Source organism: Xyrauchen texanus, chromosome 45 (assembly GCF_025860055.1).
Source record: "Xyrauchen texanus isolate HMW12.3.18 chromosome 45, RBS_HiC_50CHRs, whole genome shotgun sequence".
Taxonomy (NCBI): Eukaryota; Metazoa; Chordata; class Actinopteri; order Cypriniformes; family Catostomidae; genus Xyrauchen; species Xyrauchen texanus.
In genome coordinates, this window is record NC_068320.1 from 18,624,606 (window position 1) to 18,912,963 (window position 288,358).

General features: G+C 40.1%; 4 protein-coding genes, 1 long non-coding RNA gene and 2 pseudogenes across 10 annotated transcripts in view; all 7 read right to left on the reverse strand.

Annotated features, from left to right (window-relative positions):
• Positions 1 to 7,336: 7,336 nt before the first annotated feature.
• Positions 7,337 to 115,102, reverse strand: LOC127637388 (scavenger receptor cysteine-rich type 1 protein M130-like). The gene is made up of 19 exons (XM_052118420.1): positions 115,052 to 115,102; positions 20,264 to 20,420; positions 17,677 to 17,991; positions 17,056 to 17,358; positions 16,652 to 16,966; positions 16,141 to 16,452; positions 15,681 to 15,995; positions 15,000 to 15,323; positions 14,587 to 14,904; positions 14,189 to 14,485; positions 13,947 to 14,018; positions 10,500 to 10,814; positions 10,081 to 10,305; positions 9,849 to 9,947; positions 9,606 to 9,665; positions 9,068 to 9,133; positions 8,799 to 8,861; positions 8,491 to 8,553; positions 7,337 to 8,342 (listed from the first exon to the last, which is right to left on the reverse strand). The coding sequence occupies exons 2-19, from the start codon at positions 20,379 to 20,381 to the stop codon at positions 8,293 to 8,295; spliced, it is 3,630 nt and encodes a 1,209-aa protein (XP_051974380.1). The 5' UTR covers positions 20,382 to 20,420; positions 115,052 to 115,102; the 3' UTR covers positions 7,337 to 8,292.
• LOC127637391 (uncharacterized) lies at positions 32,726 to 41,322 on the reverse strand. 6 transcript variants are annotated; one of them, XR_007969717.1, is made up of 3 exons: positions 41,162 to 41,322; positions 34,965 to 35,028; positions 32,726 to 33,485 (listed from the first exon to the last, which is right to left on the reverse strand). XR_007969717.1 is itself a non-coding variant. In XM_052118424.1 (3 exons), exon 1 carries the CDS (start codon positions 38,888 to 38,890, stop codon positions 36,293 to 36,295), a length of 2,598 nt encoding a protein of 865 aa, XP_051974384.1. In that variant the 5' UTR covers positions 38,891 to 39,111; the 3' UTR covers positions 32,726 to 33,485; positions 34,965 to 35,028; positions 35,907 to 36,292. The 6 variants fall into 6 exon arrangements, 1 of the variants encoding a protein (XP_051974384.1); XR_007969719.1 differs by having other exon boundaries at positions 41,153 to 41,322; XR_007969720.1 differs by lacking the exon at positions 41,162 to 41,322 and adding an exon at positions 40,798 to 41,093.
• Positions 72,885 to 73,619, reverse strand: LOC127637406 (uncharacterized). Its single transcript, XR_007969730.1, has 3 exons — positions 73,550 to 73,619; positions 73,105 to 73,170; positions 72,885 to 72,898 (listed from the first exon to the last, which is right to left on the reverse strand). It is a non-coding gene; the product is annotated as an uncharacterized LOC127637406 (long non-coding RNA).
• Positions 90,323 to 107,591, reverse strand: LOC127637396 (scavenger receptor cysteine-rich type 1 protein M130-like). The gene is made up of 12 exons (XM_052118430.1): positions 107,479 to 107,591; positions 107,077 to 107,394; positions 106,680 to 106,976; positions 106,407 to 106,478; positions 97,558 to 97,872; positions 97,133 to 97,357; positions 96,899 to 96,997; positions 96,608 to 96,667; positions 93,005 to 93,073; positions 92,812 to 92,871; positions 92,528 to 92,574; positions 90,323 to 92,382 (listed from the first exon to the last, which is right to left on the reverse strand). Exons 1-11 carry the CDS (start codon positions 107,579 to 107,581, stop codon positions 92,540 to 92,542), a joined length of 1,653 nt encoding a protein of 550 aa, XP_051974390.1. The 5' UTR covers positions 107,582 to 107,591; the 3' UTR covers positions 90,323 to 92,382; positions 92,528 to 92,539.
• Positions 115,103 to 146,717: 31,615 nt separating the features above from the next.
• LOC127637496 (scavenger receptor cysteine-rich type 1 protein M130-like) lies at positions 146,718 to 167,439 on the reverse strand (annotated as a pseudogene).
• Positions 167,440 to 210,404: 42,965 nt separating this feature from the next.
• LOC127637497 (deleted in malignant brain tumors 1 protein-like) lies at positions 210,405 to 218,833 on the reverse strand (annotated as a pseudogene).
• A 64,279-nt stretch (positions 218,834 to 283,112) lies between these two features.
• LOC127637387 (deleted in malignant brain tumors 1 protein-like) overlaps positions 283,113 to 288,358 on the reverse strand; it is a 13,039-nt gene continuing 7,793 nt past the window's right edge. Inside the window, exons 14-21 of the mRNA XM_052118419.1 lie at positions 288,174 to 288,245; positions 285,665 to 285,979; positions 285,185 to 285,409; positions 284,950 to 285,048; positions 284,665 to 284,724; positions 283,869 to 283,931; positions 283,561 to 283,623; positions 283,113 to 283,390 (exon numbers count right to left, since the gene is read on the reverse strand). Coding sequence (XP_051974379.1) covers positions 283,341 to 283,390; positions 283,561 to 283,623; positions 283,869 to 283,931; positions 284,665 to 284,724; positions 284,950 to 285,048; positions 285,185 to 285,409; positions 285,665 to 285,979; positions 288,174 to 288,245 — 947 coding nt within the window. The 3' untranslated portion in view covers positions 283,113 to 283,340. The remainder of the gene's footprint in view (positions 283,391 to 283,560; positions 283,624 to 283,868; positions 283,932 to 284,664; positions 284,725 to 284,949; positions 285,049 to 285,184; positions 285,410 to 285,664; positions 285,980 to 288,173; positions 288,246 to 288,358) is intronic.

Here is a 288,358-nt window from a genome sequence, read left to right on the forward strand (position 1 = left end):
CCAAATCTAAAGTCTCCCCATACCCATATACAGTGCTATAAATGCAAAATCCCAGTGTAATTTTACAGAAAACCCTTTGTCATTACATAAAACACTGTTGAAAGTGGTAAATATGCGCTCTGGTGTCTGGTGAGACGCGCCTGTGTGTTTTATGCACGTAACCTACCTAGTGATCACTTCACAGTCAGGATGCAATATCACAGCCCCTGATTGGTCTATTTGATCTTGAGAGACATTGCCGGAAAGCGGAGGGTCTAAGCTTTACGGCAATATATGCTTTATCCGGATCGGATGTTTACATATTTTCTTGGATTGTTGAATATCATATAACATTACTTTGTGGTGTTTCTGCACTCGAGGGATTACTTGGGCACACAACCACAGAAAACACTGAAAAACGGCTCATTTTGCAGAGAATAACCTAAGGTAAAGGATTATGTAGCATTTGTGGCTAACTGTGCTGTCTAGTGCGAGTAGCACGGCAAATATTCAATAATTTCACTTGTATGTTTACAAATGTTGATTGTATACTTCATGATTCATTCGAAGTGTATTAGATATGTGATTATACCTCAATAAAAAGACTTATTGGAACTTCTTACTGGCAATGAGACCTTTCATTTGATACATGGTTTGTACATGTGCGTCATATTTGAGCGATATGAGAAATATGCGTATTCAAAAACGCACATAATTATGACACGACTTTTGATGGGTGGAACTATGTAATTTATTGTAAATAAGTTACTTAGTGTAAAACAAATGCCAAAGTGATGCATATCTCAAGAAAGTAGACATTCTAAGCTTTCAAATGGTACCAGATATGAGCTCATAACTCCTCCGCATACATTTAAAATTGGAAGTACATTATTACTGACGCAATTCTAAATCCCGGATCCAGGATCGTGGATTTTAAGATGTTGGCAGTTCTGAAGGCGAAAGGGGGTCAAACACAGTATTAGTATGGTGTTCCTAATAATCCTTTAGGTGAGTGTATATTATGGTCAGTTATTATAAGTATAATAAAAATAATAATAATAAAACAAGTCTAAATAACTGGTCAGTTATTTAGACTTGTTTTATTTATTATTATTATTATTATTATTATTATTATGTTAAATTCAGCAGAGGAGACAGGAGAGAAAAGTCAGGCATAGTTGAGGAGGAGAAAGAGTTAGAAGGAGAAAAGAGGGAAATAATAGGTGAATGGCCCTCCCATTACAGTCAAGATGTGACACTCACTGTATCAGAAGGTTCAAGCTTTGCAGCCAATGACCCTGCAATATATAAATGGAGAAGCCACTACTCTGATGAGGAGAGGCAGAGCATCCTTCAAACCAAATAGAGCAGGAACCAGTATATATATATCCCCAAAGGCAATTTGGGAAAAGGTTGTTGAGGTATAGTGTGGAGTGGGAAAATATATACCCCTGGCTACGGTACTCTCCATCTGAGGATGCAGCATATTGTTGTGTGTGTATACTGTTCAACAGTCAGAAAGGGTCAAACACCACATTTCAGAGGGATGGATTTAGGGACTGGAAAAACGCTAAAGGTATTCTTTATTATTTTATGTATGTATGCATTGCAGTGTTGTATCAACTAACAGTAGAGTCAACTGAAATGATAATGGAAATATTTTTCTATCAATTACAGTTAGTGGTGAGAACCCAAGTCCATTTCAGAGGATGCATACAAAATGGATCTCCACCGTTTCAGAGGTTGCACAAGAAGCCACAACTACATAGGTTATAGTTCAACAGTTCAAACCCAGATACAGGAAAACACACACACACACACACACACACACACACACACACACACACACACACACACACACACACACACACACACACACACACACACACACGGTGCACAGTTTGCACATGCTGTTATTGAAAATAAATATGTTGTCAGCCAAATTTATTCCTGAAGTGTTTTTTTTTTTTTTTTTTTTTTTTGGAGGGGGGGTATTTTTGAACTCGGTATTTAAAAAATCCTGGATACGGCCTTGCCCATGGCGCGCCATGAGTACGGGTGACCACACTCAGAGGGGACGAACGAAATTATACAAACTAAATATATGAGCATATCCTAAAATAAATTTAAGACAATGTTTCCAGGACAAATGGATCCGTTTCAACCGTAGACAGAATATCGATAAATTCAGTCTATAAACATTTATAGGCCAACTTGTTTTTATTAATGAACACGAAATCTGTTCATGAACAAACTGAACTTACTTGCGCACACACAAAAAAATAATTATCATTGTTCTTATATTATAATAATAATTATAGCTATAAGATAATAATGACTTCTTAAATATTCTGAAATGGAAATACAAAGAGAATAAATCTGGACGTAAAGAATTACATTTATTCAATGAAAAATTCTATTTTTTTAAAGACTGAAAATACATTAATGGTATTTTATTATCAATTGATATCAAATTATAATTGAAATAATCAAATAATTGATCAATGTATATATATATATATATATATATATATGAATGCTGCACACATACGTTCAAAATTATTGTAGGACAACAATTGAGCCCCTGCGCCATCTACTGGGAGAAAAGAGAATCACAGCCTAGAACGGCACAAATAAACATGGCGTGGATTCATGCAAGGCGGCCGTCAATTCGCCGAATTAGAAGCAAAATACCTTTAAACTAGCTTTTCCTGGTGCAATTTTTTAAATTTAAGCGTACTGGACGATAAAACTCAAATATCTTAGAAAAGTCAAGAAAGTAGAGCCCTGGAATTTGATCGAGTGCAAAGATGTATTTTTTCTTAAAGCACAACGGTCTGATGACCGCATGCTCAGCCCTTCTAGTGTTAAGTAAATACACAACTAACAACAATTTCAAGTGTGTACAGATTCTGCTCTCACAGACAGAGTTCAGAATGTGTATGTCAGGAAACAACCAAGTTTGTAAGTTTTTAGTAAAATATTCTATATTTTCTAAATTTGGCCACAAGATAGAAATGTTTAGCCTAAAAACAGAGTTGAACAAGTTGAAGTCGCTAAGTATCTTTATTTAAGTAATTTTTGTGTCCTCTCTTTCCATTTTTGCAGAGGCCTGGTGGTGTAATGCATACATTTAGAACTGCAATGATGGAAATAATGCTGTGTTGTATGTGCCCTGCACCATCAAAATCACAACGATTGTCAAAATCAACATTCAGAAATGTCTGTGATTCCATGTACAAGTGGCTTCTAGAAGATATCTCAAGATTTTTCAGCATCTTCACTGCATAGATCCTCATTCTATAATCATGAAACTATTAAAACATTCATTTATAAGTAGTATGTTTATTGGTTTAAAGCAAAGAGGAAAGAGAAATTAACATTTTAAAAAAGTCTATGAAAGCAAGACATTTTTCTGTCTGTCAAAAGAAAATCAGCTAAATACAATTGATAATTTTGAACACATTAAATGTAATATAAAACATTGCTGGATTGCAATTGAAACTTGCACTGTAAAAAAATCCTGTAAAAATACGGGAAATTTTGAACAGTAATTTACCGTTATTCATAAATACAGTTGAATACTGTAAATGACGCTGAATTTTACAAGCAAAATAATAACGGCAAGCTACTGTTCAGTCTTACGGGATAATACAGTATTTTTTCAGTCTAGTCACGTGCTTGAGCCCGCTCACAGTCACAACTCGCAGGAAAATCACAACTCATCGATTTCCATCACCATGCGCGCAGTAAAAAATAATTAACATTAGGCTACATTAAAGGTTTAACTACATTACTTCAATATTTTATTACGTGAGAAGAACGAGTAAGAAGACGATTCAATTCAGAAAGACGATTTGAACTCCGACTGTGACCCTGCCAGCACAGATCGTGGACGGAGCTTTCACCTGCATTCATCTACTCTTCGTCAATTTATCAAGGTAAGTCACAAACTGATAAAAGTGTTATCCTGTGATATTTACTTGATTACCAAATCTACGTCAGGGATTGTGCTTTATTTTACCATTTGTTGTAGGGTTTATTGAAATGTGCACTAAATCAATGAGGCTAACAGTTGCCTTAGTTTTACGCAACACTTTTACTATTCCTAGAGAGAGCTTAAAGATTGTCTGAGTTAAAATATAAGATTATTTTTCACTGGAGGTCTGTGGATTGTAGTGTAAAAATGATAACTTGCAACATTTGTGCTAAAACATGCAGCAATTTTTTGCCGAATGCATCATTTAAGTGTGGTTTCCCTGAATGCACACGAACATTTTCTAAGTTTTCAGCCTTCAAGTGTCACACTTATGGCCATAAATATGGAAAGAATAGGACTAAACCAGATAGTCTAGGTGATTTAACATGCCATATTGACTTGTGCAGCTGTAAGTGTGAGGATATCCGTGGTCTTCTTTTACATCTGAAAAGTCATTTTACCGAAGGCAAGACAGTTACATGCCCTTTCAAACAATGTAACAAAAAATTTACTGTGAAGTATAGAACCTACTGTGTAATTGCTCTCTTTCTGTATTAATCTCATTAAATGGTTAGTTCACCCAAAAAAATTAATTATCCCATATAACTCACCCCTCAAGCCATCCTAGATCTATATTACTTTCTTCTCTCAGCCAAACACAATCAGAATAAAAAAAAAAAGATCTATATTTTTTTAACACAGATTGTGTTTGGCTGAAAGAAGAAAGTCCTATAGATCTAGGATGGCTTGAGGGTGAGTTATATGGATAATTTAAATTTGTGGGTGAACTAACCCTTTAACTTATGTTTTGTTATGCTCTTAAGTGTAACTTATTGTTGTTTTAGCCTTCAAAGGTCATTGGGAAAGTATTGATTTGCAGCAGTATAACTTATGATACTCAGTGTACATAGAGAAAAAAATATACTGCTCAATTTAATTGTGTGTGTTTTAGCCAGTAATAGGGCACTCATACCCATATTTGATACTGATTCGGGACATTAACTATATTTGTTGTCTGAATCAGTTGCTGGGGATGAAGTCACTGTAGGAGGTTGGATGATCAGTGTGGAAAACAATGTAATCTGTGAAGGCATCCAACAGACCTTCATCACTGGCCTGGCTGCAGTTTTTGCCACCTACTATGTCTTTAATTTGCAGTACCAAGAAGAAGCTGCAAGGACATTGGAGTTTGTTCAAAGGTAAATCCTCTGCTAGACATTTAGTCCCTCTTATCAGCTCTGTTCAGGAATGTTAAATTGGTGACTTTCTCTTGTTCCTATATTGACTTTATGATTACAGTAGTTTCTTTTGATAGTGACTTGAAGTTTATGTTTGCACGTGCATTCAAACGTAGCACTGGGTTCAGGCCAAATGTATTGTCATGCTGCATGTTTTGGATAGAGAGAGTAATTCTCTCTCATTTCTATGCCGACAAATGGTGGACAAAACAGCACAAGCGCATAAACACAGCACGCAACTGAATTACATCAATTTGAGCACCCTGACACAGCTTGCACGTAAAATGTAAACATGCCACACTCAAATCCCACACTCGAGGACAAACCTTCCTGTTAACAAATGCTATTGGCTGTTGGCCTCTTATTTTGATTCGCAGCGATTGGCTGTTGTTGGCCCTCAAAACAGAAAGTGGGATCCTGGATGACAGACTGTAAGAAGGTAAATTTTCTTTCCAACTTCATACGTCTGTTTATCTATGGTGTTTATATGTAAAGGGTACAAAAATTATACTATTAAATTTATGTATAATTTGGGTAGAATTATCACAAAATTGATCTGATGTATTTTTTACAATTTCTTTTCCATCGATACAATGATGTCTTTTGACCTGATTCTTCTAAAATGGCTGACCCAAGTTTGCATGTGTTGATTTAAATATTTAGGACATTTTTACATAATTGACTTGTGTAACATAGATAAAGTAACACGACACCTCTTGATGTTAACTAAAAATAGCTAGTCAAAAGACATCATTGTATCGACGGAATTATATATATATTTTTAATACATCAGGCATATGTAAATGAACAATTTTGTGTTAATTCTACCCAAATGATACATAAATTTAACAGTATAATTGTTATACCCGTTACATATAAACACCATAGATAAACACATGAAATTGGAAAGAAAACTTACCTTCTGACCGCATTCACGGCATACAAGCAGCCAATCAAAATAAGAGGAGCTGCGATTTGGCCAGCAGCCAATAGCATTTGTTAACAGGAAGGTTTGGGCCCCGGCCCTGAGTGTCAAACCTGACTTGTGTGCAAAGATTTCAGCTGCATGTAAAATAAGAACTCGTGTGTGTGTGTGTGTGGAACCTGTCAGGACTCGCGGCTTTGTTATTTGTTAATATGTGCGCACAATCATATTTTTTGTCCTTTGAGTGTTCTGCATGTTTACATTTTACATGCCAGCTTTGTCACAGTGCTCACACTGTTGTAATTCACTTGCGTGCTGTGTTTATGCACTTGCACTGTTGGTCCACCATTTGATGCCATACATTACCTATCGTTGCACCAGCCGTTTGTAGAAATCCATGACCAGTCTGAACAATCCAGTCGACTAACATAATTAGTTGCTTTAAGGGACTTGCGTGTTTAGGAGAAATAAAGAAATAATTTTATTTTACATTTAAAATACAGTTCTGAACTCATTTAGGGGTAGCATTGTAACATTTATTTTTATCTTAATATTTTCAGACCAAAGTCCTAAAAATCCATCTGCTTAAAGGGATTTCACCCAAAAATGACAATTGGGTAATTTACTCACCCTCATGTTGTTCCAAACCTGTATGAGGTTCTTTCTTCTGTTAAAGAATGTTGGTAACCAGACAGTTGACCCATTGACTTCCATAGTATTTTTTGATTCTACTATGGTCAACTGCCAACTGTCTGGTTACCAACATTCTTTAACATATCATCTTTGTGTTCAACAGAAGAAAGAAACTCTTTCTCTTTCTTTTTGATGACAACATTTTCATTTTGGGGTAAACTATCCCTTTAACACCACTGACAAAGATATATAGCCTAATGCTGTCTTCATTACTCTAAAATACTTAGGTCTCCAAATGCCTCAGATCAAACTTAAACTAAACATGATGCAAATACTGCCATAATGGCAACAACCTAGAATATTTATATTCTGAATGCATTGGGTTTTGTATGTCTAAAGTGCAATTAATCTTTACTTGCCTCACCTAATATATTATATTTCTCTGTAATTACATTGTAGACGCTTTGTTGGCGTGAACCCCGAGAGAGGAACAAAAGCTTGCCAGGCAAAGGTGGAGTCCAAGAAGACGGGGAAGCTTATCCAGAGAAAGGCAACCACTGTGAATTTGCATGTGGCCACCCTCTTAAAAAACCTCATAGACTTCGAGTGGGGCTTTATTTAATCAGGTGAAGTCAGAACATTGTGCTGTCCAACTATGTTTACATGAAGTTCTATAACTAGATGTTTGTGACGGCATTGAGTTAAGTAACCAGATGCTTGTGACAGTACAGTATTGAGTTCTGCAACCAGATGTTTGTGACAGTACAGTATTGAGTTCTGCAACCAAATGTTTGTGACAGTACAGTATTGAGTTCTGTAACAAGATGTTTATAGTGACAGCATTGAGTTCTGCAACCAAATGTTTGTGACATCACAGCATTCTGTTCTGGTCGCAGATGTTTATGTGAAATCAAAGTATTGAATTACCCAGTTTCTCTGGTGAAGCAGAAATAATGTAATTCATTGAAGATTTGATGTTATTAGCTTTAATAAAAGCATGTTTTAAGGTCATCTTTTGTTTGAGCCATTTGTTTGCTAGCAATTTTCAGCGTGTTTTTTATTTTAGAATGCACATTTTAAATTGTCAGATTTTAGTAGTTGTAAATGTAAAGATCACATTTTAGAGTACTAAAATGTTTCATAGTTTGTGAAGATTACAGCAGGAACAGTAATATAACAATATAATGGCAGCCGAAAACCTGACAGTATTATACTGTGCAGCCTATATTTTCTACAGCACAGTACTGTAGTATTTTTTACAGTAATAAACTGTTGTTTCAGATTACAGCAATCTACAGGTAAATCTAGTTGCCAGTAGTTTACTGTAAATTAACGGGGAAAGTTTTACAGTAATAAACTGTTGTTTCAGATTACAGCAGGTCCACTGTAAAATTACAGCATTCTACAGGTAAATCTAGCTGCCTGTAATTTACTGTAAATTAACGGGGAAATTTTTTACAGTGTGTATATAATATCACTTAAACTCATTCCATTTCCAAAAGCTGTAAAAAGATTTGAGGTTGTGTGTGATTCCTGAGTTAAACAGTCCCTCCATGTTTGGCTGGCACATTCCCCACATCATCATAGTCTATTATTAGAGAACAAGAACAAATTCCTGTCAATACATCATTAAAAGCAACATAATAAACAGACCAATATTTGCATTCAATTTAAATGAGCTTTTCTGATTACATAAAATTGTTCAGTGTGACATAAAACGGTTTACAATCACCTACCAAACAGGTTTCTCACATCTTCACTGACATTCCTCACATCATCATACTCCTCCTGAACTCCCTCTGAAACAAAATGTGTCTTTTATTATGAAAATGAACAAAATCTCACATTGCACTTTGTAATACACTAATAAGGACATCATCACAAATAAAATACTTTACATGCAGATATTTTCTATAATGTACTATATACTACCATACTTTATTTAGCTGCTATAATTTTGACAATAGATCACTGCACCAGACTTCAGTCTTGACAGGTATAATTTAAAGTTTAATATAGTCTGAAAACAAATCTAAACACGCACCTGTTTTATTATTGGAGAACTGTCGCATGATCACAACATCATCATAGTTTTCTGGTATGTCATCTACAAAAAAATATAGAAATAGATTAATTAATGCACAATATATATATTTATATGTATATTTATAGGTATCTAGTGTGTCTTGTTGCTCTTCTAAATGAGTTCAAAGGAAAGAGGAAATATACAGACACTTTTAAACCTTTTCAAAGTTCATGTTGTTTAATTAACAATAAGTGAAATCCCTGTGATCAGTTTACAAAGGCACTGACCTTTTGGGACTTTAGTGGTGATGACATCATCATAATGTTCAGATGAGTCTCCTACTGCAGATTTAGCTACAATCAAACAAACAAACTCACTCTCAGGTCAAACTTCATTTTAAATATATGATATACTGTATATTATATATCATACAAATATTTTTCATACTTTATTTGTAACAATGAACTAAGAATTAGTGTGCTCAAATTATATGGTTTCACTGAAAAAATATCAGCAATGATAAATAAATATTTAAAAGGAAATATTCCCATTAAAATTATGTGACAATAAATTAAGTATATCCTGCTGCAATGACTGAAGAATGTGTCCGATAAAACAGAAGCAAATGTGGATTATCTAAAGTATGTTAGGAAATTGCTTGATCTTTTTATTATTATTATTATTATTATTATTATTATTATGTGTTAAATGGTATACAGTACAGTATATAAAGGACATATTCCTATGTTAACTTGCAAGTAAATGTTTTAATTCATTGCACAAGTTTGTATGAAGCAAAATGTAACATCACTTCAGTCTTCTAACCTGAAAGAATCTCATCAGCATCCTCATACCCAGAATGCAGTTCTTCAGAAGGGACTCTTCCTGTTATTGGAAAGCAGAACCATCAGAAACATTCACAATTACAAATCAGCACACAACACTGTTTAGTCACAAACTCATACATTATTCATCCTTTTTATATTATTCAAACACGTGGATCTGCAAATCTGTTATAAATTCTGTTCATCTCTACAAATCAGGCACTATACATTCAGATTGACTGACCTCTCTGAGTGATGCTTTTATCTTTATTTGTGACCAGTCTGGGATTAATCTCCTCATAAACTGCTTCAGTCTGAGTCTTGTGTCTTCTCTTGGAAAGAACTGTGAGTGATGACAGACAAACCTGCAGTAAGCTCACAACACATGACTGATGACACGAAGAATAAGACACAAAGATACAATCTAGTTTTCATTGTGTTTGAAATGAACTACTGTAGTATGAGATATGTTGTACCTCTCCTCATCACTCTGTTCTGCTGAATCAGTATAATGAGTGGCAGTAAGAGCAGTAAGAGCACAGCTCCCAGTACAATCAAAACCACTGGAGGGATGGAGAGAGAATATACTGGTGGAGTTTGTGGACGAGTGATCAGTGAGGACAGAGATTGTGTCACATCTGTCTGTGAAACTGGAGGAAAAGTTGATGTTGTTGGGGCAGGAGTCGGGGACACAGACAAATCTGTCAATTATAAAAAAACAAAATTAGCTGCTGAAATCACAATCAAATCATGCTAATTAAGGGCTTGAATAAATACAATACATTTAAATAACACTGAAATTATATATATGGGATAAATGTTTCTCTGATAGTCAGTTTTCAACTGTTCTGAGAAAGCCATGTCTGATTCAGATCACTAAATATTTTGGTCTCACCTGCACAGGTGAGTCCAGCATCCTCTTTGTGTGAGCAGTCAGTGTGGTTATTCAGGTAGAGAGGACAGTCCCATAGGTGAATCTCATTCCCTCTGCACTCGACTCTGTTCAGCCACACAACACCTTCACCAGCACCAAAGGCTGCATTCCCATCAGCACTCAGTGCTGCTCCACAACCCAGCTGCCTGCAGACCACCTGAGCATCCCTGATGTCCCACTGATCATCACAGACTGAACCCCACACAGCGTTATGATACACCTCCAGTCTCCCCGAGCACCGGCCGTTCCCTCCACTCAGTCTCAGAGGAACATACTCTAAAATTTTGGAAAAATCAAAACCATAAACTCTTATTTGTTTGTTTGATTGTGTTTGTCGCTTCCAGATTCTTTTGTTACTGAAAACTGAATGAAGTTCTGTTCATATAAACTGTATCACAATTTGGAAAGAATGTGGCATTGTAATATGGAACTGCAATATGGTCAACAAACCCGGAACTACTTCAAAGCTGTGCATTTACACAAAACAAATCAACATTTTGTAAATTCTGTCAACCAATCAGAATCTATTGTGGCATAAGTTAATACATTACATATATATATATATATACACTCACCTAAAGGATTATTAGGAACACCATACTAATACTGTGTTTGACCCCCTTTCGCCTTCAGAACTGCCTTAATTCTACGTGGCATTGATTCAACAAGGTGCTGAACGCATTCTTTAGAAATGTTGGCCCATATTGATAGGATAGCATCTTGCAGTTGATGGAGATTTGTGGGATGCACATCCAGGGCACGAAGCTCCCGTTCCACCACATCCCAAAGATGCTCTATTGGGTTGAGATCTGTGACTGTGGGGGCCATTTTAGTACAGTGAACTCATTGTCATGTTCAAGAAACCAATTTGAAATGATTCGAGCTTTGTGACATGGTGCATTATCCTGCTGGAAGTAGCCATCAGAGGATGGGTACCGGTGGGGTCTTCTGCTGTTGTAGCCCATCCGCCTCAAGGTTGTGCGTGTTGTGGCTTCACAAATGCTTTGCTGCATACCTCGGTTGTAGCAGTGGTTATTTCAGTCAAAGTTGCTCTTCTATCAGCTTGAATCAGTCGGCCCATTCTCCTCTGACCTCTAGCATCAACAAGGCATTTTAGCCCACAGGACTGCGCATACTGGATGTTTTTCCTTTTCACACCATTCTTTGTAAACCCTAGAAATGGTTGTGCGTGAAAATCCCAGTAACTGAGCAGATTGTGAAATACTCAGATACTCCGTCTGGCACCAACAACCATGCCACGCTCAAAATTGCTTAAATCACCTTTCTTTCCCATTCTGACATTCAGTTTGGAGTTCAGGAGATTGTCTTGACCAGGACCACACCCCTAAATGCATTGAAGCAACTGCCATGTGATTGGTTGATTAGATAATTGCATTAATGAGAAATTGAACAGGTGTTCCTAATAATCCTTTAGGTGAGTGTATATATATATATATTGAATGGTAGTATGTATATACTACATGTATATATACACTCACCTAAAGGATTATTAGGAACACCTGTTCAATTTCTCATTAATGCAATTATCTAATCAACCAATCACATGGCAGTTGCTTCAATGCATTTAGGGGTGTGGTCCTGGTCAAGACAATCTCCTGAACTCCAAACTGAATGTCAGTTTGGTCCTGGTCAAGACAATCTCCTGAACTCCAAACTGAATGTCAGAATGGGAAAGAAAGGTGATTTAAGCAATTTTGAGCGTGGCATGGTTGTTGGTGCCAGACGGGCCGGTCTGAGTATTTCACAATCTGCTCAGTTACTGGGATTTTCACGCACAACCATTTCTAGGGTTTATAAAGAATGGTGTGAAAAGGAAAACATCCAGTATGCGCAGTCCTGTGAGCTGAAAATGCCTTGTTGATGCTAGAGGTCAGAGGAGAATGTACCGACTGATTCAAGCTGATAGAAGAGCAACTTTGACTGAAATAACCACTGCTACAACCGAGGTATGCAGCAAAGCATTTGTGAAGCCACAACACGCACAACCTTGAGGCGGATGGGATACAACAGCAGAAGACCCCACCGGGTACCACTCATCTCCACTACAAATAGGAAAAAGAGGCTACAATTTGCAAGAGCTCACCAAAATTGGACAGTTGAAGACTGGAAAAATGTTGCCTGGTCTGATGAGTCTCGATTTCTGTTGAGACATTCAGATAGTAGAGTCAGAATTTGGCGTAAACAGAATGAGAACATGGATCCATCATGCCTTGTTACCACTGTGCAGGCTGGTGGTGGTGGTGTAATGGTGTGGGGGATGTTTTCTTGGCACACTTTAGGCCCCTTAGTGCCAATTGGGCATCGTTTAAATGCCACGGCCTACCTGAGCATTGTTTCTGACCATGTCCATCCCTTTATGGCCACCATGTACCCATCCTCTGATGGCTACTTCCAGCAGGAGAATGCACCATGTCACAAAGCTCGAATCATTTCAAATTGGTTTCTTGAACATGACAATGACTTCACTGTACTAAAATGGCCCCCACAGTCACCAGATCTCAACCCAATAGAGCATCTTTGGGATGTGGTGGAACGGGAGCTTCGTGCCCTGGATGTGCATCCCACAAATCTCCATCAACTGCAAGATGCTATCCTATCAATATGGGCCAACATTTCTAAAGAATGCTTTCAGCACCTTGTTGAATCAATGCCACGTAGAATTAAGGCAGTTCTGAAGGCGAAAGGGGGTCAAACACAGTATTAGTTTGGTGTTCCTAATAATCCTTTAGGTGAGTGTATATATATATATACTACCATTCAAAAGTTTGGAAACACTTGACTGAAATGATTCTCACGATCTTAAATGCTTAAATTATTGAAATGAGTTTTGTAGACAAAAATATAATTGTGCCACCATATGAATTTATTTAATTATAAAACTACAATTTTATTAAAAAAAAAAAAGTTTTTGAAATGTATAACTTGGACCAAATAATAAAGAAAAGCAGCCAAAAAGTGTCCTACATAGATGGGAACTCCAATACTGTTTAAAAGGCATCCCAGGTTGATTCCTCATGAAGTTGGTTGAGAAAATGTCAAGAGTACATGTCTGCAAATTCTAGGCAAAAGGTGACTTCTTTAAAAATGCTAAAATATAACACAGTTTTATTTATTTTGGATTTTGTTTAGTCACAACACAATTCCATAAATTTTCTGTATTATTACATTTAATCTCATTATTTCATATTTTTATTAATTTTATTAATTTCTGTAAAATAAATTGTGTTATTCTGTCTACAAATCATATGAATTATTTAAGTAATTTTCCATCTGCTGGATCTCACTACACCAATATATATATATATATATATATATATATATATATATATATATATATATATATATATATGAAAAGTTGTATTTCTCATTAAACTGAAATAAACCTACTTGTACAGTGTCTCTGGTTTGGAGCTGCAGAACATGAAAGATGACTTTGAGGCGATTCATCATTTTCCTTTTCTGTGATCATAATAAGATTAAATTAAGAAATTAAATGAAAAAAAAATGTAAACACTGAGGCTAAATTTTCAATTGTTGAGTGCTTTTAGTTAAATTAAAATTTCCCCGTTTAGCCCAAAAACTTGCAGTTATTTTTCAACTGAAAAAGTTTAAATAAAACAAAAATTTACCTGAGCAGGTTATATGAGCCACCTCATCATGACGACAGTTATTCTGTCCCCAGGTTGAAGATGGACACTGCCACAGAGTTGAGTCATGTGGACGACATTTAAATTGATCCAGCCAATTTGACTTTAGTCCTTGTGAGTTACTGGGGTCACTGGTAGATCTTCCACAGTTCAGCTCTTGACAGATCAGACTTGTTGTGTCTCTGTCCATCTGGTTCCAGCATACATTACCCCATGATCCATTGTAGAAAACCTCCACATTCCCTTCACAACCATCAGTTAGTCTGATTTCTTTGAACTCTAGATAGAAAAGAATCAATCAAATAAAAAAAATCCAGCAATTGAAAAACATTATGGCTATTAGGAATACTTGGGTACCTGGATTCAATTCGACAGTTTACCTGAGCACACGACTCCTACATCCTCCTTGTGTTGACAGTCATGTTTTCCCCAGACCTGAGAAGAGCAGTTCAACAGGGACGTCTCATTCCCCTCACAGTTCACCTCATCCAGCCATATGGGTCCAGAACCAGGACCAAACCAGGCTGGTACCTGCTGGTTACTGAGGGCCACTCCACACTGCAGCTGTCTGCACACCACATGGGCATCTTTAATATCCCAGGAGTCATCACACACTGTCCCCCATGAGCCGTTGTGAAAAACTTCCAGCCTCCCTGCACAGTCTCCTCCAGAACCCACCAGCCTGATGGACCCACGACCTGAGATCACATAAATATATAGAGAGAGAAATGCATGTTAATTCATATTAATCTATTATCAGTGAATGAAAATGCCCAAATATTGTTGTTCTCACTAAGGCAGGTGATTGACAGCTGTTGTGTGGAGCTGCAGTTGAGAGTTTGTGGAGAGCTGCAGTTCCCCAGATGAGTTTCACTCCCAGAGCACTGGAAGCCCATCACACACTCATGACTGTGTTCAGGACTGGATGAAGAGGAGCTGTAGAAGTTCAGTACAGAGTCACAACCCAGCTGTCTGCAGACTACAGAGGATTCAGTGAGACTCCAGGAGTCCAGCAGAACTCTCCTCCAGACCTGATGGATGTAAACTTCCACCTCCCCCTCACACTCTCTCTCTCCAGACAACTGCACTCGCCCATCATGAAGAGCCAGAGACGAACCTGGAAAAGGAGGTTTGAAAATGTACTAAAATACATGCAGAATTCATAATAAATCATTCAAAAATGCATGTACATATACATGCAAGGACATGCAGGATTATTTAAATTATTGAGTAGGCCACATGGATACATGTATTTAGAGGGGGTGATGCAGATGATTGTTTATTTTCTTTTTATTATTACAGATACCTAGCACATGCCCACCTCTTGATGAGCAATCATTAAAAGTTCAATATCACCACCAGGTCTGCGGGTGCTCTAACAGAAACGCTGTTGTGATTACTGTATAATTAGTCTGCTTTTATATCAGAAATGCAGCAATCATTGCATTTTTACTAATTCTTGTAGTACACTTACTAGAACAGATGACTCCAACATCTCGTTTATGAGAACGTTCAGCTCGACTCCATGAAGAGATGGGACATTGTGAGAGTCGTGTTTCATTCCCCTGACAATCAAACACATCAGCCCAGATTTCACCACTTCCCTCTCCAAACCAGTCTGCTCCCACAACAGACACAGCAATCCCACAATTCAGCTGCCTACAGAGGACACTGGCAGCTCTCATATCCATACATCCATCACATACGGTGCCCCACTCATTGAAATACTGACGCTCTACTCTTCCAGAACAGACGTCAGGGCCATTTACCAGTTTGAGCGCTATGTAACCTAACCACAGATCAGAGAGATTACAGTAGTTACAAGAATAAAGCAGTATAAAACTGTATGTACACATAATGCAATATATAACTAATTTATCATGGAAGATTATAATGTATCAAAAATTAAATAAATAGGGACATTGATACTTAACCAGAACATATTAGTCCCACGTTGCTAACACTGGTGCAATTATATCTGTGTGAAGATACTGAACAGGATGAAATCTGAGATTCGTTGCCTCTACACTGAATCTCTTCTGTCCACATCTGACCCTCTCCTTTGCCAAAAGCAGCTGCTCCCAGCACCTGTACAGGAGCCCCACAATCCAGCTCTCTACACACAACCTCTGCATCCTGCTGGTCAAAGGCAGCATCACACACTGAAACCCACGTGTTCTCATGAAGTATCTCTACTCTCCCAGAACACAGATGAGGTCCAGCAGCAAGTCTGGAACGTTTGTGACCTGTTTATATTAAATAACAAAATGTACACAGGAGACAAAAACGCATAGTGTTTTATTTTTTGTTTGTTTTTTTAAAGGTTCTAAATGTGTGACAATATGGATTTATCTTATATAGAGTATACTGTATAATCTGCAATAATTACAACAAGTCTTGATTTCATAGTGAATCTGGCAAAATAATATTATTAGCATTATTCACCTGAACAGATGACCCCAGCATCATAGTTGTGAGTACAAATAGGTAAATTCCATCCAGATGATCCACAGTTCTTTAGTGACGACTCTGATCCAGTACATAATACAAGACTCATCCAGATTGGTCCTGATCCTGGTCCAAATTGAGCATCACCCAAAGCGTCTACAGGTTCCCCACAGTCCAGTTCTCTACACACCACTGCAGCATCAGTCATATCCCAACCTGCATCACACACTGTTCCCCACTGACCTCTGTGAAGAATCTCCACTCTACCAGCACAGGGACTGTTACCATTAACCAGTCTCACATTTTTTGGGTCTAAATAAGAAAGAAATACAATGATAGAAAAAAGGAGGGATTTCAGACATATTTACAGGACATTACTCACATACTAATTTAATTCTTACCAGCACACAGAAGCCCCTCATAATTTTCATGGGAGCAGTTGTTTTTGATTGAAGATGATCTTGGACAGAATGAAATCTGAGATTCATTTCCTCTACACTGAATCTCTTCTGTCCACATCTGACCCTCTCCTTTGCCAAAAGCAGCTGCTCCCAGCACCTGTACAGGAGCCCCACAGTCCAGCTCTCTACACACAACCTCTGCATCCTGCTGGTCAAAGGCAGCATCACACACTGAAACCCACGTCTTCTCATGAAGAATCTCTACTTGTCCAGAGCAATGAGAATTTCCAATAAGCCTGATGCCTGAGTAGTAAGAGAAAACAAGTTTAATATATACTGCACTGTTTTCATAGAAGGCAAAACAAATGTATTTACAATATAAACTTTGTCATATGCAATGATAAATAATTTCATAAACAATGATAATTCAAAGTTGTCTACATAAGCATCATAAAGAAGAGAGAAACAAAAACATACTTAATAAAAACTGTTTACAATCATTTAAAAACACTCACTAGAGGCCTTTTAGTTCCTGTCATAAACATTGGGTATTGACAGCATTACATTCAATAATCAAAAGATTCATGGGGGGTTAATATAAGGCAGGTACAGGCAGCTCACCTGAGCAGATGACACCAGCATCTTTATTATGATCACAGTCAAAAGCACCCCAATCTACTGATCCACAGTTCTTTAGTGTGGACTCTGATCCAGTACATAATGTTCGATTCATCCAGATTGGTCCTGATCCTGGTCCAAAATGAGCAACACTCAGAGAATCTACAGGTTCTCCACAGTCCAGTTCTCTACACACCACTGCAGCATCAACCATATCCCAGGAAAAACCACACACTGTTCCCCACTGACCTCTATGATGAACCTCCACTCTACCAGCACATGGACTGTTACCATTCACCAGTCTCACATTCACACTGTCTGTATATATTGAAAAGTAAGAATGAGAGATGGACAGAGGTAGAGAGTGAGAAACAAAGAATCACACAAAGAGACAAATCTAGTATGAAACTCAATTAATGTTCAGTCTGGACTCAGGGGACTCGACATTTTATTTACAACCTATTGCAAATAATGGTCGATGCTATTAATGCTCCGTTGCAAATTGTGGCAGATATTATTTGCACCCCAATTTAAATATTAACAAGCAGTATAGGGACATCACTGCAGCATGTTTATTGTGTGTGTGTGTGTGTGTGTGTGTGTGTGTGAGCATGTATTTATCACTTTGTGGGGACCAAATGCCCCCATAAGGACAGAAAACCCAAATTTTTGACGTTGTGGGGATATTTTGTTGGTCCCCATGAGGAAAACAGCTTATAAATCATTATAAATTATGTTTTTTGAAAATGTAAAAATGCAGAACGTTTTCTGTGAGGGTTAGGTTTAGGGTTAGGGGATAGAATACAAAGATTGTACAGTATAAAAAACATTATGTCTATGTAAAGTCCCCAAAAAACATGGAAACCCAATGTGTGTGTGTGTGTGTGTGTGTGTGTGTGTGTGTGTGTGTGTGTGTGTGTGTGTGTGTGTGTGTGTGTCAATTTATTGTATTTGGAGACCCACAGAAATCGCACCCCACCGCTAAATCAAACCTACAAAAAGTAACCATGATTTTTATTAGAGTAACTATAGTTTACACTTACATTATATTACATTTATTCATTTGACAGGTGATTTTATCCAAATCGATTTACAAAAGAGGAATAATACATCATGAGCGATTCATATTAAGGAAAGAGCAGTATGAGAAATCCTGAATAAAAAGTTTCAATTGAATCAGAATAACAGTATCCAAGTCAAATTAGAATGCAACAAGAAAATCAGAAAAAATATATAAAAAATTGTTATGAGCGCATGGTTAAATGCTCATGGAAAAGGTTTAATCAAGGTGTTTGTAGTAAAACCACAATAACCATAAAATTAACCATAGTTATTACAGTCATGGTTTCTACAATATTATGATAGTAAAACCATGATTAATTTCTTTTAGGGTTTAACCCAACCTCTAATCAAAAGATTAATACAAATCTAGACATGATCGATGCCAGCCGCAGTAGACAGACATCACCTCTTGTACAAAATTCCCCACCGCACGCATGCGCGAGTCGAACTTGTTCAGACTTGTCTGATGTATGCGCAAAAAGTTTCATTCGGCAGCATCCAGCGCACGGAGTTTCCTGGCATTGTTTCATTTCTAAAAGTCTTTCTTCTTACGTAAGTAAAGATATTTAATGTCATTGTAGATGGTTTTTTGAGAGTGTCAGAGCGTGATTCAGTTTATTTTACCTCAGAAATATTATTGTGTCAATATACATACAATCAGGCGCAGTGCTGGCGCGTATTTAACGAGTCATCATCTTATATTTGTTAACAATGTTTATTCATATGAAAAAAGGGAGTTGCTTGCATGTTGATTCAAATATTTGTCTTATCGGCATATTAATAATGGTACAAAGAGTGCACGGGAGTGCTAGAGCAGCGCACACACTTTGTAATCTGACACCTCTTGTTAGCTGCAGCGGTCTGCATTTAGAATATATATATTTCTATAAGGTTTGCTTTAACTTAATACTACTTTAACCTCTCCATGTATATGTATACAGGTACTATCTGTGTATATTCTGTCATGTCATATTGTCATTTATGTTTATCATCCTTATTTTGTTCTCTTACAGAAACCACTTTTATATATATCCACGCAAACCTGTCTACGACTTGCACTTTTGTGGCTTAATAAATATTGAGAATGGACAAGTTCACTCTGGAGTAGCTGCAGTTCTTTCTAACCGAAGAATTAGGCCAGTTGAGTTCCAACCATCCCACTGCGTGCAGAATATCTCACACCCCTCCTACCTCAAAGAAGGGAAAGTACGCAACAGAATCTGCCCCTTACACAGATCAAACCCTTCTCTGAACCTGCCAACGGTCGACACTGCGAGGAAATCAGCCTCAATGTTAATTTTTATTTATTAGAGGTAGAATTAAAGGAAATATTAAGAGAGGAAAAAGGATATGCATAAGAGTGGGACAAAAAGCAGATTCGAACCCGGGTCGAATCACGCTGAATTTTTATTAATTTAAGTTTATTTGAAAATGTTCATGATCCTGCACACATCAGTCCTAATACAAGTTGATTCAATGGGTTAAAATGTGACTAATAAAATAAATATCTGTGTGTTGTAACTCCTACCTGCACACACCAGTCCAACGTTGTTTTCATGTGAACAGTTGTTTTCATTTGATGTTGATTTTGGACAGAGATGAACCTGAGATTCATTTCCTCTACACTGAATCTCTTCTGTCCACATCTGACCCTCTCCTTTGCCAAAAGCAGCTGCTCCCAGCACCTGTACAGGAGCCCCACAGTCCAGCTCTCTACAAACAACCTCTGCATCCTGCTGGTCAAAGGCAGCATCACACACTGAAACCCACGTGTTTCCATAACGTATCTCTAATCTCCCAGAGCAGCGAGAACCTCCGACCAGCCTGACGCCTGTAAAAAGAATATAGAGCATGGAACATTTTAAAAACAGAGTTCAAATACAGTTTATGTGATAAGATGAAATTTTGAGCTTACCTGCGCAAAAGACTCCAGCATCTTTACTGTGATCACAGTCATAAGGCGATTCTACTAATCCACAGTTTTTCAGTGTGGACTCTGATCCTGTACACATTGAATTATTCATCCAGATTGGTCCTGATCCTGGTCCAAAATGAGCATCACCCAAAGCATCTACAGGTTCTCCACAGTCCAGTTCTCTACACACCACTGCAGCATCAGCCATATCCCAACCTTGATCACACACTGTTCTCCACTGACCTCTATGAAGGACCTCCACTCTACCAGCACAGGGACTGTTACCACCAACCAATCTCACATTCATTATGTCTGTCAATGTCAGAGAAAGAAAAAGAGAGGGAAAGAGTGAATGAAGACTGAAAGTTTATTCTAAAATTAAATACAAATTTGCTCTGTTGATATTTTATTGAACTCACCGGAACACAGCAATCCAATGATGTTGTCATGAGAACAGTTGCTTTTGATTGATGGTGACTTTGAACAGAGATGAAATCTGAGATTCATTTCCTCTACACTGAATCTCATCTGTCCACATCTGACCCTCTCCTTTGCCAAAAGCAGCTGCTCCCAGCACCTGTACAGAAGCCCCACAGTCCAGCTCTCTACAAACAACCTCTGCATCCTGCTGGTCAAAGGCAGCATCACACACTGAGACCCACGTCTTCTCATGAAGAATCTCTAATTTACCAGAGCAGCGAGAACCTCCAACAAGTCTGACTCCTGAAAAAACAAAACAAAATTTATTTTTAACAATAACAAAATTATTATAAACTTCATATTTCAAGGATTCTCAAGATCATGATTATTAAGTAAACATTTTAAATAAAAATATATAAAATAAAAAAATTAAATATAAGAATAAAAAATGTCCAACTTGTTGTAATGGATGAGGAGAAATACATTTTCAGTTAATAAGATAGAGAAGATTTGTTGAAGTTTACCTGAGCAGATGATTCCAGCATCTCTACTATGATCACAGTTGTGTTTACCCCATCCTGCCGATCCACAGTTCTTCAGTGTCGACTCTGATCCAGTACACATGACAAGACTCATCCAGATTGGTCCTGATCCTGGTCCAAATTGAGCATCACGCAGAGCATCAACAGGTTTTCCACAGTCCAGTTCTCTACACACCACTGCAGCATCAGCCATATCCCAAAAGTCATCACACACTGTTCCCCACTGACCTCTATGAAGAACCTCCACTCTACCAGCACAAGGACTGTTACCATCAACCAACCTCACATTTATACTTTCTAAATATTGAAAAAAACAATGAGAGAGAGAGGAATGAAGGGAAAGACAGATTTTCACATTTATTAGCAGATATAGAGTTTATGACTGTTCAATGTATTTTCTTAATTCACATGTGATTGTTGTGTGGTTGTGGAATATTTAAATATATTTACAATGGTTATTATTATTATTATTATTATTATTATTATTCAGCGATCACATGTAATTAAATTAAATAATTAAAACTTATCACACTTTCATTTGTTCACACGTTATTATCATGTGTTCACATTTCACACAATGCGCTTGTTAATAAATATCTCTGCAACATAAGATGAATAAAGATGATTTTTAAGTGAAGTCGGAAAATGCAAGACCATAATTTCTTGATAAAGTATTGAAATACTTACCAGCTCTGATGAGATATACCACTGAGGACAGTAAAATGAGTGTCAGACATCTCTCCATATTCTTCTGCTCTACTAATACTTTGTTTATTCAGTACCAGCTTCTCCTCACTACTGATGAAACAGAAGTACTGGGGTCTTCTGAGCCCTTAATAAGAGAAAAAGATATCAAACACCCTCCAATCACACTCACTATCACCTTATTAGACAGAACAGAGGAAACTATCAAAGAACTTCAGTGACGAATCAGAAGAGGTATTTCTGATTTTCTCCATATACATCAAAAACGTCAGTGCTGATCAGGGATTCTTCGCCCCACCCATGAAGATGCCTCACAAAGGGGAGTCTCTCTCACACACACACACACACACACACACACACACACACACACACTATATTTAGAGAAGTAGTGACTGTAGTATTGACTTACAGGATACAGGAAACACTCCAGTTTATACACATCAAAGCCAAACACCTGCAGATACGAGATAGAAGCTCTGATAACTAACTGCTAAATAACATATTGGCATGTTATTAAAACAGTAAACTCGACCATTTAAATCATTCATGATTTAAAAAATGTATAATCCAGTTTTATTAGTAAACAGACGCTTACCAAGACCACAGTATATGACCTAAACTTTTTTAAACAAGTGAGTGGCAAAATAGACTAAATACAACATAAATAATAATTACTTTTTCGAAAACACATTATATATATATATATATATTGCAAACTCATTTCTATTCCATTTTTTTTTTTTACAATATACTTTTAACGTGAAAGTATTTCATTATTTCTCTCAGAAGATGAGGCAGAAAGACCATAAATCTTTCAGTGAAGATGATGAGGTTGTTCTTCACCTTCTGACCAGCAGATGGCGCCAATGTGTAATTAACATATTTCATTTATTAATAAGATCATTAAAGTGTATTGATTCAGATTGTTTGCATGTGTTTTTCTTCCAAAGCATCTGAGATCTCCTATTAGTTTTGCAACATCAGCTGTGTTACTTTCTTCCAGAGAGTGGCATCAACAGACCAAGATTTATAAACCGTTAGATCTGTAACTTCGAATGTGTCTAAGAATAGTTATTCTATTTATAAGTAATAATAATAATTTTAACAATAATAATAATAATAAAAACTGATGAACATCACTTGAATAGATTTTCACGTTTTGTTCTACAACATAAGTTACACACAGTTAATAGCAAGGTATTTTTGGCCCCCTGACTGAATATTTTGACCCCTTTCCTATAAAAAACATACAGTTTAGAAATTCTTGAACACTTTGGTTCAGTTAGCTAAAAATAAAGCCAAGTTGTATAACAGAAGACTGTGTCAGTGCCAGATTTGTATTCTGTTTGTATATGCATATATACATTAACAGACCACTGCAAAAAGATCAGTTTATCTGGATTTAATATTTATAGGTATATGTTTGCGTTTGAGAGAAAAAATTTACATTTTTGTTTTATTCTATAAACTACTGAAAACAATTCTCCCAAATTCCAAATAAAAATATTGTTATTAAGAGCAGAGGTTTTCAATTGGAGAGGTGCGCCTCCCCTGGAGGGCGCCAGAGAGCCCCAGGGGAGACGCAGTGTGGGGGAAAACAACAATGGTTCATGTCTGTACACATCTGTCCTGCTAGCTTGCATGTTAATGTGTGTGTTATGCATATGCGTGTAGCAAAATTAATCTCTTTGTAGTGACTGAGTTTCCCCACCTCTCTCGAAAGGCTATGAACGTCCTCATCCCCTTCCCCAGAGATGGGACCAAGTCACACATGTGCAAGTCTCAAGTAAGTCTCAAGTCTTAACCTTCAAGTCTCAAGTAAGTCCCAAGTATTTTTTTCTTGGGCAAGTCAAATCCAAGTCAAGTCACAGGCTATGTCAAGTCAAGTCCAAGTCAAGTCACCTTATTATTGTAATTTTACCTGCAGAATCTGATCATAATAAAGTGAAAAGACAAGATATAAGTAACTGTCAGTAAATTACAATACTCATGTTCAGTAAAATACATCATGGAATCAAACAAAATTGTAACTTCATAAAATTATTTATTTTTCACTTCTGCCAACAGTGTTTGAAATGTTTTAAATTTTCAACATTGAGTCCATAAAACATATAACAGCTTAACATCCAACAGACTCCTCTCTGAACACCTCCCTCTCTCTCTCTCTCTCAAACACAGTTACATACATTAAACTTTGTTACATTTCTCCTCTCTCTCTCACACACACACTCTCTCTCACACTCTCTCTCTCTCTCACACACACACTTTCTCTCTCTCACACACACACTCTCTCTCCCACACCCTCTCTCACACACTCTCTCTCACACACTCTCTCTCTCTCTCTCTCACACACACTCTCTCTCCCACACCCACACTCACTCACTCACTCTCGCGCTCGCGCTCACACACACACACACACACACACACACACTCACTCTCTCACACACTCTCTCTCCCACACCCACACTCACTCACTCACTCACACACACACACACTCACTCTCGCGCTCTCACACTCCCACACACACACACACACTCAGAGTATATCCATAAGCCTATTTTTGCAATGTCTGTGAGTGGGAAACGTTGAGGTACCAGCGCGCGTGAACGTCATGGCAACGTACAAAACAAAGTACCTCGCGCGGAAAACACTTAAATGCGCGTAACTAACGTAAATCAAGCAGGCTAGTATGCAGCATAAGCCACGAAGTGTTGGCGAAATAAAAAATTAATGGACAGATTTTTTTTTTCCAGAAAACTTCTTGCACAAAATAAATTCAAGCACTTTCAAGGACCTGTATATGTATGTTTATTTTCAAGAACTTTCCAGGGCCTTGAATTTTATTTTTCAGATTCACAAACTTTCAAGGATTTCAAGGACCCGTGGGAACCCTGCTATTATTACATTAGCTAACTACCAACTAACCAGATAAAATTAACAAATTGACAAGCACTTACTGGTAAGAATGGCTCTTCAAATGGCGGACGAAATTGGAGGTTGTCGTCTGGCTGTCCGCGATCTTAACGTTGCATGTCTTGCAAAGCGCTGTTCGTCTTTTACCATCTTGATAATCATTTTTGAAGCCGAAAACGATGACCCTCGGTAACGTTACCCCTCCGGCTGACATGTTGATGGGTTATCTGATCTAAGTGGGCGTGGTGTGCGTAAGGTACGAGAGGGCATGGCTGATGATAGCCTATAGTGTCGTGATCCAGTCATGACAAAACTATTCTCAGCCTGCGCTCCAGCTGGATCAACTTTATTTTTTAAAATAATTTATATATTTTATATTCAAACTGAAAACATGATGTGATTAACACTCAAGTCATTCAAGTCTTCGTCTCTCAAGTCAAGTCAAGTCCCGAGTCTTTAACTTCCAAGTCCGAGTCAAGTCTCAAGTATTTTATTTTTTGTCAAGTCAAGTCACAAGTCATAAAAATAGCGACTCGAGTCGACTCGAGTCCAAGTCACCAAGTCACAAGTCCCCATGTCTGCCTTCCCCTCCACTTACTTATGTGAGTGCTTTTTTTCCGCTTTGACCCTGCTTAAAAGCAAATACCGATCAAGGCTGCAGGTGGAGGACGATTTACGTTTCTTCCTTTCTACCGTGCAGTCCCGCATCAAATAGTCGGACTCGTTGTTCCCACTGATGTAGGGGTGATGAAAATGGCAAAATCTTTTTTTTTTTTTTTTTTGCTTAACGCAAGCCTATATGGAAGTGATTTTTACGCTTTTTTTATACTGTGACAAAACTGCGCTGCCCATCTTGCTGATGTTGTTTGATGTCTGATGTTGATGTTTCAAAGTTGAATTGGCTTAAATCAGTGTTTCCCAACCACTGTGCCACATGCCGTGAAAGATTGTCAGGTGTGCCGTGTAAAATTATCAAATTCCACAAAATAAATAAATGTATGAAAATAATAATAATAATATCAGGGATCTAAACGCCTCACCTTTCGGAGAAATTTTGAAACCACAATCGGTCACTTTTGTGATTGTGAAGAGCAATGATTAATGTGCAAAACTGTCCATCAATGTACACTTCAATGTATGCAAATTATTGCATTTGAATTAGTTAACGCCTAATTTGCATATCAATGTGGCGATTGTGATGACGTTATTAGACACAAATTTTACTGTATTCACCTGTAGTTTCTCCATTAAGTACATTATCCTGAATGGCCATAATATTTTGCCTTAACTTATTCCATTAGCTGCTCATGAGTCATGCATGTTAGCAAGACACAAGTTAACTAAATTTGTCTTTTGGCTAATTACCTGTAAAGTTGAGGCACTGTAGCTTAATCTTTTGTTCATCACCACTCACCTCCACACAAGACAAGAAAACACAACTGGGATAGGAGCTGGGAGGGACTGTCTGTGTGTCTGATGTGCTGATGTGTGCTGAGAGAGAGAGAGAGAGAGAGAGAGAGAGAGAGAGAGAGAGAGAGAGAGAGAGAGAGAGGGAGGGCGGGCATCGGAACTTGACAAAGTCTCATCTCCCGACCTGATATTTGGATTTTTTATTCAATAAATATATTTATATATATATATATATATATATATTTATTTAAAAACATTTTTTAAAAAAGCACCCCAGAAAAAAGGGCACTTTCTCTCGAGGAAGAAAAAGGGCAGGTGCCCAAACCCCATTTGATGTCTATGTGTGCACGTGCCTGCTAATGTATGCATGTGCTGTTGAACAAACATTCAGTAAAGTATTTGAACTGATTCCTGCCTGCTTTCTGTGTTCTGACCAACAACCCAGGGTGAGAACTATAGCCTCCTAAGCGCCTGGGGTCCTTTCTCTCACACAGTTACTGAAAAACAATAATTATTATTACCTGAACACACGACTCCTACATCCTCCATGTGTTGACAGTCATGTTTTCCCCAGACCTGAGAAGAGCAGTTCCACAGGGACATCTCATTCCCCTCACAGTTCACCTCATCCAGCCATATGTGTCCAGAACCAGGACCAAACCAGGCTGGAACCTGCTGGTTACTGAGGGCCACTCTACACTGCAGCTGTCTGCACACCACATGGGCATCTTTAATATCCCAGGAGTCATCACACACTGTCCCCCATGAGCCGTTGTGAAAAACCTCCAGCCTCCCTGCACAGTCTCCTCCAGAACCCACCAGCCTGATGGACCCATGACCTGAGATCAGATATACAGAGAGACAGAACATACACATTGCACATACACATTAATGACTACTGATGAAAATGTCCAGATATTGCTGTTCTCACTAAGGCAGGTGATTGACAGCTGTTGTGTGGAGCTGCAGTTGAGAGTTTGTGGAGAGCTGCAGTTCCCCAGATGAGCTTCACTCCCAGAGCACTGGAAGCCCATCACACACTCATGACTATGTTCAGGACTGGATGAAGAGGAGCTGTAGAAGTTCAGCACAGAGTCACAGCCCAGCTGTCTGCAGACCACAGAGGATTCAGTGAGACTCCAGGAGTCCAACAGAACTCTCTTCCAGACCTGATGGATGTAAACTTCCACCTCCCCCTCACACTCTCTCTCTCCAGACAACCTCACTCCCCCATCATGAAGAGCCAGAGATGAATCTGAGGGATTGATGTGACATTTAAATATTAATAGTACTATTCTCCCATAAAACTATAATTTTATCATAGTAATGTACTACTCTACAAAAAACTGTACTTTAAGATCACAGTGTCTACATATTTGAGTTTTTTCATATTAAATGTAAATATGAAGAGCATATATTTGTCATTCAGTATTTATCTCAATGAAAGTGTACTATGAATTAAATAAAAAAATAGTCACCCAAAACTGTGAAAATGATGTAATCTTTTTCTCACCTAAATGTTGTTCCAAACCCATGAAGGTAAATGGTGATTTAAGCAAAATTCTGCCAAACATCTCCATTTGCATTCTACATAAGTAAGAATGTCATACAGGTGTGGAACAACGCAAGGGTGAAAAAATAATGAAATAATTTTAATTTCTTGGCAAATTGCCCCTTTAATATCATGATTTATAGAGTGTAGTGTGCTTACTAGAGCAGATGACTCCAACATCTCGTCTATGAGAACGTTCAGCTCGACTCCATGAAGAGATGGGACATTGTGAGAGTTGTGTTTCATTCCCATGACAATCAAACACATCAGCCCAGATTTCACCACTTCCCTCTCCAAACCAGTCCGCTTCCACAACAGACACAGCAATCCCACAATTCAGCTGTCTACAGAGGACACTGGCAGATTTCATATCCATCCAGGAGTGTAAAGTAACGAATTCTAAAAACTCACGTTACTGTAATTAAGTAGTTTTCCTCGAGAATTTTACTTTTTTTAAGTAGTTTCATTTTTTTTTTATACTTTTACTTTAGTACATTTTAAGTGCTGTTACTGTACTTTTAATGTGCTAGTTTCCCACCGTCTGTGTTAGATACTTCCCTGTCCTGATTGTTTTTTTATCCATCAACATGATTTGCTAGGGAGAGTTTTGTGACTCCTGTCAAATCAAATCATGTAATAAACTTGAACAGCAGTTGCAGATCTGCCGCCAACTGTTGTGGATGTGGAGGATGCCTTAAACACATTTCAACACATTTTCAAACATAATCCTGCCTCTAATTTGAAGAAACATATCAAGGTAAATGTAATATTTCTGCTTACTAGATTCTGTGTGTCTATCACTGAGATTATTGGGTTGATGTGAGAGATTAAGGCAATATTATCAATATGGCTGGGCGATAAAACAATCTTGTTGTTTTCCTGAAAAAGACAGATGTCCTTGATAACAACCTCCACTTGGCAAAATCAGGACGTGCAGGTAATCACAGCTAGCAGTGCTGATTTAGGGCAATATAGCATGATTGTGAGTGTGATATTGCTTATATACAACGGTTCAATGAACAAGTAAATGTAAAAACAAAAAAAGTAAGAGTAAGGTCATAAAAACATTTGTGCATGGAACTAGTTTATTACGCGGCGGATCAGAATCTGCTCTTGCTGGTTCAAACCAAATGATGCGTCCAAACATTCGTTAGTTATTATAAAATGTCACTCCAGAAATAGTATCACCGCTTGTGCTGTTTCTACCAAGTTATTGGATAAACAAGGATGGATGGATGTGTGTGAGAGAGAGAGAAAGAGAGAGAGAGAGACACCTCTCTGTTGCCACACCCAACCAGAGATGCTGTCAGCTTTCTGATGATCAGCTTTATCAATGGAAAAATAGCAGTCCAAGCAGGGGTAATTCTACATATTTTGCAGTAGCCTGTGCGCAAAAGTCATTCACTTGACAAACTGCAATGTCCTCCATTTTAAACAGCGTGTCCACTCCAATGTGAAAGTCCGATAAGAGGAAAGCGCCTTCAGTTTGTGTAATTAATCAGTCTGTTGTGTCTCTCAGCTGTGATGAGCCGTAATGCTGAAGTTGTTAGTTTAAAGCCATTTAAAGCTATTTCCTATTACATATACAAGCGATCATATAGTGCTGTATTGTAAACACTGGCTGAAGCGGATTCACTTCACATCACCTAATTGGCTTATATTATCTTTTGCCACCAACTGCTGGCTAACGTAAGTTATGTAAAAAAAAAATACATGTAATAAAATGACAAACCACAGCTCTTAACAGATCTGCGCTGCTCTAAAACTTTAGTTTAGAATGGCATGAATACAAGCGGAGTGATATAACAACCACTAACTTTTTGAACTGTTGCCTTCTGGCGACGCTTCAGATCTCTGAGCACCAAAATCGTCAGGCACAGGAACAGTTATTTCCCTTATGCTATCCATCTCATGAACAGTTCAAATTGCCCCATTGAGCAATAATTGTGTGCCATACAATTTTAGTCTTTTTTTATATTTATCCAACACATCTACCTCTTCTGCCATTTCATTCAAAAATAAAATGCACTGTACATAACAGATTTGTATTAGTATTGCACTATATATGTGTATGTGCATATCTATATATGTGTGTGTCTGTGTGCGTATAATAATTTTATTATTATCTATGTCTTGCTGCTGTTTTTTTTATTGTTTTTTGTATTGCTGTGCACTAGAAGCTCCTGTCACAGAGACAAATTCCTTGTATGTGTAAACTACTTGGCAATAAAGCTGATTCTTTTTCTGATACACACACACACACACACACAGTGAGGCATTCATGTGCTGATAGTGCTAGACCATCAGTGCTTATGGAATATCTCTCAAACTACAAACCGGTGACAGAGTGTTGGGTGCCCAAGTCTCATCGAAGACTATCCCATAGCGTTGCACTGCTGCCACACGATTGGCTGATTAGATAAATCATATGAATAATGTAGGTGTACAGGTGTACCTAATAAAGTGGTCGGTGATTGTGTGTGTGTGAGTGTACATATATACACTCACCTAAAGGATTATTAGGAACACCATACTAATACTGTGTTTGACCCCCTTTCGCCTTCAGAACTGCCTTAATTCTACATTGATTCAACAAGGTGCTGAAAGCATTCTTTAGAAATGTTGGCCCATATTGATAGGATAGCATCTTGCAGTTGATGGAGATTTGTGGGATGCACATCCAGGGCATGAAGCTCCCGTTCCACCACATCCCAAAGATGCTCAATTGGGTTGAGATCTGGTGACTGTGGGGGCCATTTTAGTACAGTGAAGTCATTGTCATGTTCAAGAAACCAGTTTGAAATGATTCGAGCTTTGTGACATGGTGCATTATTCTGCTGGAATTAGCCATCAGAGGATGGGTACATGGTGGCCATAAAGGGATGGACATGGTCAGAAACAATGCTCAGGTAGGCCGTGGCATTTAAACGATGCCCAACTGGCACTAAGGGGCCTAAAGTGTGCCAAGAAAACATCCCCCACACCATTACACCACCAGCAGCAGCCTGCACAGTGGTAACAAGGCATGATGGATCCATGTTCTCATTCTGTTTACGCCAAATTCTGACTCTACCATCTGAATGTCTCAACAGAAATCAAGACTCATCAGACCAGGCAACATTTTTCCAGTCTTCAACTGTCCAATTTTGGTGAGTTCTTGCAAATTGTAGCCTCTTTTTCCTATTTGTAGTGGAGATGAGTGGTACCCGGTGGGGTCTTCTGCTGTTGAAGCCCATCCGCCTCAAGGTTGTGCGTGTTGTGGCTTCACAAATGCTTTGCTGCATACCTCGGTTGTAACGAGTGGTTATTTCAGGCAAAGTTGCTCTTCTATCAGCTTGAATCAGTCGGCCCATTCTCCTCTGACCTCTAGCATCAACAAGGCATTTTGCCCACAGGACTGCCGCATACTGGATGTTTTTCCCTTTTCACACCATTCTTTGTAAACCCTTGAAATGGTTGTGCGTGAAAATCCCAGTAACTGAGCAGATTGTGAAATACTCAGACCGGCCCGTCTGGCACCAACAACCATGCCACACTCAAAATTGCTTAAATCACCTTTCTTTCCCATTCTGACATTCAGTTTGGAGTTCAGGAGATTGTCTTGACCAGGACCACACCCCTAAATGCATTGAAGCAACTGCCATGTGATTGGTTGATTAGATAATTGCATTAATGCGAAATTGAACAGGTGTTCCTAATAATCCTTTAGGTGAGTGTATATGTGTGTGTATAGAAATACAAATATTTTTGTCATCTGATTTCACAGCACTTTGATTTTTATTTTAATCTTTGTTTTAAAAGACTTTTGATTGATTTCAATTCACAATTATTATTATTGAGATAATCAAATGGTCAAAATCAGTGCTAGGTAGTACTGGATTACATGTAATCTGTATTATGTAAATTTGAAAATACTCATAATTGGAATACAATTACTTTTTATGTTACATGATTACATATTAACAAGGCAACGGCAGTAAATTGGTAATAATTCATTGATAATTTTCATATTCATTGCTGTTGATTTTATGGACATTGATTTTTTTCACTTTATGATTGTTTTATGTTGATTTTATGGTAATTAATGTTCGTAATGCAGGTATCCTTTAATCCACTTAAAATTAACTTGATGCCTCATTGTTTTGAATTATATATTCTGGCCATGCACTGTCGTTGATGTTAGATTTAATGTTTAATTCTTTCATGTAATGTTTTATGCACTTTTTAAAAATGTCATAAGGAGCTCTTTTTGTTAATAATAAAGAATGGAATACATTTTCTTTATAAAATGATTATCCTACTTAAATTAATGTGACATAAAATAGAACTAGGTTGAAAGTAATCCATAAATAATCCAAAAATAATAGGACTAGATTACACCAAAATGTAATCTATTAGATTATGTTACTTATTGAATTTATTGTCATGTAATTTGTAATCAGTACCTGATTACAATACACAAGTAATCTGCCTAGTATTGGTCATAATTAGCTACAAAGAACAGGCATTAGGAAATATCACAAATTTTCTCTTTATTATGGTTAAATGTTTCTGGGCAAGAGAAGACATGAACCCCCCACCACCATTTTTTTTTTTTTTAAATAAACAGACTTGATCGGAACTTTAGCAATAAATTATTGCAAATATATTTTGAAGGATTTTGGGGAAAAATACATGACTGGCAGTAGACAATGGCTTCCACATTGTCTTGTTTCTCTTGACATATACACTGAATGTTCTCCTCATTGGTGCTCCTGGTCATCAATGATGCGGTAATCTCACAAAACACTTCAACTGTAAGTGCATCAGTAAAGCCACCAGGATAATCGCATCCAACATTCACTCGTGAGTTCTCTGGGGTTTTCTTAATGTACTGGTCACTGTGGTAGCCTACTTATAGTAGCTGCTACAGCTCTGTTCTCAAGGTTTGTTGAATGAAAGATGTGAATTTAACTCCAGCCTCGAAACAATTCTCAGTATTGTGGGCCCATTTAAGCTCTTGGTTTGAGCTGAATTCCTCAAGCCAAGACAAAAATGTACTGTAGGAGTTCTAACACCACAAAACCGCACATATCAAATATGATCAAATATCTGCAGGGGTTGTGGAAGAAGATCATGACCCAGTAGTTTGCAGGCCCCGTTTCTGCATGACATTCCAGAGTTTGTGGAGGTTGGACTGAGTGATGAGGTCATCTGGTTTGAGCTGCAGTGCACGGAGGTAGTTGCTCTCTGCCTCCTTCAGTTTCCCATTAAGGTGGAAGATAGCCCCAAGATTCATCAGAGCAGCTGGATGCTGAGTGAAAGTGAGAGTAAATTAATATACAAGAGGAAAACATTTAGGTCTCAACACACAAATTCCAACAACATTTATGTATTTGATTATTCATTATTCAATATTATAACTGAAATCTGTGAGAGGCAGTAATGATGCCGTCTCTGACGTTGGCTGAACGGTAGCTGTTTTTCACACTGTAGTAGTTGGTGGCCATGTCAGTGGCAGATGGCACTAAATCAGGCACTAGGGGCAGCCCTGAAGCAGTTAAATGATATCAACCACTTGACTTACAGAAAGATGCCATCAGCCATTTGGGTATATAACTCTGCACTACTGAGAACTTTACATATTTGGAGAAGCAGATAAGCTGAGCAGACTCAGACTCACAGACTTCACTAAACTAGAAAAACTAACAAGAATCCATATTTTAGATTCTTCAATGTTTATTTTTACACTGTAATTTCTGTTGTTTAGCATTATAGCATTACAGCAGTCTACAGTAATATTCTTGTGTTGCACTGACACCTAACAACTTAGATGCAGCATCACGCAAAAGAAAATACTGTAGTTATTTTAACTTTATATTCAGCTGGACATGCTGATATGACTAGTATCTTCATCTCATTAGTGTACATCCTTTGAATAATATGTCACCTGCTTCATCATTTTTAGTCACTTTGACCCAGAAACACATTTTGAGTTTTAGTTCAAATAAAAAGGAAAGTCTCAGCCAACAGTTAAATTTTTATATTTTGACAACGGTTTGAAATCACAACATAATAATGATATCATAAGATAGGTACAAATTTTTTTTCTTTTTACTTGAGTGCATAGAACTCAAAATGTGTTTCTGGGTCATAGTGACTTAAAATGATAAAGCAAAATACCTTTCTAGTATTCCTATTTCTTTTCATTTCAAGACACTTGCATAACGGCTCAACTACGTTTTGTATTAAATATACTAATATAATATATAGAGACAGAGCGCAACGCGTCATAATCTGAAGACCACGTCCACCGGGGGGGGGGGGACAATCCAACCGTCTCCAGCTGTCGACCTGTTTTTTGGGGTCGACATCTTATAAAAATGTATTTCTGGGTTATTTAGCTTGTTTGCTGTACACCTCGTCACACAGCAGCTTTTAGACATTGTTTTGTTTTTTGTTATAAGTCAATGGGGTACAATGAATAAGTCATTGCAAAGTCAATGGAGACGGTTGGATTGCCCCCTGGTGTGGGCGTGGCCTAAATACGCTCTGTCACTATAGAAATTGTATCAAATACTAAATGGTTTGTACCGTGATTTTATTCATAATATCTGTGGCATAAAGTATTTATTCCACCTGCCTTGGTTGACTTCCTCCACAGTATATGAACATTTAATTTTCATTCAGTTAAAGGAATATATAATGATCTCTGCAAAGTGTACTTCACAATTCAATAATTTTGCAGGGTCACTTTACAACATCTAACAAGAGAGTTAAAGATGGTACTTACATCAGGTCTTAGCTCTGCTGCCTTCCCATAATACCTCTCAGCTGCCTCATTCAGACTGGCCTGCCTGTGGACACACACACACATTGTTATACTGTACGAACTATAGATTCTGTCCCCTAAACCTAACACAACCCCAAACCCTCACAGAAAATGTTCTGCATTTTTACATTTTCAATAAAACATAATTTTGAAATATCTAGAAATGTCCTCATAAACCACATTTATAGCATATTAGATGTGAGCGCAACAAGCTGACTCACTAGCTTAGGACTTCAAAGTTCTTTTGTACTCAACACAAAACGTCAGTAAATAAAAGTCTTGAATCCAAAGTTCTTCGTTTGACTGTTTAATTATGAATTTCAAAACATAAAATATAAAAACTTAGGATCTTTACTTTTCTTACTAATTAACTGTAGTTCCGTGTAGGTCAAAAGACTGTGTTGCTCCAAAGTCCAGTGGCTTCTGACTGTTTCGCAGGATTCTATTTCTTTCATACTAAATCTAACAACCAATCAAATTACATTATACTAGATCACTGGTAAACTGTTTACATTAAAATTTCTACGTTCCATATGCAACACAGGTTTTCTCAGGTTTTACAAAATAAACTCAAAATATTATTACTTCCATAGAAATGGCTTCAACATAACCCGGTCCCTAATTGACTAGGCTTTAACATATCAATTATCAACTTAAACTTAAACTGAAGCCATTTACACTCCTACATCTAACACTTTCTCAATTCCTTTTAGCAAGAATCTTCTTCTCTTAACAGGGAAGTATTTAAAGTAAACATTAACTAGAAAGCATTAACAACTAAATACTTTCACAGACTATTCAAACTGGTAATTTCTATTTTATTCAATATTCAATCTACTCTGGTAAGTATTTCTAGTTTCCAGGTTCTTTTTGCACATTAACATTTGCTGTTCAACTATAAACCTGCACTTCTCCGGATCATTCTCATTCTGCGGTATGTTCTGCTCAAACTCTTTTCTTTTCTCGCTCAGGTGTTGCAACGTCCTTCTTAAGTGCAAAATCCAGGCTGCTGCCTTTTTCAGCTTATGCCAACTGGAGTAATACTCAACAAGCTGGTTCAATGGATCTGTGCACTCGTTTGAGTTTGTGCATGACACTGCAGTGGATGTCTTCACCTCAACATCATCTTCAGTCAGGTAAGTACACTGTTCAGCTTGTTCCGGCCATTCAACTTCTTTTCACAGGAAACTAGGCCCCTGAAACCAGCTTTTACTTTCCATGAAGCTCTGAATCTTCAAACCTCTTGAAGCCTGATCTGCTGGGTTTTGTGAGGTATTGACATACTTCCACTAAGAAGATGTAGTCGCTTCTCTAATGAAAGAGACACGGTTTGCCACAAAGGTCTTGAAACGTAGCGCATCGTTTTCAATGTACTTTAGTACTGTTGTACTATCCGTCCAGAAAACTGACTCCAACAGGAGAACTTCAAGTTCTTCTTTCAACATCCGATCGATCTTGACTGCAACCGTCGCTGCTGTCAACTCCATTCTCGGGATCGTGATCTGTTTAATTGGAGCGACTCTGGACTTTCCCATCAAGAATGCTACATGTTTCTCACCCCGGTAATTTGTCAGCAAGAGATACGACACAACGCCATATCCATCTTGACTAGCGTCTGAGAAATTGTGGATTTGAGCAGCATTTGTGGGACCAAATGCAAGGGGTTTGAAACATCTGTTCAGACTGAGTTCTGAAAGCTTGTCTAAGTCTGTCAGCCACTTCATCCATGTCCGGCATGACTTTTCGTGGATCTCTTCGCCCCAACATTTCTTCTCTTGGCAGAGATCTCTTAAAATGAACTTGACAGGTAGTAGGAGTGGTGCCAAAAAACCCATTGGGTCATACACTGAACTGACTACAGATAATATGCCTCGTCTTGTGCATGGCTTGTCCGGCAGATTTATTTTGAACTTGAAGCTGTCAGAACTTGTGCACCACTGTATGCCTAATGCCCGTTCCACTGGTAACTCATCATGCTCCAAATCAAGATCTTTGACTTCAGCCACTCGTTCGTGACCAGGAATGGAACCCAGCAGGGTTCTGCTGTTGCTGACCCATTTGGTCAAATGGAAACCACCACTGGCACACAACGTCATCAGCTCCCTCACAAGAGCAACGGCTTTGTCTTCTGTGGCTACCGACTTCAAACAGTCGTCCACATAGAAGTTCTTGAGGACTGTCTGTGTGGCTTCTGGGGTACTCTTTGATGCTGCATCCTCTGCTGTTCTTCTCAATGCATATGACGCACAACTAGGGGATGATGTAGCACCGAACAGATGCACACACATTCTGTACTCTACTGCTTCCACATTCAGATTACCGCCTGGCCACCAGAGAAAGCGTAGCATATCTGTGTCCGTGTCTGTAATCCACACCTGGTAAAACATGGACTCGATATCTGCCATCATGGCGACAGGCTCCTGTCTGAATCTCAGCAACACTCCGATGAGGGTGTTAGTTAAGTCAGGCCCTTGCAACAACTGGTCATTTAGGGACACACCTTGGTAAGTTGCCCCACAGTCAAAAACGACTCTGAGTTTCCTCTTTTTTGGATGGTACACCCCATGGTGTGGAATGAACCATAATCTTCCATCACTGCGAGTCAACTGTTCTTCTGGAACCCTTACTGCGTAGCCTTTTTCCAGTATGTTGTCCATAAAAGCCTTGTACTCATGAACGAAGTCTGTATTCCTACTGAACTTCCTCTTCAAAGAGTTAAGCCTCTGTTCTGCAATACCACGATTGCATGGCATCTTCACCTTGTCATCCTTCAAAGGCAACTTGATGCGGAAGTGACCATCCACGAGCTGGGCTGATGCTGTCACCGTATGCATGAACTGCTTGTCATGTTGAGACTGTTCTCGTCTGTTGTCACATCTTCTTTCTGGAAAATCTGCATTGTAGTGCTTCATCAGCATGTCATCAAGGCTTATCACAGAAATACGGTTGACAAGGAAACTTTGTCTTTTGCCATCATCTGATTCTTTCTCTTGGCATCTGCTAATTGGCCCATTGACGACCCAACCAAGAGCTGTCTTCACAGCGTATGGTCCGTCAGTCTGGCTATTAATGATCTCCCACGGCTCCATGGCTTTATACGCGTTGACACCGATGAGCAGACCAACATCTGCTTCAAGTTTTGGGAGATGGACTCGACTCAGGTAAGACCACCTCTCCAAATCTTTCTTCTGTGGGATGTTGGCCTTTTCTGCAGGTATATCTGGCTGAGTATACACATTGGGCAGCTGAATGTAATCATGCTCTTCTATGCCACACACCTCCAGATCGTTAAGTTCATAGCTAATCACTTTCTGTTCTTGCGCTATAGTGCGAAGCAGGAATTCTGTCTTTCTGCCTCGCATATTCAACTTCTTCGCCAAGTCTTCAGTGCAGAAAGTCGCTGTACTTCCTTGATCCAGGAAAGCATAGGTATTAATTATGTTTGTGTCTTTCTTGTGTTTTATCTGCACAGGTACGATGGGAAGAATACACTCACTGTTCCCGGCCCCAGTATGGTCACCTCTTCTGCACCCTGCAGATACGAGGGCACTTGTGACTTCACTTGTGCTTTGTGAGCTGTCATTCGCACTGTTGTTCTTTGATGAAGCATCTTCCTTAACAACGTGCAAGATAGCTGGGTGCTTGAATGAACAATCTGGACAAGAGGCCCTTTTTTTACAGTCCTTGGACATACGACCTGCCGTCAGACACCCAAAACAAAGGCCGTTCGTTTTCAAGAACTGAATTCTTTCTTTCAGAGGCTGTTCTCGAATCTTGTTGCATGCATTCAGTGCATGGTTCTTCTGACAGTAAAGACAAGGATCTTTGAAAGACACTTGCTGACTTGACTGCAAAAGGTTTCTTCTCAGGTTGGCTTTTATTGACATTATTTTCAATAGCAGACATATTCACAGCAAAGCTGCTTCTTTTAGACTCACTTTTTCTAATGCTTGTTTGCTTTTTTGAGTTGTTCTGATTACTTGAAGTGGAGTCCAAGATATCTCCAAACAGCGGGTCATTGGCAACCTTTGCTTGTTTGTACACAAATTCCACTAAATCAGGAAACTTGGCTCTTTTTCTTGTTTTTTCTTGAATGTCATAAGCATAACTTCTCCATCTTTCTTTCAGTTTGAATGGAAGTTTGGATAAAATGGACTTCATGTTGGTAGGATTGTTCATTTCATCCATGTAGTCGACATCATTTACTGTGTTACAACATCCAACTAAAAACAAAGCAAAAGCATTCAATCCTTTTCTGTCTTCTGGCCTTATCTGAGGCCATTCCATAGCCTTCTTGATACAAGCTGTAGCGATGGTCATTTCATCTCCATAGTGACAATCAAGTAGTTTTCTGTCTTCTTTGTAAGCTCTGTCGGGTCTCATGTGCTCACAGCTCCTTATGAGATCAAGTGGCTCCCCGCTCGTGAACTGTTCGAGGTAGTACAGCCGGTCTTGATGACTGTCTGTTTTACTGTCGATAGCATGCTCGAATGCCCTTGAGCTGAGAGATCTGTAGGCTAAGTCAGAGGATCTCCTGTAAACGTGGATATGTCTCTTTGAGGCAGTTGAGACAAACTCTGTTGTTTAATGAGCATCTCGGTGACTTCGTTTTGACGCTGTAGCACTTTGTGCAGGCTATCTGTAGAAGAATCAGTGTGATCATGATTAAGATGCGGCGTGCTGCTTACAGCATCAAACCTTGACGATGACTTTCTTCTAACTGAAACACCAACTTGAGTGGCTGGCTTTGGGTTGAATGTAAGGGATGGCTTACCAGCTCCATGACGCACATAATCAACTACATTGTGTTTTTCTTGTCTACGCATCAGGGGTTCAAATTTGGGTCTTGAAGGCGGCTCTAATAAATCATAGTTAGATTCATGAGCATCTTCAAATTCTTCATACACCTTTAATTTGGCATCTGAAGCAGCAAGCTCAGTTTCAAGCTCCAATTGCTCTTTTCTAATTCTCAAGTGAATTTCTTCTTTTCTATTGCTTCTCTCTTTTTCATTGCTGCAGCTCTTGCCAACAATGCTTCACGTTCAGCTTTAATTCTCAGCATTGCAGAATTAGTACTGGAAGTATGGCTTACCATGGAGTTAGCTTTGGATACACTGTCATGTGGCCTAATATCATCTTCCTCATCTTTTAAAACATCTGCAATCCATTTGTTTGTGTCTTCTATAAACTGCTTAAATTCCGAATATTTGTTCTCATAAGCATCTTGAACCGCTTTCTTGTCATCTTCATCTATTAACTCACACAACTCTTCATTAATCCGTTCATAATGTCTTAAGCATCTTTAAAACCGAAACAATGCTTCATATTTAATGAAATTAACATTGTTTTCATTTTCCTTCAATTTGGCTAAATCATTCTTCTGTTTGGTTATTTGCGCCAACTTTCCCTTGCGTTCTCCTCTCAGCCTTTGTAGTTTCTCCTCTACAGCCTTTTCTGTGGGCTTTGGCGCCCTCTTTTGGTCAACACACGCAAGTGCGCTTTCATCTGCCATGTCGTGTCGCTTTAAAATCTTCACACAAAACTGTCATAATTCCTGGTATTGTCCACAGCTTCTACTCTTCTTAAGTATTCACAAACACTCATAAATAAAAGAGTCACGGTAGTGTAGGATTTCTTTAAGTAAAGCTCTATGACTTTCCGAACGAAATATCCAGTGAACACGTACTGTGACTTTTAGACGATGGTTAACGTTAACATCGTCAGGAGGCTAATAGAGTCAAGAAGAAAATATCAGACTTGTTTCAGGGAAAACTTCATTCGGCCGACGACTCACTCCTTTTCAGCCGTATTGGTCTATTGTCTTTGTTAGCAGCCGCTAGCAGATTTCCAAAGCTCGGCCCACTCGATTCGCTCGCCGTCCTTAGCTCGCCGTAATCACGAGTGGCTGGCTTCTTCTTTAACGTTCTTCGTCTAGCAATCTTCTGAATTTACTCGATATTTTGACAATGTCGAACAGTCTTTTGACTTAGATGTGAGCGCAACAAGCTGACTCACTAGCTTAGGACTTCAAAGTTCTTTTGTACTCAACACAAAACGTCAGTAAATAAAAGTCTTGAATCCAAAGTTCTTCGTTTGACTGTTTAATTATGAATTTCAAAACATAAAATATAAAAACTTAGGATCTTTACTTTTCTTACTAATTAACTGTAGTTCCGTGTAGGTCAAAAGACTGTGTTGCTCCAAAGTCCAGTGGCTTCTGACTGTTTCGCAGGATTCTATTTCTTTCATACTAAATCTAACAACCAATCAAATTACATTATACTAGATCACTGGTAAACTGTTTACATTAAAATTTCTACGTTCCATATGCAACACAGGTTTTCTCAGGTTTTACAAAATAAACTCAAAATATTATTACTTCCATAGAAATGGCTTCAACAATACCCTTGTAATTACTAGTTTGTAACCTAAAAAAAAAACACTTAAACCTGCCCCCACCCCACACACACAAACCTGCCCCCACCCCACACACACACACACACACACAGTACTATAATCTATAATATATGTTATTTTAAATATATGTGAACTATTGATGATAAAATGCTACAGAAACCCTACAAACCAACAGACCTCATGCATTCAGTGATCAGAGGAAATAAAGTATGAAAACATGCTTTCTTAATCCAGCTTTTCTTGAATGCGGAAGTGTTCCATGATGTAGCGGAGCACTGGACGCACCACAGGATCAGCCCCAAATAAAGAGAAACACCAGCAATGCCTTTTTACTTTTGTGTGTTTACTGCAAGCATAAAATGGGACAGTGTTACAAACATCTGTTCTGGATTGACAATCTCTCTTCAGAGTGCTTCCCGCAAACTCCATATTACAAGATGTATTTTCTTTACAGTATCTTAAATTGTTCCATTTAATAAAATGCATAACACCAAAGGCATATTTTTTATGTAGAACTAATAAGATTTATGAATTCTGAAAGTTAATAAAACAATAATGACAAAATGAATGCAACAACTCATACCTGCAAGCATAAAATGGGACAGTGTTACAAACATCTGTTCTGGATTGACAATCTGCAAATACATCATTCAGTTAGTACATTGTCCCATATTTCTAATATGCAGGCAACTTACAATATCAAAGAAACAATTCACAGTTTCAGCTTCTTCTTAACACACATAACATGCTTTAAGTCATGAACTACATTACCCAAAATGCACCGCTGATTACTGGCGCGCATTTCACTCGGTGCAGACAGATTAACCACTCTTCTCATCAAAATGAAATTAAGTGAAACCCAAATCAACATTAACAGGCATCCTCATACCCATGAAAACCAACACAGGGCATTAACTGACACTTAAAATGTAAACAGTTCATAGAAATATGACACAATTGCACGTTTAAAGCAATACAGTTTATGTACTATATTAAACATGAAGAACCACATTAACACACAACAGGGCCACCAACAGTATTACCACCATATTTTGTTCTGATTTCATAATAACTTCTATTTAATATGCTCTAAAACCTTGTTTGAATTGTCCATTAACGGAGAAACATACCTCTCTTCAGAGTGCTTCCCGCAAACTGAAGATTGCAACACGTGAGGAATATACCATTGATTGAAGAAAGAGGGTTCATACCAAATCAGTAACACAAAAGAACACAACACATCTTTCTTAATCAAACTCATGCAGTACAGGGAAGTAGTGCTATTATAATGTTCGATAAGCACAAAGACTAATTGCTGGGCGCTGATGTTAAATTAAATACTGGTGTTGATTTAATATTCCAACCTCCCCCACCTTAATGAAATGTGGATCATCCCTTGCTAAATCTCTCTCTGCATCCGATTGAGAAGCAACCCATCTATTTAACAAAGTTTGATGAATTATAAATTTTTCACACCATTACATTCACCCTTCCCAATTTCATCAAACTTTATGGGACAAGGAAAAAATTATGAAAGAGGACACATTTTTCCTTACATGACCTTAAAACCGTGACGTGAAGTCGTCTGTGAAGACTGCAGATTAGTCTGCCAGGTAGATAAATGCCCATATACATATATCCACAGATCAGTTAAATGTTTTTCCCCCTTTTCCTACAAACTGTATTTACCTTCTTTTAATTACATTCTCATGTCCCTTTTTGTAAGATCATATCACATTTTAGCTTTCAACAAAGGTAGAGAACATCTGCATCAAAGCAGTAAGAGTCTCTTTTTTTCCAGGTTCAGCCATCAACATACTCATGGACTCAATCAATCTCCTTACTGGCTTTACCATTCTACCAGACCGTGTGTGCAAGGTACCACCCTTCAATCTTACACTGTTATCTTCCTCCCTAGTGTCAATCTCTTCAACACTTTCAGGACTATCCACACTAGAGCAATGCTTTGAACAGTCATGCAGGCCACTAATACTGCTTAGAATGTAGTCTGATGCAGTTGTGTCACTCAAAGTATCTTCTGACTGATTGTGTTCCATCCACTGTTCACCTGGGTCTCCAGGGTCAGTTTTATTCTCAGAATCTCCATAAAAAAAAACAGTAAGCGGATCTTGACTACGCACAGGATCCTGTGTGAGTCCACTTTGTGAATCCACTTCCGAGACTTTATAGGATTGGATCTCTGGGCCCTCGGTCTGAAGCACCCAAGCAGCTGTCCTCTGGTCATCATAGTCTTCATCAGCATACACAGGTGCCCCTTTTTTCTCTGTCCATTCTACATCTAATCCATCATTTGACAAGGTTGAAAGCACAGTCGATTCTGCATCATTCTGGCTGATCGGAAGGAAATTTACAGGCAGTATGAAGTTCCTATGAACTACTTTGTTCTTTTTTGTGACAGGATCCTCAACTCTGTAAACATGCACATTAGGATCTTTCCATGTGATTACATAGACAGTTGAATCCCACAGGTCTGCCAATTTCCCTCTTGCCCGTTCCCTACGATTGGCCAACAGAACCTTGTCTCCAATTTCCAGAGCAACACCCTTGACTCGTTTGTTGTACTGTTCAGCTTGCTTCTTCTGTGCCTGTGTTGTGCTACTTTGAGCAATCCTGATGGCTTCCTTTAGGTCTTTCTTGAATGAATTGACGTACTCATTATAATCCACCACTTCATTATCTCTCAGCACACTCCCAAACATGATATCCACTGGCAGTCTTGGGACTCTGCCGAACATGAGGTAGAAGGGGGCGAAGCCAGTAGTCTCATGTATTGTGCAGTTGTACGCAAAAGTTAATGTTTGAATCATCTGGGGCCAGTGTACTTTTGCTCTAGCAGGGAGAGCGTGAATCATGTTGCCAAGTGTTCTGTTGAACCTTTCTGTTTGGCCATTCCCCATAGGATGGTATGGGGTGGTGTGAGATTTCCTTACTCCTGATACTTCCAGCAGCTCGGCTATAAGTCTGCTCTCAAAATTCGCTCCTTGGTCGGAGTGGATTCTACGAGGAAAACCATACACACAGAAGAATTGGTTCCAGAGTCTTTGGGCCACCACTTTTGCCGTCTGATTAGGACAAGGGAACGCATGTGCCAATTTGGTAAAATGGTCTGTGAGAACAAGTACATCCACATTGTCGTCATTTCTCCCCTCAGCAGACCAAAAATCAATGCACACCAGTTCCAGTGGTTCACAAGTTTTGACTGATTCCAAAGGTGCTCTGGCATCTGGCTCGGGCGTCTTGCTGAGAACACATCGCTTGCAGTGTGTCACATACTTTCTCACCTCATCGTCCATGCCACTCCAGAAAAAACGTTGACGAACTAGATGGAGGGTTCTAGTCTGGCCCTGATGGCCTACATCATCATGAGTTCCCCTTAAGACTGTTGACTTCAGAGAGCTAGGCACTACAAGCTGATACCTTCTCTTTCCAACTTTATCTTTAGATCTCCTATAAAGGACTCCATCTCTTATCTCCAACTTTTCAAAATGCTTCAACATACGGAGCACCTGAGCTGTCTCGTGAACCTTCTCTCTCCGTGATGGCCGTCTTTTTCTCTCGAGGAAGTAGATCACCCGTAACACCACATCATCATCTCTTTGCTTCTTTCTTATTTCTGCAACAGTAAACGCTGGGAGAGTGGACAGACCGCATGACATATGGCTTGAGAATTGGGACCATTGGGCTGTGCGCACTGGTAAGGTGGAATCCCAGTCTAGGCTGGACTCTATAATAGCTTTCACCTCCTCCCTTCCCACTTCTTGTTTGTCTCTACATTCATTCTCGCCATTATGTTTCTCTTGAGAATTGACAGATAGCTTGAACGCATTCTGAACAGATTCAAGACTCATGTGATTTGCCTTGTTGCCTGGTTCGGTCATTCTAACCCCTTTTGCAAATGGCTCACGACTAAGGAGATCTGCTGGGATGTTCTGTGATCCTGGAATGTACTTAAGATCAAAGTCGAAAGGTGCTAACTTTGAGACCCACCGTTGCTCGCAAGCGTCTAGCTTGGGCTTGGTCATTATGTATGTTAATGGATTATTATCGGTTAGTACTGTGAAGTGAGCACCCTTTAACCAATGAGTAAACTTATCACACACTGCCCATTTAAGTGCAAAGAATTCTAACCGATGTGCTGGGTACCTGGCTTGAGAGCGGGACAAAGATTTGCTTGCGAATGCAACTGGTCTTGGTTTGATCTCACCATCAACTATTTGACTCAGAACCGCTCCCAAGCCGTCCATGGATGCATCAGTAAATAAGAGAAACGGCTTGTCAAAGTCAGGATGAGCCAAAACTATGGTGGTGCTAATAGCCTTCTTAAGCTTTTCCAATGACATTTCACAATCTGATGTCCAATCTTCTGGCTTGAGGCATCTGAATGGCTTGGCACTGACCTTTGCACCTCTGCGCTTAACCCTCTGTCCTGCTGTTAACTGGAATAATGGTTTTGCTAGACGTGAAAAATTCTCAATAAAGTGTGAATAATAATTGGCCATGCCTAAAAAAGATTTGACTTTGGTGTAGGAAGGCGTTTTCCCATCTTCTCCCATTAGATCCTTTGCTGTGATCTCATTAATCGCAGAAACCTTTGCAGGATCCGCAGCAATGCCTTCTGCTGTGACTATATGGCCTAAGAATTTGACAGATTTCCTTAGGAAGTAGCACTTCTTTGGGGCTAGCTTTAGATTATGTTCTTTCAAGCGTGAAAATACCAGCTCGAGACGATCCAGGGCTTCTTGTTCACTCTTGCCAAAAACCAAGAGGTCATCTAAATAACACAGGAGTGACATGTAATTTTGATCACCAAATATTGAGGTCATCATCCTAGCAAATGTAGCTGGACTATTACACAATCCTTGGGCCATTCGATTGTACTCATACAGCCCTACAGGTGTAGTACACGCTGTATATTTGCGATCGTCTTTGTGTATGGGTATATTATAGAACCCAGATGTAAGGTCCATGGTACTGAAGTAGCAATTGCCACCTAAGGCAGCAAGGGCATCAGCCTGATGAGGTAAAGGATAAGCATCTTTTTCAGTTCTCTGGTTCAACCATCTGAAATCCGTACAAATTCTCAGTTCACCTGAAGGTTTCCAGACTAAGACAAGTGGAGATGCCCACTCGCTGCTGGACTTACTAATGATCCCTTTCTCCTCCATTTCATCAAGCGTCTGCTTTAGTTTCTGAAATTGTGATGGTGGGACTCTCCTGTAGGGTAACCTGAAGGGTTTCTCGTCTTTCAGTCTAATCCGATGTACTACGTCCCTCACTTCACCACAGTCAAGTCTATCCCGGGAGAAAATCGATTCGTATTTACCAACAAGGTCGGATAGTTTTTTCTTCCATTCCTCAGACACATCACATGACTGGATATCTATTTGATGTAGGCCCAAATCATGAAGCTTTCCTGAGTATCCAGACCCAACCATTGGCTCCTCTGCCGTATTGACGACACATGTGCATTGAATCACCTCTGAATCATTTCCATTACTACCAGTTAGTTCTAGGTCTTCTAATGCTAGGCAAGGGTAAACCTGTGCAACTTTAGCATTTCGCCTAAGGGTAAGAGGGCGATCTAGTAAATTGACTACCTTCATTGGAATCCATTTGTCTCCCCATAAGGGACACACTGTACGTGCAACTAGTACATTTCTTGGTGCAGACTTGGACGTCGTGGGCTCTACAACGACAGTGCTGCCAATGGATAAGGGTACTTGCTCTTTCAATTTCCCCCATACCAGGTGCTCATGTCGTGGGGCCAAAGTAATACACTGTTTTAGAATTACTGTACCCACGCTTTTGGGTATTTCCTTGCCTTGCCACCGATCTACATTGGCTAATAAGTTCATCAAGAGTCCTTCTGTATCATCTGTGGCAGGTTGAGAAAGGTTGTCCCAATACCACTGTGTTTTTTTCAGATGTCGCATCACATGCTTTATGGCATTTGACCCTACAATCATGTCGTCTACTTGGCCAGGTACTACAAGCACAGGCACTGCCATTTTGCATTTGAAGAGTTCAACATTTAATTCATATTCGCATTTGGGTGGTGTCTGCTTTCCCCCACACCCGACAAGTATTATCTTAGTTATCTTACTTGATTCTCTTTGTAGGACCCCTTCATCGATTAACTTATGTTCGGCTACTTCACTTAACGTGCAGGCCATAGACCCACTATCTATTAGAGCCTTAAGTTCAACTGAACCCTGCACTAATATCGGCGCATAGAAGAGACTGTCATTGCTGACGACTCTCTGATACACAACATTACTACTGCTAGTGGTTCTCTCTGATTGGGATAGATGATCAAAGATTGTGGCATCTGGGGGAGTTACTGCATCGCCCACACTGACCCCCTCCTTGTATGGGCATTTTAGTTTAAATTGTGACTCTGTCCAGAAGGGGTGGGTTTTCTTGCTGTGCCCGATTTCTTCTCTGGACACTCAAACCCCCTGTGACCAGGTTTGTGACAACTAAAACACAGGCCGTCTCTAAAACAGTGCGATTGTGTAGTATGACTTTGCTCGCTACACACTTTGCATGGAAAATCATTAGGGACGGCAGATGTTGATGGTCGACTGTTCCCTTTCCCTCGGCTCTTCTCTTGAGTGGACAGCAGTTTCTCTAGAAGGAACACCACTCTATCCATCGTAGCATGTTCACTGTTAGAGGCTTGGGGAACTGGAAAAGCAGACTGTTGAGGCATGCACCATGCACCAGAATGTTCTCTCTCTTCAACTTTTGCAACACGTTGAGCTCTGCTAGGTTTTGTTGAAAGTGTGTCCCTGTGATAACTATCAACCATTTCTTGGACTTCTCCAACAGTCCATTTCTCAACTGGTTTACTCCGGAAAGCAGTGTAGAGGGCTGGTTCGGGGCAGTGCTTTACAAACATCATAGCTGCCTCATGGCCTGGATCTTCAACCCTCTTCCCTTGTCTCTGCAAACACTCATTGGCAAGATCAATGGTTTTATTGAGTCTTATCCAGTAGTCCAGGCTGCTTTCCAGTTGTCTTGGCAAAGTTGAGTAAAAATCAGCTAGAGGGGTTGTTGTAGAAATGGACTCTCCAAAGTGCTGTCTGAGAATATCATAGATAATATCAGGGTCTCTACTTATGTTCACTAAGGGGCTATTACGAATCCCAATTCGAACTATGTCCTTAGCACGTCCGAGTAGTCTGTCCATTATTTCTGCACCGCGTTCAGACACGCTACACCCTTTCTTGGTCAAGTACAACTGCATAATTTCTTGCCATTCAGTCACTGTACATCTATCTGAGCCATCACCACGGAAAAAAGGTGGTTCCTTTATTTCTGGCTTTAGAATCAGATTTACTTTTGACCAGTCGTGATGTTGCCCTGTAGTTCTTGGCTGTGGGGGGGTCATTTCAACATTAGATTCTTGAGTCCTTGGGCTTGCAAAACTTGAGGCTACTTGTGCTCCTATTTCACTACCTAGTTGTTTGACTAGATCTACTAGGGTTTGTTTTAAATCCTCAGGCTGACTTTGACTGAGGCTGGGGGCAGCTTCGTCTTGTTGACCTACACCATCACCTGGTCTGTGTATTGCCAATGGGGACATTGTAGAGACCCTAGCCCTGTGTTCAATCATACTAATCAACTGCTTTCCCCTTCCTATCCCTGCAACATTCCCAGCTGGTGTTTGGGGGGTGTTCATTATACCTGTAACAACACTGCTACTATCCACATTTTCATCACTGTTAATATCACACTCAGCAGCTACACGCTCCTGGAATGTCTGATCACTTTCTTGAAAGTCACAATTCACTGACATTTTTGTTACACTTTCTGTCTATAGCGTATTTTCCTCTGACCTTTGTACTTTTGCGTTGTGTTTGCACAGCTTTTAATGTTCTCTGCTGAATTGATTCACAACTTCATCACCTTCCTATTCTTTAGGATAACCAAATGTGGCCTCTGAGTCCTAGTTGTGACTGGGTCCCCGGTGATCTGCAACCGCTGATCTTTGATCCGGGTCACGGCACCAATATGTAGCGGAGCACTGGACGCACCACAGGATCAGCCCCAAATAAAGAGAAACACCAGCAATGCCTTTTTACTTTTGTGTGTTTACTGCAAGCATAAAATGGGACAGTGTTACAAACATCTGTTCTGGATTGACAATCTCTCTTCAGAGTGCTTCCCGCAAACTCCATATTACAAGATGTATTTTCTTTACAGTATCTTAAATTGTTCCATTTAATAAAATGCATAACACCAAAGGCATATTTTTTATGTAGAACTAATAAGATTTATGAATTCTGAAAGTTAATAAAACAATAATGACAAAATGAATGCAACAACTCATACCTGCAAGCATAAAATGGGACAGTGTTACAAACATCTGTTCTGGATTGACAATCTGCAAATACATCATTCAGTTAGTACATTGTCCCATATTTCTAATATGCAGGCAACTTACAATATCAAAGAAACAATTCACAGTTTCAGCTTCTTCTTAACACACATAACATGCTTTAAGTCATGAACTACATTACCCAAAATGCACCGCTGATTACTGGCGCGCATTTCACTCGGTGCAGACAGATTAACCACTCTTCTCATCAAAATGAAATTAAGTGAAACCCAAATCAACATTAACAGGCATCCTCATACCCATGAAAACCAACACAGGGCATTAACTGACACTTAAAATGTAAACAGTTCATAGAAATATGACACAATTGCACGTTTAAAGCAATACAGTTTATGTACTATATTAAACATGAAGAACCACATTAACACACAACAGGGCCACCAACAGTATTACCACCATATTTTGTTCTGATTTCATAATAACTTCTATTTAATATGCTCTAAAACCTTGTTTGAATTGTCCATTAACGGAGAAACATACCTCTCTTCAGAGTGCTTCCCGCAAACTGAAGATTGCAACACGTGAGGAATATACCATTGATTGAAGAAAGAGGGTTCATACCAAATCAGTAACACAAAAGAACACAACACATCTTTCTTAATCAAACTCATGCAGTACAGGGAAGTAGTGCTATTATAATGTTCGATAAGCACAAAGACTAATTGCTGGGCGCTGATGTTAAATTAAATACTGGTGTTGATTTAATATTCCAACCTCCCCCACCTTAATGAAATGTGGATCATCCCTTGCTAAATCTCTCTCTGCATCCGATTGAGAAGCAACCCATCTATTTAACAAAGTTTGATGAATTATAAATTTTTCACACCATTACAATGATTCATAACAGAAGCATGTTCTAGTTCCCTTACGACTTCAGTCCACTTGACATTGCGTTACTAACGCATATGGGGAGTGCCTTCATACACAACCTATTTGAAACCTCTCTACAATAACGCCAATATTCTAATATTGGCTATGGTGTTTGAGCCAGCCTGTTTTGGCGCGAAACTGACCGCTCGTTTCGGCGCGAACTGACCGCTATAAAACAGGTGCACAGACACCATTTCCTCAGAATTTCTTCCTTCAAGACAGCGATTACCTCTTGTCTCGAAGCCCTCTACCTTCACCATCGATTCACAATAGTCAGCGGACGGAATCTTCACGGCAGCGAGAAGACTCTCCGCTCCCCTGCAGTGCTCCGGCGAACATCACTCCGCCTAGCCGCTTGACGCTTCGCTGGTGAACGGACCTCAGCATCCTGATTCTCCGCAGCGGCCGGCAGGTGTAGAGTATCCTTTTAAAGCAAAATTGTACTTGTGTGTATAAATGTAAGTTATATAAGTTATATAAATATAAATCTATATTTATATTTATATATCTAGAAGAGCCACTTACGTGTTCACGTCTTTTTCAAGATGTTGTTCCGTAAGTGTTCCTTGTGCGAGAGACACATCCCGCCGTCAGACAAGCACGAGAGCTGCGTTTTCTGTCTGGGCCGCGCCCACGCAGAGTTGGCTCTCATGGAGACAGACTGTCCTCACTGTGAGGACATGAGTCTCAAGTCGCTTCGCTCACGAATCGCCCTCGTTCTGAGGGACGATTCAGCCTCTCGCGCCCTCCCACCAGCCTCTTCTGTGATTCCCGAGGGTTCACACGAGGAGGCACGGCGGGGCCGCGAGGCCGAGCAGGACGAACTTGAGGTGGATTTCATGCCGGTACACGCCCCACGAGCCCCTCAATCTCCACGAAGCGCATATATCCCCATACGCTATGTGCGAGACGAGCTCCGGCCCTCTGATGAGCGTGCAGTCTCGTCTCGTTTGGTGGATCTGACGCTGTGGATGATGACGATGTCATGTCTCTCGCCACATCAGGCAAATGGTCAGTGGATAATGCTGTCGCCCCTCCCCCAGCGAGGGCGAGGAACGTGCACGCGCCACTGACAGGGAGATGCTCCGCGTCCTTACAAGGGCAGTCGAAGAGCTTCACCCTGACTGGTCTCCCCCAGAGGAACCGTCTCGCCTCGATGAATGGTTCCAGCAGTGCGGGCGCCATTAAACGGCAGCATCCCGCACATTTCTTCCCCGAAGTTCATAATGAAAACTATTCAAGTCCTGGCGCGCGACCTTATATGGCGCGCTCGCGCAGTGACGCCATCCTCTTTAATGTGGATAATTTCTTTGGGAAAGAAAATGTTATATGCCCAATTACCCCCTGGAGGCGGCGGTAGCGGCACACCTCTGCCCAGCGAGTAACATGTACATCCTTCCAAACCGTGTCGACAAACGTCCGCACTGGCGGGAAAAGCTTACTCATCAGCAGAACAAGCTGGATCAGCACTCCACACAATGGCGGCGCTCCATGAGTGATAAAGAAAATGCCACTATTTTAGATGCTCTTGTGTCTCCAGCCGGCCTTTTTGGCGGCTCTATGAATAAGTTTGCTGAGCGTTATGTTGCGATTCAGCAGCAGTCACAGGCTATGAGACACTTTATGCCCACATGGAGTATATCGCAGCCGGTTCGCCCTCGCTCTGTTTCGAGTCAGCGCGCGACTAAAAGCCTCACAGGCACCTGCGTATCATTACGCGCAGCAAAGCGCTTCTGACGGGCAATAGCATTTGAAGCGGAAAGTAGAGCCCGCGATTCCCTCCGGGTCTGCTCCAAAAAAGGCTCGATTGGAGAGACACAAAACACTGTTCCCCATCTCCCCACTTTTGTTGGTCGGGAAAGGGATATTGTTATTCAAAATGTTGTTTCTGTGTCTTGCACTCAAATAAATGCAAAAATAAAAATGCAATAAGTGCAAAAAAGAATACAGCATTCGTTGCAAATGCACGAGATGCTCACACATTCTCAATAAAGAGCCCCCTTTTCCTCTTCAAAGCACACACATTATGCGCAACCGCTTCCCTAGAGTGAGCGTCGCATCATATCATACAGTGAGCAAACCAAACTGCCCTCTGTCCCACTATGCAGGCAATCCCTAACGGGTATTTCAGAATGGGTGCAAAAACGATCGAACAAGGATATACGATCCTTATTTGCACACCGGCCACCCTGTTTCAACGGCGTTCTGTCTACCACGGTTTCGTCCGATGACGCGCCAGTGTTACGAGCCGAAATACACCTCTCATCATGAAAAATGCGATCGAGATTGTGCCAAATTGTCAAGCACAAAATGGTTTTACAGCCGTTATTTTCTTGTTCCAAAGAAAGACGGCGGGCTTCGGCCAATCCTGCATCTGAGACATTTTAATCGCGCATTTGTAAGCGCCTATTCAAAATGATTATTCAGAAAAGGATCTTATCGCAAGTACGCCCACATGATTGGTTTGCGTTGATAGATCTGAAGGATGCGTACTATCATATCTAAATTGCACGACATCACAGGATGTTTTTGAGATTCGCGTTCGAGGGAACAGCGTATCAATTCATAGTCCTGCCCTTCGGACAGTCTTTGGCTCCTCGCACATTCACAAAGTGCATTGATGCGGTTGTCGCCCCTCTGAGACTGAGCGGCATGCATCCTAAACTACCTCGACAATTGGCTGTTACTGCCACAATCAGAGGTTTTTTTATGCCAGCACAGTTTTACTGCTTCAGCCATTTTACAGTGTCCATCTCAGTCAAAACTGGGGAGAACATTTCCACTGAAACTTGTTTCAGAAAGCACTGGGATTTGTGGCGGCGGCATCCGCCATCATTCCATTACTTCTCTTACACATGAGACCTCTTGAGTGCTGGCTGAAGCGCCGTGTGGCGCGACGTGCTTAGCGCCGATGACGCATGTGCATCACTATATCCAGCCTCTGTTCAGCACCACGGACAGATCCTCTTGCATTTTACCAGCGAGGTGTCGCGCTGGGGCAAGTGTCACGCGGTGCCTAAAGCCATCGGCTGTAGTCCTAGCCTTAAAGGCTTTCAGTCAGAAATATCAAACTGTCATGTCCTGGTTAGCTCAGACAACATGACAGTTGTGGCATATACAAACCGCCAAGGCAGAATTCAGGAGACTTCACCCTCAAACTGTATTGAGGATTTGGGAAATATCTGGCAAAGCAGAAATCTATCTATTTGCCTCAGTGGAGAATACTCACTGTCCCCTCTGGTACTCGAAGTCCCAAGTTGTCAGGCGAAAAGAGGTGACCACGGATGCTTCCAACACAGGTTGGGGGGCGGTGTGCAATGGACACCCAACTTTTGGCACCTGGACAGGTGTGAGGAGGGTGTGGCACATCAACCGCTTAGAGCTATTGGCTGTAATTCTAGCCTTAAAGGCTTTCAGTCTGAAATAGTGAGCTGTCATGTCCTGGTTTGCTCAGTCAACATGACAGTTGTGGTATATACAAACAGCCAAGGCGGAATTCATTCACCGCCACTGTCGAGAATGACGCGTCACCCCCTCCTATGGAGCGAGCATCATCTCTCCCTGAGAGTGACATATGTCCCAGGCTGCCTGAATTACTGTGCACGTCTACTGTTACGCTAAGGGGCGATACCGGGCGAATGGAGACTTCATCCTCAAACTATACTGAGGATTTGGGAAATATTCAGCAAAGCAGAAATCAATCTATTTGCCTTAGTGGAGAATGCCCACTATCCCCTCTGTTCTTCGAAGTCCCAAGCCCCGCTGGGAAGGGATGCAATGGCACACAAATGGCCGGTGAAAAACAAATATGCGTTTCCTCCAGTATACCTGATCCACTCTGCCACATGCAAAGTCTGAGAGGACAAGGAAACGTTCTATTAGTTGCACCGAAATGGCCAACCAGCCATGGTTTCTGGAAATGATGGAGATGCTGTACAGCTCACCATAGGAAATACCACTGAGGAGGGATCTCCTCTCTCAGGCACACAATTTGGCATCCCCAGCCCCAGCTGTGGAACCTGCATGTGTGGCTCCTGAATGGAGCATACTAAATGCACCAGAACTGACGTGTTCAGTCATAAACACCATTTTACAAGCCAGAGCACCGTCCACTAGACGCCTCTATGCACTAAAATGGAAGGTGTTCGCTGATTGGTGTCTCTCACACAGCAAGGACCCGGTAAACTGCCCCATACATGAAATTGTAATATTTCTTCAAGAGCGATTAGACGCAGGACTCACCCCGTCAAAGCTCAAAGTGTATGTGGCAACTAGATCTGCGTATCACGCACATGAAACCGGCGCCTCTATAGGCAAGTATGATTTAATCATAAAGTTCCTTAAAGGAGCAAGACAATTAAACCCATCTCGGCAGGCTACAGTCCCGACTTGGGATTTAACTTTAGTCCTAAATGCTTGGACACTGTTGATTTGCGTATGCTCTCTATTAAGACCACACTACTGCTGGCTCTGGACTCAGAAAAACAGGTCGTTGACCTACATGCATTATCAGTCGACAATTCATGTCTGGAGTTTGGCCTGGTCTTTTAAGAGCCACTGTCAAACCCAGGAAAGGCTATTTACCCAAGGTCCTGACCACACCCTTCAAAGCGCAGGTGATTCATCTTCAGGCCTTCTCCCCTCCTCCATTTAATTCAGATGAGGAAAAATCATTGCATTTGTTATGCCCTGTGCGGGCGCTACATACATACGTTGAGCATACTTGCCAGTGCAGACTGTCTGATCAGATCTTTGTATGCTATGGAGGATGTGCAAAAGGGATGTCCTTCTCCAAGCAAAGACTTTCTTACCCTGGCTTATGAATCGCAGATTCAGACTTGTCCAATTGGTGTTAAGCACACTCAAATAGAGGCATGGCCTCCTCATGGGCATGGGTGAATGGTGTGTCCTTACAAGACATATGTTTTGCAGCAGGATGGTCCTCGCAAAACACGTTTGCAAGGTTTTACAACCTAGAAGTAACATCTCTTCCTTCACAAGTCCTTGCTATTCATTGGCCATATACATATATATACATATATATATATATATATATATATATATATATATATATATATATATATATATATATATATACTTATGCCCCCTTTAAGTACGGGCTCCACATCATTTACACAACCGCCTGCATTCAGGCTGTTATAATGCCATAAATCACAAGCACTTCATTATAAATAAACTCCCTTCCGGCCGGGTTCATAAGGAGTAATTCATACTATATGGCTATAGCTCATATATTCATTATGAGTGCTCTCCTCCTGGCCATCATGAGGATCACTCACTGCGGCATACACATGTCGGTCGCCATCCCATAAGACTGCGCCACCATGTTTCCTCTCTAGGAAGTTATGTCGTGTAGTGCGGCGTGATGGGATTCTGTTCCCCATATGCGTTAGTAACGCAATGTCAAGTGGACTGAAGTCGTAAGGGAACGTCTCGGTTACGTACGTAACCTCGGTTCCCTGAGACGAAGGGAACGAGACATGCGTTACTAACGCATATGGGGAGTGCCTTCATACACGACCTATTTGAAACCTCTCTACAATAACGCCAATATTCTAATATTGGCTATGGTGTTTGAGCCAGCCTGTTTTGGCGCGAAACTGACCGCTCGTTTCGGCGCGAACTGACCGCTATAAAACAGGTGCACAGACACCATTTCCTCAGAATTTCTGACTGAGAACAAGGAGCGCATTGCTCGTGCCTCAAGAACTCTGAGTCTTGTGGTGCGGCTAGCGTTCGCAATGTCTCGTTCCCTTCGTCTCAGGGAACCGAGGTTACGTACGTAACCGAGACGTTTTCAATGCTTTGGAGTTGTTAGAGGTATAAGAGTATTTAAATACTATATTTAAAACAAATTCTCGAAAATACTACTGCGTGGGCACATTCCCAAAAAGGTTGAGGGGCAGATTCATCTACATATTACAGGAGGAGCAAAGTGCATCTATTTCAGGGAGCATGTTTCTTAAATAAAGATTGACTGGGTAAAAACGGTGTAACAAAGGACACATCCTTAACCGGTAATTAAATATAGTGAGGTAAAGACCAATAGGGTGACCACCTGCTATTGCTCTGTTGCAGGTCAACAGACCTGATTTTGCGGGACAATGCGGGACACGAGGGAGAGATAACTTACTATTATTGTACTAGGTGAATAAATATTGATTTTATATTAGATGTATTTTTGCAGTGATGTTAAATGTTAATGACGTCGCTGTGAACGTCGCTCAGTTTGGCATAAGGTCACGATACAAACTCATTAACAGCTCAGACCTACTCAATGTAAATATAATGAAGTGAAAATAATAATCTAATCGTTAAAAAGCATATTTCCAAATAAGCACATCAATTCCATTATTAAAGACTAGAAAGATTAAATGCGTTCATACCGGAATCAGTGCATCTTGAATTAAAAGATGTTGTCTAATCTGGCTGCTTCGAGTAGGGCCTTCTCGACTGTAGAACTCCTGGCAGGTGTAAGTGTTCACTTTCACCAGGAGTTCACTTTTGATGAGGTCCACAGATGCTCAGTCCCTTGTCTCTGTCCACGCAGCGGTCATCAGTGAAAACACCCTCTCCACGAACGCGTTGGTGACATGAATGCTCAAAGATATCAGAGCTGTCATGTTTGGGGCACTGAACTGCTTCAGCAGAGCTGTCCGTGAAACTTCGGTGGCATACCCTGCACTCTCCTTTTTTAGGGTCACCTGTAACTGGTTTAACCATCACCATGTATATATTTTCTCCAATTCTTTATTATACGAACAAAGACACTTTTTCTTCTTGGGAGCTCCGGATAGACCCATTTTATTGTTGCAGTTTTTTTCCCCGCTCTGGCAAGAAAAAAAGGCTGCGCTGCGCATGTTCAGTGTTTTCTTATTAACTTTTTTTTATAGTGATTTTGTAATTAAAAGACGATGAAATAAAATGATGCTGAAATAATAATAAAGATAAAAAATTATACAGACAACATTGAAATGCGGGACACTGCTTATGACTTACGGGACGCGGGACAAAGCTTCCAATTTCAGGGACTGTCCCGCAAAATACGGGAAAGGTGGTCACCCTACCATACGACCTGCGTAAGACATGCTTGTGTGCGTCTCGGGTGTGTTGCGTCATAAAAATAAAATGTTTAGGTCACTGTGTCAAGTTAAATATAGTGTAATACTCAATCTTTAATCACCTATTGAGATCCCTTAGTTCGCATTTGAACCCTTAGTAACGCATATCTGTGTTGTTTTCTTCACTGTATAAACTGCTGCTCACACAGCTGAAATTTCACTTACTGCCCTCTGGAGTATACAGGTGGTACTACAAGCATGCGATTAATGCGTTAATTTTTTTAACGCGTTATTTTTTGTATAATTAATCGCGCGTTATTAACGCGTTAACTCTAGATATTTATATGCTGCACACATACATTCAAAATTATTGTAGGACAACAATTGAGCCCCTGCGCCATCTACTGGGAGAAAAGAGAATCACAGCCTTGAAACGGCACAAATAAACATGGCGTGGATGTATACAAGGAATTAGAAGCAAAATACCTTTAAACTAGCTTTTCCTTGTACGATTTTTTACATTTAAGCGCACTGGGCGATAAAAATGTATAAGAAAAGTCAAGAAAGAGCCCTGGAATTTGATCGAGTGCAAAGATGTATTTTTTCTTAAAGCACAACGGTCTGATGACCGCATGCTCAGCCCTTTTAGTGTTAAGTAAATACACAACTAACAACAATTTCAAGTGTGTACAGATTCTGCTCTCACAGACAGAGTTCAGAATGTGCATGTCAGGAAACAACCAAGTTTGTAAGTTTTTAGTAAAATATTCTATATTTTCTAAATTTGGCCACAAGATAGAAATGTTTAAAAACAGTGTGAACAAGTTGAAGTCGCTAAATATCTTTATTTAAGTAATTTTTGTGTCCTCTCTTTCCATTTTTGCAGAGGCCTGGTGGTGTAATGCATACATTTGGAACTGCAATGATGGAAATAGTGCTGTGTTGTATGTGCCCTCCCAGATAGCCACTGGACGCTGTAACGGAACAGGGCCGCAACCGCAAAACGATAGAGCCGGGTCTGGCCAGCATCCGCCTCACGGACTCGTTCCTGAGTCCAAACGCACATCGGGCCGAAGCCGTTTCTGGTCTGTTTTTAGGGGTTGTTGCGGATATGTGCCAGCGCCGATCCAGCACCGCCTGATCATCCCGTAACAGATGCGTAACGGGTGCGTGAAGCGATTCCGCCTACCGGAGCTGTGCCGGATGTGTTACGATTCTGCTTAAATCACCACTGGATTGTCCTTTTGCCTTATTTTCGGCATTTTTGTCAGTTAGGGTAGGCTAGGAACCTATGCTACCTAGGCATAGGCCTACATTTTTCACAGTCTGTGGAATGTCCATAAAAATATTTCCACTACAAGGCCTTGGCTATAAATAAAAAGCTTGACTTGACTTGATAAAGGCTAGTTGGAGCAATGCGTAGGCCTGTAGGCTATAGCTGAAATAAATCGTTTTAATGATTAAAACGCATACTAAAACAACGTAAACAAAGTAAACAAACACAGAATTCAGACCACGATTTAATTATAAAAAATGAACAACAAAGTAATGAACAAAGTCAACAATTAACAAAGAACACAGTCAACAACAAACACAGAATTAATGGATTTAAAAAAACGCACAGGCTATTAACAAACAAAAAAAAAAAAAAACATGCACTTAAACAAAATCAATGTGGGTGCTGTGGCAGCTGTTGCTGTTGCTCCTGCTGCTGACGCGCCAGTCTCTCCTGGCGCCCTCCACTTCATGTCCGCCGAAAGGGCAAACCACCTAATTGAATGCCTCCATATTTCTGCTTCTGTTGCACTGGCTGTCAGCACCTGGAAAACAGCATTACTGATTAGCAGTGTTGTGCACAGTGTTGGGAGTAACGCGCTACAAAAGTAGGCTAATACATTATAGTAACATATTACTTTTTGCTGTAACGCAGTAGTGTAAGGCATTACTAATCAATTTTCAGTAATATTTTACTCGTTACATGTTCAGTAAGGCTTGCGTTACAACAGACTTTTAGTTTTAATTGTAGGCTAAAACAAACAAAAAAAAACAGCAAGACCGCGAGACATTAACGAACGAAAAATGCAAGTAGGCTACCTGTTCGTGCAGTCAATAGCCGTGTGTCTAAGTTTGTAAATAAAGACTAAATGGCAGCGTCTGATATATTTGTATAGCGATTTATTTTTTACAGGAGTGCGGTGAGTCATGATTTCGGCCTCTATGTGCTCGCGCTGGCCAGTGGAAGCGGCTAATGGGTGAAGATGGCATGAAGAAGACCACATTCGCGAAATCGACATATATATGCGCATTAGGCTATTCGTTCTGTGTTTTCTTTCTAAACAGTTAGGCTATGTTTAGGTGGTATTTTTCATGTTTTCATCACGCAATCATGTTTTTGATGCGGTGGTGACGCGTTCATGTAGCTAACATGTAAGGGTGGCGGCGGCGCTGCCGATAATTAAAGCACCTAAAAGCTGATGAAAAAGCAATGATTATGAATATGTCAAATATAGCAAGGAGACATTTTAATTGTTTATTAATAAAGATGAAGTTGACGATGCTGACTCGCGATCTTCGCAGTAGGCCTATAATGCACCAGAGAGAAATGCACACAGATAAGCAGAGAGCACTCTGTTTTCTTTCGTTTTGAATTGTTCTGTTTACAAGTAGACAATTCAATATATATTTTTCAGGTCTGTGAAGTAAGCTATAGGCTACTTTGAGTTTCGGTTCATTTATGAGACGCGCTCCAGTTCACAAGCCTGCGCCTCCATATCGTGATTATCTATAATTGTCTGCTATACTTCTTATTTATTAAATACAGGCAATTGGTGTATTAAACATTGGTTAAATTTAAGATACAATTAATAAAAAACGAAATTCCCTTTAAAGAAAGGCTTTGTGTCTTCTGTTTGAGGTCTGTGAAAGTTTTAAAGGAGTCTTTTAGTGCCGCTTCAGAGCGCTCGCGTCCGTAACGGAGAACTATCACGTCTGTAACATTGTTTTTTCCTCAAATGCGAACACAAAAAATAAAATAAAATGAATATTTTATGTTCAGTGCAGAGCCAACCCTTCTTCATCCGATTTGCGCAGTGTAATTCACAGAATTACAACAACAAAAATCGTTGCCTCCTAAAAGTTAAAGATTTTTTTGTCACGCATGACTGTCTATTTCCCTAATATTAAATATAAAACGCATGTGTAGACTGATATTTTTCTAATTTCCTTTCAGGGAGGAGCCTATGGACAAACAGACGTTTCAATATTTTGGTATTAATGCATTTTCTGAGAATTTATATTTCAAGTTTTGACTGCAAATGGCATGTCCATAACGCTGGAATTCCCAAATTTTAAATAATTTATCCTCAAATAGTTTTGTGGTGTAGGTCTACGTACTTTATAATGTTAACTTCAAATAATACTAATAGTAATTTAAAGATGTGGTAGCATTGGGTCTGGACGGTATGGATAACGCTGGGAGTTGGAAGGGGTGTGTCGCGATTCTGCAGGTTCGTGGATCTGAGTGTTGCGATTTCGGTTTCATATCGCATATCGTTACAGCCCCAACAGTTCTACTTCTGATAGTTATTTTGGTGAAAGTAACACAAACGTAATACAGGAGTAATGTAACGCATTACAATTCTGAGACAGTAATATTGTAAGGTAATGAATTACTTTTAAATAACAGTAACAAGTAATAAATAATGTATAACAGTTTGGAAGTAACCAGTGTTGTGCAAGTTACTTCCAAACTAGTACATTATATATTACTTGTTACTGTTATTTAAAAGTAATTCATTACCTTACTGTCTCAGAATTGTAATGCGTTACATTACTCCTGTATTACGTTTGTGTTACTTTACTGCGAAGATCGCGAGTCAGCATCGTCAACTTCATCTTGACTTTATTAATAAACAATTAAAATATCTCCTTGCTATATTTTACATATTCAAATCAAATCAAATCAAATCACTTTATTGTCACACTACCATGTACACAAGTGCAACAGTAGGTGAAATTCTTGTGTGCAGTTCCGAGCAACATAGCAGTCATGACAGTGACGAGACATATACCAATTACAGTAAACAACATACTTACACAAAACAATTTACATATCAAATGTACACATACTTACACAAAACAATTTACAAATCAGATGTACACATACTTACACAACACAATAATTATATACAATGCAGAATATAGAACAGAATATACAATACAATACAATAAGTGGGAGTATATGAAATATATATGTGTATATATATATATATAGCAGTTGTATTGAGGAGAATATGTTGACAGTCCAGTGTGAGATTATAGCTGAATAAAGTGCAGTGCTAATTATTGATCCTGATAGATCAAGAGTTCAACAGTCTGATTGCTTGGGGAAAAAGCTATCATGTAGTCGGCTGGTGCGGGTCCTGATGCTGCGATACCGCCTGCCTGATGGTAGCAGTGAGAACAGCCCATGACTTGGGTGACTGGAGTCTCTGATGATCCTCCAAGCTTTTTTCACACACCGCCTGGTGTATATGTCCTGGAGGGAGGGAAGCTCACCTCCGATGATGTTCCTGGCAGTTCGCACCACCCTTTGCAGGGCTTTGCAGTTGTGCGCGGTGCTATTGCCGTACCAGGCGGTGATGCAGCCAGTCAGGATGCTCTCTACAGTGCTGGTGTAGAACCGTGTGAGGATGTGGTGGTTCATTCCAAACTTCCTCAGCCGTCTCAGGAAGAAGAGGCGCTGGTGAGCCTTCTTCACAACGGCCTCAGTGTGGACGGACCATGTGAGTTCCTCAGTAATGTGGACACCGAGGAACTTGAAGCTGCTGACTCTCTCCACCGGTGCTCCATTGATGGTGATGGGGCTGTGTTCTCCGTCTTTCTTCCTGAAGTCCACAACAAGCTCCTTGGTTTTACTGACGTTGAGGGAGAGGTTGTGCTCCTGACACCAGCGTGTCAGAGTGTGCACCTCCTCTCTGTAGGCTCTTTCATCATTGTCAGTGATCAGACCTACCACCGTCGTATCGTCAGCAAACTTAATGATGGCATTGGAGCTATGTGTTGCCACACAGTCATGTGTGTACAGGGAATACAGGAGTGGGCTGAGAACACAGCCCTGCGGGGCTCCAGTGTTGAGGGTCAGTGATGAGGAGGTGTTGCTGCCCATTCTAACCACCTGACGTCTGCCTGACAGGAAATCCAGGATCCAGCTGCACAGCGAGCTGTTTAAGCCCAGAGCCCGGAGTTTCTCATCAAGCTTGGAGGGCACTATGGTGTTGAATGCTGAGCTGTAGTCTACAAACAGCATTCTCACATATGTGTTCCTTTTTTCTGTATTGTAGATGCAATGGCATCATCAGTGGAGCGGTTGTTGCGGTAGGCAAACTGCAATGGGTCCAAAGAGGGGGGCAGAACAGAGCAGATGTGATCTCTGATTAACCTCTCGAAGCATTTGCTGATGATGGGGGTCAGAGCAACAGGACGCCAGTCATTTAAGCATGTGATTATAGCTTGCTTCGGTACAGGCACAATGGTTGATGTTTTGAAGCATGTGGGGACTACAGACAGGGAGAGGGACAGATTGAAAATGTCCGTAAAAACACCAGCCAGTTGATTCGCGCACGCTCTGATGACGCGGCCCGGAATGCCGTCTGGACCCGCGGCTTTACGGATGTTCACCCGTCGGAATGATCGGGTTACATCCACAACAGAGACGGAGAGTGAATCAACCTCTGTAGCGTCAGTCGCGAGTGCACTCTCCGCGAGGGCGGTGTTACTGTCCTCAAAACGAGCATAAAATGTATTAAGTTCGTCCGGGAGAGATGCAGCGGTGTTCATGGCGGAGACTTTATTCCGCTTGTAGTCCGTGATTGTGTTAATTCCCTGCCACATACTTCTGGAGTCAGTGGTGTTGAACTGACTTTCAAGTTTGTGCCTGTACTGGCGTTTAGCTGCACTGATAGTGTTACGGAGGGCATAACTGGCTTGTTTACGCTCCTCCGTGTTAGGAGAATTAAAAGCGGAGGTCCGCGCAGTGAGTGCCGCGCGAACATCGCCGTTAACCCATGGTTTCTGGTTGGGGTATATCCGTATAGTTTTGGTCGGAACAACGTCCTCTACGCACTTCCTGATGAAACACGTTACGCTGTCAGCGTAAACCTCGATGTCGTCATCAGAGGCGGACCGGAACATCTCCCAGTCCGCGTGATCAAAACAATTTTTTATTTGAGTAATTATTTGAGTAATCTGTAAGACTTTTGAGTGAATAAATACTAATTCACTAAGGACATTTGAAGCAATAGCCTACTTACGGCTGAGGAGGGTACGTGATGCCATCCTGTGGAAGGCCCTCTTCTTGTTCACACCCTTCCAATTAATTGTTCGAGAAAGGGGGCAGGAAAACAGGTATGACAGAATGTTCCATGTCACCCTCTTCAAATCCACACCCCCGACAGCAGACAGGGTATTCACCTAGGGGCATGAAGATAGTGGTTGGATCACCGTTGCACAAGTTTTTAAACAGGTAAGCCACTTTTTTGACACTTTTTTTTTTTACAATTAAGACATGTGGGCAATTGGATGATGCTTTTATCCATAACATTCAAGTTACATCATCATAAAGAGCTTAGTCTAGCAATAAATATTACTTTCGATGAATTAAATTAGTTACATCATCATAAAGAGCTTAGTCTACTGTAGCAATAAATATTACTTTAGATTAATTAGATTTAGTGTAAGATGAAACAAGTGTCTTGAGTACAATGAGAGCATATTGGGGGAATATGCTTACAAGGGCATGTTTCTGCCTATCGTTGGCAGGGTCCGCCAGCCAGGCCTCAAAGCGGTCCAGCTCTGCATCTGATTCCAGGGGGAATTGAAATTCCCCGGACCACTCAAAGGCTGCTGGTTGGAGGCCGTTATTGACCTTGGCCATGAGCAGGTTCACGGTGGTGGCGAGTTGGGCAACCTGCTGCTTTAGGTTTTCCAAAAGCAATAGGCCATGTAGCTGAGCCGCTGAAACATTGTGAAAGTTGAAAAAAAAGTGTTAATCTGGAGAAAAGACTCAGGTTATTTAAACATTAAGGAAATAATACACACAATGATGGTCAATAAAATCAACCCACAGCTGCACACTATACTGTATAAATATACAGTACAGGCCAAAAGTTTGGACACACCTTCAATGTGTTTCCTTTATTTTCATGACTATTTACATTGTAGTTTCTCATTGGCTACTTTGAAGAAACTAGAATATAAGACATGTTTTCAGTTACTTCACTCTTTTTGTGTACATAATTCCACATGTGTTCATTAATAGCTTTGATGCCTTCAGTGAGAATCTACAATGTAAATAGTCATGAAAATAAAGAAAACGCATTGAATGAGATGTGTCCAAACTTTTGGCCTGTACTGTATATATATATATATATATATATATATATATATATATATATATATATATATATATGTTGTAAACATTGTTAACACTCTTTTTTTTTTTTTTTCTTACGTGTGCAAGGAATTGGCCCTGTTTCATGGCCAACTCTGAAGGTTGGCTTGAAGAGGAGGTGACCTCCAGGCTCTCCACCACCGCTGGCTAATTGAGGAAAGGTATGTAAATGTTAAAATCAGAAAACAAAAAAATAAGTATATACAGGATATTTATTGTACACATTGTAAATTTGTATGAAAAAGTCACCATGTGAATAGGGGAAGCCCATATTAATGTCAAACACTGGACTCAAGTGTTGAGGTGGTGGTGGTGTTGACTGGTGCGCTGAGCTATTGATTACTAGATGACCATTGAGGGAAAATGATAACAAGAGAGGCAGATTGTCAGACAAGGACAGAAATGAACAGGAAAGAACATCACCTTTGTACTTTCATTTGTATTGTAATTTTGCTACAGAGCATGATTCCTACCATTGAAGGGGTCTGACTCCCTCCTCACATTCCAGCTTATGTCTGTAAATGTTTCCTGTCCTGTGTTGTCCAGAGACTCCTGACCCATGTCCACTGCGATGTCCGCTTTTTGATAAAGGGAAAACCGTGAATCAACATATTGCAGTGGTACAAATCACTGGACTGTACATTGTTGCAGTTGGCAATCAAATCAAAACTTACAGAGGGGGGCTGGAGGGAGACTATGAAGTGTAGTGCTAATAGCGAGAGGTTGAGGCCGAGGCCGAGGCCGAGGCCGAGACTCTGGTCTTCTTTTTGGAGTCTGCTCAGTTTCAGAGTCAGTACTGCCATTTTCAAATCCTGGGTAACTAGTGAAGACAGAGGTCAAATTGTAATGACAAGGCAATAGCATCATTCAATGGGCAGGCATGAACAAAGGCTTTTTTTTTTGTACCCTAAACCCATCCCCAGCCATAGCTTTTGCAGTAATACAACAATTATCTATAATGTACATACTGTGTCGCTTTTCTTCTCCTTTTTGCCATTGAGCTCTCATCCTCTGACTGGAGGACTGCCGTTCCATTTCTGTTGTAGTCCTTCAGCTTTTGCCTTGCCTTACTGAAGTCATCTACTATTATTAAAAAAAAAAATAATAAAGAAAGACAGATATGGAGATAATTAAGGATAAATGAAGTAAGGCATAACTGTTGTCCTAACATGGAAAGACGTAGAATTACCCTGTTTGCTTGTTTATTTACCTTTTTCAAAGAGTGTTCTTATTTTGAAGATTTTCCAGCCAGGGCCTGGCATTTCATGCCTCTTTATGGCCTTTTGGGTTTTTTCCTCAGAAATGAATGTTGGCCAAAAACATTCATCACCTTTAACCCATGACCTCGGCACAACTTCTGTAATGTCCTCGTCGAGGAAAATTACTCCACAGAATGTCTTTTAGAAATCATTGTGTAAAAAATAAGATGATTAAAAAAATACATAACTGAACTGAACTGAACTGAACTATGATTTTCAAAAATAAAGTCTAGTCCTTCATATGAAACAACGGTATAACCACCATTGCCTCATTGAAAGGGACAGCCATGCATTTTTGTGTGAAAGATGACAGTTTGGAGAATTTTATCTCATGGCCTAGGTCAGCTGGTATCACAATGTTTAAAATGTCCGAATTAAAAGGATATTTAAAAAATGTTTCAACCATCCCGTACTGTCTGTAGGCAATTATGATATCACCGTGACAGTCAATTATATTAATTATTTGACACACATTTTTGCCCATCAGAAATGTGTTGTTTCGACATGTTGTGGTCATGGTGAACCTCTCTGATATCAGTTCGTCATACTGGTGACAGATCAAGTTTGGTACTGGTATAGGGCCTCGGGCATGTTCTTTGCACAATTTGATGGGCTGGTCACTAGTAACACCACCATTTAATCCCTCAGACAGGCGTCTGATTATTTGGGCCAGGGGATTTGAGGGTTTGCGTACAAATCCCTTGAGTTTTTGCAAATAATTTTCGTATGGAAAGGATGATATAACATCCAGATTGCCAAAATGTTTTGCATCCTGTGCAAGATGGGTCAACCCATGCACATTGTACACTAGCTGATCATTTCCATACAGGCGGGCAAAATGTTCCACAAAAGCATGAAGGAGGCTGTTGGCATATTCGTTGTACTTTCTGGCAAAGAAAGGGGAGACCAGCATTGCCATGGCTGTCGACAGCAGCAGGAAGTTTGCATATAGATCAGGTCTTAACACCTCGCGCAACACCACCGGCCCTGTGTATAAGAGAAACTGACGGAACTCCGTCGCCTTCCACCTATCCACTTCGTTCACTTCAAATTCCGAAGGAATGTGGGGTCTTAAGCTTAGAAGATTTATGGATATTCTGTCCACGTCTCTCCCTGGTACACGGACAGTCAGAGGACCTTTCATCCACAGAAAGATAAGGCGCCTTACCACCCCCAAGCACACCAGGTGCATGTAGTCCAGTGGGACTTGGGACACCAAACCAAAATGTACATTTGTGAAGGCATGAGGACCATGGTGGTGTTCCTCATCCTCCTGCCTGGAAAATGCCTCATCAGACCGTGTTTGGCTATTCATGAGGGGGTATGTCATGCGGTGGTTGAGGTACACCCCACTCTGAATACACTTGTCACAACCATAGTAACCGTTAAAAGCCTTTGTGACTTTCACAAAGGATTTTGCCGGTGCGTCACAGATCATCGAATTAACTTTTAAAGTGAGCCTTTTCCCCTCAAATGTAAACCCCTCCTGTAATTGTGAGAGTTCATTTGCCAAATCTGTGAGATACATTTTTGATGACTCAGGTTTCTTTATACCCGAGTACATCCCAATGACTACAGGTTCTTTCATGGGTACTCCAACCAATCTACCTAAAATGGGCCACAACTGAAGACCTGAACTTTTAAAAAGTGGCAGGCCATCCACTGACATTTGAAGATATAAACAACATCCATCGACAAGCTTGTCTTTCCACTGGGAAAGGGTATGTTTTAACGCCTCAATAATGCCAATGTAGTGGTAAAGGCCACCGCAGAGCTCCCTAACAGAATAATCTCTTCTTGTGTTAAGAAGAGTTTGTGCATCTTTTGGCAAGTCACAGTGGTGGACCGTTAATATTGCCAAGAGAGCCGAAAGTGCAATATGGGAAATACCATATGTTAATGCCCAGTTGGAAAGGTGATTTCTGAGTTTTTCTGGTTCCTCCCAGTCAGATATTTCTTCTACATCACTATCATCTTGATAATAAGATCTATCCTCTGGGTCAGACACAACAGCTGCCATTGGATCTAATCCAAGATTTTCTTCCATGATTTCATTTTCAGGTTCTGCAATATCATCTGTTGGAGACCCAATATCTCTGGGAGGAAGTGTGGCTGCAGGGGTTTCCTGGCCGATATCAATTAACCTTCTATTAAGGTCCACCCTGGCTCTTCTCCTCAACGCTGAACTGGAAACAGGTGTCTTGCGTCTATTCATTTTTTACATTTAGGTAACTATCTCAACTGTAAATTGAATAATAATAATAATAAAATAAAAAAAAGTATGGAGTTTGGAATGGAATGAAAATCTGAGTATTATACCTTCGTCTCAACAGTTTGCATCATGTTTTCAGCATCTGGAAAAAGAAATGGAAAGTATGTTGTAAGTTGTTGTCTTACTTAATTTTATTTATTATGTGACTGGAAAAGTTGTCTGGTTTATCAAAAATAAAGATTTGGTAACAAGTATAACATTTTTTTTCTCTATCCATATATATATATATATATATATATATATATGGATAGAGATATATATATCTACGGCTGACTCAGGAGACTCACTTTTGTTTACAAGAAAATGAAAGTAAAATACCAATAACAAAATTGTAATTGTAAGGTTGAAATTGTAATTGGGGTAGGCATGAGAAGAATAGTGGTTATGGTCTTTGTTCAGTGTAAGGTTGGCGGCATATACATTCAGATGTATTTCTAAATTATGTAGGCTAATGTCCCTGCCACTTTCTATCAGTTCTATTATATATTTTCTCTTCCTTTTCTTTAATTAAAGTATATTTGATTTCAGTAATGATACTTTGGCCATGAATTAAAAAAAAAAAATCCTAATCACAATTATTTAATTTATTTTTAGTCCAGGCAAAGTAGCATTTTACGACAGACTAATTGTAAAATATTTTTTTTTCAGCATAGATAATTTCTATGAGGTGCGCAGAACAACATACTAAAAGTCCTAAGAAATCCTAGTTGAGGAAATATGTTCCGAAATGTGTGCCAATAAGGCCAGGCAACAATAACAGAAAATTTAGAAAAATAACCCCTGAAATTCATACATTTTATATCATATTATAATGCAATTTATTAGGCCTATATATTTATAGAATAGCAAAGTAGGCTACATCAATATACAAGACTTAACCACATAGATATATAAAGGCTATCATGATCATTTTGCCAAAAATGAACCATGTATTTGTTTAGTTTATAATACGTTTTATTTTTAACTTAAACAAATACAACATATAACATTCAAAACTCATCGGCTTAGACTGCATTTGAAGAAAAATAAACAACAGTTTTCTGTAGCCTTGTGCGAACTTATTCAATAGAATTAGACTTCTAGAATGTTATTTCCAGTGCAAAAAATTATGTGCTCCGCCCTTAGAGTCTTCCACGGCTCTGCTCCGCTCTCAGAGTCTTCCACGGCTCTGCCGGGCTCTGCTCCGCCCTCAGAGTCTTCCACGGCTCTGCCGGGCTCTACTCCGCCCTCAGAGTCTTCCACGGCTCTGCCGGGCTCTGCTCCGCCCTCAGACTCTTCCACGGCTCTGCCGAGCTCCGCTCCGCCCTCAGACTCTTCCACGGCTCTGCCGGGCTCCGCTCCGCCCTCAGAGTCTTCCACGACTCTGCCAGCCTCTGCTCCACTCTCCGAGTCTTCCACGGCTCTGCCAGCCTCTGCTCGCCCCTCAGAGCCCTCGCGGCCTCCGCCTCACGAGCCTCCCAAGGCTCCTCCACTCGAGCCTCCCAGGGCTCCTCCTCTCGAGCCTCCCAGAGCTCTACCCCTCGAGCCCCCCCGGGCTCCGCCTCTCAAGCCTCCCAGGGCTCCTCCTCTCGAGTCTTTCAGGGCTCCCCCTCCTTCCAAGCCCCTCAGGGCTTCTCCTCTCGAGTCTTTCAGGGCTCCTCCTCCCCCCAAGCCTCTCAGGGCTTCGTCTCGCAAGTCTCTCAGGGCTCCTCCCCCTCTCAAGCCTCCCAGGGCTTCTCCTCTCGAGTCTTTCAGGGCTCCTCCTCCCCTCGAGCCTCTCAGGGCTCCGTCCCTCGAGCCTCTCATGGCTCCACCCCTCAAGCCTCTCAGGGCTTCGTCTCTCGAGTCTCTCAGGGCTCCACCCCCTCTCAAGCCTCTCAGGGCTTCTCCTCTCGAGTCTTTCAGGGCTCCACCCCTCAAGCCCCTCAGGGCTTCGTCTCTCGAGTCTCCCAGGGCTCCTCCTCCCCTCCAGCCTCTCAGGGCTTCGTCTCTCGAGTCTCTCAGAGCTCCTCCTCCTCTCGAGCCTCTCAGGCCTCCGTCCCTCGAGTCTTTCAGGACTCCTCCCCCTCTCAAGCCTCTCAGGGCTTCGTCTCTCGAGTCTTTCATGGCTCCCCCCTCAAGACTCCAGAGCTTTCTAGGGCTCCGCCTCCCGAGCCTCCTACGGCCCCCCCTCCAGAGCCTCCTACGGCTCCACCTCCCTAGCCTCTCACGGCTCTGCTCCCAGAGACTCCAGAGCTTTCCAGGGCTCCGCCTCCCAAGCCTCCTACGGCTCCCCCTCCAGAGCCTCCTACGGCTCCACCTCCCGAGCCTCCCACGGCTCTGCTCCCAGAGACTCCAGAGCTTTCTAGAGCTCCGCCCCTTGAGCCTCCTACGGCTCTACCCCCCGAGACTACAGAGCCTGCCAGGCCGTCACCTCGGAAACCCCCCACGGCGCCGCCTCCCTTGGCTCCACCTCCAGAGCCTTCCAGGCCTTCGCCCCTAAAGCCTCCTTCGGCTCCACCTCCAGAGCCTTCCAGAACGCCGCCTACGGTGCCGCCTCTGATGGCTCCGCCTTTCACGGCTCAGCCCGGACTTCCTGGCCCTCTCCCTGTCCTGTGGCCTCTTCCCTGGCCTCCGGACCCTATTCCTGTCCGGTGGTCACCTTCCAGACCCCCGGACCCAGTCCCTGTCCTCCAGTCGCCTTCCAGACCCCCTGACCCAGCCTCTGCACTATGGCTGCCCCCTAGATCTCCCGACCACCCACCTGTACGCTATGTTCCCCCTGACCTTGCCTTGAAACTGCCCATTGACCCCATGGACTGTCTCATTTCCCTCTGTGCCCCTTGGACTGCCCTCAATTTTGTTGTGTTTTGTGGGTTTTCTGTTCAGGGGTTTTTTGTTTGTTGGGATCGTCCAGCACCACTTCCCAGAGGTTGCGCTCCTCGCGACCGAACGCGGCCGTCAGGAGCCGTCCGTTATAGAGGGGGGAGTACTGTCACGAACCCCGCTCCCTTGCTCCGCCACCTCGAGCTTCCACGCTCGTTCTAGTCCCGCTCGTTTTGCTCCCTCGAGCTCTCATGCTCGTTAGCAGGTCTCCCTCCTCGGGCTCGCAAACCCGCTCTCAGTCACCACATTAGTTTCACCTGTACTCGTCTGATCACCCATCATTGTTTACACCTGCACTCGCCCCTATATATATCACAACCCTTTCGTCTCACGCCTGTTGGTTATTGTGTTTAGTTTCCCGTGTCTTTGCCCCCGCTAGTCCCGTCTAGTTCCGAACTCCCCTGTTCTAGTTTACCCCTTCGCTTTGCCAGCACTAGTTATCCCAGCTAGTTACCCTGTCTTTTGCCCTCGCTAGTCCCGTCTAGTTGTTACCTGTTTCCCGGCTTCGACCTCCCGCTCTCGTTGACCACTCTTTTGTAGATTTGCCCCTTTGCCCTATCTTGATTCCCCGGCTTTGACTTAACGCTCACCCTGACCATTCTCCTTCTGGATTTGCCTTGTTTGTACTTTTGCCTGCTTTTGCTCTTAATAAAAGCAGTTCTCATCGACATTGTGACTGTCTCCTCTTGTGCGGGTGACAGTTTGGCTGGCACATTCCCCACATCATCGTAGTCTATTATTAGAGAACAAGAACAAATTCCTGTCAATACATCCATAAAAGCAACATAATAAACAGACTAATATTTGCATTCAATTTAAATGAGCTTTTCTGATTACATAAAATTATTATAAAATCTAAACAGAAATTATTCAGTGTGACATAAAACGGTTTACAATCACCTACCAAACAAGTTTCTCACATCTTCACTGACATTCCTCACATCATCATACTCATCCTGAACTCCCTCTGAAACAAAATGTGTCTTTTATTATGAAAATGAACAAAATCTCACATTGCACTTTGTAATACACTAATAAGGACATCATCACAAATAAAATACTTTACATGCAGATATTTTCTATAATGTACTATATACTACCATACTTTATTTAGCTGCTATAATTTTGACAATAGATCATTGCACCAGACTTCAGTCTTGACAGGTATCATTTTAAAGTTTAATATAGTCTGAATACAAATCTAAACACGCGCCCGTTTTATTATTGGAGAACTGTCGCATGATCACAACATCATCATAGTTCTCTGGTATGTCATCTACAAAAAAATACAGAAATAGATTAATTAATGCACAATATATATATTTATATATATATTTATAGGTATCTAGTGTGTCTTGTTGCTCTTCTAAATGAGTTCAAAGGAAAGAGGAAATATACAGACACTTTTAAACCTTTTCAAAGTTCATGTTGTTTAATTAACAATAAGTGAAATCCCTGTGATCAGTTTACAAAGGCACTGACCTTTTGGGACTTTAGTGGTGATGACATCATCATAATGTTCAGATGAGTCTCCTACTGCAGATTTAGCTACAATCAATCAAACAAACAAACTCTCAGGTCAAACTTCATTTTAAATATTTGATATACTGTATATTATATATCATACAAATATTTTTCATACTTTATTTGTAACAATGAACAAAATTAGTGTGCTCAAATTATATGGTTTCACTGAAAAAATATCAGCAATGATAAATAACTATTTAAAAGGAAATATTCACATTAAAATTATGTGACACTAAATTAAGTATATCCTGCTGCAATGACTGAATAATGTGTCCGATAAAACAGAAGCAAATGTGGATTATCTAAAGTATGTTAGGAAATTGCTTGATCTTTTTATTATTATTATTATTATGTGTTAAATGGTATACAGTATATAAAGGAAACATTCATGTTAACTTACAAGTAAATGTATGAAGCAAAATGTAACATCACTTCAGTCTTCTAACCTGAAAGAATCTCATCAGCATCATCATACCCAGAATGCAGTTCTTCAGAAAGGACTCTTCCTGTTATTGGAAAGCAAAACCATCAGAAACATTCACAATTACAAATCAGCACACAACACTGTTTAGTCACAAACTCATACCATTATTCATCCTTTTTATATTATTCAAACACATGGATCTGCAAATCTGTTATTAATCAGTTAAATTGTCTCTGATTCTCTCTTTCCCTCTCTGAATGAAGTAATTAGTTCTGTTCATCTCTACAAATCAGGCTCTATACATTCAGATTGACTGACCTCTCTGAGTGATGCGTTTATCTTTATTTGTGATGAGTCTGTGATTAATCTCCTCATAAACTGCTTCAGTCTGAGTCTTGTGACTTCTCTTGGAAAGAACTGTGAGTGAAGACAAACCTGCAGTGAGCTCACAACACATGACTGATGACACACTGAATAAAACACAATGATACAATCTAGTTTTCATTGTTTTTTAAATGAACTACTGTAGTATGAGATCTGTCATACCTCTCCTCATCACTCTGTTCTGCTGAATCAGTATAATGAGTGGCAGTAAGAGCAGTAAATACAATCAAAACCACTGGAGGGATGGAGAAAGTAGATGCTGGAGGAGTTTGTGGACAAGTGATCAGTGAGGACAGAGATTGTGTCACGTCTGTCTGTGAAACTGGAGGAAAAGTTGATGTTGTTGGGGCAGGAGTCGTGGACACAGACAAATCTGTCAATTATAAAAAACAAAATTAGCTGCTGAAATCACAATCAAATCATGCTAATTAAGGGCTTGAATAAATACAATACATTTAAATAACACTGAAATTAGATTTATGGGGTAAAATTGATCTCTGATATCAACTGTTATCAACTGTTCTGAGAAAGCCATGTCTGATTAAGATCACTAAATATTTTGCACTCACCTGCACAGGTGATTCCAGCGTCCTCTTTGTGTGAGCAGTCTGTGTGGTTATTCAGGGAGAGAGGACAGTCCCACAGGTGAATCTCATTCCCTCTGCACTCGACTCTGTTCAGCCACACAACACCTTCACCAGCACCAAAGGCTGCATTCCCATCAGCACTCAGTGCTGCTCCACAACCCAGCTGCCTGCAGACCACCTGAGCATCCCTGATGTCCCACTGATCATCACAGACTGAACCCCACACAGCGTTATGATACACCTCCAGTCTTCCAGAACACCGGCCGTTCCCTCCACTCAGTCTCAGAGGAACATACTCTAATATTTTGGAAAAATGCAAATCTGTTTGTAATTTTTCTCTTATTTGTTTGTTTGATTGTGTTTGTCGCTTCCAGGTTCTTTTGTTTCTGAAAGCTGAATGAAGTTCTGTTCATATAAACTGTATGACAATTTGGAAAGAATGTGGCATTGTAATATGGAACTGCAATGCGGTCAACAAACCCGGAACTACCTCAAAGCTGTACATTTACACATAATAAATCAACACCTCGTACATTTTGTCAACCAATCAGAATCAACAATTAAAAAATATTGTGGCATAAGTTAATACATTACATATATATATACAGGTGAAACTTGAAAAATTTGAATATCGTGCAAAAGTTCATTAATTTCAGTAATTCAACTTAAAAGATGAAACTAATATATTATATAGACTCATTACAAGCAAAGTAAGATATTTCAAGCCTTTATTTTATATAATTTTGATGATTATGGCTTACAGCTTATGAAAACCCCAAATTCAGAATCTCAGAAAATTAGAATATTGTGAAAAGGTTCAGTATTGTAGGCTCAAAGTGTCACACTCTAATCAGCTAAACACCTGCAAAGGGTTCCTGAGCCTTTAAATGGTCTCTCAGTCTGGTTCAGTTGAAATCACAATAATGGGGAAGACTGCTGACCTGACAGTTGTGCAGAAAACCATCATTGACACCCTCCACAAGGAGGGAAAGCCTCAAAAGGTAATTGCAAAAGAAGTTGGATGTTCTCAAAGTGCTGTATCAAAGCACATTAATAGAAAGTTAAGTGGAAGGGAAAAGTGTGGAAGAAAAAGGTGCACAAGCCGCAGGGATGACCGTAGCCTGGAGAGGATTGTCAGGAAAAGGCCATTCAAATGTGTGGGGGAGCTTCACAAGGAGTGGACTGAGGCTGGAGTTACTGCATCAAGAGCCACCACACACAGTCGGGTCCTGCACATGGGCTTCAAATGTCAAACGTCTTACCTGGGCTAAAGAAAAAAAGAACTGGTCTGTTGCTCAGTGGTCCAAAGTCCTCTTTTCTGATGAGAGCAAATTTTGCATCTCATTTGGAAACCAAGGTCCCAGAGTCTGGAGGAAGAATGGAGAGGCACACAATCCAAGATGCTTGAAGTCCAGTGTGAAGTTTCCACAGTCTGTGTTGGTTTGGGGAGCCATGTCATCGGCTGGTGTTGGTCCACTGTGCTTTATTAAGTCCAGAGTCAACGCAGCCGTCTACCGGGACATTTTAGAGCACTTCATGCTTCCTTCAGCAGACAAGCTTTATGGAGATGCTGACTTCATTTTCCAGCAGGACTTGGCACCTGCCCACACTGCCAAAAGTACCAAAACCTGGTTCAATGACCATGGTATTACTGTGCTTGATTGGCCAGCAAACTCGCCTGACCTGAACCCCATAGAGAATCTATGGGGCATTGCTAAGAGAAAGATGAGAGACATGAGACCAAACAATGCAGAAGAGCTGAAGGCCGCTATTGAAGCATCTTGGTCTTCCATAACACCTCAGCAGTGCCACAGGCTGATAGCATCCATGCCACGCCGCACTGAGGCAGTAATTAATGCAAAAGGGGCCCAAACCAAGTACTGAGTACATATGCATGATTATACTTTTCAGAGGGCCGACATTTCTGTATTTAAAATCCTTTTTTTATTGATTTCATGTAATATTCTAATTTTCTGAGATTCTGAATTTGGGGTTTTCATAAGCTGTAAGCCATAATCATCAAAATTATATCAAATAAAGGCTTGAAATATCTTACTTTGCTTGTAATGAGTCTATATAATATATTAGTTTCACCTTTTAAGTTGAATTACTGAAATTAATGAACTTTTGCACGATATTCTAATTTTTCGAGTTTCACCTGTATATACTACATGTATATATATATATATAACCATATAACCATTCAAAAGTTTTGAAACACTTGCCTGAAATGTTTCTCACAATCTTAAATGCTTAATGCTTAAATTATTGAAATGAGTTTTGTAGACAAAAATATAATTGTGCCACCATATTCATTTATTTAATTATAAAACTAAAATTTTATAAAAAAAAAAGTTTTTGAATTTGATAACTTGGACCAAATAATGAAGAACAGCAGCCAAAAGTGCCCAACATAGATGGGAACACCAATACTGTTTAAAAAGCATCCCGGGTTGATTCCTCAAGAAGTTCGTTGAGAAAATGTCAAGAGTACATGTCTGCAAATTCTAGGCAAAAAATGCTAAAATATAACACAGTTTTATTTATTATGGATTTTGTTTAATCACAAAATAATTCCCGTAGTTCCATTTATGTTATTCCATAGTTTTGATGACTTTACTATTATTCTAAAATGTGAAAAAAAAAGAATTATAATAAAGAATGAGTGTTTCAAAACTTTTGACCGGTTCTATTTATATAATGCAAGAGTAATTTCTATATTTTACACTTTTGCTTATTGATATTAAACAAGCATATCCATGTATTCACATTTATGTACTCAACTGTAGTCAGAATATAATCGAATACTTCACATTCCTGTAACCAGTTTGTATGGCATTATCAATGCATATGTCTATCCTTGTATTCCGGTGTTTATACATGTATGTTTACAGACTGAAGCCTCACATGTTCAATGTGTGCATTAGAAGACTATTACATGTTTCTTCTCTATCCTTATAAGGGTTGCAGGCATTGCTGTATCAACGTACATATATATATATGAAAAGTTGTATTTCTCATTAAACTGAAATAAACCTACTTGTACAGTGTCTCTGGTTTGGAGCTGCAGAACATGAAAGATGACTTCGAGGCGATTCATCATTTTCCTTTTCTGTGATTATAATAAGATTAAATTAAGAAATTCAATGAAAAAAAACTGTAAACACTGAGGTTAAATTTTCAATTGTTGAGTGCTTTTAGTTCAATTAAAATTTCCCCTATTTGCCCAAAAACTTTCATTTATTTTTCAACTGAAAAAGTTCAAAATATTTACAAAAATTTAAATAAAACAAAAATGTACCTGAGCAGGTTATATGAGCCACCTCATCATTATGACAGTTATTCTGTCCCCAGGTTGAAGATGGACACTGCCACAGAGTTGAGTCATGTGGACGACATTTGAATTGATCCAGCCAATTAGACTTTAGTCCTTGTGAGTTACTGGGGTCACTAGCAGATCTTCCACAGTTCAGCTCTTGACAGATCAGACTTGTTGTGTCTTTGTCCATCTGGTTCCAGCATACATTACCCCACGATCCATTATAGAAAACCTCCACATTCCCTTTACAACTATCAGTTAACCTGATTTCTTTGAACTCTAGATAGAAAAGAATCAATCCAAAAAAAATATTCCAACAATTGAAAAACATTATGGCTATTATGAATACTTGGGTACCTGAATTAAATTCGATAGTTTACCTGAGCACACGACTCCTACATCCTCCTTGTGTTGACAGTCATGTTTTCCCCAGACCTGAGAAGAGCAGTTCAACAGGGACGCCTCATTCCCCTCACAGTTCACCTCATCCAGCCATATGGGTCCAGAACCAGGACCAAACCAGGCTGGTACCCGCTGGTTACTGAGGGCCACTCCACACTGCAGCTGTCTGCACACCACATGGGCATCTTTAATATCCCAGGAGTCATCACACACTGTCCCCCATGAGCCGTTGTGAAAAACCTCCAGCCTCCCTGCACAGTCTCCTCCAGAACCCACCAGCCTGATGGACCCACGACCTGAGATCAAATAAATATATATAGAGATGCATGTTCATTCATATTAATCTATTATCAGAGAATGAAAATGGACAGATATTGTTGTTCTCACTAAGGCAGGTGATTGACAGCTGTTGTGTGGAGCTGCAGTTAAGAGTTTGTGGAGAGCTGCAGTTCCCCAGATGAGCTTCACTCCCAGAGCACTGGAAGCCCATCACACACTCATGACTGTGTTCAGGACTGGATGAAGAGGAGCTGTAGAAGTTCAGCACAGAGTCACAGCCCAGCTGTCTGCAGACCACAGAGGATTCATTGAGACTCCAGGAGTCCAGCAGAACTCTTCTCCAGACCTGATGGATGTAAACTTCCACCTCCCCCTCACACTCTTGGTCTCCAGACAACCGCACTCGCCCATCATGAAGAGCCAGAGACGAACCTGGAAAGAAGGTTTGAAAAGTTACTAAAATACATGCAGAATTCATAATAAATCATTCAAAAATGCATGTACATATACAGGTGAAACTCGAAAAATTAGAATATCGTGCAAAAGTTCATTAATTTCAGTAATTCAACTTAAAAGGTGAAACTAATATATTATATAGACTCATTACAAGCAAAGTAAGATATTTCAAGCCTTTATTTGATATAATTTTGATGATTATGGCTTACAGCTTATGAAAACCCCAAATTCAGAATCTCAGAAAATTAGAATATTACATGAATTCAATAAAAAAAGGATTTTAAATACAGAAATGTCGGCCCTCTGAAAAGTATAATCATGCATATGTACTCAGTACTTGGTTTGGGCCCCTTTTGCATTAATTACTGCCTCAATGCGGCGTGGCATGGATGCTATCAGCCTGTGGCACTGCTGAGGTGTTATGGAAGACAAAGATGCTTCAATAGCGGCCTTCAGCTCTTCTGCATTGTTTGGTCTCATGTCTCTCATCTTTCTCTTGGCAATGCCCCATAGATTCTCTATGGGGTTCAGGTCAGGCGAGTTTGCTGGCCAATCAAGCACAGTAATACCATGGTCATTGAACCAGGTTTTGGTACTTTTGGCAGTGTGGGCAGGTGCCAAGTCCTGCTGGAAAATGAAGTCAGCATCTCCATAATGCTTGTCTGCTGAAGGAAGCATGAAGTGCTCTAAAATGTCCCGGTAGGCGGCTGCGTTGACTCTGGACTTAATAAAGCACAGTGGACCAACACCAGCCGATGACATGGCTCCCCAAACCAACACAGACTGTGGAAACTTCACACTGGACTTCAAGCATCTTGGATTGTGTGCCTCTCCATTCTTCCTCCAGACTCTGGGACCTTGGTTTCCAAATGAGATGCAAAATTTGCTCTCATCAGAAAAGAGGACTTTGGACCACTGAGCAACAGACCAGTTCTTTTTTTCTTTAGCCCAGGTAAGACGTTTGACATTTGAAGCCCATGTCCAGGACCCGTCTGTGTGTGGTGGCTCTTGATGCAGTAACTCCAGCCTCAGTCCACTCCTTGTGAAGCTCCCCCACACATTTGTATGGCCTTTTCCTGACAATCCTCTCCAGGCTACGGTCATCCCTGCGGCTTGTGCACCTTTTTCTTCCACACTTTTCCCTTCCACTTAACTTTCTATTAATGTGCTTTGATACAGCACTTTGAGAACATCCAACTTCTTTTGCAATTACCTTTTGAGGCTTTCCCTCCTTGTGGAGGGTGTCAATGATGGTTTTCTGCACAACTGTCAGGTCAGCAGTCTTCCCCATGATTGTGAATTCATCTGAACCAGACTGAGAGACCATTTAAAGGCTCAGGAACCCTTTGCAGGTGTTTAGCTGATTAGAGTGTGACACTTTGAGCCTACAATACTGAACCTTTTCACAATATTCTAATTTTCTGAGATTCTGAATTTGGGGTTTTCATAAGCTGTAAGCCATAATCATCAAAATTATATCAAATAAAGGCTTGAAATATCTTACTTTGCTTGTAATGAGTCTATATAATATATTAGTTTCACCTTTTAAGTTGAATTACTGAAATTAATGAACTTTTGCACGATATTCTAATTTTTCGAGTTTCACCTGTACATGCAAGGACATGCAGGAATATTTTAATTATCGAGTAGGCTACATGGATACATGTTTTTAGAGGGGGTCCTTTGAAATAGGAAAATTATAATTTAACAATTTATAAGTACATTAGATGTGTTAAGTAATATTCATTTACATTCATTATGTGATAGACTGCAGATGATTGTTTATTTTATTTTTATTATTACAGATACCTAGCACATGCCCACCTCTTGATGAGCAATCATTAAAAGTTCAATATCAACTGCAGGCCTATGGGCTCTATAACAGAAACGCTGTAGCGATTAATGTATAATTAGTCTGCTTTTAAAGCAGAAATGCAGCAATCATTGCATTGTTACTAATTCTTGCAGAGCAATGGACTCACGAGAACAGATGACACCAACATCTCGTTTATGAGAACGTTCCGCTCGACTCCATGAATAGATGGGACATTGTGAGAGTTGTGTTTCATTCCCCTGACAATCAAACACATCAGCCCTGATTTCACCACTTCCCTCTCCAAACCAGTCTGCTTCCACAACAGACACAGCAATCCCACAATTCAGCTGTCTACAGAGGACACTGGCAGCTCTCATATCCATACATCCATCACATACTGTTCCCCACTCATTGAAATACTGACGCTCTACTCTTCCAGAACAGACGTCAGGGCCATTTACCAGTTTGAGCGCTGTGTAACCTAACCACAGATCAGAGAGATTACAGTAGTAACAAGAATAAAGCAGTATAAAACTGTATGTACACATAATGCAATATATAACTCATTTGTCATGGAAGATTATAATGTATCAAAAATTAAATAAATAGGGACATTGATCCTTAACCATAACATATTAGTCCCACGTTGCTAACACTGGTGCAATTATATCTGTGTGAAGATATTGAACAGGATGAAATCTGAGATTCATTGCCTCTACACTGAATCTCTTCTGTCCACATCTGACCCTCTGCTGCTCCCAACACCTGTAGTCTACACACAAAATGTAAAAATGCAGAACGTTTTCTGTGAGGATAGAATATAAAGTTTGTACAGTATAAAAACCATTATGTCTATGGAAAGTCCCCATAAAACATGGAAACCCAACCTGTGTGTGTGTGTGTGTGTGTGTGTGCGTGCGTGCGTGCGTGCGTGCGTGCGTGCGTGCGTGTGTGTGTGTCAATCTTTTGTATTTGGAGTCCCACAGAAACCGCACCCCACCCCTAAATCAAACCTATGAAAATTAACCAAGATTTTTAATAGAGTAAACATAGTTTACATTTACATTATATTACATTTATTCATTTGACAGATGATTTTATCCAAATCGATTTACAAAAGAGGAATAATACATCATGAGAGATTTATATTAAGGAAACAGCAGTATGAGAAATGCTGAATAAATAGTTTCAATTGAATCAGAATAACAGTATCCAAGACAGATTATAGTGCAACAAGAATATCTGAAAAAAATATATAAAAATTGTTATGAGTGGATGGATAAATGCTCATGAAAAAGTTTAATCATGGAACTTGTAGTAAAACCATAATAACCATAAAATTAACCATAGTTATTACAGTCATGGTTTCTACAATATTACGATAGTAAAACCATGATTAATTTCTTTTAGGGTTTAACCAAACCTCTAGTCAAAAACTAATACAAATCTAGAGATGACCAATGCCAGCCGCAGAAGACAGACATCACCCCTCGTGCCTCAGACAAAGAAGGGAAAGTTTATGACAGAATCTGCCCCTTACACGGATCAAACCCTTCTCTGAACCTGCTAACGGTCGACACTGCGAGGAAATCATCCTTCATTTTCATTTTTATTTATTAGAGGTAGAATTAAAGGAAATATTATGAGTGGAAAGAGGAAAAAGGATAGGCATAAGTGTGGGACAAAAAGCAGATTTGAACCTGGGTCGAATCACGCCAAATTTTTATTAATTTCAATTTATTTGAAAATGTTTATGAACCTGCGCACATCAGTCCTAATACAAGTGAATTTAATGGGATAAAATGTGACTAATAAAATAAATATTTCCTTTGTTGTAACTCCTACCTGCACACACCAGTCCAACGTTGTTTTCATGTGAACAGTTGTTTTCATTTGATGTTGATCTTGGACAGAAGTGAATCTGAGATTCGTTGCCTCTACACTCAATCTCTTCTGTCCACATCTGTCCCTCTCCTTTGCCAAAAGCAGCTGCTCCCAGCACCTGTACAGGAGCCCCACAGTCCAGCTCTCTACACACAACCTCTGCATGCTGCTGGTCAAAGGCAGCATCACACACTGAAACCCACATGTTCTCATCAAGTATCTCTAATCTCCCAGAGCAGCGAGAACCTCCGACCAGCCTGACACCTGTAAAAAGAATAGAGAGCATGGAACATTTTAAAAACAGAGTTTGAATAAAGTTTATGTGATGAGATGAAATTTTGTGCTTACCTGCACAAAAGACTCCAGCATCTTTACTGTGATCACAGTCATAAGGCCATTCTGCTAACCCACAGTTTTTTAGTGTCCACTCTGATCCTGTACACATTGAATTATTCATCCAGATTGGTCCTGATCCTGGCCCAAAATGAGCATCACCCAAAGCGTCTACAGGTTCTCCATAGTCCAGCTCTCTACACACCACTGCAGCATCAGCCATATCCCAACCTTGATCACACATTGTTCCCCACTGACCTCTATGAAGAACCTCCACTCTACCAGCACAGGGACTGTTACCACCAACCAATCTCACATTCATTATGTCTGTCAATGTCAGAGAAAGAAAAAGAGAGGGACAGAGTGAATGAAGACTGAAATTTTACACTAAAATTAAATACAAATCTGCTCTGTTGATTTTTTTATTGAACTCATACCGGAACACAGCAATCCAATGATGTTGTCATGAGAACAGTTGCTTTTGATTGATGGTGATTTTGGACAGAGTTGAATCTGAGATTCATTTCCTCTACACTGAATCTCTTCTGTCCACATCTGACCCTCTCCTTTGCCAAAAGCAGCTGCTCCCAGCACCTGTACAGGAGCCCCACAGTCCAGCTCTCTACAAACAACCCCTGCATCCTGCTGGTCAAAGGCAGCATCACACACTGAAACCCACATCTTCTCATGAAGAATCTCTAATTTACCAGAGCAGCGAGAACCTCCAACAAGTCTGACTCCTGAAAAAACAAAACAAAATGTATTTTTAACAATAACAAAATTATTATAAACTTCATATTACAAGGATTCTCAAGATCATGATTATTAAGTCAACATTTTAAATAAAAATAAATTAAATAAATAATTTAAATATAAGAATAAAAAATATACAACATGTTGTAATACTTGAGGAGAAATACATTTTCAGTCAAGAAGATAGAGAAGGTTTGTAGAAGTTTACCTGAGCAGATGATTCCAGCATCTCTACTATGATCACAATTGTGTTTACCCCATCCTGCTGATCCACAGTTCTTCAGTGTCGACTCTGATCCAGTACACATGACTCGACTCATCCAGATTGGTCCTGATCCTGGTCCAAATTGAGCATCACGCAGAGCATCGACAGGTTTTCCACAGTCCAGTTCTCTACACACCACTGCAGCATCAGCCATATCCCAAAATTCATCACACACTGTTCCCCACTGACCTCTTTGAAGAACCTCCACTCTACCAGCACAGGAACTGTTACCATTAACCAGTCTCACATTTATACTTTCTAAATATTGAGCAAAACAATGAGAGAGAGGAATAAAGGTATAGACAGATTTTCACATTTATTAGCAGATATATAGTTTATGACTGTTCAATGTCTTTTCTTAATTCACATTTGATTGTTGTGTAGTTGTAGAATTTTTACATTTATTTACAATGGTTATTATTATTATTATTATTATTCAGTGATCACGTGTAATTAAATTAAATCATTAAAACTTATCACACTCTCATTTGTTCACACGTTATTGTCATGTGTTCACATTTCACACAAAGTGCTTATTAATAAATATCTCTGCAACATAAGATGAATAAAGATGATTTTTAAGTGAAGTCGGGAAAGTGCAAAACCATTATTTCTTGATACATTTTATTTAAATTCTTATGTACTTACCAGCTCTGATGAGATTTACAACTGAGGACAGTAAAATGAGTGTCAGATATATCTCCATATTCTTCTGCTCTACTAATACTTTGTTTATTAAGTACCAGCTTCTCCTCACTACTGATGAAACAGAAGTACAGGGGTCTTCTGAGCCCTTAATGAGAGAAAAAATATCAATCACCCTCCAATCACACTCACTATCACCTTATTAGACAGAACAAAGGAAACTATCAAAGAACTTCAGTGACGAATCAGAAGAGGTATTTCTGATTTTCTCCATATACATCAAAAACGTCAGTGCTGATCAGGGATTCTTCACCCCACCCATGAAGATGCCTCACAAAGGAGAGTCACACACACACACACACACACACACACACACACACACACACACACACACACACACACACACACACACACTATATTTAGAGAAGTAGTGACTGTAGTATTGACTTACAGGATACAGGAAACACTCCAGTTATACACATCAAAGCCAAACACCTGCAGAGACGAGATAGAAGCTCTGATAACTAACTGCTAAATAACATATTTGCATGTTATTAAAACAGTAAACTCGACCATTTAAATCATTCATGATTTAAAAAATTTTTTTATCCAGTTTTATTAGTAAATAGACGCAGACCACAGTATATGAACTCAACTTTATTAAATAAGTGAGTGGCAAAATAGACAAAATACAATATAAATAATAATTACTTTTTTGAAAACACATTATATATATATATATATATATATATATATATATATATATATATATATATATATATATATATATATATATATATATATATATATATATATATATATATATATATTGCAAACTCATTTCTAGGACTTAATTGTTTTTTTGTTTTTTTTTTATTTAATTTTTTTAACAATATACTTTTAACGTAAAAGTATTTCATTATTTCTCTCAGAAGATGGGGCAGAAAGACCATAAATCTTTCAAAGTAAAGATGATGAGGGTGTTCTTCACTTTCTGACCTGCTGATGGCGCCAATGTGCAATTAACATATTTCATTTATTAATAAGATCATTAAAGTGTATTGATTCAGATTGTTTGCTCAAGTATTTCTTCCAAAGCATCTGAGATCTCCTATTAGTTTTGTAACATCAGCTGTGTTACTTTCTTTCAGAGAGTGGCATCAACAGACCAAGATTTATAAACTACGAATGTGTCTTGGAATAGTTATTTGATTTATAAGTAATGATCTCGGATCATTACCTCGTCTCTTATATGCTGCAATCAACTAATGTAAGGTAGAACTATTCTTTCGACCACTAAAGATAGCTTCACTAATACTCTTCCAGATCTATCTCATATACTCAATAAACCTCAAAGTCTAGAAGAACTTGATGAAATAACAATTTAAATGCAGACTTCTCTAGCACCCTTGATATTGTCGCCCCACTTCGATTAAAGAAATAAACCCTGCACCATGGTACAATGATCACACTCATGCTCTCAAGAGAGCAGCTATAGATCGCATGTGGAAAAATACAAAATTAGAAGTATTTCGTGGTGCATGGAAGGATAGTGTCTGTAGCTACAGTCGAAGGCATGGAGGCGAAGGGGCCGTGGCCGTGACTGTAGGTGTTTAGTGCCAGACAGCCATGAGAACGCCGTGTGTGGACACCGATTAGGTGAATCAAGGAGCGAGGAAGCTGCTCTTTTGGGTACCGCAGCCCGGTCAGGGTGTGGCAAAAGGTTTCCCTGCCGGCCCTCCACCAGGGCCCTCCACGATCGTCTCAGGAATGTTTGGGAGACTTTCGGGTCCACGAAGGGGTTTGTGAGATGGGGGCATCAGCTTCCTGTGGGGAGCTCTACGCTGGGGCCGAGAGCTCGCCCGGGATGGGGCGGAGCTGCCTGAGCTTTCGCAGACGCAGGGGGATGCCCTCAGCAAACAGACGGAGTAAGTACTCTTGAGCGACGAGGAGGTATGATGTGTTGAATGGTTTCTGTCTGTTTCTTCACCGCTGAAAACCGCTGGACAAAGTCCTCAGCAGCGTCGCCGAATAGACTGAGCTGGTAGATGGGATCATTAAGAAAGCGTCAGTATCCCGCATCTCGTCCAGGTTCAGCCACAGATGTCGTTCCTGGACCACGAGGGTGTCCATTGCCTGTCCGAGTGCCCACGCTGTGACCTTCGTGGCCCGGACGGCAAGGTCAGTTGCTGAGCACAGTTACAGCAGCACATCAGGATCAGGACTACACAAGTGCAGTTCTTTAAGTGCCGTGGCCTGGTGGGTTTGCTTGAGGGCCGTGGCATGCAGAGCATAAGCGGCATGTCTGGTGGCTCTGTAGGCTTTGGAAACCAGGGACGAGGTCGTCCAACAGGCCTTGGAGGATAGTACCGGGCGATCCCGCCAGAAGGCCGCGTTTTGCTGGCGCAGGTGCATCTCAACCGGACCTCCGTGTACCCATGGACCACCATGCCGTCTAGGGTAGTGAGAGTAGATGAGCAAGGAGATCGGCTTCGGGCAGTAAAAGGTGCCCTCCACAACTCGGGGGGTGTGTTGAAGGAGAAATCAGACTGGCCATGGGGCGAGCCGATCTCGCATCTATGGTAGAAAAATCCTTTATGATTAAGATAATGTGTAATTGACATATATCGTTCATTTATTAAATGTATCTCTTGTATTCTCTTTTATGTTTGATAATGTGTTAATGTTGCAGTATATGCTCAAACAAGGTCTCCCCAAGTGAAAAGTGCTGATGTGTGTAAAAGAGTTGAACAATCTTTTGTACTGATGTGTTTAAGTTGATGTCTCACTGGGAGAGTAATGTGTGGGAAAGAGGCCCTTGTACTAATGCATTTAAGTAGATGTGTAACTAGGATATGTGTCCAGAATGTGGGAAAGTCACCAGCTGTATGTATGTTTTTGCTGACATATGTTCTTTCATGCATAATGTATGTCTTTTTAAAAAATAGAGAGATGGGGAATTTTCCACCAATATTTACCCAAAGGGAGAATTAAAACATATTGGTGGCGTGGGAGAGAAACTAGGGTAACTTTCCCATTGGACAGAGATAACAGGTAGAAAGATAACAAAAGGTATATAACTGAGAACTTAAGAGGATAGAGGCAGGACAGACAGCTGGCTGAACTCATGTTTGTTGGTCTTCAATAAACTACAACTTTGGCATCTGGAACTCAAGACTCTGAGAGTTTTCTTCAACTTAGAGAGATTCATCGCGATATTCCACGACACATCGGACCAGGACGGGGGCATGTTAGCGTGCTGGGGGCAGGTGGTTTGTGGGGATTTACTCGAAACCGCGCCCACTACATTCCCCAGATCTCCTTCTCGGAGGAAGGAAAGCCGTGACCGCAACGTTGCCATGGTCATGTTCTCGCAATGAGAACATGAACCATTCATAAACACTGCCTCAGTATGATCGCAGCACAGAGTGAGTGGAACAGTAGTGGAAACTTCAGCTTGCTGAACACACAGCAGCTCGGCTCTGAAAAACAAAATCTAAATGAACAGCCATATTGCGCCCTCCTTTGTACCCATATGTCCGGGATAGGGACATGAAAATTCTGTTCGCCAATTTTTCATTGGCCTTATCTCAAGTTCAGAGGCAAACGAGGCTCTCAAGAGAGACCCCTAGTGTCACTACATTGACAGAAAGTCGAGTGAGTGACAGAAGGGGAACAGTCTAACACTGTGTAGAACAACTCTTTGGATTTCAGAACAAGAGAAAAAAATTATATCAGCTGGATTAACGAGACAGAAATATTTTAGTGTGAGATCAATCATTATAATGACCAACATGTTCTTGTAACTTTTCTAAGATTTCCATGAACTAAAAGTCAAATTCACCTCACTTAACCTTGTGCGAACCAGCATCCTCGTATGAGGACATTGATTTTTGGCTTCCCTGTTCCCCACACATTATTTAAATGTATTTAAACTGACTGTCCTCATATCAGGAGACTCTAGGCTTTCATTCAAGGGTAAAATCATTCAAGCATGTCATCACATGATAAAATAAGATGGCGCTAAATTCAGTGAAATGCTTCTATACGAGTGTCCCAACGTGCAATCAATAGTCACAGGCCGAGTTTGGAATCACATGTACTACTCTTACTATTTCTGCCATAGACAGATATGGCAGCAGTAGAAAAAGTAATTATGTTGTATGCCATTCCGAACTCAGCAATACACACACTCGCAATCTTCACATCTACTTGGACACTGCAGCAAAACACAGGAAACATGTAAGTGAAGTGGGTGATTAGGCAAGTCCAAAACCACAAATGTGGGTATTGGGCCAGGGCCTATGTGAGCAGAGCTAGGAGAAGACCATACAAATGTGCATCTGGTAAGAAACCTCATTAATTTTATACATTGAAATCTATTTTTGTCATAAGAGTAACACCTGTATTTTCATCTGATGTGCCAATTTAAAAATGTCAGTGATTATTACTAGAGAGCACACTGTTAGAAACACTGGGACTTTATTTACTACATGAAAAACTCAAGACCCAGTGGGCCATTGTGAATCAATGGCTTCATCCAAAAGCTGGAATATACTGCTTTTGGAGGCTGTTTACAGAGGTAGGATGAAAATAAGGTGTCTTTCAAGCTGTTCTGTGATCAGAGCATTCATACAAATAGCTGTAGGTTAAGCCATTAACTGTTTAGGTAGCAAGGCAGCAAAACAGCTGCCAATAGCTTTCCTATGCAGCCAAGCGCAATCACTCCGAAGTTCAGGTTCAGGCTGCAAATGACATTTTGTATGATTGACAGTTATTGGACTAAGTTGAACAGTAGCTTTAGAATTGATGAAGTTAATTTTGATTTCAATGTTGTTGGCAGCCATTGGATTATGTTGGTCATTACTTTGATTTAAAATTGATGAAGCCAATTTGTAAATGCACTGGCTACCACTTATTTGTTTGACAATGAAGTGAAAACATTAAGATTTGGTTGCCAAAGTAGTGAGAACAATTTTAAATAAAGAAAGAAAAGAAAAAAAAGTAATGCACAACACACTTCCTATAGCTTAGTATTAATTAAAAATTCCAAAACATAAACCAGCTGTCCCCGTATGAGGACATACATTTTTTAGGCAAACTATTTGCTGTTCTATGAAATTGCTTTGTTTGTATGCAGGTATGCATGAGGTGCTACTAGTTAAAAAAGCTGAGACATGATATTTAATTTATAAAGGGAAATGCACACAGCAATCTCGTCCGGGTCTCAGAAGGTTAACCTTGTTTTGACTGAATCTAAAAGAAGACTGCATGTTCTGACAGAAAGCCCTTGGATGGCTTGATTATCGAATCTTTTGTACAAATATTTTATAATATGTAAATGTAAAGTTTACTTTAACTGCTCTGTGCTGTGATTGACCACATCAGATTAAAATATTTCAGAGAGCCATGTAATTGTGATTTTTGTATGTCAGCAGGTCTCTGATGATGCCATTTAAAACATAGTGTTCACTCAATATTTCTGAATATCCAAATTCTTGTAGGTAAATATGATTTTTCTTTCCATTTTAATCCATGTCCACAAGTATGAATGTGTGTGTGCGTGTTTATATGTGAGGTTCTACAATAGAAACAAACATAAATGAATGAACTCACATGGCTCAATTATTATTTCAATGACAAATCACACAAACAGTCTACATCATTTTATCAATGTCATGAAAATATTAAGTATGGAGCTAGAAGAAAGACTAAAGTAAGAAAAGAAATGACATTTTACAAAATTGAAGATTTTTGCTGCGATGTGGTGGTGGCGTAGTGGGCTAAATCGCTGAGCTGGTAATCAGAAGGTTGCTGGTTCGATCACCACAGCCACCACCATTGTGCACTTGAGCAAGGCACTTAACTCCAGGTTGCTCCGGGGGGATTGTCCATGTAATAAGTGCACTGTAAGTCGCTTTGGATAAAAGCGTCTGCCAAATGCATAAATATAAATTTGATATTTTTTCATTTTTAAACAGCATATTTTTTATATATTTTTTGCTTTAAAATGTTTAGAGGTGGAATTAGCTGTAACAATTCAGATTATATCTATAATTCTATAATTAGATTTTTTACAGCTAATTCCACCTCTAAACATTTTAAAGTACAAAAATATCTGCTGTTTAAAAATACAAATATATACAATTTACAAGCAGCAAAAATCTTCAGTTCAAAATTCAGTTCTCCCACATTATATCAGAAATTCTAAATGTAAACAAACTAGGCCAAATGTCAAGAAACTGGATTATTCACTTGCATTTAAATGTCTTACGTCATTGTTCTAGCTCCATAATTAACATGTATAAGTCACAATAAAGTCATACACAATACTGCCATCTATTGTTCAGATATGGCAAAAATGTATGTGAAACATAAAATAATGTAAACCATAAACATATAATGCCTAACAATCAAATAACAAGAAATTCCCATTTAGATAATAACATGTAGAAACATAAAAAGAAACAATATTGCTTAAGAATATAAAATTGCCCATGTAATTACAATCAAATAAATGAGGTGTATTCAAAAGGTGTGATACCTCACATGACCATTGATAAACGTTCAGTGCTTAATGACAAAATAAACATCCTATTCACACTTGTAATAAACTCTGACTAACAGTTATTATTTACTAAACAAACAGGTTACTCAAATTCATTCACTGATGCCTACTTCCACACATTCTCTTGTCTCTTTTCCCACTTCTGATGCTGACTGACAATAAAGGCTGTTTGGACAGGAGTGCACGGAACTGGCTTTTCCAACATAATAATTACAGTTGCTGAATGGTGAACGATATGAACTCGTAACAGTAACAGGTCTGGTAGTCCAACTGCATCACTATCGTACCATTCAGCAAAGTTTGATGTCCCATAGCTCCTGTCCAAACAGAAGAGCACTGCACAGTAAGTCACTATAAATACAAAACATCTGTCAAAACAAGTAAATTTACATTGAATATTAAGTAAATACAGAAATAACAACAATTTCCGGTGTGTACAGATTCTGCTCTTACAGACAGATTTCTGAATGTGTATGTCAGGAAACAACCAAGTTTGCTAGTTTTTGGCAAATTTCTAAATTTTGCCACAAGAAGTTGAAATCGCTAGATATTTTTTTAAAATAATTGTTTTAACCTCCCTTTCCATTTTTGCAGAGGTAAAACTTAAATTTGGAACTGCAATGATGGAAATAGTGCTGTGTTGTATGTGCCCTGCACCATCAAAAACACAAAAATGTTCAAAATCAACATTCAGAAATGTTCCATGTTACAGTACAAGTGGCTTCTAGAAAATACATCAAGATATTTCAGCATCTTCATTGCATAGATTCTCATTCTATAATCATGAAACTATTAAAACATTAATTTAAGTAAAACATTCATAAGTAGCATGTTTATTGATTTAAAGCGAAGAGGAAAGAGAAATTAACATTTTCAAAAGTCCATGAAAGCAAGACATTTTTCTGTCTGTCAAAAGAAAATCAGCTAAATACAATTGATAATTTTGAACACATTAAATGTAATATAAAACATTGCTGGATTGCAATTGAAACTTGTATATAAGATCACTTAAACTCATTCCATTTCCAAAAGCTGTAAAAAGATTTGAGGTTGTGTGTGATTCCTGAGTTAAACAGTCCCTCCATGTTTGGCTGGCACATTCCCCACATCATCATAGTCTATTATTAGAGAACAAGAACAAATTCCTGTCAATACATCATTAAAAGCAACATAATAAACAGACCAATATTTGCATTAAATTTAAATGAGCTTTTCTGATTACATAAAATTTGTGTGACATAAAACTGTTTACAAATCACCTACCAAACAGGTTTCTCACATCTTCACATCATACTCCTCCTGAACTCCCTCTGAAACAAAATGTGTCTTTTATTATGAAAATGAACAAAATCTCACATTGCACTTTGTAATACATTAATAAGGACATCATCACAAATAAAATACTTTACATGCAGACATTTTCTATAATGTACTATATACTACCATACTTTATTTAGCTGCTATAATTTTGATAATAAATCACTGTACCCAGCTTCAATCTAGACGGGTATCATTTTATACAGTTTAATACAAATCTAAACATGCACCCATTTTATTATTGGAGAACTGTCGCAAGATCACAACATCATAGTTTTCTGGTAAGTAATCTACAAAACAAAATACAGAAATAGATTAATTAATGTAAAATATATATATTATTTTGAAATGGCCCATATATGTATTTAAAGTATATACATTAAAGGTACCTTCATAAATATTAATTTAATGATATAAACAAACCTGTGGCACAAAGTCTCAGTCCAGCAGTGATTGCATCATCGTAGGTCTCTGGGGTGTCTTGTTGCTCTTCTAAATGATTTCAAAGGAAAGAGGAAATATACAGACACTACTTTTATAACTTTTCAAAGTTCATGTTATTTAATTAACTTTAAGTGAAATCCCTCAAAAGGCACTGATCTTTTGGGACATTAGTGGTGGTGACATCATCATAGTGTTCAGATGAGTCTCCTACTGCAGATTTAGCTACACTCAAACAAACAAATAAACAAACAAACACTCTCTCAGGTCAAACTTCATTTGACATATTAGATATACTGAATTTTATATATCATACATGTAAGCGCAGCGTAGTTCTAGTGGGAAGACCAGCAGCTGTACATCATCGCACCTTTAGCTGGGTAATTCTTAGCAATCACATGTAAGCCATTGCTTTACAAGTCAGCTCACAATCTATCACATTGCTGTTTGAGTGTGCTAACACGGCAGTCTTCAACAGCTATCATGTCCGATGAAGACAACTTAGTTTCGCTCCACGACGAGTCAATACCCACCCAGGACATAGATTTCATCCCATGCTCCTTACCTCCGGTCAAGGATCAAACACCCCCTCGGCGCAGTGAGCGTCTGCGTACACAAGAGCTTCATTGGGATCACTGCCCACTCAGAAGAATCTTAGAAATGCTAGCCGACAAAGGCATCGCCATCGCCAACGTCTTGGGAACCGCAGCTTCTCTCCCTCACGATGCAGCCACGTCTTCTCAACTCTCTGCTCCCAATTCAAAAACTGCGGGGCGTAAGCGTTCTGCTAAATCTGGATCCCCAGTCATCTCACGGTCACATCGGAGACTTCCTTCAGTCAAAGCCTCAGCATCTACATCAACCAGAATTGGAATTGCCGTGAGATCAATCGCAGAGTCAGTTAAAAATATAGATTCCAGACTTTTACTCCTCGAATCTTCACATCTTTCCTCTTCTCCAGCTCCAGCACAGACAGCCCCTCATCCTGTAGCCGTTTTAGCTAGCCCTCCCCCCACGCACACTGCTCCCGACTTCTCCTTGGCATTCTCCTCCCCCACTCACACGTCAGGTAGGAGTTTCATTTCACCCACTGCAGTGAAGTTTCATCAGTGCTCAGGGGTCAAATCATCAAAGGTAAAGACATAAATTTAGCATCTCTTGTGCTCCCCTCCCTCGCATGCTATCGTCAAATTGTGGATTGCGGGCACGTGTCAGTGGCTCTCAAGTCTTCAGATCCCAGACTGTTGTGCAACCTCCCCTTTCACAAATTCATCACCCACCACGTCTCTCGAATTTCTTGGCATCATGCTTGATTCGCTAAACATGCAAGCTTTTAATCCAATTACATCCACAGATCTATTTACACATCGTTCCTCCAGTCAGTTTCGGTCTCAAAACGTGATTTGCCATGCGCATCATTCCTCAAGGCCACTCCTTAATTTCCCGCCTCCTCGCACTAGCCCATTCCGTAGACAACCTCTCCGACATCATATCAATCGATGACGGCTGCCGCTCGGACCTCCTCTTCTTGTCACAGCTCTTAAATCACCGGAACGGCATTTATTTTTTTCACAATTAAAATCCAGAATCTCTGGACGACATGTCCTTCTTTACAGATGCAGCACTCTCTGCAGGATTCGGGGGTTATTTTCAAGAATCATGGTTCACAGGGAAATGGCCAGATGAGTTTCTCAATATAGCTTCCAACACCCCCTCATCCGCTCTCTTTGAAATGTATCCCATCGTCATGGCTAGCATCATATGGGATTCATTCTCGGCACGCAAACACATTGTAGTTTTTTGCAACAATTCCGCAGTCATCACCATAATCAATAAAGGCCGTTCCTCCTCCAGCCTCATCATGTCCCTTATAAGATGCCTGACATGGCAGAGCATTTCCTACAATTTCATTATCTCAGCCAGACACATTCCCGGGTTTTTTTAATGTAATCGCTGACTCCCTCTCTTGTTTTCGTTTCCAGGAGTTCCACAGACTATGCCCCTCCGCCAACATAAAACCTATTACCTGCCTAGCTCTCTCAGACCACCTGCTGGATTAAGCGCCTCTCTACTAACCCTTCCTAACTCTGCCACAATTCTCATGCAGAAAGGACTTGCCCAGTCCACACTTATTTCCTACAACTACACCTGAGCCCACTTTTCCTCCTTCTGCCAATCACACAGCACCCCCTCTATTTCCCGTTTTAATCTCCACAGTGTGCACATTCATTTCTTTTGCTTCCATTCTAGACATCTCAATTTCCTCCATCAACAAAAAGGTAGCCGGCATTCAATTTCATGCTAGATGCCACTCTCCTGACACCCCCAGCATTTTCTCCAATCCCTCCATTCAACTGCTACTTAAAGGAGTCCAAAAATCCCACCCCTCCCTCCCCGACAATAGGTTACCTATCACCTCGGACATCCTTCACCTCATGATTTCCTCACTCTGATCAGGTCTCTTCACAGACTACATCGATATTCTTTTAGAAGCAGCCTTCCTTTTAGCTTTTTATGGGTTTATGAGGTGCAGAGAATTCACCACTAACTCACTCTCCTTTTTACCTTCTCGAGACCTTTCCTTTTCTGACATTCCCCCTTCACCTCTATGGTTAAATATCTGCAAACTTGACACACTGCAGTCTCTCCCGTCATGTCTTCTCGGGGCACTCATTACATATCGGAGCAGCTACTACTGCCATTCATCGAGGTATTCCAGAGTCCACTATCAAGATGCTCAGCCACTGGTCTTCCTCATCCTACCTGAAATATATTCATCCTAACATTCAAATCAAACAAGCCCAACTCTCTTTCAGCAGTAAGTTCTCATACCTATCTGGTGGTGGTCGGTGGCTCACGTTCACCATATCCTTCCGTACACCATGATTTAATCCAAGCACATCCACTGTTCGCAAGGATAGCGCATAACTAGGTCTACCCTCCTCGCCTTGGCTTCCGTAATCTCAAGCATGGTCCTTTGCATTGGTATTGCACAAGCCAGCCTGCCTGAAGCCGGAAAGCTTGCACTATAATGGGATATCTTTCAACAGGGTATTGCACGACAACATCGCCATTATCGTATGGCTTTCACTCTTGCTGTCACCATGGATAAGATAACCATCAAACAATGGCCGCCCTCATTCAAGGGCTTGAGCCTCATAGAATATCTTTCTATGAAGGGTATTGCAAAAAACATCACCATTATGAACCATCACATCCTTGTACGGTTCTACACCAGCACTGTAGAGAGTATCCTGAATGGCAGGATATAGCACCGCCCACAAACGCAAAGCCCTGCAAAGGGTGGTGCGAACTGCCAGACTAATCATCAGAGGTGAGCTTCCGCCCAAAATAAAAAAATAAAAAACAAGGACAAACTAAAACTCTAGGAAGGGGTGGGGGGGGGCGGGGAGGGGTGCACAGCTTTTCCTATTGCAAAGGCACTGCACAACCATGCCAGAGATATTGCACATTTCATGTCAATCTAGGTGCTCACATCTTTTATTTTTGTTATGTTTATTTATGTTTTAATTCATTGCACAAGTTTGTATGAAGCAAAATGTAACATCACTTCAGTCTTCTAACCTGAAAGAACCTTATCAGCATCATCATACCCAGAAAGTAGTTCTTCAGAAGGGTCTCTTCCTGTTATTGGAAAGAAGAACCATCAGAAACTTTTTCCAAATTATAAATCAGCACACAACGCTGTTTAGATGCAAACTACCATAATTTCTTTTATTAACTTCTAATTTAATTCAAACACGTGGATCTGCAAATCTGTTATTAATCAGTTCAATTCTCTCACCCATTTCTGAATGAAGTGATTAGTTATGTTCATCTGTTCAAATCAGGCACTATACTTTCAGACTGACTTACCTCTCTGAGTGATGCGTTTATCTTTATTTGTGATGAGTCTGTGATTAATCTCCTCATAAACTGCTTCAGTCTGAGTCTTGTGTCTTCTCTTGGAAAGAACTGTGAGTGAAGACAGACAAACCTGCATGAGCTCACAACACATGACTGATGACACACTGAATAAAACACAATAAAGTTACAATCTAGTTTTCATTGTGTTTGAAATGAACTACTGTATTATGTGATCTGTCATACCTCTCCTCATCACTCTGTTCTGCTGAATCAGTATAATGAGTGGCAGTAAGAGCAGTAAGAGCACAGCTCCCAGTACAATCAAAACCACTGGAGGGATGGGGAGAGTAGATGCAGGAGGAGTTTGCGGACGAGTGATCAGTGAGGACAGAGATTGTGTCACATCTGTCTGTGAAATTGGAGGAAAAGTTGATGTTGTTGGGGCAGGAGTCGTGGACACAGACAAATCTGTCAATTATAAAAAACAAAATTAGCTGCTGAAATCAAAATCAAATTAGCTAATAAAACATGCTAATTAAGGGTTTGAATAAATACAATACATTTAAATAACACTGAAATTAAATATATGGCATAAATGTTTCTCTGATAGTCAGTTTTCAACTATTCTGAGAATGTCTGATTCAGATCACTAAATAGTTTGCTCTCACCTGCACAGGTGATTCCAGCATCCTCTTTGTATGAGCAGTCTGTGTGGTTATTCAGGGAGAGAGGACAGTCCCACAGGTGAATCTCATTCCCTCTGCACTCGACTCTGTTCAGCCACACAACACCTTCACCAGCACCAAAGGCTGCATTCCCATCAGCACTCAGTGCTGCTCCACAACCCAGCTGCCTGCAGACCACCTGAGCATCCCTGATGTCCCACTGATCATCACAGACTGAACCCCACACAGCGTTATGATACACCTCCAGTCTTCCAGAACACCGGCCTTTCCCTCCACTCAGTCTCAGAGGAACATATCCTAAAATTTTGGATAACAGTTTGTAATTTTCCTCTAATTTGTTTGAGTGTCTTGAGTTGCTTCCTGGTTCTTTTGCTATTGAAAGCTGTATGAAGTTCTGTTCATTTAAAACTGTGCAACAATTTGGAAAGAATGTGGCAAAAATATGGAACTAAAATCTGAGCATTTACACTATATAAATCAACACCTTGTAACTTTTGTCAACCAATCAGAATCAATAATTCAACAATACTATGTTGTAAGTTAATGCATATATATATATTAGGGCTGCACGATTTGGGGAAAATATCATATTGCGATAGCGATATAAATAAATAGTATCATGAGTTAACTTGCTTGGTTATCAAGGAAAATGCACAAATAGATTACTGATAATGCTGAAATGTGTATTTTTCAACTCAAACATACAAACTAGCAACAACAATAACTATAAATGCAGTGTTTTCAAATTAAAATAATTTTACAAAATTAAATAATATCTTTGCATTACTGCAAACTTGTTATTTTCTCAATATTACACCTAAATAAAATAGAACAATAAATAAGAACATACACATTTTCACGAAAATAAGATTGTCCAAACAAACAGGGACATTTAAGCAGGATGTAACATGTACTTTGTATAAACTCTTTTGAAAAGGAAATAGGATACAAAAGTGTGGTTCACTCAAACAACTAAAACTGTCACACACACACAGAGTTGTAATTTTAATGTTATTTTTCACATAAGATTGATCTTATGATAATTTCATCAAGGATGCTACACGTTGCAAGCTGCAGACAGCAGGGGTGAGAGACGAGCATTTCCGTGTTAGAGTGTGCATCAGCCGGCGGTACTTTAAATCTCTCCCGGTCACGACTCCCGCTCAGATTGGGTTTTTTCCGCGACTGGTTGAAACGGCTCTGACCGCACAGAGAATGACAGTTTTGGAGTTTGTGCTTATTTAAATGTCACGCTCCCGTATTATATTAACTTTAACTGTTGATGAAATAAAGATATATCGCCGTGTTTCTGTTATTTTTTCTGACCACCAGTTCAGTGTCTGTCTGCTCGGCATCTACGTCGGTCTGCTCGGCATCTATCTACACCTGATTTCCACGCTGCACACTGGAAACTCACATGACCACACGTGCCACTCCCTAAACTGAGACTGACTGGTCATCTTTTTAGTAGCGGTGTAGGAAATTCGTAAAGAACTGAAGATTTCATACAAAAGGTGTACACTACAGTCTTCAAAGACAAAGGACAACTGGCTCTAACAAGTACAGAAAGAGATGTGGAAGGCCCAGATGTACAACAAAACAAGAGGATAATACATCAGTCTCTAGTTTGAGAAATAGACGCCTCACATGTCCTCAGCTGACAGCTTTATTGAATGTTACCCATTCAAAACCAGTTTTGTGTACAACAGTAAACAGAAGACTCAGGGGTGCAGGCCTTATGGGAAGAATTATAAAGAAAACATCTAGGTTACGTATGTAACCTCCGTTCCCTGATGGAGGGAACGAGACGTTGTGTCAGAAGCGACACTAGGGGTCTCTCTTGAGCGCCGATATTCACCTCTGAACTATGAAAAAAGGCCAATGAGAGTTGTCAACCAGTATTTGCATGTCCCGCCCCCGGACATACGGGTATTTAAGCGGCGCAAATACGGGAGTTCATTCAGGATTTTTCTGAGGAGCCGGAAATGGTCTGGCCACAACAGTGGCTCGGCTCAGCGACATGGCAGGGGAGACACAACGTCTCATTCCCTCCATCAGGGAACGGAGGTTACATACGTAACCTAGACGTTCCCCTTCTGTCGCTCTCTCCACGTTGTGTCAGAGAAGCGACACTAGGGGTCCACTTAAAAAGTGCCATGTGCTGAGCCGTGTACGTGAACTGCTGATACAGGAGCGAGCAGGTATTCTTACGTGCAGAACGACCAACTGTATCAGGCTGCACGTACCCTTCCCCATTGCCCCATTTAAGCCATCAGACTCCTTATCGTTACCCTGGAGGGGGGAACAAGGTGATGGCCACCAACATGGGAACGGGCCAGCCTGCCTGGGCCTCTTTTCTCTCTATGTTTCTCGCATAGAGCAACTACGGCCGGGGCCCTTACACGCATTAAGGGAAGGGGGTCTTAGCCCTCATTCAGGGCGGAGAAGACCCTGCGGAGGCCACACCTACCCGAGAGGGGAGGAAAAGTTTAGTGGCAAATACATCAGATGGCCTATACTTAGGACCTATGTGGAAAAGTTGGTGCGGTGGTAGATCCAGCCTCGTAGAGGGGGGAAGCATACAGCATGGCGACCGAGGCAGCTGTAACTGCCTAAGGGAGACATGGGAGTCAGCTCGTGAGGGGACAGTACCGTGGCATTACACACAGGGGGAATCCGAACAGGAGACCTTATAGACCTCATAGAACTCGGAGATTATAGAATCTCGCAAAAGTGTTAGGTGTTGCCCAGCCCGCTGCTCTACAGATGTCTGCTAAGGTGGTGCCCCTAGCCAGTGCCCACGAGGACGCAACACTCCTGGTGGAGTGAGCTCGGACCCGCAAGGGGGGGGCACGCCCTGGGTGTGATAAGCCAGAGAAATGGCATCGACAACCCAGTGGGCGAGTCTCTGCTTGGAGACAGCGTTCCCTTTCTGCTGTCCCCCAAAGCAGACGAAGAGCTGCTCAGAGCGTCTAGTGCTCTGTGTGCGGTCCAGATAGATACGTAAAGCACGTACTGGACACAGCAGTGAAAGGGCTGGGTCTGCCTCCTCCCGGGGCAGCGCTTGCAGGTTCACTACCTGATCCCTGAAGGGTGTGGTAGGAACCTTGGGCACATAGCCCGGTCGCGGCCTTAAGATCACGAAAGTGTCTGCCGGACCGAACTCCAGGCAAGAGTCGCTAACAGAGAACGCTTGCAGGTCCCCGACCCTCTTGATGGAGGCGAGTGCGATCAGCAGGGCGGTCTTGAGAGAGAGGGCCCTGAGTCCAACTGAGTCTAGCAGCTCGAAGGGGGTCTCTGGAGTCCCGTGAGGACAACCGAGAGATCCCAGGAGGGGAACAGGTTAGGCCGGGAGGAGTCAACCTCCGGGCACCTTTTAGGAACCTGACAATTAAGTCGTGCTTACCAAGAGACTTGCCGTCTACCGTAGTCGTGGTGGGCAGCGATAGCGGCGACATACACCTTGAGGGTGGAGGGGGACAGCCTCCTCTCCAGCCTCTCCTGTAGAAACGCGAGCACTGACCTAACCGCGCACTTCTGTGGGTCTTCGGCTCGGGAAGAACACCAGTCTGCGAACAGACGCCACTTTAGGGTGTAAAGATGCCTGGTCGAAGGGGCTCTGGCTTGGTTGATAGTGTCTATGACGACCAGTGGTAGGCCGGCTAGATCGTCCGCGTCCCGTCCAGGGGCCAGACGTGGAGGTTCCAGAGGTCTGGGTGCGGATGCCAGAGCGTGCCCCGTCCCTGAGAAAGAAGATCCTTCCTCAGGGGAATTCGCCAGGGAGGGGCTGTCGTGAGGAGCGTGAGATCCAAGAACCACGTTCGGTTGGGCCAGTAGGGGGCCACCAGAGTGACTTGCTCCTCGTCCTCCCTGACCTTGCATAGCACCTGTGCAAGAAGGCTCACTGGGGGAAATGCTTACTTGCGCAGCCCCGCGGGCCAGCTGTGCGCCAGAGCATCTGTCCCAAGGGGAGCCTCTGTGAGGGCATACCAGAGCGGGCAGTGGGATGTTTCCTGGGAGGCAAAAAGGTCTACCTGGGCCTTGCTGAACCTGTCCCAAATCAGCTGAACCGACTGGGGGTGGAGCCTCCACTCTCCGCCGGGCAAGCTTTGTCTTGATAGCGCGTCCGCTATCACATTGAGGTTGCCGGGGATTTGAGTGGCACGCAGTGACTTGAGTCGCTGCTGGCTCCAATGGAGGAGACGACGGGCGAGCTGTGACATGTGGAGGGAGCGTACTCCGCCTTGGCGGTTTATGTAGGCCACCACCGTGGTGCTGTCTGTCCTGACTAGGACGTGCTTGCCCCGAATTAACAGAAGAAACCTCTTTAGGGCAAGAAAAACAGCCAGCAGCTCTAGGCAGTTGATGTGCCAGCGCAGCGGGCCTCGGTTCCACTGGCCTGCGGCTGCGCGCCCGTTGCAAACGGCGCCCCAACCCAGTTTGGAAGCGTCGGTCGTAACCAGAACACGTCGGGACACCTGCTGCAAGGGCACTCCTGCCCTTAGAAAGCAGAGGTCTGTCCAGGGTTTGAAGGCTTGGCGGCAGGCAGTGGTAACTTTCACCTTGTGCGTGCCGTGGCTCCATGCTCGTCTCGGAACTCGAGTCTGGAGCCAGTGCTGAAGTGGTCTCATATGCATCAACCCCAGCGGTGCGGCCGCCGCGGAGGATGCCATATGCCCCAGGAGCTGTTGGAAACGTTTTAAAGGGACCACGGCGCCTGGCTTGAAGGAAGCGAGGCATTTCAGCACTGACTGAGCACGCTCGTTGGAGATGTGCTGTCATTGAGACTGAGTCTAACTCCAAACCGAGAAAAGAGATGCTCTGGACCGGGGTGAGCTTGCTCTTCTCCCAGTTGACCTGAAACCCAAAACGGCCGAGGTGCTTGAGCACCTGGTCTCTGTGTGCGCATAGTAATTCCCGTGAGGAGGCCAGAATGAGCCAATCGTCGAGGTAATTGAGTATGCGTATGCCAGCTCCTCGGAGCGGGGCAAGAGCCGCCTCTGCGACCTTCGTGAAGACGCGAGGGGACAGAGACAGGCTGAAGGGGAGGACTTTGTACTGATACGCCTGGCCGTCGAACGCGAACCGCAGAAAGGGTCGATGTCGAGGGAGAATCGAGACGTGGAAGTACGTGTTCTTCAGGTCCATCGCTGCGAACCAATCTAGATGCCGGACGCCAGATAGAATTTGTTTCTGGGTGAGCATTTTGAACGGGAGTTTGGACAAGGTCCGACTGAAAACTCGCAAGTCCAAAATCGGTCGTAAGCCGCCGCCTTTCTTGGGTACAACGAAGGGCTGTAGAAACCCTTCTTCGTTTCGGTTGGAGGGACAGGCTCTATCGCGTCCTTGATTAAAAGGGAGGCGATTTCTTCGTGCAGGGACTGAACGTGTCTGTCGTGCACTGCGGAGAAACGAACGGCCACGAAGGGGGCGGAGACCTGGCAAACTGAATTGCGTAACTGAGTCGAATGGTCCGGTCAGCCATCGCGACGGGTTGGGCAGCAAAAGCCACACCTCTAAGCTCCGTGCAAGGGGCACCAAGGGGACGGGTTTTTTGGACGTACCCGGCGGGGCTTCGCGGCGGTGCGGAACAGGTAACGCGGCATCGGGGGGCAACGCGGCATCCCGAGGCTCTGGTGCTGAGAGCAAACTCAAAGCACTTACCTTGCTCCGCGCACCCGGCGGGGGGCGGGTTCGTGACTGAAGAGGAGTTCCGACGCTGGCGTCCTCTGGACTCATCTGAACCGGCCAGCCGGGGAACAGTCGTGGGGCTGAGGGCGGGAGCACCGCATCCAGGGAGCCGGAACTGTTGAGGCCTGACAGCAGAGTGCCATGAGAACGGCATTTGCGGGCCATGTGACCCAGAGGTAAAGGAAATAGCTCTTTTATTGAGAATTTGGGTACCGCAGCCCCTGTTGAGGGGTGCGGCAAATGAAAAAACAAAGGATTCTCCTCCCGGCCCTCCACCGGGGGACGGAGCGGTCTTACCACCTCCGGAGCTAACTTCTTGCGCTCTGGGTCCGCTGTCTCAGGAGCGCCTGGGAGCCTTCCGGGTCCTCGATGGGGTCCGTGAGACAGGGGGCGTACGCTTCCCGCGGTTTGCTCGACGCCGGGGCTGAGAGCTGGGCCCGGGTTGAGGCGGAGCGGAAGGTCTTCTGGCCGCGGGAGGACACCCTCGGGGAGCAGATTTGGCCTGGGCCATGGCGGCAGGCTTGCGGCGAGGCATGATGTGAGAGATGGCCTCCGTCTGCTTCTTCACCAGGGAGAACTGCTGGGCGAAGTCCTCAACGGTGTCGCCGAAGAGGCCGAACTGGGAGACAGGGGCGTTGAGAAAGCGAGTCTTGTCGGCTTCACGCATGTCAACCAAGTCCAGCCATTGCTGACGTTCCTGGACCACCAGTGTGGCCATCGCCTGCCCGAGCGCCTGCGCTGTGACCTTCGTTGCTCTCTGGGCGAGGTCGGTCGCTGAGCGCAGTTCCTGCAGCGTGTCGGGATCAGGGCCACCCCCCGTGCATGTTTCGCAGTGCCTTGGCTTGGTGGACCTGCAGGAGAGCCATGGCATGCAGGGCGGAAGCGGCGCATCCGGTAGCGCTGTAGGCCTTCGCGGTGAACGAGGATGTTGCTCTACAGGATCGGGAAGGGAGTACAGGGCAACCCCGCCAGGTGGTAGTGCTTCCGGGGCATAGGTGGAGCGCAACAGCCCTATCCACCTGGGGAGTCGCCGTGTATCCGCGGCACGTTCCGCCATCGAGGGTGGCGAGGGCGGATGAGCAGGTGGCGGTGCGACGAGTGGAGAGTGGAACCGGGGGGGTGAGGCTGTGAGCAGCGCCCAGCATCCAAGAACCAGTCGTCCAGCCGTGATGGCTGTGGGGACGATGGAGGGTTCCAGTCCAAGCCCACGCTGTTGGCTGCCCGGGAAAGCATATCGGACATCTGTGCGTCGGCCTCTTCCTGGGTGTGCAAGCCCGAAGGCGGCAGCCCAGAGGAGTCCTCTGCATCAGATCCCACGCCCTCCGATGTCGCGGCGAACTCGTCTGCTTCCATCGCAAGAGGGTAGGCAGACTGGCTGTGAGGCGAGTCGCCGCCACCTCGAGCGGGGACGGGAGTCAACGAGTGTGTCGGGGCGCGGGTGATCCGAGGGGGCGTACCCGGCGGAGCTGCACCCGCTGCTTTCCCCGAATCGCCTCCATCGCCAGCCGCATCGTCCTCAATCCCGTGGGAAGAAGGAGCGACACGGGGGGCGGCTGGAGTGGCTTGCTTACGGTTGTAAGCAAGCCGCGACCGCAACGTTGTCATGGTCATGTTCTCGCAATGAGAACATGAACCATCCACAAACGCAGCCTCGGTGTGATCGCTGCCCAGACACACGAGACAACGCCTGTGGCCGTCGGAAGCAGAGAGTGCTCTAACAACACAGGGGTGGAAAGGCATCTTGAAAAAGACGCGTCCTTAAAAGGACGTTCAATGCCGCTGTGTTTTTGCTCTTTTAGAGGAAATTACTCTTTTAAATAAAATCACTCTTTTATGAAAAAAAGAACTCGTAAGAGATCTTTATTATCTCCACTGTCGAAGCGCTCAGGGGCAGGAAGTGCACAGCCGTGCAAACAGGAGAAAGCCGCTGTTGTGCACCGTAGAATCCAACAGCATGCAGCAGAGGGATAGCAGGAACTCGGTGTGTACACTGAACAGTTGCAGACACGACCATCGGCTCCGAAGAAATTTTCTGAATGAACTCCCGTATTTGCGCCGCTTAAATACCCGTATGTCCGGGGGCGGGACATGCAAATACTGGTTGCCAACTCTCATTGGCCTTTTTTCATAGTTCAGAGGTGAATATCGGCGCTCAAGAGAGAGACCCCTAGTGTCGCTTCTCTGACACAACGTGGAGAGAGCGACAGAAGGGGAAAGACACTTTTGAAACAAAAAACAAAAAGAAAAGGTTAGAGTGGGCAAATAAAACCAGCCATTGAACAACAGATAATAGGAAAAGAGTGTTATGGGTCTTAACCCCATTGTGGCATGTGCTACAGGAAGAGTTGGTGATATGGCACCTGAGTATCTGGACAAACTGACAGCTAGAATGCAAAGGGTCTGCAAAGCTGTCATTGCTGCACGTGGAGGATTTTTTGATGAGATCTCTTTGAAGTAGTTTAAGAATTTCAGTATTACATTCATACGAGCAGACAAATAAGTATGTTTGTATTAAGTTTGGAGCAGAAGAAATAGAAATAAACTTTGTGAAAATTGTCAGCTAAACGCTAAGCTAAAATGCAATTTCTAGCCATTTTACATGCACATGGTACCAGACACGATCATATTTTTTATCAGGAAAATTCATGTTGGATCATAATTTTTTTCCCTAGTAAGACCTTTGATATTAGGGCAAAAATCATATTCTTTATGATAATTTTTGTATTGTTTCCTGATTTATCTTGTTTTAGAAACAACACTGCATAAGATATTTAGGTTTTTCAGATAATATATTTTGAACAGGTGTATTTTGTACTTAATGAGTTTTTATAGTCAAAACAAATGAAAAAAATCTCCCAGTGCTGAAGAAGTAATCCAAAGTATTTAATATGTGTTACTGACCTTGAGTAATCTAAAAGAATACATTGCAAATAAAATTTTTACAGCATGTATTCTGTAATCTGTAATGGAATACATTTCAAAAGTTACCCTCCCAACCATGTGTGTGTGTGTATATATATATATATATATATATATATATATATATATATATATATATATATACATACACAGTATATAAATTTATAATTCTGCAGTATTTTAATTATACATTTATGTCATTAAACTGAAATTAAACCTACTTGTACAGTGTCTCTGGTTTAGAGCTGCAGAACATGAAAGATGACTTCGAGGCGATTCATCGTTTTCCTTTTCTGTGATTACAATGAGATTAAATTAAGAAATTCAATGGAGAGAAAAAAATGTAAACACTTAGGCTACACATTCACTTGTTGATTGCTTTTAGTTAAATTACAATTTCCCTTATTTGCCCACAAACTTGCAGTTATTTTTCAACTGAAATAGTTTATATTTTTGAAATATTTTTTTTTTTTGAATAAAACAGAACAATTTACCTGAGCAGGTTATATTAGCCACATCATTATGATGACAGTTATTTTGTCCCCAGGTTGAAGATGGACACTGCCACAGAGTTGAGTCATGTAGACGACATTTAAATTGATCCAGCCAATTTGACTTTAGTCCTTGTGAGTTACTGGGGTCACTGGCAGATCTTCCACAGTTTAGCTCTTGACAGATCAGACTCGCTGTGTCACTGTCCATCTGGTTCCAGCATACATTACCCCATGATCCATTGTAGAAAACCTCCACATTCCCTTTACAACCATCAGTTAATCTGATCTCTTTGAACTCTAGATAGAAAAGAATTAATCAAATAAAAAAATACAACAATTGCAAAACATTATGGCTATTATGAATACTTGGGTACCTGAATTAAATTCAACAGTTTACCTGAGCACACGACTCCTACATCCTCCTTGTGTTGACAGTCATGTTTTCCCCAAACCTGAGAAGAGCAGTTCCACAGGGACGTCTCATTCCCCTCACAGTTCACCTCATCCAGCCATATGGGTCCAGAACCAGGACCAAACCAGGCTGGTACCTGCTGGTTACTGAGGGCCACTCCACACTGCAGCTGTCTGCACACCACATGGGCATCTTTAATATCCCAGGAGTCATCACACACTGTCCCCCATGAGCCGTTGTGAAAAACCTCCAGCCTCCCTGCACAGTCTCCTCCAGAACCCACCAGCCTGATGGACCCACGACCTGAAATCAGATATAGAGAAATATATAATTGCACATACACATTAATAACTATTGATGAAAATGTCCAGATATTGTTGTTCTCACCAAGGCAGGTGATTGACAGCTGTTGTGTGGAGCTGCAGTTGAGAGTTTGTGGAGAGCTGCAGTTCCCCAGATGAGCTTCACTCCCAGAGCACTGGAAGCCCATCACACACTCATGACTGTGTTCAAGACTGGATGAAGAGGAGCTGTAGAAGTTCAGCACAGAACCACAGCCCAGCTGTCTGCAGACCACAGAGGATTCAGTGAGACTCCAGGTGTCCAGCAGTACTCTCCTCCAGACTTGATGGATGTAAACTTCCAACTCCCCCTCACACTCTCTCTCTCCAGACAACCGCACTCGCCCATCTTGAAGAGCCAGAGAGGAACCTGGAAAGGAGGTATGCTTTAGATCATTTTCTTGCTGCATAATTCAGTTGTGCTTGAGCTTCAACTCATGGACTGATAACTGGACGTTCTCCTGTAGGATTTTCTGGTAGAGAGCAGAATTCATGTTTCCCTCAATTATTGCAAGTCACCCTGGCCCTGAAGCAGCAAAGCATCCCCACATCATCACACTACCACCACCATGCTTGACCGTAGGTATGATGTTCTTTTCGCGGAATTCTGTGTTTGATTTACGCCAGATGTAACGGGACCCCTGTATTCCAAAAAGTTTCACTTTCGACTCATCAATCAACAGAACATTCATCCAAAAGCTTTGAGGATCTTCAAGGTGTGTTTGGGCAAAATTCAGACAAGCTTTAATGTTCCTCTGGGTTAGCAGTGGTTTTCGTCTTACCACTCTTCCATGGATGGCATTTCTGGCCAGTGTCCTTCTGATAATGGAGTCATGAACAGTGACCTTTATTGATACAAGAGAGGCCTGCAGTCACTGGGATGTTGTCCATGGCTTTTTATGACTTCATGGATGAGTCATCGCTGTGCTCTTGGAGGAATTTGGAAGGTTGGACACTTCTGGGAAGGTTCACTACTGTGCCAAGTTTTTTCCATTTGGAGATAATGGGTCTTACTGTGGTCCTTTGGAGCTCCAGAGCCTTTGTAAGCCTTCCCAGACTTCTTTATTTCAATCAACCTTTTCTCATAATTTCTGGAATTCCTTTCAACCTTGGCATAGTTTGCTACTGGGTGAGACATTTTAGCCCACTTCATGCTGCTGAAAAAGTTCTATTTAGGTGTTGATTTAATTAAACTGGGCTGGCAGTAATCAGGCCTGGGTGTGTCTAGTCCAACTGAACCCCATTATGAATGCAGTTTCAAAGATTGGGGATTTAGTAACTAAGGGGGCAAATGCTTTTTCACACAGGCCTAGTTGGTATTGCATAAGGTTTTTGCTTCAATAAATAAAATTATCATTTAAAAACTGTATTTTGTGTTTACTCAGACTGCCTGTTACATTTACATTTATGCATTTGGCAGATGCTTTTATCCAAAGCGACTTACAGTGCACTTATTACAGGGACAATCCCCCCGGAGCAACCTGGATTAAGTGTCTTGCTCAAGGACACAATGGTGGTGGCTGTGGGGATCGAACCAGTGACCTTCTGATTACCAGTTATGTGCTTTAGTCCACTACGCCACCACCACTCCGTAGATTCTGTTAGATTTTGTTAAAATTTTTTAAACAATTTAGTAGAGAAGAAAAAAGAGAAGAAATCAGAGAAGAAATCAGGACAGGGGCAAATACTTTACACAGCCCTGTAAATGCAAGGACATGCAAGAATATTTGTTATCGAGTGGGCTACATGAATATATATATTTTTTTTTTTTGAGGGGGTGGGGGGGGGGGGTCCTTATAATTTTGTAAATTATAAATACATTAGTTGTATTAAGTGATATAAATTTACATTCATAATGTGATAGACTGCAGATGATTGCTTATTTTATTTTTATTATTACAGAAACCTAGACATGCCCACCTCTTGATGAGCAATCATTAAAAATTAAATATCACCTGCAGGTCTATGGGCTCTATAACAGAATCTCACTTCTATCAGAAATTCAGCAATCATTGCATTTTTACTAATTCTTGTAGTACACTTACTAGAACAGATGACTCCAACATCTCGTCTATGAGAATGTTCCGCTCGACTCCATGAAGAGATGGGACATTGTGAGAGTTGTGTTTCATTCCCATGACAATCAAACACATCAGCCCAGATTTCACCACTTCCCTCTCCAAACCAGTCCGCTTCCACAACAGACACAGCAATCCCACAATTCAATACAGAGGACACTGGCAGCTCTCATATCCATACATCCATCACATACGGTGCCCCACTCATTGAAATACTGACGCTCCACTCGACCAGAACAGAAGTCAGGGCCATTTACCAGTCTGAGCGCTGTGTAACCTAACCACAGATCAGAGAGATTACAGTAGTAACAAGATTAAAGCAGTATAAAACTCTATGTACACATAATGCAAAATATAACTCATTTGTCATGGAAGATTATAATGTATCAAAAAATAAATATAAAGGGACATTGATACTTAACCAGAACATATTAGTTCCACGTTGCTAACACTGGTGCAATTATATTTGCGTGAAGATATTGAACAGCATGAAATCTGAGATTCGTTGCCTCTACACTGAATCTCTTCTGTCCACATCTGACCCTCTCCTTTGCCAAAAGCAGCTGCTCCCAGCACCTGTACAGGAGCCCCACAATCCAGCTCTCTACAAACAACCTCTGCATCCTGCTGGTCAAAGGCAGCATCACACACTGAAACCCATGTGTTTCCATCAAGTATCTCTAATCTCCCAGAACACAGATGAGGTCCATCAGCAAGTCTGGAACGTTTGTGACCTGTTCATATTACATAACAAAAAGTACACAGTAGACAAAAACACATGATGAGATTTTTTTTTTTTTTGGAAAGGTGTGACAACATGAATTTATCTTATATACAGTATACTGTATATTCTCAAATTATTACAACAAGACTTGATTTCATAGTGAATCTGGGACAATAATAGTATTAGTATGTAACAGGTAAAGGACGGGCAAGGAGGCAGCGGGAAACGTCTGAACAGTAAACATAAAGATTCAGGTAAATATCAACATAAAACAAACAAACAAAAACAGACACATATGCAATGTGGCCATGTGCGTCTCGCCAGGGACGTACTGGGACTGAAATTCAGCCCGGGACTTTAAGATGGAGAGGCCTTTTACGCGAGTGCCCTTGGTGCACGAGCAGAAGGATTTTTTGCAGATATTTTAATTCTGATAGTGTTTTTATGGTATAAAGAGAATCAGATTACACTGAAGACCTTCAAGAAATTTTAGGATGACACCTGCCTCTTCAGGTTGCATAAGCAAGTCACCACTGCACTGAACACAACCAGGTCAGCAAAACCTAATCTCGAACACATAAGTCACAGTATAGTTAGTATACTGCTAACTACCAGCATGTCATGTGTACAGTCAGTCGGAGTGATAAAATGGTTACAAATACTAACAAATACCCACTCAGATACTCAAAAACCACAATGCAGTCCCATAAAATAGAGATTTGTGTGTGTGTGTGTGTGTGTCCTCACTTTCAACTCTCCCTGGCTCAGTTTCCCCTGTGCTGGACCCTGCCTCTGCTTACTGATTGTACAGCTGAGAAGAACATGAGAAGACCATCAGTAATAAATATGACTAAGAATAATACATTTTCTAATTCAATCTGTGCTTCAGTTAGGTTATTATCTAGTATGTGGAACTATTGGCATTTTATCCTATATGTAAATATGTAATATTGTGCTGTATTTTTCTATTTTGTGTGTGTGTGTCCTTAATAAAGCTTTGATTGATTGATTGATATGCCTAATATGATTGCCTACCCTGCCTTGCACACTGCCCCTCTACCTGTCTGTTTCCTGGTTTCTGCTGCTCCTCCGCCGCCTCCTCCTCCTCTCTTCTCCTGCTCCTCCTCTTCTCTCTTCCTACATTGGAATTCTACCAAGCCATGTAATAAATGCCTATATTTAAATGCAAATATAAACAATTTCAGTGTATAATAAATCACTAATATATCCCTAATCGTGCACCTGTCCTGTCCATGCTGCTGGGTCCTTCCTCATCTGCACCTCCGGCTGCCACAGCACTCTTTCCACTACGGAAAAGGTCTGTTAATTTGGCGCATTTAGCTGCCTCTTGTGCCAAATTGTTTTTCTTTTTAATTCGTATTTTTTCGGCCCCACCCATTTCTTTCTCTTCTATCCTTCTTTTTGCCATTTTTACCGTTCGTATCTGTTGCATTCACACAAACCCGCCAAACATGACCAAAAGTAAACTCCTTTGATCGGCGCCTAGTTTGAGCCAATCGGATGTCAGGAAAAACGAGGATCAGTCCAAGTTGGGAGGGGCCGCTCGTATCCCCCCTCAGATTGAAAGTATTGGTCTGGCCCGGTCTGAAACACACACACACACACACACACACACACAGCGTTCCGCTGCAGCTGAGAGGCCGGTTAGGCCGGTCGCGTATCATTAAAAAAAAAAAAAAAAAACTCTTTGACCACCGGCCGGTCTTCGGCCTGAAATGGACCGGCCGTTCGGGATTGTTCCCGGTATTCCCGATGGCCAGTCCGCCCCTGCTTTGTAGGCTAACTGATCCGCGGCTGTACTGTACCAGAAACACATAGGCATACTCACTATTTTTTTATTTCAAATCCAGAAGTTATCAACAACTTTTATTTAAAAAAAAAAAAGTTTTGTCTGCATTGCGATTCTCTTTGTACACATATACACTCATTAATAGACGTATTCACGTTAAAACCCAATTTAATCAACGTATTCAATGCATTACTTCTATACAGATGTAATTTGCTCGAGCAATTAGGCCTAAGTGGAAAAATATTTAACCATGTATTTATATTAAAATCGCAAACATTTTAAATTAAAACTTAAAATTGACAAAAACAGCAGACTCATACCTTTTCTTTTGCATTTAAATTGTAATACAATAAATCTTGCATTTCACAAGAACTTGTTTTTCCACCTCCACGAATGAGACTAGAGTCGTTCATTATCCCGCCTTGTTGAGGTCAATTTTAGTTTTCCTTGCTTTACTCCGGTCTTAAAGTAAAAATGAGACTGTGAAAAATAGTAGTATTTAATTAAATACATTTATCTAAGTCTATTTTGACTATAGATCTCAAAACTCCTCCAGTAGCCCCTTAAATAAAAAACGAACAGTCCTAACTAGAACGTTCATTAAAAAAAATGCCGCATTCTCACTCCTCTCCGAAGATCAATGCTGCATTCAAGGAAGAGAGATTTGGTCATTTTGGCACACGAAAAGAAAATCACAAAAGGTCTGGACATGAATCAGTTTGTTTCTGAATTTGCCAAGACTAGCCGCAGACTGGTCCTGTAGATAGGATACACTGGATGTACTACAATAGTTCACAAAAAGGGTAAAATAATAATAAAAATAAAATAAATAAAAAATTAATAAAAAAAGTTATGTTGCCTCTGCTAATCATATCATAATTTCAATTCTAATAGTTTCACAAAAATAGCTTTTATTTCAACTCACCCCTTGTAGCCTAATATGTTATGTTTTCTTTTATATAGGCCTACTGTTTACATTTACATTTATTCATTTAGCAGACACTTTTATCCAAAACCACTTACAACCAGAGAATAACATTAAAAAACTGATCTCATACCGTTCAAATGAGCATATCAAAATGTTTTACCTAGGGCCGCATTCACAAAGAATCTTATAAGAGGCTACAAGTAGTTTCATAACTTTAGACTCCTAATGTGTTTTAATAAGAGTAATTCACGAAGCATTTTAGCCCTAAAAGTAGCACCTAAGTCTGGAACAGTTTAGAAGAAGAAACAAATTAATTTACCTCTTGTCTATACAAACGTGACTTCAGATTAATTTAAAAAACTCTCTCGTCTCGGTTGCCTACTAGTGTAGCACGTCTTCTCACAAGCAAACACCTGTCACTCATCACCAGGCAATCACCGTGATCTGATATATGAATCTGTCAATAATAATAATAAATAATAATAATATCATCATCATATTATTAATGTTGACCTGGTTTAACTAACTTTTATGTGATAGCCCTATAGTCTAATAGGGGCCCTGTGCCTATCTCTGGGTTCCTGGCTTAGAAAAAGATATGCACTAAAACAGATTGTGTGTAGTATAGCTTAATGTTGCGCCGATTTTTTCAATTGTTTATGTTGCCCCCCCAAACAAGCCAAATGCCCCCCCAAACATGATATGCTGGTAACCCCTCTGCTGCCTCCTCCACAGGGGTTATTGGGCATAACCGTTTTCTTCCCCGTGATCCACATTAATGCCTGCTCTTTCAGAAGTTCGGAGCTTGTCTCGCACATAGCGAATCGGAAAACATGCGCTTTGGAGAGATTGAGGGGCTTGCGGGCATTTGCCAACAAAAGAACCACCTCAAAACTATCCTACTCGACCTCGCGGCCCTGCCGTGCCTCCCCGCATGAGGCTGATTCGTCCCTCAGAACGAGGGCGATATGCGAGCAAAGCATCTTGAGACTCATGCCCTCACATTGAGGGCGATTTGCGAGCAAAGCATCTTGAGACTGATGCCCTCACATTGAGTCTCCATGAGAGCTGTCTCTGCATGTGTGCAGCCCAGACAGTAAATGCAGCTCTCATGCTGATCGTATGACAGGATGTGCATCTTGTACAAGAAACACGGAAGAACATCTTTTAAAAGACACAAACACATAAGTGAATCTTTTAGATATATAAATGAATATATATTTATATCACACAATATACAATACACAATATACAAATGCTTGGTAAGAATACACAAACCCGGCCGAAATGCTGCAGGGAATCAGGATGTTGAGGCACGTTCACCAGTGAGGCGTCAATCAGCGAGGGGTGTGATGTTCGCCGGAGCACTGCAGGGGAGCGGAAAGTCTTCCCATGAAGATTCCTCCCTCTGACTTATGTATATTGACGGCAAAGGTAGAGTGCTTCTAGACAAGAGATGATCGCTTTCTTGAAGGAAGAAACTCAGAGGAAATGGTGTTTGTGCAGCTGTTTTTATAGTGGACAGTTTCGTGTCAAAACAGGTGGGGCCATTCTACTAATCCACAGTTTTTCAGTGTGGACTCTGATCCTGTACACATTGAATTATTCATCCAGATTGGTCCTGATCCTGGTCCAAAATGAGCATCACCCAAAGCATCTACAGGTTCTCCACAGTCCAGTTCTCTACACACCACTGCAGCATCAGCCATATCCCAACCTTGATCACACACTGTTCCCCACTGACCTCTATGAAGAACCTCCACTCTACCAGCACAGGGACTGTTACCACCAACCAACCTCACATTCATTATGTCTGTTGATGTCAGAGAATGAAAAGAGAGGGACAGAGTGAATGAAGACTGAAAGTTTATTCTAAAATTAAATACAAATCTGCTCTGTTGATATTTTTATTGAACTCATACCGGTACACAGCAATCCAATGATGTTCTCATGAGAACAGTTGCTTTTGATTGATGGTGATTTTGGACAGAGATAAATCTGAGATTCATTTCCTCTACACTGAATCTCTTCTGTCCACATCTGACCCTCTCCTTTGCCAAAAGCAGCTGCTCCCAGCACCTGTACAGGAGCCCCACAGTCCAGCTCTCTACACACAACCTCTGCATCCTGCTGGTCAAAGGCAGCATCACACACTGAGACCCACGTCTTCTCATGAAGAATCTCTAATTTACCAGAGCAGCGAGAACCTCCAACAAGTCTGACTCCTGAAAAAACAAAACAAAAATACAACATTATTATAAAAATAATATTACATGGATTCTCAAAATCATTATTCTTAAGTCAACATTTTAAATAAAAAAACGAAATAAAGAATTTAAATATAAGAATAAAAAATATCCAACTTGTTGTAATGGATGAGGAGAAATACATTTTCAGTCAAGAAGATAGAGAAGGTTTGTAGAAGTTTACCTGAGCAGATGATTCCAGCATCTCTACTATGATCACAATTGTGTATACCCCATCCTGCTGATCCACAGTTCTTTAGTGTCGACTCTGATCCAGTACACATGACTCGACTCATCCAGATTGGTCCTGATCCTGGTCCAAATTGAGCATCACGCAGAGCATCAACAGGTTCCCCACAGTCCAGTTCTCTACACACCACTGCAGCATCAGCCATATCCCAAAAGTCATTACACACTGTTCCCCACTGACCTGAAGAACCTCCACTCTACCAGCACAGGAACTGTTACCATTAACCAGTCTCACATTTACACTTTCTAAATATTGAGCAAAACAATGAGAAAGAGAAATGAAGGGAAGGACAGATTTTCACATTTATTAGCAGATACAGAGTTTATGACTGTTCAATGTCTTTTCTTAATTCACATGTGATTGTTGTGTGGTTGTGGAATATTTACATTTATTTACAATGGTTATTATTATTATTATTATTATTATTATTATTATTCAGTGATCACGTGTAATTAAATGAAATCATTCAAACTTATCGCACTCTCATTTGTTCACACGTTATTATCATGTGTTCACATTTTACACAATAAAACATAATTTTAAGTTAAGTCGGAATATGCAGACCATAATTTCTTGATAAATTTAATTTCTTTACATATGTACTTACCACCTCTGATGAGTTTTACAACTGAGGACAGTAAAATGATTGTCAGATATATCTCCATATTCTTCTGCTCTACTAATACTTTGTTAATTCAGTACCAGCTTCTCCTCACTACTGATGAAACAGAAGTACAGGGGTCTTCTGAGCCCTTAATGAGAGAAAAAATATCAAACACCCTCCAATCACACTCACTATCACCTTATTAGACAGAACAGAGGAAACTATCAAAGAACTTCAGTGACGAATCAGAAGAGGTATTTCTGATTCTCTCCATATACATCAAAAACGTCAGTGCTGATCAGGGATTCTTCGCCCCACCCATGAAGATGCCTCACAAAGGGGAGTCTCTCTCTCTCACACACACACACACACACACACACACACACACACACACACTCTCTCACACACACACACAAAATAAATATATATATATATATATATATATATATATATATATATATATATATATATATATATATATATATATATATATACAGAGAGAGAGAGAGAGAGAGAGAGAGAGAGAGAGAGAGCGAGAGAAGGATAGTAACTGTAGTATTGACATACAGGATACAGGAAACACTCCAGTTTATACACATCAAAGCCAAACACCTGCAGATACGAGATAGAAGCTCTGATAACTAACTGCTAAATAACATATTTTCATTTTATTAAAACAGTAAACTCATTTGTTTAAATCATTCATGATTTTTTTTTAAATCCTGTTTTATTAGTAAATATGCTCACCAAGAACACAGTATATGACCTAAACTTTACTAAACAAGTGGGAGGCAAAACAGACTAAATACAATATAAATAATAATTACTTTTACACATGTGAAACAGTTTTTTGTTTTCCAGAAGAACGTGGAAAGACCATAAATCTGTGAAGTGAAGATGATGAGGGTGTTCTTCACCTTCTGACCAGCAGATGACGTTAATGTACAATAAACACATTTCATTTATTAATAAGATCATTAAAGTGTATTGATTCAGATTGTTTGCACATGTTTTTCTTCCAAAGCATCTGAGATCTCCTATTAGTTTTGTAACATCAGCTGTGTTACTTTCTTTCAGAGAGTGGCAGCAACAGACCAAGATTTATAAACTACGAATGTGTCTTGGAATAGTTATTTGATTTATAAATAGGGCTCTCAATCGATAAATTTTTTTAATCAAATTAATTACATGGAGTCCCGATTAATTAATCGCGATTAATCGCATATACAAATATTTGCTGAGAAAGCCCCTCATAACAATAACTCAATATATAATGATTATACATATTTATATCAATATATAATTATACATAGTTATATTAAAATATTTAAAAATTATATATATATATACATTTGAATTGCTGCTCTCTGGAGTAAACAGTTGGTAGGCCCCCTACTACAAGCTTGCATTTCTCAGGAATGTTCCTTATTACGGTCCGGGAGCATACGATTAATTGCGTAAATGTTTTTAACGCGTTATTTTTTGTTCAATTAATCACACTGAATTAACGTGTTAAATCGACAGCCCTATTTATAAGTAATAATAATAATTTTAACAATAATAATAATAATAATAATAAAAACTTTGATGAACATCACTTGAATAGATTTTCATGTTTTTCTTCTACAACATAAATTACACTCAATAAATAGCAAGGTATTTTTGGCCCTCTGACTGTATATAGCTCTGGGCCCCTTTGCTATTGAGAAATTCTTGAACATTTGGTTAAGTTAGATTAAAAAAAAAAAAAAGTTGTATTACAGAAGTTTTAATGCCAGATTTGTAGTCTATTAGTAACTATACTATAATATGTAATATTGTAACATAATATATATATATAGAGCCTAAATAGATGGAAGAATTGTGATGTATTTGGTACATCTGCCAACAGACAAGTAAACTGTGTCCAGGTGTACATAGGAGAATTGTGGCTGTTTTAAAGGCAAAGGTGGTCTCACCAAATATTGATTTAGGCTTTTTTTATGTTAACTGGACTTTGTATGATCTTAGTTGATAAATGAAAACTGTTTATGAAAAATTATTCATTATAACATTATAAGTGCCTAAAACTTTTGCGCACTGCTTACACATATATACTATAAATTAACAGACCACTGGAAAATTATCAGTTTCTCTGTATTTACTATGTATAGGTATGTGTTTGAGTAAAATGAACATTTTTGTTTTATTCTATAAACTACTCCCAAATTCCAAATAAAAATATTGTCAGAAAAAGTCTGGTCAAAATAACAAAAAAGATCTCGAATGATGCAAAGAATACAAGTTCATATTCATTTTTTAAACATAATAATACTAATGTTTTAACACAGGAAGAGTTCAGAAATCAATATTTGGTGGAATTACCAATCTCAGCTTTCATGCTTCTTGGCATGCTCTCTACCAGTCTTTCACATTGCTGTTGGGTGACTTTATGCCACTCCTAGTGCAAATATTCAAGCAGGCTTGGGACCATCCATCTTCCTCTTGTTCATATTCTAGAGGTTTTCAATGGGGTTCAGGTCTGGAGATTGGGATAGACATGACATGTTCTTGATCTGGTGCTCCTCCATCTATCCCTTGATTGACCTAGCTGTGTGGCATGGAGTACTGTCCTGCAGGGAGAAAAAAATCCTCAGAGTTGGGAACATTGACAGAGCAGAAGAAAGCTTGTTTTCTTCCAGGATAACCTGATTCCAGCCTTGCTGAAGCACCCACATATCATTGTCGATCCACCACCAAAGTGCAGATGTTTAATAAACATCATTAGGTTGTAGTGAGGTAGATGTCTGAGGTAGCTGACTGTGTCTGAATTGAACTTGTATATGATGTGTGCATCTGTCGTACCTCTCCTCATCACTCTGTTCTGCTGAATCAGTATAATGAGTGGCAGTAAGAGCAGTAAGAGCACAGCTCCAAATACAATCACAACCACTGGAGGGATGGAGAGAAAAGATGCTGGAGGATTTTGTGGATGAGTGATTGATGTTGATTGTGCTTATCTTATTTTTATCAGTGAAACTGGAGGAAAAGCTGAAATTGTTGTAGGTGGAGTAGTGGACAAAGACAAATCTATCAATGTAGAAACAAACACATTAAAAATATTATTGTAATATTGAATAAATCAATTTGTTTCATTAGCTCTAAAATTAATAAATAATAATATTTGTCTAAACTTTTCTAGATGGAGGCGGGTCTGGTTACAGCACAGTGTTGTGCTCTCTCAACTCTGTTCAGCCACACAACACCTTCACCAGCACCAAAGGCTGCATTCCCATCAGCACTCAGTGCTGCTCCACAACCCAGCTGCCTGCAGACCACCTGAGCATCACTAAGGCCCCACTGATCATCACAGACTGAACCCCACACATTGTTATGATACACCTCCAGTCTCCCTGAGCACCGGCCTTTCCCTCCACTCAGTCTCAGAGGAACATGATCTGAATCACACACATCAACCAACGCTTACCAGATTAATCAATTCTTGGGAAGGTCTAACCATCAAATGTTTTATATGTTTGAAGACAAAGCAAAATTAAATAAATTATTGCTCTCATTAATAGATGATAACGAACTTTGAAATAAACTTACTTTAACACTGTCTAAGGTGAGGAGATGTAGAACATGTCAGATGACTCTGTGGAGACTCATGAATCTCCTTCTCTGACATTATGTAATAAAAAACTCAATTTTAGATTCATCCTTTATGAAAACTAATTTACAAATACTTTACTATACTTATGATTATTTCATCACATTGTTTACAGTACTAAAATCAAGTTTTGTAAAAACAACACTGAAATTAAATTTTTAGAATGTAGTCTTAAGTCTGCAAGTGATGTTGGTCACCTCATTATAATAACAGTTGTTCTGGCCCCAGGGTAAATATGGACACTGCAACAATGTCCTGTCATGTTTTCAACATTTGAGATGATCCAACCAATTAGGAGCAGACCTCAGCCCCACTGAATAAACGGGTTCACTGGCAGATCTTCCACAGTTCAGCTCTTGACAGATCAGACTTGTGTCTCTGTCCATCTGGTTCCAGCATACATTACCCCATGATCCATTGTAGAAAACCTCCACATTCCCTTTACAAACATCAGTCAACCTGATCTCTTTAAAATCTAGATAAAAGATTCTGAAATAAACTCAGATATGTTTATTTTTAAGAACAAATGTACAGTAAATCAGTACAAATTCAATACACCTCCAGCCCTTCCAGCCAAGATCACCGGTCCTTCCTTCCACTCAGTCTCAGAGGCAGATGCTCTAAATCACACAAATCAAATATAATTTACCCTTTAATGGACACATCCCAATTAAATCAAACAAAAATCTCTGCCAAACAGTCAAGATGTCTTTTAAAGGGTTTTAATCACAGAATTTACAACCATTAATGTGGAATACAAATAATAATGTTGAAAATGACCTCACTTGAAAACTGTCTCTGGTGAGATGTTGAACATGTCAGATGACTCAGAGGAGACTCTGTAATGTCTTGGACTGTCATCATGAAAATCATTAAACATTGTCTGTCTTATTTACAATGGTTGCTTCTATTACTACAGTTATAACATTTGTTAACATAAAGAATCATTACTGTGTTGATTTATTGCTCTAAAAGCAAACCTATTTTCTGCTTATCAGTGATGTCATAACTGCAATTGAAACTGACACTGTCACGATGAGAAGTTTCATTGGTGTTCTCTTCTGCAGTTCAGAAATAATATACTATCACATTCTTAACCAATACTGTCCTGAAAATCATCTTTGATATTTTTCCATTTATTTAATTGAAAAACAAACCTATATTCTGTTCATCAGTGATGTGGTCGTGTATGTAACTGTCACCATGATACATTTCATTAGTGTTCTCTTCTGCAATCCAGACATAACTTATACCATCACATTCTAAACCAACACTACGTAAATCATCTTTGTGAAAGAATTCAAATATTGAGGGACTAATTATTGACCAATAAATGATCATCAAATGTTGTTAAATAAACATGAGAAAAAATCCATACATAGGATAGTGATCTGTTAAACATTTTTGCACACAAAATACCAAAAACAAGTTTATGATATCAAGAAGGATTATCAAAACCAGATAAATGTTTCAAGAGAAGACAATCACCACCAGGAGAACATTATGGAGAGGTATCAGTCACATCACAATTTTCAAAATGAGTTGAATTAAAGGTGCACTCAGTAATTTTTACCTCAAGTTTTACTTCTGAAAAAAATCAATTGTAATTTTGAAACACATGTATAAAATCCTAAGAAACCAGTAACCTTGTAAAAGCTGCTTTATTCTACATGGAGAGGGTCTCCTCATGGGAGCTGCCATTTTAGAATCACATCAACAGTTGAATACTGCTTGCTCAATCTCAGTAATCATCCTGTTATTAGACCATTTTACTCAGGTATTGAATTAATCCTGGCAGACTGTGAATTGCAAATTTCTACAGTGAAATAGATAACTGAAAACTATTGTGTTTGAATGATGCTGCATCCAATCCCCAAGGTGTCAGTATAATGGCACTATTCCACTGCTCGTAATGTTTGACTCAATTCGACTCTGCTCGCTTTACTTTCTGAGCTTGCTTTTCCACTGCAGTTTAATGCAGCCTTAATGTGGGTGGGATTATAGGCTGATCATCATAGTTGCGCCGCCTCTACTGTCGTGACATCATCTTAAACGTGACACATACACACAACAAAGGAGTTTGGGAAATCATACACCAACAACAAAGAACGATGCACGACGGTAAGCTAAACTGCCATCTAGCTTATAGCAGTGACGCTGGTAGTGATGATTTTCTCTGAACAATCAGTGATCTGCAGGATTATAATTTCAAATTTTTTATTTTCAGCTGGGCTCGCTTGGAACTTCGACCGAGGTGGTACTAAAAAAAGTACCAGGTACTATCCACAGTGGAAAACCCACAAAAATGAGCAGAGTCCTCCAGCCTCCCTGCACAGAACCCACCAGCATGATGAACCCACGACCTGAGATCAGATACATAGAGAGATAAATTAAAGTTAATTCATAAATGCATTTATCAGAGAATGAAAATGTCCAGATATTGCTGTTCTCACTAAGGCAGGTGATTGACAGCTGTTGTGTGGAGCTGCAGTTCCCCAGATGAGCTTCACTCCCAGAGCACTGGAAGCCCATCACACACTCATGACTGTGTTCAGGACTGGATGAAGAGGAGCTGTAGAAGTTCAGCACAGAACCACAGCCCAGCTGTCTGATGAATGTAAACTTCCACCTCCCCCTCACACTCTCTCTCTCCAAACAACTGCACTTGCCCATCATGGCAAATGTGAGGGAAAAATGTAACATTTTAATAATACAACACTGCCATACTACTGTAGTTTAGAGCCATAGTAAAGTACTACAAAGTACTGTGTATAAGACCACAGTGTCTACATATCTGAGTTGTTTAATATTTTATATTGAGAGCATATTTGTAATTCAGCATTTATAAGACACTTGCTAAATAGTATACTACTAGTTTTTTTTTTATTATTATAGATATAATTCAACCAAATGCAACTTGCAAACTGACTTTCATTAATTATTTTATTTTACTTTTAATTTGTTGTGCATTTTGTTATATTCAAAAATTTGACAATAGACAGATTAAACGCTGATATTTTACCAGTACATATCAGTCCCACATCGTTGTCATAGTGCAGCTGAAGAGGATGAAAGTTGATGCTGGACAGAATCAAGTGATTAATTGCCTCAACATGCATGTTGAATCTCTTCTGTCCACATCTAATCCTCTCCTTTGCCAAAAGCAGCAGCTCCCAGCACCTGTACAGGAGCCCCACTGTCCAGCTCTCTACAAACAACCTCTGCATCCTGCTGGTCAAAGGCAGCATCACACACACTGAAGCATTCTCATGAAGTATCTCTAATCTTCCAGAACACAGATGAAGGCCATCAACAATTCTGGATTCTTTGTGCTCTGTGTATTTTATAAAACAACACAGATTAAACAAATATTCAGACTGGCAAGTTTCAGAATAGATTTAATACAACATTACGTTTTTACAACATATATTTTTTTTAATTATATGAAAAGAGTAAAATATCTTAAAAAAGAAAAAACCCCAACAACATAAAACATGACATGTGTCAAATTAGATTTTTCCCTCACATTGTCTTTTTTGACAATTGGACATTTTCAACAGGTCATAAAGTTGTTCACACAGGACAAATTTGTTTGAACAATTGATCCATGCATCAATTTAAATTTTACAGTTATAATTTCCTTTCAAAGAGTCCATCTATCTCTTTTACCTGAGCAGATGACTCCAGCATCATCTTTGTGTTCAGATAAAGGTTTACCAAATCGTGTTGATCCACATTTCTTTAGTGTCGACTCTGATCCAGTACATAATACAAGACTCATCCAGACTGGTCCTGATCCAGATCCAAAATATGCACTGCCAAGAGCATCTACAGGTTCTCCAAAGTCCAGTTCTCTACACATCACAGCAGCATCAGGCTGTAGGATATTTGGTACTGATGAATTTAGACGGGAACCGTTATAGTGTCCTCATTCTCACACCACTATATGTAAGGGAATTTAGGGTCTCAAAATATATGAACTACAAACTAATTTAAACTGTCCTTATACTACATGATTAGGTAATGCAATATATAATGGAATTAGTCACGTTTGACAACCATTATTAATTTGATAAATGACAAATAACTTCATTATTTGTCTGAATAATTTCTCCACCAATAAAATCATAATACAACATTTCGTTGTATCTGCTCACAATTTCTACTGTAAGGAATTAGCTTTAATAAGTTAATTATGATTAATTCACTTATTGGAGTGATATTATTCTCATGGCTTATTGAAAATAATATTACAGCAAAATCTTCTAGAAACAGGGATGAGATTATTTATCAAAATATACCACAGTCAAATCATCTTTGAATACAGACAAACTTGCTATTCTAAACATAAATCTAATCTAACACATATACACCTGAGACAGGTTGGTGAAAAGAGTGAGAAATAAATTATCAATACAGTGAAAATGAATTTTATGACTTTATGTTTGAGTCTGTTGACAATGCCTTAAGAACCATTTAACCTTATTTGAGTCTACATCGATTTGCTATGGGATTACCCAAAGTATTTAATTAATACACCAGCACTTTGAGCACAATATTGGAGATCTACTTCCGTGTTGTGGTGTTTCCTTGTGTTCTTTGTGTTACTTGGTTCTTGGCTCTTGGTCAAATGATCGTTCCGTCAATGTTTTGGACCTCTGTAAGATTGGATAGTTATTGTCTGTATGAATGATGAGGTTGGCTTTGAAGCGAGGCCTTCTCTGAACTGTAGAGATTGAGAGGCTTCCTCGGGACTTCGAGTCCCGAGCTTCCTTGGACCTCACATGGCATGGATCTGGTTCTGAAGAGATCCAGAGAAGACCACGAGGGAAGAGCCAGAGCAGAGAGTGCAGAAGGGAAGAGACAAGAGATGACTAGAGAGAAGAGAGAGAGAGAAGATTCCTGTTTGGAAACATTTGAAATGAAATTGGCCGCATCCCCAATGGTGTCCTGCACTAATCAGAAGTGACTTTTCAGAGTCACATGGTCAAATGGGCTGTCTTTTTCGACAGTTGATTTTATGGTCCTTTGTTTCAGATTCTTACAAATATCCTCTCAAAAATAGTGGATATTTTAGCATGAACATTTATATCTTGAGAATGGTACAAGAGACATGATATTCGTTGTCATCAGGTTGCTCTATGTAACCAAGTGAGCATTTGCATACTAAACTTGACCTTCTTTCATTAATATTGTACGTGTAGGTAACAAAATATGAAAATCCCTGGTTACAAATCATACTGGTTAATTCCTTGGTTACACAACATGGATAAATCATTACACACATTTTAAAGAGGTACATCAGGCTATAATCATTCATTATGATTACCACAGTTCAAAGAAAATTTCAGAATTACCTAGCAAGTCTAGGTCTTGTATAAATCGTGGATTGAAATGCATTCTGTACATTTTAGAAGGTTAAATCGGTAAAGTACTGTGACTTTGTATAAAATGTTCCTGGATTAAGATGAAATGTGTTAGTATTAGAGTCTTGCAAATCTGATGGTCTTTTGGAAACCTTTCAAGGAAAAGTCTACTTTAACTCTGTGTAGAAGTTCAGAATGTCATGCTGAGGTGCCTTTCTGACCAATGACCCTTTTTGCTTTAAATTAGGTTGTTTAGAGTGTCTTGACCCTTGTATTGTCCAAAGACAGGCCTTCAGTAGGAAGTTGATGATTGGTCCATTAATTTATGATGTTGAGAAATTCCAGGACTAAAAAGGTTGGGTTTTTAGTCCTGGATTCAAATCATGTCGTTTCTATTCTTCTGCATGTATAATACTACAAGCCATATCTCAAAAGTCATCACACACTGTTCCCCTCTATGAAGAACCTCCACTCTACCAGCACAGGGACTGTTACCATTCACCAGACTCACATTCAGTATATCTAAGAAATTATGAGAGAGTGAGAAAGAGAATTACAAGTAGTGAAATATTTTTAAATATGATAGACCACTTTGTTGTTGTGTTTGTGAGATTATGAAAACATTTAAGAGAAATAAAGAACAACTTTATCTCATAATGATTTAACACTTACTAGCAGACAGTAGCCCCTAATCATTTTCATTGGACCAGGTTTATGTGGAGATGACCTTGAACAGGAGTGAATCTGAGATACATCACCTCTACACTGAATCTCTTCTGTCCACATCTGACCCTGTCCTTTTCTAAAAGAAGCAGCTCCTAGCACCTGTACAGGAGCCCCATTGTCCAGCTCTCTACACACAACCTCTGCATCCTGCTGGTCAAAGGCAGCATCACACACTGAAACCCACAAAGCATTTTTTATATTCACCATACATATAAAACGTCAGCACTGATGAAAAAGACTCCTCCATCTTACAAAACACTTCACTGAGGGTGCACACACATGCCAGAGGGATTTTATGGGAAACACTGCAGTTAATATGTAGCATCAGGACACCTGCTGGGGGGCTGGGACCCACTACCCACTACTACACGGGCCTCAGCAAACTTCCAAGGTGGCCTCAAGTTGATTTAAAATTGATGTAAAATAAGAAATATTAAAATAAATAAATAATCCAACTTAATTAAAATGCTAAAAATACTTTAAGATGTATGCCCACAAATTATAAACAGACTCATTCTGAAACTTCTAGAATAAAAAATTATCCATGATTAATCATTTTAATCAGACACGTCTAGTTTAGGGCCAGGGGGCCTTCAAATATTGTCTTGGGCCTTGGAGTCAAAAGGTTGAGAAACACTGCTCTAGCCCATGCAATTATCGAAGGTGGTGGTGGCTCAGTGGTTGAGGCTCAGTGGTTGAGGCTCAGGGTTACTGGCCAGAATGTTGGGGGTTCAAGCCCCAGCACCACCAAGATGCCACTGTTGGGCCCTTGAGCAAGGCACTTAACTCCATGTTGCTCCAGGGGGATTGTCCCTGTAATAAGTGCACTGTAAGTCGCTTTGGATAAAAGCGTCTGCCAAATGCATAAATGGAATTGGACAGGTGTTATTTAACAGGTGTATTCTTCGGCCCTTCAGTGTATTGGCTCTTAACCTCTGGTGTTACCCTGACCTCTTTTGGAGATTCCCTCTATTTGAAGGTCTCCACCTGCAGCTAAACCTATATGGCGCTATCAAGCGTCTTGTGTCTCTTAAAAAGGACATAAAATTTCAGCGAAAAAACATCTGGTGAAAAAGGAGCTGGATTCAGCCTCGTACCTACTGATAGGGGCATAGCTGAAGGCATAACTCCAAAAAGGGGCAGGAGCACCAAACTGCCAGCAAAGATATAGAGAGCAGTGTGCTTATTTTTTTCCAAAAGTCACGAAATAAGAAAACTCATTATATATTATGTAGGTATAGCAGGCCGGAGACCTCCAAATGGGGGCGGAATGGGGCGGAATCTCCAGAATAGGGCTGGATATTTTACTCCATAAGATATCCATAGCCATATTTTACTGCACCAACTCCAAAAGGGTTGAGGTTAGGAAAGGGTTATGTTAGGGGCTCCCTATATCTTTAATGGTGATTTGGTGCTCACGCCCCTTTTTGGAGCTACGCCTGCAGCTATACCCTTATCATATATATATGTAGGCCTACGTACGTATGTGTATATTATAAAAAAATATATCGAAATGGGCACAAAACAAGTTCTCCAACAAAGTGTGTAATTTTACAGCAGCAACCATAAAACGGCTTTACATAAATCTTCTAAGTGGTAAATAAATTGATCCATATTTATCAATGTAAAGGGCATTCAGTTTCGGCAACAAACACATCCCTAGTTATGCAAATGAGTCCATACGTACATGCTTTTGATCCAAATAGGGATTTGCACTCGTTGTGTGCTTAGTGGTCAATACATATTTTGATAGATCTGACTTCTTAACACATAGCTTGAATTTGTGTGTGTGTTTAATAATTAAAATACGGCAAGTATATTTATATATACGACAAAAAATCTCCTTGTCACAAAACATCATTAAAAGTTGCAGCAACTATGAGAAAATCGCTAAATTTGGTGACAAATTCCCCAACTTGAAAACACTAACCCTAACCCTTTCCCTGACCTTAACCGTGAGTGGAAGTGATGCCCCCTTTTGGAGTTAGCGCAACCCCCTTTTGGAGAAACCCTGCCCTCTTTTGGAGATTCTGCCTTCATTTGGAGATCTCTGGCCTGCATCTATACCAACTTGTACCTACTTGTTTTTCAAAGATATTTGGTTTCACTTGTCAGAGCTCACTTGAATATTCATGAGTTTCCTCAACATGCCTGTAGAACCGAAAAATGTCAATCCATGCTCCTCACATCTCAACATGAACACATCTCTAAATTTCAGTGTCTTTGTTAAGCCTAAACTACAATTCTTCTCATTTTGGGAACAGTTTTATAGTTTGTAATTTGTGTTTTTTATTAGTCTGTACATTTTGAGCATGTTGCTCAGATTAGGCATAAACAACAATTAGGCATAAACAGCTAAACCACAGCTATTTTTGTTCTTCGTTGTGTTCTTCAGTTGTATCTTGTTTGGAATTATTGCAATATTTCGTAATTTGTAATCATGGAAATATGCAAGGCAAAAATTCCTGGTAGAAAAAGAAATAAGAAAAAACTCAGTCAATATACATTATCTGAAAACAAGTCTTAACACCCTATGGCAATTTTACTTTGTAAATGTAGGCCTGTCTTTGTTTGTAAAATGTTCACTTTTAATCTTTAGACATGACCATTTTTTTCATGCAAAGAGAAGCAATGCAATTCTTCAGTGTATAACTGCAATTCACACATTGCACCATTAAATATCAATTAATGTATGGCATTTGTGTGCAAAATATGTAGTTTATTGGTCAGTACTGAATGCATAAAATGTTGATATGTGGTGTTCTTGTTCTGATGACACATTCTTATTTTACAGTATGCAGAAGCTGTTCTAATAGGCAAATCTTGCAATGATGCAGGAAGACAGACCAGCAGCTTCTACAAGAATCACTGATTTAATTGGGGTTAATAGGAATGTCGTCATCATCACCAGTAACATAAAATACACATTGATTTGCAATTGTTTTCACAGAAGACATAAATGATACCTGTTTGTGCAGGATGTTTGGAGACGAATATCCAATACAATGAGTGGACACTTGAGTGTGTTGTTATTGTAAGAATACATTTAACATTTCAGTTGACCTTGCAACGTTAAACTGTGTATTAACTTGATATTTTGCAATAAAAAGTGACAAAAATGAACTATCCTAGGCCTTTCAATTTATGGGGTTAGTAAAAGAATAAATGCTCTCAAAAGGCCCTTGGAAATAAATTCTAAGGGGACAAATATAGGCCATTAAGAAAAAGCAAATTTCTCACACTGATGCATACTCATGTGATGTCTACTTCATTGTCTTTTTCATATTGAATATGAGAGCAGCTGTGACTGGTACCACTGATTCAAGAAAATATGGAGGCTGTTTTCATTTGTCCAGTGTGCCAAGTCCCTGTTTTAATAAACCATAATCTGGAAAACAATCTTGTGTTTTATACCACATAATGCTTTTGAGCTTTCCTTGTCTTTCCAACATAAGCTTTAAGAGGCTTCCTCTACTCTTATGGTAACATTTTATTTCATGACACTAATATATATATATATAACGTAAAATGAAGAAGACCAGAATCAGGTATGTATTATGGATTATTTCATCAAATTTGCAAAATGGCAATACTTAATGAGATTTGCAAATGTTAAACGGTCAGAACAATGTAAGACATCAAATGGATTATTAGATGTTAAGATGCTTTCACATAAACTTTTAAGACCCTTTTATACAATGAAATGAGATGGAAGTAGGATATCAATGATTTTCACAAAGGTCAGAAATCTTGTGAAGGAACTAACAGGGACTATTTCATGTTCATGGCACTTGGCCTACAGTAAAGTATTTTCAAAATGAACAAAAAATAAATGAAAGGTGACAGAATAATCATACCAGGGTAGGTCAGACTTATTTGAATTAAAATGTGTAGTTGACATGAAATTTCAAACAGTGACAGCTTGTCTTATTTAAAGTAAATAACATTAAAGGAAATTAGATTTGTACTTTTTACATTTATTTGTCACCCCACATGTTTTAAAAAGGCTTAAATGTGATTAAAACTGTTGTAAACTGAATATAAATTAAAACTTAAATTTTCACATGTATACGTAGTGTACGATTATAGTGTCACCCCTGTCCCTGTTTAACACTTTAAAATACTCATGATAACTTTTGACAACTCTATAACCTGGAAATCCACTTTGCTAAATAATTACACTTTGACATCAACACCATAGATATGTATATAGAAAACGCTAGATCGGAAGTTCAGAGACAACATTTTCAAGATGTTCTAGCACTAGTTTCTATGGCGCATAAGGTGAATAGAGTAGAAACACAGGAATACATGATAAGACTGAACTGATGACTGCTATCTATGTGGAGCAACTTCTGTTTTTTTGTTTTATATTAATATAAGTTTTAAAAAAATAACTAAATACTAAATAAAAGCATGTAACATTCTGTATAAAAGCTTTGCAATAACAAAAACATGAGACACTGATGCTTTTGTATCAAAATATTTCTCACAAACTCATCACAGGTCCAGTAAGTTTAATATTTCACAAACAGAGGCAGTGGGTGTGGCCATTGAGTCATACAGTCCCTCCCTCTTTGTTTGGCACATTTGCCACAACATCACAATCTGTTAAAAAACAAACAAAAAGAAATATATATATATATATATATATATATATATATATATATATATATATATATATATATATATTATTGAATACAGTTGTCATAAAATTAAACAAATGCTTTATCTTTTTTTATTATGTCACCTCTTTTTCCACTGAGCACCATTGGCATTACATTTTTGACATTTTTGAGTTTGAAGCACTTAGTTATTTCTTTGTTTAATCCTATTTTTCAACTATGTAATTGTACCAATATTTAAAACTGATTCCATTTAAATAAGCAAAATAACTTACATTGAATTTGTCAAGATGAAAGACATCAGAATACTCATTATTAAATGACATAAGAGTTTATGATAATCTACCTGTCTCACAAGTCTCTTGTGAATTCTTCATATCATCACAGCCATCCTGAGCTCCAACTGATACACATGTGAAATTACAGAGAATGTAATGAATAATTATTACACTGAATAATGATATGAGATAATTGATGATAAAAGAAAAGAAAATGCAGTTGAGTGCAGTAAAATAAGTGCAGTTCTGTGTGACTAGCCCATTACACCTACACTAGCATACTACTCAACTGCAGCATATGCATACTATGAAAATAGAGCGCAAAAGTGCCCGCTGACTTCATCAGCCGCATTGGTGTTGGAATAATTTTTCCCATTCTTTTCTCTTTTTTTTCATTGGCTTTTCAGAAAATCCTTCAGAAAAGGAGTTCTATGACATGAAACAAAATAAGCTCTAAGGTGAATGAATTGAAGCAAAAGAAGTTTAAAACACAAAACGGACAAAAAGACACAAAGCACAAGACTTTGAGGGCACAAACTACATGAACAAACTATCTAATGAAGGATTGCAAATAATGTACATTTGAAACAGTGGAAAAATATAAAATCTATTGATTTAAAGTTATATAAGTATAGAGGCAATATGTTTAAATTTCTTTGCAATATATTGAGAGAAAGGTAAATATGTAAGTAGTTTGAGATTGACTAAATTCATTCACTGCATGTCAGGGGAGTGGATGGTCGCAGAAGAGCTCATTTGGTGTGCTTTTTTAGCCGCAGCTCTCTGATTGGTTGATCTTTTCTCTTCAGGATCACGAGTGGTTCTTCAACAAGAATTTCGCTATTGTACATGATTTTTGTAAAATGTTAAGGTTGAATTTAACACAGTCTATTGACTTCAGCAGAAGCATATACCAGCCTTGGATCTCTCTGTAGTTCTGTCTTTAAACATTACAAATTATCTTTAAAAATGATTTTACATCGATAGAAAATAAATGGTGTTATTACTTCTGGAAACAGAATGTTGTGCTATATTTTCTGTATGTATTGAATACATGGATAAACTACTTCAATTTAAAAAATGTGCAATATACAACCAGCGTGAAATAGTGTTTCCCACAATGCAATGCTCTCAGCTTGACCTTCCACATCCAGTGTAACGAATAAACCTGAAACAGTGTCTAACAAAATTTTTAACATCTCTTTCTTGACTCATTATTTGAACAGATTGCATAAAGTTGAGACATTTTTACTCAATGTAATAAAAAAATCCAAAATAACCATATTTATTCAAGATGATAATGAGGTGCATTTACAGTTTGTTCAGCTTTCTAAATGGGGACATACCATAGATTTCTATTCATTTATATAAAGCAAATTCACCTCAAGTTCACTCAGGAAACAGGTTCCTTTCATGTAATCTTGGCAGCCAGTCACCTCGCTTTTACCAACTACGTCAAACATTTAAATAAACCTTACCTTGGTGTGTTACTGCTGGTCTCACAGCGCAGGCTACACTCTTAGAAAAATAGGTTATGTGGGGTTCTATATAGAACCCTACGGTTCTTTACTCAGCTCCAAAGAACCTTTTGCCAAAAAGGTTCTTTTTACAAAGATTTACCAAAAAAAATCAAATCAAAATAAATTCTTTTTTAAAAAATGTATTATAAACTTTAGGCTGACAGTTGCTTAATGTGAGTACAGTATGTATGTAGCCTATGTATGTTTAAATGTATGTATAATTTACATTAAAAAAAATATTTATAAATAGTTTTGGACAATACACTACAATACTTTTGCATTTCATACTGCAGAATGTTTTTTTTACAATTTACTTCTTCAGCTCATGGTTTAATTTGAAAATGATAAATTACAGTTCTCTTTAAGAGGACATTATCTCCATATCAATATACAGTCTATGGTAAAGTCTATTCTTGACTAATAATTCAATAACAGATGCATAATCTTGTGTTTATCATAAACAGCAAACATCTTGAGCGTGTAGTGCTGGTTATTTTTGGTCCTATCTAAAATGAAAATGTACTGATAATTTAATAACCCTCAGGCCATCAAAAATTTATCAGAGTTTATTTGTAAATCAAAACAGAATTTAAGATTTTTAGGATTTCATTTCAGGCCTCCTCTAAACAATGCAAGTGAATGTACTCCATTTTTTTTATGGTCCAAAATGCATATTTAGGGTGCCTCAAAATAATCCACACGATTCCAGTCGACAGATAAAGTTCTCCTGAACCCACACCATTGATTATTTTTAGAAATAAAACAATTCTTATATACTTTTTAACTACAAATGTTCACTTCCGTACATCTTTGTGACACGTGCTCATGAGAGGGATGACGTAAGCTCGTTGGTAAGGTCACACGTCACGTGGACTCAGGAAGCGTGTCATTGTTTACATGAGAAACTTGCATAGACCACAGACCAAGCTCCGTTCACAAACCAAAACAGTCCAAAACAATTTCAAAACAATATAAAATAAAATGTCAAAATAATAATAAAAATAAAATAAAAAAAAATTAAATAACCATCCTTTATTTCGGAGCAATGTTGTTGCGTTCTCTATGTGTATTTTTCTCTAGCAGAATTATATAGGCTATATGACTGTCAGGAATTCAAGCCACACAAGTTGTAATTAGTGAAACCAAGTGCGAGAGCATTTACTGAGATTTGCAGGATTTACATAGTCTACACAGTGAGATCAATGGTACAGGTATTATCACAGAAGAGAAGCTTCACATACTGAAAAAGAGGTAGCTGGTAAAACAACAGAGTAAGCACTAAACAGATATCGACAAATATCAAGAGCAAATACAGACAGGTAAATAAACACTGCGAGTTCTTTGTGTGAGACTTGACACTGAAGTGGTTAGTTATTTATGCAGGCAGTGATGAGCGAGTGAATTGAGTGCAGGTGCAGTGAATTAGAAATCGGATGATGAAGAGTGGAAGCTGGGTTAGGTGCAGAGTCTGAGGGAGGCGAGACAATGACAGTTTTCACACATACCCGAGTTCACTGGAAAAACAGCACGGGCACAGACGATGAATTCAGATATCAACCTTTTGTTTCTTTTGATGGTCTGAAATCCTCAGAGGTAAAATGTTCACTGCACACCCTCCAATATTTGAGAGAATGTAGGGGTGTACTGATATCCAGGTGCAGTGCGATAAGCCAGAGCTTCAGTCGCTCATGTATAAGCAATCGATGAAAAGTTTAGATTTTTCCCGGCGTGCATTTTCTTTGGGGTTCCTGAAGGTTGAAGCATACAGGATTCACACGCCAAAGGACCATTTTGAACAATACACTTATATAAATATAAATCTACAGCAAAGACAATTAAACATTTGTTCAGCGCTGCTCCTCTTGTAAACGATGACGTGCTTCCTGACTCTTCCACATGACACGTGACCTTACCGACGAGTAAGCAAGCGTAAGCAGCCATCTAATTAGTATTTAGTCAATTACTGTTTTAATGACCAATACTGGCGTATTTGTGACCGTGAGATCCGCGTACATGGCGTGCGCGAGACTCTCGGCGACAGGAATCGAATGAAGGAGTACAATATAAAATAGTTAAATACGATAATCAAATGTTAAATCAATTTTAATAATAATAACTATGATTCGAATATTAATATATCTTTAGAAACTTTTATAATTGGAGTCAGATAAAATAAACGAGGATCATATATATAGTTATTTAATTGGAACGTAAACTGAATGCACATGATAAGACAGAACACACAGGAGACCTTCAGCCACGTCATTGGATTCCGTCCTTGGGCTAGTTGAGTGGCTTCCTATTCCTTCTTTACCTTATCCCCTTTCCCCCTTACAGTGCAACCCACCCCAAATGTTACAGTTCCATGCTGGGAACTTCAAATATGAAGTGAGCGATAGAACCCTTTTGGGACAATTCAATCTGCCCCAACATACTCCAACAAACTCAGCGTGATCACTCTGTTGGTGTTTCTTGCAATTTATACAATGACAGTTATGATTCTCAACACGCACGCACACAAACAAACACACACCTGTGTGGTTTTCTGTGAGGAATTCTGTGGTTTGAAACAGGAGGTTCAACAGGACTAATAACAGATAAACTTCAACTGATAAGTTGACTCTCATCTACAGATTAAACATGTCAAAAGGCCACAAAGAATTACACACTTCTCAAGCATGGCATTGATGGGGAAAACTGACTATAAGTTATCAGATATGGATTTTGATTTATTCATGCAATGATAACCTCTTTAAAACTGCTGTAGATCAGAACTGTAACATTGATGTGCCCTATAATTGAACTGATGAAGTGGCAGTGATCTTCAGATTTTCAAAAGGATTTTTCTCGCAGATTTCTTTCTATTTTCACTCACGTTTCAAGAATTTCTACACTAATACAAATTGTACATATTTAAAGCTTGAAATAACATTAATTAGGCTCACCGTTCACAGCGAAGCGATCATCGCTGTTTGTGAATGTTTGATCAATTTCCTCATAAGCTTCCTCAGTTTTACTGCGGTCAATCATCTCATAAACTGCCTCAGTCCTGCTTCTCCTGTCAGACGGAGCTGTGAGTGTGCACATATAAATCTGCAGTCAGTTTACAGCAGATCATAGATTAACTGCAAAAAAACATTTTCTAAATGTTTTTTTATTTAAAAATAAAAATAGCTAACATCTGTTTACATTTACTTAATAAGCTAAATTACATAAAATATCAAGTCTTGATGTTGGAGGAAAATGTACAAAGTTTAGAGGGGTTGATGATTTAAGGTTCACTCAGTAAGTTTTTGTTCATGTTGGACTTGAACACTGACAACTAGGGGCATGGATACTGTCAGGGGCAGACTGGAACTAAAAAGTGGCCCTGGACTTTCTGGCCCAGAGCTGCCCACCAAACCTGGCCGGCAACACACCACATCATAACACACCGCCATATTGATTTCATTTTCCACTCAATTTCAATTTTTGTTTTGAAAAAATACATTAATATTGACTGCTAGTTGTGACAACGGGCCCCACTGATGCAAACATTGTCATAACTTAAGAACATCAAGAGAATCACTGTAAATGGGATGATTTGGAATATTTCAACTTTTTTCTTGAAGTGCAGATAAACTATTGTGTTAGTTAATATGAGGTCATGGAAACAACAAGTATAATGATAATACTGTATGTATATATAGCTTATACAAGATCAGAAAATGTTGTTAAAGGGTGCGTTCATACTTGATTCTATTGCTTGAACTGAACCAGAGTTAATTTCCTCTCCCTTCCACTGCCCCCGCTGTCTCTGTTCTCATAATATTTTTTGGGTCCGTTACATCATCAACGTGAGTACAAGCGGCAGCTGTTTACTACTCCAACTAGGCAACAACTAAAGAAGATTCATGAATTTGTATTTACCACCAAAACTTTACATGCACAAAACGACAGTTATGTTTGTCTGCCACGGATGCACTGAAACATGTGCATTGATTTGAAGAATAAGCATTTGTCTGCCCCGAACCAGCAGATGCATTGCAAGAGTGAAGAATGTGAGCTGCTCTCTGAAGGGGATTTATTTGGACATAAGATGGTATGCGAAATTCATTAAACCATAATAAGTGTGATCGGGAGCCTGCAAAGTCACTAATTATATGTCATCAATAAGAGTTCACTTCCACAATTTGGTACGATTGTGTTCATATTAGCAGTGAACTACACCAGAGATCACATGAAACGAACCCCAGACCACCTTTTCAAGTGGACTCGGGTGAGGTTTGCGCACCAATAGTGTTAGTGTGAAAGCACCCTACAATAGTTAGATGAGGAAAGTGTGTCACACCGCAGGACACTGATGACAATGCTTAAAATGTAATGTCAATTACCCACATATATATAATTATATATATATATACATACATTGTAGAAAATCAGTATTCACAGTTGATGATTAATTTAATCCATAAGTGAAAGCATCAAAAGTGAATAACAGGTCAGTTACTAAGATTAAGCGAGTAGTATTCAGCTGGTTATGGGATCCTAACATTGCAGCCTCCATGTGCGGACCCTCTCCATGTAGAGTTAGGTTACTGATATGACTAGAGTCTTCATATCAAGTGAGTCGTCATGATTATATATATTTGTTTAAAATTATTATTAATTTATTTAGGAGTAAAACGCTTTATGTTATGAAAAAATTACTGAGTGCAACTTTAAAACAAGAAATAATTATTTGCCTGTGGGGAAAAACATAAACATATAAAACAAAGAAATATAAAAGCTTTCTGTTAGATTTAAGTTTGTTTCATACCCAATTGCTTCTCAAGTTAATTTATCATGTAAATAAGAAATAAGCATCTTGTAACAGAAGCACATGGGATGCAGTAGTTGTCTGTGGCATTTCATTCTTCAGCACAAGCTGAAGCACTGTGCCACAACTGAACTTGAGCAAGAATCTCTCTGGTACCTTTCCTCATCACACTATTCTGCTGAACCAGAATAATGAGTGGCAGAAAGAACAGTAAGAGCACAGCTCCCAGTACAATCACAACCACCGGAGGGATGGAGAGAGAAGATCTCCTTGATTTCTGTAAAACTGGAGGACAACATGCAACACAGGACACATAATAACATATAAGATGATGAGCTTATAGACTGATGTAGAGACAGGAAAGGTGGACAATTTATAAAAATTATAGTCTTAAATTGATTTTCAGTACATTAAATAAATATTAATAACTCTAAATGGTAAATTAAGTAACTTTTTTCAGTAATATTTAAAATAGCTTTTCTAAAGGGAGGCAGGCAGGTCTGACCTTCACAGGTGAGTCCAGCGTCCTCTTTGTGTGAGCAGTCAGTGTGGTTATTCAGGGAGAGAGGACAGTCCCACAGGTGAATCTCATTCCCTCTGCACTCGACACTGTTCAGCCACACAACACCTTCACCAGCACCAAAGGCTGCATTCCCATCAGCACTCAGTGCTGCTCCACAACCCAGCTGCCTGCAGACCACCTGAGCATCCCTGATGTCCCACTGATCACTACAGACTGAACCCCACACAGCGTTATGATACACCTCCAGTCTCCCCGAGCACTGGTCCTTCCCTCCTCTCAGTCTCAGAGGAACATGATCTGAATCACACACATCAACCAACAATTAATAAACCCATTTACAACAATACAAACACACTGAAACTGACTCTAGAAATCCTAAAACTTAATTAACTTAAAATATATTTTGAATACAAATAATTCAGGGTTCAAGTAAAAAATTAAAATTACATTTAGAAAACACAGGCTTACAGAAATAAATATTTAGCTGTCTTGTTTAACATATTTGTTGACAAAAGAAAACACTTACTTGAACACTGTCTCTGGTGAGGCGATTGTGAGGTAGAACATGTCAGACGACTGCGTGAAGAATCATGACTCTTCTCTGAGATTAAAACATTATACAATTTCATTCCCAACTTACATTACAAATAAAAACAAAATCACCACAATAATTGTAAATGATCTTACCAGAGCAGGAAATGTTGGTCACTACATCTTCCCTGCAGTAATTCCGTACCCAGGGTGAAGATGGACACTGCCAGAGATTTGAATCATGTGGACGACATTTAAATTACATAAATGAAGTGTAAAATTGATTTTACTCTTGTTGTAGAAGAAGACTCAACACCAGATCTTCCACAGTTTAGCTCTTGACAGATCAGACTCACTGTGTCTCTGTCCATCTGGTTCCAGCATACATTACCCCATGATCCATTGTAGAAAACCTCCACATTCCCTTCACAGCCATCAGTTAGTCTAATCTCTTTGAAGTCTAGTTGGAAAAAAGATTTACTTTTAAACCTTAGCTTGGAAATAAGACCTAAACCTAAAATATTCACCCAAATAACTTGCTAATACATGCTTTAGATGTATTAACATGTTTTATGTTGTATAAAAAAAAATAAAATAAATAAAATGAAAACATCAGTGTTCAGTTTACCTGAGCACACGACTCCTACATCCTCCATGTGTTGACAGTCATGTTTTCCCCAGACCTGAGAAGAGCAGTTCCACAGGGACGTCTCATTCCCCTCACAGTTCACCTCATCCAGCCATATGGGTCCAGAACCAGGACCAAACCAGGCTGGTACCTGCTGGTTACTGAGGGCCACTCCACACTGCAGCTGTCTGCACACCACATGGGCATCTTTAATTAACAATGCTCAAAGTCTCAAGCTAATGATGTAACTTCCAGGGAGGCATCACTGAGCCCGTTGTACACGCCCCAATCTCCTGAATCCACCCCCACGTCAAAACAGTGCCATAAAGTGAAACGCACAGAAAAGTGAAGCGCAAAGGCAAAACGGTATCACGAGCTCACACGTGATGGAAATGCAGATTAAAAGGAGCATTGCAAAATAATTAGTAGGCATTGCAAAGAAAAAGATGTGTGGCAAAATCATTGCTGCCTAAAAATCTGTTGCAGAGATAAAAAAGGATCAAAGTTCTTTAGTTTCTTTTACAACAGTCATTGATTTTTGCAATTAATTATATCTTGGTTTTTGCTATATTTTATTTATATTTTGCAATTCTTTATTTTTGTTTGCAAAACTTTCTTTTTTTCTCTCGATACTTTATTTTACGTTTGTGATACTTAATTTTTGTTTAAAAGAATTTTTGTTTTTTTCTTTTGCAAAACTTTATTTTATTTTGCAATACTTTATATTTTTGCAAATATATGTGGCATGGAATTGATCCCATACTAAACATGTTATTTTCTGTAATCAGACTCTGGGATGAAAATGTTTCTTTATTTGAACATTATAAATGGATCTTATAACATAGAGATTACATTAAAAAGTAAGTATATGAAAGCAATGTGATCATTATCATTGCTAATACTCTGTATATGTGCCATACTGGATTACTTTGCATTTTATTGTCATTTGTTTAATTTAATATTTAGTCCTTTCAGATGAAAAATATTTATACATATAAATGATCCAAAATGCATTTGAACAGTGGTGAAACACTTTCTTATGATGAGTTACATTCATATGAGCAGACAAAGAAGTAAGTTTGAAGTTTGGAGCAGAAGAAATAGAAATAAACCTTGTGTAAATTGTCAGCTTTACGCTAAGCTAAAATGCTATTTCTAGCCATTTTATATGCACATGTTACCAGCACGATCATATTTTTTATCAAGAAAATTCATGTTGGATCTATCTTTTATATTAGGGCAAAAATCGTATTCTTGATAGGCTAATACTTTTTTAATTGTAAATATATTTCAAAAGTAACCCTCCCAAACCTGCCTATATGTTACACATATAAAACAATATCTGAATACAAAAAGGACCATTGTTGATTGATCTTTTAATATTCTTATAATGGACAATCTGAAGTAGCAAAATGTCCTAAAACACCCCTGGAAACAATTAGATAAAATTAAACTACTTGAAAGATGTTGTTTGGTTATAGTTGGATGAAGCATGTTGTCATGTTGGTCACACCACAGGACCCTGCTGTTAACTACCCAAATATAATCATGTTTAAAGTTATTGTCGCAAACAAGAACTATACTATTATCACATATTTTCAAATTAACAATTTTGTCACTTTAAATGTACTTACCAGAAGTGCTGAGTGTGACCAATGTGGACATATAAAGAATTGTCAGAGAGCTCTCCATCTCCCCCTACTCTACACACACTGTTAACATACACTGTAGTCAGCACTAACTTCACTGCTCCGTCTGAAAGTCTGAAGAAAATAAGACTTATCTTCCTTATAGAATCAGAAGAAGGGGCGTTGGGGGTTTGAGCTTCTGACATCCACCAATCACACTTCTTGTAACCTTTTAAGAGATAACAGAGGTTTTCAGTGACAAATCAGATGAAGCATTTTAAATTTTCTCCATATATATCATGAAAACGTCAGCAATTATGATCAGGTTTCCTCCTCTATCTTATAAAGACATTTCACTGAAGAGTGCCACACAACACAGAGTGCTGACAAAGTCACCCTGTCACGTGACTGGTTGTGGAGAGAGAAAACACTTCAGGGTACTTACAGCATCAAAGTTTGTCGACCACATAGAAGAGATAAAAGCAGTCATATCTAACTGCTGACAACAACTTTGGCTCTGAGTTCATAAACTTGAATATTAAGATTTTCCTTATTTGAAATTCAACCAGAAATGTAAAATGTAACGGTAACATTTTATAATAATGGTACAAGAATATGAATTAAAACTTAAATTAATAATTACAAAAATAGAGCCCTAAGTCATAATATTCAACACTTCTCACATATAAACATGCTAAGATTTATTTACTTTGGGTTTTATGTCAAAGAATTCATTCGTTTAACTCCCGCTGGCAGGCCCAATGAGGAAAAATTAATTATCAAAAAATGCCTTGACCAACACAAAATAGGTGTTGTTTTAAAGCTTAGAAGCTACTTTAACATGCATGTAGGCATTATGACCAAAACTGAGCAAATGCTTTGAAATTAGCAGACAAATCAGAAGTGTTCCGTTTTCATAATTTATTAAATATTTTACATTGTACATATTATTGTAATCTGTAAAAACTTCAAACTGATCAAATAGCCATGTGTCATATGTCACATATGACGCTCTAAGATTAGACATATGACGCTCTAAGATTAGAATAAACCAAGCATATTTGTTTGACTCAAAGTCAAAAATAAAGCGAGTAATAGCTAAATGTTTTTGACATACATGTTACATTGAAACAAGTATTGCTTATAAGCTTATAACTTCACGAAAAATAAACATAAAATAAAATTAAGTATAGAAGCTGCAAACAGCACATAATGTGGTATCTGACTAAATACACATGAACTTTGATGAATTTCAGATGACTAAATCTGAAATTATGTAATACGTTGTCCAGCATCATGGAATGCTAAACCAATGTTATTTGGATTCATATTGCTGCCAGAGGTAGAAGTCATCCATATATGGGCAGAGAGGATAAATATTTTATCATGTTGATTTTCTGTGTAGCAATGGTGAATTATCAGTATCCCATACACATGAATATTGTACATGCTAATTCTTACTCAAGGTGGCACTGTTGTTTCAGTGATTGCTTCAATTTACATTTGATGTAGAAAAAAAATTGATTTAAACTATTGCAAGCAGGGCCGGCAGAGGCTCTGTTGGCGCCCTTGGTGAGATTTTAGATTGGCACCCCCCACAAAGTGGATAAAGTTGTTTTATTCTGAAAAAATTATCAACCGGTTAACATGATTATGGGTCATGATGTGGGTCTCGTCAGTTATTTGTTTGGCATCCCATTCAGCACACAGCTAAATAATACAGGCTGCATGACACTGATAAATAATTACTGCCAGAATAACAACCGCATACAGGTGTGAGGGACTTCAGCAAATCACAAATAATACAAAGAACAAACATTTTCCTCTATCAGTTGGTTTTGCTTGCGTGTCCCCTCCGTGTGAGATTGATGCGAAGATCTATTGGTATTTTACTAAAGTACATCACTGAAAATGTTTGCTTGCAGACTTGGCACTAAACAGCTCACGCAGCCTCACAAAGTGGACACGGAGTGGCTGTATCACACTTTTTGTGCCCATATTCATGCACTGCAACAACTGTAGCAAAAATGTGAGCGTATGAGTTTCTTAATTTGTGATTCGTAGAAAAGGATTTGTGCACCTGCAATGAAGAATTTGAGGTGTAACTGTTGTGTTGTGTATGTGGGAGAGGAAAAAAATCTTTAAGCTTGCAACTCTTAAAATTCATTTCTCTGTGACTTCAAATTTACTGATACACATGTGTGGCTAATCTCTACAACTACAAATAACACTGTCACAGGTGCTCATTTGATTTGCTCCAATAATATCTTCATACAAGGAATCAGAGGAAAAAAAATGTTTTTAGCCTTTATGGTTCAAGATCCAAAATTATATTTATGTTTGTTTGTTTTGTTCGCAATAGCACCACCTAGTCTCTGAAGGATGTGGGTCTGTACGCTTGAGTAGGGGGGATTTGGAACCATCCTGCCATGTTTGGAATCTGTACGATTTACAGTCTCTGACGCCCAGACACTTTTAAGAAAGAAATTTTTTTCATAATAATAAGAAAAATAATAAGAAAATATTAACAAATACAATAGGGTTCCTGCACCTTCAGTGCTTAGACCCCTAAAAATTCAGAAGACATTGTCAGAATAAAACCTTTCTTCAAATAAATGTATATACTCATTAAAGCCGTAGATTTTAAATAATTTCTTATCATGTGGCTCTCTCTGGTGGACAAAATATAGTATTACAGCTTTCATAAGTCAGATAAATGGCTGATAATTACAAATTTACTGTTAGTCCCCCCTTTCATCATAATCAATGAAATGTATTATGATTCCTCAGAATGTCCTGTTTTCCATGTTTACATAGTTTTGTGAAATTTGACATTTGTGCCCACAAGGTACATAAATATTAGTCATAATGGGCCACACTTTTCAAATATATCAGATTGTATCTTCTAGAGAATAAAATTATTACTTTTTGCAGGTATTGTCTAGCGCTGACCTGGGCCAAGTTTGGTGAAGATCTGATTAACACCCTAGCAGGAGTTAGAAAAAGTAGGATTCTCAGTAAATTAGAATGGAAACAGTTTAAAAAATGAAGTGAAACTGAGACATACATTTTTAGGACTTGACGTAAGGATTTAGAGATAAAAAGCGTTTTGATTTTAATGTGTTTGGATGCCAAGTAATTACCAAAAATGTAAATGCTTTTGTTATAATGCAACCTTGAGGCCTATTCTCACAAAACTTGGAAAACAGCCTCATTTTGACACTGTGTATGAATATCTCAAGTTTCGTAATGCTTAGTTTTTTAATTATTATAGCGCCACCAAGAGGTGTGCAATATTTTTTGTGTGACCTCAGCATGAGCCCATACACATCTTCACTAAATGTGGTGATAATACCTCAATCCGTTCAGAAGTTATAACAATTTTAGAAAAATGGGCATGTCCACTACGAACGTATTGGCGTACCATTTGATGATAAATCAGAATTTCAACATTCCTTTGATACATTTTCACACTGGGACTCTGCTGAATCATTCTGCACTGGTTTGGTTCCGATCGGGCAAATGGCCTAGGACGAGTTAATTTAGAATTTTTTTCAAACAATCCAAAATAGCGTGAAAACGAAATGTTGGAGCAAAATTCTGCCAGGGGTAAAAACTCTTTGGCATGACGCAAGGAATCAGACGCAAGGAATCAGATCATCCACGCACCTTCCATACCTGGTATGAGGCTCCGCGCTCCCCCAAAAGCTGATGGTCCAGGAGCACGGGAAGCCGGCCACCGTTGCCCGGGCACCGGCCGGACCACGCAGCACACCGGGCCCATTCAGGTCCGGGAGCCCAACCAAAGACCGAACCTGACCATCCAACCCCCAGGCCCCCGGCCACCAGCACCTCGGAGGAAGACGATCCCCTCATAATCATAGAATTTCCCATCTTGTCTGCCCTTAAATGTCTTATCAGGACCCCGGAATGAAGACTAGGTGGCCCGCTCAGCATCGGGTGTCCACCACTTGACCAGGAAAGAGCAATCCCAGCCTTGCATCAACCTAAGCCCAGGCATCGAGGTATATCCAATTCCATCGGGTGAAAACTGTTTTCAAGGTTTAGTTTGGGAATTGTTCAGTGAAGACATACACCGGCTTCAAGGGTTTAAAGCAGTAAGCAATTAAAGGAACCCGTCTTAGTCAGGCCTGCGGAGCAATGAGACCTGCGGGTAGGAACACGAAACCCGCAAGCCCAACAATGTCAGGTCGTTAGCTCCAGGACAGATAATCAATCTTAATAGTCAGAATGGCCCATTTGCTGAAACCCTCTATCCAACAGTTGCCTTCTCCTAACCCTGTTCACCAGCTACAGTTGAGGGTTGAAGATAGTTAAACAACTCATTTCCTGCGCCCTGATTCTGACTCGCCAACTATCTGTTCGCACCCTCCAGACATGGGCCAGTCCCCGCCTTGGCGGCATGGCGCATCTGCATTGGAGGCGGGGTCCCCGCGAGCCACCTTCACCGCTTGACCCTTACAAGCCAACCTGGAGCCAAGCCTGAGCTGGACGGTGGTCCCCCGTCTCTGGCGCGAGAGGGATCCGCGACGACCATGACCGCCAAGTTGAATCCTCCGAGCGGACCGTGTGGACCCCACCCATTTACCTCTCAGCGGTTTCACGCCCTCTGGAGTTTTGCCACGCAAATGAAGTTTCACTTACTGCCCTCTGGAGTAAACAGGTGGTACTACAAGATTGCATTTCCCAGGAATGTTCCATATTACAGTCCGGGGGCAATGCGATTAATGGCGTTAATTTTTTGTCAAATTAATCGCACTGAATTAACGCGTTAAATCGACAGCCCTATTATATATATATATATATATATATATATATATATATATATATATATATATATATATATATATATATGCTGCACACATTCAAAATTATTGTAGGACAACAATTGAGCCCCTGCGCCATCTGCTGGGAGAAAAGAGAATCACGGCCTTGAACAGCACAAATAAACATGGCGTGGATGCGTGCGAGGCAGCCGTCAATTTACCGAATTAGAAGCAAAATACCTTTAAACTAGCTTTTCCTGGTGCGATTTTTTTCATTTAAGCCTACTGGGCGATAAAACTCAAATGTCTAAGAAAAGTCAAGAAAGTAGGGCCCTGGAATTTGATCGAGTGCAAAGATGTATTTTTTCTTAAAGCACAACGGTATGACCGCATGCTCAGCCCTTCTAGTGTTAAGTAAATACAGAACTAACAACAATTTCAAGTGTGTACAGATTCTGCTCACAGACAGAGTTCAGAATGTGCATGTCAGGAAACAACCAAGTTTGTAAGTTTTTAGTAAAATATTCTATATTTTCTAAATTTGGCCACAAGATAGAAATGTTTAAAAACAGAGTTGAACAAGTTGAAGTCGCAAAATATCTTTATTTAAGTAATTTTTTATCCTCTCTTTCCATTTTTGCAGAGGCCTGGTGGTGTAATGCATACATTTGGAACTGCAATGATGGAATTAGTGCTGTGCTGTATGTGCCCTGCACCATCAAAAACACAACGATTGTCAAAATCAACATTCAGAAATGTCTGTGATTCCATGTACAAGTGGCTTCTAGAAGATATTATGGTGTATTTCTTTGAAGGCATGATGTGTTTCTTTTAATTAGTTGTATTCTGACATTGTCTTTAAAATGTATGGTGTGTTTCATTAAAATACATAAAATACCTTTAATAAGTTAGGTATCTCTTATATGATATATTTCTGACATGGTGTGTTGCTTTAATGAGTTGGATGTATGATGTATATCTTTAGCGCGTGTATTTTCTTTCATTAATCAAATTATATTGTGTATGAGCAAATGAAGCCGCCTCATTATGAGGGTACACTGGAATGTAGGTGAAATGTAAAAGGTATGTTATGAGGAAAGCTGTTTGTCTCTTACACAAGTGATTCTAAATCAACGTGCCCTTTGCATAAACTGTGACATATGCCCAAGATATGAGAAGTTGCCAGCTGCATATGGAAGATATATGTTTTTTAAAAATAGATAGGCGAGAGATTTTCCACCAATATTTAATTAACGAAGGACATAAAACATATTGGTGGCAAAGGAAAAGACAAGGGCAGTGACCCCAATAGTCAGAGATAGTGGGTAAAAAGATAACAAAAGGTATATAACTGAGAAATTAGGATGATGTAGTCAGAACGGACAGCTGACCGGTCTCAAGTTTGTTGGTGTTCAATAAACTACAACTTTGGCATCTGGAACTCAAGACTCCGAGAGTTCTTCGCAATTTTCCAAGACAATATCTCAAGATTTTCAGCATCTTCAATGCATAGATCCTCATTCTATAATCATGAAACTATTAAATCATGAATTTATACGTAGTATGTTTATTGATTTAAAGCGAAGAGGAAAGAGAAATTAACATTTTCAAAAGTCCATGAAAGCAAGACATTTTTTCTGTCTGTCAAAAGAAAATCAGCTAAATACAATTGATAATTTTGAACACATTAAATGTAATATAAAACATTGCTGGATTGCAATTGAAACTTGTATATAAGATCACTTAAACTCATTCCATTTCCAAAAGCTGTAAAAAGATTTGAGGTTGTGTGTGATTCCTGAGTTAAACAGTCCCTCCATGTTTGGCTGGCACATTCCCCACATCATCATAGTCTATTATTAGAGAACAAGAACAAATTCCTGTCAATACATCCATAAAAGCAACACAATAAACAGACCAATATTTGCATTCAATTTAAATGAGCTTTTCTGATTACATAAAATTATTATCAAATCTAAACAAAAATTATTCCGTGTGACATAAAACTGGTTACAATCACCTACCAAACAAGTTTCTCACATCTTCACTGACATTCCTCACATCATCGTACTCCTCCTGAACTCCCTCTGAAACAAAATGTGTCTAATTATGAAAATGAACAAAATCTCACATTGCACTTTGTAATACACTAATAAGGACATCATCACAAATAAAATACTTTACATGCAGATATTTTCTATAATGTACTATATACTACCATACTTTATTTAGCTGCTATAATTTTGACAATAGATCACTGCACCAGACTTCAGTCTTGACAGGTATAATTTAAAGTTTAATATAGTCTGAATACAAATCTAAACATGCACCTATTTTATTATTGGAGAACTGTCGCATGATCACAACATCATCATAGTTTTCTGGTATGTCATCTACAAAAAAATACAGAAATAGATTAATTAATGCACAACATATATATTTATATATATATATTTATAGGTATCTAGTGTGTCTTGTTGCTCTTCTAAATGAGTTCAAAGGAAAGAGGAAATATACAGACACTATTAAAGCTTTTCAAAGTTCATGTTGTTTAATTAACTGTAAGTGAAATCCCTGTGATCAGTTTACAAAGGCACTGACCTTTTGGGACTTTACTGGTGATGACGTCATCATAATGTTCAGATGAGTCTCCTACTGCAGATTTTGCTACAATCAATCAAACAAACTCTCAGGTCAAACTTCATTTTAAATATTCGATATACTGTATATTATATATCATACAAATATTTTCATACTTTATTTGTAACAATGAACAAAATTAGTGTGCTCAAATTATATGGTTTCGCTGAAAATGATGTGTGACACTAAATTAAGTATATCCTGCTGCAATGACTGAAGAATGTGTCTGATAAAACAAAAGCAAATGAGGATTATCTAAAGTATGTTAGGAAATTGCTTGATCTTTTTATTATTATTATTATTATTATTATGTGTTAAATGGTATACAGTATATAAAGGAAACATTCATGTTAACTTGCAAGTAAATGTTTTAATTAATTGCACAAGTTTGTATGAAGCAAAATGTAACATCACTTCAGTCTTCTAACCTGAAAGAATCTCATCAGCATCATCATACCCAGAATGCAGTTCTTCAGAAAGGACTCTTCCTGTTATTGGAAAGCAGAACCATCAGAAACATTCACAATTACAAATCAGCACACAACACTGTTTAGATGCAAACTCATACCATAATAGTGACTTTTTATTAACTTCTTATATTATTCAAACACATGGATCTGCAAATCTGTTATAAATTCTGTTCATCTCTACAAACCAGGCACTATACATTCAGATTGACTGACCTCTCTGAGTGATGCGTTTATCTTTATTTGTGACGAGTCTGGGATTAATCTCCTCATAAACTGCTTCAGTCTGAGTCTTGTGTCTTCTCTTGGAAAGAACTGTGAGTGAAGACAGACAAACCTGCATGAGCTCACAACACATGACTGATGACACACTGAATAAACACAATAAAGTTACAATCTAGTTTCATTGTGTTTGAAATGAACTACTGTAGTATGTAATCAGTCATACCTCTCCTCGTCACTCTGTTCTGCTGAATCAGTATAATGAGTGGCAGTAAGAGCAGTAAGAGCACAGATCCCAGTACAATCAAAACCACTGGAGGGATGGAGAGAGAAGATGTTGGAGGAGTTTGTGGACGAGTGATCAGTGAGGACAGAGATTGTGTCACATCTGTCTGTGAAACTGGAGGAAAAGTTGATGTTGTTGGGGCAGGAGTCGTGGACACAGACAAATCTGTCAATTATAAAAATCAAAATTAGCTTCTGAAATCACAATCAAATCATGCTAATTAAGGGCTTGAATAAATACATTTAAATAACACTGAAATTAAACATATGGGATAAATGTTTCTCTGATTTTCATCTGTTCTGAGAAAGCCATGTCTGATTCAGATCACTAAATATTTTGCTCTCACCTGCACAGGTGAGTCCAGCGTCCTCTTTGTGTGAGCAGTCTGTGTGGTTATTCAGGGAGAGAGGACAGTCCCACAGGTGAAACTCATTCCCTCTGCACTCGACTCTGTTCAGCCACACAACACCTTCACCAGCACCAAAGGCTGCATTCCCATCAGCACTCAGTGCTGCTCCACAACCCAGCTGCCTGCAGACCACCTGAGCATCCCTGATGTCCCACTGATCATCACAGACTGAACCCCACACAGCGTTATGATACACCTCCAGTCTCCCAGAACACCGGACTTTCCCTCCACTCAGTCTCAGAGGAACATACTCTAATATTTTGAAAAAATCCAAATCTGTTTGAAATTCTTCTCTTATTTGTTTGTTTGATTGTGTTAGTCACTTCCAAATTCTTTTGTTACTGAAAGCTGAATGAAGTTCTGTTCATATAAACTGTATCACAATTTGGAAAGAATGTGGCATTGTAATATGGAACTGCAATGCGGTCAACAAACCCGGAACTACCTCAAAGCTGTACAATTACACATAATAAATCAACACCTTGTAAATTTTGTCAACCAATAAGAATCAATAATTAAAAAATATTGTGGCATAAGTTAATACATTACATATATATATATATAAATATATATATATATATATGTAATGTATTAACTTATGCCACAATATTTTTAAATATATATATATACTACCATTCAAAAGTTTTGAAACACTTGACTGAAATTTTTCTCACGATCTTAAATGCTTGATGCTTAAATGATTGAAATGAGTTTTGTAGACATAAATATAATTGTGCCACCATATAAATTAATTTAATTATAAAACTAGAATTTTATTAAAAAAAAAAGTTTTAGAAATTGATAACTTGGACCAAATAATAAAGAAAAGTAGCCAAAAAGTTCCCAAAATATATAGGAACTCCAATACGCTTTAAAAAGCATCCCAGGATGATTCCTCAAGAAGTGAGAAAATAATTTATAATGCAAGAGTAATTTCTATATTTTATACTTTTGCTTATTGATATTATACAAGCATATCCATGTATTCACATTTATGTACTCAACTGTAGTCAGAATATAATCGAATACTTCACATTCCTGTAACCAGTTTGTATGGCATTATCAATGCATATGTCTATCCTTGTATTCCTCTGTTTATGCATGTATGTTTACAGACTGAAGACTCACATGTTCAATGTGTGCGTTAGAAGACTATTCCATGTTTCTTCTCTATCACTATAAGGGTTGCAGGCATTGCTGTATCAACATTCCCGTGGGAAACTGAGACGTTGAGTGCAGCAATGTATAAACTTTTGGATTCTTAGTATATGGATAGGTTGCCCTTTTGACTTGATGAGAGCTCAGAACAGGTTGCAGAGAGAGTTACATTTATAATTGTTATTTGTTCAGTCTGCACACACAGCATACCTGTTAGACATCTATGTGTGCATACTTTGCTGAGCATGGTATTTACGAGCGCTTTTGCTAGAATGTATACACAAATTTTGCAATCCATCTAACCGCAGCTTTCGCACTTCAATAGGCCATAACAATATGAACATGATCTGACACCTTGAGATACAACCTTGTCAATTGGGCAGAACTCGCTGTACATAGAAAGGAAATCTTTCTCTGCACAGTCTCAAGAAGGTATAAATACCTTAACTTAAAAAGTTTGGTCTTCCTTTCTAACAGCTCAGCTCTCTGGCTCTCCACATCTGACTTCCAGCTTTGAGGCCTCATCTTACTATCCGTACTTTAACTTATTTCATTTACTTACTTAGTTCATTAGATAAAGACAAGACATTGTACTATTAGTAAGTTAATTCCAGGAATTAGTCCTTGGATATATCCTTAAGATATATCTATTTAACATTTTATAATCAATAATACATTTTTCTGTATTATTACATTTATTACATTACATTATTACATCTCATAATTTCATATTTTTATTAATTTTATTAATTTCTGTAAAATAAATTGTGTTATTCCGTCTACAAAACATATGATTTATTTAAGTCATTTTCAATCTGCTGGATCTCACTGCACCAATATATGAAAAGTTGTATTGCTCATTAAATTGAAATAAACCTACTTGTACAGTGTCTCTGGTTTGGAGCTGCAGAACATGAAAGATGACTTCGAGGCGATTCATCATTTTCCTTTTCTGTGATTATAATAAGATTAAATTAATAAATTCAATGAAACAAAAACTGTAAACACTGAGGCTAAATATTCAATTGTTGAGTGTTTTTAGTTAAATAAAAATGTCCCCTATTTGCCCAAAAACTTGCAGTTATTTTTCAACTGAAAAAGTTCAAAATATTTACAAAAATGGAAATAAAACAAAAATTTACCTGAGCAGGTTATATGAGCCACCTCATCATGATGACAGTTATTCTGTCCCCAGGGTAAAGATGGACACTGCCACAGAGTTGAGTCATGTGGACGACATTTAAATTGATCCAGCCAATTTGACTTTAGTCCTTGTGAATTACTGGGGTCACTGGCAGATCTTCCACAGTTCAGCTCTTGACAGATCAGACTCGCTGTGTCTCTGTCCATCTGGTTCCAGCATACATTACCCCACGATCCATTGTAGAAAACCTCCACATTCCCTTCACAACCATCAGTTAACCTGATTTCATTGAACTCTAGATGGAAAAGAATCAATCAAATAAAAAAAATCCAACAATTGAAAAACATTATGGCTATTATGAATATTTGGGTACCTGAATTCAATTCGACAGTTTACCTGAGCACACGACTCCTACATCCTCCTTGTGTTGACAGTCATGTTTTCCCCATACCTGAGAGCAGTTCCACAGGGATGTCTCATTCCCCTCACAGTTCACCTCATCCAGCCATATGGGTCCAGAACCAGCACCAAACCAGGCTGGTACCTGCTGGTTACTGAGGGCCACTCCACACTGCAGCTGTCTGCACACCACATGGGCATCTTTAATATCCCAAGAGTCATCACACACTGTCCCCCATGAGCCGTTGTGAAAAACCTCCAGCCTCCCTGCACAGTCTCCTCCAGAACCCACCAGTCTGATGGACCCGCGACCTGAGATCACATAAATATATAGAGAGAGAAATGCATGTTAATTCATATTAGTCTATTGTCAGAGAATGCAAATGGCCAGATATTGTTGTTCTCACTAAGGCAGGTGATTGACAGCTGTTGTGTGGAGCTGCAGTTGAGAGTTTGTGGAGAGCTGCAGTTCCCCAGATGAGCTTCACTCCCAGAGCACTGGAAGCCCATCACACACTCATGACTGTGTTCAGGACTGGATGAAGAGGAGCTGTAGAAGTTCAGAACAGAGTCACAGCCCAGCTGTCTGCAGACCACAGAGGATTCAGTGAAACTCCAGGAGTCCAGCAGAACTCTTCTCCAGATCTGATGGATGTAAACTTCCACCTCCCCCTCACACTCTCTCTCTCCAGACAATCGCACTCGCCCAACATGAAGAGCCAGAGACGAATCTGGAAAGGAGGTTTGAAAAGTTACAAAAATACATGCAGAATTCATAATAAATAAAATAAAAAAATGCATGTACATATACATGTAAGGACATGCAGGAATATTTAAGTTATCGAGTAGGCTACATGGATATATGTTGTTGTTGTTTTTTTTTGGGGGGGGGGGTCCTTTGAAATAGGGAGATTATAATTTAGCAATTATTAAGTACATTAGTTGTGTCAAGTAATATTAATTTACATTCATTATGTGATAGAATGCAGATGATTGTTTATTTTCTTTTTGTTATTACAGAATCCTAGCACATGCCTACCTCTTGATGAGTAATCATTAAAATTTCAATATCAACTGCAGGTCTATGGGCTCTATAACAGAAACACTGTAGCGATTAATGTATAATTAGTCTGCTTTTATAGCAGAACTGCAGCAATCATTGCATTGTTGCTAATTCTTGCAGTTCAGTGCACTCACGAGAACAGATGACTCCAACATCTCGTCTATGAGAACGTTCAGCTCGACTCCATGAAGAGATGGGACATTGTGAGAGTTGTGTTTCATTCCCCTGACAATCAAATACATCAGCCCAGATTTCACCACTTCCCTCTCCAAACCAGTCCGCTCCCACAACAGACACAGCAATCCCACAATTCAGCTGTCTACAGAGGACACTGGCAGCTCTCATCTCCATACATCCATCACATACTGTTCCCCACTCATTGAAATACTGATGCTCCACTCGACCAGAACAGACGTCAGGGCCATTTACCAGTCTGAGCGCTGTGTAACCTAACCACAGATCAGAGTGATTACAGTGGTAACAAAAATAAAGCAGTATAAAACTCTATGTACACATAATGCAATATATAACTCATTTGTCATTGAAGATTATAATGTATCCAAAATTAAATAAATAGGGACATTGTTACTTTACCAGAACACATTAGTCCCACGTTGCTAACACTGGTGCAATTATATTTGCGTGAAGATATTGAACAGAATGAAATCTGAGATTCATTTCCTCTACACTGAATCTCTTCTGTCCACATTTGACCCTCTCCTTTGCCAAAAGCAGCTGCTCCCAGCACCTGTACAGGAGCCCCACAGTCCAGCTCTCTACACACAACCTCTGCGTCCTGCTGGTCAAAGGCAGCGTCACACACTGAAACCCACGTCTTCTCATGAAGTATCTCTAATCTCCCAGAACACAGATGAGACCCAGCAGCAAGTCTGGAACGTTTGTGACCTGTTTATATTACATAACACAACAAAGTGTTTTTTGTTTTTGTTTGTTTGTTTGTTTGTTAAAGGTTCTAAATGTGTGACAATATGGATTTATCTTATATAGAGAATACTGTATAATCTGAAATAATTACAACAAGTCTTGATTTCATAGTGAATCTGACACAATAATATTATTAGCATTATTCACCTGAACAGATGACACCAGCATCATAGTTGTGAGTACAAAGAGTGAAATTCCATCCTGCAAATCCACAGTTCTTTAGTGTCGACTCTGATGCATTACATATTACATCAGCCATCCAGATTGGTCCTGATCCTGGTCCAAAATGAGCATCACCCAGAGCATCAACAGGTTTTCCACAGTCCAGTTCTCTACACACCACTGCAGCATCAGCCATATCCCAAAATTCATCACACACTGTTCCCCACTGACCTCTATGAAGAACCTCCACTCTACCAGAACAGGAACTGTTACCATTAACCAGTCTCACATTTTTGGGGTCTAAATAAGAAAGAAATGAGAGAAAAAAAGGAGGGATTTCAGACATATTTACAAGACATTACTCGGATAATACTTTAATTCTTACCAGCACACAGAAGCACCTCATCATTTTCATGGGAGCAGTTGTTTTTGATTGATGGTGATTTTGGACAGAAGTGAATCTGAGATTCGTTGCCTCTACACTGAATCTCTTCTGTCCACATCTGACCCTCTCCTTTGCCAAAAGCAGCTGCTCCCAACACCTGTGCAGGAGCCCCACAGTCCAGCTCTCTACACACAACCTCTGCATCCTGCTGGTCAAAGGCAGCATCACACACTGAAACCCATGTTTTCTCATGAAGAATCTCTACTTGTCCAGAGCAACGAGAATTTCCAATAAGCCTGACGCCTGAGTAGCAAGAGAAAACAAGTTTAATATATACTGCACTGTTTTCATAGAAGGCAAAACAAATGTATTTACAATATAAACTTTGTCATATGCAATGTTAAATAATTTCGTAAACAATGATAATTCAAAGTTGTCTACATAAGCATCATAAAGAAGAGAGAAATGTAACCCTGGTTACAAACAGTATTAAGATGTAATTGAAAAATGTAAATGAGCAGAAGGTAATTATTTTTTATGAGCAGTAAGACAGCAAATGAAAATATGTTGTACTTTGGAGAACTGACCAATGATATTTGAGAATGGTGTTTTGCGCATTTTTCATTTCCTTAAGTAGTACGCGATTGAGTTTTTCCTTTTTTTTTCACTCGGTGGAACAGAAGAGAGTAGATGTGTTTCATTGCGCTCTGAATATATTAGAAATGTTATTATTCAAATAGCAATATTTCATTTAATATTGAAGTGATATTTATTTAGACAAGATTTAACATGTGAAATGGAAGATTTCGTGTAAAAAAAAGAAAAAAGGATTTTATTTAGTTGCTCAGATTGAAGCGGCTGCTGAGAAGAAGCCTCGTTAACGCATAGCGTTACTAACGCATTAAACAGTTGTTTTATGAAGAACGAAAGAGTTTGTAATGAGAGTGTAACTTTCAGGAGATGTTTGAGCAAAAGAGCAATGGAAATCTGAGTTCTTTTGGAGTTAAAATATTCAAGTTCATCAGTGGTCTTGGTTGCACTGAAGTGACGTTCACCGAAGTGAAGTTCTTGGACTTCTAGAATTGTCCAAATTCCCATGTCGTGGAGGGAGTTGGGACTGGCGAGCCACTAGGATCTAAAATCAAGCTTTAATTGAGTGACATTGTCGTTGCCGAGTTGGACGGTAGGAAATTGAACCAACAACACATACACCTGTATTTCTTTGGTTCTTTTGGAGGATTCCAGAAGAAAGACTGAATTAAGTTGTGAATTAAGAATTAAAAGACTGATTCACAGAACCCATTTTGAAACTGGGATCTAAGTTTATGTAAAAAAAAGGGAAATCATATGTGAAATCATTCAGATTTAATTTGTGTTTCTTTTATTTGTATTGTTGTTCGTGTCATTTTATTTTATTTTTATTTCCACAAATTGAAATGGGGAAATGTATTGCATAAATTGAAAGAAATACCAAACAAGTGAATTTACCTAATAAGATAAAAAAAATAAATCGTAAAATTGTTATTCAAAAGTTAAACTCAAGAGTATCATTGGAGTGGATTCACAGGTATCTATATATTAAACTGAAACGAATAAGAGAATAATACCTAGAAGAAATCAAATTCAAAGGGTAATACAACTGGCATAAGAAAAATTATTCTATTTGTTTATTTAATTTTTTTTACACAAACTTGTGTTTTTTTTTGTTCATTTATTTCCTACTTCCATGTTATGCATTCCAGTAATGTGGTATAAATAAGGTTAAAATATATATATATATTCAGCTAAACCTAATACAATGTCTGAGTGAGTCATTATTGTTGTGTGCTCCTTATTTTCAGTAGGGGAATCTAATCTTCTGATAGAGCTGGTCCATATTCAGACCATTTGTGTTTGCAGTAAATTGTGTAAACGGTCACAAAAGTTGGCGAGAGCCATCTAGGAGAATTTTGGGGTGTCATACAACAATAGTGACTTCTCAGTGTGTGAAAGCAGTGTATACAGTGCAGTTAATGAGAACTATGGACATTGTGAGACAAGAGAAAGTAAGTGTCCCTGATGCCGTTCTAGTGAGCGGTATAACGCTATCTGAATCCGATCAAGATCTTGAGTCATGGCTGATGCGCTATGGTAGCATAAAGCGAAACTTACTCATTGATAGCCCAGAATCTGAATTTCATCAGCAAGTTATCATAGAGTTCCAATATAGCTCATTTATGGATGAGCTGCGACCCTTGTTACCATTACGAATTGTTGGTACTTCTAATGCAGACAACATCTTTAATGTCCGTGCCTTGAGCAGTATTTATTCATAGACGACTGAGGGTAATGTCACTAGAGATTATTTAGAGGAACTACAAGAAATTGCTAGGGTTAGCGGAAAACCCTTTCAAGTCGTAATTCAAGAGGAGCTAAAGAAGCTTAATGCTGCTAGCTCTCTCATTGAGCTGTCACCCACGTCGAGGAATGAGAATGATAGTCCTATTGTGACCGATTCTCAAAAATGTCAGTTATTATCTCAGTCACAAAGAGTAGTCGAAGAGACAACTGCACCTCCGTTATCAGGTAGGGTATCCTTGTCAAGTGTCCAACTAAGTAAAGATCAAAACCTGACCAAGACCGATGAGGCAGATGCTGTGCCCACTAGTACTGCTCTGCCCATGGATGTAATAAGCCCCCATAGCATACAACGAGTGGTAGTCGAACATATAGTGCGGGCTACTGATGCTGTATCAAATCAGTACTTTCCTATGCGCCTGAGGTCGTTTTCGGGGAAAGTTCCCCGACCAGCTAACGAACCCGACTTTGATACTTGGAGGGCGAGCGCTGATTTTTTTCTTGATGACCCATCTATTTCTGACTTGTCCACCACAAAAGCTCAAATGGTTACAATGGAAACACAGAATAGTCAAACACGAAAACCATTTAGTTCCAATGGAAATTCTGACAAGTTGCGGCCTAGACAGATCGAGTTGAATGAGTTAAAGCAGTCTCCGATGAGTGAGACAGGCTTTCCTCGACCGCGTCCTGGATACTGTTTTCGCTGCGGCGAAGATGGGCACATTGTTACCCTCTGTGAAAATGACCCAAACCCTTCCAAAGTGACCAGAAAACGCTGTTGGTTGAGGGAGAAACAAGCCCAATGGGACTTGCAGAACCAAGTGAAATCACAGCAGTTAAACTACAGGCCGTCTCTGCAGTAGGGCATGCAGAGAACGGGACTGAGTTTCAATGCCCTGAACAGAATGTGAAAACCTTTGACACTTGTTCCAGAGGCAGAAGGTTACCAAGGGGGTTAATTGGGACAAAGTGCACTGCCCAGTTTTGCATTGATGGAATACAGGTGAATTGTTTATTGGACACTGGGTCCCAAGTGACCACAATTCCGTCATCATTCCACAAGATATATTTAGCAGATCATCTGTTGAAGCCAGTAGATGCCTTGTTGGAGGTAGAGGGGGCCAACAGGAAGTCTGTTCCCTATTTAGGGTACGTGGAAATAACTTTAACCTTCCCTAAAGAATTCTTGGGATTAGAGGTGGAAATTGATACTCTAGCCTTAGTGGTTCCTGACTTGGTAGGAGTGCAACAGATATTAGTTGGAACAAACTCCTTGGATGCCTTGTATGATATTCATGCTCAAGGAGAAGTTGTTGAGCTCAAACCAGCTTTTAATGGGTATCGAGCTGTGCTTAAGATTTTGAGTGCCAGACATAAGCAGAGAGGTGCGGAGACCTTGGGGCGTGTGATTTTGGGAGGGGACGAAGCTGAAACAGTGCCTGCAGGTGGTATTGCAGTGTTTGATGGTGCTGATTATCTAAACAGCTGCATCACAGAGAACATGGCAGTCATTGGGCCTTTCGAATTGTCTAACTTACCAGGCGGTTTAGTCATCGCCAGTGGTTTGCACACCCTGCCCAGCAAACATTCCTTTTGTGTGCCTCTGTTGGTTAAAAATGAAACTCATGCTGACATTGTGATTTCTCCTAAGACTGTGTTAGCTGAAATGTATTCTGTTCAGCAAGTGATGGAGGTTCCTCAAAGAAGTGACTCCTTACAAGCCCGAGGGGAATCAACAGAAACACAAATAGACATTGATTTTGGTGACTCACCTTTGCCGACAGAATGGAAGAGTCGGATATCTGCCTTGCTGAATGCGATGCCTGAAGTTTTCGCCTTGATATGATATGGACTATGGCCATACCGACAAGGTGAAACATTGCATTAAGCTCAGCGATGAGACTCCTTTTAAACATAGACCCAGACCGATACATCCTCAAGATGTTAGTGCAGTCAGGAGTCACTTGCAGGAGTTGTTGAATGCTGGAGTAATAAGGGAGTCTGAATCTCCTTTCGCCTCTCCCATTGTTGTGGTGAGGAAGAAAGATAACTCTGTGCGGCTTTGTATCGATTTCAGGAAGCTGAACGCGCAGACTATTAAGGATGCCTATGCTCTTCCAAATCTTGAAGAGGCGTTTTCGGTGCTTACGGGCTCCAAATGGTTCTCTGTTCTCGACCTGAAATCAGGATACTATCAAATCGAAATGGATGAACAGGATAAGGCAAAGACGGCTTTTGTGTGTCCCATGGGTTTCTGGGAGTTTAATCGGATGCCGCAAGGGATAACAAATGCTCCCAGTACCTTTCAGCGGCTAATGGAGCATTGTATGGGGAGCTTGAACCGGAGTGAGGTTCTGGTCTTCATCGATGATCTAATTGTATTTTCAGAAACCCTTGAGGAGCATGAACACCGTCTATTACAAGTCCTTAATCGGTTGAAAGATTATGGCTTAAAACTCTCTCCTGAGAAATGTACATTTTTTCAGACGTCCGTACGGTATCTGGGCCATGTTGTGTCCCAACATGGTGTGAGTACTGATCCAAGTAAAATAGAAGCTGTAAAAACCTGGCCGAAACCACAGAATCTAAAAGAGTTAAAGTCATTTTTAGGATTTGTCAAATATTATCGAAGATTTGTACAGGACTTTTCAAAAATTGTTAGACCCCTAAATTATCTCACGGCAGGGTATCCCCAAGTTAGGAGGAGAACCAAGTGTAAGGAAGTAAATCGGCCCTACTTCAACCCAAAAGAGCCAATAGGGGATAGATGGACCGCTGAATGCCAACAAGCGTTTGAAACCATAGTGGATAAACTGACAACTGCTCCAATTTTGGGCTATGCTGATCCCAAGCTACCTTACCTCTTGCATACTGATGCCAGCACCACCGGGCTCGGTGCTTTTATCTGCTTTTTATCAAGAGCAGGAGGGACGGTTGAGAGCCATTGCATATGCCAGTCGTGGTTTGACTAGGAGTGAAGCGAAGTATCCAGCTCATAAGCTGGAGTTTTTGGCGCTGAAGTGGGCAGTCCCCGTTAAATTTAGTGACTATTTGTATGGGAGCGAATTCACTGTGGTGACTGATAGTAACCCCCTAACATATGTCCTGACTTCAGCAAAACTTGACGCCACTAGCTACAGGTGGTTGTCTAGTCTGTCCACTTTCAATTTCAAAATCCAGTATCGAGCAGGTGCTCAGAATCAGGATGCAGATGGATAGTCTCGACGTCCAAATGGTCATCTCATGGATGATTTGGAGTCCCAGAAGGAACGGGAACGCATAAAGCAATTCACGTTAAATCATCTGGGTGAGGCTGAACAGGGACAGCAGGTTATGCTTTCTGAGGTAGTGAAAGCCATCTGTGAGAGGCATCAGATTTACCAACCTTCTCCTGTAGCCCGTTGAGTCCTTAGCTGTGACTACAGATGCATTACCTCAAGCATTTATGGATGAGTGTGTCCATGGCCTACCTATGATTCCTAGATTGTCTGAGAATGATTTAGTGCGTAGACAGAGGGAGGACCCTGAAATAAGGGAGGTCATTGAATACCTAGAGTCAAATAATAAACCGCTCAGTTTGAAAGGGAAGACACTGGACATGGTTTTGTGGCTTAAGTAATGGAGTAGGTTTGAAATGAGAAATGGGTTATTGTATCGGAAACATCTTGATCATGGAAAAGTACAAAGACAGCTAGCGTTGCCTAGAGATCTCAGAGAGATGGTACTTACCTGTTTGCACAATGATATGGGTCACCTAGGAGTGGAGAGGACTCTTGACCTTCTTCGTTCTCGGTTTTATTGGCCACAAATGGCCAATGCCATGGAAAGGAAGATCAAGACTTGTGAGCGGAGTGTCAGAAGAAAGTCCCCAGTACAGAAGGCTGCTCCATTGGTAAACATTCAGACCATTAGAGTTAGTCTGTATGGACTTCCTGTCAGTAGAACCCGACAGTAGCAACACTAAAGACGTCTTGGTAATCACTGACCACTTCACGAAGTATGCCGTCGCAATTACCACTCGAAATCAAAAAGCTCAGACGGTTGCCAAGTGCCTTTGGAACCAGTTTTTAGTACATTATGGTTTCCCAGAGAAGCTACACAGTGACCAAGGGCCAGATTTTGAGTCTCACACCATCCGGGAATTGTGTAAGATAGCTGGCATTCGTAAAGTAAGAACAACGCCATACCATCCTAGGGGAAACCCTGCAGAGCGATTTAATAGGACACTGCTGCAAATGCTGGGTACCTTGGAGAACAAACAGAAAGCTAATTGGAAAGAGTATGTCAAGCCGCTGGTACATGCGTATAATTGCACCAGAAATGACATTACGGGCTACTCTCCTTATGAGCTACTTCCTAATGTTTGGAAGGCAGCCTCGGTTGCCCCTAGATATTGCTTTTGGGATCTTAAACGACTAACCGTATCAATCTCATTCAAAATATGTAACCTCTCTAAAGAATAGGTTAGAAGAAAGCTACAAATTGGCTTTGGAAAATAGCATGAAAATAGCCGAGAGGAATAAAAAGAGGTTTGACAGGAATGTGGTGGTTTCTGTTTTGGAAGTAGGCGATAGAGTTTTAGTCCGGAATGTCCGGTTGAGGGGAAAACAAAAATTGGCGGACAAATGGGAATCAGATGTGTACATTGTGTTAAAGTACAAGATGTTCCTGTGTATACAATTTGTCCTGAAGGGACAGACGGTCCTGTCCGTACTCTGCACCGTGACCTGCTCATACCTTGTCGGTGTTGAGGCAGACAAAACTATTTTACCTAAGGTGCCAAATGTCAAACTGGGCCTCAGTCTTGTATGGAACATGCTGATGAGGCAGGAAATTCAAATGATGAGGAAAATTCTGAAAGTGATTCTTATTGTTTTGTACCCAGAGAAAATTTAGAAGTGGTCACTCGGTACATACCACATGAGCGTTCTTCCCATCATTTGGGGAGTCCCCCAATCACAGACACAGTTGAGGTAGCAGGTACCAGCCAGACAAACGTAAATTCTCTGAAAGAAAAACGGCTTAAAGCTAGTGAGGTAATCAGGAAATCATGTGATGGAGTGAATAAGAACTTACTTGTGAGTGATGGAATGGGATCTGAAATTGTGGAAATTGAGCCTGGGGGATGTAGAACAAACAATGCTGTAAGAGTGTCCTGGGAGGAGGAAAGTAATAACTCTGAGGCATTGGATGAGTATTCTGAAACAGAAGTGCTGTATCCAGTTGAGAAATTGAAGGTTGTTCAGATTGAGAAGGATGACCCCAAGCTTGACGGTTCCTGAGGATCATCTTTCAGGTGATGGGATGCCAGGAAAAGAGAACTCACCGAATGAGGGTGTTAGACGTTCTGCAAGGCAGATTAAACCCCCAAAGAAATTTCATTATCCCCATTTAGGGAATCCTTTAATTTCAGTGGTTCAGTCCTTATTACAGGACTGAACCACTGAAGACTCGTAGTGACGGATTAATTGACAGCTGCTGTCAGACTCTATGTTATTATTATTCCTCACACGGTCGCAAGACGACATGTACATGAATCTGGCGTGGTGAGCTGGAACCTGCTTACGTCAGCTGTCACCGCTTACGTCACGAACTACCGCAACAGCCAATACGAAAATTCAACTGCAGTAGACACCGTTCAACCTGAAGAGGGCAGCACTCAGACGTTTTTACACCATATATTGTAGAATTAAAACACTTTATACACAAATGTCAAAAAAATTACTTGAATCAATGACCAGTACTAATAAAGCCCCATGCTTACAGATCATTAACTAAAAAAAGTTGGTTTAGGGTTTAGTTATCCTTTAAGTACTACACGATTGAGTTTTTCCTTTTTTTTTCACTCGGTGGAACAGAAGAGAGTAGATGTGTTTCATTGCGCTCTGAAGATATTAGAAATGTTATTATTCAAATAGCAATATTTCATTTAATATTGAAGTGATATTTATTTAGACAAGATTTAACATGTGAAATGGAAGATTTCGTGTAAAAAAAAGAAAAAAGGATTTTATTTAGTTGCTCAGATTGAAGCGGCTGCTGAGAAGAAGCCTCGTTAACTCATAGCGTGTTACTTATGCATTAAACAGTTGTTTTATGAAGAACGAAAGAGTTTGTAATGAGAGTGTAAATTTCAGGAGATGTTTGAGCAAAAGAGCAATGGAAATCTGAGTTCTTTTGGAGTTAAAATATTCAAGTTCATCAGTGGTCTTGGTTGCATTGAAGTGACGTTCACCGAAGTGAAGTTCTTGGACTTCTAGAATTGTCCAAATTCCCATGTCGTGGAGGGAGTTGGGACTGGCGAGCCACTAGGATCTAAAATCAAGCTTTAATTGAGTGACATTGTCGTTGCCGAGTTGGACGGTAGGAAATTGAACCAACAACACATACACCTGTATTTCTCTGGTTCTATGGAGGATTCCAGAAGAAAGACTGAGTGAAAAAAAAACCCAATACTGTTGTTCTATGGTTTCAGCCATATTCACAAAGTTGTGAATTAAGAATTAAAAGACTGATTCACAGAACCCATTTTGAAACTGGGATCTAAGTTTATGTAAAAAAAAAAGGGAAATCATATGTAAAATTATTCAGATTTAATTTGTGTTTCTTTTATTTGTATTGTTGTTCGTGTCATTTTATTTTATTTTTATTTCCACAAACTTGTGTTTTTTTTTTGTTCATTTATTTCCTACTTCCATGTTATGCATTCCAGTAATGTGGTATAAATAAGGTTAAAATATATATATTCAGCTGAACCTAATACAATGTCTGAGTGAGTCATTATTGTTGTGTGCTCCTTATTTTCAGTAGGCGAATCTAATCTTCTGATAGAGCTGGTCCATATTCAGACCGTTTGTGTTTGCAGTAAATTGTGTAAACGGTTACAGAAACAAAAACATACTTAATAAAAACTGTTTTCAATCATTTAAAAACACTCACTAGAGGCCTTTTAGTTCCTGTCATAAACATTGGGTATTGAGAGCATTACATTCAATAATCATAATCATAAGGCAGCTCACCTGAGCAGATGACACCAGCATCTTTACTATGATCACAGTCAAACGCACCCCAATCTACTGATCCACAGTTCTTTAGTGTGGACTCCGATCCAGTACATAATGTTCGATTCATCCAGATTGGTCCTGATCCTGGTCCAAAATGAGCATCACTCAGAGAATCTACAGGTTCTCCACAGTCCAGTTCTCTACACACCACTGCAGCATCAGCCATATCCCAACCTTGATCACACACTGTTCCCCACTGACCTCTATGACGAACCTCCACTCTACCAGCACATGGACTGTTACCATTCACCAGTCTCACATTCACACTATCTGTATATATTGAAAAGTAAGAATGACAGATGGACAGAGGTAGAGAGTTAGAAACAAATAATCACACAAAGAGACAAAACTAGTATGAAACTCAATTAATGTTCAGTCTGGACTCAGGGGACTTGACATTTTATTTACAGCCTATTGCAAATAATGGTCGACGCTATTAATGCTCTGTTGCAAATTGTGGCAGATAATATTTGTACCCCAACACTGGTGCAATAACGGTTGATGCTATTAACACCCCGTTGCAAATAGTGAAAGATACTATTTGCACCCCAATTTAAATATTAACAAGCAGTATAGGGGCATCACTGCAGCATGTTTATTGTGTGTGTGTGTGTGTGTGTGTGTGTGAGAGAGAGCATGTATTTATCACTTTGTGGGGACCAAATGCCCCCATAAGGATAGAAAACCTAAAATGTTTGACGTTGTGGGGATATTTTGTCTGTCCCTATGAGGAAAACAGCATATAAATCATACTAAATTATGTTTTTTGAAAATGTAAAAATGCAGAACGTTTTCTGTGAGGGTTAGGTATAGGGGATAGAATACAAAGATTGTACAGTATAAAAAACATTATGTCTATGGAAAGTCCCCATAAAAACATGGAAACCCAACGTGTGTGTGTGTGTGTGTGTGTGTGTGTGTTTAGGGGATAGAATATAAAGTTTGTACAGTATAAAAACCATTATGTCTATGGAAAGTCCCCATAAAACATGGAAACACAACAAGAGTGTGTGTGTGTGAGCGTGTATTTATCACTTTGTGGGGACCAAATGTCCCCATAAGGATAGTAAAACCCGAAATTTTTGACCTTGTGGGGACATTTTGTCGGTCCCCATGAGGAAAACAGCTTATAAATCATACTAAATTATGTTTTTTGAAAATGTAAAAATGCAGAATGTTTTCTGTGAGGGTTAGGTTTAGGGGTAGGGTTAGGTTTAGGGGGTAGAATATAAAGTTTGTACAGTATAAAAACCATTATGTCTATGGAAAGTCCCCATAAAACATGGAAACACAACATGTGTGTGTGTGTGTGTGTGTGTGTGTGTGTGTGTGTGTGTGTGTGTGTGTGTGTGTGTGTGTGTGTGTGTCAATTTATTGTATTTGGAGTCCCATAGAAATCGCACCCCACCGCTAAATCAAAACTACAAACATTAACCATGATTTTTATTAGAGTAACCATAGTTTACATTTACATTATATTACATTTATTCATTTGACAGATGATTTTATCCAAATCGATTTACAAAAGAGGAATAATACACCATAATGATTCATATTAAGGAAACAGCAGTACAAAAAGTGCTGAATAACAAAGTTTCAATTGAATCAGAATAACAGATTATAGTGCAACAAGAATATCTGAAAAAATATATTAATATTTTTATGAATGGATGGTTAAATGCTCATGGAAAAAGTTTAATCATGGTATTTGTAGTAAAACCATAGTAACCATAAAATTAACCATAGTTATTACAGTCATGGTTACTACAATATTACGATAGTAAAACCATGGTTAATTTCTTTTAGGGCTTAAACAAACCTCTAGTCAAAATATTAATGCAAATCTAGACATGACCGATGCCAGACACAGAAGACACATCACGGTCGACACTGCGAGGAAATCAGCCTAAATGTTAATTTTTATTTATCAGAGGTAGAATTAAAGGAAATATTAAGAGAGGAAAAAGGATAGGCAACAGTGTGGGACAAAAAGCAGATTCGAACCCGGGTCGAATCACACTGAATTTTTATTAATTTAAGTTTATTTGAAAATGTTCATGAACCTGCAGACATCAGTCCTAATACAAGTGAATTTAATGGGATAAAATGTGACTAATAAAATAAATATCTCCTTTTTTGTAACTCCTACCTGCACACAACAGTCCAACGTTGTTTTCATGTGAACAGTTGTTTTCATTTGATGATGATTTTGGACAGAGATGAACCTGAGATTCATTTCCTCTACACTGAATCTCTTCTGTCCACATCTGACCCTCTCCTTTGCCAAAAGCAGCTGCTCCCAGCACCTGTACAGGAGCCCCACAGTCCAGCTCTCTACAAACAACCTCTGCATCCTGCTGGTCAAAGGCAGCATCACACACTGAAACCCACATCTTCTCATGAAGAATCTCTAATTTACCAGAGCAGCGAGAACCTCCAACCAGCCTGACACCTGTAAAAAGAATAGAGAGCATGGAACATTTTTAAAACAGAGTTTGAATACAGTTTATGTGATAAGATGAAATTTTGAGCTTACCTGCGCACAAGACTCCAGCATCTTTACTGTGATCACAGTCATAAGGCCATTCTGCTAACCCACAGTTTTTCAGTGTGGACTCTGATCCAAAACACATTGAATTTTTCATCCAGATTGGTCCTGATCCTGGTCCAAAATGAGCATCACCCAAAGCATCTACAGGTTCTCCATAGTCCAGCTCTCTACACACCACTGCAGCATCAGCCATATCCCAACCTTGATGACACACTGTTCCCCACTGACCTCTATGAAGAACCTCCACTCTACCAGCACAGGGACTGTTACCACCAACCAACCTCACATTCATTATGTCTGTCAATGTCAGAGAAAGAAAAAGAGAGGGAAAGAGTGAATGAAGACTGAATGTTTATTCTAAATTTAAATAATAATCTGCTCTCTTGATTTTTTTATTGAACTCATACCGGTACACAGCAATCCAATGATGTTCTCATGAGAACAGTTGCTTTTGATTGATGGTGATTTTGGACAGAAGTGAATCTGAGATTCATTTCCTCTACACTGAATCTCTTCTGTCCACATCTGACCCTCTCCTTTGCCAAAAGCAGCTGCTCCCAGCACCTGTACAGGAGCCCCATAGTCCAGCTCTCTACACACAACCTCTGCATCCTGCTGGTCAAAGGCAGCGTCACACACTGAAACCCACGTCTTCTCTTGAAGAATCTCTAATTTACCAGAGCAGTGAGAACCTCCAACAAGTCTGACTCCTGAAAAAAACAAAACAAAAATTATTTTTAACATTAACAACATTATTATGAACATCATATTACAAGGATTCTCGAGATCATGATCCTTAAATCAACATTTTAAATAAAAATAAATAAAATAAATAATTTAAATATAAGAATAAAAAAGATCCAACATGTTGTAATACATGAGGAGAAATACATTTTCAGTTAATAGGAAGGTTTGTTGAAGTTTACCTGAGCAGATTATTCCAGCATCTCTATTATGATCACAGTTGTGTAAACCCCATCCTGCTGATCCACAGTTCTTCAGTGTCAACTCTGATCCAGTGCACATGACAAGACTCATCCAGATTGGTCCTGATCCTGGTCCAAATTCAGCATCACGCAGAGCATCAACAGGTTTTCCACAGTCCAGTTCTCTACACACCACTGCAGCATCAACCATATCCCAAAATTCATCACACACTGTTCCCCACTGACCTGAAGAACCTCCACTCTACCAGCACAGGGACTGTTACCACCAACCAACCTCACATATACACTTTCTAAATATTGAGCAAAACAATGAGAAAGAGAAATGAAGGGATGAGAGAAAGACAGATTTTCACATTTATTAGCAGATATAGAGTTTATGACTGTTCAATGTATTTTCTTAATTCACATGTGATTGTTGTGTAGTTGTGGAATATTTAAATATATTTACAATGGTTATTATTATTATTATTATTATTATTATTCAGTGATCATGTGTAATTAAATGAAATCATTAAAACTTATCACACTCTGATTTGTTCACACGTTATTACTATGTGTTCACATGTGAAATTCATGTGATTTTTCCATAGGTAAATACAGTACATTACACACAATGTGCTTGTTAATAAATATCTCTGCAACATAAGATGAATAAAGATGATTTTTAAGTGAAGTCAGAAAATGCAAGACCATAATTTCTTGATAAAAAATCTTTCATTACTTATGTACTTACCAGCTCTGATGAGATTTACAACTGAGGACAGTAAAATGAGTGTCAGACATCTCTCCATATTCTTCTGCTCTACTAATACTTTGTTTATTAAGTACCAGCTTCTCCTCACTACTGATGAAACAGAAGTACAGGGGTCTTCTGAGCCCTTAATGAGATTAAAAGATGTCAAACACCCTCCAATCACACTCACTATCACCTTATTAGACAGAACAGAGGAAACTATCAAAGAACTTCAGTGACGAATCAGAAGAAGTATTTCTGATTCTCTCCATATACATCAAAAACGTCAGTGCTGATCAGGGATTCTTCACCCCACCCATGAAGATGCCTCACAAAGGAGAGTCACACACACACACACACACACACACACACACACTATATTTAGAGAAGTAGTGACTGTAGTATTGACTTACAGGATACAGGAAACACTCCAGTTTATACACATCAAAGCCAAACACCTGCAGATACGAGATAGAAGCTCTGATAACTAACTGCTAAATAACATATTTGCATGTTATTAAAACAGTAAACTCGACCATTTAAATCATTCATGATTTAAAAATGTATAATCCTGTTTTATTATTAAATATGCTTACCAAGACCACAGTATGACCTAAACTTTATTAAACAAGTGAGTGGCAAAATAGACTAAATACAACATAAATAATAATTACTTTTTTGAAAACACATTTATATATATATATATATATATTGCAAACTCGTTTCTATTCCTTTTTTTTTTACAATATACTTTTAACGTGAAAGTATTTCATTATTTCTCTCCGAAGATGAGGCAGAAAGACCATAAATCTTTTAAAGTGAAGATGATGAGGGTGTTCTTCACTTTCAGACCAGCAGATGGCTCCAATATACAATAAACACATTTCATTTATTAATAAGATCATTAAAGTGTATTGATTCAGAGTGTATACACGTGTATTTCTTCCAAAGCATCTGAGATCTCCTATTAGTTTTGTAACATCAGCTGTGTTACTTTCTTCCAGAGAGTGGCATCAACAGACCAAGATTTATAAACCGTTTGATCTGTAACTTCGAATGTGTCTTAGAATAGTTATTTGATTTGACCCCTTTCCTATAAAAAAATACAGTTTAGAAATTCTTGAACACTTTGGTTCAGTTAGCTAAAAATAAAGCCAAGTTGTATAACAGAAGACTGGGTCAGTGCCAGATTTGTATTCTGTTTGTATATGCATATATACATTAACAGACCACTGCAAAATTATCAGTTTATCTGGATTTAATATTTATAGGTATATGTTTGAGTTTGAGATAATTTTTTTTTACATTTTTGTTTTATAATAAAAATATTGTTATTAAGAGCAGACGTTTTCAATTGGAGAGGTGCGCCTCCCCTGGAGGGCGCCAGAGAGCCACAGGGGAGGCGCAGCGCGGGGGAAACAACAATGGTTCAAGTCTGTACACATCTGCCCTGCTAGCTTGCATGTTAATGTGTGTGTTATACATATGCGTGTAGCAAAATTGATCTCTTTGTAGTGACTGAGTTTCCCCACCTCTCTCGAAAGGCTATGAAAGTCTTCATCCCCTTCACCTCCACTTACTTATGTGAGTGCGGGTTTTCCGCTTTGACCCTATAAATACCGATGAATCCTGCAGGTGGAGGACGATTTACGTTTCTTCCTTTCTACCGTGCAGCTCCGCATCGATCACCTGTGCGCATCCAATAGTCGGACTCAGAGCCGGCCCAAGGCATAAGCGAACTAAGTGGCTGCTTAGGGCCCGGTGGCCACCAGGGGGCCCCCAAGAGCACATAATTTATATATATATATATTTTATTTTATTTTTTTAATTTTTTTTTTGTGATTATACTGTCAATGGACAATGGTAATTATACAAAAACGCAATATTAAATGCAATATTATGTTAACGGGCTGCAGGATGCAAGCACATTCAGACAGCAAAACAGCAATGTCACAAAAAAAGACATATCCTCTGGTGCAAAGAAAAGGAAAAAGAAGAAAACAGAGGAAGAGAAAAAACAGCACGATAAAGGTATGTTAAGTAGCGAGGCTTACAAGCTAACATTAGCTGGCTAGTTAGTTAACATAGCCTATAGCATATCTTCTTTTTTAGGAAAGTTTGATTAATCATCCGTAAATAGCCTTGACATCTTAATATATTATTAGTACAACATATTACTTTTTTACGTTTTAGATTCAAGTTTTTGTCTCCTGTGTAAAAATAACTTTCCTGAGTATATATTTTTGTAAAAAAAATAAGCTTCTGTTCCATAAACTTTGTACTGATAACAACTTAACATTATTTACATTAGTCTACCATTTTGGGGTCTTTGCTATTATATTCCAATATCATTATGCCTCAGTTAGCTAGTTATAGATTAAGAGTTGTTGTTTAGGAGTACAGATGACTTGCACTGTGTATAATAATTTGTGTTGAAAAAATAACATATTTTGTCAAATATTCTGTCAAATATGTACTCTTATGAAACTTTAGGAGCACTGTTGAAATGTTTTGGACATGGGGCACAATCAACGCCACCTGCCCCAAGTTCCAGTGCTATGATGATTTTTCAACAATCCCAGATCATTATATTTATATGGATAAACCATGCCTTTGTTTTTGACAGACAGTTGCATTACCTTCTAATATGACATCTAACATGGCTAGCTTTTATTATTATTTTCATCTTTCATCAGGTCCATCCTCTGCATGTGAGGAGCACTTCCCAGCATGTGCATCCACTGATGTGGTCATCTATCCTGTCTGACTCAGAAAGGACTGATCTGGTAAGCAGAGGGGCACTGCCTATAAAGGAAAACTTCACATTCCCTGAAAAACCTGATGGCCGAAGCTTCCACTGCACCTACAGAAAGTTAATTAATGAGGAAAAAAGTGGAGCTGTCTCACTTATTCAAAAATAAACGATACTGTCTACAGCTTCTGCTGCAAATTGTTCTCTAGGAAGTCCACAAATCTGGTAACAGAGGATCAACAGGATTGGGTAAATATAGGTGTGCTACTGTTACAATTAAAACCGTAGAAGGGTAAAATCATGCCAGGCAGACATTGGTGTGATGTAAGCAACACAGCTACAACTAATACAATTGATAAGGGGTGTGTTAGATTTATAGTGTGCGAATAATCAAGCATTGACAATATTCAATCATATTGGCGGCACCGAGGGGCCCCCAAATCAAATTCTGCTTAGGGCCCCATAAAGGCTTGGGCCGGCCCCGGTCGGACTCGTTCCCACTGATGTAGGGGTGATGAAAATGGCAAAATCTTTTTTTTTTTTTTGCTTAACGCAAGCCTATATTACACTTTTTTTATACTGTGACAAAACAGCGCTGTCCATCTTGCTGATGTTGTTTGATGTCTGATGTTTTCAAAGTTGTCTTCAAGTTTTCTAGGGGGAGAATCACTTTCACCCAATTTGAAAGCCCCTGATTTAGAGCATTTATTTGCAGAAAAAGACAACTGGTCAAAATAACAAAAAAATATCGAATAATGCAAAGAAAACAAGTACATATTCATTTTTAAACAACACAATGCTAATGTTTTAACTTAGGAAAAGTTAAGAAATCGATATTTGGTGGAATGGTCTATTTAGAATCATCCTCGCTGTGCACTTCACCCCAGCTGTCGTTTGCCATTCTTTTTGTAGGTCACTTGATGTCATCCTACAGTTGTTGAGTGACATTCCTCCATGAAGTTGTACATTATATTAATTTGATTTCTGGCTCCAACAACAAAAAGGCAGTTAAAACTGTCAACATATGTTCCTCTTTTTCGTTTTAATTACCTATAAGCTTCCCCTGGCAACATTTTTGTATTTTGTTTACATATTATGTTTGAAAATTGTTATGTATATTTTGATAAGTCACTTGTGATTTGTATCCTTTTTTTGGCAATAAAGATGACTTTTTGATTGTTGAAAAAAAAAAAAAAAAAAAAGGTTGTTGAGTGACATTCGAATGAGTTTTCGGTCATCCCGGTCAGTGGAGAGTTGTTTTCGCCCTCTGCCGGTCTGTAGCCTTGTTGTCCCCAGTGTCTACTGCTTGAACATGTTCTTATGAATCGCTGTCTTTGAAATGTGGATGGAAGTGACACCATTATGACTATAAGTTTCATTGGCGTTCTCTTCTGCAATTCAGAACTATCACATTCTTAACCAATACTGTCCTGAAAATCATCTTTGATATATGTCCATTTATTTAATTGAAAGATTTTCTGTTCATCAGTGATGTGACCGTGTATGTAACTGTCACCACGATACATTTCATTAGTGTTCTCTTCTGCAATCCAAACATAATTTATACCATCACAATCTAAACCAACACTACGTAAATCATCTTTGTGAAAGAAGTCAAATATCGAGGGAGCTGCCATTTTAGAATCACATCAACAGCCAAATACTGCTCGCTTAATCTCAGTAACCGCCCTGTTATTATATTTTACTCAGGTTTAATCCTGGCTGACTGTGAATTGCGAATTTCTACAATGAAATAGATAACTGAAAACTATTGTGTTTGAATTATGCTGCATCCAATCCGCTAGGTGTCAGTGTAAATCTAAGATGACATTTGCAAAGAAATTACTGAATCTTCAACATCAGCTCTCATCCAATCACAGTGTGTATATTGCAAATCAGAAGTTAACATAAATCACACATAGCCTACTGTATAAGAAACTATAAAGTGCAAAAAATATATTTTTTATTATTATTAATGTTTCCATTTCAAAGGAAGCACAAAAGAGCCATCTAGCGGCCACTGCCGGATGCGTCAAAATGATTGTGCACAAGATTGAGAAACAAGCACGATCATTAGTTGCGCTCTGTGAGTGAAGAGTGTTCCAGAAGTCGCAGCTTGATGTTTATTGTGTTTATTAATAACTTTGTGCGTCCATTCGAGAAAAGTGAGTTCCACTGTTCTGGAAAAAAAGGTGAGTTCCACTGTTCTTTATTTTAAAAATAAAGTGGTGGTGGTGGCGTAGTGGCTAAAGCACAGGGCTGTTAATCAGAAGGTTGTTGGTTCAAACCTCACAGCCACCACCATTGTGTCCTTGTCCCTGTAATAATTGCACTGTAAGTCGCTTTGGATAAAAGCATCTGCCAAATGCATAAATGTACATGTAAAAAGAATTATAAGCAAAATGTTAAACGTATTAACACAACTCTGGCTTCCTTACCAATTTATTTAAATTTCCTCACACTCATGCAATTGTTTCATACTGAACAGATTTCTACAAAATGATCAGTTCACACAGAGATCATGGTCTTCTTTAGTGTTCACTAGGTTTATCACAAGCAACAGCAAAGGAAACTATGCCATAATGTGCATGTTTTCCATGCTACTAGTTTCAAATATATATTTGTAATAAATTACTGCACCATTAATTCTTTTGGTGTTATTAGAATACATAACACTTCAATGTATGCAAATTAGCGCATTTGAAATAGTTAACGCCTACTTTGCATATCAATGTGGCGATTGTGATGACGTTATTAGACAAATTATAAAATTTTGCCTTAACTTATTACATTAGCTGCTCATGAGTCATGCATGTTAGCAAGACACAAGTTAACTAAATTTGACTTTTGGCTAATTAGCTGTAAAGTCGAGGCACTGGTAGCTTAGTCTTTTGTTCATCACCACTCACCTCCACACAAGCCAAGAAAAACACAACTGGGATAGGAGCTGGGAGGGGCTGTTGTCTGCCGGTCTGTGTGTCTGATGTGCCGATGTGTGCTTAGAGAGAGAGAGAGGGCATCGGAACTCAACAAAGTCTCATCTCCCGACCTGATATTTACATTTTTTATTCAATAAATATATTTTTTTACAGGGAAGATGTGCGCAAACAGGAATATATATATATATATATATATATATATATATATATATATATATATTTTCATTTACAATAAAACAAAAAAAAGCACCCCAGAAAAAAGGGCACTTTTCAAACCCCATTTGATGTCTATGTGTGCACGTGCCTGGTAATGTATGCATGTGCTGTTGAACAAACATTCAGTAAAGTATTTGAACTGATTCCTGCCTGCTTTCTGTGTTCTGACCAACAACCCAGGGTGACAACTACAGTCTCCTAAGCGCCTGGGGTCCTTTCTCTCACAGTTACTGAAAAACAATAATTATTATTACCTGAACACACGACTCCTACAACATCCATGTGTTTACAGTCATGTTTTCCCCAGAACTGAGAAGAGCAGTTTGACAGGGACGTCTCATTCCCGTCACAGTTCACCTCATCCAGCCATATAGGTCCAGAACCAGGACCAAATCAGGCTGGTACCTGCTGGTTACTGAGGGTCACTCCACACTGCAGCTGTCTGCACACCACATGGGCATCTTTAATATCCCAGGAGTCATCACACACTGTCCCCCATGAGCTGTTGTGAAAAACCTCCAGCCTCCCTGCACAGTCTCCTCCAGAACCCACCAGCCTGATGGACCCACGACCTGAGATCAGTTATACAGTGAGAGAAAAAGGAAATTGCACATACACATGAATGACTATTGATGAAAATGGACAGATATTGTTGTCCTCAACAAAGCATGTCATTGACAGCTGTTGTGTGGAGCTGCAGGTGAGAGTTTGTGGAGAGCTGCAGTTCCCCAGATGAGCTTCACTCCCAGAGCACTGGAAGCCCATCACACACTCATGACTGTGTTCAGGACTGGATGAAGAGGAGCTGTAGAAGTTCAGCACAGAGTCACAGCCCAGCTGTCTGCAGACCACAGAGGATTCAGTGAGACTCCACGAGTCCAGCAGAACTCTCCTCCAGACCTGATGTATGTAAACTTCCACCTCCCCCTCACACTCTCTCTCTCTCTAGACAACATCACTCGGCCATCATGAAGAGCCAGAGATGAATCTGAGGGATTGATGTGACATTTAAATATTAATAGTACTATTCTCCAATACAACTATAATTTTATCATAGTACTGTACTACTTAACAAAATACTGTACTTTAAGATCACAGTGTCTACATATTTGAGTTTTTCATATTAAATGTACATATAAAGAGCATTTATTTGTCATTCAGTATTTATCTCAATAAAAGTGTACTATGAATTAAATAAAAAAATAGTCACCCAAAACGTCTCGGGTTACATGTGTAACCCTTGTTCCCTGAAAAAGGCGGAACGAGATGTTGCGCTGCTAAGCACTAGGGGAACAGCTCTTGCTGTGAGCCAAGCTGAAATAATGTGTGAAACACGTCAATTAACATTGACCGGAATTTATAGCCTCGGCTGATGTAATCATTAGATGCACCTGAGGCCAGGCTATAAATGGATACGTCACCAGGTGTCGTCAGATACTTCTTTTTGAAGAGCAGTCCTGGGACGTCCCAGTGCGGCAAAGCAGCGCAACATCTCGTTCCGCCTTTTTCAGGGAACAAGGGTTACACATGTAACCCGAGACGTTCCCTTTACAAAAGGCTTCACTACGATGTTGCGCTGCTAAGCTTAGGGAACGCAATACCCACGCCGCCGCACTTGGGGCTGTCCGGACCCCTACGGTTGTGCAGTGTACTCACAAAAACGCGAGAGGTCTCAGACATGAGCTTCAGATGTCGACTCAAGGGCATAAGAGCCCGGAGTGCAGAACATCCAAACTAAAAAAGTCCAATGAATGTGTGCGGAGAGGACAACCTGCCGCATCACACACTTGTTTAGGCATGGGCTGAGATGCCGACTCAAGGGCATAAGAGCCCGGAGTAGCAAAGCATCTAGCCCCTAAAGTTTGATGAATGTGTGCGAAGAGAACCCTATCGCAACACAAACTTGCCATAAAACTGATGAATGTGAGCGGAGAGGACAAGCCTGCCGCATCACAAACTTGCTCAGGCATGAGCTGAGATGTCGACTCAAGGGCATAAGAGCCCGGAGTAGCAAAGCATCTAGCCCATAAAGTTCGATGAATGTGTGCGAAGAGAACCCTATCGCAACACAAACTTGTCATAAAACTGATGAATGTGAGCGGAGAGGACCAGCCTGCCGCATCACAAACTTGCTCAGGCATGAGCTGAGATGTCGACTCAAGGGCATAAGAGCCCGGAGTGACAAAACATCCAAACTAAAAAAGTCCAACGAATGTGTGCGGAGGGGACAACCTGCCGCATCACAAACTTGTTTAGGCATGGGCTGAGATGTCGACTCAAGGGCATAAGAGCCCGGAGTGCAGAACATCCAAACTAAAAAGGTGCAATGAATGTGTGCGGAGAGGACAACCTGCCGCATCACAAACTTGCTGCAGAGGGAGACCTCTAGCCAAGATTTTAGAGGAGGAGAGCCCTCTGTTAGAGTGCGCCCTGAAACCTACTGGCGAAGCTTGACCGCGCGCCTCGTAGGCCCGGGCAATAATGAGGATGCCTCTTTGAGGGCACCCCGCCCACCAAGCCGTGGCAAACCGCAGTGGCCACATAGAACCTGGCAGTGGCGAGGCAAGTGCCCGCTGACAGTTCTTTCTACAGAAAATCCAGAACTGAAACAAACTGGCAGTTAGCTGGTTCTGTAATAAGAACTTTAGTAGAAGGAAACGCATGCAGGTGCATTTGCGTTACTACGTTCAGCCCCTCCCAAGGGGGGGGGGGACTGGGCGACTCGGGGAGAAGTAGAGGAGACATTGCGCTATCAACAGAGGCGAAGAGGTCCTCTTCTGCCCTGTAAAATCTACCCAGATCAGTTCCAAGTGGAGGGAGCCCTAGCACTTGAAATGGTCTCGATAATCTCAAGAGAAAACCCCGTGAACCTCATTTGGTACCCTTAGGGGCCAGACATGAAAGGTTTCACAATTCGGGCCGGGGATGAAATATCGTCCCCTGTGCCTGAGACAGAAGGTCCCTCCCTCGAAGGAGCCGTCGAGGAGAGATATAATTTCTGAGAACCAAATCCTGTTCGGCCAGTGAGGCGCTATCAGTAAGAGGCAAGACCCTTGCTGGCGAACTCTGGCTAAGACTCCCGGGAGCAGAGAAACCGGGGGAAAAGCATACCGACACATTCTGGGCCATGTATGCGCCATCACGTCCAGACCCAGGGGGGCTGGGTGACTCAGAGAGAAGTAGAGGGGACATTGCGCAGTCTCTTGAGAGGCGAAGAGGTCCACTTCTGCTCTGTAAAATCTCTCCCAAATTTGTTGTACTACCCCGGGTGGAGTTTCCACTCGCCCCTCGGTATGTTCTGTCTGGACAGCAAATCTGCTCCCACATTTAGGCGTCCAGGGATGTAAATTGCCCTGAGTGACAGGAGCTTGCCCTGGGCCCAAAGGAGAATCCGACGTGTCAGAAATACAGCTGACAAGAACGTGGGTCTCCTTGATGATTTATGTAAGAGGCTACCGCTGTATTGTCCACCCGCACCAAGACATGGCAGCCTCAGGAGGAGGTATTTCAGGGCCAGAAATACAGCCATCAACCCGAGACAGTGACTGTGACAGCCGAGCTGACGACCCTCCTATCCCCTTAAGCTGGACGACCACTTAAGGCCGCTACCCGCCCGTCAGGGAGGCGTCTGTCGTTAGCAGTCTGCGACAACAAGACGCACCTAGAGTGGGACCCAAGGCAGAAAACCGGGGTCTGAACCACATAGAAAGGGAACGAAGCCTGAGGCGCGTAACCCTATTTAGCCCAGGGGTTTTGGCCCTTGGAAGAAATCCCCTGGCTTTTGGCCACAACAAAAACGGTCTCATGAGCAGAAGGTCCAGAGGGATCACCGTGGACGCGTTCGCCCTGAGACCTGGAAATCGTTGATACTGATAACAGTGCAACCTAGCCTGATTTTGCTCAGGGTGATCTGAATGGACTCAATCCTAGCGGGAGACAGTTGTGCCTGCATAGTGATTGAACTCCATACAATGCCCCGATAGACAGTGTTCTGAGTGGGAGAGAGGACGCTTTTCTTGGCGTTGAGCCTCAACCCCAGAGAAACAGATGAGCTAAGACGATGTCCCTGTGCTGAACTGCCAGTTCCTGGAACTGCGCTAGGATCAGCCAGTCGTCTATGTAATTCAGAATGCAGATGCCCCGGAGTCGCAAGGAGCCAGCGCTACATCATGCATTGTGAATGTGCGGGTAAAAAGGGCTAGGCTGGGTGAAAGAACCTGACCCTGGAAGACTTCGCCCCCGGAAGTGAACCTCAGGAACTTTCCATGTTGTGGCAGAACTTCTAAATGAAGTATAGAAGTGTGTCATAAGATCGATGGTGACCAGCCAAACGAGTTGTAGGGCTTGAGACACGACCGTCTTGACAGGCATCATCTTGGACTTGAACACCCATGGATAGTTCAAGCTTAAGATCTAAGCCAGACGCCACCCCTCACCCTCCATGGGAAATGGGAAGTATTTAGTGTAATAACCTAACTCTCTCTCTGGAAGGGGAACACATACCATGGCCCCTTTAACCAGGAGATTGAGTTTTTTTTTTTTTTTACACAAAAAGAAATCCGGTTTACGGTAGTGAGAACACGCCGTTGAAACACGGAAAAGTGGCGAGAGAATTAAATCCTGTCGCCCTTATAAGACCCACAGAAAAGAATATATCCGGCAGAAGTTTCAACGCTGCCAGGATCTCTGAGATGGGTATTATATTTTAACACTTCCTGTTGAGGGGTTGTCGGGTGTTTCGCGTCCTGAATAAAATGCAAGAACAGCGAAAACACCCAATTTTGACGGAAGCCTCTGCAACCCGAAACACCAAGAGGTGGCGGGAATGGAGGGGCTTCGAGGGGGTACCGGGAGGGGTGAAGTGAAGCAGCGCCCCATCCCGAGGGAGCTACCCCTAATCTAGGCGCAAGACCGTCAGGGTTTTCTCTTACTAGAATTTATAGTCCTGAGGTCTTGCTTAGGGGCTGGCGAGGGCGGCGAGACTGTCCCCAATCCCTAGGAGGAGGAGCACGACTCGCCACGCTTTGCTTTTGAGCCTCCCTTCAGTCAGGACCGAGGTGGGTCTGAGGCTTGCTCGTCAAGCGCAGAACCCACACTCAGGTCGTCCAGGAGGTCAGCCTGGTACGCCTGAAAAACAGCATAGTGTGCAGAGCAGCACCAGCCTGACCTGCTGCTTGATAAGCCCTTCCCACTAAAGTGGAGGTTGTCCTACAAGGCTTTGAGGGAGAGAGGGCTTCTTAAGTGACGATGCCGAGCCCGGCGAGAGATAGCCCGTAAGCGTCTCTTCGACCGGCGGCATCACTGAATACCCCCGTGCCTCAGCACCCACGATAGTCGAATATAATGACGTCGAGGGTATGAGAACACGGGAAGAATATATATATATATATATATATATTTTTATATATATATTATTTTATTTATTTTTTTTATATATATTTTTTTAGGGGTTCTCCATGAGCGAAAAAGCTCTTCATGGAGGTTATCAAAGAAAGGGAAGGGACCCATGAGGCGTTCCCTTTCTTAGACTAGAAGATAAAATCTATCCCCTAACTTGGAGCGTTTGGGGGTCTCTTTTTCGCGTGGCCAGTCCAATCTGGCAACCGCACAAGTAACAACATCGAGCAATTCCTCCGTAGATTTTTTATCGCGGACGGAAAGCTCGGAGGCGGGAAGAGAATCGCGATCCACCTCATGATCCGAAGAAGCGTCGGAACGCGCTTCGAGATCATGTGAAGGACCAGCTGGGTTTGGGGAGAGAGTGAGAGAAAGGGATCAACCCGTCTCTTGCTCCTCAGCCAAATCCATGCACGAGCCTGCTGACTCCCGGAAGCAAGCGAGGCGAGCACGACGCACTCTGCCTGTTAAAGCAAATCGCAGTGCTCGCACCCACCCTGCTGCAACGCGAGAGCAGCATGCTCTTACCCCCAAACAAACAGCAAAAACTGATGTGTGCCGTCTTCAGCTATAGAGCGAGAAGAGGGGAACACGCACCGTTTGCTTTCAGTCATTCTCTCTTTTTTTAGAAATATATATATATATAATATCTTCCAAACAGAAGAGAAAAGAACAATGTTCACTGCACACTGTCTAACTGATTATATCTCCTAACAGAGGAAAGAAAGTTTTGACAGCGTGTGTGAAACACACAGAAACAGAACCGCTCTGAAAAAGAGTTTCTGACGACACCTGGTGACGTATCCATTTATAGCCTGGCCTCAGGTGCATCTAATGATTACATCAGCCGAGTCTATAAATTCCGGTCAATGTTAATTGACGTGTTTCACACATTATTTCAGCTTGGCTCACAGCAAGAGCTGTTCCCCTAGCGCTTAGCAGCGCAACATCGTAGTGAAGCCTTTTGTAAAGGGAACTGTGAAAATGATGTAACCTTTTTCTCACCTAAATGTTGTTCCAAACCCATGAAGGTAAATGGTGATTCAAGCAAAATTCTGCCAAACATCTCCATTTGTATTCTACAGAAGTAAGAAAGCCAAGAACAACGTGAGGGTGAAAAAATAATGAAAGAATTTTAATTTCTTGGTGAATTGCCCCTTTAATATCATGATTTATAGTGTCAAGTGTGCTTACTAGAGCAGATGACTGCAAAATCTCGTCTATGAGAACGTTCAGCTCGACTCCATGAAGAGATGGGACATTGTGAGAGTTGTGTTTCATTTCCCTGACAATCAAACACATCAGCCCAGATTTCACCACTTCCCTCTCCTGCTGAACTTAGTCAAATAAGCTTAGTGAAGAACAGAACAGTCCAAAATATGGAATTAAGAAAACAAATAGAATTTAGTGCTGCATGTTTACTAATTACTCTATATGAAGGATTTTTTTTCTTTACACACATGTTGAAACATTGCCATTTTACCAGAACATTTCAGTCCCACGTTGTTGTCATGGGAGCAGGTTCTGTTATGTGAAGTTGATGATGGACAGAATTTAATGAGTGATTCATTTCCTCTACACTGAATCTCTTCTGTCCACATCTGACCCTCTCCTTTGCCAAAAGCTGCTGCTCCCAGCACCTGTACAGGACGTGGGTTTCATCACACACTGAAACCCACGTCTTCTCATGAAGTATCTCTAATCTCCCAGAACACAGATGAGGTCCATCAGCAAGTCTGGTTTCTGATTATATGAATATAAAACATAAATCCACTTTATTTAGAGTTGTTAAGGCATTGAGTGTTAATCTGTTTTACTGTGTCTATGATATGATACAGATGCAAGTTAAATTTGTTTAGTTTAAAAAATATTAATTGAGTTGTTTCATCACTAATATTTGATGAAAACTCAGCAGCTACATCAATTACTTTAGGAAAAAATGCTTTCAAGTTTTTATTTGTGTATGCATGAGGTTTATGGAAGAAAGTCTGATTAGTGATGCAATAACTGAGTGATGTATTGAGCAGATTACCTGAGCATTTTACTCCAGCATCTTCACTATGTCTACAGTAATTAACACCCCATCCCCTTGATCCACAGTCCTTCAGTGTAGACTCTGATCCACTACAGCTCACATAATTCATCCAGATTGGTCCTGATCCTGGTCCAAAGTAAGAAAACCATGGTGCTTCTAAAGCCTCTCCACAGCCGATCTCTCTACACACCACTTCAGCATCTGTCTTATCCCAGTCGAAACTACACACTGTTCCCCACTGACCATCATGAAGAAGCTCCACTCTACCAGAACAGCGGCTGTTCCCGCTTACAAGTCATCTGTCTGTCCATGAGAAATACATCATAAAATGACCATCTAATAACAACAACAACATGACTGCAACCACAATAATAATGTGAAAGCTATTATAGGAGTAATGTACAACAGCAGAATAACATGTAAAGTCAATTCACTTCAAATTTACAATACAGAATAGATATTTAGAAAATTCTGAAGGTGGCTGTAAACTGCCATTTCTTGTGCTCCCTCTCTCTCTCACTCACCCACTCGAGCTCTCTCTCCCTGCAGTCAATCCTCCCCGTGGTGGGTTATGGGTAAGATCGTTGGTGAGTGTACATCGGCTATACACTCAAAATCAGAGTGCATTGTGGGTAAGGATGATTGAACAAATGTAGGGAACGGGGTGTAGGGAATGAATTCGGACACCTCTACAAAATGGATGGAAATCAAATATTGCACTATATAGTGGACGCGGGTGATTTCAGACACATCTATTATTACTACCATAATACAATATATTAAAACCATGGTTAATTCCCCGACCTTCACCATGACCAAATCACTGTGGGGCAAAATTTATTTTCATTTTTATTTATTGTTATTGTAAGCAGTAGTAGATTAAATAATATTTGTAGACACAGGAAACAGGGAGGGGAAAATGGGGAATCCAACCTGGGACTCCAGCTTCATAAAACATTGATTTTAACTTTTTTTGTTAATTGTACTATTGAAGCATGTTCATATTTATTTGAAATATAATAAAGTTGTAGAAACTGGGACATTTTCATCTATTTGATTTTGTAATTGTTTTTTAAGGATTATTATTATTATTATTCTGCCCTAAAACTGATCATGTAGACCAAACAGTAAGGCCTAGACACATGAAATTCTGGAGAATGGTACTACTCCGACTGGCTAGCCATACATATGGAGTCGCCCCAATCGGCCAAAAGGGGGCGCTATAGTGAACACATTTTTATTTTTACATTTTGTTCCATAACTCTTGGGCTGTAAGGACTAGGAACAAAAATATTTTTAGAATACCATAACATTTTTGCGCCGTCCTTTTGTTTTCCCGCTATTTTGGGTTGTTTGAAATTTAAGAGTCCCAATATGAAAAGTTATCAAAGGAATTTTGAACTTTCGCTTCATCGTCAAATGGTAAGCCAAAATGTACATAGTGGGCGAGGCCACTTTTACTAAAATGGTTATAACTCTTGAATGGAATGAGATATTATCACCAAATTTTAAGCATCTATGATGGACGTCATAAAAAAATAATTTCGCACCTCTGCCCCTTGGTGGCACTGTAACAGTCATGAATGTAAAAAAAAAATGGCATATGTCTGTGCTATCGAACATTATGGTTCTGAAAAATTAAGGCATTTTATCGTTGTTTTAGCTGCTAATGATCTGTCTAATTAATACTTAATATTGGTTGCATATGTACTTAAAGGACCTTAATAGCTTGAACCCCTTTAATTGCTGCTTGTAGCTTTATTTACGTCTCGCGAGTGAACGCCTCCCAATGATTAAACTATGGGATCAATTCCATGCCACATATATTTGCAAAAATATAAAGTTTTGCAAAAGAAAAAAGTATTGAGCAAAAAAAATTTGTAGTCAATATCAATAGTCCAATCAATTAAGAGAGAAAAAACTGCAGATGCTGGCTATGTTAGCGAGTATGGCTAATAAATCCACTGCTTTAACTGATCTCTAACTTCTTTATCTGAAGCAAACGCTGTTAAAGAACATTTAATGCTAATTAAATAAAAGGAAACAATCAACTTTATATACCTGAGATCCACCTGCATGCCTGTGCTCAGCCATGATGTTTGATCCGTGTCTCAAGCTAATGATGTAACTTCCAGGGAGGCATCACTGAGCCCGTTGTACACGCCCCAATCTCCTGAATCCACCCCCACATCAAAACAGTGCCATAAAGTGAAACGCACAGAAAAGTGAAGCGCAAAGGCAAAACGGTATCACGAGCTCACACGTGATGGAAATGCAGATTAAAAGGAGCATTGCAAAATAATTAGTAGGCATTGCAAAGAAAAAGATGTGTGGCAAAATCATTGCTGCCTAAAAATCTGTTGCAGAGATAAAAAAAGGATCAAAGTTCTTTAGTTTCTTTTACAACAGTCATTGATTTTTGCAATTAATTATATCTTGGTTTTTGCTATATTTTATTTATATTTTGCAATTCTTTATTTTTGTTTGCAAAACTTTCTTTTTTTCTCTCGATACTTTATTTTACGTTTGTGATACTTAATTTTTGTTTAAAAGAATTTTTGTTTTTTTCTTTTGCAAAACTTTATTTTATTTTGCGATACTTCATATTTTTGCAAATATATGTGGCATGGAATTGATCCCATACTAAACATGTTATTTTCTGTAATCAGACTCTGGGATGAAAATGTTTCTTTATTTGAACATTATAAATGGATCTTATAACATAGAGATTACATTAAAAAGTAAGTATATGAAAGCAATGTGATCATTATCATTGCTAATACTCTGTATATGTGCCATACTGGATTACTTTGCATTTTATTGTCATTTGTTTAATTTAATATTTAGTCCTTTCAGATGAAAAATATTTATACATATAAATGATCCAAAATGCATTTGAACAGTGGTGAAACACTTTCTTATGATGAGTTACATTCATATGAGCAGACAAAGAAGTAAGTTTGAAGTTTGGAGCAGAAGAAATAGAAATAAACCTTGTGTAAATTGTCAGCTTTACGCTAAGCTAAAATGCTATTTCTAGCCATTTTATATGCACATGTTACCAGCACGATCATATTTTTTATCAAGAAAATTCATGTTGGATCTACCTTTGATATTAGGGCAAAAATCGTATTCTTGATAGGCTAATCATTTTTTAATTGTAAATATATTTCAAAAGTAACCCTCCCAAACCTGCCTATATGTTACACATATAAAACAATATCTGAATACAAAAAGGACCATTGTTGATTGATCTTTTAATATTCTTATAATGGACAATCTGAAGTAGCAAAATGTCCTAAAACACCCCTGGAAACAATTAGATAAAATTAAACTACTTGAAAGATGTTGTTTGTTATAGTTGGATGAAGCATGTTGTCATGTTGGTCACACCACAGGACCCTGCTGTTAACTACCCAAATATAATCATGTTTAAAGTTATTGTCGCAAACAAGAACTATACTATTATCACATATTTTCAAATGAACAATTTTGTCACTTTAAATGTACTTACCAGAAGTGCTGAGTGTGACCAATGTGGACATATAAAGAATTGTCAGAGAGGTCTCCATCTGTCCCTACTCTACACACACTGTTAACATACACTGTAGTCAGCACTAACTTCACTGCTCCGTCTGAAAGTCTGAAGAAAATAAGACTTATCTTCCTTATAGAATCAGAAGAAGGGGCGTTGGGGGTTTGAGCTTCTGACATCCACCAATCACACTTCTTGTAACCTTTTAAGAGATAACAGAGGTTTTCAGTGACAAATCAGATGAAGCATTTAAAATTTTCTCCATATATATCAATAAAACGTCAGCAATTATGAACAGGTTTCCTCCTCTATCTTATAAAGACATTTCACTGAAGAGTGCCACACTACACAGAGTGCTGACAAAGTCACCCTGTCACGTGACTGTTTGTGGAGAGAGAAAACACTTCAGGGTACTTACAGCATCAAAGTTTGTCGACCACAGAGAAGAGATAAAAGCAGTGATATCTAACTGCTGACAACAACTCTGGCTCTGAGCTCACCAACTTGAATATTACGATTTTCCTCATTTGAAATTCAACCAGAAATGTAAAATGTAACAGTAACACTTTATAATAATGGTACAAGAATATGAATTAAAATTTAAATTAATAATTACAAAAATAGAGCCCTAAGTCATAAAATACAACACTTCTCACATATAAACATGCTAAGATTTATTTACTTTGGGTTTTATGTCAAAGAATTAATTCGTTTAACTCTAAGTTTGTACTGGCCCGTCGGCAGGCCCAATGAGGAAAAATTAATTATCAAAAAATGCCTTGACCAACACAAAATAGGTGTTGTTTTAAAGCTTAGAAGCTACTTTAACATGCATATAGGCATTATGACCAAAACTGAGCAAATGCTTTGAAATTAGCAGAAAAAAATCAGAAGTGTTCCGTTTTGATAATTTATTAAATATTTTACATTGTACATATTATTGTAATCTGTAAAAACTTCAAACTGATCAAATAGCCATGTGTCATTGGAATTCTCTAAAAGATTAGAATAAACCAAGCATATTTGTTTGACTCAAAGTCAAAAATAAAGCGAGTAATAGCTAAATGTCTTTGACATACATGTTACATTGAAACAGGTATTGCTTATAAGCTTATAACTTCACGAAATATAAACATAAAATAAAATTAAGTATAGAAGCTGCAAACAGCACATAATGTGCTATCTGATTAAAAACACATGAACTTTGATGAATTTCAGATGACTTAATCTGAAATTATGTAATACGTTGTCCAGCATCATGGAATGCTAAACCAATGTTATTTGGATTCATATTGCTGCCAGAGGTAGAAGTCATCCAAATATGGGCAGAGAGGATAAATATTTTATCATGTTGATTTTCTGTGTAGCAATGGTGAATTATCAGTATCCCACACACATGAATATTGTACATGCTATTTCTTACTCAAGGTGGCACTGTTGTTTCAGTGATTGCTTCAATTTACATTTGATGTAGAAACAAAATTGATTTAATCTATTGCAAGCAGGGCCGGCAGAGGCTCTGTTGGCGCCCTTGGTGAGATTTTAGATTGGCACCCCCCACAAAGTGGATAAAGTTGTTTTATTCTGAAAAACTTATCAACCGGTTAACATGATTATGGGTCATGATGTGGGTCTCGTCAATTATTTGTTTGGCATCCCATTCAGCACACAGATAAATAATACAGGCTGCATGACACTGATAAATAATTACTGCCAGAATAACAACCGCATACAGGTGTGAGGGGCTTCAGCAAATCACAAATAAAACAAAGAACAAACGTTTTCCTCTATCAGTTGGTTTTGCTTGCGTGTCCCCTCCGTGTGAGATTGATGCGAAGATCTATTGGTATTTTACTAAAGTACATCACTGAAAATGTTTGCTTGCAGACTTGGCACTAAACAGCTCACGCAGCCTCACAAAGTGGACACGGAGTGGCTGCATCACACTTTTTGTGCCCATATTCACTGCAACAACTGTAGCAAAAATGTGAGCTTATGAGTTTCTTAATTTGTGATTCGTAGAAAAGGATTTGTGCACCTGCAATTAAGAATTTGAGAAGGTGTAACTGTTGTGTTGTGTTTGTGGGAGAGAAAAAAAATCTATAAGCTTGCAACTCTTAAAATAAATTTCTCTGTGACTTCAAATTTACTGATACACATGTGTGGCTAATCTCTACAACTACAAATAACACTGTCACAGGTGCTCATTTGATTTTCTCCAATAATACCTTCATACTTTTCTGCCAAGGATCTCTCATTGTCATTCATATGTACCTTGTAATAAACTTTGAATTGTAAATCCTGTAGGTCAATTAAAAGTGCAGTGTTTGAGAAAATTAAAGGCAATCTTTAAAATATTAATGTGTATCCTAGCACTTGGATAATTTCCTCATATTTAAACACTCTTAAAAAGCTTTCCTTTATAGGTTTGCTCACATTTTTAAAGGATAATAGGTTTCAAGTAATTTAACTGTACAGTTTTTGAAAACATTAAAGGCAAAATCAATAAAAAAATTCATCCTAGCACTTGCATCACTTCCTCATGTTCAAACACATAAAATGATTTCCTTTATAGGTTTGTAATTAATATAATTAAAGGCAAAATCTAATTTTGTCAAGGCACGTGGATCAGAGCCTCATATTCAAACACTCGTAAAATATTTTCATGTTTGAAGGGTTTCTTTTTCAAACATACCATGCTTATTAACATATGAAATTTAATTAATTTAATGTAGTATTGGACAAAATTACAGGGAAATGCTCTCTTGACACACTATATATATATATATATATATATATATATATATATATATATATAGATCAGTGTCTTGACATCATACACAGAATGTCTTCTTACATTTTATGTTTTATATGGCATTGAGATTAACTTAAACTTTAAAATTATCTATCTAAATGAAAACCCAGATACAAGTCAAGTCAAGTGGTTTTTATTGTAATTTTAACCATATACAGTTAGTACAGTACACAGCGAAACGAGACAACGTTCCTCCAGGACCGTGGTGCTACATAAAAACAACATAGTACAAACACAGAACCACATGAGACTACACAACTAAATAAAATACCTATATAAAATACCTATATATATACCTATATACCTATATAAAGTGCACATGCAAACGTGCAAAAACTACGGGACAGTACAAGAAATTTCTAACAATGAACAGGACAGTAGGCACAGTGAGAGACAGTGCAGCGCCGACCAGTACACAGTAGTGCAAAAAGATGACAGTTTCTAAAAACATAACATACTATGAGATAGTGTTCTATTCACATAGCAGTTATTGAGGTAGCAGACAGTTATAAAGTGACAGTAATTAAAGTGCAACTCAGGACACGTGTGTGTGTGTGTGTGTGTTTGTCAAACCAGTCTCTGAGTATTGAGGAGTCTGATGGATTGGGGGAAGAAGCTGTTACACAGTCTGGCCGTGAGGTCCCGAATGCTTCATTACCTCTTGCCAGACGGCAGGTCCTCCACAATGCTGGTTGCTTTGCGGATACAGTGTTTTTTGTAAATGTCTTTGATGGAGGAAAGAGAGACCCTGATGATCTTCTCAGTTGTCCTCACTATCCTCTGCAGGACTTTGCGGTCCGAAACGGTGCAAGTCCCAAACCAGGCAGTGATGCAGCTGCTCAGGATGCTCTCAATAGTCCCTCTATAGAATGTAGTGAGGATGGTGGGTGGGAGATGTGCTTTCCTCAGCCTTCGAAGAAAGTAGAGACGCTGCTGGGCTTTCTTGGTTATAGAGCTGGTGTTGAGGGACCAGATGAGGTTCTCCAGGTGAACACCAAGGAATTTAGTGCTCTTGACGATCTCCACAGAGGAGCCGTCGATGTTCAGCTCCTCTTTGTATGCTGACTTGTCGTTCTTGCTGATGAGACCCACCACGGTCATGTCATCGGCGAACTTGACGATGTGGTTCGAGCTGTGCAATGCACAGTCGTGAGTCAGCAGAGTGAACAGCAGTGGACTGAGCACACAGCCTTGGGGGGCCCCAGTGCTCAGTGTGGTGGTGGTGGTGGAGATGCTGTTCCCGATTCAGACTGACTGAGGTCTCCCAGTCAGGAAGTCCAAGATCCAGTTGCAGAGGGAGGTGTCCAGGCCCAGCAGGTTCAGCTTTCCAATCAGGTGCTGAGGAATTATTGTGTTGAATGCTGAGCTGAAATCTATGAACAGCATTCGAACGTATGAGTCCTTTTTGTCTGGGTGAGGGCCAGATGGAGGGTTGTGGCGATGGCGTCGTCCGTGACAGATGTGACAGATCAGAGAGATAAGGAAAGAGATTTGGTAACACAAAGAAATATCAAAATGATGTAATGTCCTTGTTTTCAAATGATCACACTTTTAAAAATGCTTTGCTTTTTTTATTTTAGATAACAGCATCTTAAAGTACAACCGCACTTTCGGCATGCTGTTGTACTCATGCACAACCCATCAGAATGTACAACAATGTCTACTGTGGCTTCAGCACCTGTGGACATTTTTGACTCTCTGCTGCACTCTGATACACACCTACACACAATAAAAATAGCTTCTCATATTAGCTTTTTGTCTTATTAGTAAAAATTACATATTTGCATTTGTATCTACTGTGACATGTCATAACACAGGTTACATAATACTTATCACACCATCTTTCTGTAATTGACTGTTTAAAAAACTCTTGTTTAAATTGCATTAGGTTGTATTGCAGTATTCTCATTATCAATCAATAGTGTGCTTAAGGTGTTCTTGAGTGTCTTAAAGGCACCTATAAATAAAATGCAATATTATTAATAATTATTATAAATTATTATAGGAGTAAGCCGGAGCAGAGGCCGCGGCAGAAGGACACCTGGGAGTTCTGCAGAAGCATGAGGACCATCACTGGTTACTGAGCTTTCTGGACAAAAAAAACTAAAATAAAAAAAGGAAAGGAAAACTCGATACTATATATATATATATATATATATATATATATATATATATATATATATATTGCATCAAAACATGAACATGACCATTTTCAATTATTCATACTGAAATAATCACAAAAACAACAACATAACTTCAAAGTAACTGCAGCTTTGGCACCGCTTCCAGGAGCGCAGTATAAACTTTATTTTGTATAAATAAAGAACTCAAATAAGGTACATTCCAAATAAGGGTATTTTACAGGTTGCAAGAGCCTGTTTGATGAAATTAGTTTAGCCAGGTCAATATTTTCTTTTAAACGTCATCAGACCTGCCTTGACCAATTTGGTGCCCATTGCATCACAGCCAATTCCACACACCACTGATCAGTGGTTCATACACTTACACAGGAGCTGCGTAGCTTTAAGCTAAGGCGTTATATGTTTGAGATTTTCTTATTTTAGAAAACAAAAAAACTAAATAAAAACAGTAGTAAAGAAGGGGGAGGTTGAGATATTATGGATATTATTTAATTGAACTTCACTTTCTTATGGATCAAACAGTCCATTTGTAACTAAGGGGGTTGTTGTTGTTTTTTACATCATCACCATCAGAGTATTTAAAAAAGAAAACATGCATTTAACATAATTAATTTGATTTCTATTTTTACTCTGAACATTTTATAACACAGCTCTCCTGCTTTCCATGGCATGATGGCCTTTATTTACTTGATGCATGATGAGTTTATTGTTGCTATAGTAGCGAATGCAACATGCATGTGCGTCTGATTGACAGATAAAACACACGCTCTTATTTCAGTGTTGATGTTAATTTTGTAGTAATTATTTTGTGGTTATTGCTTTGTATTCAGTTCAACAACATTAGTAATTTTGGGGTGATGTTGCCTTTAATTTTCTCAAACACTGCACTTTTAATTGACCTACATGATTTACAATTCAAAGTTTATCACAAGGTACATATGAATGACAATGGCAGAAATGTCACATTTATTATATGTAATATGTACATTTCATGTCATTTAATTAATTAAACTTTGGTTATAAAATATTTACCTGCCCAATCCAAGAGTCTTAACCAGTCAGATTTCACATAGGATAAATCAAACATATTAATAAACACCAGCACGTCACAGACACTTAATAACGTGTTTTCCTCAATGCAGTAAGACTTGCTGTCTTCTGCACTCAACAGGAGTCAGAAAGCACGTCTTTCTGTTATATGGATTTTAATTGCGGCTGGCTTTACCGCAGTGACCAGCATGCATATATAAACTATCAACAAATGTATAACGGTGAGTGATTTCAGAAAAAGAAAGAAAGAAAAATACCTTTATTGGTATTTGCAACTGCCAGCTCGGGAAGATGCTCATCGAAGTTTTTTTTAAGCTAATCATTGGCTTACAGTTCACAGCAATCCATTTTACAAGTGAATTTGTCAATCAGTTTGAGATTTATTATGAGGGCTTGTTTAAGAGCATGTCAATGTACATCTGCGTCAGACATGTTTCTGTAGCGTTTCGGGTGTGTTGCATCATAAACATAAAATGTTTAGTTCACTGTTTCAAGTTAAATTTAGTTTAATACGCAATCTTTAAACACATCTTGAGATCCCTTAGTTCGCATTTGCGCTCCTTTAAGTGTTTTGAACGCAACTGAAGTGTTTTCTTCACTGTATAAACTGTGCGTTGCTCATACAGCTGAAATTTCACTTACTGCCCTCTGGAGTAAACAGGTGGTACTACAAGCTTGCATTTCTCAGGAACCTTCCTTATTATGGTATATATATATATATATATATATATATATATATATATGCTGCACACATAAATTCACAATTATTGTAAGACAACAATTGAGACCCTGCGCCATCTGCTGGGAGAAAAGAGAATCACAGCCTTGGACGGCACAAATAAACATGGCGTGGATGCATGCAAGGCGGCCGTCAATTCGCCGAATTAGAAGCAAAATACCTTTAAACTAGCTTTTCCTTGTGCGATTTTTTTAATTAAAGTGTACTGGGCGATAAAAATCATATATCTAAGAAAGTCAAGAAAGTAGGGCCCTGGAATTTGATCGAGTGCAAAGATGTATTTTTTCTTAAAGCACAACGGTCGGATGACCACATGCTCAGCCCTTCTAGTGTTAATTAAATACACAACTAAGGGCCCTTTCATAGTCAACGCATCGGTACGCGTACGCGTCTGAAACGCTACGCTTCAGCCGCCATTATGCGTCGATGCGTAGCCAAATGTGTCGTCCTAGTTTTTGATACGCCGACGCACCGATGCGCCGCAATACTACGCTGATGTCGGTGGGGGCTGACATTGCAAGTATTGTACATTAATTCAAGTATATTATGTTTACAGAAGAAGATTTGATTACAATGGCGGGCGAAGAGGAAAAATTATGCGAGCTTATACGCATACATCCACATTTATACGACAGTTCGTCGCAATTACACTCCAATAAAATAGCTTTGGAAAATGCCTGGAGGGAGGTTGCAACCGCGATGGGAAAGACCGTAGAGAATGTGAAAACGGACTGGAAAAATCACCGTGACAAGTTTACTAGGGCGCACAAAAAGTCAGTTGCCAGTCTTCAGTTGCCATTTTGGTCTGAATATGACGTGACCCGACTTTACTAATATCACCAGACTCTACTACCCCCTGTTGCGGGAGCGGTGTATTGCATTTCACGCATCGCCCGTGACACGTGCGTCTGCTTGCGGACTATGAAAGGGAGCACGTCGCTCGCGTCACTCGCGTTGCTTGCTCGCGTTGACTATGTAAGGGCCCTAACAACAATTTCAAGTGTGTACAGATTCTGCTCTCACAGACAGAGTTCAGAATGTGTATGTCAGGCTACAACCAAGTTTGTAAGTTTTTAGTAAAATATTCTATATTTTCTAAATTAGGCCACAAGATAGAAATGTTTAAAAACAGAGTTGAACAAGTTGAAGTCGCTAAATATCTTTATTTGAGTAATTTTTGTGTCCTCTCTTTACATTTTTGCAGAGGCCTGGTGGTGTAATGCATACATTTGGAACTGCAATGATGGAAATAGTGCTGCGTTGTATGTGCCCTGCACCATCAAAAACACAACGATTGTCAAAATCAACATTCAGAAATGTCTGTGATTCCATGTACAAGTGGCTTCTAGAAGATATTATGGTGTATTTCTTTGAAGGCATGATGTGTTTCTTTTAATTAGTTATATGCTGACGTATATCTTTAAAATATATGGTGTGTTTCATTAAAATACATAAAATACCTTTAATAAGTTAGGTATCTCTTATATGATATATTTCTGACATGGTGTGTTGCTTTAATGAGTTGAATGTATGATGTATATCTTTAGAGCGTGTATTTTCGTTCATTAATCAAATTATATTGTGTATGTGCAAACGAAGCCGCCTCATTATGAGGGTACACTGGAATGTAGGTGAAAGGTAAAATGTATGTTATGAGGAAAAGCTGTTTGTCTCTTACACAAGTGATTCTAAATCAACGTGCCCTTTGCATAAACTGTGACATATGCCCAAGATATGAGAAGTTGCCAGCTGCATATGGAAGATATATGTTTTTTAAAAATAGATTTTCCACCAATATTTAATTAACGAAGGACATAAAACATATTGGTGGCGAAGGAAAAGACAAGGGCAGTGACCCCAATAGTCAGAGATAGTGGGTAAAAAGATAACAAAAGGTATATAACTGAGAACTTAGGATGATGTAGTCAGAACGGACAGCTGACCGGTCTCGAGTTTGTTGGTGTTCAATAAACTACAACTTTGGCATCTGGAACTCAAGACTCTTTTACTCAAGTTTTCTTGCATCTTAGAGAAGTTCTTCGCGATTTTCCAAGACAATATCTCAAGATTTTCAGCATCTTCAATGCATAGATCCTCACTCTATAATCATGAAACTATTAAAACATTAATTTATATGTAGTATGTTTATTGATTTAAAGCGAAGAGGAAAGAGAAATTTAAACTTTCAAAAGTCCATGAAAGCAAGACATTTTTTCTGTCTCTCAAAGGAAAAACAGCTAAATACAATTGATAATTTTGAACACATTAAATGTAATATAAAACATTGCTGGATTGCAATTGAAACTTGTATATAAGATCACTTAAACTCATTCCATTTCCAAAAGCTGTAAAAAGATTTGAGGTTGTGTGTGATTCCTGAGTTAAACAATCCCTCCATGTTTGGCTGGCACATTCCCCACATCATCATAGTCTATTATTAGAGAACAAGAACAAATTCCTGTCAATACATCATTAAAAGCAACATAATAAACAGACTCATATTTGCATTCAATTTAAATGATCTTTTCTGATTACATAAAATTATTATAAAATCTAAACAGAAATTATTCAGTGTGACAAAACGGTTTACAAATGACCTACCAAACAGGTTTCTCACATCTTCACTGACATTCCTCACATCATCGTACTCATCCTGAACTCCCTCTGAAACAAAATGTGTCTATAATTATGAAAATGAACAAAATCTCACATTGCACTTTGTAATACACTAATAAGGACATCATCACAAATAAAATACTTTACATGCAGATATTTTCTATAATGTACTATATACTACCATACTTTATTTAGCTGCTATAATTTTGACAATAGATCACTGCACCAGACTTCAGTCTTGACAGGTATAATTTAAAGTTTAATATAGCCTAAATACAAATCTAAACACGCACCCGTTTTATTATTGGAGAACTGTCGCATGATCACAACATCATCATAGTTTTCTGGTATGTCATCTACAAAAAAATACAGAAATAGATTCATTAATGCACAATATATATATTTATATATATATATTTATAGGTATCTAGTGTGTCTTGTTGCTCTTCTAAATGAGTTCAAAGGAGAGAGGAAATATACAGACACTATTAAAGCTTTTCAAAGTTCATGTTGTTTAATTAACTGTAAGTGAAATCCCTGTGATCAGTTTACAAAGGCACTGACCTTTTGGGACTTTACTGGTGATGACATCATCATAATGTTCAGATGAGTCTCCTACTGCAGATTTTGCTACAATCAATCAAACAAACAAACTCTCAGGTCAAACTTCATTTTAAATATTTGATATACTGTATATTATATATCATACAAATATTTTTCATACTTTATTTGTAACAATGAACAAAATTAGTGTGCTCAAATTATATGGTTTCACTGAAAAAATATCAGCAATGATGAATAAATATTTAAAAGGAAATATTCACATTAAAATTATGTGACACTAAATTAAGTATATCCTGCTGCAATGACTGAAGAATGTGTCCGATAAAACAAAAGCAAATGTGGATTATCTAAAGTATGTTAGGAAATTGCTTGATCTTTTATTATTATTATTATTATTATTATTATTATTATTATTATGTGTTAAATGGTATACAGTACAGTATATAAAGGAAACATTCATGTTAACTTGCAAGTAAATGTTTTAATTCATTGCACAAGTTTGTATGAAGCAAAATGTAACATCACTTCAGTCTTCAAACCTGAAAGAATCTCATCAGCATCCTCATACCCAGAATGCAGTTCTTCAGAAGGGACTCTTCCTGTTATTGGAAGGCAGAACCATCAGAAACATTCACAATTACAAATCAGCACACAACACTATTTAGTCACAAACTCATACCATAATTCATCCTTTTTATATTATTCAAACACATGGATCTGCAAATCTGTTATAAATTCTGTTCATCTCTACAAACCAGGCACTATACATTCAGATTGACTGACCTCTCTGAGTGATGCGTTTATCTTTATTTGTGACGAGTCTGTGATTAATCTCCTCATAAACTGCTTCAGTCTGAGTCTTGTGTCTTCTCTTGGAAAGAACTGTGAGTGAAGACAGACAAACCTGCATGAGCTCACAACACATGACTGATGACACACTGAATAAAACACAATAAAGTTACAATCTAGTTTTCATTGTGTTTGAAATGAACTACTGTAGTATGTGATCTGTCATACCTCTCCTCATCACTCTGTTCTGCTGAATCAGTATAATGAGTGGCAGTAAGAGCAGTAAGAGCACAGCTCCCAGTACAATCACAACCACTGGAGGGATGGAGAGAGAAGATGATGGTGGAGTTTGTGGACGAGTGATCAGTGAGGACAGAGATTGTGTCACGTCTGTCTGTGAAACTGGAGGAAAAGTTGATGTTGTTGGGGCAGGAGTCGGGGACACAGACAAATCTGTCAATTATAAAAAACAAAATTAGCTGCTGAAATCACAATCAAATCATGCTAATTAAGGGCTTGAATAAATACAATACATTTAAATAACACTGAAATTATATATATGGGATAAATGTTTCTCTGATAGTCAGATTTCAACTGTTCTGAGAAAGCCATGTCTGATTCAGATCACTACATATTTTGGTCTCACCTGCACAGGTGAGTCCAGCATCCTCTTTGTGTGAGCAGTCAGTGTGGTTATTCAGGGAGAGAGGACAGTCCAAAAGGTGAATCTCATTCCCTCTGCACTCGACTCTGTTCAGCCACACAACACCTTCACCAGCACCAAAGGCTGCATTCCCATCAGCACTCAGTGCTGCTCCACAACCCAGCTGCCTGCAGACCACCTGAGCATCCCTGATGTCCCACTGATCATCACAGACTGAACCCCACACAGTGTTATGATACACCTCCAGCCTCCCAGAACACCGGCCGTTCCCTCCACTCAGTCTCAGAGGAACATACTCTAAAATTTTGGAAAAATCTAAATCTGTTTGTAATTTTTCTCTTATTTGTTTGTTTGATTGTGTTTGTCGCTTCCAGATTCTTTTTGTTACTGAAAGCTGAATGAAGTTCTGTTCATATAAACTGTATCACAATTTGGAAAGAATGTGGCATTGTAATATGGAACTGCAATGCGGTCAACAAACCCGGAACTACTTCAAAGCTGTACAATTACACAAAACAAATCAACATTTTGTAAATTCTGTCAACCAATCAGAATCAATTGTGGCATAAGTTAATACATTACATATATATATATATATATATATATATATATATATATATATATATATATATATATATATATATATATATATATATTGAATGGTAGTATGTAAATACTACATGTATATATTCACTCACCTAAAGGATTATTAGGAACACCTGTCATGGCCCCTCCTCTGCCTTGCAGGGGTGGTTCCTCCTGCAGGCACAGGAGGGTCGTTAGTGATTGGAGCCACCTGGGCTCAGGGTATTTAAACTGCCTCACTAACATCTCTCTCTCTCTGCTCCAGGTATGATCCTGTTTTGTTTGTTCCTTTGTAGTTTTGCTTAGTTTCCACTTAGTCATGTTCACACACACAGATTCACGCATCCCTGCACTTTACATACACCTTACATTATGACATTTTCACACCTCATTCCTTTTCCTGTGTTAAAGTTAATAGTCTTTGGTTTACAATAAAGAAAACCTTTTGTTTGGCCTATACCTGTTGTTCGTGTCCCTCATTTTTGCCACAGGCTATGAGCCAGCCTGTGACAAGTGGGGGCTCGTCTGTAAGCTAAAGTTAATTGCACTTTAGTCTTTAGTATTTTAGTTTACTTTAATATTTTGTCATAGTTGGTTAAAGTTTTGTTAAATTTGTCTTTGTCTTATCATTGATACGTTTGTTTGATTATTTGTTGGCTTATCTTGACTATTGTTTTGTAGATAGCTTGGGTTAGAAGTTTTGTTAGTTTAGTTTAGATTGCCAAACCTTTTGTTTGGGGGGATGCTTTGGTTAGGCCAATGTTATTGGAGAGAGCGTTGAGAGCTATGTGTTCCATTTTATTCAGTTAGCTTTGTAGCTAAATTTGGTTAGCAATTCACTCTGTGCCTTTTCTGGGTTTTTGTTCAGGTGGGAGTCCTCTCCTGTTGAGGCTTATCAGCGAGTGTCAATAGGAGGCTCGTGGTGTTTTTGTTTTAGGTGGCAGTGAACGTGGGCCGAGCTTCCCTTTCCCTTTTTCCCTTACATCGGCTCGGAGCACGTCCGTGGATATGGGGGCCGCCAGTTTCTGGTTGTCTTTTCCATTCCACTGGTTTTGTGTGCATAAAACCCCACCATATGTGACTGCACGAAGACCAGGGGCCAGTTAGTTAGTTGTATTTGGAGGATAGTGGGGTGTGGCTCCTGTCCTTAAACCCAGACTGGCAGCAGGTGAGTTGTGTAATATATTTTTTTGGGCATTTGTAATAGTTGTATTGGTTGAGTAAAATGTCTTCTGTTTTGAGAAGCTTTGTTCAGGTTCCTTCAGAGTTAGCTTTAGAGTTGTGTACTAAGGAGCAGTTAATTGAAATAGCTGAACATTATCAGATTGAGATTGCTGATAGAAAACTTAAAGAGACTGTGAAAGCTGGATTAAAGCAAGGTCTTCAGGAAGTAGGTGTTCTTTGTGGTCAGTCTGCTAGTAGTGAGGGTGCAAGCTTTCAGTCTAGCCCTTCATTAACTTTCGAGCAGCAAAGGGAGCTGTTGCAAATGCAGTTAGAGATAGCTGATTGCGAAGTGCCAATAGACCAGAAGAAAGACCACCACAGTTTGATGTTTCACAGAATCTTTGTTTGTTGCCTAAATTTGATGAGTCAGATCCAGATATATACTTTACTTTATTTGAGCGTATTACGGGAGCTAGAGCTTGGTCAGATTTGGACAGGACTATGTTGTTGCAATGTGTACTTACAGGTAAGGCACGTGAGGCTTTTTCAGCACTAAGTGTAGTTGATAGTAAAGTTTATGATAAAGTTAAATCAGCAGTTCTGAAGGTCTACGAGCTTGTGCCAGAGGCATATCGTCAACGTTTTCGTTACAGGAAAAAGCTAGATTCACAAACCTATTCTGAGTTTGTTCAGTGATTTGAATTTTGCATTCAATCGTTGGTGTACAGCTTCTGAAGTTAGCACTTTTGAGGGTCTGTCTAATTTGATTGTGTTAGAACAATTCAAAAATTCTGTGTCTGACCAGGTTGCTACTGTACATACATTAATGAACGTAAAGTTAATTCTCCAAGTGATGCAGCAGTCCTTGCAGATGAGTACAGGCTAACACATAAAAGCCATTTTGAGTCAAACAGTGACATGCACCATAAAAATTATCTTACTCCTAGGAATAGTAGGTCACCTTTTTTTGGAGCTTCTTTCCAAAGGCCTCAGCAGAAGTTTGGTTCTGGGGGACTTAGCGCAGCAGTTAATGCTAATACCTGCCGCTACTGTTTAGTTGAAGGACATTGGAAGAAAGATTGTCCTATACTTAAATCAAAGACGTTAGGTCAAGTTAAGCCTGCTGTAATGGCAGCTCCTGTTACAGCCTCTGACCACCAGGGTGAGCTTTTTCAGCCACTAGTTGAGTTTTGTTCTCAGTCTTCCCACTGTGATTTTTCAGCCTTTATTTCAGACGGTGTAGTGTCCCTGGTAGATGGCAATCAAAATGTTCCAATTAAGATCCTAAGGGACACTGGCGCTTTAGATTCTTTTATTCTGGAATCTGTTTTGCTGTTCTCTAAGGAGTCTGATACTGGCAGTTGTGTAATGGTACGTGGCATGGGTTTAGTTCCATTCTCTTCTCCTTCACATAAAGTTACCCTGAAATGTGGTCTGGTAGAGGGTGATGTAGCTGTTGGGGTTAGACCCCAGTTGCCAGTAGAGGGAGTCCACATGATTTTGGGGAATGACTTGGCAGGTAGTAAGGTGTGGGCAGATGGCAACCTACACATCTTGAAGAAGCAACCTTCAGCTGCCCCTGCAAGTGTATCTCCAGATTCCAGCAGTGTGTCTCCTGAGATATTTCCAGTTTGTGCTGTTACCCGCTCTGCCTCTCGTAAGGAAGTTGAGAGTAAGCCAGAAAGTCTTGAGTTGCCAGTTAAACTCCAGACAGAACAGTTGACTAGTTCTAGAGATTCATTGATGGCTGAGCAAAAGGCTGATACTACTTTGGCCGATCTCTTTGATAAAGTTGTTCCTGATTCAGTGGTGAGAAATAGTGCTCAGTGTTATTTTCTTCTTGATGGGCTGTTGGTCAGGAAATGGGTTCCACACTGTGATCGGGGTCTAGGAGAACCAATTTTTCAAATAGTTGTACCTACTACTTTGCGAAATAAGGTGTTGCAAATTTCACATGGTGATGTGGCAGGTCATATGGGTGTTCAGTAAAACTTATGATCGCATACTCCGTTATTTTTTTGGCCACGTTTAAAGCGGGATGTTGCTCAGTTCATTAAAACTTGTCATACGTGTCAGCGCACAAGCAAGCCAAAGCAGGTTGTAAAGCCAGCACCTTTATATCCAATACCAGCCATAGGGCAACCTTTTGAGCATCTTATTATCGATTGTGTTGGGCCTTTACCACGGTCCAAGTCAGGTCATAACTACTTATTAACTGTTATGTGTCAAGCAACTAGATATCCGGCAGCTTTTTCCTTGCGTACCATAACTTCAAAATCAGTAGTTAAAGCGTTAACTCAATTTATTTCAATATTTGGGATTCCAAAAATCATCCAATCAGATCAGGGGTCTAACTTTACCTCCCATTTATTTGCTCAGGTTCTCAAACAGCTTAAGGTTAAACATAACAAGTCTACTGCGTTCCATGCACAGAGCCAGGGAGCTTTGGAACGTTTTCATCAAACCTTAAAATCCTTGCTTCGTGCATACTGTACAGAACTGTCTGCAGATTGGGAGGAAGGGTTACCTTGGTTGTTATTAGCTGCTCGTGAAGTAGTGCAGGAAAGCACAGGGTTCAGCCCTTATGACTTAGTGTTTGGTCATAAGGTGCGTGGGCCTTTAGCAGTGCTGCAAGATGGTTGTTTGCCTGAGGAACCACCTCGGAACCTTATTGACTATGTAAATGGTTTTAGGCTGAAGTTGTATAGGGCTGGTGAACTGGCAAAAGAAAAACTAGAATGTTCTCAAAAGAAAATGAAACGGATACATGACAGACAGGCTGAGCTGTGTGAGTTTAGTCCCGGTGATCGTGTACTCGCTCTTTTGCCTCTTGTAAGTTCACCTTTTCAGGCAAAATACTGTGGTCCTTTTACTGTGTTAGCAAAGTGTCAGATTTGAACTATCTTATCGAAACCCCTGGTCATAGGAAGTCCTCTAAATTATGCCATGTGAACCTGTTAAAATTTTATCATTCCCGTGATCTAAGCAAAGTTGAAGGCACTCCAGCAGTGAGGTCAGCGTTGACTGCTGCTCCAGTCACTGCTCTTTGTGGCTTTAGCTTTGTGGAGGGGAAGAAGAGGTAGTTATGGTTTCGGATGAGGTCTTGCAGGGTCAGGCTGAAAAATTCCCAGACTTTGCAAAACCTTGGGCTTTTGGTAGATCATTTAGACTCTGAGAAACGTGATGAATTGGTAGCTCTTATTAGAAACTACCCAGTTTTGTGTTCTGACACCCCATCGCAAACCCACTTAATTGAGCATGACCTAGATATCGGAGACGCTAAGCCTATCAAACAGAGATTTTATCGTGTATCTGAGGAGAAGAGACTGCAATTGGAAACAGAGGTGCAGTATATGTTGGACAATGGTATTGCTGAGCCATGTTGTTCAAATTGGGCTTCACCCTGCCTTCTGGTCAAAAAGTCTGATTCCACTTTCAGACCCTGCACTGATTATAGAAAAGTAAACAATGTTACAAAAGCAGACCTTTACCCTCTTCCTAGGATGGAGGACTGTATTGATCAATTTGGGTCAGCAAAGTATGTTAGCAAATTTGATCTTTTAAAGGGATACTGGCAAGTGCCCCTTACAAAAAGAGCTCGTGAGATTGCTGCCTTTATAACTCCATCTGGTTTGTTCTCGTATACAGTGATGCCTTTCGGCTTGCGGAATGCTCCAGCCACCTTCCAGAGGCTGATGAATCAGGTGGTCTCAGGTCTGGAAGGGTGTGCCGTGTATTTGGACGACGTGGCCATCTACTCAGACTCCTGGGAGGAGCATGTCCGGAGAGTGCATGCCCTGTTTGGAAGACTGGTGTGGGCCAGGTTGACACTCAATTTGGCAAAGTGTGAGTTTGCCAAAGCTACAGTCACATACCTAGGCAAGGTTGTTGGTCAGGGTTTTGTTTGTCCCGTGGAAGCTAAGGTCCAGGCTGTGAAGCAGTTCCCACAGCCCTCCACAAAGAAAGAACTGATGCGCTTCCTGGGAATGGCGGGGTACTACCGTGCTTTCTGTAAAAACTTTTCAGTAGTAGTATCCCCACTGACCAATCTGTTGAAGGCCAAGGCTGAATTTATCTGGTCCACCCAATGTCAAGAGGCATTTGATGCAGTTAAAGCTCTTTTGTGTTTGGCACCCATGTTGAGGGCACCACATTTTGGGAAACCTTTCAAATTGCAAGTAGACGCCAGTCAAATCGGTGCTGGGGCTGTGCTTCTCCAGGAAAATGATGACAATGTTGAGTGTCCAGTCAGTTTCTTCTCCCGAAAATTTAATAAGTATCAGAAAAATTATTCTGTGATTGAAAAGGAGGACTCATTTGGGCTTTACAGCACTTCGAAGTCTATGTTGGTTCCGGTTTGACCCCTTTAACTGTGTTTACTGACCACAACCCACTAATATTTCTGAAGTCCCTGCAAAATCCCAACCAGCGCCTGATGCGTTGGGCTTTGTTCTTGCAACCATTCAACCTTGATATTAGACACATTAGTGGTAAGGATAATATCATTGCTGATGCCCTGTCCCGTGCTCCTTTAACCTAGTTTGTGTCTCTTCTCTGCTGACCCCTGCTAGCTGTCTGCACCTCTTTCTCTTCGATTGCTTCCCAGGTATCAGGGCTGCAGAGTTGGAGGGGCGGACAGTCACTCAAGGGACGCGGGGTGACTGCTAGGAGCCAGGACTGGTGGGCCAAATTTTGGGCTGAGGGTGGGACCCTCATTTTAAGGAGGGGGGTGTCATGGCCCCTCCTCTGCCTTGCAGGGGCGGTTCCTCCTGCAGGCACAGGAGGGTCGTTAGTGATTGGAGCCACCTGGGCTCAGGGTATTTAAACTGCCTCACTAACATCTCTCTCTCTCTCTCTCTCTCATCTCTCTCTCTCTCTCTCTCTCTCTCTCTCTCTCTCTCTCTCTCTCTCTCTCTCTCTCTCTCTGCTCCAGGTATGATCCTGTTTTGTTTGTTCCTTTGTAGTTTTGCTTAGTTTCCACTCAGTCATGTTCACACACACAGATTCACGCATCCCTGCACTTTACATACACCTTACATTATGACATTTTCACACCTCATTCCTTTTCCTGTGTTAAAGTTAATAGTCTTTGGTTTACAATAAAGAAAACCTTTTTGTTTGGCCTATACCTGTTGTTCGTGTCCCCTCATTTTTGCCACAGGCTATGAGCCAGCCTGTGACACACCTGTTCAATTTCTCATTAATGCAATTATCTAATCAACCAATCACATGGCAGTTGCTTCAATGCATTTAGGGGTGTGGTCCTGGTCAAGACAATCTCCTGAACTCCAAACTGAATGTCAGAATGGGAAAGAAAGGTGATTTAAGCAATTTTGAGCGTGGCATGGTTGTTGGTGCCAGACGGGCCGGTCTGAGTATTTCACAATCTGCTGAGTTACTGGGATTTTCACGCACAACCATTTCTAGGGTTTACAAAGAATGGTGTGAAAAGGGAAAAACATCCAGTATGCGGCAGTCCTGTGGGCGAAAATGCCTTGTTGATGCTAGAGGTCAGAGGAGAATGGGCCGACTGATTCAAGCTGATAGAAGAGCAACTTTTCTATGGTAAAAACCAAGGTTTTCTATGGTACAAAAGCACAGACAGAGGCCAAGATCTCGGTCAACCAGATAGTGGAAGAAAGTAGGGTTTGCGATGTTGTTGAAGACAGAGGAAGAATAACAAAAACCCATGAAGCAAACCAAGAGAAGGATGTGGGGTGTAGGTTCCTTTTGGGGTCAGTCTTGAAATTGAACAGATTCGCAAAACTTTAAAGGCAGACAGAAAGCACTTAGACAACCGAATATCATGCTAAAAGCCAAGCCAAGCCCCACCACATAAACAAAAACTGCAGCTTAACTGAGACAAATTACTTATGACTCCATTATTGTGCATGCGGCACTTAAATAAAAGACACACGGAGCAAACACGTGCCTCTTGACTCTAACAAACCTGGACAGCTCCAACACACTCATAAACCAGCCAAACGACACAAACACTTTCTTTGCCCGCCCGCAGTGATTAGCCCTACAACCTCACAGCACATTATGATTAAGTTTGATTTAGCCAACTTAAACCATGCTCATAGGAGCCACAGAAGGAAGGTGAGCTGTAAGGAGAAGAATGTTCTCAATCAAATGTGGAATTACCGTCTCAGAATAACTCAACAACAGCATTGGCCTATGTATAAAACACTAAAATACATGTGCAGTCACATAAAACTCTTACAGTGCTGCTCCACAACCCAGCTGCCTGCAGACCACCTGAGCATCCCTGATGTCCCACTGATCATCACAGACTGAACCCCACACAGTGTTATGATACACCTCCAGCCTCCCAGAACACCGGCCGTTCCCTCCACTCAGTCTCAGAGGAACATACTCTAAAATTTTGGAAAAATCTAAATCTGTTTGTAATTTTTCTCTTATTTGTTTGTTTGATTGTGTTTGTCGCTTCCAGATTCTTTTGTTACTGAAAGCTGAATGAAGTTCTGTTCATATAAACTGTATCACAATTTGGAAAGAATGTGGCATTGTAATATGGAACTGCAATGCGGTCAACAAACCCGGAACTACTTCAAAGCTGTACAATTACACAAAACAAATCAACATTTTGTAAATTCTGTCAACCAATCAGAATCAATTGTGGCATAAGTTAATACATTACATATATATATATATATATATATATATATATATATATATATATATATATATATATATATATATATATTGAATGGTAGTATGTAAATACTACATGTATATATTCACTCACCTAAAGGATTATTAGGAACACCTGTCATGGCCCCTCCTCTGCCTTGCAGGGGTGGTTCCTCCTGCAGGCACAGGAGGGTCGTTAGTGATTGGAGCCACCTGGGCTCAGGGTATTTAAACTGCCTCACTAACATCTCTCTCTCTCTGCTCCAGGTATGATCCTGTTTTGTTTGTTCCTTTGTAGTTTTGCTTAGTTTCCACTTAGTCATGTTCACACACACAGATTCACGCATCCCTGCACTTTACATACACCTTACATTATGACATTTTCACACCTCATTCCTTTTCCTGTGTTAAAGTTAATAGTCTTTGGTTTACAATAAAGAAAACCTTTTGTTTGGCCTATACCTGTTGTTCGTGTCCCTCATTTTTGCCACAGGCTATGAGCCAGCCTGTGACAAGTGGGGGCTCGTCTGTAAGCTAAAGTTAATTGCACTTTAGTCTTTAGTATTTTAGTTTACTTTAATATTTTGTCATAGTTGGTTAAAGTTTTGTTAAATTTGTCTTTGTCTTATCATTGATACGTTTGTTTGATTATTTGTTGGCTTATCTTGACTATTGTTTTGTAGATAGCTTGGGTTAGAAGTTTTGTTAGTTTAGTTTAGATTGCCAAACCTTTTGTTTGGGGGATGCTTTGGTTAGGCCAATGTTATTGGAGAGAGCGTTGAGAGCTATGTGTTCCATTTTATTCAGTTAGCTTTGTAGCTAAATTTGGTTAGCAATTCACTCTGTGCCTTTTCTGGGTTTTTGTTCAGGTGGGAGTCCTCTCCTGTTGAGGCTTATCAGCGAGTGTCAATAGGAGGCTCGTGGTGTTTTTGTTTTAGGTGGCAGTGAACGTGGGCCGAGCTTCCTTTCCCTTTTCCCTTACATCGGCTCGGAGCACGTCCGTGGATATGGGGGGCCGCCAGTTTCTGGTTGTCTTTTCCATTCCACTGGTTTTGTGTGCATAAAACCCCACCATATGTGACTGCACGAAGACCAGGGGCCAGTTAGTTAGTTGTATTTGGAGGATAGTGGGGTGTGGCTCCTGTCCTTAAACCCAGACTGGCAGCAGGTGAGTTGTGTAATATATTTTTTTGGGCATTTGTAATAGTTGTATTGGTTGAGTAAAATGTCTTCTGTTTTGAGAAGCTTTGTTCAGGTTCCTTCAGAGTTAGCTTTAGAGTTGTGTACTAAGGAGCAGTTAATTGAAATAGCTGAACATTATCAGATTGAGATTGCTGATAGAAAACTTAAAGAGACTGTGAAAGCTGGATTAAAGCAAGGTCTTCAGGAAGTAGGTGTTCTTTGTGGTCAGTCTGCTAGTAGTGAGGGTGCAAGCTTTCAGTCTAGCCCTTCATTAACTTTCGAGCAGCAAAGGGAGCTGTTGCAAATGCAGTTAGAGATAGCGCGATTGCGAAGTGCCAATAGACCAGAAGAAAGACCACCACAGTTTGATGTTTCACAGAATCTTTGTTTGTTGCCTAAATTTGATGAGTCAGATCCAGATATATACTTTACTTTATTTGAGCGTATTACGGGAGCTAGAGCTTGGTCAGATTTGGACAGGACTATGTTGTTGCAATGTGTACTTACAGGTAAGGCACATGAGGCTTTTTCAGCACTAAGTGTAGTTGATAGTAAAGTTTATGATAAAGTTAAATCAGCAGTTCTGAAGGTCTACGAGCTTGTGCCAGAGGCATATCGTCAACGTTTTCGTTACAGGAAAAAGCTAGATTCACAAACCTATTCTGAGTTTGTTCGTGATTTGAATTTTGCATTCAATCGTTGGTGTACAGCTTCTGAAGTTAGCACTTTTGAGGGTCTGTCTAATTTGATTGTGTTAGAACAATTCAAAAATTCTGTGTCTGACCAGGTTGCTACTGTACATACATTAATGAACGTAAAGTTAATTCTCCAAGTGATGCAGCAGTCCTTGCAGATGAGTACAGGCTAACACATAAAAGCCATTTTGAGTCAAACAGTGACATGCACCATAAAAATTATCTTACTCCTAGGAATAGTAGGTCACCTTTTTTTGGAGCTTCTTTCCAAAGGCCTCAGCAGAAGTTTGGTTCTGGGGGACTTAGCGCAGCAGTTAATGCTAATACCTGCCGCTACTGTTTAGTTGAAGGACATTGGAAGAAAGATTGTCCTATACTTAAATCAAAGACGTTAGGTCAAGTTAAGCCTGCTGTAATGGCAGCTCCTGTTACAGCCTCTGACCACCAGGGTGAGCTTTTTCAGCCACTAGTTGAGTTTTGTTCTCAGTCTTCCCACTGTGATTTTTCAGCCTTTATTTCAGACGGTGTAGTGTCCCTGGTAGATGGCAATCAAAATGTTCCAATTAAGATCCTAAGGGACACTGGCGCTTTAGATTCTTTTATTCTGGAATCTGTTTTGCTGTTCTCTAAGGAGTCTGATACTGGCAGTTGTGTAATGGTACGTGGCATGGGTTTAGTTCCATTCTCTTCTCCTTCACATAAAGTTACCCTGAAATGTGGTCTGGTAGAGGGTGATGTAGCTGTTGGGGTTAGACCCCAGTTGCCAGTAGAGGGAGTCCACACGATTTTGGGGAATGACTTGGCAGGTAGTAAGGTGTGGGCAGATGGCAACCTACACATCTTGAAGAAGCAACCTTCAGCTGCCCCTGCAAGTGTATCTCCAGATTCCAGCAGTGTGTCTCCTGAGATATTTCCAGTTTGTGCTGTTACCCGCTCTGCCTCTCGTAAGGAAGTTGAGAGTAAGCCAGAAAGTCTTGAGTTGCCAGTTAAACTCCAGACAGAACAGTTGACTAGTTCTAGAGATTCATTGATGGCTGAGCAAAAGGCTGATACTACTTTGGCCGATCTCTTTGATAAAGTTGTTCCTGATTCAGTGGTGAGAAATAGTGCTCAGTGTTATTTTCTTCTTGATGGGCTGTTGGTCAGGAAATGGGTTCCACACTGTGATCGGGGTCTAGGAGAACCAATTTTTCAAATAGTTGTACCTACTACTTTGCGAAATAAGGTGTTGCAAATTTCACATGGTGATGTGGCAGGTCATATGGGTGTTCGTAAAACTTATGATCGCATACTCCGTTATTTTTTTTGGCCACGTTTAAAGCGGGATGTTGCTCAGTTCATTAAAACTTGTCATACGTGTCAGCGCACAAGCAAGCCAAAGCAGGTTGTAAAGCCAGCACCTTTATATCCAATACCAGCCATAGGGCAACCTTTTGAGCATCTTATTATCGATTGTGTTGGGCCTTTACCACGGTCCAAGTCAGGTCATAACTACTTATTAACTGTTATGTGTCAAGCAACTAGATATCCGGCAGCTTTTTCCTTGCGTACCATAACTTCAAAATCAGTAGTTAAAGCGTTAACTCAATTTATTTCAATATTTGGGATTCCAAAAATCATCCAATCAGATCAGGGGTCTAACTTTACCTCCCATTTATTTGCTCAGGTTCTCAAACAGCTTAAGGTTAAACATAACAAGTCTACTGCGTTCCATGCACAGAGCCAGGGAGCTTTGGAACGTTTTCATCAAACCTTAAAATCCTTGCTTCGTGCATACTGTACAGAACTGTCTGCAGATTGGGAGGAAGGGTTACCTTGGTTGTTATTAGCTGCTCGTGAAGTAGTGCAGGAAAGCACAGGGTTCAGCCCTTATGACTTAGTGTTTGGTCATAAGGTGCGTGGGCCTTTAGCAGTGCTGCAAGATGGTTGTTTGCCTGAGGAACCACCTCGGAACCTTATTGACTATGTAAATGGTTTTAGGCTGAAGTTGTATAGGGCTGGTGAACTGGCAAAAGAAAAACTAGAATGTTCTCAAAAGAAAATGAAACGGATACATGACAGACAGGCTGAGCTGCGTGAGTTTAGTCCCGGTGATCGTGTACTCGCTCTTTTGCCTCTTGTAAGTTCACCTTTTCAGGCAAAATACTGTGGTCCTTTTACTGTGTTGCGCAAAGTGTCAGATTTGAACTATCTTATCGAAACCCTGGTCATAGGAATTCCTCTAAATTATGCCATGTGAACCTGTTAAAATTGTATCATTCCCGTGATCTAAGCAAAGTTGAAGGCACTCCAGCAGTGAGGTCAGCGTTGACTGCTGCTCCAGTCACTGCTCTTTGTGGCTTTAGCTTTGTGGAGGGGGAAGAAGAGGTAGTTATGGTTTCGGATGAGGTCTTGCAGGGTCGGCTGAAAAATTCCCAGACTTTGCAAAACCTTGGGCTTTTGGTAGATCATTTAGACTCTGAGAAACGTGATGAATTGGTAGCTCTTATTAGAAACTACCCAGTTTTGTGTTCTGACACCCCATCGCAAACCCACTTAATTGAGCATGACCTAGATATCGGAGACGCTAAGCCTATCAAACAGAGATTTTATCGTGTATCTGAGGAGAAGAGACTGCAATTGGAAACAGAGGTGCAGTATATGTTGGACAATGGTATTGCTGAGCCATGTTGTTCAAATTGGGCTTCACCCTGCCTTCTGGTCAAAAAGTCTGATTCCACTTTCAGACCCTGCACTGATTATAGAAAAGTAAACAATGTTACAAAAGCAGACCTTTACCCTCTTCCTAGGATGGAGGACTGTATTGATCAATTTGGGTCAGCAAAGTATGTTAGCAAATTTGATCTTTTAAAGGGATACTGGCAAGTGCCCCTTACAAAAAGAGCTCGTGAGATTGCTGCCTTTATAACTCCATCTGGTTTGTTCTCGTATACAGTGATGCCTTTCGGCTTGCGGAATGCTCCAGCCACCTTCCAGAGGCTGATGAATCAGGTGGTCTCAGGTCTGGAAGGGTGTGCCGTGTATTTGGACGACGTGGTCGTCTACTCAGACTCCTGGGAGGAGCATGTCCGGAGAGTGCATGCCCTGTTTGGAAGACTGGTGTGGGCCAGGTTGACACTCAATTTGGCAAAGTGTGAGTTTGCCAAAGCTACAGTCACATACCTAGGCAAGGTTGTTGGTCAGGGTTTTGTTTGTCCCGTGGAAGCTAAGGTCCAGGCTGTGAAGCAGTTCCCACAGCCCTCCACAAAGAAAGAACTGATGCGCTTCCTGGGAATGGCGGGGTACTACCGTGCTTTCTGTAAAAACTTTTCAGTAGTAGTATCCCCACTGACCAATCTGTTGAAGGCCAAGGCTGAATTTATCTGGTCCACCCAATGTCAAGAGGCATTTGATGCAGTTAAAGCTCTTTTGTGTTTGGCACCCGTGTTGAGGGCACCACATTTTGGGAAACCTTTCAAATTGCAAGTAGATGCCAGTCAAATCGGTGCTGGGGCTGTGCTTCTCCAGGAAAATGATGACAATGTTGAGTGTCCAGTCAGTTTCTTCTCCCGAAAATTTAATAAGTATCAGAAAAATTATTCTGTGATTGAAAAGGAGGACTCATTTGGGCTTTACAGCACTTCGAAGTCTATGTTGGTTCCGGTTTGACCCCTTTAACTGTGTTTACTGACCACAACCCACTAATTTTTCTGAAGTCCCTGCAAAATCCCAACCAGCGCCTGATGCGTTGGGCTTTGTTCTTGCAACCATTCAACCTTGATATTAGACACATTAGTGGTAAGGATAATATCATTGCTGATGCCCTGTCCCGTGCTCCTTTAACCTAGTTTGTGTCTCTTCTCTGCTGACCCCTGCTAGCTGTCTGCACCTCTTTCTCTTCGATTGCTTCCCAGGTATCAGGGCTGCAGAGTTGGAGGGGCGGACAGTCACTCAAGGGACGCGGGGTGACTGCTAGGAGCCAGGACTGGTGGGCCAAATTTTGGGCTGAGGGTGGGACCCTCATTTTAAGGAGGGGGGTGTCATGGCCCCTCCTCTGCCTTGCAGGGGCGGTTCCTCCTGCAGGCACAGGAGGGTCGTTAGCGATCACTAACATCTCTCTCTCTCTCTCTCTCTCTCTCTCTCTCTCTCTCTCTGCTCCAGGTATGATCCTGTTTTGTTTGTTCCTTTGTAGTTTTGCTTAGTTTCCACTCAGTCATGTTCACACACACAGATTCACGCATCCCTGCACTTTACATACACCTTACATTATGACATTTTCACACCTCATTCCTTTTCCTGTGTTAAAGTTAATAGTCTTTGGTTTACAATAAAGAAAACCTTTTTGTTTGGCCTATACCTGTTGTTCGTGTCCCTCATTTTTGCCACAGGCTATGAGCCAGCCTGTGACACACCTGTTCAATTTCTCATTAATGCAATTATCTAATCAACCAATCACATGGCAGTTGCTTCAATGCATTTAGGGGTGTGGTCCTGGTCAAGACAATCTCCTGAACTCCAAACTGAATGTCAGAATGGGAAAGAAAGGTGATTTAAGCAATTTTGAGCGTGGCATGGTTGTTGGTGCCAGACGGGCCGGTCTGAGTATTTCACAATCTGCTGAGTTACTGGGATTTTCACGCACAACCATTTCTAGGGTTTACAAAGAATGGTGTGAAAAGGAAAAACATCCAGTATGCGGCAGTCCTGTGGGCTGAAAATGCCTTGTTGATGCTAGAGGTCAGAGGAGAATGGGCCGACTGATTCAAGCTGATAGAAGAGCAACTTTTCTATGGTAAAAACCAAGGTTTTCTATGGTACAAAAGCACAGACAGAGGCCAAGATCTCGGTCAACCAGATAGTGGAAGAAAGTAGGGTTTGTGATGTTGTTGAAGACAGAGGAAGAATAACAAAAACCCATGAAGCAAACCAAGAGAAGGATGTGGGGTGTAGGTTCCTTTTGGGGTCAGTCTTGAAATTGAACAGATTCGCAAAACTTTAAAGGCAGACAGAAAGCACTTAGACAACCGAATATCATGCTAAAAGCCAAGCCAAGACCCACCACATAAACAAAAACTGCAGCTTAACTGAGACAAATTACTTATGACTCCATTATTGTGCATGCGGCACTTAAATAAAAGACACACGGAGCAAACACGTGCCTCTTGACTCTAACAAACCTGGACAGCTCCAACACACTCATAAACCAGCCAAACGACACAAACACTTTCTTTGCCCGCCCGCAGTGATTAGCCCTACAACCTCACAGCACATTATGATTAAGTTTGATTTAGCCAACTTAAACCATGCTCATAGGAGCCACAGAAGGAAGGTGAGCTGTAAGGAGAAGAATGTTCTCAATCAAATGTGGAATTACCGTCTCAGAATAACTCAACAACAGCATTGGCCTATGTATAAAACACTAAAATACATGTGCAGTCACATAAAACTCTTACTAGCTTATATAAAGACAACCGAGGTATGCAGCAAAGCATTTGTGAAGCCACAACATGCACAACCTTGAGGCGGATGGGCTACAACAGCAGAAGACCCCACCGGGTACCACTCATCTCCACTACAAATAGGAAAAATAGGTTACAATTTGCAAGAGCTCACCAAAATTGGACAGTTGAAGACTGGAAAAATGTTGCCTGGTCTGATGAGTCTCGATTTCTGTTGAGACATTCAGATGGTAGAGTCAGAATTTGGCATAAACAGAATGAGAACATGGATCCATCATACCTTGTTACCACTGTGCAGGCTGGTGGTGGTGGTGTAATGGTGTGGGGGATGTTTTCTTGGCACACTTTAGGCCACTTAGTGCCAAGTCATTAATGAGAAATTGAACAGGTGTTCCTAATAATCCTTTAGGTGAGTGTATGTGTTGTATGTAAATGTAAATGAAAAGTTGTATTTCTGCAGTATTTTATTTACAAAGTTCTCATTAAACTGAAATAAACCTACTTGTACAGTGTCTCTGGTTTGGAGCTGCAGAACATGAAAGATGACTTCGAGGTGATTCATCGTTTTCCTTTTCTGTGATTATAATTAGAGTAAATTTTAAGAATTTCAATTAAAAAAACTGTAAACACTGAGGCTAAATATTCAATTGTTGGGTGCTTTTATTTAAATTAAATGTCCCCTATTTGCCATCAATCTTGCAGTTATTTTTCAACTGAAAAAGTTCAAAATATTTACAAAAATCTAAATAAAACAAAAATGTACCTGAGCAGGTTATATGAGCCACCTCATCATGATGACAGTTATTCTGTCCCCAGGTTGAAGATTGACACTGCCACAGAGTTGAGTCATGTGGACGACATTTAAATTGATCCAGCCAATTTGACTTTAGTCCTTGTGAGTTACTGGGGTCACTGGCAGATCTTCCACAGTTCAGCTCTTGACAGATCATACTCGCTGTGTCTCTGTCCATCTGGTTCCAGCATACATTACCCCATGATCCATTGTAGAAAACCTCCACATTCCCTTTACAACCATCAGTTAACCTGATTTCATTGAACTCTAGATAGAAAATAATCAATCAAATTAAAAAATACAACAACTGAAAAACTTTATGACTATTATGAACATTTGTGTACCTGAATTCAATTCAACAGTTTACCTGAGCACACGACTCCTACATCCTCCTTGTGTTGACAGTCATGTTTTCCCCAGACCTGAGAAGAGCATTTCCACAGGGACGTCTCATTCCCCTCACATTTCACCTCATCCAGCCATATGGGTCCAGAACCAGGACCAAACCAGGCTGGTACCTGCTGGTTACTGAGGGCCACTCCACACTGCAGCTGTCTGCACACCACATGGGCATCTTTAATATCCCAGGAGTCATCACACACTGTTCCCCATGAGCCACTGTGAAAAACCTCCAGCCTCCCTGCACAGTCTCCTCCAGAACCCACCAGCCTGATGGACCTATGACCTGAGATCACACATATATATATAAAGAGAAATACATGTTAAGTCATATTAATCTATTGTCAGAGAATGAAAATGTCCAGATATTGTTGTTCTCACTAAGGCAGGTGATTGACAGCTGTTGTGTGGAGCTGCAGTTGAGTGTTTGTGGAGAGCTGCAGTTCCCCAGATGAGCTTCACTCCCAGAGCACTGGAAGCCCATCACACACTCATGACTGTGTTCAGGACTGGATGAAGATGAGCTGTAGAAGTTCAGCACAGAGTCACAGCCCAGCTGTCTGCAGACCACAGAGGATTCAGTGAGACTCCAGGAGTCCAGCAGAACTCTCCTCCAGACCTGATGGATGTAAACTTCAACCTCCCCCTCACACTCTCTCTCTCCAGACAACCGCACTCGCCCATCATGAAGAGCCAGAGACGAATCTGGATATGAGGGTTAAAATGTTATTAAAATGCATGCAGAATTCACAACAAATCATTCAAAAAATTAACAAATACTTTAATGCTAGGGCATGCATGAATATTTATGTTATAGAGTGGGATGTTTTTTAGAGGAGGAGGGGGGGGGGGGGGGGGGTCCTTTTGAATAGGAAAATTATAATTTAGTAATTTATAAGTACATTAATTATGTTAAGTGATTTTAATTTACATTCATTATGTGATAGAATGCAGATGACTGTTTATATTCTATTTATATTACAGAAACCTAGCACAGGCCCACCTCTTGATGAGCAATCATTAAAAGTTCAATATAACCTGCAGGCCTGCGGGTGCTCTAACAGAAACGCTGTTGCGATTAATGTGTAATTAGTCTGCTTTTATAGCAGAAATGCAGCAATCATTGCATTGTTACTAAATCTTGCAGTACAGTGGACTCACGAGAACAGATGACTCCAACATCTCGTCTATGAGAACGTTCAGCTCGACTCCATGAAGAGATGGGACATTGTGAGAGTTGTGTTTCATTCCCCTGACAATCAAACACATCAGCCCAGATTTCACCACTTCCCTCTCCAAACCAGTCCGCTTCCACAACAGACACAGCAATCCCACAATTCAGCTGTCTACAGAGGACACTGGCAGCTCTCATATCCATACATCCATCACATACTGTTCCCCAGTCATTGAAATACTGATGCTCTACTCTTCCAGAACAGACGTCAGGGCCATTTACCAGTCTAAGTGCTGTGTAACCTAACCACAGATCAGAGAGATTACAGTAGTAACAAAAATAAAGCAGTATAAAACTGTATGTACACATAATGCAAAATATAACTAATTTATCATGGAAGACTATAATGTATCAAAAAATAAATAAAAGGGGACATTGATACTTTACCAGAACACGTTATTCCCACGTTGCTAACACTGGTGCAATTCTATTTGTGTGAAGATATTGAACAGAATGAAATCTGAGATTCGTTGCCTCTACACTGAATCTCTTCTGTCCACATCTGACCCTCTCCTTTGCCAAAAGCAGCTGCTCCCAGCACCTGTACAGGAGCCCCACAGTCCAGCTCTCTACACACAACCTCTGCATCCTGCTGGTCAAAGGCAGCATCACACACTGAAACCCACATCTTCTCATGAAGTATCTCTAATCTCCCAGAGCACAGATGAGACCCAGCAGCAAGTCTGGAACGTTTGTGGTCTGTTTTACACAGTAGACAAAAACGTATGGTGTATTTTTGTTTTTTTTTAAAGGTTCTAAATGTGTTACCAATTTGATTTATCTTATATACAGTATACTGTATATTCTCAAATAATTATAACAAGACTTGATTTCATAGTGAATCTGGCACAATAATATTATTAGCATTATTCACCTGAACAGATGACCCCAGCATCATAGTTGTGAGTACAGATAGGTAAATTCCATCCTGCTGATCCACAGTTCTTTAGTGTCGACTCTGATGCATTACATATTATATCAGCCATCCAGATTGGTCCTGATCCTGGTCTAAAATGAGCATCACCCAGAGAATCTACAGGTTCCCCACAGTCCAGCTCTCTACACACCACAGCAGCATCAGTCATATCCCACAAATAATCACACACTGTTCCCCACTGTCCTCTATGAAGAATCTCCACTCTACCAGCACATGGACTGTTACCATTAACCAGTCTCACATTTTTGGGGTCTAAATAAGAAAGAAATGAGAGAAAAAAGAAGGGATTTCAGACATATTTACAAGACGCTACTCACATACTAATTTCATTCTTACCAGCACACAGAAGCCCCTCATCATTTTCATGGGAGCAGTTGTTTATGATTGAAGATGATCTTGGACAGAATGAAATCTGAGATTCATTTCCTCTACACTGAATCTCTTCTGTCCACATCTGACCCTCTCCTTTGCCAAAAGCAGCTGCTCCCAGCACCTGTACAGGAGCCCCACAGTCCAGCTCTCTACACACAACCTCTGCATCCTGCTGGTCAAAGGCAGCATCACACACTGAAACCCACGTCTTCTCATGAAGAATCTCTACTTGTCCAGAGCAACGAGAATTTCCAATAAGCCTGACACCTGAGTAACAAGAGATTGCAAACTTAATATATACTGCACTGTTTTCATAAAAGGCAAAACAAGTTTATTTACAATATAAACCTTTTCATATGCAATGATAAATAATTTCATAACCAATGATATTTCAAAGTTTTCTACATGGGTATCATAAAGAAGAGAGAAACAAAAACATACTTAATAAAAACTGTTTACAACCATTTAAAAACAGGAAACATAGTTCCTGTTATAGCCCCCGTAGCATGTAAAAAGCAAAGCAATAAAGATAAGTGCTACTAAGTACTTCAAATAAAGTATAGGCGTGTAATTTTTAAGGAGTAAATAAAGTTTACATATTTTGAACAGGGTTTGAGAGTAAGCACTAGCGGATTTAGGTATAGGCGACATAGGCAAGTGCCCAGGGCGGCATCTTGCCGGCAATGCGGGCGGCACGGGGCGCACCGCACACAAAAAAAATCGGAATGTTGACATTTGTGCAATCAGTTTTCTATCGCTCATTTGCACGTCACGTCAATGATATCATGTCACCGTGTGGGACTGTGGGTCAATGAACCTTGTCGGTGTGGGCACCCTGATTCAAGTATTTTGTGTGTGACCTAAGCAGGCTACTCCCTGGGAAGTTCTCCCACTCAGAAGTAGGAGATGGGGAGGAGGGTGGGTGTAGATCAGGTCTAACCACTGGAAGCCCGAGGTAGGGGGAGCCAGGGAATCTATAAATAGCGCACCTCTAACTTTGTACAATACTAATGAAAATAAGTCACACTACAAACGTTATAAAACAAAACACAATTCCTTCATAATACTGTGAATATATAGTTTCACAGACATATTGTTGCATTTTTTTTCTGGTGAATTGGTTTAGTCTTGATTGGTTGACAGTGGTTATTATTGATGCTCCAGAGCCAAATCAACACAAATGGAGTAGCAATGCATTGCGAGAACACACAGTTTGAGAACCACTGGCCTAGCCTATTGTCTATCCCACAAAGCCTTGTTTTTGCTCGAGTCAAAAATGAAATATGGTGCTACTCTGCTAAAGGTGAATTTTCTGTGTGCCATTCCATATATATATATTGGGTTAATATAAGGCAGGTAGATCATCAGTGATATAAAAACAGAATGAGTTTTAGAGCAGCTCACCTGAGCAGATGACACCAGCATCATTACTATGACCACAGTCAAAATCACCCCAATCTGCTGATCCACAGTTCTTCAGTTTGGACTCTGATCCAGTACATAATGTTCGATTCATCCAGATTGGTCCTGATCCTTGTCCAAAATCAGCGTCACTCAGAGAATCTACAGGTTCTCCACAGTCCAGCTCTCTACACACCACTGCAGCATCAACCATATCCCAGGAAAAACCACACACTGTTCCCCACTGACCTCTATGATGAACCTCCACTCTACCAGCACATGGACTGTTACCATTAACCAGTCTCACATTCACACTGTCTGTATATATTGAAAAGTAAGAATGAGAGATGGACAGAGGTAGAGAGTGAGAAACAAAGAATCACATGAAGAGACAAAACTAGTATGAAACTCAATTAATGTTCAGTCTGGACAATTTATTTTCAGGTGCTATTTACATCCTGTTGCAAACTGTGGTAGATATTATTTGTACCCAAATCTTAGTGCAAATAATGTTTGATGTTATTAACACCTTGCTGCACCCTGGTGCAACCTCTAATCAAAAGATTAATGCAAATCTAGACATGACAGATGCCAGCCGCAGAAGGTAGACTTCATCCCTCGTGCCTCAGACAAAGAAGGGAAAGTATATGATAGAATCTGGCCCTTACGTGGATCAAACCCTTCTCTGAACCTGCCAACGGTCGACACTGCGAGGAAATCTGCCTTAATGTTAATTTTTATTTATTATAAGTAGTATTAAAAGAAGTATTAAGAGTGGTGAGAGGAAAAAGGCATAAGTGTGGGACAAAAAGCAGATTCGTACCCGGGTCGTTATTTGAACCTGGGTGCAAATAATCACTCTGAATATTTATTAATTTAGATTTATTTGAAAAAGTTCATGAACCAGCACACATCAGTCCTAATACAAGTGGATTTAATGGTTTAAAATGTGACTAATAAAATAAATATCTGTGTGTTGTAACTCCTACCTGCACACACCAGTCCAACGTTGTTTTCATGTGAACAGTTCTTTTCATTTGATGTTGATCTTGGACAGAGATGAATCTGAGATTCGTTGCCTCTACACTGAATTTGTTCTGTCCACATCTGACCCTCTCCTTTGCCAAAAGCAGCTGCTCCCAGCACCTGTACAAGAGCCCCACAGTCCAGCTCTCTACACACAACCTCTGCATCCTGCTGGTCAAAGGCAGCATCACACACTGAAACCCACATGTTCTCATGAAGAATCTCTAATTTACCAGAGCAGCGGGAACCTCCAACCAGCCTGACGTCTGTAAATAGAGAGCATGGAACATTTTAAAAACAGAGTTTGAATACAGTTTATGTGATAAGATTACATTTTAAGCTTACCTGCACAAATGACTCCAGCATCTTTACTGTGATCACAGCCATAAGGCCATTCTGCTAACCCACACTTTTTCAGTGTGGACTCTGATCCTGTACACATTGAATTATTCATCCAGATTGGTCCTGATCCTGGCCCAAAATGAGAATCACCCAAAGCATCTACAGGTTCCCCACAGTCCAGTTCTCTACACACCACTGCAGCATCAGCCATATCCCAACCTTGATCACACACTGTTCCCCACTGACCTCTATGAAGAACCTCCACTCTACCAGCACAGGGACTGTTACCACCAACCAACCTCACATTCATTATGTCTGTCAATGTGAGAGAAAGAAAAAGAGAGGGAAAGAGTGAATGAAGACTGAAATTTTACTATTCAATTAAATAATAATCTGCTCTGTTGATTTTTTTATTGAACTCATACCGGTACACAGCAATCCAATGATGTTGTCATGAGAACAGTTGCTTTTGATTGATGGTGACTTTGAACAGAATGAAATCTGAGATTCATTTCCTCTACACTGAATCTCTTCTGTCCACATCGGACCCTCTCCTTTGCCAAAAGCAGCTGCTCCCAGTACCTGTACAGGAGCCCCACAGTCCAGCTCTCTACACACAACCTCTGCATCCTGCTGGTCAAAGGCAGCATCACACACTGAAACCCACATCTTCTCATGAAGAATCTCTAATCTCCCAGAGCAGCGAGAACCTCCAACAAGTCTGACTCCTGAAAAAACAAAACAAAAAATTATTTTTAACATTTTCAACATTATAATAAACTTCATATTACAAGGATTCTCCAGATCATGATTCTTAAGTCAACATTTTAAATAAAAATAAATAATTTAAATGTAAGAATAAAAAATATCCAACATGTTGTAATACATGAGGAGAAATAAATTTTCAGTCAAGTATATAAAGAAGGTTTGTAGAAGTTTACCTGAACAGATGATTCCAGCATCTCTAATATGATCACAGCTGTATTTACCCCATCCTGCTGATCCACAGTTATTCAGTGTCGACTCTGATCCAGTGCACATGACAAGACTCATCCAGATTGGTCCTGATCCTGGTCCAAATTGAGCATCACCCAGAGCATCTACAGGTTCTCCACAGTCCAGTTCTCTACACACCACTGCAGCATCAGCCATATCCCAACCTTGATCACACACTGTTCTCCACTGACCTCTATGAAGAACCTCCACTCTACCAGCACAGGGACTGTTACCACCAACCAACCTCACATTTACACTTTCTAAATATTGAGCAATACAATGAGAAAGAGAAATGAAGGGATAGACAGATTTTCACATTTGTTAGCAGATATATAGTTTATGACTGTTCAATGTCTTTTCTTAATTCACATTTGATTGTTGTGTGGTTGTGGAATTTTTACATTTATTTACAATGGTTATTATTATTATTCAGCGATCACATGTAATTAAATTAAATCATTAAAACTTATCACACTCTCATTTGTTCACACGTTATTATCATGTGTTCACATGTGAAATTCATGTGATTTCTCCACAGGTACATACAGTACATGTGTTTGTTAATAAATATCTCTGCAACATAAGATGACTAAAGATTCATTTTAAGTGAAATCTGAAAATGCAAGACCATAATTTATTGATAAAGTATTGAAATATTTTTTGCATTTGTATGTACTTACCAGCTCTGATGAGTTTTACAACTGAGGACAGTAAAATGAGTGTCAGACATCTCTCCATATTCTTCTGCTCTACTAATACTTTGTTTATTAAGTACCAGCTTCTCCTCACTACTGATGAAACAGAAGTACAGGGGTCTTCTGAGCCCTTAATGAGAGAAAAAATATCAATCACCCTCCAATCACACTCACTATCACCTTATTAGACAGAACAGAGGAAACTATCAAAGAACTTCAGTGACGAATCAGAAGAAGTATTTCTGATTCTCTCCATATACATCAAAAACGTCAGTGCTGATCAGGGATTCTTCGCCCCACCCATGAAGATGCCTCACAAAGGGGAGTCACACACGCACGCACGCACGCACGCACGCACACACACACACACACACACACACACACACACACACTATATTTAGAGAAGTAGTGACTGTAGTATTGACTTACAGGATACAGGAAACACTCCAGTTTATACACATCAAAGCCAAACACCTGCAGATACGAGATAGAAGCTCTGATAACTAACTGCTAAATAACATATTGGCATGTTATTAAAACAGTAAACTCGACCATTTAAATCATTCATGATTTAAAAAAATTACAATCCAGTTTTATTAGTAAAGAGACGCTTACAAAGACCACAGTATATTACCTAAACTTTATTAAACAAGTGAGTGGCAAAATAAACTAAATACAATATAAATAATAATTACTTTTTTAAAAACACATTTATGTGATTAGGGTGTTCTTCACTTTCTGACCAGCAGATGGCGTCAATGTGCAATAAACACATTTCATTTATTAATAAGATTATTAAAGTGTATTGATTCAGATTGTTTGCTCATGTATTTCTTCCAAAGCATCTGAGATCTCCTATTAGTTTTGTAACATCAGCTGTGTTACTTTCTTCCAGAGAGTGGCAGGAACAGACCAAGATTTATAAACCTTTTGATCTGTAACTACGAATGTGTCTTGGAATAGTTGTTTGATTTATAAGTAAAAATTATAATAATAAAATCTTTGATGAACATCACTTGAATAGATTTTCACGTTTTGTTCTACAACATAAGTTACACACAGTTAATAGCAAGGTATTTTTGTCCCCCTGTCTGTATATTTTGGCCCATTTCCTATTAAAAAAAAATACAGTTTAGAAATTCTTGAACACTTTGGTCTAGTAAAGAAGACTGTGTTAGTATTTAGAATACAATGTATTGTTTACTACCATATTATTGACCATAAACCAATCATTGGCATACAGTTCACAGCAATCCATTTTGCAAGTGAATTTGTCAATCAGTTGGAGATTTATTATGAGGGCTTGTTTAAGGACCCGTCAATGTACACCTGCGTCAGACATGCTTGTGTAGCGTCTCGGGTGCGTTGCGTCATAAACATTTTAGGTCACTGTGTCAAGTTAAATATAGTTTAATACTTAGAACACATTTTGAGATCCCTTTATTCGAATTTGCGCCAAGTGTTTTGAACGCAAGAACGTAACGCATGTTAGTGTTGTGCTGCTGAAGGGTTGTTTTGTTCACTGTATAAACTGCACGTTGCCATACAGCTGGTTTCACTTACTGCCCTCTGGAGTAAAAAAGTGGTACTGCATGCTTACATTTCTCAGGAATCTTCCTTATTACTGTCCAGGGGCATTGCGTTTAATTGCGTTATTTTTTGAATGCATTTTTTTTAATAAAATTAATCGCACTGAATTAACATGTTAAATCGACAGCTCTAATATATATTAACAGACCACTTTTCCGGCTGGGCGCCGTTATGTTGGAGTTTACCCCGGTGAACGAGAGGGTCGCCTCCCTATGCCTACGGGTTGTGGGGGGGGGGGGACTCTGACTGTTGTCTGTGCATATGCACCGAACAGCAGTTCAGAGTATTCTGCCTTTTTGGAGACCCTGAATGGAGTTCTGAATAGGGCACAGTAGGGGACTCCGTAGTGATTCTGGGTGACTTCAACGAGCACGTGGGAAATGACAGGGACACCTGGAAAGGCGTGATTTGGAGGAACGGCCTCCCCGATCTGAACCCGAGTGCATGTTTGTTATTAGATTTCTGTGCTAGTCATGGATTATCTATAAAAAACACCATGTTCGAACATAAGGATGCTCATAAGTGTACGTGGTACCAGAGCACCCTAGGCCGAAGGTCAATGATCGATTTTGTAATCGTGTTGTCGGATCTGAGGCCATATGTTTTGGACACTCGGGTGAAGAGAGGGGTGGAGCTGTCAACCGATCGCCATCTGGTGGTGAGTTGAGTCAGGGGGTGGGGACGGACTCTGGACAGACCTGGGAAGCCCAAGCGAGTAGTGTGGGTGAACTGGGAATGTTTGGAGGAGGCCCCTGTCTGCGAGATCTTCAACTCACACCTCCGGCTGAACTTTTTAGACATCCCTGCGGAGGTTGGGGACATTGAACCGGAGTGGGCAATGTTCAAAGCTTCCATTGCCCAAGCCGCGGTGGAGAGCTGCGGTCTCAAGGTTTTAGGTGCCTCAAGGGGTGGTAACCCTCGAACACCGTGGTGGTCACTGGTGGTCAGGGAAGCCGTCCGACTGAAGAAAGAGGCCTTCTGGGATTTGTTGTCACGGAGGTCTCCAGAGGCAGTTGCAAGGTACCAACAGGACCGAAGGGCTGCGGCCTCTGCCATGAGGGAGGCAAAGCAGTGGGTGTGGGAAAAGTTCAGAGAAGCCATGGAGAAGGACTTTCGGTCCGCACCAAATTGCATCTGGAGGGGGAAACGGGGAACTATCCAAGCTGTATACAGCAAAGATGGGACGCTGTTGACCTCAACCGAGGAGGTTATTGGGCGGTGGAAGAAACATTTTGAAGAACTCCTAAATCCCAACACGCCCTCTATGCTAGAGGCAGAGCCGGAGGCTGATGGGGATCAGATTCTATTTCCCTGGGGGAGGTCACTGAGGTAGTCAAACAACTCCGCAGTGGCAAAGCCCCGGGGATTGATGAGATCCGACCAGAAATACTAAAAGCTTTGGATGTGGAGGGGGTGTCATGGATGACACGCCTCTTCAACATTGCGGGAAAATCTGGGACAGTGCCTAAGGAGTGGCAGGACGAGGTGGTGGTTCCCCTCTTCAAAAAGGGGGATCAGAGAGTGTGTGCCAACTACAGGGGTATCACACTTCTCAGCCTCCCTTGAAAAGTATACTCCAAGGTGCTGGAGAGGAGGGTTCGGCCGATTGTAAACCTCAGATTGAAGAGGAACAATGCGGGTTCCGTCCTGGCTGTGGAATGACGGACCAGATCTTTACTCTCGCAAGGATCCTGGAGGGGGCCCGGGAGTATGCCCATCCGGTCTACATGTGTTTTGTGGATCTGGAGAAGGTGTATGACCGGGTCCCCTGGAAGAGACTGTGGGATGTGCTGCAGGAGTACAGGGTGGGGGGGTCCCTTCTTAGGGCGATTCAATCCCTGATTCAAACTACGTCCAAAGCAAGAGCTGTGTCCGGGTTCTCGGCACATAGTTGAGTTCGTTCCATGCGGGGGTTGGTCTCCGCCAGGGCTGCGCTTTGTCACCAATTCTGTTTGTGATATTCATGGACAGGATATCGAGGCATAGTCGGGGTGGGGAAGGTGTGCGGTACGGGTGGCTGAGGATCTCATCGCTGCTTTTTGCAGATGATGTGGTCTTCATGACATCATCGGTCCGTGACCTTCAGCTCTCACTGGATCGCTTGGCAGTCGAGTGTGAAGCGGCTGGGATGAGGATTAGCACCTCTAAATCTGAGGCCATGGTTCTCAGCAGGAAACCGATGGAATGCGTACTCCGGGTAGGGAAGGAGGTATTGCCCCAAGTGAAGGAGTTCAAGTACCTCGGGGTCTTGTTCACGAGTGAGGGAACAATGGATTGGGAGGTTGGCCGGAGAATCGGGGCAGAGGGGGCGGTATTCCATTCGCTCTATCACACTGTTGTCATGAAAATAGTGCTGAGCCGGAAGGCAAAGCTCTTGATCTACTGGTCAATTTTTGTTCCTACCCTCACCTATGGTCATGAAGGCTGGGTCATGACCGAAAGAAAAAGGTTGCGAGTACAAGCGGCCGAAACGGGCATCCTCAGAAGGGTGGCGGGCTGCTCCCTTAGAGATAGGGTGAGATCTCAGTCATCCGAGGAGCTCAGAGTAGAGCCGCTGCTCCTTTGCGTCGAAAGGAGTCAGTTGAGGTGGTTTGGGCATCTGGTAAGGCTGCCCCCTGGGTGCCTCCCTAGGGAGGTGTTTCAGGCATGGCCAGCTTGGAGGAGGCCTCGGGGAAGACCCAGGACTAGGTGGAGAGATTACATCTCCACACTGGCCTGGGAACGCCTCGGGGTCCCCCAGTTAGAGTTGGTTAATGTGGCTCGGGATAGGGAAGTTTGGGCCCCCCTGCTGGAGCTGCTGCCCCTGCGACCCGACTTCGGATAAGCGGTTGAAGATGGATGGATGGATGGACATGAGCACACGACTCCTACATCCTCCATGTGTGTACAGTCATGTTTTGCCCAGACATGAGAAGAGCAGTTCCACAGGGACGTCTCATTTCTCTCACAGTTCACCTCATCCAGCCATATGGGTCCAAAACCAGGACCAAACCAGGCTGGTACCTGCTGGTTACTGAGGGCCACTCCACACTGCAGCTGTCTGCACACCACATGGGCATCTTTATAGTGTGTAGTGTACTTACTAGAGCAGATGAGTCCAACATCTCGTCTATGAGAACGTTCAGCTCGACTCCATGAAGAGATGGGACATTGTGAGAGTTGTGTTTCATTCCCCTGACAATCAAACACATCAGCCCATATTTCACCACTTCCCTCTCCAAACCAACCCGCTCCCACAACAGACACAGCAATCCCACAATTCAGCTGTCTACAGAGGACACTGGCAGCTCTCATATCCATACATCCATCACATACTGTTCCCCACTCATTGAAATACTGATGCTCTACTCTTCCAGAACAGACATCAGGGCCATTCACCAGTCTAAGATCAGTGCAACCAGCACGAATAAATAAAATTGAAAGAAAATAAAGTCAAGAGAATAAAGATATTTTTTTAGAGATTTGTCAAATAATTTGAGTAAGTCTTAGTTCTGCTGAACTTAATCAAATAAGCTTAGTGAAGAACAGAGCAGTTCAAAAGATGGAATTAAGAAAACGTATAGAATATACATCTGCATGTTTAGTTTTTACTCTATATGAAGGATTTTATTTCTTAACACACAGGTTGCAATGTTGCCATTTTACCAGAACATTTCAGTCCCACATCATTGTCATGGGAGCAGGTTCTGTTATGTGAAGTTGATGATGGACATAATTGAATGGGTGCTTCGTTGCCTCTACACTCAATCTTTTCTGTCCACATCTGGCAATAACAGGTTGATGAATAGTGATGAAGTTACTTTGTCCACCCCATCCTCTTGATCCACATTTCTTCAGTGTAGACTCTGATCAAATACAGCACACATATTTCATCCAGATTTTGCCTGATCCTGGCCCAAAGTAAGTCAGCCCTGCTAAAGCCTAACCACAGCTCAGCTCTCTACACACCACTTTAGCATCTAGCAGTCTTATCCCAGTCCAAATGACACACTTTGCCCAACTGACCATCATGAAGAACCTGCATTCTCCCTCAACAGCGGTCGTTACTGTTCACAAGTCTCATGTTAACACTGTCTGTCAATGAGAAATACATCATAAAACTACCATCTAATAACAACAACATAACAGCAGCAACAATAATAATGTGAAAGCTATTATAGGAGTAATGTACAACAACAGAATAACATGTAAAGTCAATTCACTTCAAATTTACAATACAGAATAGATTTTTAGAAAATCATGAATAGTGCCCAACCGATATATACCGGTCGGACAATATTAGCCTTTCATATGTTTACCGATATGTGCAGATATGAAAACTTTTTTAGAACATAATGCAGAAAACAATGCTTTAGAATTGGTGTCATAATGTAGTTTGTTCAGCAGAGCACGCTCCGATTCCATTGTTTACAGAGCTGACTCTGAACTGACGGTGGATCTGCAGACAGGGCGGAGTTAAGCGGTGCGGAGTTAAGTGGTGTCTTCTCGGTAAGTTGCAAACTAGTTTGTGAAATCATACAGGAAAGTTAATAAACAATGACCCTATCATTTTCTCTTTTCAATATAACTAATATAACGTTAACCCTGTCCCTGACAACCATGTCACTCATGTTTATCAAATTATGTTGGCCAGCTATATAGTTTGTCAGTGCAGTAAGTAATGTAGCAGATTGAAAGGTAAACATCAGAGCATCTTTTGCAGCCCAGCAGACAATGGTGCGGTGGTGGATTGTGTCTGTTGAGTGTTTATTTCACACAACATTGTTACCTACTTTGTGAGACACAATGCTGGTCCATCTTTTACTCTCTGTGACAATGAGCTTATAGCTAACTAGCTAACCACACAGCTTGTCAGATGAGTGGGAGTTAATGTGTAAACATGTATTCACCAAAATGTTTTGTTCAGGATTCACAGCTTGGTACCCCCTTCAAACAAACAATTTCAGTCGTTGCATTTATAAAAATATAATATTTAAAAGTCTGGTTTTCCACCGTTGAAAGTTTCCCCTGAACTTGTACAGAAGAATATGGTTTAACACTGCTGCTGCTGTTTATCTCTTGTCTCGGCAGGTGTAAGTGCATCTTGTTTTACATCCTGCCCCAAATTGACTGACAGTATTAAAATAGTCAGCATTTGACTGGTACTAAACAGTAATACTGATGTTTATTTAGCTATTTATTTTATTTTTATTTATTGTTTATTTTAATGTTCAGCATTTGACTGATATTAAACATACAGTACTGATGTTTATTTAGATATTTATTGTATTTAATTTACTCTTTATTTTGTCAGTCTTCATTTCTAGAATTTGTTTACAATGTATAATAGTAATGTAAAATATTTTTGATAAAACATTTTGTTTAAGAAAGCAGCCTACTAAGTACCTTTGCATAGTCAAAATCAGTGAACAATCCACATAGAAAAGGTCTGTTTTCATTCCAGTACATAAATTAACTATATCAGCCACCATATCGTTAATCAGTGAAATTTCCCCCTCTAAAATCAGTATCTAATAATGAAGGTGGCTGTAAACTGCCATCTCTTGTGCTCCCTCTCTCACCCCCTCAAGCTCTCTCTTCCTGCAGTCAATACTCCCCGCAGTGGGTTATGGGCAAGATGGTCGGCGAGTGTACATCAGTTATACACTCGAAATCAGAGTGCATTGTGGGTAAGAATGAGTGAACAAATCTAGGGAATGTGGTGTAGGGAATGAATTCGTACACCAAAATGGCTGGAAATCAAATAGTGCACTATATAGTGGAAAGGGGGCAATTTCAGACACATCTAATGTTACTACCATATTACAATAGTAAAACCATGGTTAAATCCCCGACCTTCACCATGACCAAATCACTGCGAGGCAATCAACATTTATATAAATTTTTATTTATTTATTATGAAGTAGTATTAAATGAAAAATTATGAGTAGAGACAGGAAACAGGATGGGGAAAATTAGGGAATCCAACGTGGGACTCCTGCTTCATAAAACATTGATTTTAAACTTTTTATTTTAATTCTTTGATTTCTCTTAAGAATAATTGTAACTGTTTAAGTCTTTTAACGTCATTGTACATTCAAACATGTTCATATTTATTTGAAATATAATAAAGTTGCATTTTCATCTTTAGATTTTTAGGGGTTCAAGCCCAAAAGGGCTGAAATTCTATTGTATTTCTAAGGTTCATTATTATTCCTCTGCCCTAAAACTGATCATGTAGACCAAGCTGTATAGGCCTAGATACTTGAAATTCTGGAGAATGGTATTACTCCGACTGGCTAGCTATGGGCTTGCCCCGATCAGCCAAAGTTGCTCAGCCCTTTCGGATTCTTTTTAATAAATAAATAAAAATTAAATAAATAAATAAAAATGAACTAGTCCTTGACTGTTCGCTTGATTGCAACTAAACCAGTGCAGAAAGATTCAGCAGAATCCCAATATGAAACGTTATCAAAGGAATTTTGAACAAGGAATAAGCCAAAATGTATATAGTGGGCATGGGCACTTTTACTAAAATGGTTATAACATATGAACGGATTAAGATATTATCACCAAAATTGGTACTCAAATGTATGGGCTCATTCTGAGGACAAACACAAAAAACTAAACTTAAATTGGCTCTAACCATCAAACCCTTGGTCCAATCACCTTGAAATTTTGCATTTAGTGTCTTTTTCCAAGGTGCCATCAAGGTATATGAGGACAGTCTTTTAACACATGGCCATCATCAACCAATCAACACTAAGAAGGGTAGAAAATAGGGTTAGAAAAGTCAGATCGGACCGAAATGTGGTAGGTCTATTTGTCTCTTGGCCCAAGAGGTCTGTGCAAAAATTTAAAAACTAAATGGGGCCATGAGGCGCTATCGTGTTTTTCATTTGTGTAAATCAATGTATATACCACAGTGTTTCACTCAGACACACGTTATTCGTATCATATTATAGATTTCCTCATTCTGAATAACTTTGTCTCAAGAAGCATTAGTGTGAATCAAATCGTTCTTCAAAAATGTAAGATTATAAAAAAAACAAGTACTTTTTCAAACTAGTCCTAGGCCATTCGCCAGATTGGAACCAAACCAGTGAAGAGAGATTCAGTAGTCCCAATATCAACAATTATAAAAAAAAAGTTTGAAAGTAAACAGGACTGGACTGGTAATCTGGCAAACCGGCATTCTCCCGGTGGGCTAATGCACTTAGGGCCATCATGGGCCAGGGAGGTTAGCTGTCCTTGACCTTTGGTGGTGGTGTTTCTCTCACAGAGTGTTTTTCTGCAACTGCTTTTCCCCTCATGTAGTGTGTGTGAGTGTGATTTGTGTGAAGTGTAATTTGGTGAGTGGTGTGGTCTTAGGATACTCACTTCTCAGCTGGCCGCCCTACTGATAAGCCTCATTTCATATGTCCTCTCTGTTTTGTGTTGGTTTTCTATTTTGTTGTTGCATTGAGCAGCATTGTAGAGGGTCTAAATGAAGGTTTGCACCACTGTCATTTGAACAGTTTTCATATAAATATTGTCTGTGAAATAAAAGTATTTTTGTATTGATACCCACTTCGTCTCCTGCCTTCTGTGGTAACGAATCTGTGTGCCTTATTTTGGGTAGTAATTTCCCTGTTCACATAAATGGGGTGGCGTAGTCATTGCTCATCTTTTAGTATTAGTGTTATCTTTATCCTCCACCACACTGCCACACTTGTTTGTCCTATATGCTTGCAATCCTCTAAAACAAAAAAAAGTACATATACTCTGTGAAGTTCTCTATGCAGTACCGTCACTCCCTTCATGCTTTTCACTTACTATGCAGTCTGCATAGGGCAGTCCCTAGTCCCTAGGGAGGCACCATCCTACCCTAGGGGGGCAGCAGAAACACCACAGGCTGCCGTGACATCAGTCGTAAGCCGCCGCCTTTCTTGGGTACAATGAAGTAAGGGCTGTAGAAACCCTTCTTCATTTCGGTTGGGGGGACAGGCCCTATCGCGTCTTTGTGCAGGGAATTGGCATATTCGCCGTGTACTGCGGAAAGGGGGGCGGGGGCCTGGCAAACTGAATTGCGAAACTGAGTCGAATGGTCCGGTGCAGCCAGCAGTGAAAGCCACGCCTCTAAACTCCGTGCTAGGGGCACCAAGGGGACGAGTATTTTGGACGTACCCAGCAGGTAGTGTGGCATCGGGAGGCAAGGGTGCGTCCCAAGGCTTTGGTGCTGAGAACAAACTCAAAGCACTTACCTTGCTTGTGACTGGTTTGTGACTGAGGAGGAGGTCCAGTGCAGGTGTCCTCTAGACTTGTCAGAACCGGCCGGCCGGGAACAGTCGTGGGTCTGAGGGCAGTGGTCCGCATTCAGTGTGCCGGGACTGTTGAAATCTGGCGGCAGAGTGCTGGGCCCACTCTTGTTTGTTGAGGCGGCGCACCACTTTCTTTCTTTCTTGAAAGCCGCAGGAGGACGCATGGCCCCTGGCGGCAGGTTTGCAGAAGGGCAAGATGTGTGAAATAGCCTCTGTCTGTTTCTTCACTGCTGAGGACTGCTGGGTGGCTCGTCAAGTGGTGTCGCCAAATGGACGGAGCTGGGAGACGGGAGCGTTTGAGAAAGCGTGCTTTGTCTACCTCCTGTACTGCGACCAGGTCCTGTCCATGTGTTACGTTTCCAGACCACGAGGGTGGCCATCGCCTGTTCAAGTGCAGTTCCTGCGGCACGTCAAGAACAGGACTACCCAAGTGCAAATTTTGAAGTGCCTTGGCCCGGTGGACTTGCAGGAGGGGGCCATGGCGTGCAGGGGGGAGCGGTCTGGGACCGTTCTACCGCCGAGGGTAGCGAGAGCGGGGGAGCGAGGAAGCTCGGCTTACTCAGCTCGTCATGCACGTCCGGGAAGGAACCGGGGGGGGGGCGCGGTTGTGAGCGGCGCACATGCCCGCGGAACCAATCAAGCCCGGGGAAGCATAGCGGACCTCCGTGCGTCAGGCTCAGACTGGGCGAGCAGACCCGCAGGTGGCGGCCCAGGCGAGTTATCCGCATCCGACACCGCTGTGACGCTCTCTAATGCAGCGGTGATGTTGTCATCCAATGTCCGGGAGCTCAAGGGACCGGACGGCCGGCCATTAAGCGGACCGCACTCATCCCGAGCTCGGGGGGGAGCAAGCAAGCATGCCAGGGAGGCAGGAGGCTTCGAGGGTTTTACCCGGCGAGAACTTTTTTCCGAGCTTTTTTTAACACCGCCTGTTATAGATGTCCTGGAGGGAGGGAAGCTCACCTCCGATGATGTGTCTGGCAGTTCACACCACCCTTTGCAGGTCTTTGCGGTTGTGGGCGCTGCTATTGCCGTACCAGGCGGTGATGCAGCCAGTCAGGATGCTCTCTACAGTACTGCTGTAGAACCGTGTGAGGATGTGGTGGTTCATTCCAAACTTCCTCAGCCGTCTCAGGAAGAAGAGGCGCTGGTGAGCCTTCTTCACAACGGCCTCAGTGTGGACGGACCATGTGAGTTCCTCAGTAATGTGGACACCGAGGAACTTGAAACTGCTGACTCTCTCCACCGGTGCTCCATTAATGGTGATTGGGCTGTGTTCTTTGTCTTTCCTCCTGAAGTCCACCACAAGCTCCTTGGTCTTACTGACGTTGAGGGAGAGGTTGTGCTCCTGACACCAGTGTGTCAGAGTGTGCACCTCCTCTCTGTAGGCTGTTTTGTCATTGTCAGTGATCAGACCTACCACCGTCATATTGTCAGCAAACTTAATGATGGCATTGGAGCTATGTGTTGCCACACAGTCATGTGTGTATAGGGAATACAGGAGTGGGCTAAGAAAACAGCCCTGCGGGGCTCCAGTGTTGAGGGTCAGTGATGACGAGGTGTTGCTGCCCATTCTAACCACCTGACGTCTGCCTGAAAGCCGCGACCTCAATGCTGTCATGGCTATGTTCTCGTACTGAAAACATAGACCATTCATAAAAACGCTGCCTGCGTATGATCGCAACCCAGGTACGCGAGGCAGTTTTTATGACCGTCAGAGTTGGGGAGAAATCAACCGCATCCAGAAACTACACAGGGGCGGAAAACACGTCTTCAAAAAGACGCGTCCTGAAAAGGACTTTCAACGCCGCTGTGTTTTGCTCTTTTAAAATTACTCTTTCGAGTTGTCTGCGCTGACGAAGCGCCCAGGGGCAACAATGCACAGCCATGTAAGGAAGGAGAAAGCCGCTGTTATGCGCCGTTGAATCCAACAGCATGCAGAGCGTCAGAGGAATAAACAGGAACTGGTGTGTGACTCGCAGCAGACTGCATGCACGACCATCGGCTCCGAAGAAATTGTCTGAATGTACTTCCGTATATGCCCGCCTAAATACCCGTATGTCCGGGGGCGGGGTATGCAAATACCGTCTGCCAACTTCTCACTGGCCTTTTTTCATAAGTCAGAGGCATATTTCGTCACTCAAGAGAGACCCCTAGTGTCGCTTCTCCGACACAACGTCGAGAGAGCGACAGAAGGGGAACTGAAGATTTTTGCTGCATGTAAATTTATATTTTTTCACACAGCAGATATTTATTTTTTTATTTTTATATTTATTAAAATGTTCAGAGGTGGAATTAGCTGTAACAATTCAGATTATAGCTATAATTCTATAATCAGATTTTTTACAGCTAATTCCTCTAAACATTTTTAAGCACAAAAAATCTGCTGTTTAAAAATAAAAAAATATAAAATGTACATGCAGCAAAATTCTTCAGTTCAAAATTCAGTTCTCCCACATTATATCAGAAATTCTAAATGTAAACAAAGTGGGCCAAATGTCAAGAAAAATGTATTATTTACTTGCCTTTATATACTTACATCATTGTTCTAGCTCCATAATTAACATGTAAAAGTCACAATAAAGTCATACACAATACTGCCATCTATTGTTCAGATATGGCAAAAAATTATGTGAAACATAAAATAATGTAAACCATAAACATATAATGCCTAACAATCAAATAACAAGAAAATCCCCTTTAGATAATAACATGTAGAAACATAAAAAGAAACAATATTGCTTAATAGAATATAAAATTGCCCATGTAATTACAATCAAATAAATGAGGTGTATTCAAAAGGTGTGATACCTCACATGACCATTGATAAACGTTCAGTGCTTAATGATAAAATAAACATCCTATTCACACTTGTAATAAACTCTGACTAACAGTTATTATTTACTAAACAAACAGGTTACTCAAATTCATTCACTGATGCCTACTTCCACACATTCTCTTGTCTCTTTTCCCACTTCTGATGCTGACTAACAATAAAGGCTGTCTGGACAGGAGTGCACGGAACTGGCTTTTCCAACATAATAATTACAGTTGCTGAATGGTGAACGATATGAACTCGTAACAGTAACAGGTCTGGTAGTCCAACTGCATCACTATCGTACCATTCAGCAAAGTTTGATGTCCCATGTAGCTTCTGGTCCAAACAGAAGAGCACTGCACAGTAAGTCACTACAAAACATCTGTATTTACATTGACTATTAAGTAAATACAGAAATAACAATTTCAGGTGTGTACAGATTCTGCTCTTACAGACATATTTCTGAATGTTTATGTCAGGAAACCACCAAGTTTGCTAGTTCTTAGGTAAGTTTCTAAATTTTGCCTCAAGAAGTTGAAATCGCTATATATCTTTTTTTAAATAATTGTTTTGACCTCTCTTTCCATTTTTGCAGAGGTAAAACATAAATTTGGAACTGCAATGATGGAAATAGTGCTGTGCTGTATGTGCCCTGCACCATGAAAAACACAAAAATTGTCAAAATAAATGTCTGTGATTCCATGTTACAGTACAAGTGGCTTCTAGAAAATACATCAAGATTTTTCAGCATCTTCGTTGCATAGAGCCTCGTTCTATAATCATGAAACTATTAAAACATTCATTTAAGTAAAACATTCATAAGTAGTATGTTTATTGATTTAAAGTGAAGAGGAAAGAGAAATTAACATTTTCAAAAGTCCATGAAAGCAAGACATTTTTCTGTCTGTCAAAAGAAAATCAGCTAAATACAATTTATAATTTTGAACACATTAAATGTAATATAAAACATTGCTGGATTGCAATTGAAACTTGTATATAAGATCACTTAAACTCATTCAGTTTCCAAAAGCTGTAAAAAGATTTGAGGTTGTGTGTGATTCCTGAGTTAAACAGTCCCTCCATGTTTGGCTGGCACATTCCCCACATCATCATAGTCTATTATTAGAGAACAAGAACAAATTCCTGTCAATACATCCATAAAAGCAACATAATAAACAGACCAATATTTGCATTAAATTTAATGATATAAACAAACCTGTGGCACAATGTCTCAGTCCAGCAGTGATTGCATCATCGTAGGTCTCTGGGGTGTCTTGTTGCTCTTCTAAATGATTTCAAAGGAAAGAGGAAATATACAGACACTACTTTTTACAACTTTTCAAAGTTCATGTTGTTTAATTAACTTTAAGTGAAATTCCTAAAAAAGGAACTGACCTTTTGGGACATTAGTGGTGGTGACATCATCATATTGTTCAGATGAGTCTCCTACTGCAGATTTAGCTACACTCAAACAAACAAACAAACAAATAAACAAACAAACAAACAAACAAACAAACAATCTCTCAGGTCAAACTTCATTTGACATATTAGATATACTGAATTTTATATATCATACATGTAAGCGCAGCGTAGTTCTAGTGGGAAGACCAGCAGCTGTACATCATCGCACCTTTAGCTGGGTAATTCCTAGCAATCACATGTAACCCATTGCTTTACAAGTCAGCTCACAATCTATCACATTGCTGTTTCAGTGTGCTAACACGGCAATCTTCAACAGCTACCATGTCCAATGACGACAACTTAGTTTCGCTCCACGATGAGTCAATAGCCGCCCAGGACATAGATTTCCTCCCATGCTCCTTACCTCCAGTCCAGGATCAAACACCCCCTTGGTGCAGTGAGCGTCTGCATACACAACAGCATCGATGGGATCACTGCCCACTCAGAAGACTCTTAGACAAAGGCATCTCCATCAATCCCAATCTCTCTAGGTCTCAGGTGATTCAGCTAGCTCTCGACATCTTGGGAACCACCCCTTCTCTCCCTGACGATGCAGCCACATCTTCTCAACTCTCTGTCCCTGATTCAAAAACTGCGGGGCGTAAGCGCTCTGCTAAATCTGGATCCCCAGTCATCTCACGGTCACGTCGGAGACTTCCTTCAGGCGAAGCCTCAGCATCTATATCAACCAGAATTCTCGATCCAGTGCTACAAGCCGTGAGATCAATCGCAGAGTCAGTTAAAAATATAGATTCCAGACTTTTACTCCTCGAATATTCGCATCTTTCCTCTTCTCCAGCTCCAGCACAGACAGCCCCTCACCCTGTAGCTGTTTTAGCTAGCCCTCCTCTCACGCACGCTGCTCCCGATTTCTCCTTGGCAAGCTCTTTCCCCACTCACATGTCAGATAGGAATTTCGTTTCACCCGCTGCAGTGAAGGTCTCGTCAGTGCTCAGAGCTCAAATCATCAAAGGTATAGACATACATTTTGCATCTCTTTTGCTCCCCTCCCTCGCATGCGATCGTCAAATTGTGGATTGCGGGGACGTGTCAGTGGCTCTCAAGTCTTCAGATCCCAGACTGTTGTGCAACCTCCCCTTTCACAAATTCGTCATCGCTTTTAGCATTTATAGAGACATTCTCTGCCATGCCTTCCCCGAGCACAGAGAAGAACTATACACTTACCTTGTGTTAATCGCCGATTTAAATCAGTAATATGGCGGCACACTCTTCTACGAATATCATAAAGTAGATAAAGTAGAATATCAAGCAGATTCTAACCCACCATCTACTCCAGTCAAAGTACTGATTCTCTCACATTACCTTTCTACTCATCCTGACCCGATTTTCGTTGATTTTCTCCTAAGCAGTTTGACAAAGGGATTTCAGGTCGGCATTCTCTCCCCATCACACACGCATGTATTAAAAAATCTCCAGTCAGCATCTGCAGAACCTGCCGTTGTGTCTGAATTACCGGCAAAAGTACTAAGTAAAGGATATCTTATAGGCCCTTTCAGGTCTCCTCCCTTCTGTCCTTTCAGGATAATTCCTATCGGCCTAGCCACTCACAAATATTCAGGCAAGAAAATGTTGATTTTCGAAATGTCACGTGGCAAGCGTGAATTACATGATTCCCTAGAGCCGGATCCCTCTCTTCTATGCCTCAGTCGATCATGCCGTTCAAAACACCAAGGCTGGGCATGGCACCCTACTTGCTAAAGCAGATATCACAGACGCCTTCAAAATCATGCCCATCCACCCCGCCGAATGGCCCCTTTTCGGCGTCAGATGGCAGTCAAAATATTACTTTGCCGTCTGACTCACTTTTGGGTGCAGAAGTAGCCCTCACATTTTTAACTCGCTATCGGAAGGAATATTCTGGATCCTTCTCAATTATTTTAAGCTCCCCTTCGTACTACACCTGCTCAATGACTTCCTGCTTATAAATCACGCCGCTGCACACACCTCTATTTTGGATGTCCTAAAAGAGCTTTTTCACAAGGTGGGTGTTCCCCTCTCAAGTGAAAAAACTACAGGCCCCACCACGTCTCTCGATTTTCTCGCCATCATGCTTGATTCGCTAAACATGCAAGCTTCCCTGCCTAAAGATAAACTCAACAGGATCAGATCTATTTATACATCGTTCCTCCAGTCAGTTTCGGTCTCAAAACACAATCTCCTGTCCCTATTAGGCCACCTCAATTTTGCTATGCACATCATTCCTCAAGGCCGCTCCTTCATTTCCCACCTCCTCGCACTAGCCCATTCCGTAGACAACCTCTCCGACATCATATCAATCGATGACGGCTGCCGCTCAGACCTCCTCTTCTTGTCACAGCTCTTAAATCACCGGAACGGCATTTATTTTTTTCACAATTAAAAAACTGAATCTCTGGACGACATGTCCTTCTTTACGGAGGCAGCTCACTCTGCAGGATCCGGGGGTTATTTTCAAAGATCATGGTTCGCAGGGAAATGGCCAAACGAATTTCTCAATATAGCTTCCAACACCCCCTCATCCGCTCTCTTTGAAATTTATACCATGGTCATGGCTAGCGTCATATGGGGTTCACTCTGGGCACGCAAACGCGGCGTAGTTTTTTGCAACAATTCTGCAGTCATCACCATAATCAATAAAGGCTGGATTAAGCCCCTCTCTACTAACCCTTCTCTGCCACAACTCTCATGCAGAAAGGACTTGCCCAGTCCACAGTTATTTCCTACAACTCCGCCTGAGACCACTTTTCCTCCTTCTGCCAATCACACAGCACCCTTCTATTTCACGTTCTAATCTCCACAGTCTGCACATTCATTTCCTTTTCCTTTCATTCTAGACATCTCAAAATTTCCTCCATCAACAAAAAGGTAGCCGGCATTTAATTTCATGCTAGATGCCACTCTCCTGACACCCCCAGCATTTTCTCCAATCCCTCCATTCAACTGCTACTTAAAGGAGTCCAAAAATCCCACCCCTCCCTCCCCGACAAGAGGTTACCTATCACCTCGGACATCCTTCACCTCATGATTTCCAGCACTCTGATCAGGTCTCTTCACAGACTACATCGATATTCTTTTAGAAGCAGCCTTCCTTTTAGCTTTTCATGGGTTTATGAGGTGCAGATAATTCATCTCTAACTCACTCTCCTTTTCACCTTCTCGTGATCTTTCCTTTTCTGACATTCTCTTTTCCCCAAATTCTTTCTCCCTCTTTCTCAAGCACTCTAAATCAGACCAATCTGGGCGCGGCCAGAAAATAACCATTTCAAAAATTTCTAGCCCATTTTTCCCCTTCACCTCTATGGTTAAATATCTGAAAACTTGACCACATTTTGACACAACTTGACACACTGCAGTCTCTCCCCTCATGTCTTCTCGGGGCACTCATTTCGTATCGGAACAGCTACCACTGCCACTCATCGAGGTATTCGAGAGTCCACTATCAAGATGCTCAGCCGCTGGTCTTCCTCATCCTACCTGAAATATATTTTTCCTAGCACTCAAATCATCAAACAAGCCCAACTCTCCTTCAGCAGTAAGTTCTCATACCTATCTGGTGGTGGTCGGTGGCTCACCTTCACCACATCCTTCCGTACACCATGATTTAATCCAAGCACATCCACTGTTCGCAAGGATAGCGCATAACTAGGTCTACCCTCCTCGCCTTGGCTTTCATAATCTCAAGCATGATTCCTTTGTATAGGTATTGCACAAGCCAGCCTGCCCAAAGCCGGAAAGCTCGCACTATAATGGGATATCTTTCAACAGGGTATTGCATGACAACATCGCCATTATCATATGGCTTTCACTCTTGCGGTCACCATGGCTAAGATAACCATCAAACAATGGCCACCCTCATTCAAGGGCTTGATCCTCATGGAATATCTTTTTATGAAGGGTATTGCACACAACGTCGCCATTATGAACCACCACATCCTTGTACGGTTCTACACCAGCACTGTAGAGGGTATCTTGACTGGCTGCATCACTACCTGGTACGGCAATAGCACCGCCCACAAACGCAAAGCCCTGCAAAGGATCATCAGAGACTCCAGCCACCCGACCCATGGGCTGCTCTCACTGCTACCATCAGGCAGGCGGTATCGCAGCATCAGGACCCGCACCAGCCGACTACATGACAGCTTCTTCCCCCAAGCAATCAGACTTTTGAACTCTTGATCAATATACATCAGCACTGCACTTTATTAATCTTATTAGCTCACACTGGACTAATAATCATAATTATATTCTCTTCACAATACAACTTCTGTATACATATATTTTATATACTTTTTAATTGTTATTTTTATTGTATGTGTATTCTATATTGTGTGTATAGTTTACTGTACATTGTATATTATTATTGTGTTGTGTAATTATGTGTACATTAGTTATGTAAATTGTGTTGTGTAAATATGTTGTTTATTGTAAATTGGTATATGTCTAATCACTGTTATGACTGCTATGTTGCTCGGAACTACACACAAGACTTTCACCACTATTGCACTTGTGTATATGGTCGTGTGACAATAAAGTAATTTGATTTATTGTATGGCTTTGTGCACGTTGTCCACCTTTGAGCAAAGATAACCATCAAACAACTCTTCCCTCGTCAGAGGGTTTTCATAATCAAATGTTGTTTTCTTTAAACGAAGGATTGCATGCAACGTCACTATTATCGTATGACTTTAAGCTACATTGTTTACCTTTCTGCAAAGATACCCCAAACAACTCTTCCCTCATCGGAGGGTTTTCATAATCAAATGTTGATTATCTCACTACAAAATACTGCACAGCAACACCGGTCTAACGTAGGGCCGCATACCACGTAATTCGTCTTTGGCAAAGATTCTGCACAACCAGGGGCCCTCGACGGAGAGCCCAAAATTAAAAAATAAAACAAAAAAAAACACAAAGACATACTCAAACTACAGGAGGAGATAGGAGAAAAGAAATGCACAGCTTTTCCTATTGCAAAGGCACTGCACAACCATGCCAGATATATTGCACATTTCATGTCAATCTAGGTGCTCACATATTTTATTTTTCCTCCCTCTTCTCCAATGAACGCCTTACACAAGACCTGGTTCGTACCTGACTGGATCTCTTTTGGGGGTAGTATTCTACTTTCTCTCTCTTTTTTGGTGGTGGGCTCCTCGCCCCTGCCTCCTATCTCTGGCAGGATATGACAGTTCCGAGTACAAATTCCTCAGACCATCAGACGGGGCCTTGAGAGACATTACTTTTCTGTTGTATATTCATCAAATAAATGTCATCTTAAATTTCACTCAAGTCTGCGAGTCTTCCTGATAGAAAAATATTTATCATAATATATTTGTAACAATGAACAAAACTAATGTGCTCAAATTATATGGTTTCAATTCAAACAAAATCAGCAATGATAAACAACTGCTTAAAATGAAATGTTCACAATAAAAGTGTGTGGTTATGGATTCAAAATGCTGAAAAAAAACTGCAGTATATCCTGTTGCAATGACTGAAGAATGTGTCTGATAAAACAGAAGCAAATGTGGATTATCTAAAATACTGTATGTTAGGAAATTGCTTGACCTTCTTCTTCTTCTTCTTCTTCTTATTATTATTATTATTATTATGTGTTAAATGGTATACAGTATATAAAGGAAACATTCCTATGTTAACTTGCAAGTGAATGTTTTGATTCATTCCACAAGTTTGTATGAAACAAAATGTAACATCACTTCAGTCTTCTAACCTGAAAGAATCTCATCAGCATCATCATACCCAGAATGCAGTTCTTCAGAAGGGACTCTTCCTGTTATTGGAAAGCAGAACCATCAGAACCTTGTTCCAAATTACAAATCAGCACACAACGCTGTTTAGATGCAAACTACCATAATTTTTTTATTAACTTCTATTTTAATTCAAACAGGTGTATCTGCAAATCTGTTATTAATCAGTTCAAATCTCTCACCCCTCTCTGAATGAAGTGATTAGTTCTGTTTATCTCTACAAATCAGGCACTATACTTGCAGACTGACTGACCTCTCTGAGTGATGCGTTTATCTTTATTTGTGACGAGTCTGTGATTAATCTCCTCATAAACTGCTTCAGTCTGAGTCTTGTGTCTTCACTTGGAAAGAACTGTGAGTGAAGACAGACAAACCTGCATGAGTTCACAACACATGACTGATGACACAATGAATAAAACACAGTAAAGTTACAATCTAGTTTTCATTGTGTTAGAAATGAACTACTGTAGTATGTAATCAGTCATACCTCTCCTCATCACTCTGTTCTGCTGAATCAGTATAATGAGTGGCAGTAAGAGCAGTAAGAGCACAGCTCCCAGTACAATCACAACCACTGGAGGGATGGAGAGCAAAGATGCTGGTGGAGTTTGTGGACGAGTGATCAGTGCGGACAGAGATTGTGTCACGTCTGTCTGTGAAACTGGAAGAAAAGTTGATGTTGTAGGGGCAGGAGTCGTGGACACAGACAAATCTGTCAATTATAAAAAAACTAAATTAGTTGCTGAAATCAAAACCAAATTAGCTAATAAAACATGCTAATTAAGTGCTTGAATAAATACAAGAAATTTAAATAACACTGAAATTAAATATATGGGGTAAAATTGATCTCTGATAGTCAGTTTTCAACTGTTCTGAGAAAGCTATGTCTGATTCAGATCACAAAATATTTTGCTCTCACCTGCACAGGTGAGTCCAGCGTCCTCTTTGTGTGAGCAGTCTGTGTGGTTATTCAGGGAGAGAGGACAGTCCCACAGGTGAATCTCATTCCCTCTGCACTCGACATTGTTCAGCCACACAACACCTTCACCAGCACCAAAGGCTGCATTCCCATCAGCACTCAGTGCTGCTCCACAACCCAGCTGCCTGCAGACCACCTGAGCATCCCTGATGTCCCACTGATCATCACAGACTGAACCCCACACAGCGTTATGATACATCTCCAGTCTCCCTGAACACCGGCCTTTCCCTCCACTCAGTCTCAGAGGAACATACTCTAAAATTTTGGAAAAATCGAAATCTGTTTGTAATTTTTCTTGTTTGTTTGATTGTGTTAGTCACTTCCAGGTTCTTTTGTTACTGAAAGCTGAATGAAGTTCTGTTCATATAAAACTGTATCACAATTTGGAAAGAATGTGGCATTGTAATATGGAACTGCAATGCGGTCAACAAACCTGGAACTACTTCAAAGCTGTACAATTACACATAATAAATCAACACCTTGTAAATTGTCAACCAGTCAGAATCAATCATTAAAAAAATATTGTGGCATAAGTTAATACATTACACACACACATATATATATATATATATATATATATATATATATATATATATATATATATATATATATATATACAGTGCATCCAGAAAGAATTCACAGCGCTTCACTTTTTCCACATTTTGTTCTGTTACAGCCTTTTTCCAAAATTTATATAATTCATTATCTTCCTCAAAATTCTACAAACAATACCCCATAATGACAACGTAAAAAATAAGTTTGTTTGAAATCTTTGCAAATTTATTAAAAATAAAAACGTCTAGGTTACGTATGTAACCTCCGTTCCCTGATGGAGGGAACGAGACGTTGTGTCAGAGAAGCGACACTAGGGGTCTCTCTTGAGCGCCGATATTCACCTCTGAACTATGAAAAAAGGCCAATGAGAGTTGGCAACCAGTATTTGCATGTCCCTCCCCCGGACATACGGGTATTTAAGCGGCGCAAATACGGGAGTTCATTCAGGATTTTTCTGAGGAGCCGGAAATGGTCCGGCCACAACAGTGGCTCGGCTCAGCGACGTGGCAGGGGAGACACAACATCTCGTTCCCTCCATCAGGGAACGGAGGTTACATACGTAACCTAGACGTTCCTCTTCTGTCGCTCTCTCCACGTTGTGTCAGAGAAGCGACACTAGGGGTCCACTTATAAAAGCGCCACGCGCTGAGCCGTGTACGTGAACTGCTGATACAGGAGCGAGCAGGTATTCTTACGTGCAGGACGACCAACTGTATCAGGCTGCACGTACCCTTCCCCAATGCCCCATTTAAGCCATCAGGATTCCTTATCGTTACCCTGGAGGGGGGAACAAGGTGCTGGCCGCCAACCTGGGAACGGGCCAAGCCTGGCCGGGCCTCTTTTCTCTCATTTTCTCTCGTTCTTTCTCTCTTTCTCTCTCGTTTCTCGCATAGAGCAACTTAGGCCGGGGCCCTTACACGCATTGAGGCGAGGGGGTCTTAGCCCTTATTCAGGGCGGAGAAGACCCTGCGGAGGTCACGCCTACCCGAGAGGGGAGGCAAGTTTAAGTGGCAAAACCATCAGAGGCCTGACTTAGGGCCTATGTGGAAAAGTTCGGTGCGGTGGTGGATCCAGCCTATAGAGGGGGGAACATACAGCACAGCAACCGAGGCAGCTGTGACTCTCTAAGGGAAGTACGGGAGTCCACTCGCCAGAGGGGACAGAACCGTGGCGTTACACACAGGGGGAGTCGGAAGGAGGCCTTACCTGTGGAGCACCTATACCAGTGCAGGGTAGCTTGCGGTACCCGCAGTGGCTTGGGTCGGCGAGTTCCTCCGCTGAACTGCGACCCACGAGGGCTAGGGAGGAATCAACCGGTGTCCCAAACCTGAGATCTCCTGGAAATGAAGGCGCACTGTTTCCCCTGGTTAGGGGGAAGGGCGCTAGATGCAAGCGATTCACCTGGTCAGATCGTGGGCGTGCCACCGAGTTCTACGGGCTCGGTACCTGAGAGAACACAGGACGATACTGACTCAACTCGGAGATTGTAGAATCTCGCGAAAGTGTTCGGTGTTGCCTAGCCCGCTGCTCTACAAATGTCTGCTAGGGCAGTGCCCCTAGCCAGTGCCCATGAGGACGCAACACTCCTGGTGGAGTGGGCTCGGACCTGCAAAGGGGGGGGCACGGCCTGGGTGTGATAAGCCAGGGAAATGGTGTCGACAACCCAGTGGGCGAGTCTCTGCTTGGAGACAGCATTCCCTTTCTGCTGTCCCCCAAAGCAGACGAAGAGCCTGCTCAGAGCGTCTAGTGCTCTGTGTGCGGTCCAGGTAGATACGTAAGGCACGTACTGGACACAGCAGTGAAAGGGCTGGATCTGCCTCCTCCCGGGGCAGCGCTTGCAGGTTCACTACCTGATCCCTGAAGGGTGTGGTAGGAACCTTGGGCACATAGCCCGGTCGCGGTCTTAGGATCACAAACGTGTCTGCCGGACCGAACTCCAGGCAAGCGTTGCTAACAGAGAACGCATGCAGGTCCCCGACCCTCTTGATGGAAGCGAGCGCGATCAGCAGGGTGGTCTTGAGAGAGAGGGCCCTGAGTCCAACTGAGTCAAGCGGCTCGAAGGGGGGTCTCTGGAGTCCCGTAAGGACGACCGAGAGATCCCAGGAGGGCAACGGGTTAGGCCGGGAGGGAGCTATCTTTAGGAACCTGACGATTAAGTCGTGCTTACCAAGAGACTTTCCGTCTACCGTGTTGTGGTGGGCCGTGATAGCGGCGACATACACCTTGAGGGTGGAGGGGGACAGCCTCCTCTCCAGCCTCTCCTGAAGAAACACGAGCACTGACCTAACTGCGCACTTCTGCGGGTCTTCGGCTCGGGAAGAACACCAGTTCGCGAACAGACGCCACTTTAGGGCGTAAAGATGCCTGGTAGAGGGGGCTCTGGCTTGATTGATTATATCTACGACGGCAGATGGTAGACCGGCTAGATCTTCCGCATCCCGTCCAGGGGCCAGACGTGGAGGTTCCAGAGGTCTGGGTGCGGGTTCCAGAGCGTGCCCCGTCCCTGAGAAAGAAGATCCTTCCTCAGGGGAATTCGCCAGGTAGGGGCTGTCGTGAGGAGTGTGAGGTCTGAAAACCAAGTCCGGGTAGGCCAGTAGGGGGCTACCAGAGTGACTTGCTCCTCGTCCTCCCTGACCTTGCATAGCACCTGTGCAAGAAGGCTCACTGGGGGAAATGCGTACTTGCGCAGCCCCGTGGGCCAGCTGTGTGCCAGCGCATCTGCCCCGAGGGAAGCCTCTGTCCGGGCATACCAGAGCGGGCAGTGGGAGGTTTCTTGGGAGGCAAACAGGTCTACCTGAGCCTTGCCGAACCGGTCCCAAATCAGCTGGACCGACTGGGGGTGGAGTCTCCACTCTCCGCCGGGCAAGCTTTGTCTTGACAGCGCGTCCGCCATCACATTGAGGTTGCCGGGGATGTGAGTGGCGCGCAGTGACTCCAGTCGCTGCTGACTCCATAGGAGGAGACGACGGGCGAGCTGTGACATGTGGAGGGAGCGTACTCCGCCTTGGCGGTTTATGTAGGCTACGACCGTGGTGCTGTCTGTCCTGACTAAGACGTGTTTGTGCCGAATTAACAGAAGAAACTTCTGCAGGGCCAGAAAAACAGCCAGCAGCTCTAGGCAGTTGATGTGCTAGCGCAGCGGGCCTCGGTTCCACCGGCCTGCGGCTGCGCGCCCGTTGCACACGGCGCCCCAACCCAATTTGGAGGCGTCGGTCGTGACCAGAACGCGTCGGGACACCTGCTGCAAGGGTACTCCAGCCCTTAGAAAGCAAAGGTCTGTCCAGGGTTTGAAGGTCTGGCGGCAGGCAGAGGTAACTTTTACATTGTGCGTGCCACGGCGCCATGCTCGTCTCGGGACTCGAGTCCGGAGCCAGTGCTGAAGTGGTCTCATATGCATCAACCCCAGCGGCGCGGCCACCGCGGAGGATGCCATATGCCCCAGGAGCTGTTGGAAACGTTTTAGCGGGACCACGGCGACTGGCTTGAAGGAAGCGAGGCATTTCAGCACTGACTGAGCATGCTCGTTGGAGAGACGTGCTGTCATTGAGACTGAGTCTAACTCCAGACCGAGAAAAGAGATGCTCTGGACCGGGGAGAGCTTGCACTTTTCCCAGTTGACCTGAAGCCCCAAACGGCTGAGGTGCCTGAGCACCTGGTCTCTGTGTGCGCATAGTAACTCTCGAGAGTGAGCCAGTCGTCGAGGTAATTGAGTATGCATATGCCGGCTACTCGGAGCGGGGCAAGAGCTGCCTCTGCGACTTTCGTGAAAACGCGAGGGGACAGAGACAGGCCGAAGGGGAGGACTTTGTACTGATACGCCTGACCGTCGAACGCGAACCGTAGGAAGAGTCGATGTCAAGGGCAAATTGAGACGTGGAAATACGCGTCCTTCAGGTCTACCGCTGCGAACCAATCTAGATGCCGGACGCCAGATAGAATTTGTTTCTGGGTGAGCATTTTGAACGGGAGTTTGGACAAGGTCCGATTGAAAACTCGCAGGTCCAAGATCGGTCGTAAGCCGCCGCCTTTCTTGGGTACAACAAAGTAAGGGCTGTAGAAACCCTTCTTCGTTTCGGTTGGAGGGACAGGCTCTATCGCGTCCTTTAATAGAAGGGAGGCGATTTCTTCACGCAGGGAATGGGCATGTTGGCCGTGTACTGCGGAAAAATGTACGCCCACGAAGGGGGGCGGAGACCTGGCAAACTGAATTGCGTAACCGAGTCGAATGGTCCGGTGCAGCCAGCGTGACGGGTTGGGCAGTGAAAGCCACGCCTCTAAACTCCGTGCTAGGGGCACCAAAGGGACAGGTTTTTGGACGTACCCGGCGGGCTTCGCGAGCGGTGCGGAACAGGTAACGTGGCGTCGGGAGGCAACGTGGCGTCCCGAGGCTCTGGTGCTGAGAATAAACTCAAAGCACTTACCTTGCTCCGCGCACCCGGCAGGGGGCGGGTTCGTGACTGAGGAGGAGGTCTGATGCTGGCGTCCTCTGGACTCGTCTGAACCGGCCGGCCGGGGAACAGTCGTGGGGCTGAAGGCGGGGACACCGCGTCCATGGAGCCGGGACTGTTGAGGCCTGAAAGCAGAGTGCCGTGAGAACGGCATTTGCGGGCCATATGCCCCAGACACAAAAGAAATAGCTCTTTTATTTAGAATTTGGGTACCACAGCCCCCGTTAAGAGGTGCGGCAAATGAAAAAACAAAGGATTCTCCTCCCGGCCCTCCACCGGGGGACGGAGCGGTCTTACCACCTACCGGAGCACCGGGGCATAGATGGATCGCAACCGCCCTATCCACCTGGGGAATCGCTGCATACCCGTGGCGCGCTCCGCCGTCGAGGGTGGCGAGGGCGGACGAGCCTGTGGCGGTGTGACGAGTGGAGAGGGGTGCTCTCCACGAAGACGTCAGCTTGTCATGCACTTCCGGGAAAAACTGAACCGGGGGGGCGAGGCTGTGAGCGGCGCGCAGACCCCAGGAACCAGTCATCCAGCCGTGATGGCTGTGGGGAGGATGGAGGGTTCCAATCCAAGCCCACCCTGTTGGCTGCCCGGGAAAGCATGTCGGACATCTGTGCGTCAGCCTCAGCCTGGGCGTGCAAGCCTGAAGGCGGCAGCCCAGGGGAGTCCTCTGCATCAGATGCCGCGCCCTCCGATGTCGCGGCGAGCTCATCGGCTTCCATCGCAAGAGGGTCGGCTGACTGGCTGTGAGGCGAGTCGCCACCGCCTCGAGCACAGATGGGAATCAACGAGCGTGCTGGGGCGTGGGTGGTCCGAGGGGGCGTACCCGGCGGAGCTGCACCCGCAGCCATCCCCAAATCGCCTCCATCGCCAGCCACATCATCCTCAATCCCGTGGGAAGAAGGAGCAATACGGGGGGCGGCTGGAGTGGCTTGCTCACGGTTGTAAGTAAGCCGCGACCGCAACGTTGTCATGGTCATGTTCTCGCAGTGAGAACATGAACCATCCACAAACGCAGCCTCGGTGTGATCGCTACCCAGACACACGAGACAGCGCCTGTGGCCGTCGGAAGCGGAGAGCACTCTACCGCATCCAGAAACAACACAGGGGCGGAAGGGCATCTTTATAAAGACGCGTCCTTAAAAGGACGTTCAACGCCGCTGTGTTTTGCTCTTTTAGAGGAAATTACTCTTTTAAATAAAATCACTCTTTTAGGGAAAAAACTCGTGAGAGTTTTTAAATCTGCACTGTCGATCGCCCAGGGGCAGGAATGCACAGCCGTGCAAACAGGAGAAAGCCGCTGTTGTGCGCCGTGGAATCCAACAGTTATGCAGCAGAGGGATGACAGGAACTCGGTGTGTAATATGCAGCAGTTGCAGACACGACCATCGGCTCGAAGAAATTTTCTGAATGAACTCCCGTGATTTGCGCCGCTTAAATACCCGTATGTCCGGGGGCGGGACATGCAAATACTGGTTGCCAACTCTCATTGGCCTTTTTTCATAGTTCAGAGGTGAATATCGGCGCTCAAGAGAGACCCCTAGTGTCGCTTCTCTGACACAACGTGGAGAGAGCGACAGAAGGGGAAACGAAAATATCACATGTACATAAGTATTCACAGCCTTTGTTCAATACTTTGTTGAAGCACCTTTGGCACTAATTACAGCCTCAAGTCTTTTTGTGTATGATGCTACAAGCTTGGCACACCTATTTTTGGGCAGTTTCTCCCATTCTTCTTTGCAGGACCTCTCAAGCTCCATCAGGTTGGACTGGGAGTGTCGGTGCACAGCCATTTTCAGATCTCTCCAGAGATGTTCAATTGGGTTCACAGAGTTGTCCCATAGCCACTCCTTTGTTATCTTGGCTGTGTGCTAAGGGTCGTTGTCCTGTTGGAAGATGAACCTTCACCCCAGTCTGAGGTCCAGAGCACTCTGGAGCAGGTTTTCATCAAGGATGTCTCTGTACATTGCTGCATTCATCTTTCCCTCGATCCTGACTAGTCTCCCAGTTCCTGCCACTGAAAAACATCCCCACAGCATCATTGTGCCACCACCATGCTTCACTGTAGGGATGGTATTGGCCATTTAAAGATATTAAATCTTTGTTTCATCAGTCCAGAGAATTTTGTTTCTCATGGTCTGAGAGTCATTCAGGTGCCTTTTGGCAAACTCCAGGCAGGCTGTCATGTGCCTTATACTGAGGAGTGGCTTTAGTCTGACCACTCTACAATACAGACCTGATTGGTGGAGTGCTGCAAAGATGGTTGTTCTTCTGGAAGTTTCTCCTCTCTCCACAGAGAAATGCTGAAGCTCTGTCAGAGTGACCATCAGATTCTTGGTCACCGCCCTGAGTAAGGCCCTTCTCCCCCGATCGCTCAGTTTGGCCGGGCAGCCAGCTCTAAGAAGTGTCCTGGTGGTTCCAAACTTCTTCCATTTATGGATGATGGAGGCCACTATGCTCATTGGGACCTTAAATGCTGCAGAAATGTTTCTGCACACTTCCCCAGATCTGTGCCTTGATACAATCCTGTCTCTGAGGTCTACAGACAATTCTTTGGACTTCATGGCTTGGTTTGTGCTCTGACATGCACTGTTAACTGTGGGACCTTTTATAGACAGGTGTGTGCCTTTCCAAATAATGTTCAATCAACTGAATTTACCATAGGTGGAATCAATCAAGTTGTAGAAACATCTCATGGATGATCAGTGGAAACAGGATGCACCTGAGCTTAATTTTGAGTGTCATGGCAAAGGCTGTGAATACTTATGTACATGTGATTTTTTTGTTTTTTATTTTTAGTAAATTTGCAAAGATTTCAAACAAACTTCTTTCACGTTGTCATTATGGGATATTGTTTGTAGAATTTTCAGGAAAACAATGAATTTAATCCATTGTGGAATATGGCTGTTACATAACAAAATGTGGAAAAAGTGAAGTGCTGTGAATACTTTCCGGATGCACTGTATATATACTACCATTCAAAAGTTTTTAAACACGTACCTGAAATTTTTCTCACGATCTTAAATGCCTAATGCTTAAATTATTGAAATTAGTTTTGCAGACAAAAATATAATTGTGAAACAATATTAATTGATTTAATTATTAAACTAAATTTTTATTTAAAAAAAGTTTTTGAAATTGATAACTTGGACCAAATAATAAAAAAAAGCAGCCAAAAAGTGCCCAACATAGATGGGAACTCCTTCAATACTGTTTAAAAAGCATCCCAGGATGTTGGTTGAGAAAATTTTAAGAGTACATGTCTGCAAATTCTAGGCAAAGTGTGACTACTTTAAAAATGCTAAAAAATAACACAGTTTTATTTATTTGGGATTTTGTTTAGTCACAACATAATTCCCATAGTTCCATTTATGTTATTCCATAGTTTTGATGACTTTACTATTATTCTAAAATTTGAAGAAAAAAACCTGAATTATAATAAAGAATGAGTGTTTAAAACATTTGACCGGTATTGTATTTGTATATTGCAAGAGTAATTTCTATATTTTATACTTTTGCTTATTGATATTATACAAGCATATCCATGTATTCACATTTATGTACTCAACTGTAGTCAGAATATAATCGAATACTTCACATTCCTGTAACCAGTTTGTATGGCATTATCAATGCATACTGTATGTCTATCCTTGTATTCCTGTGTTTATGCATGTATGTTTACAGACTGAAGACTCACATGTTCATTGTGTGTGTTAGAAGACTATTCCATGTTTCTTCTCTATCACTATAAGGGTTGCAGACATAGCTTTATCAACGTTCCCGTGGGAAACTGATACGTTGCGTGCAGCAATGTATAAACTTTTGGATTCTTAGTATATGTATAGGTTGCCCTTTTGACTTGATGAAAGCTCAGAACAGGTTGCAGAGAGAGTTACATTTATAATTGTTATTTGTTCAGTGTGCACATACAGCATACAAATTAGACATCTGTGTGTGGGTACTTTGCTGAGCATGATATTTATGAGCGCTTTTGCTAGAATGTATACACAAATTTTGCAATCCAACTAACCGCGGCTTTCGCACTTCAATAGGTCATAACAATATGAACGTGATCTGAAACATTGAATTACAACCTTGTCAATTGTGCAGAACTCGCTGTACCAAGAAAGGAAATCTTTCTCGGCACAGTCTCAAGAAGGTATAAAGACCTTAACTTAAAAAGTTTGGTCTTCCTGTCTAACAGCTCAGCTCTCTGGCTCTCCGCATCTGACGTCCAGCTTTGATGCCTCATCTTACTATCCGTACTTTAACTTCTTTCATTTACTTACTTGGTTCATTAGATAAAGACAAGGCATTGTACTATTATTAGGTTAATTCCAGGACTTAGTCCTTGGATATATCCTTAAGATATATCTACTTAACATTTTATAATCAATAATACATTTTTCTGTATTATTAATGTAATCTCATTATTTCATATTTTATTAATTGTATTAATTTATATTATTCTGTCTACAAATCATATGATTTATTTAAGTCATTTTCCATCTGCTGGATCTCACTGCACCAATATAAATATGTATATATATATATATATATATATATATATGAAAAGTTGTATTTCTCATTAAACTGAAAAAAACCTACTTGTACAGTGTCTCTGGTTTGGAGCTGTAGAACATGAAAGATGACTTTGAGGCGATTCATCATTTTCCTTTTCTGTGATTATAATAAGATCAAATTAAGAAATTAAATGAAAAAAAAAAAAACTGTAAACACTGAGACTAAATATTCAATTGTTGAGTGCTTTTAGTTAAATTAAAATTTCCCCTATTTGCCCAAAAACATATTTTTCAACTGTCAAGTTCAAAATATTTACAAAAATCTAAATAAAACAAAAATTTACCTGAGCAGCCATCAGTTAACCTGATTTCTTTGAACTCTAGTTAGAAAAGAAAGAAAAAAATCCAACAATTTAAAAACATTATGGCTATTATGAGTACTTGGGTACAAGGCCGTAACCAGGATTTTTCAAATACAGAGTTCAAAAATAGTTTAGTTTTGACATGACAGCGGTTCTTGTCACGTGACGGTCCGTTGGTGAAAGGATAACTGTCTCGTTGGCTATTTTCACTTCACAATGAAACGACACTTCAAGAAAAAATTACAGAGGACATGACCTCGGTGTCCTCAATGGTAGTTACGGCCATGCTTGGGTACCTGAATTCAATTCAACAGTTTACCTGAGCACACGACTCCTACATCCTCCTTGTGTTGACAGTCATGTTTTCCCCAAACCTGAGAAGAGCAGTTCCACAGGGACATCTCATTTCCCTCACAATTCACCTCATCCAGCCATATGTGTCCAGAACCAGGACCAATCCAGGCTGGCATCTGCTGGTTACTGAGGGCCACTCCACACTGCAGTTGTCTGCACACCACATGGGCATCTTTAATATCCCAGGAGTCATCACACACTGTCCCCCATGAGCCACTGTGAAAAACCTCCAGCCTCCCTGCACATTCTCCTCCAGAACCCACAAGCCTGATGGACCCATGACCTGAGATCAGATATACAGAGAGAGAGAAATGCATGTTGATTCATATTAATCTATTGTCAGAGAATAAAAATGTCCAGATATTGCTGTTCTCACTAAGGCAGGTGATTGTCAGCTGTTGTGTGGAGCTGCAGTTGAGAGTTTGTGGAGAGCTGCAGTTCCCCAGATGAGCTTCACTCCCAAAGCACTGGAAGCCCATCACACACTCATGACTGTGTTCAGGACTGGATGAAGAGGCGCTGTAGAAGTTCAGCACAGAGCCACAGCCCAGCTGTCTGCAGACCACAGAGGATTCAGTGAGACTCCAGGAGTCCAGCAGAACTCTTCTCCAGACCTGATGGATGTAAACTTCCAACTCCCCCTCACACTCTCTCTCTCCAGACAACTGCACTTGCCCATCATGGCAAATGTGAGGGAAAAATGTAACACTTTAATAATACTACACTGCCATACTACTGTAGTTTAGAGCCATAGTAAAGTACTACAAAGTACTGTGTATAAGACCACAGTGTCTACAAATCTGAGTTGTTTAATATTTTATATTAAGAGCATATTTGTAATTCAGCATTTATAAGACACTTGCTATATAGTATACTATTATTTTTTTTTTATTATTAAAGATATAATTCAACCAAATGCAACTTGCAAACTGACTTTCATTAATTATTTTATTTTACTTTAAATTTTTTGTGAAAGTGAATGGTGACTGAGGCTAATATTCTGCTTGACATCTCCTTTGTGTTCCACGTTCATACAGGTTGGGAACAACATAAAGGTGAGTACATTTTTATTTTTTGACGTATGCTTACTAGACCTGCTGACTCCAACATCTTGTTTATGAGAACGTTCAGCTCGACTCCATGAAGAGATGGGACATTGTGAGAGTTGTGTTCCATTCCCCTGACAATCAAACACATCAGCCCAGATTTCACCACTTCCCTCTCCAAACCAGTCTGATCACGTTCTGTTCCCCACTCATTGAGGAACTTAAGCTCCACTCGACCAGAACCGACGTCAGGCTCATTCACCAATCTCAGATTCTAGTAACCTGGATAAAGAACACAGAATTTACTCAAACAGATATATAAGCTGATATGCAGGAAAATAGAGATCATTTTGAGAAATTATCCAGTGTTGGCTCTGTTTAACATGAAATTGATCAAACCAATATGGTATTGATAAAAAATATATATTTTTGTTATATTCAACAATTCGACAATAGACAGATTAAACGCTGATATTTTACCAGTACATATCAGTCCCACATCGTTGTCATAGGTGCAGCTGAAGATGATGAAAGATGATGCTGGACAGAATCAAGTGATGCATTGCCTCAACATGCATGTTGAATCTGTTCTGTCCACATCTGACCCTCTCCTTTGCCAAAAGCAGCAGCTCCCAGCACCTGTACAGTAGCCCCACATTCCAGCTCTCTACACACAACCTCTGCATCCTGCTGGTCAAAGGCAGCATCACATGTGAAGCATTCTCATGAAATATCTCTAATCTTCCAGAACACAGATGAAGGCCATCAACAATTCTGGATTCTTTGTGCTCTGTTTATTTTATAAAGCAACACAGATTAAACAAATATTCAGACTGGCAATTTTCAGAATAGATTTAATACAACATTATGTTTTTACAACATATATATATTTTTAATTATATGAAAAGAGTAAAATATCTTAAAAAAGAAAAAACCCCAACAACATAAAACATGACATGTGTCAAATTAGTTTTTTCCCTCACATTGTCTTTTATGACAATTGGACATTTTCAACAGGTCATAAAGTTGTTCACACAGGACAAATTTGTTTGAACAATTGATCCATGTGTAGCAGGTTGATTTGTCGCAATGGGTTCAATTTTTTTTCTGGACCAATAGTAAGGTAACTGCATGCTATATAGGTGGGGGGTGTGCCCTATAGACACTCCGTTGCCGGAGGAACATTTCCGCTCTGGATCCGTTGTTCTGTCAATGTAGCATACTTTGTCAGAATAGCATACCGGAAGTTGAGTTTTATAGCGGGGTCTGTCAATTTAGCCTACTTTGTCAAAACAGCATACCAGTGTTTGTGAAGGGTATGCTGTTTTGATAGCCCCTGGTTCAATAAAAATACAGTTTATAAAGGGGTATGCTGTTTTGATAGCCCCTGGTTTAATAAAAATACAGTTTATAAAGGGGTATGGTGTTCTGATAGCCCCTGGTTCAATAAAAATACAGTTTATAAAGGGGTATGCTGTTTTGATAGCCCCTGGTTTAATAAAAATACAGTTTATAAAGGGGTATGCTGTTCTGATAGCCCCTGGTTCAATAAAAATACAGTTTATAAAGGGGTATGCTGTTTTGATAGCCCCTGTTTTTATAGGTCTTGCTTCATAGAAAATAAAGTGTTGGGGTATCCTTTTTTGTTAGTTTTCACACTTACCATCATACCCCTTCATAACCTATTTCTGTGTATCTTACTAAAAGAAAATAAATTATAAAAACATTCTTTGTTTATAGACAGATTGAAAAATGTAACGTTTTAACGTGACTTTACGACTCCACTTGCTAAAAATAATATATTGAAAACGTCTGTCAACAATTCTTGTGATTGTACAAGAATTGTACAAGGCAACAATTAGGTAATGTGTATATAATATGCAATATAATACACCAACACTTACCGCTTGTAATCTTAGGTATGCTGAAATGATGTTTTAAATTTAACGCATGCGCAATTCTACAAATTTCACTGCTGCGCATGCGCATTAACCGAAGGTATCCCATTCTGATGGGTATGATGTTTTGTCAGAACACGTGTTCGCGTCTGCGGTGCAGTTGCGCTAATCCGACAGGTAATACAGTGCGGTTAATTTGTTTATCGATGGGCCTTGTTGGTGTTAGGATGGGTATTACAGCGTGCGGTGTCTCTTGCAGTGTTTCCCTGTCGCAGGCCCGACCCTTCCTGTAACGGAACCGGGTTGAGTTTTGTTGCTGGTAGGTTGGTTAAATCTTTCTCTTCCTTGGATGTTTTCTTTTCTGAGTATTTAAGTAATCGGCCATTGTTTATTGTAGGCTCTGTGTAACTGTATTATTGGCACTACTGGGTTATTGGTGGGACGCTTCCTGGCGGGTGTATTTTGTTTAATCATAAAACTGTTACTGAATTTGGTTTGTTTGTGTACGTCAGGGTTGTAAACCACCTCGCTCGTGCTGGTATCTGCACTAGCCCTTCCATTCCAAGCCACGCTGCTGTTTTGTCTCTACTGATTTGGCTGCAATAATAGACTGTCCAACGGGTTGCACGAGCTTACCCCTGGCTCTGAACGTTTTATGTACCGTTCAGCGCCCGGATTCGTTACCCAACTGGGCGTTTGGCAGGGCTGTACTTCAGTGCTTGTGACACGGACGATCGCTTTGTTTTCTGTGACGCGCCATGCTTATTAGTGTGGAAGTTGTTGTTTATTTTTGGTTTATTGATTTAAATTATGATGGAGTGACTTTCGTTTGGTTAATTTATATTTCTTTTGTTTAAGTTGATAAAAGATATTCTCTTCTGTTTAAATCGTATTTATTTATTTCTGGTTATTTTTGTCAGGCTCTAGGCAGCTATTAAGCCATCTGTGCTGCCTAGACTTGCATCATTGAAGTTGTTTATTTATTTTTTTGTCGATTGCTGCTGCTTTCCAATAATTAAATCTTGTTTTTCCTCAGTTGCTGAGTGCCGAAGGTGGTGGTGTCGGTGTCCTCGGTGGTGGTGTCTCCTCCTGTGTGCTGTGTTTTCTTTTTTTTGTCTCTTTTGAGTATTATCACGGTGTGTGTGTGTGTCTGTGTTCACCTGAGATCCCACACCCTTTGACTCTGCCCCTCCACTGGTAAGGCCTCAGCACTCATTTTTCCTATGTTAGTGAGTGGTATTAAACACTTGATGTTTTTAGTAACTGTATAAATAAAATTATTGCTTTTACGGAACTACGTCTCTGGCTTCGTGCATCAGTCGAACCTGTGTGCTTTCTGTATTTGGTGGTTTAACTACCGAACTAGTCCAAGTCAATCCTCGGGGCCAAATTCCCCGGGTGGCGTAGCCGGTGTCTTCCTTGAGTTTGGGCGTTGAGCGGTCAAAAAGGCGCTCCTCGCCAGAAAGAAAAGTTCCACTCGCCACACATGCATCAATTTTAATTTGACAGTTCATAATACAAGACTCATCCAGGCTGGTCCTGATCCAGATCCAAAATTTGCACTGCCAAGAGCATCTACAGGTTCTCCAAAGTCCAGTTCTCTACACATCACTGCAGCATCAGGCTGTAGGATATTTGGTACTGATGAATTTAGATGGGAACCGTTATAGTGTCCTCATTCTCACACCATTATATGTAAGGGAATTTAGGGTCTCGAAATATATGAACTACAAACTAATTTAAACTGTCCTTAAACTCAGAGGTGTAGTGGTAAAAAAAGAGGTGGGTAAACTAAATTCTGGTGGACCACGACGTGGTCACCCGGTAAGGTGGGCCACTGCCTACTGGTGTATGTGTATCCTGATGACATCGCTATAGGCTATCATTTGATGGTACTACCAAGGGTATCACTGGTTGTTCCCTCATCATAGGTCACACAATCACTATTCAATTCATACATTAATCTAAGTTCTTGTTAAAGAGACCCAAGAAGGAATAATATGGTTGAAATCTATAAAGTTTACTAAATGACAAAACAGAGAACAAAAATATTTAAGAGAGATAGAGAGGGAGGCTTATATCCAGGGCTTCCAATGCAATGCACTTGTACATAATGACTAGGGATTTGGGATTATTTTCATAGTCGATTAATCTGTTGAATATTTTCTCGATTAATCAATTAGTTGTTTGGTCTATAATATGTCAGAACAATGTGGATCAGTGTTTCCCAAAAGCCCAGGAGGATGACATCCTCAAATGTCTCGTTTTGTCCACAACTCAAAGATATTAAGTTTACTGTCACAGAGAGAAGACACTAGAACATATTCACATTTAACAAGCTGGAATCAAATAATTTTTGCCCGCCACAATATCAACGCTGACAACGCTGCCACACATTGATTTTCGATTTATTTTTTATTTTTTACTAAGCCTATTTAAAATCGTATTTGATTGCAGAGAGCCGTAGCGCATTCGCGCAGCACTAGGCTACCTCTCGCTCGTCCCTCTCTCTCTCTCGCTCTCTCTCTCACCCGTATCTCGCGCTCTCTCTCCGTCATGGAACACCGCTGCATAAATCTGTCCAACACAGCACTGTCAGTTATTACTTATTAGCCAGCATGCAAGGAGCCTTGCTAATAAGGAGAGCTAAGTTATTGTTAGAATACAGCTGGATTTTTGAGGTCAGCACGCTGTATATAGCTGGTAGTAGTCAATATCGATGCACGCGCATGGGAAACACTGGCAGCAGCGCATTATGAAAGACTTCGTCTTAGGTTTAACAACCTATGAAACTAATAATGAACAATATGAAACTAAAACGACATAAGCTTAATTTAAAATGGCTTAGGAACTATCTATTTAGAGGTGGATAAACGCAATTTAGAGGTGGATAAACTCACTTTGGAGGTGGGTAAACGCTATTTCCGAATTTTGGGAGGTGCGTAAACGGCGTTTACGTGCGTTTAGCCTCCACTACATCCCTGCTTGTACTACATTATTAGGTAATGCAATATATAATGGAATTAGTCACGTTTGACAACCATTATAAATTTGATAAATGACAAATAACTTAATTATTTGTCTGAATAATTTCACCACCAATAAAATCATAATACAACGTTTCGTTGTATTCGCTCACAATTTCTACTGTAAGGAATTAGCTTTAATAAGTGAATTATGATTAATTCACTTATTGGAGTGATATTATTCTCATGGCTTATTGAAAATAAAATTACAGCGAAATCTTCTAGAAACAGGGATGAGATTATTTATCAAAATATACCACAGTCAAATCATTTTTGAATACAGACAAACTTGCTATTCTAAACATAAATCTAATCTAACACATATACACCTGAGACAGGTTGGTGAAAAGAGTGAGAAATAATTTATCAATACAGTGAAAATGAACTTTATGACTTTATGTTTGAGTCTGTTGACAATGCCTTAAGAACCATTTAACCTTATTTGAGTCTACATCGATTTGCTATGGGATTACCCAAAGTATTTAATTAATACACCAGCACTTTGAGCACAATATTGGAGATCTACTTCCGTGTCGTGGTGTTTCCTTGCGTTCTTTGTGTTACTTGGTTCTTGGCTCTTGGTCAAATGTTCGTTCCGTTAATGTTTTGGACCTCTGTAAGATTGGATAGTATTGTCTGTATGAATGATGAGGTTGGCTTTGAAGCGAGGCCTTCTCTGAACTGTAGAGATTGAGAGGCTTCCTCGGGACTTCGAGTCCCGAGCTTCCTTGGACCAGACATGGCATGGATCTGGTTCCGAAGAGGTCCAGAGAAGACCACGAGGGAAGAGCCAGAGCAGAGAGTGCAGAAGGGAAGAGACAAGAGATGACTAGAGAGAAGAGAGAGAGAAGAATCCTGTTTGGAAACATTTGAACTGAAATTGGCCGCATCCCCAAAGGTGTCCTGCACTAATCAGAAGTGACTTTTCAGAGTAACATGGTCAAATGGGCTGTCTTTTTCGACAGTTGATTTTATGGTCCTTTGTTTCAGATTGTTTCAAATCTCCTCTCAAAAATAGTGCATATTTAATCATGAACATTTATATCTTGAGAATGGTACAAGAGACATGATATTCGTTGTCATCAGGTTGCTCTATGTAACCAAGCGAGCATTTGCATACTAAACTTGACCTTCTTTCATTAATATTGTACGTGTAGGTAACAAAATATGAAAATCTCTGGTTACAAATCATACTGGTTAATTCCTTGGTTACACAACATGGATAAATCATTACTCACATTTTAAAGAGGTACATCAGGCTATAATCATTCATTATAATCATACCACAGTTCAAAGAAAATTTCAGAATTACCTAGCAAGTCTAGGTCTTGTATAAATCGTGGATTGAAATGCATTCTGTACATTTTAGAAGGTTAAATCGGTAAAGTACTGTGACTTTGTATAAAATGTTCCTGGATTAAGATGAAATGTGTTAGTGTTAGAGTCTTGCAAATCTGATGGTCTTTTGGAAACCTTTCAAGGAAAAGTCTACTTTAACTCTGTGTAGAAGTTCAGAATGTCATGCTGAGGTGCCTTTCTGACCAATGACCCTTTTTGCTTTAAATTAGGTTGTTTAGAGTGTCTTGGCCCTTTTATCTGACCCTGTCCTTTTCTAAAAGAAACAGCTCCCAGCACCTGTACAGGAGCCCCATTGTCCAGCTCTCTACACAGAACTTCTGCATCCTGCTGGTCAAAGGCAGCATCACACACTGAAACCCATGAAGCATTTTTGATTTTCACCATGCATATAAAACGTCAGCACTGATGAAAAAGACTCCTCCATCTTACGAAACACTTCACTGAGGGTGCACACACATGCCAGAGGGATTTTATGGGAAACACTGCAGTTAATATGTAGCATCAGGACACCTGCTGGGGGGCCGGGACCCACTACCCACTACTACACAGGCCTCAGCAAGCTTCCAAGGGGGACTCAAGTTGATTTAAAATGTTTGTAAATGTTTGTAAAATAAGAAATATTAAAATAAATAAATAATCCAACTTAATTAAAATGCTAAAAATACTTTAAGATGTATGCCCACAAATTATAAACAGACTCATTCTGAAACTTCTAGAATAAAAAATTATCCATGATTAATCATTTTAATCAGACACGTCTAGTTTAGGGCCAGGGGGCCTTCAAATATTGTCTTGGGCCTTGGAGACAAAAGGTTGAGATACACTGCTCTAGCCCATGCAATTATAGATGAAAGTTTGATGTGCTCTTGGTCTGTCACCACTGAAGGCCAATGCACGTTTGTGAATGGAATTGGACAGGTGTTATTTAACAAGTGTATTCACCTTATTCAGCCCACCCCTCTACAGAGCTCGGCCCTTCAGTGTATTGCTCTTAACCTCTGGTGTTACCCCGACCTCTTTTGGAGATTCCCTCTATTTGGAGGTCTCCACCTGCAGCTAAACCTATATGGAGCTATCAAGCGTCTTGTGTCTCTTAAAAAGGACATAACATTTCAGCGAAAAAACATCTGGTGAAAAAGGAGCTGGATTCAGCCTCATATGTACTGATAGGGGCATAGCTGAAGGCATAACTCCAAAAAGGGGCGGGAGCACCAAACTGCCAGCAAAGATATAGAGAGCAGTGTGTTTATTTTTTTCCAAAAGTCACGAAATAAGAAAACTCATTACATATTATGTAGGTATAGCAGGCCGGAGACCTCCAAATGGGGGCAGAATCCAAATGGGGGTGAAATGGGGCGGAATCTCCAGAATAGGGCTGGATATTTTACTCCATAAGATATCCATATCCATATTTTACTGCACCAATTCCAATGGGTTGAGGTTAGGAAAGGGTTATGTTAGGGGCTCCCTATATCTTTAATGGTGATTTGGTGCTCGTTGTGTGCTTAGTGGTCAATACATATTTTGATAGATCTGACTTCTTAACACATAGCTTGACTTTGTGTGTGTGTTTAATAATTAAAATACGGCAAGTATATTTAAAAATAGACAAAATATCTCCTTGTCACAAAACATCATTAAAAGTCGCAGCAACTATGAGAAAATCGCTAAATTTGGTAACAAATTCCCCAACTTGAAAACACTGATAGAAAGCCCCTAACCCTTTCCCTGACCTTAACCGTGAGTGGAAGTGATGCCCCCTTTTGGAGTTAGCGCAACCCCCTTTTGGTGAATCCCTGCCCTCTTTTGGGGATTCTGCCTTCATTTGGAGATCTCTGGCCTGCATCTATACCAACTTGTACCTATTTGTTTTTCAAAGATATTTGGTTTCACTTGTCGGAGCTCACTTGAACATTCATGAGTTTCCTCAACATGCCTGTAGAACCGAAAAATGTCAATCCATGCTCCTCACATCTGAGTGGACACTTGAGTGTGTTGTTATTGTAAGAATACATTTAACATTTCAGTTGACCTTGCAACGTTAAAATGTGTATTAACTTGATATTTTGCAATAAAAAGTGACAAAAATGAACTATCCTAGGCCTTTCAATTTATGGGGTTAGTAAAAGAAAAAAAGCTCTCAAAAGGCCCTTGGAAATAAGTTCTAGGGGAACAAATATAGGCCATTAAGAAAAAGTATATTTCTCACACTGATGCATACTCACGTGATGTCTACTTCATTATCTTTTTCATATTGAATATGAGAGCAGCTGTGACTGGTACCACTGATTCAAGAAAATATGGAGGCTGTTTTCATTTGTCCAGTGTGCCAAGTCCCTGTTTTAATAAACCATAATCTGGAAAACAATCTTGTGTTTTATACCACATAATGCTTTTGAGCTTTCCTTGTCTTTCCAACATAAGCTTTAAGAGGCTTCCTCTACTCTTATGGTAACATTTTATTTCATGACACTAATATATATATATATATATAACGTAAAATGAAGACCAGAATCAGGTATGTATTATGGATTATTTCATCAAATTTGCAAAATGGCAATACTTAATGAGATTTGCAAATGTTAAACGGTCAGAACAATGTAAGACAACAAATGGATTATTAGATGTTAAGATGCTTTCACATAAACTTTTAAGACCCTTTTATACAATGAAATGAGATGGAAGTAGGATATCAATGATTTTCACAAAGGTCAGAAATCTTGTGAAGGAACTAACAGGGACTATTTCATGTTCATGGCACTTGGCCTACAGTAAAGTATTTTCAAAATGAACAAAAAATAAATGAAAGGTGACAGAATAATCATACCAGGGTAGGTCAGACTTATTTGAATTAAAATGTGTAGTTGACATGAAATTTCAAACAGTGACAGCTTGTCTTATTTAAAGTAAATAACATTAAAGGAAATTAGATTTGTACTTTTTTACATTTATTTGTCACCCCACATGTTTTAAAAGGCTTAAATGTGATTAAAACTGTTGTAAACTGAATATAAATTAAAACTTAAATTTTCACATGTATACGTGTGTACGATTATAGTGTCACCCCTGTCCCTGTTTAACACTTTAAAATACTCATGATAACTTTTGACAACTCTATAACCTGGAAATCCACTTTGCTAAATAATTACACTTTGACATCAACACCATAGATATGTATATAGAAAACGCTAGATCGGAAGTTCAGAGACAACATTTTCAAGATGTCTGCGCACTAGTTTCTATGGCGCATAAGGTGAATAGAGTAGAAACACAGGAATACATGATAAGACTGAACTGATGACTGCTATCTATGTGGAGCAACTTCTGTTTTTTTGTTTTATATTAATATAAGTTTTAAAAAAAATAACTAAATACTAAATAAAAGCATGTAACATTCTGTATAAAAGCTTTGCAATAACAAAAACATGAGACACTGATGCTTTTGTATCAAAATATTTCTCACAAACTCATCACAGGTCCAGTAAGTTTAATATTTCACAAACAGAGGCAGTGGGTGTGGCCATTGAGTCATACAGTCCCTCCCTCTTTGTTTGGCACATTTGCCACAACATCACAATCTGTTAAAAAACAAACAAAAGAAATATATATATATATATATATATATATATATATATATATATATATATATATATATATATTATTGAATACAGTTGTCATAAAATTAAACAAATGCTTTATCTTTTTTTATTATGTCACCTCTTTTTCCACTGAGCACCATTGGCATTACATTTTTGACATTTGAGTTTGAAGCACTTAGTTATTTCTTTGTTTAATCCTATTTTTCAACTATGTAATTGTACCAATATTTAAAACTGATTCCATTTAAATAAGCAAAATAACTTACATTGAATTTGTCAAGATGAAAGACATCAGAATACTCCTCATTAAATGACAAAAGAGTTTATGATAATCTACCTGTCTCACAAGTCTCTTGTGAATTCTTCATATCATCACAGCCATCCTGAGCTCCAACTGATACACATGTGAAATTACAGAGAATGAAATGAATAATTATTACACTGAATAATGATATGAGATAATTGATGATAAAAGAAAAGAAAATGCAGTTGAGTGCAGTAAAATAAGTGCAGTTCTGTGTGACTAGCCCATTACACCTACACTAGCATACTACTCAACTGCAGCATATGCATACTATGAAAATAGAGCTAAAAGTGCCCGCTGACTTCATCAGCCGCATTGGTGTTGGAATAATTTTTCCCATTCTTTTCTCTTTTTTTTCATAGGCTTTTCAGAAAATCCTTCAGAAAAGGAGTTCTATGACATGAAACAAAATAAGCTCTAAGGTGAATGAATTGAAGCAAAAGAAGTTTAAAACACAAAACGGACAAAAAGACACAAAGCACAAGACTTTGAGGGCACAAACTACATGAACAAACTATCTAATGAAGGACTGCAAATAATGTACATTTGAAACAGTGGAAAAATATAAAAACTATTGATTTAAAGTTATATAAGTATAGAGGCAATATGTTTAAATTTTTTTGCAATATATTGAGAGAAAGGTAAATATGTAAGTAGTTTGAGATTGACTAAATTCATTCACTGCATGTCAGGGGAGTGGATGGTCGCAGAAGAGCTCATTTGGTGTGCTTTTTTAGCCGCAGCTCTCTGATTAGTTGATCTTTTCTCTTCAGGATCATGAGTGGTTCTTCAACAAGAATTTCGCTATTGTACATGATTTTTGTAAAATGTTAAGGTTGAATTTAACACAGTCTATTGACTTCAGCAGAAGCATATACCAGCCTTGGATCTCTCTGTAGTTCTGTCTTTAAACATTACAAATTATCTTTAAAAATGATTTTACATAGATAGAAAATAAATGGTGTTATTACTTCTGGAAACAGAATGTTGTGCTATATTTTCTGTATGTATTGAATACATGGATAAACTACTTCAATTTAAAAAATGTGCAATATACAACCAGCGTGAAATAGTGTTTCCCACAATGCAATGCTCTCAGCTTGACCTTCCACATCCAGTGTAACGAATAAACCTGAAACAGTGTCTAACAAAATTTTTAACATCTCTTTCTTGACTCATTATTTGAACAGATTGCATAAAGTTGAGACATTTTTACTCAATGTAATAAAAAAATCCAAAATAACCATATTTATTCAAGATGATAATGAGGTGCATTTACAGTTTGTTCAGCTTTCTAAATGGGGACATACCATAGATTTCTATTCATTTATATAAAGCAAATTCACCTCAAGTTCACTCCATGAAAGGAAACAGGTTCCTTTCATGTAATCTTGGCAGCCAGTCACCTCGCTTTTACCAACTACGTCAAACATTTAAATAAACCTTACCTTGGTGTGTTACTGCTGGTCTCACAGCGCAGGCTACACTCTTAGAAAAACAGGTTATGTGGGGTTCTATATAGAACCCTAGGGTTCTTTACTCAGCTCCAAAGAACCTTTTGCCAAAAAGGTTCTATTTACAAAGATTTACCAAAAAAAAATCAAATCAAAATAAATTCTTTTTTTAAAAATGTATTATAAACTTTAGGCTGACAGTTGCTTAATGTGAGTACAGTATGTATGTAGCCCATGTATGTTTAAATGTATGTATAATTTACATTAAAAAAAAATATTTATAAATAGTTTTGGACAATACACTACAATACTTTTGCATTTCATACTGCAGAATGTTTTTTTTTTACAATTTACTTCTTCAGCTCATGGTTTAATTTGAAAATGATAAATTACAGTTCTCTTGAAGAGGACATTATCTCCATATCAATATACAGTCTATGGTAAAGTCTATTCTTGACTAATAATTCAATAACAGATGCATAATCTTGTGTTTATCATAAACAGCAAACATCTTGAGCGTGTAGTGCTGGTTATTTTTGGTCCTATCTAAAATGAAAATGTACTGATAATTTAATAACCCTCAGGCCATCAAAAATTTATCAGAGTTTATTTGTAAATCAAAACAGAATTTAAGATTTTTAGGATTTCATTTCAGGTCTCCTCTAAACAATACAAGTGAATGTACTCCATTTTTTTTATGGTCCAAAATGCATATTTAGGGTGCCTCAAAATAATCCACACGACTCCAGTCGACAGATAAAGTTCTCCTGAACCCACACCATTGATTATTTTTAGAAATAAAACAATTCTTATATACTTTTTAACTACAAATGTTCACTTCCGTACATCTTTGTGACACGTGCTCATGAGAGGGATGACGTAAGCTCGTTGGTAAGGTCACACGTCATGTGGACTCAGGAAGCGTGTCATTGTTTACATGAGAAACTTGCATAGACCACAGACCAAGCTCCGTTCACAAACCAAAACAGTCCAAAACAATTTCAAAACAATATAAAATAAAATGTCAAAATAATAATAAAAATAAAATAAAAAAAAATTAAATAACCATCCTTTATTTCGGAGCAATGTTGTTGCGTTCTCTATGTGTATTTTTCTCTAGCAGAATTATATAGGCTATATGACTGTCAGGAATTCAAGCCACACAAGTTGTAATTAGTGAAACCAAGTGCGAGAGCGTTTACTGAGATTTGCAGGATTTACATAGTTTACACAGTGAGATCAATGGTACAGGTATTATCACAGAAGAGAAGCTTCACATACTGAAAAAGAGGTAGCTGGTAAAACAACAGAGTAAGCACTAAACAGATATCGACAAATATCAAGAGCAAATACAGACAGGTAAATAAACACTGCGAGTTCTTTGTGTGAGACTTGACACTGAAGTGGTTAGTTATTTATGCAGGCAGTGATGAGCGAGTGAATTGAGTGCAGGTGCAGTGAATTAGAAATCGGATGATGAAGAGTGGAGCGCTGGGTTAGGTGCAGAGTCTGAGGGAGGCGAGACAATGACAGTTTTCACACATACCCGAGTTCACTGGAAAAACAGCACGGGCACAGATGATGAATTCAGATATCAACCTTTTGTTTCTTTTGATGGTCTGAAATCCTCAGAGGTAAAATGTTCACTGCACACCCTCCAATATTTGAGAGAATGTAGGGGTGTACTGATATCCAGGTGCAGTGCGATAAGCCAGAGCTTCAGTCGCTCATGTATAAGCAATCGATGAAAAGTTTAGATTTTTCCCGGCGTGCATTTTCTTTGGGGTTCCTGAAGGTTGAAGCATACAGGATTCACACGCCAAACGACCATTTTGAACAACACACTTATATAAATATAAATCTACAGCAAAGACAATTAAACATTTGTTCAGCGCTGCTCCTCTTGTAAACGATGACGTGCTTCCTGACTCTTCCACATGACACGTGACCTTACCGACGAGTAAGCAAGCGTAAGCAGCCATCTAATTAGTATTTAGTCAATTACTGTTTTAATGACCAATACTGGCGTATTTGTGACCGTGAGATCCGCGTACATGGCCGGCGCGAGACTCTCGAAGCGACAGGAATCCGAATGAAGGAGTACAATATAAAATAGTTAAATACGATAATCAAATGTTAAATCAATTTTAATAATAATAACTATGATTCGAATATTAATATATCTTTAGAAACTTTTATAATTGGAGTCAGATAAAATAAACGAGGATCATATATATAGTTATTTAATTGGAACGTAAACTGAATGCACATGATAAGACAGAACACACAGGAGACCTTCAGCCACGTCATTGGATTCCGTCCTTGGGCTAGTTGAGTGGCTTCCCTATTCCTTCTTTACCTTATCCCCTTTACAGTGCAACCCACCCCAAATGTTACAGTTCCATGCTGGGAACTTCAAATATGAAGTGAGCGATAGAACCCTTTTGGGACAATTCAATCTGCCCCAACATACTCCAACAAACTCAGCGTGATCACTCTGTTGGTGTTTCTTGCAATTTTTACAATGACAGTTATGATTCTCAACACGCACGCACACAAACAAACACACACCTGTGTGGTTTTCTGTGAGGAATTCTGTGGTTTGAAACAGGAGGTTCAACAGGACTAATAACAGATAAACTTCAACTGATAAATTGACTCATCTACAGATTAAACATGTCAAAAGGCCACAAAGAATTACACACTTCTTAAGCATGGCATTGATGGGGAAAACTGACTATAAGTTATCAGATATATATTTTGATTTATTCATGCAATGATAACCTCTTTAAAACTGCTGTAGATCAGAACTGTAACATTGATGTGCCCTATAATTGAACTGATGAAGTGGCAGTGATCTTCAGATTTTCAAAAGGATTTTTCCTCGCAGATTTCTTTCTATTTTTCACTCACGTTTCAAGAATTTCTGCACTAATAAAAATTGTACATATTTAAAGCTTGAAATAACATTAATTAGGCTCACCGTTCACAGCGAAGCGATCATCTCGGTTTGTGAATGTTTGATCAATTTCCTCATAAGCTTCCTCAGTTTTACTGCGGTCAATCATCTCATAAACTGCCTCAGTCCTGCTTCTCCTGTCAGACGGAGCTGTGAGTGTGCACATATAAATCTGCAGTCAGTTTACAGCAGATCATAGATTAACTGCAAAAATTTTATTTAAAAATAAAAATAGCTAACATCTGTTTACATTTACTTAAGCTAAATTACATAAAATAATGAAGTCTTGATGTTGGAGGAAAATGTACAAAGTTTAGAGGGGTTGATGATTTAAGGTTCACTCAGTAAGTTTTTGTTCATGTCATCTTGGACTTGAACACTGACAACTAGGGGCATGGATACAGTCAGGGGCAGACTGGAACTAAAAAGTGGCCCTGGACTTTCTGGCCCAGAGCTGCCCACCAAACCTGGCCGGCAACACACCACATCATAACACACCGCCATATTGATTTCATTTTCCACTCAATTTCAATTTTTGTTTTGAAAAAATACATTAATATTGACTGCTAGTTGTGACAACGGGCCCCACTGATGCAAACATTGTCATAACTTAAGAACATCAAGAGAATCACTGTAAATGGGATGATTTGGAATATTTCAACTTTTTTCTTGAAGTGCAGATAAACTATTGTGTTAGTTAATATGAGGTCATGGAAACAACAAGTATAATGATAATACTGTATGTATATATAGCTTATACAAGATCAGAAAATGTTGTTAAAGGGTGCGTTCATACTTGATTCTATTGCTTGAACTGAACCAGAGTTAATTTCCTCTCCCTTCCACTGCCCCCGCTGTCTCGGTTCTCATAATATTTTTTGGGTCCGATTACATCATCAACGTGAGTACAAGCGGCAGCTGTTTACTACTGCAACTAGGCAACAACTAAAGAAGATTCATGAATTTGGATTTACCACCAAAACTTTACATGCACAAAATGACAATTATGTTTGTCTGCCACGGATGCACTGAAACATGTGCATTGATTTGAAGAATAAGCATTTGTCTGCCCCGAACCAGCGGATGCATTGCAAGAGTGAAGAATGTGAGCTGCTCTCTGAAGGGGATTTATTTGGACAAAAGATGGTATGCGAAATTCATTAAACCATAATAAGTGTGATCGGGAGCCTGCAAAGTCACTAATTATATGTCATCAATAAGAGTTCACTTCCACAAGTTGGTACGATTGTGTTCATATTAGCAGTGAACTACACCAGAGATCACATGAAACGAACCCCAGACCACCTTTTCAAGTGGACTCGGGTAAGGTTCGCGGGTGCGCACCGGATTTCAGAAAACAGCGTTCACGCTACACAAATGAACCGAACTTTGACATAATTCGAACTCTGGTGCGCACCAATAGTGTTAGTGTGAAAACACCCTACAATAGTTAGATGAGGAAAGTGTGTCACACCGCAGGACACTGATGACAATGCTTAAAATGTAAACACACACACACACACACACACACACACACACACACGTGAAAGCGTCAAAAGTGAATAACAGGTCAGTTACTAAGATTAAGCAAGTAGTATTCAGCTGGTTATGGGATCTTAACATTGCAGCCTCCATGTGCGGACCCTCTCCATGTAGAGTTAGGTTACTGATATGACTAGAGTCTTCATATCAAGTGAGTCGTCATGATTATATTTATTTGTTTAAAACGATTATTAATTTATTTAGAAGTAAAACTCTTTATGTTATGAAAAAATTACTGAGTGGACCTTTAAAACAAGAAATAATTATTTGCCTGTGGGGAAAAACAAACATATAAAACAAAGAAATATAAAAGCTTTCTGTTAGATTTGAGTTTGTTTCATACCCAATTGCTTCTCAAGTTAATTTATCATGTAAATAAGAAATAAGCATCTTGTAACAGAAGCACATAGGATGCAGTAGTTGTCTGTGGCATTTCATTCTTCAGCACAAGCAGAAGCACTGTGCCACAACTGAACTTGAGCAAGAATCTCTCTGGTACCTTTCCTCATCACACTATTCTGCTGAACCAGAATAATGAGTGGCAGAAAGAACAGTAAGAGCACAGCTCCCAGTACAATCACAACCACCAGAGGGATGGAGAGAGAAGATCTCCTTGATTTCTGTAAAACTGGAGGACAACATGCAACACAGGACACATAATAACATATAAGATGATGAGCTTATAGACTGATGTAGAGACAGGAAAGGTGGACAATTTATAAAAATTATAGTCTTGTACTGAAAATCAATTTATTAAATAAATATTAATAACTTTAAATGGTAAATTAAGTAACTTTTTTCAGTAGGGAGGCAGGCAGGTCCAGCGTCCTCTTTGTGTGAGCAGTCTGTGTGGTTATTCAGGGAGAGAGGACAGTCCCACAGGTGAATCTCATTCCCTCTGCACTCGACTCTGTTCAGCCACACAACACCTTCACCAGCACCAAAGGCTGCATTCCCATCAGCACTCAGTGCTGCTCCACAACCCAGCTGCCTGCAGACCACCTGAGCATCCCTGATGTCCCACTGATCACTACAGACTGAACCCCACACAGCGTTATGATACACCTCCAGTCTCCCCGAGCACCGGCCCTTCCCTCCTCTCAGTCTCAGAGGAACATGTTCTGTATCACACACATCAACCAGCACTTAATAAACCTATTTACAACAATACAAACACATTGAAACTGACCCTAGAAATCCTAAAACTTATTTAACTTAAAAAATATTTTGAAAACAAATAATTCAGGGTTCAAGTGCAAAATTAAAAATACATTTAGAAAACACAGGCTTACAGTAATAAATATTTAGCTGTCTTGTTTAACATATTTGTTGACAAAAGAAAACACTTACTTGAACACTGTCTCTGGTGAGGCGATTGTGAGGTAGAACATGTCAGAAGACTGCGTGGAGAATCACGCCTCTTCTCCTCTGAGATTAAAACATTATACAATTTCATTCCCAATTTACATTACACATAAAAAACAAAATCACCTCAATACTTGTAAATGATCTTACCAGAGCAGGAAATTTTGGCCACTTCATCTTCACTGCAGTCATTCTCTCCCCAGGGTGAAGATGGACACTGCCACAGAGTTGAGTCATGTGGACGACATTTAAATTTATCCAGCCAATTTGACTTTAGTCCTTGTGAGTTACTGGGGTCACTGGCAGATCTTCCACAGTTCAGCTCTTGACAGATCAGACTCGCTGTGTCTCTGTCCATCTGGTTCCAGCATACATTACCCCACGATCCACTGTAGAAAACCTCCACATTCCCTTCACAACCATCAGTTAGTCTGATCTCTTTGAAGTCTAGGTGGAAAAAAGATTTACTTTTAAACCTTAGCTTGGAACTAAGAGCTAAACCTAAAATATTCACCCAAATAACTTGCTAATAAATGCTTCGTTTTATGTTGTATAAAAAAAATTAAAATAAAATGAAAACATCAGTGTTCTGTTTACCTGAACACACGACTCCTACATCCTCCATGTGTGTACAGTCATGTTTTCCCCAGACCTGAGAAGAGCAGTTCCACAGGGACGTCTCATTCCCCTCACAATTCACCTCATTCAGCCATATGGGTCCAGAACCAGGACCAAACCAGGCTGGCACCTGCTGGTTACTGAGGGCCACTCCACACTGCAGCTGTCTGCACACCACATGGGCATCTTTAATATCCCAGGAGTCATCACACACTGTCCCCCATGAGCCGCTGTGAAAAACCTCCAGCCTCCCTGCACAGTCTCCTCCAGAACCCACCAGTCTGATGGACCCACGACCTGAAATCAGATACACAGAGAGAGAGAAATGCATGTTAATTCATATTAATCTCTTGTCAGAGAATGAAAATGTCCAGATATTGTTGTTCTCACTAAGGCAGGTGATTGACAGCTGTTGTGTGGAGCTGCAGTTGAGAGTTTGTGGAGAGCTGCAGTTCCCCAGATGAGCTTCACTCCCAGAGCACTGGAAGCCCATCACACACTCATGACTGTGTTCAGGACTGGATGAAGAGGAGCTGTAGAAGTTCAGCACAGAGTCACAGCCCAGCTGTCTGCAGACCACAGAGGATTCAGTGAGACTCCAGGAGTCCAGCAGAACTCTCCTCCAGACCTGATGGATGTAAACTTCCACCTCCCCCTCACACTCTCTCTCTCCAGACAACCGCACTCGCCCATCATGAAGAGCCAGAGATGAATCTGAGGGATTGATGTGACATTTAAATATTAATGGTACTATTCTACCATGTAACTTAAATTTATTATCATAGTACTGTATGACTTTACAAAATACTGTACTTTAAGATCACAGTGTAGACCTACATATTTAATATTTTTCATATTAAATGTACATATGAAGAGCATATATTTGTCATTCAGTATTTATCTAAATGAAAAGTGTACTATGAATAAAATTATATATATATATATATATATTAGTCATCCAAAACTGAAATTTTTGTAACCTTATTCTCACCTAAATGTTGTTCCAAACCCATGAAGGTAAATGGTGATTTAAGCAAAATTCTGCCAAACATCTCCATTTGCATTCCACAGAAGTAAGAATGTCATACGAGTTTGGAACAACGTGAGGGTGAAAAAATAATGAAAGAATTTTAATTTCTGGCTAAATTACCCCCTTAATATCATGATTTATAGTGTGTAGTGTGCTTACTAGAGCAGATGACTCCAACATCTCGTCTATGAGAATGTTCAGCTCGATTCCACGAAGAGATGGGACATTGTGAGAGTTGTGTTTCATTCCCCTGACAATCAAACACATCAGCCCAGATTTCACCACTTCCCTCTCCAAACCAGTCCGCTCCCACAACAGACACAGCAATCCCACAATTCAGCTGTCTACAGAGGACACTGGCAGCTCTCATATCCATACATCCATCACATACTGTTCCCCACTCATTGAAATACTGATGCTCTACTCTTCCAGAACAGACGTCAGGGCCATTTACCAGTCTAAGATCAGTGTAACCTGGACAAATAAATAGAATTGAAGGGAAATAGAAGCAAAATAATTGAGATTTATTTCAGAGATTTGTCAAATATTTGAGTCTTGGTTCTGCTGAACTTAGTCAAAGAAGCTTAGTGAAGAACAGAACAGTCCAAAAGATGGAATTAAGAAAACAAATAGAATTTAGTGCTGCATGTTTAGTATTTACTCTATATGAATGATTTGATTTCTTTACACACAGGTTGAACCATTGCCATTTTACCAGAACATTTCAGTCCCACGTCGTTGTCATGGGAGCAGGTTCTTGAAGATGATGATGGACAGAATTGAATGAGTGATTCATTTCCTCTACACTGAATTTCTTGTGTCCACATCTGACCCTCTCCTTTGCCAAAAGCAGCTGCTCCCAGCACCTGTACAGGAGCCCCACAGTCCAGCTCTCTACACACAACCTCTGCATCCTGCTGGTCAAAGGCAGCATCACACACTGAAACCCACATGTTCTCATGAAGAATCTCTAATCTCCCAGAACACAGATGAGGTCCATCAGCAAGTCTTGTAAACCTTCCGTAGTTTATGGTTTCTGATTATATGAATATAAAACATAAATCCACTTTATTTAGAGTTGTTAAGGCATTGAGTGTTAATCTGTTTTACTGTGTCTATGATATGATACAGATGCAAGTTAAATTTGTTTAGTTTAAAAAATATTAATCGAGTTGTTTCATCACTAATATTTGATGATAACTCAGCAGCTACATCAATTACTTTAGGAAAAAATGCTTTCAAGTTTTTATTTGTGTATGCATGAGGTTTATGGAAGAAAGGCTGATTAGTGATGCAATAACTGAGTGATGTATTGAGCAGATTACCTGAGCAGATAACTCCAGCATCATGACGATGATCACAGTTATTAACACCCCATCCCCTTGATCCACAGTCCTTCAGTGTAGACTCTGATCCACTACAGCTCACATCATCCATCCAGATTGGTCCTGATCCTTGTCCAAAGTAAGAAAACCATGGTGCTTCTAAAGCCTCTCCACAGCCGATCTCTCTACACACCACTTCAGCATCTGTCTTATCCCATCCCCTACCACACACTGTTCCCCACTGACCATCATGAAGAACCTCCACTCTACCAGAACAGCGGCTGTTCCCGTTTACAAGTCTCACGTTAACACTGTCTGTCCATAGGAAATACATCATAAAATGACCATCTAATAACAACAACAACAACATGACAACAACCACAATAATAATGTGAAAGCTATTATAGGAGTAATGTACAACAGCAGAATAACATGTAAAGTCAATTCACTTCAAATTTACAATACAGAATAGATATTTAGAAAATTCTGAAGGTGGCTGTAAACTGTCATTTCTTGTGCTCCCTCTCTCTCACTCACCCACTCGAGCTCTCTCTCCCTGCAGTCAATCCTCCACATGGTGGGTTATGGGTAAGAACGGCTATACACTCGAAATCAGAGTGCATTGTGGGTAAGGATGATTGAACAAATGTAGAGAACGGGGTGTAGGGAATGAATTCGGACACCTCTACAAAATGGCTGGAAATCAAAGTGCACTATATAGTGGATGGGGGTGATTTCAGACACATCTATTATTACTACCATAATACTATAGTAAAACCATGGTTAATTCCCGACCTTCACCATGACCAAATCACAGCGAGGCAATTAACCTTTATTTTCATTTTTATTTATTGTTATTGTAAGCAGTAGTAGATTAAATAATATTAGTAGACACAGGAAACAGGATGGGGAAAGTGGGGAATCCAACCTGGGACTCCTGCTTCATAAAACATTGATTTTAACTTTTTATTTTAATTCTTTGATTTCTCTTAAGAATAATTGTATCCGTTTAAGACATTTAACGTCATTGTACTATTGAAGCATGTTCATATTTATTTGAAATATAATAAAGTTGTAGAAACTGGGACATTTTCATTATTTGATTTTTAATTGTTTTGTAAGGATTATTATTATTATTATTCTGCCCTAAAATTGATCATGTAGACCAAACAGTAAGGCCTAGACACTTGAAATACTGGAGAATGGTATTACTCCGACTGGCTAGCCATACATATGGAGTCGCCCCAATTGGCCAAAAGGGGGCGCTACAGTGAACACATTTTTATTTTTACATTTTGTTCCATAACTCTTGGGCGTAAGGACTAGGAACAACAATATTTTTAGAATACCATAACATTTTTGCGCCGTCCTTTTGTTTTCCCGCTATTTTGGATTGTTTGAAATTTAAAAAAAAATGAATAAAATAAAAACAAACTAGTCCTAGGCCGTTCGCCTGATCGCAACCAAACCAGTGCAGAAATATTCAGCAGAGTCCCAATATGAAAAGTTATCAAAGGAATTTTGAACTTTCGCTTCGTCAAATGGTAAGCCAAAATGTACATAGTGGGCGAGGCCACTTTTACTAAAATGGTTATAACTCTTGAATGGAATGAGATATTATCACCAAATTTTAAGCATCTATGATGGACGCTATAAAAAAAACAATGCAACACAGGGCACCTCTAACCCAACCCTGCCTATATGTTAAACATATAAAAAAATATCTGAATATAAAAAGGACCATTGTTGATTGATCTTTTAATATTCTTATAGTTGACAATCTTAAGTAGCAAAATGTCCTAAAACACCCCTGGAAACAATTAGATAAAATTAAACTACTTGAAAGATGTTTGGTTATAGTTGGATGAAGTATATCATGTTGGTCACACTACAGGACCCTGCAGTTAACTACCCAAATATAATCATGTTTAAAGTTATTGTCACAAACAAGAACTGTACTATTATCACATATTTTCAAATGAACAACTTTGTCACTTTAAATGTACTTACCAGAAGTGCTGAGTGTGACCAATGTGGACATATAAAGAATTGTCAGAGAGCTCTCCATCTCCCCCTACTCTACACACACTGTTAACATACACTGTAGTCAGCACTAACTTCACTGCTCCGCCTGAAAGTCTGAAGAAAAGAAGACTTATCTTCCTTAAAGTATCAGTAGAAGGGCCGTTGGTGGTTTGAGCTTCTGACATCCACCAATTACACTTCTTGTAACCTTTTAAGAGATAACAGAGGTTTTCAGTGTCAAATCAGATGAAGCATTTTCAATTTTCTCCATATATATCAAGAAAACGTCAGCAATGATGAACAGGTCTCCTCTATCTTATAAAGACATTTCACTGAAGAGTGCCACACTACACAGAGTGCTGACAAAGTCACCCTGTCACGTGACTGGTTGTGGAGAGAGAAAACACTTCAGGGTACTTACAGCATCAAAGTTTGTCGACCACATAGAAGAGATAAAAGCAGTGATATCTAACTGCTGACAACAACTCTGGCTCTGAGCTCACCAACTTGAATATGAAGATTTTCCTTATTTGAAATTCAACCAGAAATGTAAAATGTAACGGTAACACTTTATAATAATGGTACAAGAATATGAATTAAAACTTAAATTAATAATTACAAAAATAGAGCCCCAAGTCATAAAATACAACACTTCTCATGTATAAACATGCTAAGATTTATTTACTTTGGGTTTTATGTCAAAGAATTCATTAGTTTATCTCTAAGTTTTTATTGGCCCGTCGGCAGGCCCAATGAGGAAAAATTCATTATCAAAAAATGCCTTGACCAACACAAAATAGGTGTTGTTTTAAAGCTTAGAAGCTACTTTAACATGCATATAGGCATTATGACCAAAACTGAGCAAATGCTTTGAAATTAGCAGAAAAAAATCAGAAGTGTTCCGTTTTGATAATTTATTAAATATTTTACATTGTACATATTATTGTAATCTGTAAAAACTTCAAACTGATCAGATAGCCATGTGTCATTGGAATTCTCTAAAAGATTAGAATAAACCAAGCATATTTGACTCAGTCAAAAATAAAGCAAGTAATAGCTAAATGTCTTTGACATACATGTTACATTATTTCTTTTTCAAACATACCATGCTTATTAACATATGAAGTATTGCTTATAAGCTTATATCTTCACGAAAAATAAACATAAAATAAAATTAAGTATAGAAGCTGCAAACAGCACATAAGGTGCTATCTGATTAAAAACACATGAACTTTGATGAATTTCAGATGACTTAATCTGAAATTATGTAATACGTTGTCCAGCATCATGGAACACTAAACCAATGTTATTTGGATTCATTTTGCTGCCGGAGGTAGAAGTCATCCAAATATGGGCAGAGAGGATAAATATTTTATCATGTTGATTTTCTGTGTAGCAATGGTGAATTATCAGTATCCCACACACATGAATATTGTACATGCTATTTCTTACTCAAGGTGGCACTGTTGTTTCAGTGATTGCTTTAATTTAAATTTGGCATTTCTAATTGATGTAGAAACAAAATGGATTTAATCTATTGCAAGCAGGGCCGGCAGAGGCTCTGTTGGTGCCCTTGGTGAGATTTTAGATTGGCACCCCCCACAAAGTGGATAAAGTTGTTTTATTCTGAAAAAATTATCAACCGGTTTATACGATTATGGATCATGATGTGGGTCTCCCCAATTATATGTTTGGCATCCCATTCAGCACACAGATAAATAATACAGGCTGCATGACACTGATAAATAATTACTGCCAGAATAACAACCGCATACAGGTGTGAGGGACTTCAGCAAATCACAAATAAAACAAAGAACAAACGTTTTCCTCTATCAGTTGGTTTTGCTTGCGTGTCCCCTCCGTGTGAGATTGATGCGAAGATCTACTGGTATTTTACTAAAGTACATCACTGAAAATGTTTGCTTGCAGACTTGGCACTAAACAGCTCACGCAGCCACACAAAGTGGAAATGGAGTGGCTGCATCACACTTTTTGTGCCCATATTCACTGCAACAACTGTAGCAAAAATGTGAGCGTATTAGTTTCTTAATTTGTGATTCGTAGAAAAGGATTTGTGCACCTGCAATGAAGAATTTGAGAAGGTGTAACTGTTGTGTTGTGTTTGTGGGAGAGAGAAAAAAAATCTATAAGCATGCAACTCTTAAAATACATTTCTCTGTGACTTCAAATTTACTGATACACATGTGTGGCTAATCTCTACAACTACAAATAACACTGTCACAGTTGCTCATTTGATTTTCTCCAATAATACCTTCATACAAGGAATCAGAGGAAAAAAAAATAGTTTAGCCTTTATGGTTCAAGATCCAAAATTATATTTATGTTTTTGTTCGCAATAGCACCACCTAGTCTCTGAAGGATGTGGGTCTGTACGCTTGAGTAGGGGGGATTTGGAACCATCCTGCCAATTTTGGAATCTGTACGATTTACATTCTCTGACGTCCAGACACTTTTAAGAAAGACTTTTTTTTATAATAAGAAAAAAATTAACAGATACAATAGGGTTCCTGCACCCTCAGCGCTTCGACCCCTAAAAATTCAGAAGACACTGTCAGTACCGTTCTTCAAATAAATGGATATGCATTCATATACTCATTAAAGCCATACACTTAAAATAATGTATCCTGTGGCTCCCTCTGGTGGACAAAATTGTATTACAGCTTTCATAAGTCAGATAAATGGCTGATCATTAAAAATTTGCTCTTAGCCCCCCTTTCATCATAAATCAATGAAATGTATTATGATTCCTCAGAATGTCCTGTTTTCCATGTTTACATAGTTTTGTGAAATTTGACATTTGTGCCCACAAGATACAGGAATATTAGTCATAATGGGCCACACTTTTCAAATATATCAGATTGTATCTTCTAGAGAATAAAATTATTACTTTTTGCAGGCATTGTCTAGCGCTGACCTGGGCCAAATTTGGTGAAGATCTGATTAACACCCTAGCAGGAGTTAGAAAAAGTAGGATTCTCAGTAAATTAGAAATGGCAGAAACAGTTTTAAAAATGAAGTGAAACTGAGACATACATTTTTAGGACTTGGCGCAAGGATTTAGAGATAAAAAGCATTTTGATTTGAATGTGTTTGGATGCCAAGTAATTAGGAAAAAATGTAAATGCTTTTGTTATGCAACCTTAAGGCCTATTCTCACAAAACTTGGTACACAGCCTCATTTTGACACTGTATGAATATCTCAAGTTTCAAAATGCCCTGCCTTTAGATTTGATATTATTAGCTGCTGAATTAGATTGGCTGCTGGCAGCCATGTTTTTAAAGTAATAGGTGACCGTGATCATAAACATTGATGGCACCTTGGACAAAGACAATGCATGCAAATTTCAAGTGGATCAGACCAATGGTTCCATATTTAGCGCCATTTTTAGTTTTTAAATTATTATAGTGCCACCAAGAGGCAAAGGTGTGCAACATTGTGTGTGACCTCAGCATGAGGCCACACATCTTCACTAAATGTGGTGATAATACCTCAATCCGTTCAGAAGTTATAACATTTTAGAAAAATGGGCATGTCCACTACGAACATATTGGCGTACCATTTGATGATAAATCAGAATTTCAACATTCCTTTGATACATTTTCATACTGGGACTCTGCTGAATCATTCGGCACTGGTTTAGTTCCAATCGGGCAAACGGCCTAGGACAAGTTAATTTAGAATTTTTTTCAAACAATCCAAAAGATCGGGAAAACGAAGTGGCGGAGCAAAATTCTGCCAGGGGTAAAAACTCCTTGCGTCTGAAGGAATCAGACGCAAGGAATCAGATCACCCGCGCACCTTCCATACCTGGTTCCGCGCTTCCCCAAAAGCTGATGGTCCAGGAGCATGGGAAGCCGGCCACCGGCGCCAATTCATGTCCGGGAGCTGCACAGCCCAACCAACGACCGAACCTGACCATCCAACCCCCAGGCCACCAGCGTTTCGGAGGAAGACGATCCCGTCATAATCATAGAATTTCCCATCTTTTCTGCCCTTAAATATCTGATCAGGACCCCGGAATGAAGACTAGGTGGCCCACTCAGCATTGGGTGTCCACCACTTGACCGAGACAGAGCAACCCCAGCCTTGCGTCAACCCAAGCATCGAGGTATATCCAATTCCATCGGGTGAAAACTTCACCCATTTTCAAGGTTTAGTTTGGATAATTGCTCAGTGAAGACATACACCAGCTTCAAGGATTTAAAGCAGTAAGCAATCAAAGGAACCTGTCTTAGTCGGGCCCGCAGAGCAACGAGACCTGTGGGCAGGAACACAAAAATCGCTCCAGGACAGATAATCAATCTTAATAGCCAGAATGGCCCATTTGCTGAAACCCTCTAACCAACAGTTGCCTTCTAACCCTGTTCACCAGCTACAGTTGAGGGTTGAAGAGAGTTAAACAACCCATTTCCTGCACCCTGATTCTGACTCGCCAACTATCTGTTCGCTCGACTGCCATCCAATAACTTCCATCTGCGGGCGGCCACCTCACACCACCCCTATTGTCACGCCATCCAATACCTTCCATCAGTGGGCAGTCACCTCACACCACCCCTAGTGTTGCGGTACCCAAGTGACCGCGCTGACCCCACTCACTTCGGGTTAGTCTTTCGTGCACCTATACCTAGGTCGGACAACCGATTTGCACATCAGGACTGCTGCGGACCTCCACCAGAGTTTCCTCTGGCTTCGCACTGCCCAGGCATATTTCACCATCTTTTGGGTACCATTGCACACGCTCTTACTCCACCTCCACCTCGCTGTGGGCGAGACGGGCCGGTGGTGCGCCATCCTTTTCCTTCATTGCGCCGTGGGGGCTCTCTGCCGCCCTCAGACTCCTTGGTCTTTGTTACAAGACGGGTCGGGTGGGTGGCTGGCATCGCCGCGGACCCCGTGCGCCCTTTAGACATGGGCCAGTCCCCGCCCTGGCGGCACGGTGCATCTGCATTGGGAGCAGGGTCCTTGTCCCTCCGCCCTGGAGCGGCGAGCCACCTTCGCCGCTTGACCCTTACAAGCCAACCTGGAGCCGGTTGTGGCACACCAGCGTGGAGGAAGTGTGCCCAGCGGCTGCGGCCGAGCTGGACGGTGGTCCCCCGTCTCCGGCACAAGGGGGATCCGCGCACCGACTGGGCCGACCATGACCGCCGAGTTGAATCCTCCGAGCGGACCCCACCCATTTACCTCTCAACGGTTTCACGCCCTCTTGAAATTTCTCTTACGGCCCTTGTCGGTTTCGTGCTGGAATTTAGCCTTAGATGGAGTTTACCACCTGCTTTGGGCTGCATTCACAAACAACCCGACTCCGAGAAGACCGTACCCCAGCGGGGCGTTACCGGCCTCAAACAGTCCCTGGGCTAAGCCTCCATCAGAAGGACTTAGGCACCCGGCCTGCGCCCGGGAGATGGCGGTCTTCCTTATGCCGGGGATTCGCCACTGGGCTCTTCCATCTTTGCTCGTTGCTACTGAGGGAATCCTGGTTAGTTTATTTTCCTCCGCTTAGTACTATGCTTAAATTCAGAGCGTTGTCTCGTCTGATCTTGGGTCATAAGCTGAGCCGTGGTGGCGGCTGCCCTCGAGAGGGACTGGCCTGGGGCGGCGCATGCCAAAGACTGGATGCGAGTGGGGGATGAGACGACGCAGCGAGGCCGTGGTCGCGCTGGAGGTCGCTCAACCCTCACCGGCCGCCAGCAGCACGCCGTGAGTACGGGTGACCACACTCAGAGGGGACGAACTAAATTATACAAACTAAATATACGAGCGTATCCTAAAATAAATGTAAGACAATGTTTCCAGGACAAATGGATCTGGATCAACCGTAGACAGAATGTCGATAAATTCAGTCTATAAGCATTTATAGGCCAACTTTTTTTTAAATGAACACGAAATCTGAACAAACTGAACTTATTTGCGCACACACAAAAAATTATCATTGTTGTTATATTATAATAATAATTATAGCAATAAGATAATAATGACTTCTTAAATATTCTGAAATGGTAATACAAACAGAATAAATCTGGATGCAAAGAATTACATTTATTCAATGAAAATTAATTTTTTAAAGACTGAAAATACATTAATGGTATTTTATTATCAATTGATATCAAATTAATTGATAATAAAAATGTATGAATATATACAGATACTTGCGTTATTTTAAATATATAGAGTATAGGCCTACTGTCTAATATATATATATATATATATATATATATATATATATATATATATATATATAGTATTTAGTTATCTTTACATATATAATACAATATAATCATATATTGATATAAATATGTACATTCTTTCTACATTGAATTATTGTTATTTGAGGGGCTTTCTCAGCAAATATTTGTACATGCGATTAATTAATCGGGACACCGTGTAATTCATTCGATTAAAAATTAATCGATTGACAGCCGTTATATATATATATATATTCAGATAACTAAAATGCGTTACATTCTTGCAGCAGAAGAGTTAATCATTAATAGCCTAAGACAATACAAAAAGCAGCTTTAAGATACAATGTATTGTTTACTACCATATTATTGATCATAAGCTAAATCATTGGCATACAGTTCACAGCAATCCATTTCACAAGTGAATTTGTCAATCAGTTAGACATGCTTGTGTAGCGTCTCTGGTGCATTGCATCATAAACATAGTGGTGTAGTTTGAGGGATTAAGGGGAGCTAGTGAACCTTAGTGCACACCGCAGTGCAATGGAGTGGAGATCACGGGAAATTGATGGGGCGATGAAGTGACACACCAAAGTGTTGGAGAGGAGAACTGCGTGGAAAGTAGCTGGGATGAAGGAGCTCGGATTGGAGATCGCGGTAACTTGATGATGGAGCACTGGAGTTAAGAGCTTGAACACGCCGGAGCGTTGGAGAGGAGCATCTCGTAGAACGTTGCTGGAACGAAGGAGCGTGGAGCTCTGGACGAAGACCAAGAAACGTCTAGGAGTGGAAGCAGGTAAGTGAGTCTATGTTCAACGTGTGAGACCAGACAAAGAGTGAATGGAAAGTGGAGCTTATATTGTGTGAGGCAGATTGATGTGGGAACAGGTTTCAGGTGCGGGTGATTAGTACTCTGGAGAGAGGGAACGTGGAGTGTAAGTGCTGGGAGTGTCAGGCGGAACTGTTACATCTCTTTCCATTTTTGCAGAGGCCTGGTGGTGTAATGCATACATTTGGAACTGCAATGTTGGAAATAGTGCTGTGTTGTATGTGCCCTGCACCATCAAAAACACAACGATTGTCAAAATCAACATTCAGAAATGTCTGTGATTCCATGTACAAGTGGCTTCTAGAAGATATTATGGTGTATTTCTTTGAAGGCATGATGTGTTTCTTTTAATTAGTTGTATTCTGACATATATCTTTGATGTATTTCTTTTAATTAGTTATATGCTGACATATATCTTTAAAATGTATGGTGTGTTTCATTAAAATACATGATGTATTTCTTACATAAATACCTTTAATAAGTTAGGTATCTCTTATATGATATATTTCTGACATGGTGTGTTGCTTTAATGAGTTGGATGTATGATGTATATCTTTAGCGCGTGTATTTTCTTTCATTAATCAAATTATATTGTGTATGAGCAAACGAAGCCACCTCATTATGAGGGTACACTGGAATGTAGGTGAAAGGTAAAAGGTATGTTATGAGGAAAAGCTGTTTGTCTCTTACACAAGTGATTCTAAATCAACGTGCCCTTTGCATAAACTGTGACATATGCCCAAGATATGAGAAGTTGCCAGCTGCATATGGAAGATATATGTTTTTTAAAAATAGACAGGCGAGAGATTTTCCACCAATATTTAATTAACGAAGGACATAAAACATATTGGTGGCGAAGGAAAAGACAAGGGCAGTGACCCCATTAGTCAGAGATAGTGGGTAAAAAGATAACAAAAGGTATATAACTGAGAACTTAGGATGATGTAGTCAGAATGGACAGCTGACCGGTCTCAAGTTTGTTGGTGTTCAATAAACTACAACTTTGGCATCTGGAACTCAAGACTCTTTTACTCAAGTTTTCTTGCATCTTAGAGAAGTTCTTCGCGATTTTCCAAGACAATATCTCAAGATTTCCAACATCTTCATTGCATAGATCCTCATTCTATAATCATGAAACTATTCAAACATTCATTTATAAGTAGTATGTTTATTGATTTAAAGCGAAGAGGAAAGAGAAATTAACATTTTCAAAAGTCCATGAAAGCAAGACATTTTTCTGGATGTCAAAAGAAAATCAGCTAAATACAGTTGATAATTTTGAACACATTAAATGTAATATAAAACATTGCTGGATTGCAATTGAAACTTGTATATAAGATCACTTAAACTCATTCCATTTCCAAAAGCTGTAAAAAGATTTGAGGTTGTGTGTGATTCCTGAGTTATACAGTCCCTCCATGTTTGGCTGGCAAATTCCCCACATCATCATAGTCTATTATCAGAGAACAAGAACAAATTCCTGTCAATACATCATTAAAAGCAACATAATAAACAGACTCATATTTGCATTCAATTTAAATGATCTTTTCTAATTACATAAAATTATTATAAAATCTAAACAGAAATTATTCAGTGTGACAAAACGGTTTACAAATGACCTACCAAACAGGTTTCTCACATCTTCACTGACATTCCTCACATCATCGTACTCATCCTGAACTCCCTCTGAAACAAAATGTGTCTATAATTATGAAAATGAACAAAATCTCACATTGCACTTTGTAATACACTAATAAGGACATCATCACAAATAAAATACTTTACATGCAGATATTTTCTATAATGTACTATATACTACCATACTTTATTTAGCTGCTATAATTTTGACAATAGATCACTGCACCAGACTTCAGTCTTGACAGGTATAATTTAAAGTTTAATATAGTCTGAATACAAATCTAAACATGCACCTATTTTATTATTGGAGAACTGTCGCATGATCACAACATCATCATAGTTTTCTGGTATGTCATCTACAAAAAAATACAGAAATAGATTCATTAATGCACAATATATATATTTATATATATATATTTATAGGTATCTAGTGTGTCTTGTTGCTCTTCTAAATGAGTTCAAAGGAGAGAGGAAATATACAGACACTATTAAAGCTTTTCAAAGTTCATGTTGTTTAATTAACTGTAAGTGAAATCCCTGTGATCAGTTTACAAAGGCACTGAACTTTTGGGACTTTAGTGGTGATGACGTCATCATAATGTTCAGATGAGTCTCCTACTGCAGATTTAGCTACAATCAATCAAACAAACAAACTCTCAGGTCAAACTTCATTTTAAATATTCGATATACTGTATATTATATATCATACAAATATTTTTCATACTTTATTTGTAACAATGAACAAAATTAGTGTGCTCAAATTATATGGTTACACTGAAAAAATATCAGCAATGATAAATAACTATTTAAAAGGAAATATTCACATTAAAATTATGTGACACTAAATTAAGTATATCCTGCTGCAATGACTGAAGAATGTGGCCGATAAAACAGAAGCAAATGTGGATTATCTAAAGTATGTTAGGAAATTGCTTGATCTTTTTATTATTATTATTATTATTATTATGTGTTAAATGGTATACAGTACAGTATATAAAGGAAACATTCATGTTAACTTGCAAGTAAATGTTTTAATTCATTGCACAAGTTTGTATGAAACAAAATGTAACATCACTTCAGTCTTCTAACCTGAAAGAATCTCATCAGCATCATCATACCCAGAATGCAGTTCTTCAGAAGGGACTCTTCCTGTTATTGGAAAGCAGAACCATCAGAAACATTCACAATTACAAATCAGCACACAACACTGTTTAGTCACAAACTCATACCATTATTCATCCTTTTTATATTATTCAAACACATTGATCTGCAAATCTGTTATTAATCAGTTAAATTGTCTCACCCCTCTCTGAATGAAGTAATTAGTTCTGTTCATCTCTACAAATCAGGCGCTATACTTTCAGACTGACTGACCTCTCTGAGTGATGCGTTTATCTTTATTTGTAATGAGTCCGTGATTAATCTCCTCATAAACCGCTTCAGTCTGAGTCTTGTGTCTTCTCTTGGAAAGAACTATGAGTGAAGACAGACAAACCTGCAGTGAGCTCACAACACATGACTGATGACACAATGAATAAAACACAGTAAAGTTACAATCTAGTTTTCATTGTGTTTGAAATGAACTACTGTAGTATGTGATCTGTCGTACCTCTCCTCATCACTCTGTTCTGCTGAATCAGTATAATGAGTGGCAGTAAGAGCAGTAAGAGCACAGCTCCCAATACAATCAAAACCACAAGAGGGATGGAGAGAGAAGATGCTGGAGGAGTTTGTGGACGAGTGATCAGTGAGGACAGAGATTGTGTCACATCTGTCTGTGAAACTGGAGGAAAAGTTGATGTTGTTGGGGCAGGAGTCGTGGACACAGACAAATCTGTCAGTTATAAAAAACAAAATTAATCTCAATCTGAAATCACAATCAAATCATGCTAATTAAGTGTTTGAATAAATACATTTAAATAACACTGAAATTAAATATATGGGATAAATGTTTCTCTGATATTCAGTTTTCATTATTTTGAACACATAAATCCATTTCATTAGCTATAAAAATTAATAAATAATACCATTTGTGTAAACCCTTCTAAAGGGATGCAAGTCTTTTTGAATCACAGTGTTGTGCTCTCACCTGCACAGGTGAGTCCAGCATCCTCTTTGTGTGAGCAGTCTGTGTGGTTATTCAGGGAGAGAGGACAGTCCCACAGGTGAATCTCATTCCCTCTGCACTCGACTCTGTTCAGCCACACAACACCTTCACCAGCACCAAAGGCTGCATTCCCATCAGCACTCAGTGCTGCTCCACAACCCAGCTGCCTGCAGACCACCTGAGCATCCCTGATGTCCCACTGATCATCACAGACTGAACCCCACACAGCGTTATGATACACCTCCAGTCTCCCCGAGCACCGGCCCTTCCCTCCACTCAGTCTCAGAGGAACATACTCTAAAATTTTGGGAAAATCCAAATCTCTTTGTATTTTTTCTCTTATTTGTTTGTTTGATTGTGTTTGTCGCTTCCAGATTCTTTTGTTACTGAAAGCTGAATGAAGTTCTGTTCATATAAACTGTATCACAATTTGGAAAGAATGTGGCATTGTAATATGGAAATGCAATGCGGTCAACAAACCCGGAACTACTTCAAAGCTGTGCATTTACACAAAACAAATCAACATTTTGTAAATTCTGTCAACCAATCAGAATCAATAATTAAAAAATATTGTGGCATAAGTTAATACATTACACACACACACACACACACATATATATATATATATATATATATATATATATATATATATATATATATATATATATATATATATACTACCATTGAAAAGTTTTGAAACACTTGACTGAAATGTTTCTCACAATCTTAAATGCTTAAATTATTGAAATGAGTTTTGTAGACAAAAATATAATTGTGCCACCATATTAATTGATTTAATTATGAAACTAAAATTTTATTAAAAAAAGTTTTTGAAATGGATAATTTGGACCAAATAATAAAGAAAAGCAGCCAAAAAGTGCCCAACATAGATGGGAACTCCAATACTGTTTAAAAAGCATCCCAGGATGATTCCTCAAGAAGTTGGTTGAGAAAGCATCAAGAGTTTTTCTGTTTTATTACATTATTACATTTAATCTCATTATTTCATATTTGTATTAATTTTATTAATTTCTGTCAAGTAAATTGTCTACAAATCATATGATTTAAGTAATTTTCCATCTGCTGGATCTCACTACACCAATATATATATATATATATATATATATATATATATATATATATATATATATATATACATACACTCACCTAAAGGATTATTAGGAACACCATACTAATACTGTGTTTGACCACCTTTCGCCTTCAGAACTGCCTTAATTCTACGTGGCATTGATTCAACAAGGTGCTGAAAGCATTCTTTAGAAATGTTGGCCCATATTGATAGGATAGCATCTTGCAGTTGATGGAGATTTGTGGGATGCACATCCAGGGCACGAAGCTCCCGTTCCACCACATCCCAAAGATGCTCTATTGGGTTGAGATCTGGTGACTGTGGGGGCCATTTTAGTACAGTGAACTCATTGTCATGTTCAAGAAACCAATTTGAAATTATTTGAGCTTTGTGACATGGTGCATTATCCTGCTGGAAGTAGCCATCAGAGGATAGGTACATGGTGGCAATAAAGGGATGGACATGGTCAGAAACAATGCTCAGGTAGGCCGTGGCATTTAAACGATGCCCAATTGGCACTAAGGGGCCTAAAGTGTGCCAAGAAAACATCCCCCACACCATTACACCAACACCACCACCAGCCTGCACAGTGGTAACAAGGCATGATGGATCCATGTTCTCATTCTGTTTACGCCAAATTCTGACTCTACCATCTGAATGTCGCAACAGAACTCGAGACTCATCAGGCCAGGCAACATTTTTCCAGTCTTCAACTGTCCAATTTTGGTGAGCTATTGCAAATTGTAGCCTCTTTTTCCTATTTGTAGTGGAGATGAGTGGTACCCGGTGGGGTCTTCTGCTGTTGTAGCCCATCCGCCTCAAGGTTGTGCGTGTTGTGGCTTCACAAATGCTTTGCTGCATACCTCGGTTGTAACGAGTGGTTATTTCAGGCAAAGTTGCTCTTCTATCAGCTTGAATCAGTCGGCCCATTCTCTTCTGACCTCTAGCATCAACAAGGCATTTTCGCCCACAGGACTGCCACATACTGGATGTTTTTCCCTTTTCACACCATTCTTTGTAAACCCAAGAAATGGTTGTGCGTGAAAATCCCAGTAACTGAGCAGATTGTGAAATACTCAGACCGTCCCGTCTGGCACCAACAACCATGCCATGCTCAAAATTGCTTAAATCACCTTTCTTTCCCATTCTGACATTCAGTTTGGAGTTCAGGAGATTTTCTTGACCAGGACCACACCCCTAAATGCACTGAAGCAACTGCCATGTGATTGGTTGATTAGATAATTGCATTAATGAGAAATTGAACAGGTGTTCCTAATAATACTTTAGGTGAGTGTATATATATATATATATATATATATATATATATATATATATATATATATATATATATATATATATATATGAAAAGTTGTATTTCTCATTAAACTGAAATAAACCTACTTGTACAGTGTCTCTGGTTTGGAGCTGTAGAACATGAAAGATGACTTCGAGGCGATTCATCGTTTTCATTTTCTGTGATTATAATAAGATTAAATTGAGAAATTCTATGTAAAAAAAAACTGTAAACACTTAGGCTAAATATTCAATTGTTGAGTGCTTTTAGTTAAATAAAAATGTCCCCTATT

Bases quoted from the DNA above. Each gene is read 5' to 3' on its own strand.
- LOC127637388 (XM_052118420.1), bottom strand. From the start codon at position 20,381: ATGTGGACAGAAGAGATTCAGTGTAGAGGAAATGAATCTCAGGTTCAT. The intron at 17,992-20,263 runs GTAGGAGTTACA...CAATATATACAG, and splicing joins CGTTGGACTGGTGTGTGCAG to ACAGTGTGAATGTGAGACTG. The intron at 9,134-9,605 runs GTTAGAAGACTG...GTTTGATTGTAG, and splicing joins TGCTGATGAGATTCTTTCAG to CTAAATCTGCAGTAGGAGAC.
- LOC127637391 (XM_052118424.1), bottom strand. From the start codon at position 38,890: ATGTCAATAAAAGCCAACCTGAGAAGAAACCTTTTGCAGTCAAGTCAG.
- LOC127637396 (XM_052118430.1), bottom strand. From the start codon at position 107,581: ATGGGCTTCCAGTGCTCTGGGAGTGAAGCTCATCTGGGGAACTGCAGC. The intron at 97,873-106,406 runs GTAGGTTTAATT...CCAAAATTTTAG, and splicing joins AAACCAGAGACACTGTACAA to GATATGTTCCTCTGAGACTG. The intron at 93,074-96,607 runs GTTAGAAGACTG...GAAATCATTTAG, and splicing joins TGCTGATAAGGTTCTTTCAG to AAGAGCAACAAGACACCCCA.